This window comes from Sphaerodactylus townsendi, linkage group LG01 (assembly GCF_021028975.2).
Source record: "Sphaerodactylus townsendi isolate TG3544 linkage group LG01, MPM_Stown_v2.3, whole genome shotgun sequence".
NCBI lineage: Eukaryota > Metazoa > Chordata > Lepidosauria > Squamata > Sphaerodactylidae > Sphaerodactylus > Sphaerodactylus townsendi.
The window spans coordinates 159,456,667-159,669,095 of NC_059425.1; the positions used below are offsets into that span (position 1 = coordinate 159,456,667).

A 212,429-nucleotide genomic window follows, 5' to 3' on the forward strand; every position below is an offset into this window, starting at 1 on the left:
TAAAAATGTATTCCACTAAATGACATCTTAAAAAGTGCCACTTCTTTAATGGCACTAGAAAAGTGCCACTTCTTTATGCACTTCTAGTGCCATTTCTTTATGGCACTAGAAAAAGAACTAAGGGTTGTTGCTTTAATGACATTCCATTAATAGATCTGCAACACTATTCATGTACTGAAAATCAGTACACCCAAGTTTTTGTTGGATTTCAGTTCTGAAGTGTGAAGAGGTCCCACAAGGCTTCCCGAATCCCGAATGCATTTCCAGTGCCATCCAATCAAATGAAGACACAACCATTCAAGTAAATAAAATCTTCAGAAACAAGAGCAGCATACTTTATTACCCTCTATACTAGTGCAATACATACAAATTCACCAATCACTGTGAAATCCATGCATGTTTCATTTGTAGTACAGTTTACTGACATCTACTGGAAATGACAGGAGTTTATTTGTTACATTAAGCTAAACGTCAGCTTTCTAACTGCTCCCAAGGCCACAGCAGCTTCTAATGTGGATTCCGCACAGCATATTGATAATGAATTGCAATCGTTATAAATGAATTTGTTTTCCATTCATAAAAAGGGAAAACAAGTTCATTTATAACGACTGCAACCCATTATATACATGCTGTGCGGAATCCACTTAACTGCTCCTTCGTCTTCCACGATCAGGTGAAGCCATGTCAATCTGCAGCTATTTACTTAAAAACTGAAAACACTTCATAAAAAGTACAAAAAGGTTACTTCCTAGCACCAGCCTGAATACGACTTCATCTAACACCACGGTCACAAGCACTTCATGAGATTCCTTGAACATGACTATATCCAACTACAGAGAATTCATCCAATGACATCGAATCTTAGGCACAGCTAACGTTTTCAACATGCAATAATCCTTTTAAAACTTGATCGCATTCTTATACATGTAATGTTTCCAAGGACCACATCATTTAATGAAATGTAATAAATAAAAGTTGAATTTAAGACCACTTTCGGATCAGCACTTGAACCATCACTACTCAACCGTCACATACAACACTTAAAAATGTAACTTAGCAGTAGCTACTTCTAAAGGTATGGAATATTCTGCCCTTTTGCTTCAGTTGGCATAAAATAATCTCCATCCTATTCAACAAGTTAATTTAAGTTTTTAAAATGACCAATTGGAAAGGTTTGCTTAAAAAATCATTTATTTCTCTGCAAGATCTTCTCAATACTAAAAAAAATCCTTTTTAGCTGTTGGAATTTATGCTTCCCCAGGAAAAGTTAAACACTGCCTTTATTTGTGAAGGGACTGCTCATTTACTCTGGACGTTATCTCACCCCAAGTTGAAAGCACACACTGAAATCTATGGGACTCAGAGATACTTAACTATTGCAGGACTAGGCCCTTAATTTTTCATGATGATGTCTCGGATAGGGGGAAGAGAGGAACTCTAACCAGGGGTGGCCAACTCTTGCGCCCCAGAAGTTCATGGACTATGATTCCCATCAGTCCCTGCCAGCATGGCTAATTGGTCATGCTGGCAGGGGCTGATGGGAACTGTAGTCCATGAACTGTAGTTCATGAATTGTAGTCCGCCAGAGTCGGACAACCCTGCGCTAAACCATGATACGGGGAGGTAAACCAACAGAAAGCCTGATCAGGGACAACCGGAGAGTATGTAGTAGAGGGAAAGCATTAAAATGCGATATTTGAGTACGCTGTGTGAACTGGCACCTCTCAAAGAATACTCTCCCTCTCTTCCCCAAAGCCTGCAGCATCAGAGCCAGTAACAGCAAGGAGCTCAGAAGAATCTTTTGAAAGCCTGACATAACTGGAGCGCTGGCTTCGCTTGTGGGCCACGCCTTTCAGGTTATCATTCTGCACTGCAACTGAATTAGAACTTGATCCGGGGCGCAGGATGATTTGAGAAGGCTCTCGGATGCTTTCGCTCTCTTCAAAATTCTGATTGGCTCTGTTGACTGGGGCACTGTTGTTATTCAGAGTGACTGTGCTGGGGGTCCGGTTCAGATTGTAAACTTTCTGGCAAACTGGCCAGTTCTCCTCAGGACTGCTTGCTATTAAGCTACTGTCTGAAGGGCTTTTCTTATCTTCTGAACAAATTGACATACGGGCCAATGTGGGGTCTTGAAGGCCACTTAAGCTAAGAGGGATTCCCCTTTTCCCGCTGCGCCCGTCGTCTTCCAGCTCAATGAGATTAGCTTTTTCAAGCTGTGAGTCATCTCCATCATTATGAAGGGAGTGGTTTGGAGAGCTTTCACTGGACCTCACTCCAGAGTCAGAGGAATCCTTCTTGTCCAAGAGAGCATCCGTCAAGTACTCCTTTGCTTTAATGAAGGTTCTAATGGGTTCAGGCCCATGTTCTGGGGATTTCGGCAGCTTCTCCGTCTTCCCTTCCGCTTTTCTGTCTTTACCTTCCTTGAGCAGTGGAGTGTTATCCGATTCTTCGGTTCCAGATTCATCTTCATCACTTGGGAGTTTCTGGTAGCGCAAAGCTACTCCCTTTAGCTTTAGATCTGCAGCTTGGAAAATGCTGGTCCTTTCTGAAGACTTCTTCCCTGACAGAAGCTTGGAGCCTGACTGATCTGATTTTTCATCTTCTTCAGTAATGGGATCCAACGGAGATGCATCGCTAGTAGACACACCTGACGTACTGTAGTCTACATCATTCCGCTTAACCAAGAAAGACTTCCGTCCGTCGTCCAGTTTCTGTTCGGCATCCTTTGACTTATCTTGCTCAGTGCTAGACTGTAGGGAGCCTGTTGATGTACTCTGGCCCATATAAAAAGCTGCTGAGCTATGTGGGGAAGATCTGCCACTCACAGTGCTAGAACTTGCACCCCCTTCTAGTTGAGACATCTGAGCAATATATTCTCTATATGCATCTCTATACTCTGCCTGTACCTTATCAGTAAGCTTTGAAATTTCAATATTAGAATCTTGAGAGTTGAGGCTTGAAAGACTTGGAGTTCTTCGGGTTTGCGACTGTACAAAGAGGGGAAAAAGTCCATGTTAGTTACAGAAGCACGGGGTAGTCCTTAAAATGCAAAGGGTCGTTACAAACCTTTGGTACTCAATTTAAGCACAATCTAAAGATCTAGTCCAGGGGTCTGCAACCTGCCAATTGGCCATGCTGGCAGGGGCTGATGGGAATTGTAGTCCATGAACATCTGGAGAGCCACAGGTTGCAGACCACTGATCTAGTCACATGATTTCTTCAGGAATCATTAAGAGCCTCTTAACACAGTACACAGGTATGAGCTGTGAAGTGCATGACATTTGATCAAACTGCACATCCCAGGTTCAATTCTTGATGCTGCTACAAAGCCTGCTAAATGGCATTCAGTGCTTCAGGCATGCCAAACTCTTCTCCCCATGGAACAAACATTTCACTCTACAAGCAGTCACCTGTCTCTTTGTATATACCGTGTTTCCCCAAAAACAAGATAGGGTCTTATATTAATTTTTGCTCCAAAAGATGAGTTAGGGCTTATTTTCAGGGGATGTCATATTTTCCCCCCCTTGATTTTGCGCCCTCCACATGACCAGATCAGCTGCGTCATGGAATCTGCAACTAGGGCTTATTTTTGGAGTACGGTTTATATTTCAAGCATCCTCCAAAAATCCCGAAAAATCATGCTAGGGCTTATTTTCGGGGTAGGTCTTATTTTCGGGGAAACAGGGTACAAAGTTGAAGGAAACGGGGAAACACTGCCAGGCATGGGAATGCGGAGGGTGGGGGGATGTCTTTGTATGTGTGGGGTTGGAAGAGGGCAGATAACTGCATTCTGCTCAGGGATGCTGAATTACACAGGTTGTGTTCCCTCCCCTTCATATACATGAATGCATAAGCAACCAATATCCACATCTCAATACATATTTGTAATTCTTGAAAAAAAAGGAAGTGCACACTAGCAGTTACTGCTATGGTCCAAACAAAGGAAATAGGGAAAAAAAGATCTACTTTCAAGTTACCTGCCAGCTGAGGTTGCTATGACGCGGAGGGGCTTCATCTAAACCAATGTTGTTTAACTCTTCAAAGCTGAAGTTGAGAGCATAGGGGGGTTGACCAGAGAGGCCTGTAAGTTCTGTATGAGGCAACTCGCTATTCAGTGCAGGCCGACGAGCAAGATCATTGTGTGAATTGGAATTTTCAGCTGCCATGCGAGAATCTTCATGGACTGCTTGACTTTCAGCATTTCTCATTTCCAATACCTAGTGTGTGAAGGACAGATATTATTATGCCAGCAGGACAGCACTGGAAACTAAACTGCTCGGGCAAAACTCCACGGAGAACAGCTCATGGAAGTTTACAGAGTTTATCAAGTACCCTTCTGTAAATAGAGTCCCCATGAGCAGGCTGGGGGTTGTGATCCACCCGCAACACGTCCCCCCCCCCCCTCATAGTTCCTGGAAGATTATTGAGCATCCTCAATGGCAGCAATTATTTGTTAACAATACTTACCTAGCCACTTAAGATAGGTAACAATGGAAAAACAGTAAAATGAAAATAAAATTGAAGTAGGCATATAGTGCAATGTAACTGTCAAAACCCAAACACATATGCCCTACTCATCACTTTTTCTAAAACTTACTATTACTTGGCTACTCTTCCCACATGCAGGTAAGAACAGCTGCTCCCCTCCTTCCCACAACTCCCAGGTGAGGGGGTAAGGTCTGCCACCTCTTTTAATGGTCTAGGACAGGGGTATGCAACTGTGGCACTTCAGATGTTCATGGACTACAATTCCCATCAGCCCCTGCTGGCATGGCCAATTCCAGACACACTTTCCATTAAAGAATGCAAAGGGCACAGAGGGCTGATTTTGCAGGGCTGTGTCCATGCTGGAAAAGGCATACATGGAATATGCTATGGAAAAGTTTTAGCAAGATGTTTCTTTGCTGTGTTGGGATTCCTCGTGCTTCTCTCATCTAGTCTCTTATCTCCCCCCTGTCCCCTCACATCCTTGCCACTTTTATTTCCCCAATAGTCTTCCCTGCAACCTGTGACATCCGTACCCCTGCAGAAGCTAAAGACCATCTGCTCCAATACTTTCCAGCCCACCCATTAAGATCTGCCTCTCAAGCCCTGTGGCCTGGGCCACCGCCTTCAGAGGTGAGGTGGGCGGTGACTAGAAACGGGGCATTTCCTGTGCTGGCCGTTGGACCCCCCCCCCCCCAATCCCTTGAAGTTTGTCTGGCGCCTGCTTTACTTTCTTTTCGGCACCAGGCTTTTAATTAAGGGGTTTATCTTATCAAGTTTAATGGTCTGCTTCTGCTTTATGGCTATAAAGATACATACACACACTGTAAGCAGGAATTTGACAAGGCAGCACAGAAATATTCTAAACTAAATAATGCTCTATTCAGTGATGCAGGAGACTGAACAAAGGGTCTCCCTATCAGCTCTCTCTCTCTGAGTGGGGTGTGCAGTAATAACAGGTTTTTCTCACAGGATCAGGAAAAAGGGAGAGAGAAAACACTTCTAGGAACGCAACGACAAGTTCAAGATAATGCTGGCTGGGAAGGATCTGGGGAAAATATTCTCTCTGCTCCTATTGTGACTTCTAGCAGCATAAAAGAGAACTAGGGCAGCGTAGTGGTGAGAGTACCAGACTAGGATCTGGAAAACCCAGGTTCGAATCCTCATTCTACCGTGGAAGCTTGCTGGGTGACTTAGGATCTGTCACAAACTCAGTTGGACCTACCTCACAGTGTCGCTGTGACAGCAAAATGGGGACAAAGAAAACAATGTAAATCACTGTGAGTCCCAATTAGGGAGAAAAGTGGAGTATAAATGATGAAAATATAATACCCAACTGTTAAGACTGCCGTGCCTTGCCAAAACTGAAAACATGATGAATATCACTGCTCTATAAAGCCACAGAAAGTACTATTTTCAAGAAACTAAGCCTAACTACTACAAACGTGCAATTCTAGGTATATTTACCTGACGGCAAGCCTCAACGAACATGGAAGCACTTATTTCTCAGTAAACATGTGTGTATAAACTGCTGTCAAGTCACAGCTGACTTACAGCAACCTGCAGGGTTTTCAAGGTGAGAAATGAACAGAGGTGGTTTGCCACTGCCTTCCTCTGCGGAAGAATTCTGATATTTCTTGGTGGCCTTCCTCCCAAACATTAACCCAGGCCAACCTTGCTTAACTCCCCAGATCTGAGGAGATCAGTCTTGCCTGGTGCTGGCAGCACAACTAGAATTTGCGTTTACAGATATGATTTTTAACATGGTCTTACGGTGCTCCTGAAAAGATGCCAGTCACCAAAATTCATGCTCATCTCTCGCTTCAGTTCATCGATGTTGCACTGTGCTAAAACACGACCATTTATGTTTGCCTAGAAAAAACAAAAACAAAAGGTTTCCTCTAAATATTGCCTTAAAAGCCTGGAATTGGATGTTAGTTGAAAGTACAGACAGACAGTGTAATTTCAGATAGAATACGAAGAAAAATATAAGGCAGGGATTCATCCATTTGCAATTTTGGGTAGGACCTAAAAAACCCCAATTAAAATGGTAAGAAGTATGTTTGTAATGTCAACATAGATGTTAAGACCCACATTGAAATTGTATGTGGGGCTGCTTTCAAGGCTGCTTTTTCTAACTGTAGTCTGACAATATGGCCAGTCTTTCAGGTCTGGTGGGATGAGAGATTTTCTTCCTCAGAAAATATCAAAAATGTCTACAGCATTCTTTTCGTGCAGAGCTTTGGAACTGGGAGTTACTTCTTCCTTTGTTAGCCAATGCATCAGCATTTTTTTTATACCTAGCACTTCACTCTTTCTGCAATTAATCAATTTCAGTAAGATTTCTCTTCTAGTTCCATATAATTATAATGTGTGTAGCCACTAATAAGGTAAACAGCACCTTCAGGAATATATATGCACAATGAAAAGTTTTGTAGAAAATTCAGTATTAAGGGACTGCCTGACAATTGAAATTCCACTACAGAAGCTCATTAACAACAGAGAGGGGGGGTGGGGGGAGGTGAATAGAACCAGTCATTGAAGAAATCAGTTTGGCAGAAAATGTATAGAAATTACCACCACTTGCAAATTATGGGAAATAAGAAGCAGGTGCTTGTATCATTGCATGGCAAGTGGCATTTTTCAGTGGTCGAGCAATATGAAATGGTTGGGAATGAGAGAAGACATCTCTGGAGATTTTGTTTTCACCGTTTTACAACCGTTTGCTACAGCAGCGGGCAGCAACTTCAACACCATCTTGGGGTGGAATAACAGCTCAAACGGCGCTGTTGTCCCAAAACCAGATTTGGCTTTTTCACAACACTGCCTTTACTCCAATGGAAAAATCACATAGCCAATTCAGACTGGCTGCATGACAGTGTCACCGTTAGTAAGGAAAGGAATAGCTGTTTCGAAAAAGACAGGAGCAGAAGCTAATGGTCATCAGGGCCAAACACAGGATCACAATGGAATGCCAGTACCATTTCTGTGCCATGAATGAGGTAAAGGTGCGTACTTTTTGACCTGAGTTGAGGTAATTTCTCTCTGCACAGCAGCTCCCACAAAAGGCACCCCCCCAAAGGTTCCTTTGGAAGATTTTGGGGGGGAGCAGGTGCAGATTTTATGTGGAAGGAGAGAAATCTTTCACAAAGTGAATATACCATCTTCGTTTTCTTCTCATTTCAAAAGATAATGACGTGATATTTACGCTAATGTAGAATGCTACGTATTGCCGCTCCACTTTATTCCAAGAGCTCACCTTCTTTATCGTTGCAGAGTACTGAGGCACCATACTCTGGTCGAGCCCTTCTATCTGCTTCAGTTTTTCACACACAGCATCAACTGACATGGAGCTCAAAGGCACAGGAGGCACTCCTGCGCTTGCCCCTTGGATTGTTCCTGTTCCCTAAGTGAGGGGAAAGTACATACATGTGATATGTTCAAATGTTTATTATGCTTACACACTATACAAAGAACACCGTATTCCAGGCCTCACTGAAAGGTAACATGATTGACAACTGGCATACTGTCACTCAAACCCACTATCAACCCTTGTCACTCTGTTCCACCGAATCTGTCCAGTAGAGTTCTAACCGTGAAGACAGGCACTGACTGCGTGTCCATCTTCTCAGGAAAGGAGCCAATGGTGCCTATCAGAAGGGAGTACTCCCTTCTATGCAAGAAGCACTCTTAAAAACAATTTTTGTGTGCCAAAGTTTCCAGTGAGGACAAAGAAATTACTTACAAAACAGAGAAAATCCAAACTAAGAGCAGTGGACTCTAATCTGGAGAACAGAGTTCAATTCCCCACTCCTCCACATGAAGCCTGCTAGGTCACCTCGGGCCAGTCACAGTTCTCTCAGAAATCTCTCAGCCCACACAGGCAACTGTAAACCGTCTCCAAATGTCTCTTGCCTTGAAAACCCTATGGGGTTGCCATAAGTCAGCCGTGACTTGATGGCACATGCAAACATATACACTAATACTAGAATGACTTTTCCCACAGAGAACTAATTAGAAAAAAAATGTATCAGCTACAGATTAAATTGAAAGGCTGGCCCTGAAAGAAAAATCTGCTGGCAAATATCCTTAACTGTCCATATGCTACCACTGAAGTGGCTGAAAGAACAGTGAGAAAGTACAGCCCTTTTCCCCTGGGCATGCAATCCCAGCCACATTTAAAGATGAGAGGATTTTTGTGCCTAGAACACTTGTTCTGGAAATTTTCAAATCAAAGCTTTGCACAGGCACAAACCCCCCAAATATGAGGCATGGAAGCCTTGAAAAAGTAATTCAACAACCTCAACAACTAATTTCTTTCATTTTCTTTGCCTCCTTTAATGAGCAGATCAGGGAGACAAAGAGTGCAGAAAGATGGAATATGCTCGAAACACTGCTAGTTGTTCTCCTGCCATAAGGATTCCTGGTGCCATTGAAATGTAATAAATAGGGGCTGCTTAGGTCTACAATGGCAAAATTCAATGTAGTGTCCATGGGACAGTTCTAATCTGGCCACCACCGCCTCCACACACACACAGAGCGCTTCCCAGTTCGGCTCTCCTCCCCGCCCCAGGAGTCCAGGGCGGGGAGGAGAGCCAAGCAGGAGGCTCGGAGCCCTCTGCTCCACGCCTCCTCCCCCCTCGCTGCCCCGCTCGGCTCTCCTCCTCACCCTGGGCTCCCTGGGAGCTCAGAATTGTAGAAGAGTATACACATTCACTGCAGAATTTACTGAGAATCTTTAAGCTCCAGAACGTGGAAGGAACTTCAAGAAGGGATAGAAAATCTATGCAATTTTCTGAATATCCCTATAAATTATCCAGGGGGGAAAAGTTAATAACTGGCACGGGGGCTCTTATACCCATGTGAAAGGACTTCCAGAAATGGGTGGCAGCTTAAACTGAATAGAGTCAGAGGAAGTCAGCTGACAGCATCATGAAAACATCTGAAAAACAGCCTGCACTGATACCTGAGGGAAGTCAGAAACAAAATAAAAACCTGGAGCGGAACCGTTTGTCCCCTGCAATCATCAATAGTTGCTTTTATTTAAAATAAAAGCCAAAGTTTTTTGGATGCTAAAGTTGATGAATCAGAAAAGCATATGGAATCATAGAGTCGGAAGAGACCACAAGGACCATCAAGTCTAATCCCTGCCTTGCGGAAATACATAATCAAAGCACTCCTGACAGATGGCCATCCAGCCTCTGTTTAAAAATCTCCAAAGGGGACTCTACCACCCACCCAAGACAGTGTATTCCACATTTGAACAGCCATTACTGTCAGTAAGTTCTTCCTAATGTTTACGTGGAATCTCTGCAAAATTGAAAACCTGCTGCATTCAATCCACTAGTGAAAGAGTTCTTCATATGTGCACTGCATGCACTATATGCAGCCCATGGATGGTACACTCTGTAAATCTGGCCTTGTATTCTTCCTGGCTAATAGGTACCAGTTGTGATCCAAGCAGCCAGTTCTGACAAGAATAAAGTTCTTTACAAAAGTCACCCTTCTTATAAGATAATGAACTCTATTAAAAGTAAACGAGGATAGTCTAGCTAAAATTCCACAGAAAACATTAATGCATGCACGTTCTATACTAAAGCCTAGAAGCATTTAAAAAAAGCTTGTGGTGCAGAGGTTAGAATGCCAGACTATGATCTGGGAATACTGTGTTTGAATCCCCACACTCTACCATGAAAGCTCCCTGGGCGTAACTTTGGGTCAGGCAGACATTCTCAGCATAACAGAGTTCTTGTGAGGAGAAAATGGAGAAGGGGAGAAAGATGGAAGCCTGGGGTGTCCAACCCTGGTGCTTCAGATGTTCATGGACTACAATTCCCATCAGCCCCTGCTGGCATGGCCAAAGTTGTCAGAGCTGGACCAGCAGCGCCAGAGTTGGACATCCCTGATGTAAGCCACTGGGGAGAAAGGTGGGGTATAAATGAAGTAATTAAGCAGATAGATAATTAGGGTTAGTTAGTTTAGTTAGATTTAACTACATTAAATAAATCTTGTCGCTCTACTAGATTTTTCAATGTGTGTACAGAATTGATCTGTTGTACTCAGCAGCTGAGCAACATCAGCAACACAGAGGTCAGAAAAAGGCTAAGATCTGAAACCTAATCGATACAGATGTTGGAAATCACTGACAAACCTTAAGCAGTGAAGAATAAGTGGCATATGCCAACAGAAGAATGAACTTTTCTCAACATTATAAGAAACGGTTACAATATTCTCAATGCCAGTGCACAATCCCTGTGAAAAGTGATTAGCTTTAATCCAAATCACTCTTTATCAAACGCAGCGCCTGAATAAGGAAAGCAAACACTTCGGGGGATGCTGACGCCAAGCTGTGTGAATTAAACTTGTATTTGAAACAGGCACCTTTCTCAGTGGCAGCGGTTCCCCGTTAAAGCTGCTAAGAGAGCATTCTTCTACCAAGTATTCGCCATGCAAAAAAAGAAGGAATCTAAAAAGCAGGATGTCAAAGCAAACCTTCAAAGCTAGTGAAGTGCATCAGCCTATAAGCAGCTCAGCATGAAGTGCTAGTATCACATTGCGTGTCACGATCATTCAAAAAACACAAGTGCAGGAACTCGCTGTACCTGTCTCTGTCTGTTTAACCCAGTTTTACACTGCTTTAAGAAAGGGACAGAAAAGTCAAATGCTTAACATGAAACATAAGGGGGGGAACCTATAGAGAATCATCAAATGTACAGTTATTTATCCCCCCCCCCTTTAAAATAGAAATTTAGCAAAAAACAAACCAACCCACAACAGCATTTTCCTGTTCTGATTAACTATTCTTGCCAAGATCCAAAGAATTATGTGGGCAGCTCTCGACACCCAATGATTCTTTGGGCCGGTTTCTCAAACTTTAGACCCCTTCCCTTCCCTTGCCCCAAACACCCCCACTCCCACCCCACAGTAAACACATAACTGTTTTCAAAGCTCAGGAAGCTTTTAAGCAGCCTGCTATACAATGAGGAAAGAGGCAAGAATCCCACTGAACTCCCTTAAAGTCTTTAACTTGCACGCAACTTAAGCAACTCCTTAAACAACACACACTAATGAACATTTTTCCAGACAGTAGTGGCTTATTACAATTTTTTTACTTGGAATAATCCTATAAAGCCAGCTCAGGTTTTAAGATATGGAAGATTTGTTGTGAGAAAGTCATGGCTATGGATATGGAATGGATATGGAAGATTTGTGACATTTGTAAAGGAGGAAAACATGGATTCCCAAGAGATTCAAATCTGTAATCTGCATTCAGAATGTACTGACAATATCACTAATGTGAGGATAGAAAGAGTAGCTGGGACTTCCCCTATGATGGGTTACGGGACTGTTTGTGCTGGAAGTTCCTTGCCAACTGGACCTAGCAGCAGATCATGGAGCACTATCTGGCAAGAGTTTTGAGGCAGCTAAATCCCTTACCAACTATTGTTTTCAGTGGGGTTTCAAGCAGTGACTTAACTTGCACTGGATTGAACCCACTGTATTAAAGAAACATTCCTACCGGACCCGTGAGAATACCAAGATTTAAAGCATGCACAAGGCCATCTGGTTAAAAAGTAAAACCATGCCTGGTCATGAAAAAATGCACTGTTCAACGCAAATGTAAAGCCCCAGTTCAACATACTACCTTTCTTTTTTACTTGATTTGTAAATGATTCCCTTTCACATGTTTTGCTAGACTAGTCAAGAATGCAAAAGTGCCATATGCCCTGTGGTCAAAAATCAAAAGTATCAGGCTGACAAAAAATTAATGGTTTATTCAACACAGGTTTACAACATTTTACTGTTATAACAGCCTTGTAAGTGATCTGGATTTTGCAACCAGTTGAAAACACTGCTGTTTATGTGGAGTCTAAAAATAAATCACAGGTTTGCAACATGCCACATTTTCTAAAGCGGTTAAAAAGTAAACTTCATTTAAAAAAAAAAATAAGTCTCAAATCATGTTTAAGGACATGGGTTTGGCCTCCAGCCAACAGCACACGAACAAGAATGTTTTCCATTTCCATTTCAGTGACAAGGTCTGTAACACAACTGAAGACCTTATGAAGCATCACTTTACAGCTGGTGTCGTTCAACACAAGCACAGCGCCAGGGCAGGTCCTCAAAATTCATCACACAATCATTGCAGGTTGTCCTTCACAAACGTGGGCCATCTTCTTGTTTTTCCTAAGCTTTTTTTTTCCTTTTGAGACTTGTGCCAGTCATGGCCTCTGTAATGGTAGACTTGTTGCAACTGTGGAGTGTGGGGAAAGGAGTGGGGAGGCTGGGGTATGGCAGTGAACCATGCTAGTCGCTAGAGACCACTACAGACTCATGAGTGTTTGGACAATGAACCCCAAATCCAAATCATACCAGTGAAAGCTGCTGCAGAAAACAGTATAAAGTCTTTGGCAACCCAAGGTTTGGTCCTAGAGGGGCTTTTTAATTGGTTTCAGATGGCTGAATTAAGAGAGATTAAAGTTTTAGAAATAAGACCTAAGATGTACGCAACAATTTGTACTATTATATATCACCATAGTGGAGAAATATCTGGCCTGGCTGATCTCCTAAGACTCACAGCTGAAAATCTTTCCCCCTCTCTCCCTGCCTCATGTCCAGCTTTAAATCCTGTCAAGTGCAGCAGCTTTATGCTCTGATACAACTGAGAAAGGAGAGCGGGTGGGTTATTTGGCTGAGAACATTCGGAGAAGCTATCAAGTGCTCACTTCTACAACGACGAATAAACTAAATACACTAAGTACCTTTCACGAGCCAACACAACATTGCTAACGAAGAAGGAACACACTGCATCCATAGCTAAAGACACCGTACTGCACGGACGACTGAAGGCAGCAGGGAAAGGAAAACCGTTTGCTATGTTTTATGAGTATTAGTGCTGGTATTTATTCACAAACTATGCTTATTAGTCTCCATCTATTCTACTCGCTCATCAAGCCACTGATGCAGGGTTAGTGGGCTGCAGTTACACTTTCGAAGTTACGTCACTTTCGAAGCGGCAATGAGATGCTAAGGTTCCACACCACATGACTACTCATTTACCATGGAGGGGTTTGTGGGTGAAGGAAGCCCCTCATCAACATCCTCCTCGATCATATCCTAGCAACAACAACAAATGGTTACGGTTTGGATTTAAAAAAAAAAAAGGTTAAGCACTCAGTGAAAATTTGATAGGAACAGTAGCGGAAGAAGCATCGTAGTATGCCGTTGTCATTTTAGAAAAGCTATCAGTGGCAGGGAAAAATGAGACTCAAGAATATTTCGCCCGGCTCACCAAAGCATTCTGTCCGGCTCGTGTTAACAAATCTGCACAGCCCCCCAGCAGTGGATGAGCCACTCGCAGAAAGAAGCTGAAGATCAAGGTCCTCAAAATAGATGTCTTTACAGGCCAGATGTAGCTTACAGGTCTTGCGTCTGCCTAATCCTAGCTTGAGCAGTTTTTAGAACTGAGATATATGGTCAAATTCTTCTAACATGTCAGAGGTGGGATCCAGCAGGTTCTCACCAGTTCCTGAGAGTGGGTTACTAATTATTTGTGTGTGCCGAGAGGGGGTTACTAATTGGGTCCGCTTTTCCATCTCCACGCCTCCCCGAGAGGCATACTGCGTGAAGGTTCCATATAGCACGTGAAGGTTCCATATAGCAATTGCGACTGATAATGTAACTCCCTGAACTGGGTTAATCCCTTTCAGGTACTGCAATTCATTGATTCTCAGCCTTTCGTACCTTTCATCTCACCAGTCTCTTATCAAAGAACCTGTGTGTTTCACCATTGCTGTGTTCAGATTTGTGAGTAGGGGCATTTTCTGTAATGCGATGATGATTTAGAAATGACCTGGTGCAAAAAAATTTTTTGGGGTCGTGGTGGGGTGGCTGCCCATGTGGGGGGCATCCAACTCAGGTTTTGCCCAGGGCTCAGGTTTGCCTAGGTACGCCTCTGCACCTTTTGCTGAGGGGGGGCTGGCGAGGGAACCTGTTACTAAAATTTTTGGATCCCACCACTGTAACATTTCCTCGTCCTTTTTGAACCAACTATTAGCCAGTTTGTATTTATGGAGTTGTGGCACAGTTATGTAAGCATCTAAAAAGCTCAGTTTATATTGCACAGGATAATAATGATTTAGTTTTACAGCAGTCCTAATTGATAAATACTTTATGTTTGGAAGTAAATAAGTGAATCATTCGTTAGCTGTTTCGCTGGGTCTTTCTGATCACCGATAATCTCAAACTAATCAGAGAATGAAGATTATCTTCCCATTAGACTCGTAAATTACTAAGTTAATAATTTTATTATCCCAAATGAAGCATAAATTCACAAATGAAGAAGTTTAGGGGCATATATACCCATACCTACACTTATTACGTAATATAATGGGGATTCCTCAATTCCAGTCAAAACAAAAGTTTCCATGAAAAAGTGAAACAAAACATGGTTTTGTAATCCGTATTAACCATATTTTTAGATTAAGGGGGGGGGAAGTAATTTGCACATCTATGCACTAACATCGTTTTGTACAACTGACTAATTTTAGTATAAAAGTTAGTACGTTCAGTTATTTTGCCCTCCCCTTCCCCTCCCCCGCAAGATACTTACTAGACTCTGATCTCTGGACAAACTCGATTTTATTGATGGACGTGGGATGAGATGAGAATTGCCAGGGTAATACCTTGGCATGTAAACATATGGGGCAAAGAATGGCTATGGAAAGAAACATGTAACAAAAAAAAAGACAATTACACAAATCAAAAGGAAAACTTGCTTCAACACACACACCACACGTTTAAGAATGCAGAAACAAAAAAACTGAAAATTTCACTCTGAGGTAATTTCTAAAGTCTTATTTTGAAATGATCAAAAGATGGTATGCCAAGCAGATATTTATCCTACCTGAGGCCAAGGTAAGATTTCCAAATTGGATGAATGAGAAAAACACTAGGACAACATAAAATGTGTTCGCAATGAGATCATGAACATCATTTCATTTCATTACAGGGCTAACTAAATGATCTAATTTAGATCTGCTAGAGCAGCGATGGTAAACAAAAGTCCATGGCAGAATGATCACATGGAAGTAGATGTGATCAGAAGACTGTGTTCTAAGAGTCTGTGGAATGTATTCCTCTAGATCCCCGCTCGCGGGGACAATTCACAATACAGCTATTTAATTTCCAGAGTACTTTCTAAAATCAGAGCACTTTACAGTTCTCATTACATACATCTTTAAATCTGTCATACAAATACTGATGATTCCTGAAAATAATTAGTCATCTTTCTTGTTTATGACTAAATGTTTCAGCCTAGTCGTACAAGTCCAAACTGTTATCCTTCTTGCACGGTAAAGCTTACATTTTTAAAAAAAATAAAATAACTGCACACAAAACGGAATTGTTCAGCATTGTTCAGTGTTGAATCCTGGCTCAAACCCCTTCCAAGGATTTTTGATAAGCACAGGGCCAAATGAGCACTTAAAAAGGAATAATTTTAATTCAGGTCTTATCCTCCAAAGCAAACCCCTTCACTTCCACTCATAACTACACGCTGAGTTCTTAAAAAGTTTGGCTCACTATGTGGCCTGAGGCTATACTCCTAGGTGGAACACTAAATGCAATCCGGTGGGGAAGGCAACTGAATTGTGGCCAGGGATGGCACAATCACGGCACTGTGCCCTGACCAGAAAGCGAACAGCGATGCTGCCTCTCTGCAGCATAATGGTCCTTGCCACTGATTTTGCCTGGTTAAGTCCATGTCGGCAAATGGGGGTGTTTCCGGGCTGAAAGGGTTCAAGAGACTGACCAAAGCCACTCCTGCTCCTGGGAATGCCCCCTTTGGCACAGGCTCTGGTTCCTGAGGAGCACAGCTGGGCACTGTGCTACTGTGCAGCTCCCCAACACCAACATAATAATAAGAGTTTGGATTTATATCCCCCCTTTCTCTCCTATAAGGAGACTCAAAGGAGCTTACAATCTCTGTTCCCTTCCCTACCACAACAAACACCCTGTGAGGTGGGTGAGGCTGAGAGAGCTGCGAAGAACTGTGACTTGCCCAAGGTCACCCAGCTGGCATGTGTTGGAGTGCACAAGCTAATCTGGTTCACTAGATAAGCCTTCACAGCTCAAGTGGCAGAGCGGGAAAACAAACCTGGTTCTCCCGATTAGAGTGCACCTGCTCTTAACCACTATACCACGCTGGCTCATAAGCACCTCTGTGCAGGAGCAAATGCATTTATACTGGCATCATGGTCATGCCATCTCCTATGCAGTTTGGGGCCCCATCCCTCAGAACTGCAAGGTAAATGAGCACTTAAAAAGGAATAATTTTAATTCAGGTCTTAACCTCCAAAGCAAACCCCTTCACTTCCACTCGTAACTATAGGTACCTCATTATTCAATCCATTTTGCTGCCCACTGCACTTACACAAAGATTCCAAACTTCTTATGGACCCGTTTTTATGTGCAGACTTAAGATATGCTTCCTCACAAAATACGCTTTCCAGTGTGAGATTCCAACCAAAAAAGAACCCACCCACCCCCCCCCCAAAAAAACCCTGGCACAATTGCTTAAGTTTGTCATGTGCTTATTATCAAGTAGACTAACTATCATTTGGGCCACAGTTTCCTCCTGTTGTCCAGTAGTGTTTTTTAACTAAGCCTCCATAATGTTAGAACAAAACACAACCCAGAGAAAATGTGCACAGAAGCTTGCTGTCCTTACTCGGTTATAGAATGGATGCTGGGGTCCTGTCATACCACTGTAGTAGCTGCTGTGAGGTTGTGGAGATACGACTCCTCCATTGAAAGGCCCGTTAAAGGAATGTGTTGAAGAGCAGGCAGAGGACTGCTGGCTGAAGACCGAAGATGCTCTAGGAGCTGGCTCTTGTAAAGGCAATGGGGGGTATGGGATTGCTCCAATGTTAATCTGGTCTCTCGCAGCACGCACATCTGAAACATTCAACATGAAAACTAAGACACAACCAGGGTGCATAGTGTTCACCGTTTACCTCTTGACCGCCCTACTTACCAGAGAACCTCATATGGTGGGTACACAAGAAAGGGCCTTTTCAGTGGAAGCCCCCTTGTTCCCTCACCCTTGACCTTTAGGAGGCATCTAATAATCATTTTATTCGGGATGAAATTTCCTTAATTTTAGTTCTTCTGCCTACTGGCAGTTTTAAATGGTTTTGTGTGTTTTATTGTCCTTTATATGGTAAGCCACTTTGAGTTCCTGTAAGATAGGAGGCTAATAAATGTTTTAAACGAACAGTTTGAAACCATTAACTCTCCCCACACACATAGAAACAATTTAAACCAGAGCTAAAACACATATAAAGACATAAAATCAATAATAAAAAATCGGGTGGGGCCTCCAAAGATTACTACAATGGTCAGGTAGGCTCATAAAGGAATAGGAGTAGGTGGTCTTTCAAGTCTGTTGGTCCCAAACCTTACTGGGCTCTAAAGGTCAAGATCAGCACCATGAATTGTGCCTAAAGCAAATTGAGGCTTGGTATAGATCCGTGGTGGCGAACCTTTGGCACTCCAGATGTCATGGACTACAATTCCCATCAGCCCCTGCCAGCATGGCCAATTGGCCATGCTGGCAGGGGCTGATGGGAATTGTAGTCCATAACATCTGGAGTGCCAAAGGTTCGCCACCACTGGTATAGATGGACTGGGACTAGAGTGTGATGGTCCCTATGATCAACTTCAGTCAACGTCCCAGTGCCAGCATTTTACACCCACTTAAGTTCCCGAACCCTTAGGAGTTTGTCTCTTAATGCCCTGTTAATAGTTCAGATTTCCACTCTAGGTATTTCCCTTAGGGAAGTACCTCCTAGAGCTGGGAATAACTACCCATTAAACAAACGGGCTTTGATTCCTTCAGGGGCATTCCTACTGCCACCTGACTAAAGTGACACGTGATAACTTTTGTCTCCATAATGGCTATGCTGAAGAAAAAGAAATTACTGTGTTTATGGATTTGGGATCTTAGTTACATGGTCTTTCTTACAGCAACTTAGACAAATCTAAAAAAAGACCACCAGATAATGGAATAAAATTCCATGGCTGGAATTTGTTCCTGATGCTAAACTTGCATCATATTTTCTGAGGATCTGTGATACCCCACTCCTGGCCAGGGGACCCACTCCCGAGGATGTTCCATAGGGTACCCTCACAGTCAAAGATACTGAAGAGACACTGAATTTGCCTGTTTTATTGAGGAGCTGACTTATTGAGTCATTCTAATGTTAACAGTCACCCTGCAGCCTTGCTGATTTGTTCTGGCTACCTCAACCTACTTCCACCCAAGTTCTTAGGCCTGCTTCCCTTGCTGGTCTTTCACCTGGTCTTGGCACCTTCTAACTCTGGCCACCTCCTTCCTGGCAGAGTTAATGCTGGCAAAAACTAGACCACCCAGGCCCATCCCTATTCAGAGGAGATTGTAGAACACTCAGGCCTGGATGGCTACTCTCCTTCCCAGTTCATAGCAGGTCCCAGCCAGGAACACTCTTCCCGCCTTCTTTCAGCTGGCTCTTTTTACACTCCTCTTCCTGGACTCTCACAGTTTCTGATGCCCTGTGCCTACTCATGAATAAGTCTTTTCTCCCAAGGACAGATTTTCCCTTGAGTAGGTCTTTCCTCCCTCAGGAACTGGCCTTGGTTGTCCTTCCACTTATCTGCTCCTGCCATGCCCTTACCAGCCCCCATGGTGCCTCCTTCTGTCCATTACGATGCTATTAGAATGCTCAGTACATGTTTCATTCCCCTCCCCTTCCACCACCCCCATGACGTGACAAGATCCTAATGTTAAAGGATTCTGTAGCTCAGCCTTCACAGACAAGATCTGCTTCATGGCAAAGCAGGCCTTGGAACATAACATCTATTATTTTAGAGTTGCTGCTGAGATGATAAAACAGAGAAGGGGAAAACAATGTTGAAATCCACTTTGGTTCCCCTGCTGGGAAGGAAAGGTGGTGATCGATAAGTACATGTATACATCTGCTAGGCAGCCCATACCAACTCATCTGCAGAACATATCTAACTCAACAAAAGCAATTTTTAAATGGGGAGAAAAGCAATGAAAGTACCTTGGAAAAGTATCATACAGGCAATATTAAAATCTTCCATATTCTACCATTAAAACTGCAATACGTTTACCTGCAATGATTTCTCGGAGCTTTGGATCAAGATTTACTGTACATGGTAAGAAAGTCTTCACATCACGTGCCACGAGAACAGGAGTTCGAGAAGACAAAAACACTTCAAAGTTGCGAATGTCCCCATCTATTTCAAGAAGAGGTTCAACGTCTTTCGTAGTCGGAATATTCTTTGAAATTCTGAAGAATGCAAAAAAAAAAAAAGCGCCAGATGATAACCTCCATAATCTGCCTATAGGTTTATTGGGTTATTTCTTTTAAGTTTGATGAGAAGATCAAACATGCAGATCACGACCTATCACGGCGAATGAAATTGTTTGCGAAGTCAACGCAATATAAGCCTCGTCAAATTTCAGCCATGGTTCCCATCTTGTGGAACAGCCTACTGATGTCGGGAAGGCTTCTAGATGTCTTATAGTTTCACAGAAGATATAGAACAATTTTTGCAGGACAGCATTTTTACAAATGAAACAGGAATGTGTCAAGCCAGGAGTGTGTAAGACACATTTATATGGATAGCAGGGTTGCAGTTTAAATTGGCTGAATACATTTTTAAGCAGTTTTTTCACTTTCCCTCCTACTGCACTGTTTACAGTGTTTTCTTTCATTCTTTTCTAATGGTACGCAATTCAATTCTATTGCACGGTTTATTGCCCAACAGGGTGATCCAATTTTACTGGATTATTCCTTCCATGTATTGCAAATGTTTTTACTGCCTTGTTTTTTAGAATTCCACAATTCATCTGGTAAGGAAGGTGTACAATAAATTGGATAGGATAACATATACCTTCACATGGTTACCCTATGCCACGTGAGCCTGAGAAGAGTACAAAGGTTCAGACAGATAACAAACAGTTAAATATTTCTGAACCATTCAGATTTTTTTTGCAAAACAAGACTCCTAAAGAAAAGAAGTTAAAGACTTAAATGAAAAAAACACAGCTGAGAAGTCACATGAAGCAAATTAGCCAGATCTTAATGCCAACTCTGTTTAAGTCTGAATGTGAACAGTGTTCTCCATATGATGAACAATGCTACTGTTTAGAAGCCACTGGCCAACTGCTGGTTTATAGATTGAAATCTCTATTCTAACCTTTTGAGCTCAGTACATTAAACTATTATGTTGAAAGAGATATTTATGTAAATTATAACCTATCTGCAGAGAGTCACAAAACTCTGCGCCTGCGCTTCTCAGATAAAAAGGCACAGAAATGTTCAGCAGCGGCTATTTGCAGATGGACACCCCCTTAAAACCCAAGCCAGCTCCAAACTAAGCATTATGAAGAAGGCAGAAGTATTCCCAGTTTTAGATTATTAACTGTCATTAATAGAAGCGTTGAAACCAGAGGTACCGAGAAGCAACTCTAAACGCTCAAACTGTTATCTGTCCCTATAGAGAGATGGTGGCATGTAAGCAGAATCATAGAGTTGGACGGGGCCATGCAGGACATCTAAGTTCAACCGTCTGGTCAATGTACGAGCAGTCCCAGCATCCCTAACAAATGTTAGTCCAGCTGCTGCTTAAAGACTTTCAGGGAGGGGAAGCTCACCCACTCCCTAGGAAGCCAATCCCACTGCTGAACTACTCTACAGTTTTTTTCTCTTAACATGCAGCCAGTATCTTTCCATCATAGTTTCAAACCATTATTGCAAGTCCTATTCTCAGCTGTCAACAGGAACAGCTCTCTCCTCGTCAGGATTTCACCAAGGGCAAGAGGTAGGTCCAGAAAGTAATAATCTCCCTGTAAACCAGATCTTATCCTTAATTATGACAGCAGTCTGAGGGGTATGAAATGGAGGTCTTAGTCCAAACTGGGTCCTCAGGATGCTCAACTTTGGTTTTAGGGGTTGCACACAACCTGAACACTTGCAATTCATTCAATGGGAATTACCCGATACGTTTTGATTCCACACTTCCTCCAAGCATCTCAGGTTTCACATTACAGGATTCAATCCACTTTCACAGAAACCTAACAAGGGACCACACTATCACCCTGACGGTGCTCACGTTTTCATCAAATACACTGGAGTCAGGAGCTGTGGTGGAAAAGTGACCAGTGCACTGGTGCATCCTCCGCCCCACCCTGGAACGCCCCTGTCCCATCCCAGAACCCCCGTTACACCCTCACCACACCCCCACATGGGCGCGCGTCTGGTGCGTTGCACCCCCTTCCCCCTTGCAGCTACGCCTCTGGGTGCCAAACGTTTCTGCATTGTTTTGGCTGGCACTGCTAACCAACATTTGTCTTGCTTCATCTATTGCAATCACCCATTCTCAAATTGCTTTTTTTGTTCTTTCCTTAGGAAAGTGGTGGTGAACCTATGGCACAGGTGCCAGAAGTGGCACTCAGAGCGCTCTCTGTGGGCACGTGCAAACAGAGTTCGTCATGTGGGGGGGAAATCGCCCCCACACACATCTAGGCTGGCCTGGGCTGCTGGGCTTGATTATTAAACCTAAGACCTAGTTTTGGGGAAGTAGTGTAGGTAACCCTGTTAAGTGCTATTAAACCCCACTGATATTCATGTGAAGAACTAAAGTGTGATCCTTTACCTGGGAGTAAGCTCAGTTGCTGGCAATGGGGCTTGCTTCCGAGTAAACCCTCCTGGGGTCGTGATTCACCCGTTCGAAGAGTTGCATGGTTGCTTCAAAGCAAAGCCACCAACTCCCACCAAGCTTGCTCCAGAGTAACGCATGCCTCAGAGCCAACTATTTTGTCTAAACTAAAACCTCAGTATTCAGGTTAAATTGCCGTGTTGGCACTTTGTGATAAGTGTGTTTTGGGTTGCAATTTGGGCACTCGGTTTCAAAAAGGTTCGCCATCATTGTCTTAGGAGCTATCCCTCGCAGTACATAGTTTGTCAGTGTCCTAGTTTAGACTCTTATCAGCATCATCCAGGCAAGGAGAATGGCAGTCTCAGAATCGGCTCTCCATAAATGCATCAAATCCAAAAGCTGGTCTCAAGGCGCATTTCTCTGACAAAGTTAAGCAAGTCTCAGCTTGGTCGGTGTTTGGTTGAGCCACTGTCTGAACATCCCATGGAAACTGTTGTGAGATGCTTGATGGCAAAGCCCAGGAATGCCAGACTATTTAGAGCCAACCAGTTGTGATGCGACTTTGGCAGGGCTAAGATTAAACCCTCCCTCCCTCCTCCAAAAGGATAGGGATGTTAAGAGAAAGAGGCATCACCACATACCTACGCTAATTTGAAGTGCTATCTGCATAACCAGATGCATCTTAGTAGTTTGAACTTGATTGGGATACACGATGAGCTAGTGCAGAAAAGGCCTAAGGCTTGATTGCCCTGCTTTTCATTTTTATGGCTTGAAAAATATCTTGTATCTAATTCCAGACTTCAGCAACATTTGCCATGCTGAAACTTTTTTTTACACACTTATGTGAAGGCCATAATCTTGTTTCAGGACTAAGACCCACTGAATTTGCTTCCCCATAAGCAAATAAACATTTTAATAAGTCATAGCATAGTAAAGGCCTTAACTCTGTAACGGTCAACTAGATTTTCCTGGAGTTTTTTTTTTGCCTCGTATTTTGTAGTTAAAACCTTCAGTCATCTCATTACTGGTTGACACGGGCAGCCTAATTAGTACACGAGAGCCAGTTTGACTCTAATGTGACCAGACTTCCCTCTAGCGGTTGATTTAGGCAAATGACACATATGAGACTTGAGAAAATACTCCAATTAACTTGTTTATGGCTACATGATAATAATTGAATTGTTTTAGTCGGCTGCCACAAAATTGTACAAGGACCCAGTAGCTCCTTAAAGACCAACAAAATTTATTTCAGAAACAGCTTCCTTGAGTCCCTTGCTATTTTACACCTTGAAGGTACTAATGGACTCCTGTATATCATGGTAACTACAGGGAGAAAGAGCAGACAAATCTATACCACAGAAATTGCCTCCACAACGTCAGTCTTCCGATTTCTGTCAAAAGGCTGTTCAGCCCCCTTGGCCTTTAGCCTGTAGGGTCCCATCTTGGTTCCACCTTGTCTCCTATGGAGCAGCAGTGGAGTAGGAGGTTAAGAGCTCATGTATCTAATCTGGAGGAACCGGGTTTGATTCCCAGCTCTGCCGCCTGAGCTGTGGAGGCTTTTCTGGGGAATTCAGATTAGCCTGTGAACTCCCACACACGCCAGCTTGGGCTAGTCACAGCTCTTCTGAGATCTCTCAGCCCCACCCACTTTACAGGGTGTTTGTTGTGAGGGGGGAAGGGCAAGGAGATTGTAAGCCCCTTTGAGCCTCCTGCAGGAGAGAAAGGGGGGATATAAATCCAAACTCTTCTTCTTCTTCTTCTTATGCTTTTTAACATCTACATGAAACCGCTGGGTGGTAGCATCCAGAAATTTGGTCTGGGTTGTCACGAGTATACAGATGTTACTCGGCTCTATCTCGTACTTCCAACTGAACACAGGAAGAACTGTAGAAAACCTAAACCAGTGCCTGCAGGAAGTTGGAGTGGAAGCAGACTATAAACTGGAGCTCAATCATGACAAGACGGAAGTGGCACTGGTGAGCGGAAGGTCTGACCCTGGATTCAAAGTACAACCCATTCTGGATGGGGCTGCATTCCAATTGGAGGGACAGATTTGTCGTCTGGGGGTGCTCTTAGACCCAGGCCTACTGCTGGATAAGGAGGTGGCAGCTGTGGCCAAGAGTGCCTTTGATGAGTTAGCTGCCAGCTGGTGGGGGCACATGAGTCAGTGCCCACTGTTTGAAGCTGAATGGCCCCGTAGTACCAGCTTGTAGCAGAGCAGGGAATATTCAGCTTGGTTTGTTCAAGGGACACTTTAACTTCCTGATCTACCCCTGCCAAGGAATATTCAGCAGAAGATGCAGGAACAGACTGTCCATCAAATTAAAGACTAAAAAAAACTTAAGATACATTGAGAACACGTCACAATTCATCTTTGGAATAGCCAGTAACAAGCACCACAGAGTAAATGAGGAGGAGTGTCGGCTTGTGGCACTAAATTTAGGTCTCAACAACTATGCACGGGTATTTTTGAGATGAATTAGATATTGTTAAAATCCTACATGTTTTTAAAGACCAACACAATTCCAAGTCCTGTGGCCAATGTCACAATGAGGTAAAGGTTGGGTTAAGTGCTCTTCATGAGGGCGCAGCCCATAACCTTTTTGACATTTGCACATCCTTCTGTTCCTGGCAGAGCATGCAATGGTTCCAGGTTTGGGTATGTCTCCTGCAACTTCAGATGAATCCATCATAGTTACGGCTTTCATGAATATCAGCATGTTGGGTCAGAGGTTTGGTCATTAACTTGATTTATAAAATCTGCATAAAACCTGTGCATATCAGTGAAAGAGTGCAAAACAAGATAACATTATAAGATTAGGAATGAAATTTAATGGAGTCAGTGAGGAGCCTCGTGGCACAGAGTTGTAAGCTGCAGTACTGCAGTCAAAACTCTGCTCATGACTTGAATCTGATCCAGGTGGAAGTCAGTTTCAGGAAGCCAGCTCAAGACTGAAGCAGCCTTCCATCCTTCTGAGGTTGGTAACATGAGTACCCAGCTTGCTGGGGATAAAGTATAGATGACTGGGGAAGGCAATGGCAAATCACTCTGCAAACAAGTAAATGCCACGATGTGGCGACACCCCAAGGACCAGGAATGACCCTGTGCTCGCAGGAGCAGCAGTGGCGTAGTGGTTAAGAGCAGGTGCACCCTAATCTGGAGGACTGGGTTTGATTCCCCGCTCTGCCACTTGAGTTGTGGAAGCTTATCTGGGGAACTAGGGCCCCTTCCGCACATGCAGAATAATGCACTTTCAGTCCATTTTCAATGCACTTTGCAGCTGGATTTTACTGTGCAGAACAGCAAAATCCACTTGCAAACAATTGTGAAAGTGGATTGAAAGAGCATTATTCTGCATGTGCGGAAGGGGCCTGTTCACTCCAACACATGCCAGCTGTGGAGTGACCTAGGGCTCCATAGTTTGGCCTTGGGTGAGTCATAGTTCTTCGGAGTTCTCTCAGCTCTCTCAGCCCCACAGTTCTCTCAGCTCTCTCAGCCCCACCCACCTAACAGGGTGTTTGTTGTGGGGAGGGGAGGAAAAAGAAGATTGTAAGCCCTTTGAGTCTCCTTACAGGAGAGAAAGGGGGAGGTATAAATCTTTAAAGAGTCAGTATGATATAAATGTCATGCTATCTGTGAATTAATAGGCTTGAAATAATTTTAGAAATTCAAGTGACACAACTTGTAAAATAAATGGTGCAAGACATCATGCAAATCAGATAAAGCAGTTAGCAGCCAAGACAAACAAAAGCAAACACCTGAAAGGTAGAAATCTGAATCAAGCGCAACAGGGTATCATGCCACTCAACTCAGTACCAGACTGCTGACAATGTAAAACAAGGGAAAATAAAATGGTGTACTAAACATATGCATATTATTTCTGGCAGCCAAACTAAGCAATTAGTGGAAATTAGATAATTGGGTATATTTTAAGGCAATCTTGGAGAGAATGCAATGAAAACAGAAAGGAATTTACTAACAAAAACAACGCACATCCAAATAATGCCTGAGCTGTGCCGGAATCCAGGCATAGCAGATAATTCCTACAGGGGCCTCTACCGCACAGGAGACAGCAAATTACATGTTTTTAAGAAGCAGGAAAGTGCTGAAAATAGCAACAGGATATCATGAATATTATAGGTTGATGGTTGGCAAGGAACAATGGACAGGCTTCAATGCACAACCCTGACACAGCACACAGTTTCCCTATCACGCCTGTGATTGAGCATGTTCAGGCTATGGGAAGGACTCATCTTTCTAACACAACCCTGTGGCAGCCTCTCTCTGAAGACGCTCAGTCTGACTTCAAACTTTTCTGAGGAGAGTGTCCCAGGAGTCAAAGCAATAAACATTTGAACTTTTTCTTCAACTGTTCAAAATTCAAGTGCATAGCAGGGTGGCACAATTTACTTCTTTAGTTAAAAAGGGGGTGCCCACAAGTTTTGCATCTCGGGGCATGGTTGAACCTCTTACTTAAAAGAACTGACAGGGATATTAAACTCCTTTCCAGTCAGAGCTCTTTTAATTGAGTGTTCTGTACTTTGAGAATTATTTTTAAGTATAGGACCCAACCCAGTTACATATAAGCACCGAACGATCCCATTGAGACAAATGCACTCTTAACTTTCCCAATCAAAACAAAATGGATAAGACTGGATTCATCCCACTGTTACTTAAATTAAAAAGTGCAACTTAACTCCACACTCAAATAAATATCATAAACTTCATTTTAAAAAACCCCCTCAAAACTAGTTAAATTGCCAGAACATCAAATGCCTCTATCACCAGCTGTTGGAGATAAATAATTTTAAAGGCTATCTTGTTCTAATTTTTAAAAGGTATATTGAAAACTCAAATTCAGTTTATAATTATCTGTCCAAATGTAGTGCTGGGCAAGCAGATAGAAAATGCTTGAGTTTTCATTTTACTTCTTCCTCAGTTATGTATATTAACAAAAAAGCCTCAGATGATTTAGACAAAGGCTTTTAACTCAACACATAATTGCAACAAAATTACAATAATTGTACCAATTAAAATAAACCTGAATGAACAGTTTGTCATCTTAATGTCCCAATGGTTTATAGAGGGATCTACTTAATTAGCTGAAAATTGCTTTCCAGTGTTAGTATCAAATGTCATTTGTTAAAAGTTGAACAATTTAGAAAATAATTTTACAAAGCAACTTTCCCAAACACTAAGAACCAACATTTTTTTCTTCCAGTTGAATAAAGCAAGCAGATGTGTCATCAAATTGCTATAAAAATAAATGAGGCTTATAGAAAAAAATAAACTTTACTACTAGTGCTAAAGATTTTCTTATTCTGATTTTTTTAAAGGAAAGCTGATCTCTTTAATAAAGGAAACATGTATAACTCCCTCTTTGGTACATACTGCAAATACTTTTCTACCTCACCAAAAAAAAATAATGAAAGAGAAACACATTCCAGATCCTAAATTATTTTAGAATTAACCTCCTCAACTGGATACTGTTAGGGAGCATACAGAAAATACTCACTGGAGTCTCATTAGACCTAGGAAAGCACTAATCAAATGCAGCATATATTTGCAGAAAATTAGATGCTACAGGAAAGGAGCACTGCACTGAACGTTTGCATGCAAACAGGTCTGGGGTTAAAGCAGTCCCCTCTACTGAAGGCCTGAGGTTTCCCTTTGCTACTCTGATACTCTTCAAAGGAAGGGGCAGGGGGCCTCTCTTAGAAATAGTGACATCACATGGACAGATCTGTTCACATGATGACATCAATGAAGAAGAAGTAGAGGAGTTTGGATTTATATCCCCCCTTTCTCTCCTGTAGGAGACTCAAAGGGGCTTTATATCCCCCCTTTCTCTCCTGTAGGAGACTCAAAGGGGCTTACAATCTCCTTGCCCCTCCCCCCTCACAGCAAACACCCTGTGAGGTAATTGGGGCTTAGAGAGCTCCAAAAAGCTGTGACTAGCCCAAGGTCACCCCGCTGGCGTGTGCGGGACACCAAGGGAGACGGGTCCCTTAGTGGACGGTTGGGTCCATCCCTACATTCTTTGAACTAACCCCTGAAATACTAAAAAGTATTCACACACAAATATACACATATTGGCTCTGAATTCCCCAGATAAGCCTCCACAGCTCTTATGGCAGAGCGGGGAATCAAACCCGGTTCCTCCAGATTAGAATTCATCTGCTCTTAACCACTGCGCCACTGCTGCTCCTGAGAAAATGAGAAAAATTAGTCTCGGATCCCTACGGCCTGAATGGTGCCAGAGGTGAACATGCCTGCTCTGCAGGAACTGTTCTAGATTCTACACCTACCCTTCTTACAGCTAAGTCTGGAATCCTTCTTGAACCCAAGGAGACTTCCTCCAACTTAAGTAGCATTTCTATCGGAGGAAAAGCCACTTCATTTGGAGACGGGTCCCTTGGTGGACGGTTGGGTCTATCCCTACATTCTTTGAACTAACCCCTGAAATACTAAAAAGTATTCACACACACATATACACATATTGGCTCTGAATTCCCCAGATAAGCCTCCACAGCTCTAGCGGCAGAGCGGGGAATCAAACCCGGTTCCTCCAGATTAGAATTCATCTGCTCTTAACCACTGCGCCACTGCTGCTCCTGAGAAAATGAGAAAAATTAGTCTCGGATCCCTACGGCCTGAATGGTGCCAGAGGTGAACATGCCTGCTCTGCAGGAACTGTTCTAGATTCTACACCTACCCTTCTTACAGCTAAGTCTGGAATCCTTCTTGAACCCAAGGAGACTTCCTCCAACTTAAGTAGCATTTCTATCGGAGGAAGAGCCACTTCATTTGGAGACGGGTCCCTTGGTGGACGGTTGGGTCTATCCCTACATTCTTTGAACTAACCCCTGAAATACTAAAAAGTATTCACACACACATACACACATATTGGCTCTGCCCCAGGAGTACGACACAACCCTCTGCCATTTCATACCTCATCTAAAGAAGAAAGTTACAAAGATCTGATGCTTATCCCATTTTCAAAAATAACTACTTGTTAGAGCATCATTTCTCAATTCTATACCACCTTATTCTCAAAAGGAAAAATGGCTGGGCTTTAATAATCACTTTTTTAAAAAAACGTGCCGGACCCAGATCATGGAGAAGAGATGAAGTTGTTAGTGATGAAGTTGTTGGAACACGCACTCATGAAAGCACCAGGTGAGCAAAAAAGAAGAAAAATACACCATAAAACTTAATAAAACCCTTAACTAGGTCCCCCTTGCCCCACCCCGCCCCGGCCAGCAATAATCTAATGGAGAATAGGCAGGTCCCACAGTGATTCTGGAAGGTTCTATGGCTTGACTCTGGCGATCCTCCAGCTGAAGAAGAAAGTGCCTCACACTGGTAGCAGACGCTGAGAACACTATGCTGTTGCTGTCTGAACCCGATGAACACACAATGGTTCCTCTTGTAAACTAGCAACTGAAACCACAGTTTGAAACCTACCTGTGAACCGTGGTTACAAAAAAACCTAGACAGCATCAACCACAGATTAAGGTGACAGTGCTCATCATGACCAATCATTGGTAAACCCAACATTCTGTTTGCACTGGACCTAGGAATGGTGTAGGAGTGGCCTCTCACCACAACACCTTACTGCTGTAATTTTTCTCTCTCTCGTAATTCCTGGCCTATTTCAGTGCTTTAAAAAAGCTAGATCAATTATTGAAATATACTTAATACAGTTATACCACTGCCTAACAGACCTGGATCACTGGTCTCTTAGTGCCATCTGCTGGTGGAATAAGGACAGTAACTATATTGGTGAAGGCATTCACGGCTGGAATAACTGGGGTGCTGTGTGGTTTCCGGGCTGTATGGCCGTGTTCTAGCAGCATTCTCTCCTGACGTTTCGCCTGCATCTGTGGCTGGCATCTTCAGAGGATCTGATAGTTGGAAAAGAAAACAAGTGGAGTATATATACCTGTGAGTGAAGGTCAATAGGTGAGGGTATCTGAATAGGAGTGGCCATTGTTACTCAGTTGCCAGGCCACTCCTATTCAGATGCCCTCACCTATTGACCTTCACTCACAGGTATATATACTCCACTTGTTTTTCTTTCCAACTATCAGATCCTCTGAAGATGCCAGCCACAGATGCAGGCGAAATGTCAGGAGAGAATGCTGCTAGAACACAGCCATACAGCCCAGAAACCACACAGGAACCCAAGGACAGTAACTAATGAAACATGCAGAATAATGCACTTTCAATCCACTTTGCGCAGAATAGCAAAATCCACTTGCAAACAATTGTGAAAGTGGATTGAAAGTGCATTATTTTGCATGTGCGGAAGGGGCCAGAGAGTTAACAGTTCCAGAGATTCAAACACCACCTAACTGCAGACTTTCAAGAATGACAGGGTATTTCTGCACCAGTTAATTTTCACGCAGTTGTACCCCAAAATGCGGTACAAGATTTGAGGGGTTCACTCTTCATCCTGTGCTCTGATCAATTATTAGTACGAAATAACTCAACATGAAAATAAGCCTCTAATTCTTTATCAGGCGGTAAGCTCCCCCAGAGCATCTTCCGACTTTGTTTGGAGAAATTCCTGTTTTTAAATTGATCTTTAAAAAATTCTGTGTGTGGATTTACTTTTCAAAAAAAAAATCTCTTCCCCACAGGTACTCCCAGTCACAAACACCTATGGTATTGTTAAGTTCCTTTCATGTAGGTTATTAATGCTTACGGGGGTATTTCTTCTATTGTACACACCTCCTTGGTATCCTGCCTCACTCTTCCATAGGGACCCAAGGCATCTTATATCATTCTCCAGTCCTCCACTTTATCCATACAACAACCCTGTAAGGTAGGTTAGGCTGAGTGTATGATTGGCCCAAGATCACCCCAGCAAGCTGCCAAGGAATGAGCAGGAATGTGAATCCAGGTCGCCCAGATATTAGCATAGCGCTCTTTACTCATCAGTCTGCCCCACTGCCCACACCAGGCGATGCGAGTTCAAATTATGATATGCTTGTCCGGATTTCACTGCAGGGTTCCTTTGCTGCCACTGGCATGCTCCTTCTGGCCCAGGTCACCAGCCTTCTTTGAACAGACTAACTGCGATGGCATATCCTGGCAGAATGATTCATCCCAAATCTCTAGACAAAAAGGGTTTTCCCAACCTCACCACTCAAGTGACATCGCAGAGCTTGCCAAATTACATTGTGGTGATTACGTCTGCTTTAGCTTTTTGTAAAAAGCAATTAATTGTTCAGTAATTTGTTTTAATTAATTAACTTAAAATACATGACCCTTTAACGAAGTCACAGAGCCACATCTCACTACACAAACTGTCAATAACTAGTAGACTACTATCCAGGACTGGGCTTGCCATGTCCCAGCTGGTGGGGGGAGGGGGCAAGGCCTTTGGCAGGGCACACTGCAATCAAACCTCTGTGCCATTTTCCTGCCCACCCAGCACCCTACAGAAGTGGGGTGGTGGATGAGGGTGGCTGTGAGCCGGGAAAAAGAAGAAGAAGAAGAAGAGTTGGATTTATATCCCCCCTTTCTCTCCTGTAAGGAGGCTCAAAGGGGCTGACAATCTCCTTGCCCTTCCCCCCTCACAACAAACACCCTGTGAGGTAGGTGAGGCTGAGAGAGCTCAGAAGAACTGTGACTAGCCCAAAGTCACCCAGCTGGCGTGTGTTGGAGTGTACAAGCTAATCTAGTTCCCCAGATAAGCCTCCACAGCTCAGGCAGCACAGCGGGGAGTCAAACCCGGTTCCTCCAGATTAGAGTACACCTTCTCTTAACCACTACGCCACTGCTGCTCAGGCAGGTCAGGAAGGTGAGGGGGTGCATGAGTTGGTGGGTCAGCGCCTGGCATCTACCCTGCCTCTATCAGCCAAAATTAGCTACAACGTAATCCAAAGAAAACAAAAAAAGACATCCTACCTGAAAACACATTACTCCCCTGCAGTGTCAACATGGGAGTGTCAGATCTCATCTCACAAAGATATAAAGGTTTCCCAGAAACTAAATCATACCTACCTTTCATAGATCGTTTTTAAAGTTAACTGATCAGGGACGTTTTCAGTTTCTTCCAAATACAATATAAGCCAAGATGTTCTATATGGCCACTGCTCTGTCAAATTGATCCAGCTAGCCAGCCTATCCCAGTTGAAAGTGATCTGATTAGCTCTCAATAAACGCCCTACAAAATATGAAAGACAAATAAGCGAAGAAACGTCACGTATAGCAACTAACTCAATGGGTCTAGGTAATATTTTCTCATATCTCAAATCTTACTGATAAAAAGTTTGTCCAGACACTTTTTCTGAATTTATCAACAAAAAGACTAAAATTAAATCTAAACCCGATTGTGAACTTTGCTAAGCAGTTACCAATTTAGTCGACGGAAGATGCCATACATTAAAATGACACTGTTCACGCTATTGACATATTTTAAAATGTCAATTTAATCATATTGTGTACTTCTTCCTCTAACTATTTCCTATAGTTTAAAACCCCTTGCCTGTCCTTATTTTATTAAAACATTTATGTGTCGCCTTTCTTCTTGGTTCAAAGTGGCAGTCTCACTGAACAGGGTAAAGAACCGTTTTTTTCGTTGAGACCGTTTTTAATATCCGAAAGCCCCTGGGGGGCTACTATTCACAAAAGATACACTACATAACTGAATGGAGGCTCTAGATATTTTAATGTCCGTCACCAGTGTACTTCTGAGCACATATACACACCTGTCACAGAAACAATATTAAGCAAGCGTCTCATGGTCTGGGGGCTGATATCACTGAACCAGTCTTCTGTTACTAGCAGCTTGGTCAAATCAAAAGACATTTGACGCGTAATGGTACGCTGCATCTGTCGTCTTCTGTAGGTGTCCTAAGAGCAAGGATAAAAACCAGATGTAACCTCTTGTAAAAACGATTACCGTCTTCAGAAGCAGGGAATTCAGATTATCAAGTGCAGACTTATGTAGCTAAAGGCTCTGTTGTCTGAGTCCCATATCCACAAAAATATTCAGATATTTGTTACAATAATCACAGTAGCGCTTTTTTAAAAAAAGAACTGTTTCTAACACACACACACCCCAAAAAAAACCCCTCCATATCACCCATCTCTCCTAAGAATGCTGTTAGCAATATGTGAGGCTTGGAAAATAAACGATTACAGACATATTGTTCCAAGAGTGCATCTCAAAGACCTCAGGGTTTAAAGCAACGAATTGGAAAAGTCAGTCCATCGGACTTCTGCATAACGCTGCTTCTGTTCTGCACAAATCTGTAAAAATCTACTCCCAAAGCACAATACACAAAACAAGGTTTGAAGCCTCCCTCTGCAGGGCTGCAGCAGCCTACTGTACCCAGTGTTACTCTGCCTCTAATGCAACCTAGGACTTCCGCAGCATGTCCTAAAATGAGCCAAAGGGAATAAACACATAAAAAGGAATAGCTAAAAGAGAACTGGAGCTGGCAGCTGGATCTGAAAGCTGGTACACGAAAGCACCGTTCAGATACTATACTAAACACCTACGTTTGCAAGCATTGCTCAACATTTCTCCTCGTCCACAATCCCAACCCAACTGCATATTTTGTCTTACGAGGCATCTTTGCTGTTTGATTTAAATGTTATCATACCTTGTAAAACATTTACTGATTGACTGAAAAGTTTCTCATGCTTATAAACTGCCTTGGGTCCCAATGGGCTGTTAGATAAATCATTACAACAACACAGCAATATATTTAAGTGCCATTGTTTTGTTTTTGTTAAGGGCAAAAGCCCTGGTGGCCTACAGGAGGAGACGTGGCAGCTGCTGAGGAACTACGGCAGGGAAAGCCACCATGTGAAAGTTGGGTTGCTGCCACACTTTATCAACAGCCAGACCAGCAACCACGAAGCCACGCAAGCCCTTACAGAAACCAGGCATGGTAAGCAAGTTCAGAGACGCTGCTTTTTGATACTCATCTCTGTGGAGACCTCTCCAAACACACACCTTTGGATAACCAGGTTCAATCTATTAAAGGGGCGTCACTACAGAAAACGGCACCCAGGGCAAGCTATAAGATTGCCCTCCCCAACTTTTTGGATCTGTCCATCATCCCCCCATCCAACTTCTGAATCTATCTCTCCCATTCCAATTTTGGATCTGCCTATCATTTCACCACCACCCCTTCACCCCCACCCCCCCACCCCCCCGAGAGCTAGCATGGTACAGTGGTTAACAGCAGGTGGACTCTAATCTGGAGAACTAGGTTTAAGACTTTAGGCCTCTGAAATCCAAAACCAAAGAAAATTGAAGCACGACGGGTCTCCGCTATGCAATTCACTCTGTTAACTGGACCGCGAGTCTCTTCTGCCTTGCATTTTTGCACAAGAAAATGTGAATTCGACTTGCCTTTTTGAAAGGGATCATAGTCTGCTTATTTAAAAACAAGGATGTGCCAGATCAACAAGATGTGCTAAAGAGAACAGAAGCTGCAGAAAGAATCTCTCTTGCTTCCTGGTATTAGAAAAATAACTTCAGGCTCCACACTGGTGGTCTCATCTCTCAACAGCAGGAAAAGATATCAGAAATACACACTGGTGCCTCCAGAACGCAGAATCAGGATTTTTCCCCTCTAGTTCTCTAAGTCCCTGTGAATACTCTCTGCCAAATCCTTGGCTACAACTCAACTGTCTTTCTCAACATCTTATGCAAAATCATTCCTGTTTCCTGGTAATTAATCAGCTTTATTTCTTACAGAGATTATGTGCGGATAAGACCGTTATTTACTAGCTAAATCACATTTTAAGCAATGAACCTGGAGGGGAAAAAATCTGTTTCTAGACTTACCATGATGTCATTTCAGCTGCATGAGAAAGACTTGTTAAAACTTTTGTGACCGTTAATAAAAAATAAAGTGAAGTGACAACATGGAAACTGCCGCACTGTAGGAAACAAAATAACCTTTGGAACATTTTCTCTTTCTGTATTTAAGTTTAGGAGGTTCTGGAAGAATTTAGCTTTGAAAGTCTCCAGCTTCTTCCTGGATGCCATCTGAAGCTGCTGCGCCCGCACTGCTTGACCTCTCCTGTGTGACAGGCCGCTGGCGGAAACCCGACAACTTCAGCTCTCTTCTCTCCCTGCCTCTCCCTGATTGGTGATCGGGGGGGGAGGGCTCTGAGCTTGCCTGACCATTCTTTTACCTGCCTCCCTGGCTTCCTGCTCTCTTGCTTGCCTGCCCGCCCAGCACAAGGGCCACCCTCTGGGGCTCCATCTGCCTTCCTGGCCTTTAGGGGAGAGGGGCCATTGGTTGAATGTGCCCTCCATGTGACCCAGGTGAATGGCGCCTGGGGAGAATGACCCCACCCACATCCCTCCACAGTATGCCTCTGCCTACTGAACCGTGCTGTCAAGACCACGCAAACTCTTTGCTTTGAGAACTCCCAACGTGCCTCAATTGAGTTGAACGGTTCTAGTTAAAATACCTGATTCGCACAGGTTTGTCAAGGCCTTTTTTTTACAAGTTGGCTACATTCAGAAAACAGACTTCCCGTTCGCCCCTTTGATTCCTTACCCGTCTGTTGAGAGCTGTTTTGCTTCCAAGCTTAGTCACATCTCCCAGGCTATTCTGCGAAACCCTTCGATCAGCATCCTCGTGGAACGCTAAGAAATAGATTTCACATTTAAAACCGTTCGATACCTTCTGCTATTAAATCATAACGTTTCCACACACACACAAATCCATGTTAAAATTATATATGAAACATTGTATGATGGACAACCTTAATCCATCCAATGCCAACAAATTCTGGCAATGGAGGAAGCAGGGAAGTGCCAGAGAGCTGGCTAGCAGGAGTTAGGGTCTAGATTGAGTCAGTTTCTCCTCAGATTCTCATGGGTATTTAAGGCCTGGGAATGCCCAGATACATGATGAGGGCCACAGCCAAGGGCTGGGTGGAAAATGTGGCAGAGAGAGAGAAAGACCGGCTCTTCAATCAGAAACTCCTCCCCTTGTTTCTGTTGTAATTTTTTTCTTGCTAATGTAAGCCACTTTATGTTCTTACTGAAGAGAAGAACATAATACAACCCAGAGAGATTCTGCAAACCTTAAAAAGCAGACTTTTAGAACAGGAATACCATACCTTGTTGAGGCAAGCAAATAAATCATGCTCACCCCTTTCTGTTGGAATAGTTCCAGAACAGGGGCACATAGCCAAATATCTTGAACTATTAACTGAACCTCAACAGAGATGGATTATTACAAGGGCCAGAAGCAATACTTTCCCATCAGCCATTACAAAGGGTCGCTACCTATCTATCCCTCTCCAGGATCGGGTCTGTCCACACTGTAAAAACCAACTGGAGACTCTTGCTCACATTATACTTGACTGTCCGAGATATGTGGGTATTAGGAATTTCTCTCCTGGGCTGGTCTTAGACAAATCTGAAGGAGACTCTGACAACTCTATTGTGGAGTTTTTGTTAAATAATACAGAGGCTGTGCTCTTGGAAAAAGTAGCAAAATTTCTTTTACAAGTGACAGAACTTTCTAAGTAATGTCCAATGCTAAATACAGTTTATCTGTCTGTGTTTTGAATGTACTTTTGATTTGTACTTCGGAAATGTCTGTAACGCTCTGGAGCCTATTTTAATATGCCTAATAAAGGTTGTTGTATTGTATTGTAACATAATACAAGTGATAAAATAAATTACTAACATTAAATCTTGTTAATCACTCTGCTATCCATACCTGATCCATCTGCATATGGAATATCTCCGTTTGTGGTTGAAGCCACCATCATCTTTTTGGCACTGCTGAGTCCACGACTGTTAAGAAAGACAGGCAGGTGGACTATATTTCTCATGTAATCGTGTCCGTTTATATTCGAATCACGTAGCACGCTGTTTAGATTTTGATTGATTGCCTTGATGATGATGTGTGGATCACTAGCAAAAATGGCAATAAATGGGCCCTTGGAAAATAAGACTCGAACCTGTGAAAGAAAAAAAAAATAGAAATCATTATACAAGTAACTGTTTTCATGGCTGTTCAGGGGGACGGGTGCAGGGCTCAGAACAACTCTCCCCCCCTGCCGCCCCAGCTTTGTGAGAATTTTACTTTCCAAACCATGACTAACCACCTAGTTAGCCACTCTGCACAGGAGCCATCACCCAGGATATTGGTGCCGTCTTTGAAGAAGCTATCTTCCACCAGCAGGTGAAAACTGTTTTAACTTCTTTGTTTTATTTGGCATTCTCAGTGATCTCACCTTCTTAACCACTGTTTTATACTTTCTGTTCGTATTTTAACCATTTTAAACTCTTCTAAACATTGTTTTAATAAGGTGTATTTGGGGGATTGATTTATTTCATTGGTTTTATAATGTATTTCATCGTTTATGTATTCGCGTGTTAGCTACTTTGGAAGCCCTTGTCAGAGCAGAAGGGCAGGAAATAAACATTCAAAATAAATACATTATTGTATTGTCGAAGGTTTTCACGGCCAAAATCACTTGGGTGCTGTGTGGTTTCCGGGCTTAATATGGCCCGTATTATACTTAGCAGCCATTCTTCCTGGCGTTTCGCCTGCATCTGTGGCTGAAGCGCTCTTCAGAAGATCCTCTGGAAGATGCCGACCACAGATGCAGGCTGAAACAGAATCAGGAGAGAACTGTTGAAGCATTAGAACACGGCCATACAGCCCGGAAACCACACAGCACCCAAATACATTATTACTGCTGTAATCCTATGCACCCTGACTTGGAAGCAAACCCCATTTCTGTAAGGCTTATATCTGTATGGCTTACACATAGCGTTGGGTTGAAAGACAGTGAGATTTAATGTAACGATTATTTTTTTACATAGGTTCAGCAGGACTGAATCACAACCAACTGCAGAAGAGTCAGGGCCATCAGCTTCTGCTTGCGGCTGTCCCAATGCCCACCAGAAGAACCATTAAACATTTAACCTCCCAAAATATTATTTACTTACTGTGTCAAGCATCTGTAAAACTTTGTCCTGTTCACACGCATCTAGTCCATCGATTATCACCACAAGCCTGGTTTGATTCTCAGTGAAGCCGTCGATGGTTTTGGCCATTTTGGCCATCAGCTCTACTTCACATTTAAGAACCTAACAGAGTTAAAATAATTGGGAAATGGTGTCACCAACGTATTGTCTCAAAATATTCTTTTTAAAACAGGAACTCCATCCAGACAACACGTGCAGGTTTTTTAAACATTTTTTAAAGGGTGGTCGAACCTCGGTTTTCGTCAATAATCCATCCAGGAAACCTCGGTGAAATCCAAAACCGACGAAAACCGAGGCAAACACTGGAAAGCAATGAAAATGCATGGCCCACTGTTTGTTGTTGCAAAATTAGCGCGCGCACCCCAACAAAAACCAAAGCAAACGACAAAATCCGAGCAAAATTTTCAGGGAAAGGATTGATGAAAACTGAAACCAACGACAACTGAGGTTTCACTGCACTTAAACTTACTTTCATAAACCCCTCGCTTTTCAGTTTGTGAAGCTTTGAAGCAGCACTATGAAGCCGTTTTCTCTGGGAATTCAAGACTGAATCCATCACGCGCCACCAAGTGCGACAGTTCAATATGAAGGCCAAGCCCACAACGCAGACGAATGATATCAGGATTGCATTCACAGTCATGTTCTCGGGATTCACATTAAAAATGGCGAGGAGAGTGATCCCAGCCACTATGCAGCTCAAAATGAAGAGGAAAATAGCAAAGGATGGCAGACAGCAGGTCTTCTTCCATTTCTTTTTCCCTAGAAACAAATCAACATCTGGTAAGGATGTTTCTGTGCTCTGCAGGAAACAATCCTATGGATACTTACTTCACTGACTACAGTGAGACTTCCCTCTATTCAACTGATTGTGGTGGGTTTTCCGGGCTGTGTGGCCGTGGTCTGGTAGATCTTGTTCCTTGTTTTGCCTACATCTGTGGCTGGCATCTTCAGAGGTGTATCACAGAGAGAAGTCTGTTACACACTGTGTATTATGCTCACCAACTACCTTCTTTTAATGATTGAGCCAATGCAGCCACACTGATTGCTTCAACTAACTGGATCTCTAGGTCAGACTGCTTAATTTATTTATTTGATTCCATTTTTATCCTGCCCTTTTCTGACCAAGGTTGGGTTCAGGGCTGCCACCATCAAGAAATATACAAATCTTTATTATAAATTAATTAAACAGGAACAATTAAAGCCTCATCTTAATAAATGGGGCCAAAAAAGAAGTCCCCTACAAGGCAACTTGGAAAATTTCAGTTAGAGAAAAATATAGCTGCTTGTGTTGTTACCCGGGGCCTTCTGAAGCAACTTCAGTGGTTAATTATTTTTTCTGAGTTGCATTTAAGGTTCTGGTGTTCACAATCTCAGATCCTCATATCTGAAGGTCTGTATCTTTGGATGTGAACATGCACACTGCCTGTGTTCTTCAGACAGGCTTATAATCTCCCCCAACATCATCAGAAATCTGTAGGTTTCCTCAGCCCAAGCCTTTTCAATCACAGTGTCAATGCTAGGGAATGGCCTCTCAGAGGTAAGTAGGGATCATTATTTATAGGGTTTTTCTAGAATCTTTTCACTGTTGAATGTACTGTGGTTTATGAATGAGTTTATTATTATTCATTCAAATATCTGCTGTTGATTTCCCTAATGGATGCTACTGAAGACCAAAGCAAAGCTAGTAAAGGAATCTAGAATCCCGTTTCAGTTCACTCTCCATTACAGACAGAGGCTGAAAAAAATCTGTTTTGCAATCTGATCTCTAGCATAAAGATCTTTGGATCCCATCCGCTATAAATAAGCAAATGAGTGGTTTTGCTGTTGACTTCTATCTGTATAAATCCTTAAGATGTATTTATATAATAAAAGAAGGAGAGAGAGAAAGAGAAAAAGAGAGAGAGAGAAAAAGAGAGAGAGAGAAAGAGAGAGAGAGAGAGAAAGAGAGAGAGAGAGAGAGATAAAGAATGAATGAATTTTGGTGAAAAATTACCTTGAGTTTCTTCAGTCTTGAACACTCGAAAAAGCCGGGTTGCTAAGAAACCAAACTCTCTCTCGCAAGCATCTGAAAGTGTGGCAATCATCTCAGCCAGTGACGTTTCTCCACCTACACTGGACAGTCTATTGTAGTCTGTAAATAAAAATCTGAAGCAAGACAAACACATACTGTAACAAAAAGCTTTAAATTTGTAGCTGGTACAAATAAGTAGTCCTCTGCCATTTTGGTTCAAGTCTTTAAGTGATTGTTCTGCTATAAATACAATACCCCCTCACCACTCTTCCTTTCCCTACTGTAACAGACACTTCTCACCATTCTAAACAGTTTGTGATGTATTTCTTAATTTCACAGTTTTTAAAACAGTACAATATAAATGACTTCAATAGCATTTGCAAATCAGGGGTCCTGAAAGGGCTAAATAGCATCACGTATGAGTTGCCACTTTTCCTAAAAGGTTATAAGAGAACTCATCACAAGATAATCTTCAAATCTCAAAGTTACTCGATGCATAAGCATGTCACCCTGTCTAAAACTGTACATCAGAGCAAACCTAAGCAAGGTTTTGGTGGCTGTTTGTGGAGGATGCCTTCCTACTGAAAAGGAACTTATAAGGAAATTTCTTTTCCACTGCTCCCTCCCAATTTACAATTCTTCACCTGTACGCATCTATCCCAGAGAGCCAGCATGGTACAGTGCTTTGAGACTGCTGGATAATCTGGAGAAACAGATTCTGTTCCCCACTCATCCAAATAAAGCCCGTTGGGTGACCTTGGGTTCTCTTAGAACTCTCTCAGCCCATGAGAAGGCAGGAAGTGGCAAACCACCCCCAAATGGCTTATGCCTTGAAAACCCTATGGCAGTGATGGCGAACCTTTGGCACTCCAGATGTTATGGACTACAATTCCCATCAGCCCTTGTCTGCATGGCCAATTGGCCATGCTGGCAGGGGCTGATGGGAATTCTAGTCCATAACATCTGGAGTGCCAAAGGTTCGCCACCACGGCCCTATGGGGTCACCATAAGCCAGCTGTGACCTGATGCCACAAACACACCTATCTCGGGCTGTCATGCTGCACATTGTTTTAGAGGGACAAATAGCTTTTTAACTTTTCAACAAAATGCATGTATCCAAAGTGAACCCAGACAGGTAGTATATGCCCAGCTTAAGACTGACATAGATCCAGAAGAAGAGATCACGGAATGAATCTAAACAATTTTCCATGTGTCTTCAAACTTCCCCGAAGCTCGGGAGAGCCTCAAACAAACAAACTGTACCACAGGATAGATAGGAAATCAAGGAACACAGCCATTCTCCCCCTTTCCCACTGACACAAACCACGAGCAGGGGGCTCTTGCTATTTGCAGAGAGGAGTTTGGGGATAAACGACTGGCTGCTCTGGGAGCGGAAAGGCAGAGAAAGATCTCTGCCAACTTGTCCTGCAAGTGCTTGCACTGGATTCAACCTAAGGATTATACAGCACTGCCACAAAAGCCACTGATACAGAAGCAAAACATTGAAACAAAGTGACCCACGGCTGCTTGAGGGCAAAAAGTGCCAAAACAAATGCACTTGCTTGTAGTTGTGATTTCTAAAAATACGGCTTATTAAAATCAATGGTTTCAGGCAATCCCAATTGCTGCCATTCAAGAGAAGAGCAAGTGAGCTCATGCTAACCTGACAGGCAACGCTTTTGTCGTCTGCTCTGGCAGCTCAGGAGGATTGACAAACATGAGTTTGAGGAGCAGCTCCATGTAGCCGATGTGTCTTGCCAGCCTTGTGCTCAATACCCAGGCCCAGTTCCAGTTCTCGCCTTCTCTCTGGCCACCAAAGTAGATCACGGCTGAAACAAGATGCCTTATAAATATCCCCAGCATTGAAAGTAATGAGATTTGCAGAGAGATTCACAGTTGGAAGCTGCTTGACTGACGGGCATTAAAAGCACCAGTAAGGCTGCATAAAAGCACGGGTATTGCTGCATATGAAAAGTCAGCGGGCTGTTTCCTGTTGAAAAGATCCATTCACACAAGGTGGGGCAGTTTTCACCAGTTCCTTCTTCCTGTGACAGCCTTCCAAATCCCCCCTTCAAAAGGCGCTCCAGGGTGGGTGGGTAGCTCCATTCCCCAGGAACAACATGGAGGACAATTCCGGTTGCTGTGGGAAGGGAGGAAGGCAGGGAAGCCACACTTCCATTCACCAAAGCTTTACATGGGATCTAACCCAGTGTCTAACTTGACATGACAGCCATGTTTAGATACTTGAAGGGATGTCATGCTGAAGAGGGAGCAAGCTTGTTTTCTGCTGCTCCAGAGACTAGGACCAGAAGCAATGGGTTCAAGGTGAAGGAAAAGAGATTCCACCTAAGGAAAAACTTCCTGACAGTAAGGGCTGATCAACAGTAGAATGCACTACCTCGGAGTGTGGTGGAGTCTCCTTCTTTGGAGGTTTTGGATGGCCAACTTCTTTGGATGGCCATCTATCAGGAGTGCTTTGATTGTGTATTCCTGCATTGAAGGTGGTTGGACTTGATGACCCTTGAGGTCTCGTCCAACTCTATGATTCTGTGATTCTAATTTTGTTTAGCCGGCACTTTCTAGATCAGCCTTTATAAAAGCTGACAGATCATTTTGATCAGAGCCCCTTGGGGATGGGGCGGTATAAAAGTTTAAGAAATAAACAAAATAAATTTATACGACATAACATACTACATCTTTGAAACCTGCATCTTCCGCCATTCAGTCATCTATATACAATTTACCTCTGTCAGACTATTTTATTCATCAAAACGTTAATAGCAGACTTACTAAAAAATACATACAGTAGTGCCAGTAAGCTCAGAGCCACTGCGATGCCCAGTTTGGCATCTACTGTGAATGCCAGTAACAAACCAAGGCCTCCGCATAACAAAAGAGTAAGGAATACAATAAGCCAGGAGAACTGGAACAAAGGTTCGATCTGCTGCCCAGCAAAAGTTTTCATTTCATCTGAAAAAAGAAGGGGGAAATAATCAAATCAACCTTAAAAATGCTTTCCGTTTAATTTAATCTCTTTTAAATTTAGACGCAGCATAATCGTAAAGGGATGCCAAAAGAATTAAGGTTCTGATCCAAACATTTTTGAACAACTTATACAGATGTTATCCATCTTCACATTGACAAACTAAAGGCCTTTTCCAAGATAGGAACAATTCAGGATAACCAGGTAGACAAACCAGGACTGTGATGGCAGAGCTATAAAATACTCTCTAGAGTAAGCAACTAAAATTTAAGATGACATTCACTGAAAGACTTAAAACTTTTACCTTCAAGTTTCTTCAGCAGAAAAGATTTTCCACTTCCCCACTGAGCATACAGTCCCACGCAGATAGGGGGCTGCATGGTTGGCTCGCTAAGAATATCAGCCAGTGCACTGCTGTAAAGGTCATAGCCCAGCATGTCACCATCAGATTCAGTTGGCGATAAATGTCCTGCAACATCACACAAGCATTGTGTCATAAACTTGTACTGTGTGTTTTGTCATTCATATCATGCTGCCGATCATGGCCCAGCCCACTTTACCTCCAAAATAAAATTCTAATTTCTCCTGTCCCCTCCAGGGTATATCCACTATTACCATCTTGATTTCCTCTTTCCAACATACAGAAGTACAGCTATAGCTCTTCCATACTGAAACATCCTTGATCATCTTTTCCCAAGCTTTCTTTCATGATAGGTGCTCCTATAAAGAATCATCTTTATAAGCTCAGTTGACAAGGATCAAGTCAGCATTGCCTAGCACAGTGATGGCGAACCTTTTTAAGACCGAGTGCCCAAACTGCAACCCAAACCCCAGTTATTTATTGCAAAGTGCCAACCCGGCAATTTAACTTGAATGCTGAGGTTTTAGTTTAGAAAAAACCGGTTGGCTCCCTCTTCCTCTGCCCCACCTGCTCGAGCAGGGGCCAGCCTGCTCTAGCCTCCAGCAAGTCCTGCATGCACCACTCTGTGCCTCTCCAGCATATCTGCCTCCTCTGCACCCGCCACCTCGGGCAGCAGCCACCAGGAGCACAGGCACCAGGCCCACAAGTCAAGTAATCACTGCTCACCCCGTTGCGTGCATGTCGTGCTCAGTGGCCCAGGCCAGAATAGATGTGTGTGTGTGTGTGGGGGGGGGTGATTTTCTGCCCCCCACATAACGAACTGTGTGTGCGTGTGCCCACAGAGAGGGCTCCGAGTGCCACCTCTGGCACCAGTGCCATCGGTTCGCCATCACTGGCCTAGCACTAAGGGCACTACATGCACTTACCGAGAATTTATTGTAGATTGTTTTGTGTAGACATTATAACAGATTTAAAGAACACAGAGACATTCATCAGTATGACTTTTACATATATAAGAATGGCTAAAGCATTACATTAAAAATACAGGCAGATGAGTTACATAAAACCAAGGAACCAATAACATCTGAAACTATTACAGATATCCAGTGGTGTGCACGCCCGCCCTGGAATGCCCCTCCACACCCCGGTCACGCCCCCGCAGCGGGGTACACCCGGAGTGTTGCCCCCCCCGTCCTGTGGGCACTACGCCACTGCAGAGATCTCATACAGCCTTCCTGAATTTTTCTTTTTTAAAGAGGATAGATATGGGAGTGCACACATCCATGCTGCAAAATGCTTGATTAAAAGATTTTTTCGTATTTCACAGTTAATAAACTCCTTGTTAAAGTTTTTCTTTTTCCTGGGTGACACTTGGTCAGAGCCAAACTACTACAAACTGTGGCCTCTTCTGCAAATGCAGAATAATGCACTTTCAATCCACTTTCAAGCTGGATTTTACTGTGCGGAATAGCAAAATCCACTTGCAAACAATTGTGAAAGTGGATTGAAAGTGCATTATTCTGCATGTGCAGAAAAGGTCTGTGATAAGAATCAGGAGATCATCAGAACAGCAGCCCGCAGGGCCACGTCCAGGACGGGGGCTGGCCGATCGTCAGGGGGCGGAGCAAAGCCCCAGTGGAGACGATGACGGCACCCCAGCTGGCTGCGACCGAGGCAGAGGCCAGCCAGTCGGTGAGGGGGCGGGGCAGCGGCGAACAGGCTGCGCCGACTGTGACAGCGGCGCAGGCCTCTGCTACAGCCTCCGGTTTGGAAGGCCAGATGCTGAGGGGGCGGGGCGACATGGGGTACAAGGTGGCAGGAACCTCGCCATAGCTGTGGGATGCCCCAGAAGGCCATGCAGGCCTATTTAAAAGGGGGCGTGGCGGGCGTGCAAGGTCTCGAGCAGAGGGAAGGAGCTGGAGAGGGTGGAGGGGAGAGGGACCGGAGAAGAACGGAGAGTCAGACAGAGGAGAGCGAGAGAGGGAAAGTAGTAAAGAAGAGACCAGTAGAGCAAGAATAGACGAAGGGACAGAAGACAGGAGAAGAGGCACAGCAAAGGAAGGAGAGCAGAGCAAGGAGCAGACAGAGCTAGGAAATTAGTGGGAAACTGCAGAGGGAGGAAAGGCCACCTGGCCAAGGAGCACAGCTGAGGTGGGAGAGGAAAGTTGGGGCCAGGTCACTGGGACAGAGGGGTCTCTGAGGCACGGGGAAGCTTGACCCCGGGAGGGACTGTCAGCAAGCTGTGGATGAAATCTTTCCCATTTGCATGACCCCCTAAAACTGGGGCCACAGACAGGGAGAACATCACTCCGGAAAGGGAAGGTGGGACGGTTGGCCAGGCCCAGCCCCTGGCAAGGAAGGGAGAATGCCACGTTATGCAAGAGTGGAGGAAGGAGTCATGTTTCCACCAATTTCAACTGTTCACTTCCTATGCATTTCCAAGGGCAGTAGTAACTTCAGGAGCAAATTTTCATGCAGCTCAGAGGACAGCAGAAATGCGTTCAAGAAATGCATCAAGATGTTCTTGGGATATTAGGTCAGGTCAAAAACGCATAAAGGAAAACAACAGACAGTACTTACTGGCACCAAATATTTGAGTCAAAATGCTTTTCTGGTGGCTGCAGTCTATGTTGTAAGGTGTCTCTCCTGCTTTATTGGGCCTGTAAAGGAGCCTGCCGTCCTTAGGATTTCTTAAAAGCAGCTCTGCAAGTTTGCGGCTTCTCCCTCGAATAGCAATATGAAGGGGAGTGTCTCCTTTCTGAAGCAATTGTTAACATGGACAAATAACTATAACGTACAAGGATGTGAAAATAATGCACATCATTATAAAACAATGCACATGCATGCGCCCCCGCCACGCCCCGCACTTGCGTGCACCCCTCTGCCCCTTGGCACTGTGCCACTACATATATCAGAAAGCTGAAATGCTCCATCCCATCCTATAAATTCTCTATTTACAGTGAACAGCCTGCTAGCTGAATGAACATGTCTACACCAAATACATGTCTACACCGAACGCACTTTTTCTTTCATGTCTAAAGCATGCTTAAAAACAGTTTGTCTGCCCTTAGCTCATTGTTTTCAATTGACTCATACCAATCACCAGCTAGATTTTACCTTATCTACAGCAGAAACTTTAGCTCCTTTGTCAAGCAGAAGTTCCACTATTTCAATATTTCTCATCTTGGTGGCCTTTATTAGAGGTGTTTCTCCATCCTAAGAGCAAAAAATTGAAATATTTCTTAAAAATACTGCTCCCAATACAGCTGATAAGAATGCTTTCTATTACCTTATCCCAAAGTTTTTAGGCCGTTGAAAGGCACTACATGAACTGAAATATACTACAGAAGTCAAAAGCAATTCTCTGAGGTATCACAGAAAAAATGCTGCCTTCATCTTGCTTCAAGAATACCTTCTATCCTCTGTTTCTATATTTAAAGTCATTAAAATTAAAAGTAACACAACAATTGGTGATTGTTATAAATCCTTTTACCATTATTTAGGCACCTTCGTTTTGAGTACCAGACTGAAACATAAGGGAAAGCTGAACTTTATCATGCAAAGAAGTATGCACCTTTTTAATAACAATAGCACCTTTGATGGCATATTAACAGGAAATAAACACAGAGTTTGATAATAATATATGCTCATAGTTTAGATTCTCAAAGGCCCCTTCCACACATGAAGAATGCACTTTCACAATTGTTTGCAAGTAGATTTTGCTATTTCGCACAGTAAACTCCAGCTGCAGAAGTACGATACCAGGTGATCAGTGGATGGCAGGGTCCTAAGTATAATCTCTCTCTCTCTCTCTCTCTCTCTCTCTCTCTCTCTATCTATCTATCTATCTATCTATCTATCTATCTATACCACCCAATCCCCGAAGGGCTCTGGGGAACAAGGTTTCCCACCTGCCATATTAAGTTTTTGAAGCTGTATGTCTAAAGTTCTATGTTTTAGGCTACTGAAAACAGCTGTTGTGGATGCTAAAGACAGCAAGTCCAGAGATAACCCTCCTTTGTTGATCAATGGTTATGTTTAAAATGATTTTGGTAGTGTATTATGGAAATATTGTGAGTCGCCTTGAGCCTGCCAGGAAAGGGCAGCAAATACCAACAAATAGGTAAATAATCAGGTGTAACGATCTCCTGTCAATTTTCATCGTGATTAACCAAAGAAGGTTTCTAGGGATGGAATCAAATGCTCCTTTAAAGACCAGGCAAACTGTAAACAGATTAATCCCATGACTTCCACAATATTCGTTAATTAGTTGAGTAAGGATAGCGCAATGATCTAAGGTGGACTTGCCTTGGCAAAGCCTAATTTATTCACAGCCTAAGATTCTACGTTCAGACATCCAGAAGGAGAGCTTGTTTAGTAGGTGTCTACCATAGAATTTCCCCAATGACAGAGATTAATTGGTCTATAATTTGCTGGTAGAGTGACTGCTCCATTTTTGTAAATTAGGCTTATGGCCACATTCACCCTCACCTCTGCTATTCTTCCTATATGGTTGATATAGGTTAGCAGCAGTGGCGTAGTGGTTAAGAGCAGGTGTACTCTAATCTGGAGGAACTGGGTTTGATTCCCTGCTCTGCCACTTGATATGTGGAGGCTTATCTGGGGGATTCAGATTAGTCTGTGCACTCCCACACATGCCAGCTGGGTGACCTTGGGCTAATCACAGCTTTTTGGAGCTCTCTCAGCCTCACCCACCTCACAGGGTGTTTGTTGTGAAGGGGGAAGGGCAAGGAGATTGTAAGCCCCTTTGAGTCTCCAACAGGAGAGAAAGGGGGGGGTATAAATCCAAACTCTTCCTCTTCTTAGTTATAGTAAAGAGAGCTGCCAATGGCAAGGCCCACCAGCTGGAACGGAATTTGAGAAATTTGGAAGGTATTTAATCAGGACCAGGGGAAACAGCCGTCTGAAAAGTATTTCTAAATCAGATCAGAGATCAAACAGAAGTTTAAACCAAGTGCCATAAGAACTGCTACTACAAAGGAGGATCCTACAAAGTGTAGATGCCTTGTGTATATTCATTCCAGATTACACCATTTAGGACTGCTCCAAGTCATGCCTCTTCCTCCCATTCTCTATACTCTTCCTGTCACCTGGGGGTAACACAGTCCAATTCTACTTTAAAAGCATGAAAAGGGGAGGCATATGAAAGCAAAACAGAGAGAGTAACACACCAGCTGAGCAGCTAGTGGCAGAGACCAGGAAATTCTGCAACCGTACCCCTAACAAGGAAATACCTAGTACAAAAAATGAGTTCCTGAATTAGCTAGAGCTGCACTGCAATACACCATTTCCCCCTTCAATGAAGACCAATTGCTAGATGCACTGTAAAATTTTGTACTAAAGTGGAGAAAGAGGGAAAAAAAGCTTGAAAGATGCACTTCACACCCAGACTGCTTTCAAGATAAAACACCAATCATGTGTTTACCTTCGTACATGTTTCAGTGTCTGGGTTGCACTGTAGGATATCTCTGACCATCGTAGCATTTCCTTTCTCAACAGCCCAATGCAGGCCAGTTTTGTTATCCTGGAAAAAACATGCCACACGTTTAATTACCACTTTTAAAAATTCACTTCAGTTGCATTTGAACTGGCACAACTTGCTAAGTATTTCTCAACAGCAAAACAAGTTCAGAGGGACCTCTGGGTTTGATCATTTGGAAAAAAAAACCCAGCCTCAGAACTGCAGCTGTGTCAACAACTTAAAAGGGGACAGGCCTCTTGAATTTTTATTCTAAACAGTGGTGTAGCTACCACGGGAATGGGGGGTGCGCATCGCACTGGGCGCGTGCCTGGGGGGGGCAGCAAAAATGTATTTTATATATTTTTAGTGTTTTTAATTTGTCAGCCGGAAGAGGGCGCAGTTTTTAGGACAGCGGCACCAAAATTTCAGGATATTGTCTGGTGACACTCCTGCTGAAACCAGCCAAGTTTGGTGAAGTTTGGTTCGGGGGGTCCAAAGTTATGGACCCCCAAAGAAGATGCCCCCATCCCCCATTGTTTCCAATGGGAGCTAATAGTAGATGGGGCTACCTTTTGAGGGTCCATAACCTTGGACCCCTGAGCCAAACTTCACTAAACTTAGGTGGGATCATCAGGATAGTCTCCTGCTGATACCAGCCAGGTTTGGTGAAGTTTGGTTTGGGGGGTGTCCCATCTCCCATTGTTTCCAATGGGAGCTAATAGTAGATGGGGCTACCCTTTTGAGGGTCCATAACCTTGGACCCCCTTAACCAAGCTTCACCAAACCTAGGAGGTACCATCAGGAGGGTCTCCTAAAGATACCCTGAAATTGTGATGCTGCTAGCCTAAAAACTGCAGGCCGAAAACTGAAAAAACACTAAAAAATACAAAAAACAAATGAACATGGGGGCAGCAAAACTCTGATTTTGCACCAGGTTCCATTGCACCTAGCTACACCTCTGATTCTTAAGACTACAACTCCTATGGATTTAAACAAGGAGTTGGAGTAGATAGGAATACTTTGGTATCTTTATGTCCTACATCCAGGTTTTTAAAAATTGTTTGCCATTATTTAACTACTGGATTTTATACTGAAGAATATTCCTTTAAATTATTTGACTATGCGATTATCTTCAGTTACCACAGGTGTATGCACTCTATTCATTATTGTGTTAGTGTTTTGGCTACAGTTGTTTGGCAGGAAATATAGGGTTGCACTTACCTGTAACAGTAGTTGGACTGAAAAGAATGTGCCTGCACATTTCTGGAGCCAGGAGTGGTTTGTACATTTTTAAACTAAGTTTATTCATATATAACACTACCCAGTTATTTTTAAATTTATTGTTTTTACTCCTTTGCAGAGTACTGCACCAAAAAAGCTTTGCCACATCAACTTGACTTCCAGGATACTATTGTAAAAAGAAATAGCAACACGGAGTTATTTACCTGACCTCTAATGTCTATGTCAGCATACTTGGAAAGCAGGGCCCTCACAATCTCAACATGGCCCCCTCGGACAGCTCCAATCAGCACAGTGTCTCCACTCTGCAATTCAGGCACAAAAGTCCTAGGTTACTCATGTCTGAATCAAAATATACATCTGACATTTTCAAGCAGCTTTTAAAATCCTCTGCTACAGATATGAGCAAGACACAAGCATGTTACTGAAACACTCACCCTGTCAGGAATGTTCACATAGGTTCCCGCATCTAGGAGATCTTGCACGATTTCAATGTGGCCTTCCTTTGAGGCAATCATCAAGGCCGTGTTCCCGTCTTTATCTGTTAAGTTTACATTCGGATTCCGCTTCAGAATTTCTTTTACTGAATCTGTAAAACCGCCCTTTACTGCTACAATAAGTGCAGTCATGGAATTCTGGGGAGGAAAAAAAAAGCAAAATGCGCAGACAAGAGATTAGCCTAACAGACACAGGACGCTTTTGTCAAAAAGAGCTCATTTTGGGTTTCATTATTATTTTTCATACTTAAGGGTATTATTCTAATCCAAAACAAATCATGCATTCTAAGATGACAAGCAGGAGAAATCCCCTGCCATTGGAAAGGGTGTGAGAGTCCCGGCAACCACCCAACCATTAACTGCCCCCTACTCTCTCTCAAGTGCGACAATGACAACATTACTTGAGAGAGCCAAGACTGGGTGTTTGGCAGTGGCGTAACGCCCACAGGGCCAAGTGAGGTCAAATGACCCCAGGCGCAACAGCATGAGGCGCAAAATTGCTCCCCACCCCCCTCCTCCCCTGCATGCGACCTGGCTTGGAAGAGCTGGGCCAGCACGAAGGCACCTAAAGACAGAGCCAGCCTGCTGCCATGAGTCAGCCTGCTGCTGCAGTGTCCATCCAAGCTGCCTCCTTCCCTCCCCAGGCCCACAGGGGCGGCTCAGATGGGCACTGCGACAGCAGGCCAGCTCATGCGCCGCCCATGGCAGAGCCCTCTCCCCATCTCTCTGCAGACCAGCTTCTGCCCTCCCCAATGGCCTGTAGGGAGGTGGGGGCAGCTCGGGGGGGCAGCTCGGGGGAGCGGCGGCTTGGAGTGGTTTTACCTGAACCACTCTCCCACTCTATGACCTAGATAATTTATGGTTATTGTCATCTCTTGGTATCACATGTATTCTAACAGAAACATACAAAGACCAGGTACTCACAGCTCCTTCCTGATCAACATCTGCTCCCATGTGCAGCAAATATTTCACGCATTCCAGATGACCCTTTCTTGCTGCCCAGATCAATGGGGTAGTACCGTACTGGAAAAAGAAAATGCACCCATCACAGCCTATTTCAGCCATCACATGCAGGCAAATAAAGCAGAGGGTGGGATGTCATAGATCACATGGTATACACAGAGGTCAGAAAACTTGCTAGTCTTCCAGTAACACAAGAATGGTCTTGATCATCATCAAGAAGAAGAAAAGTTTGGATTTATACCTGTAAGGAGACTCAAGGTGGCTTACAATCTCCTTTCCCTTCTTCTTCCCACGCCTTGTGAGGGCAGTGGGGCTGATAGAGTTTTGAGAGAACTGTGACTAGCCCAAGGTCACCAAGCAGGAATGTAGGAGTGCGGAAACACATCTGGTTCACCAGATAAGCCTCCGCCACTCAGGTGGAGGAGTGGGGAATCAAACCCTGTTCTCCAGATTAGAATCCACCTGCCCTGAACCACTACACCATGCCAGCGCTCCATAGGAAAAACTGTCTCACAGTAAGAATCCTGATCCACCCAATGCCCAACTTAAATGGAGTCATCAGCTCTGCTCCCAAACTAGTCTGAGGAATGGGTGCTTCTGGGAAGGCTTTTGCCCCACTGCCACTGCTCTGTAGCATATATGACATTTCCCCAGTGACCCAGTGAATATACCGCCCTGGAGTGCGAGGGAGTCTTCTTCTTTGGAGGTTTTTAAACAGAGGCTGGATGGTTGTCTATCAAGGGTGCTTTGACTGTGCACTCCTGCATGGCAGGGGGTTGGACTTGATGGCCCTTTGTGGTCTCTTCCGATTCTATGATTCTATCCTCCTTCCTATTTACATGTTTGCATTTTGTTGAACTGATGTTATTATTTTGTATTATACGCATTTTCAATGTTTTGGCTTGGGGACCTCAAACTGAGCAGAACGATAGCATAAAAATTCTGAATAAATCAACAGAAATGTAGTGTTGGAGCGGGCACAGGAACAAGCTTCAGCTGCATAGACTGTTGAAGAACGGAATGCCCCGAACAGCTAGACTGCAGGAAGGATGGCTTTTTGCAAACATTTTTAAAGATCCGAATTCAAAGTATGTTTAAAGCCTATAAACTAGAATCTTACAGTGTTAAAGTGAAGCCCAAAACTGCCCTCCTCTATGAGATGTTGCTTGCTTAAGAGAAACATGGCTGTTTCTGTTATAGAGGGAGCTGGATATCATCCATGTATTGATAACCTCCAACCCGAAAGCTATGAATGATCAGTGGCGTAGCACCCAGGGGACCGGGGAGGCGTCTTCAGTTCTGTTTTTAGATTTCTGATTGGTTCTACAGCCCTAATCCTAGTGTATTGAATGTCCCATCTGTTAGCTGTATTGACTTACTCTGAATAATCCACTTTGAGTCCAAGTGAGAAAGGTGAACTATAAATAATATAAATCTACAGTGTCTCTGCTGTAGATAGTTCCAGCTCCTGTTAGTAAGAGTAATACAGCGCATTGTGCTAAACTTCATAATGTTCTGAACAAGTTTAATTTTTGAAGATACCAAAGTTCAAGCTGTAACATAAAAAGAACTATTTTAGCCTACCTTATCAGAGCAGTTGACTTTCGCTCCATGCTGAAGGAGGAGTTGGACTATGCGAGAATGGCCCCGCCCTGCAGCCCAAATGATGGGGTACACACTGTATTGCTGGAGGACGAAAAGTTTAAAAAGTTGTAAGAATATAAGCATATTTTTCTTTCTTTTGAAAAATGCATCAACTCAGAAGTCAGTCATCTCTTCTAGAAGAAGAGTTTGGATTTATACACTGCTTCTCTAAACTGTAAGGAGTCTCAAAGAGGCTTACAAATTCCCTCCCTTCCTCTCCCTACAACAGTCTTCTTGTGAGATGGGTGGGGTTGAGAGAGTTTTGAGAGAACTGTGACTACCCCAAGGTCACCCAGCAGGTTGTATGAGTGGGGAATAAAACCCAGGTCACCAGATAAGAGTCCGCCACTCATGTGGAGCAGTGGGGAACCAAACACAGTTCTCCACTGCTCTTACCCACTACACTACCCTGGCTCTCCAATATAACCAAACACCAGAAGCTACATGCAAGCACGAGATCCAGTCATCTTGTTGTCTATGACAGGTTCTGACAACGAAAATTCTGGATTCCTCTACCGAATGTACTATTTAAACCTGTTCTTAAAAACTTTCGTGATTCAGGCCTGTAGTTGCAATTTTAAAGTCACTGTTGTAAGAGTAAGCCCCATTAAATAACATTGGACTCATTTCTGAGGAGACCTAGTATCAACTACTCCAACTTCAGAGTTCCTCGCAAGTCGACCCCACGGAAACACATAATGACCTTACCAGGCCAGTGATATTTGGATTAGCTCCTTTTCCAAGAAGCAGCTCAGCGACTTCTGTGCAGCCCTTGTAGCAGGCCCACATCAGAGCTGTCCAGCCACCCTACCAAACACAAGAAATCATAAAAGAGGAAGTTTTAAAAATAAGAATTGCAAACATTTTTGTATTCTCTTTGTAAAAATGGGGAGGTGCATTTCAGTTCCAGACCATGGTCTAACCAGCCCCTACAGATCGTTTTCCCTGGTGTAAACTGCCCATTCCCAACAGTTATTCCCCCATCACCACCACATCCAAGTAGGAAGCAGATAATGTACATAATCCCTAAGAGGTACCCACAGGTTGTCTCCAGCAAGATAAGCAGCTCTAGTGGAAGCATGATTTCTATCAGGGAATCACCACATACAGGAAGGACTAAACTATTCTTCCATGCACTGGAATCCCAGTTCAAGTTCTCTTTAACCGTTAGTACAGCTTTTTTTAAAAACTGACAGATCCTATTCACATATTTGCTCTAACAAATGTAGTAAAGATCTCAATTTTTAGCCAAAATAGAAGTCACAAAAGTTATTCTAGGGCACTGTTTCTTTTTTTAAAAAAAATCAGCATTATCATCTATCCAATAATTAACCATAATATTTGTAATTCACAAATCCAAGGATAACATAATCCAGTTTCTAGCTCATCAGATGTGTAAACCTCATGAATGGAAATAATTTCTAAACAAACATCAGACGGGGGGAAAAAGGTGAACTAAAATTTCCCACTTCCTGACTCCTGGGAGCATTCCAAAATAAAGTCTCCACAAAGTTTTTTTTTAAGTTCCTCAATTTTCTGCAAACCTTCAAACAATGGAACTTTCATAACTCTGGGAAAAAAGGCATCAGACATATTGCTCATCATCTTAAAAGCATATTGACTCCATTCACATAATTTCCTATAGAACAAAAAAGCAGCGATGCAACTGGAGTTACTTGGTTAGGAGGGTGGGGGAGGCTGAAACCATACACATCCTTCGGAAGCCAAAGATATCATACCATGTCTCGGTGTTCCAAATTCACATTGCACTTCAGTAGCTCCGACACAATGGCAGTATGCCCCTCTTTAGCTGCTGAGATAAGAGCTGTCCAGTTATCCTAAAGGAAGAAAATGAAATAAGCATTCAGTTGGTGACTGAAAGCAGGTTATATACCAAGAGGTTGTGCCGGCTGTGACGAAACAATAGTCATAAATCAACAAACTCTCTGAAGGAGTCCACAACTACATTAATAATAGGCGTGAGACAAAGAGACGTGCAAAGTATGACCCAATCTGCATAGTAGTATACACAAGAGAATGAGAACAGGAAAGATACAGCAATGGACTGGATCGATGTCTATTCTTGTCGGACCTGACCACAGTGATCCATGCAACGGCCATCTCAAGACTTGATTACTGTAACTCGCTTTACGCTGGTCTGCCTCTGACTGAGATCCGGAAACTTAAACTCGTCCAACATGTGGAGGCCAGGCTCCTTACCGGGGCCTCTAGCCAGGACCAGATGACACCGGTCCTGTACCAACTTCACTGGCCGCCAATCGAGTTCCGGATCATGTTCAAAGTATTGGTTCTGACCTTTAAGGCTGTGATCGGCCTTGGGCCTGCATATCTGAAGGACCGAGTCTCCCCATATTGCCCTGCTCGATCCCTCTGCTCCTCAGAGGAGAAACTATTGAAGGTCCCTAGCCTGAAAGAGTCCGGCTAACTAGCCTCTACAAGGGCCAGGGCTTTTACGGCCCTGGCCCCTCTCTGGTAGAACAGGCTCCCAAAGGAGATCAGGGCCCTGCGGGACTTGCAAAGCTTCCGTCGGGTCTGCGAAACGGACCTGTTCCGCCAGGCATTTGGCCAGCCGGGTTGAGTGTATATCCCCATTCTATCTAGGCCTCTCCTGGGTACGGGGTGGGGGGTGGGGTGTTGGTCACTATCTAATATAACGTCGTTACTAATTTGTGGGTTTTATACTTATCCTGTTTTATCTTGTTGGGGTTTATTGTTGTTTGATTTCTGATTAAATATTATTTTATCTCTGTCCACTACGCTGAGCCCTTCACGGGAGGGCGGTTTATAAATAAATAAATACTTACCGAATCTTCCAAGTTGCAGTTGGCACCTTTCTTTATCAATTCTTGGACAATCTCTAAATTGCCTTGCTCGGCGGCAAGCATCAGTGGAGTCTGTCCATTCTGAAAACACGCAAACATTGAAAATGTTTGTAAAACCAATAGATAATAAAAGTACATGGATTGAAGGACTGTAAGGCTGGGCAAATTCTAGATATTTGAGATGGGAGGGATTTCAGTGGGATACAATGCCACTAATTCCACTCTCCAAAACAGCCATTTTCTCTGAGGAAACTTATCTCTGTAATTCGGAGGTTGGATGTCATTCTTGAAGTTCTCTCAGGCCCCACCAAGAGGATATAAAAATAAGTCCAAGGCTGATGGTGCAAAAGAGGTAAAAACAAATTTAACCCACAGCTACTGAACTTATACTATTCTTTGAAAAATCGCTGCAAGGCCCTTGGGTGATATGACAGAGAATTTTTATACGAGTAATAAGATATATTTTACCTATTTGGTCCCATCAGCCTTGGCATCATTTCTTATCACCTGCAACTAATGGAGGACAACTCCTCCCACCTGGAGGAAGAGGCGTTTTTTGCCCTATATGCTTTATCTGTATGTACATCCCATGGTTTGGTTTGGTTTTTTTGCCACCAGCTACATTTGGCACATATTTCTAATATGCTATTTCAGAAAATTGCATAGATATGTAGGTGAATTCATTATATTAAATCACCGCTGCAAAAAAGTGCCATAACATGAGAAAGGCAGACTATTGATCTAAAACAATTATTTTTAAAAGGGGAAATAAACCACGACAATATTATGTCATCAGCAAGACACCAAAAGACAACTGTTATCTCTAAATCTTAGGATTCTACCATTTTAATGTCAATTTTCTTTTATTTACATCAACAACATCAAGGTTCACTCAATGTCCCATCATCCATTTTATTTCCCAAAGATATGCAGCATGCTTCTAAGACAGCCCAGATTTTCAAGGACACTACTTGTGAAAGGCATTCAATAATCTTTGAAATTATCTTACTTCATTCCTTTCATCCACATCTTTGCACTTCTCCAGAAGTGCCTTCAATGCAGGAACATTCTCTTCTTCCACATACGTCACCAAACTCTGAGACATCAGACTTGACATCTTGGAACAGAAGACCAAGTTCCTCAGTCCTGCTTATCTGCATCAGGAAGACAGGCAGTTTTAGCCACTTGATCCAAAAAATGTTATCAAGGTTTTCAAACTGTAGGAATCACCAAATTCCTGCCGCTCTGATACCCCAATGCTTTCTGTTACCTATTACCGAGATTGTACCAAAAGTGTTCTAGAAGCATGGGGCCAACAAGAAGGAACAATCCAAAAGCTGCAGCTACCAACCAAAGGCTTGGGGGACGGGGGGGACGGGGGGGTTGGGCTGCAGCCACAACAGCCGATGGTCCTTCTGTTCCCATGCTCTGCCATGGTTCCAAGGAGGGATGTGGCATTTCCTTCACATATCTACCACCCAGGTCAGTTCCACAGGTGATGGACATCTGTGCACTTGCACTCAGTTTCTCCCGGCTCCCACGAGTCATACAGATGCGCCATTTCCATTCCTCTGGCCAGGTTCTCTCCACCAGCCCTGATGCCCACAGTCACCAGACCTTCCGTTCCGGGCAGGTCCTGAGCAATTCCTGCAATCCCATGCTGCCTGGAGAGCAAGCAGCTTTGCCAGAACAGTAAACAAGGCCATGAGACAGAAGGAAAAGTGACTGATTGGTGAGCAAGGAGAGCTCAGCGACCAAACAGGCTGTAAAGAACAAGGATAAAAGGGAGGCATCTGCTGGGAAGGGGGGGTGGTTTGTGCTGGGACATAGCATGGAGTTGTGGATTGATAATCGTGTTGAGGCAGCAACTGTAGGGAAAGGGAAAGGGAAATCAAACCCAGTTCTTCAGATTAGAGGCTGCCACTCTTAACCTCAAGTCCAGCCCTTGAATCACAAAGTAGCAGCGTAGTAAGTAGTCAATTCTATACATAAAGAGTTCCCAGTTCTGTGCTGGTCCTTGAGAAATCTTTAATTTGGTGAGAGATAAATATCTAAATGTCTAGGACTGCTTAAGAATGAATATGGAATTTTGAAAGATATTGATTCTACTCTATTCTATTCTATTCTTCCTCTCCCACTTTAACATGGCAACTAAAAAATCAAATTGAAAGTAGAATGTTTTGTTTAGGCCATTCCCAGACAAAGGGCAGGTTCACCCACACTAGTTATAATACCAACCTGTGATTTGAGGGCCACTGCTATAAACACACTCCCAGTGATATTCATACATACACCTCTTCCAAGTGCAAGGAGCAAGTGATGTTGCACATTTCAAACCACTGTTTGATAACCTTGTTGCTGAGGCACTAGATTATCCTCTAACACAGAGAGCTCTTGTTTAAACCCAAGAAACAGGCAATCAGCTGATAACAGAATATGAAGGAAAAGGTTTCACACAATCTGCCAGGAAAGAGAGCTTTTTAGAACTACATTTTAGTAGCAAGTACGGTGAAAACAGGTTATTTGCAGCATACACATTCATGGCTTTGCACAGAGTTGCAAGAGTCTTTCTGAGGTTTTTTATCATATTAAAATGTAATCAGACAAAATAAAGTAAGGCACGCAGGGCTGAAATGCTGAGTTGGCTACCCCAGAATTGCAAAATGAAACAAGCTGCAGAAAAGGGAAAAGGGGGCAATTTCTACTAATTCTTCCAGCTGGCTGCAGACCCCAATGCTGCATCTCACCCCAACCATTCCTATGAGACCCCCACCCACCCACCCACCCGCCCGTGCCAGCCTTCAGGAACTGGTAGGTCAGAGAACACAGCAAAAATCCCTTTTGCAACATCACCCTGTTCCCACTTCTACACGATCTATAACCCACCATCAAAAGGCTCCTCTCTAAAGCATCTCCAAAATGTACCACCCTGAAGACATGGCCTGCTGGCAAGTGTGCCCCAGGTAAAGACCATGGAATGGTTTTGTGAGCACTGGCACAAGTGCAACTGGTACTCAGCCACCCCCACCCCACCTCAGCCTGCTAGCGGTTTTGCCTTCAATCTATTGACAAGGCAGCAGCGCAGGACTGGGCAAGTATGCCGTGGGAGGCAGGCAAAGGACTGAGGCACAGGAAGCAAATTCAGTGTGGAAGCATTTCCACCTGCCTCTGCACCTGCAGATACCTCCTTATAGCCCCCAGGCCCAGCTGACATATATGCATAGGAATAAAGCTATGCCACTTCAGGCAACAGATTAGGAGTGCAATTCTGAAATGCTCCCCGCCCCCCACTTTTAAAAAATCTCCTTGCAAGTAAGCATCAAGGAGAACAGTTTTATCTCATTCTGTTTCCTGCTAGGCGAGTTTGACACTCAGGGCAGTCCGTTCTGTAGGGGAGGGGTGTCATTAAAAATATGAGCCTCCACCCACAAGCCTAAACTGCACAATCAACTTTACCTCAATGGAACTCTACCCCATCATTCTACTGTGCACGTGTAGAACAGGTGTTAGGAATGTATCTCATACTATGTTTCATATGTAGCTTTTCCACTGAGCATGTGTGACATACTATCAGTCATGGTTGACAATTTCACAGGGTACGAACAGGTGGTAGATCACTTTGTACTGCATAATAGGTGAAGTATTGCTAAGAAAATGCAGAAAGCTGAACAAAACAACAAACCTAAGGAGCAGAAAGTCCATGTGCTGAGGCGCTAGCTAACAAAGCTGTGTTTATAAACCTTGTACTTTGTCTAAAACAAATACATCTTATTCTTTAGGGGGATCAAACTCAGCTCTTACACCCAGCCTTACAGATTCTTAATCATAAACCTTTAGTGCTCTGAGTACCCTTAATACTCCCACAGGCCTTCTATTTTGTTTGTAGATTTTTTTTTAAAAGGTTATCTTTCCACATTTAATCTAAGTGAATTAAATCAAGTGAATTAAATAATGTGAAGGACAGAGATGACCAAGGTATAAAACTGCCCTTACTCCTCCATTATGTTACCGTTTCTCAATTAATTTTGTATCCTGCTTTCTGACCAGGCGGGTCCTTAAAACCTGTTTGAACTTTAAAACACCATCAGTTGTTCCCCGGCTTTCAGAACTTTAGCCTTCACTTTGGACCCTGGTCCTACCGTCACCTGTGCCTCCTTAACACCTTGCCACCTCATTGTTTAGCCCATGCTCCACCACAGCCTTCTTAAGAACATAAGAAAGAGCCTGCTGGATCAGACCAGAGTCCATCTAGCCCAGCTCTCTGCTACTCGCAGTGGCCCACCAGATGCCTTTGCGAGCTCACGTGCAGGATGTGAAAGCAATGGCCTTCTGCTGCTGCTGTTCCCGAGCACCTGGTCTGCTAAGGCATTTGCAATCATTTCTTAAGACAAGCCAGGCAGCTTGTACAGGGACACATTCCCACAGATGCCTTTGCTAGAAATTTACATAGAAACACTAAAGTGACAGCTTTAAAAGACCAAAGCATTGCTTTCTCAGCTTTAAAAGACTTATTTAAAAGACCAAAGAACTGACTTGCACTGTCATTTAGGAGGGATCTAAGCACATGGAAAATATAACAGTGTAAAATGACTTTATTCCCTTGTGATCTAATCATGATTTAAAATTGCCTGAAATCTACCCTGCCTTACAAAACTTACCATGAGCCCCTGGCTGTTACTACTACCACTACCACCTTTCTTCCAAGGGCAGATTAGCAGATCGCAGAACTGTACAATGACAGTATGATGTTACTGAATGAATAAAATATAGCACATAGAAAGGGGAAATGCTGACAAAATCCATGCCTTAAATAAAAAATGACTGCCAAAACATACCAGTCCTTTCTGCACAAGAAACTTAGAACGTTTTGAAGCTAGATATAAAACATTTCCTCCATTGAGTTCTGCATTGGTTCCCCCCCCTCCTTGGTTCTGAAAATGTTTCCAAGTGGATTTTTCTAAGTTTTTTAAAACCTCTTTTATAACTATTCTTTTGTCTGAAACATTTTTGAGCCAGTTTCCTTCTCAGTGCATTTTTTGCATCCCTCATCTCTTTCCTTTCCCCCTCGCCTCTTTATTTCTGGCATTTCTGCGTAGGTTTTTAACTGTTTTGGTTGACTCTACAAAGAATCTATCAAATGGAGCTGCAAAGAATTGACAGAGAATTAGTGAAGCATTGTTTCTACGAATAAACCCTCAAAATAAAATTAAAAGCCCTCACGGCAGTCATGAAAAGCTTGGAGGGGATGAGTGTAGACAAATATCATGTTGGGGGAGGGAGGGGGGAGAAGGAATAAAAAATGTTCCAGAAACATAGTATGTGACTTGTGCAGAAATCTGTTACATAAATCAGTCATGGAAATTATTATATTGTGTGATATTGTATCATAGATCCACTGTAAAGTACTGATTTTTATAATTCACACAAAAAATTAAATATGCAAAACAGACCAAAAAAAACAGCCTATGTATGGATTAGATGCTGACTAGCCTTTCTACAGGTGCAAGCACTTATGTTAGCGGTCTCCAGTTCTCCCACTTCTCTCCTACCATGGACCCTGAAATGCCCCACAGAAACACCAGTTAGCATCTAAGCCTACATCCTTACTTAAGATATCAACTTGATTGCAAAGGGGAACCCACAGCAACCTGCACTGCTCCATGAAGTGCCAGCATGGTGTTGTGGTTTAAGAGTGACAGACTCAAAATTGGTGAACCAGGTTTGATTCAGCAGTGGCGTAGTGGTTAAGAGCAGGTGTACTCTAATCTGGAGGAACCAGGTTTGATTCCCCACTCTGCCGCCTGAGCTGTGCAGGCTTATCTGAGGAATTCAGTTTAGCCTGTGCACGCAAACACACGGCAGCTGGGTGACCTTGGGCTAGTCACAGTTCATCTGGGCTCTCTCAGCCCCTTCTACCTCACAGGGTGTTTGTTGTGAGGGGGGAAGGGAAAGGAGTTTGTAAGCCCCTTTAAGTGTCCTATAGGAGAGAAAGGGGGGATATGCAACTCTTCTTCTTCCCCACTCCTCCACATGAAGCCTTCTGGGTGACTTTGGGCAATTCACAGTCCTCTTAGAACTCTCAGCCCCACCTACCTCTCAAGGTGTCTGTTGTGGGAAAGGTAAGGCGATGGTAAGCTACTTTGAGATGCCTTAAAAGGTAGAGAAAAAGCAGAATAAAAAACCCAACTCTTCTTCCTTCTTCTGATAAACACATCTATGTCTTTTACATCTAAGTTTTATCCTCAATATTAAAGCACAGCTTTCATTATGCAAAATGCAAAATGAAGGAAGGAGAAGCAGTTCAGACCAAGAGTTAAAACCCTGCTACTTCAAAGGCTAGCTCTTTTGATCCACACTGCAGTTTTAACAACATGCAAACCTGGATCCTAGCATCTCTGTCCTACCACAGCAACGTCATTACTCCAGCTCCTCCACAAGAATCCCACAAAGCTCTTCGTTGCCTTCCTAAAGGTGAAGCTGCATCATAAGTTACAGCATTCACCCAGTACCCCCCAGCAAGTGCAGAAAATGGTTAGCTAAGGACACAACTGGCTCCTCCAATACCAAAATCCTCTTTCCACTGAATGCAGAGATGCTAAGAATAGTTCTAGCACTAGGCAATAGGTCAAGGATGAGCAGCAAAATGCCATGCTAACAATTGCTACACCTAACAAAACCTGCCGACGGAGCTAACGTTCCACAAGAGTTATGCCCCCCAGTTCTACAGCGATACAGAAGAAATGGTAAGCTGTAAGTCCTCTCACAGGTACAGGCCTCTTGCCAAAGATGAAAGCAAATATTGCTTTTTTGGTTGATGATAATTGTGAGTGCGGCTGTCTTTGAGCTCCAGCAAGTACCACTGCTTTGGAAGACCTCTGCACACTAACAGCATTTCAACATACCAGGGCAAAAGAGCTCAGTGGTCCTTCTCTGCTTTACTCTTCCTAAAATCTTCTCCTCTCCATTTGCTATGCAGCTTTATGCTTTCTTACAGGATGCTCCTAAGCTGTTCTGTCTGCAGGTGCTGACTGACAAGGAGAAAACTGATTGAAGAAATAAGGTGTACTGAAAAGCAAGTGGGTTGAGTAGAACTTACCTGCAGTGAATGTATGCTCATCCCTAGCCTTCAAATGGTAACTTCTCAAAATAGGAAACCTATGTCTACAATGTTCATAGGCCTATTTCAACCCTAGAATAGCCTCTCGTCAGGAAGCGTTCCCCAATATTGAGTCTGGCTGGAAACACACATCAGCTGCTCTCTTCTACATAGAAACTGCTTGATCGTTCCAATGGAGTTCTTCCTCCTCAGCCTCCACAATTCATACAATATTTTCCTGCCAATAACAGATTTCTTTTCACTCCCCTTCTGTAACTCACACAAAATTCACAATTAGTTTTCCTTATAACCCAATGACAGTGTACCTAAGGAGTCGAGCCAGATTTGTACCACTCACTAGAGTTTTTTTGCTGAACTAACGCAATGGGGGGGGGGGGCAAACAGGGGTAATAAGGAGTTTGAAGGCCTTTCCTGCATGTCTTTGGTGCTTCTTTTTGCAAAGTGCCACTTAGACACAGCCACTAATCAATCTAAATTCTTTCTTGGATAAATGCAAAGTAATATGCTAGGCAAGTACCTAAACAGGCTGATTAACCATTGAGATAAGTATTCTTATGCAGACAAATATACAGTGCAGTGTGCACAGGAAATGGGATTATCCTTACTGGCCCTGTCGAAGAACTCAAAGCACCAGTAGGATTTGAGCAGTTGCACAAGCCAAATACAGTATGCATGCACAAAGGTCTCTGCATTCAAGGTCTGATTATGTTAAGACTAGTTGTGCAGGGGAGGGGGGAATCCATTCCTTCCCCAGCATGTGTTAATTTCTTCATATTTAATTATCAGCATCAGAGCTACCAAGTCCAAGTCAAACCACTAATTCATCCAACTTACTGTTCTTTGCTCCAACTAGCAGAAGTTCTCAAAAGTATCACTCAGCCATTTAATTTCAAATGTTTCTTAGGCTCATTCCGTACATGCAGAATAATGCACTTTCAAACTGCTTTCAGTGCTCTTTGAAGCTGTGCGGAATGGCAAAATCCACTTGCAAACAGTTGTGAAAGTGGTTTGAAAACGCATTATTTTGCGTGTGCGGAAGGGGCCTTAGAGAAGATATAATATACAGGATATTCTGAATGCAAAAACAAGCGCTCAACCATTGAGACATAATCCCCTTTCCAAGAAAAAGGTCAGAGTGTATACTATCACTTACTAGTCAACACTAGAGCCAAATTTAATGTTAACTAGAGTTCTAAATCAAAAATAAGAATTTATAACAATTTTCAGACATCGAACGCTCAGCTGAAATTGGCATATACTGCAGTTAATATCTGTGATATCCTTTGTTCTCCAATCGCTCACTATGTGTTAACTGCAATTCTTCATGCTGATGGAGGGTTTTTTTTAAAACTATAATATGTTAGAAACAGCAAACCAATTAAAAACAGTAATTCTATTTTAGCCCCAAGACCTGTAGGTTTCCAATCATGTTTTTCATTCATCTTTATTCTATTACACTACTTAAACTGCAAACCCACTGGCTGATGCATCCTATATTGTTCACAACCCAAACCATCTGACTCTGACTTGAATGCTTTTGGCCCAGAAGACCGAAATGGCTCCTGAACTGCTCTGCTGCCAGCCACATTCAGGGAGGTCCCCAGGTGCCAAGATGCTCTATGCACACTACACTACAATCTGAAGAAGGCAGTAAAGATTATAACATCTACAAATATATATATTTTTTCACAAAGCAGGCTGAAACCCTTGAAAGCTTATACAGCCAGAATAAGACGTTGCTAGCCTTTAAAGTGTACCGGACATCCCCTTCAAACACCTCCACTGTCCTAGGAAATTAAAGTCCCATGTCTGTTTGGTTTTTTTCTGGGGAGAGAATCCAATTACCATGACAACTGCCAATAGACATTCCCATGCACATCGCGAACAAGCATCCAAACCCTTCGCATGTTCAGAAATAACTTCACTGGCAATACAGGGAGAGGAGGTGCACAAAACATTTCCCCGTAAAGACCTGAACAAGAAAAGCCAAATCCCTACCTGTTCGTCTGCCGGACAGCGGAGTCAGCAGCTCCCATCAGCAACCCCACAATTACCTCTGCTTTCCCCCACTCCCTCCACCCCTTTGTCTGACAGCTCAGCTCACACGACCACCGCCCTTTAAGCAGTCGCATTTAGACCACCTCCCCTTGCTTGCAACGCCCATCCTTACCCGGGAGACGTGAAAAAGGGACGCGTCGTAGTTGTTGCGGCGGAGTAGAGAGTGCGGGGAAGGTACTACAAGACCTCTTCTCTCCCTCTCACCTCGCCTTGCAGCTGAGAGCGGCGGCCATCTTTCCTCCTCCCCCTCTTCGTTCGCCTGCCCTCTTAGCCTGGCCTCCCCGCTTGTCACGTGACGAAGCGGCCGGCCATTGAAGTTCCACCAGAAGCCGAAGCCTGGGCGCTTTCCCTCTCCCCGGTTTTGCTGAAGGGGCAAAGCGCACAGAGGAGCAGCAGGGCGGGATTGGGAAGCTGTCCAGAAAAATAATAATAATAATAAGAGGCAAACCTCGGCTGGGCTGTCTGGGCGTAAAAAGTCCGGCTGTCAATTCAACACTATCTTTTCCTTCCCTCAAAGGTTCTCACTCGCCACATGTGTTATTATGACCCATTCTTTGCAAAGAGTGCGAAGTTGGTTCCCAGTTCCTTATTTGCATTTCCTAATTCCTTATCATTGAATCTAATGACAGAAATTGAGGACAATATAAAAGCCCTGCACTAATGACAAATATTTAAAAGCTCTGCGCCACAAAATAAGGTTTGGAACACAACACACCAGAGCCCATGTCCCTAGGCCAGTGGTGGCGAACCTTTGGCACTCCAGATGTTATGGACTACAATTCCCATCAGCCCCTGCCAGCAAATACTCCTCACCCTCCACCTCACATACACACATACACGTTCAGGTAACTCTGCCCTCTATTTTGGGGCCCCTTCCTCCTTCCCCTCTCCCTTTTTTATTCTCCTTTCCCTCTTTTGGATTCTCCATCAGTGTAAATGGTTCTCTTTTATTAGAAATTAATTTGGCCTTCCCATCCTTTTGATTGGTTTGGTTGTTTTAGAACCAGATTACTTTTATTCACTAAGCTTGCTGGTTCCTGGTCCGAAGCCTGGTTCTTGTGCAAGTTGCTCCAAAGTGCAGTGCCCCCAAGACAAACACTCATACAGATGCTGAGGCCCAGCTGCATCCCAAAACAATCTGTGGAATGGCCCAAATCATACATCCCTACACTCCAGACACTATTCCCCAAAGCTGAGGTGCAGCTGATCCTGAGTGTCTGTACCTGCATTTGTCCTCAAGGCAGCCTACTTTGGAATGGTTAGCCCAAGAACTGGGCTTGCGGGAAGGGGGGTGTAATAGTAGAGTAGAACAGAGACATATTCTCAGTTGCTTTTTATACATGACTTTACTAACTATAAAGGGAGGGTTACATGGAAATAAAATAAGAATTCCTTTCTTTCCTGTTACACATCTACATTACTGTACGTTTGGTTACATCTTGGTACCTATCTGCTGTCTCGTGCTCATGGTCGAGGTGGTGATGGTGTCATGTCTGCTCAAACAAAGAGAGAGTTAACTTTATAACTTCAGATGTAGGTGCTCACTAACATGTAAGCAATGGCTATCTCACTGGACAATAGCTAATCAATAGTTCAGGTCATGAACAGTGACTTCAGCAACTTGTTTACATACAAACAGTTAACCCTTTTGTAACTGAGTTGTGACAGACGCTTGCAAAATCCCAACTGTTTTGGATCAGGAACTTGCATACGTTCCCTTGGAGGGCAGAATGTGGGGTCGTATGATGTGTGGTGGCTCAAAACCTTATTTTGGGGTGCAGAGCTTTTATATTGTCCTCAGGATTCAGTTGGAAATGTAAATGAGGAACTGGGAACGAATTGGGAACCAACTTCATCTCTTTACAGTTGATAGGTAGTTAACCAATACCTTTATACGGTCTCTGTACTGCCTTTTTGAATTGGCTTATTATGTCTCACTGTCCTTGTCATAATTACTTTGTATGCTGTTTGTTTGTATTAAGTTTATCCTGCAGTTTGGAGCTCATTATACCACCTCAAGATTTTACCATCCCTTATTCAGTTGCATGTGTAGACCCAACTTAACACACTCGCACTTGGACTTGGGTTATAGAAATTGCTACTGTTTTGTCCTTAATTTCATTGCAGTTCCATTTGAAAAAGTGGTTGCCATAAATAGAGATGAAGGCCAGCAGAGACAAAGGAGCTATCAGTTTGTAATCTAGCTCTTGACCTCTGAAAATAGGTACAGAAGGGTGTATCTTCCTTGTTTAAACTCAAGAACTGAGTAAGGTTGATTATTACTGTCAGAAATTGTAGGAAAGAGTTCTCCTTCAGGGAAAGAGTATATACAGATCTAATTATACCCGTCTACATGACTCATTTACACAGTTAACGGTATGCTGCCTTTTGAATAACGTTTCACAGAACCAGTGTTCATTTTGCATGGGAGCAAACACGCTCTTGTGTTGTTCACTGTGTTACCAGCAAGCCTGAAAAAAGTGGCCTGCCCCTTTAATAGAGGCTTAATGCATGGAAATAGACAGCTGAAGCTTTTCTGGCGTGGAGGTAAATAATAATAAGAAGAGTTTGGATTTATATTCCCCCGTTTCTCTCCTGCAGGAGACTCAAAGGGGCTTACAATCTCCTTGCCCTTCCCCCCTCACAACAAACAACCTGTGAGGTAGGTGGGGCTGAGAGAGCTCCGAGAAGCTGTGACTAGCCCAAGGTCACCCAGCTGGCATGTGTGGGAGTGCACAGGCTAATCTGAATTCCCCAGATAAGCCTCCACAACTCAGGCGGCAGAGTGGGGAATACACGAGCTCTTAACCTCCTATGCCACTTCATGGATCTATTAAAGGAATAGGACTCTTTTTTCCTCCAGGTCATTGGCAACCGCTATAGTTAGAGTGGTTAGATTTTCCTTATGCTCTGTGTTACCAGCTCTGAATCCAGAAAAATACAAGGGATGGTGCTTCCAAACATAAGAAACAACTGTGGATACAAACTACAACTAAGAAGCCAAACCATGGCTTAAAATCCTAGCTGAGCATCTGCCAAGGGACAGTTACAGCAGCCTGTCTCTGAATTAACAATAGTTTAACATGACATTTCATTGTAGCCAATAAAATCTGCTGTCATCTCTTCCAGTTTTTCTGCCTTTTTCACTAATCCCACATGAAAATCCAAGGAAGCCAATTATGAGCCTCGTGATTTTTCAATCTATTGCTGGCAAATAGCTTCCAAAATTGTGAGAGCCACTAGGTTTCTATGACAACTAAGCCATGTTGGTTTAGAAATAAATGCTACAATCAGTCTCATTTTGTAGTGAGGGCTAAGGGGAAGTCACATGACCTGATTTCTTGGCTTGCCCCCCTTTTTTCCTCTCTAGTCCTTTGAAAAGCTGTTTGCCCAAGTCATAGCCAGGCACGCATGCCTTTCATCTCATGCAGTTTTCAGAGCGCTACATTTTATGAGAACTCTGCTTTCAGTTTCCCTTTCCTGTTTCATGCTCAGACCTAGGGTTGTTTTATCAAAAAGTGGGAAAAGGTTTGACGTTAGAAATACCTGAAAGATTAGCTTGCTTTTTTTAAAAAACAAGCCCACCAATAGGCTGTTGTGCCCTTTGTCAGATACAGAAATATACTGAACAGTACCAAAGGCAATTTGAATTTTTAACAGGTATTACATCAATAAAAACCTCACCTTAAAGCGATACACTTCTTGGCTCAAATTTTACAATGAAACAAATTAATAGTGATATTATTTCAAATTAATAAGAAATAGACATAGTTGTTAACTATCCTCTGCAAATTGTTTTCATATCAACATACTTGGTGGCAGCAGGTGGGAATTAGAATGATGAGTATGAAATACAGATTGGGAAGGTTAGATAAACCTCAGCTGAAAGTCAGCAAAGGAGAAGGCTAATTATTCAAGGACAGCTTTTCACCTTGGTTGAATAATACTGTGCCCTGATTTTTGAGCCCAATTAATTCTCAAGTTCTCTTGTCAGATGTGTTGCATCAAAATTGAACATTACAGCATCTCTTATTAGACAAAGCAGAACCTTTTAAGGGGGATATTCTGATGCAGCAAGAACATGTGAAGACAAAATACATTAACTGTTTATTCTACTGTCAGCCTTCTTCTAGTTGACCGTATTCTATGGCCCTCTCATTGCCAGAAGTCCTTTCAACATTATATGCAGGGAAAGACCATCACATTTGGTAATTAGGTCCTAGGCTAACTCAAGATGTCTTGTGTATGATGCAACAGGCAGGAAAGGAAAATAACCATACCTTTTCCCAAGAGGTGAAATATAATATTTTCCACAGATTTGTTTTGCCATTTCATATTTCAAAATTGCTTAAATAAAGATTCTAATGTTGGTCCATGTCTTGTTGATCTTGGTATCATGAATGCTTGTCATCCTATTCTTTGGGTCCAACTAAGAATTCTAAGGCAAAAGTTTTTGGTGGCAGCAAAAATAGAGAACACTAAAGAGGTAAGGAGGCAGCATAACACAACACCTCAGAATACCAGCAAGAAGAAGTGCCTTTTCTGAGGTTACATATATGGAGGCTCAGAAAAGAGCAAAATGTTACACACATTGTGGCTGGTTTTCAAGTAATGTGATTTTGAAGTGTTTTCCCCCCTGTAGGCTGCTTTGAGTCCTGCTTTTAAGAAGAAAAGTTGGATAAATATTTTTGAAAATAAATAATACCTTTCAAATAAAATGCTCAGTTTTCGGTGAGGTGATGAACAGATATAGTGCCAGCTGTGCATCCCAGGATGTGAATCCCATATCCTTAATTATGAAAGGCTCTATCGCATATCACCATTCAGACCTGACACAGAGCAGGTTCTTCTCTAGATTTTTAAAATATCTATGTATGCAGGCTTATGTTGGTGAAATCAGTCTTGGGTGGACCTGAGTCCCAAATCATTCAGGGGCTTGAACAGTCAACAATGTGTCTGCTGCATGATGGGGGCGAATGTCCATTGCAGCAAGATTTCTTGTACAGGTGTATTTTCTGGAGCCCCATTTTCACTTTCCATTGTCTTTGCAGCAATTGAGACCACTTCTAGCACAACTTTAATTTGCTTCACTGCTAGAGTGGAGCAGATTTGCCAGTGAGCATAGTTTGCCCTGGACATTTCCCCTCTACCCACAGCCAGGGAGGGAGGGGGGCCATGCTGCTTGCTGCAGCTTGCTCGCTCGCTTGCCCTGAATGCCTTGGAGCAAGCTGCAGCAAGTGGTGTAGCCTCCCACCCTCCCGCCTTCCTCCCTGGCTTTCCAGAACAGGAGGGGATGAGAGTGCCCTGGGAAAGGGTTTTTTGTGGCAGCAGGGGAGGTTTTACAAGGGGCAGGGGGAGTTCAGCTAGGGCCCCCCAAAATGTGCCCCCATGTGACATAGGTTGAGTATGTCATTATATGAGGGACCATTCACTGTCCAGACTAAAAAATCCACAAAAGGAACATCCAAGGCTAATAGATATCTTTCTGCAAATCTGCTATCAAGTTTGCAACAACAAAAATTAAAAATGGTATTAAATCCCCATCACCACAATTTATCCAGGAGCACCTACACTTGTGGATACAAGATGGAAAGGAGAAGATAAAGGTTTTTCTTAACCTTTAAGGAGTCTCAAAGTTCCTTCCAATCACCTCCCCTCCCCACAACAAGCACCTTGTAAGGTAGGTGGGGCTGAGAGTTCTGAGAGAATTGTGACTAGCCCAAGGTCATCCAGCAGACTTCATGTGTAGAAGTGAATTAAACCCAGTGGTCCAGATTAGAATCCACCACTTAACCACTACACCACTCTGGCCAACATCTTGAGTTGCCCAGCAACCAAGTTGGGTTGTTGTTGTTGTTTTTAAAAAGGTGAGGAATTGGCCAGGGGAAGGAGGTGCCCACAGAGTGTGTGGGGCTGGACAAATCAGTTGGGCAGGTGTGACAGACCCCCACACCTTCCTAAATAACTCAACAAAGGAAACCACTCACTGACCAGGCTTGTTAGATTTTCCCTCCTTTTTCACCTCAGGGAATGAACTGCTTCTAATATGGTAGTGTTTGGTGATAAAAAGCACTTTCTCTCAGCCCTGTTAATACCTCCCAGAAGGTGAAGGAAGCCTATTATTAAAAAACCTTTCTTGGCAAACCCCTTTATATAAGGCACAAATAATAATAATACTGAGGCAGAAATAACAGAATAAAAGATTTATTTAACAAGAGAGAAGATGAGGATGGGATATGAATAACTTTGAGAAAGGAATGAATGAGGCAACAGAAATATATATATATTTACAACAGAGATCTTTGGCAGAGAAGCAGTATTTGTTTTCAGGCACAGGCTTACATAAATTTGTTCAATGTCTTAGTTCTCAGTTTGCTTGGTAAAGAGATGTTTCCTAAATAATGGTACAGGTTCTTATACTTCAGATGGTACTCTGGCTAATGGATTCCTTCTCATATACACAGGGTCCTATCAGGCTTGATACATTAACTTCAGTACCCTCACTCAGCCCTCACAGAGAGATCCCTTCCTGGTTATAGATATGCCCCTTAGCCTGGGCTCCTCAATAACTTAATCACCAGTTCTGTCCAGTATGTGTATATTTGCTTAAACCACAGTCCACAGGGTTGTCCACAGTAGAATCAGACAGATTTATTTCACTGATTAAACTACTGTCCTCAGATAAGTTATGTGCTAAGCACAACAAAGGCAGATAGCTGGTCACTTCAGCTCCAAAAGCCTGCCAGATTGTACTTCACAGGGAGTTATCCTTACCTCTCAATGTCATCAGATCTTTTACCCAATCAGAGTACAGGGTTGCTTCAGCCAATCAGGTGGCTTCCCTGTTCCCAGGCTTCTCTGATTGTAAACAATAATGGCTCCTGACACACTTGCACTTTTAAAATCACACTTTTCTCTGCAGTTTGTCCCAGCAAGTTTGGAAGGAAAAGTGGATGACTAGATGAGTTGGGGAGAGGAAAATCTGAGATTGAACAAGAAGGGAAGAAGTGGTGATCATAAGGAATGGAATTCCATTGCCCCATGACTTCTCACAGGTCTCATTTTTCTCCCTCTCTCATAATACTAGAACACGGGATCATCTGCTGATGATGAAGGGAGAGATTCAAAATAGACAAAAGTATTTCTTCACACAACACATAGTTAAATTGTGGCTGTCAACTTGGGAGGTTTTAAGAGGAGAGGGGACAAGTTCATGGAGGATAGAAATCAAAAGGATATCAAATGGATAGAAGTCATGATGCATACCTATTCTCTCCATTATCAGAGGAGCATGCCTATTGTATTAGGTGCTGTGGACCACAGGCAGGATAAATACTGTTGCAGTCATCTTGTTTGTGGGCTTTCTAGAGGCACCTGGTTTCCCACTGTGTGAACAGACTGCTGAACTTGATGGGCCTTGGTCTGATCCAGCATGACTTTTCTTACGTCCTTCCTATTTGACATTTCTCATTGCTGCACTGTACGGCATGTCCCAAGTATTACCCTCCCCCCTTTGAAAAATGTCTATTTAAGAAACAGCTTCCTTTTGAGCATTTTTAATTTGTTGAATGCAGTTTCTTTACAGAGATTGTCCGCAGAATCTCAGCATTTCTGTTTCTTAAAAGTAGAATTAGCCCCATTGCTTAGTGCAGTTGGCATAACAAGAGTCACACTGCTCTGGAAAGCTTCATTCTGATCTTACGCATGATAATTCCAGCAAGTCTTGTAGTATATTTTTGTATTTGCAGATGAAGTTGAATTGGTCCAAACCTGATTTAAACACATTTATTCCTAAATTATTTAAGTTATTTTTGCATTAAACTTACTGACTGGTCCCATGAATACCTTTCCTCTTCTGAACGCCACTCATTAAGTGAACTGTAGCTTTTTTATTGTATGGACGTTGGTTTCAAAAGGTTTTTTCCTCTTTCTCCCTTCAGGCAGTCCCTCTTCTCATTCAGAACCATATGGTATATAAAAATGCATTCCAGTTTTCAAAACAATCAAGATTGCAACATTAAATAGAAAACAAAATTCAATTTTTTTAAACTACTGTTTAATCAGATTTGAAAGACACAAATTAGAAAAAACATTTATAGGCAAGTTAAAAACACTTTTTAAAACATAGCAGTATGCTACTGATGTGTAGCATTGCCGAGACAAAACTAGAAATAAGTAATTATTAAAATATCACATCACAGTGTAAACTAACACAGTGGTATTTTTAATTACCGTACACTAAGACCTAGGTTTTATGGATCTGTTGAAAAATAACAATTCTTTAAAAATATATATATATTGGAATAATAAAAATGAAATTCATAGACAACGCCTTTATATTCTGAACCAGGGAAGGCAAAATTGAGGAAATACTGCAACTATCCACTTTTGACGCATGTTCTCATCTCAAAAAGCAGATATCTGAGGAAGCAGGGAGCGTAACTACCACTGCATTGAGCTACCCTTTCAGTATGTGACCAGGTAGGAAATAACTAAAATCCCATTCTTACACTGAGTATTTTAATTTTTTTTCATAATCCTATATGCATCCATTCTGAACTGGGGTACTAGCTTTCCATTTAATACGCATGGAAACCATTCTCTCCCTAACCAAACTAGAATACACTTGAGGTTTGGTTTCAAGAATAACTACCTACTTACTACTGCATTTGTATGACACTTTTTGCCACTGTCAGACACACCTGAAGACTTCATAGAAATAGTTAAGGTTGATAACGATGGAAAATGAGTATGCAGTAACTACATTAATTTGAAAAAAAAAGCTTTAAGAGCTTGACACAAACACATAAAAGGCAGAAAATAAAATGTGTAGGCAAATGTTCTTCTATGATCTCTTTCAACCCCAGTGTGTCGATGTACCTTTGATATGCATTGCTACATGATGCTTTGAGATCATTGCCTGGTACACAGCGGCTCACCTCATTGGTTTTAAGTGCATTGGAAGTTCAAGAGCCCAGACCTTAAATAAAAGATGAACTTGGAGTGTCTGATCTTAGCCAAGTCAGCCAAACAATTAACCCAGAAGCTGTTCTAAGTGTCAAAAGAAATCTATGCATTACTACTACTTTAGCCTGGCATGGCACTGAATTTTAATTTTGATTGGGGGGAGGGGCAGTGGAAAGTTTCCAGCGTTTTCAAGTGAGGCCAGGATTGAAGCCATGTGCTAGGCTGAAGGCTTGAAGCCATGTGCTAGGCTTTGCATTTGGGGCTAAAGAGCAACTAGCTGTCTGACTCCAAGATTATCTACATCTCAGCTAGAAGGAACTCTTTGCCCATGGGTGGGATTCAGCAGGTTCGCACCACTTCAGCAGAACCGGTTGTTAAAATGGTGCTTGTAAACAAATAGTTGTTAAATTATTTAAGTCCCACCACCGGAACCGGTTGTTAAATTATATGAATCCCACCACTATCTTTGCCTCATTACAGGCAAATTCCTCCGCACATGCAGAATGATGCACTTTCACTCCACTTTCACAATTGTTTGCAAGTGGATTTTGCTGTTCTGCACAGCTCCAAAGTGCATTGAAAGTGTATTATTCTGCATGTGCGGAAGGGGACAGCTGTAATGTGGCAACAACAAATGTGTGTAGAGAAGTCTTAAGATGTATGTTTCAAATCAAAGCAGAGCAATTTAAAAGAGAGAAATGAAAAATGTCAACTTGAAAAAACATATTTGATCAATATCAAGCTTTGTGGCAGTAAGCCCAAGTGGAATGAGTTGTGATGTTTCAAAACACTCGCTGCTAGACTCCTGTCCAAAATAAGATGAAAGCTACCTGGGTCAATTTGCATCATGGGAAATTTGCATCATTTCTACACCACTTTCAAATGATGTCTCGTATATTGCTGAGGAGTCCCAAAGTAATGAAATGTTGCAACACACACAATGAAAAGTTCTGTGAAACTTTAAAAGATCAAGTCAGTATCCAAAGAACATCGTGCATGTCTGGAAAGTGGATATCCATGTGCAGGAGGGGAAGGGAAAATGTCTCTAATTTCTCTTTTCACCACAGCCCCTCGCTTCAAAGTGAAAACCTTTCCAGAAAAATCCTCCTTTGGAGTGGATTCAAGGGAAAAAAATGGAAATGGGGAGGTGTTCACCCTTTTGATCCTCCCCTCACAATCTTCTGTTTAAGATACAGGTTTAGTGTCTGGGTGATAACCAGTGTCTCCTAATCTTAACATCTGCATTGCTGTTGCTTTTCCATCTGAATAGCATACTGTGTAGGACTTTTTAACTAGAACAGGGACTGATACTTTATTAATATGATTGATAATGGAACCAATTAGTGTTTGGATTTATACCCCACCTTTCTCTCCTGTAAGGAGACTCAAGGCTTACAAGCTCCTTTCCCTTCCTCTCCCAACAACAGACATCTTGTGAGGTAGCTGGGGCTGAGAGAGCTCCGAAGAACTGTGACTAGCCTAAGGTCACCCAACAGGAATGTGAGAGTGCAGGTGAAGGAGTGAGGAATCAAACCCGGTTCTCCAGATTAGAATCCACCTGCTGTTAACCACTGCACCATGGTGTATAAATGTCATATTTCTAAATGAAGCCCAGGATTAAAGAAAATGTAGCCTTTGCTGAAATATAGGGCTATGACATTTGCAAATGTCTTAGGCCGTTTCCGCACGGCCTCCTTCCGCCTCCACGCTGCCAAGAGTGCGGGCGGCGTGGGGGCGGAAGCCCGTTCGCATGCAAGCATGCGAACGGGCGAAGCGGAGGCCGGCAGACGGCAGGCCTCTGCGCCCTCCCCCGCCCCCGCCCCACTCACGGTGTCCTCCTCGTCGCCTGCGGGGCGTCACAGCCCCGCCCACGCTGCCCTCCGACCCCTGGAGGTCGGAGGACAGTGTGGGCGGGGCTGCGACGCCCCGCAGGCGACGAGGAGGACACCGTGAGTGGGGCAGAGACGGGAGACAGCGTCTTCCCGGCGGCGCGGTTCGCACCGCGCCGCAGGGAAGACACTCCCTCCCCAACAACAACCCTTTAAAGGGTTGTTGTTTAGGGCGGCTTGACGCCGCCTTGGGGGGAGGGAAGAAGAGTCAGGTCGCCGCTGCTGCGTTGCAGCAGCGGCGCCTGTGTGAACGGCGGCCTGGGGGCACCTTTTTTGGCGCCCCCAGGCCGTCATAAATGGGCCGTGCGGAAGCGGCCTTAGCTAATTTAGTGATGGGATGCATCTACGAGCAGAGGGCAGCTGATATCAGGTGTTATGGAAAACTTTGTTCCACATTACCAAATAATCTTCCACATTGAGAACTGTACAAGCACCACATGAGAGACAATAGTTTAGCCAGAGATATGTGGAACATAATAGATTAAAATAAATCCTTGGTTAATTTACGAAGTGGCAATCAGAAGCTAGACAGCAAATAATCTGCTGATTTGGGGTTTCTAAAATTGTAAAGAGAGATTATTCAAAAACAAAATTGTTTTTGAAAATATCCAGTCATATGTAAATAAAATATTTTATACCAAATTCACTTGAAATAAGCCTTACCTGATGTTAGTCACAAGTCCCAGCTGATCTAGGGAGCAATCTCAAACAGTTCTATTAAGACGCAAGTCCCATTTTACTCAACATGACTTACTCCCTTAAAACTGCCGCCTTACTTCCATTGTTTTCAGTGGAATTTAGCCGGATTGGGGTCCTTATATAAACAATAAGTACTTTGAATTCTTTTTAAATTCAGGAAGAAATTTAATTCAATTATTATATTTTGCACAGAATTTTTCATCAGCTGTAAAATTAAAAATAAGAAAGCCAGGGCCAAATGTACATAATAACTATGCCAAATTGTTATTAGTATCAGAAAACAATTTGGCACACAAAGTATGTTACAGTCAAAAATGAAAAATTATAAGTGATTGTCAGATGATGCAACTATAAAATTTCATTCTAGAGAACAACGTATAGGAGAGCGGACAGACTATCATGGATTTTAAGGAAACATAGGTTTGCCACCTCTCTATCCAGAGCACAGGGGGCTATTTCTTACCTCCTTCTCCAAGCCTGGAAGCCTTGGCTGGTGCAGACCACATTTGAAAAACCGATCCTGTTTTTTGCTGTTCCTTAGTGAGGGACATACACACACACACCAATACAAAGCTGCTCCATATTGAATCAGACCATTGGTCTACTGAAGTCAGTATTGTCTGCTCTGATTGGCAGCAGCACTCCAGACTCTCAGGTCTTCAAACATCACCTACTACCTGATCCCTTTAACTGAAGATGCCAGGGATTGAACCTGCAACCTTCTGCATCCCAAGCAGATGTTTTACCACTGAGCCATGCCCCCACCCCCTGCTTTGACAGCATAATCATGAACGAGAACTGGGTGATACAGATGGTAGAGCACTGTACTCTCATTCTCAACTTCCCAGTCCCATTCATTACTTGCCTAATGAGTGGAGCAGGTTCAGATCACTGACTTGGGGAATGAATATATTGGTGTGGAGTAACAATTGGGAAAGAACTAGGATCCTCCCTCCCTTTTCCCTATTGATAAATTGACAGGCCTTCATCCAACATACATTAAAGCTAGAGATGTGACAACTTTGTGATAATCAGCTTTCAGTGGTTGCCACCAAACTCTATAGCAGTGTTTCCCAACCTTTTCGAGGTCAGGGTACCCTTGACCTCACTCTTCATATCTCACGGTACCCCTGCCGCCACCCTCCACCTTTCCCTCCCATTGCCCCTGCTTGCCACACACCCCACCTTCCCCTCCCAGGGTGAAGGGAAGAACTGGGGGGGGGGGTGGCTGCTGACCTTGTGGCAGGCCCTGCCCCATGGGCCAGCTCCATGTCCTTGCGGGCACCGGTGGGAGACACCACAAAAATGAGGGGGGGTAGTGTTGCTGCGGTACCCCTGGGACATGCTCACGGCACCCCAGGGTACCACGGTACCCTGGTTGAGAATGGCTGCTCCATAGGGACAAACAGAAGGGCTGCAACTTTGTAACCAGTTGAAGAGGTAACCTTCCCCAACCTAAACTCAAGAGCTGCACAGAATAAGGTGGGGTTTAATTCCCACACTGCTGGTGTTTACATGTACCTCTTCATTTTTTCCCCAATAGAAAAGTCAACAGCTGCCTTTTATTCACTCTTAAATCAGGAAAAGAAAAGCACTCTACCTGGACACTTGTAGCTGAGGCAAAATATGTTTCTGCTTTTGACATGGGCTATCCAATTCATACACATTCACATCTCTTTTAATGGTACTACAATTTTGTATGACATTGTCATTACTCAAGGCCTTTTCAATATGCACAGCTACCTGCTTTACCTCTTTCCAACATTTTAAACAATCTAATAAACATTTGTTAGCTTTCATAACAGAAGTTACCGGTAGTCAAATATCCAGTATATCAGAGAGGCACATCATTAAAAAAAAATAGAAATCCAAGACCATTCTGAAGTAGCAGAATGTCCTATTCTTACTCCTGATTCAAGAGTAGATCAATGAGTCTGATGTCCATTCTGTATCCAGATACTTTGTTTTCTACGTGACACCAACAAAGATCTAACCTTACCTTCTAGGCTCATTTAAGAGAAAAAAAATCAGCCATCAACTTCACAGCAATTAAAGCACAAAACATTATCAGAAATAAAATTAATCTTATGGTTAAAGTAATATCTGGATTTTCATTATTGATGCTGCGGCATTCACTAAGAGTTTTTTTTTAAGTTATGCAGAATAAGCAAATGTAAAATTATAGCCCTTTAGTACTTCATTACTTTAGCAATACTCATATTCACACTAAAGTGACCAGTATTTATCATTTCCCTTGATAGACGTTTCCAAAAAAACCAGGGGGGGAAACAGAACCGTCAGGAATATTTTATCAAAAGGGTACAGTATGATCTCCACATCCAAACTACTGGCTTAAAGTCATCTGAGCCACAAGCTTTCCAGTGTTACAGGTCATGTAATGTTGAAGATGAGCTACACAATACCTATTTTATTTAACAATTTCATCTTTTGTTTAATATAAACTGAGTTATAACCATAAAATAATCTGGCTATACTTATATCATAAGCACCTTCTTGCATTAATTCTTCACATCTCTGAACAAGTTTCCAAGTGACAGTATCTTAAGGTCACCCCTTGCAAAATGGTTTGTACATAACAACAAGGAGGAATTTTACGGGAAGGGTGTAACTCTGCAAATGCCATCATGTACCTAATAGCAAAGCTCACACAGATTGAAAGAGCAAAATGAAACAAAACTAGGGTATTTTGCTCTGGACAGGGGTACATTTTTCAAGTTCAGAAAATATCTGGGGGTGCGTGGCAGACAACTCCTTTGTAATGAGCGTGTTTGTCAAACAAAAACTTCCTATAATTTAGCATTGGCAACATTTGCAGTCTAGAACGATCACCTGATACTCTTAAGAAAACCCTCCAAATACTGAGATGCTTATTGAAATGCCTTCAAACTCCAGCGAACTTTCTGCTTTCACTTTCATATTTTGTCCTTCAGCACCAGAAAGCCTACATTTTAACTATGCTTCCCATATTTAATATTAAACATGAAAATAGCACTTAGAAACATTATTTCAATAGATCGAGGGTTTAAGGCAAGGCATTTGCTGGGGAAAAATATTATTCTGTTGTTAATCTGGATTGACACAATTTGTTCTTCACCCCCGTCGGTGCCTTGTGATACAGAAAGTACATTCAGCAAAGAGGACACCTAAAACCTGATGGACACACACAGTAAATCCTGAGTGCCCACTGAAATAATGGTAATTTTTTTTCTATAAGGCGTGATCCACAGGAGCATGGCACGGGAGAGGTTAATTTCCTTCGTTTCCATTTATACTAGTGTATTCAATATTCCCTAGGGATATAGCTTTTTTTTTTAACTAATAATCTTTTCAGACAAATACAAACCCCTTCAAAAGGTACTATAAATGGGTTCTGAAAATATAAAATATATCCAGCATCACATCTCCTAATCATTGTTTTGTTGTTGTATTTCTCTGTGTGATTTCCCGTTTTTGATTGAAATTATTTGTTGTGGAATAATTGTTATGTCCCATAACGCTTTCTTCTTCTTCTTCCTGCTTTTTTGAACAAAAGGACTGGCTGTCTTCTTGCTCTTCGCTTCCTTTCTGAGTTCTTTTTGTTGTAAATATCAACAACACTAAGATGCAGACAATGTGGAGGCAGAAATTCCAGGAGCTAAACAAAGAAATAAAAATGAATACTGTCAATCTCGTTTCTAGTATTTTACACTAATGCTTAACACCCATCTCAAGAAATTTATATCGCCTTGTCTTTGCTAAACATTGGAAATCAAATAACATCCCAACAATGGATGAATGGAAGCTAAAAGTAATGGACAAGCAAGCACATCAAGTGAAACAGTTGCCGGCTGAAACATACAGAAAAAACTGGCAACTATGGACAAATTTCATTGCTAAAGAGAATGACGTCATTATTCTTCCAGTTGACTACTAAAGAAGACTATATAATTTCTTATATTATTTTTTTAAATTAACAATGACAAGAGGTTATATATGTTATGAAGACAATAACATGATTGAATTATATAAATTATATAAAGTTGAATGGTAACTAACAACAAAGTATGTATAGTAAATATAACCTTGAAACTGTCTTTATTGAAACACAGTTAGTTAATAATGTATTAGTAAACAGAAATCAAAGTTGAAGATGAAATCCTATGGACAATAATGTTAGACAAAAAAGACAAGAAGCACGATAAACGTGTTTCTCGCTACCTCCTTCCCTCTATTCACTGTTTCTACTCTTTTTAACTCTTATCTCATCTTGACAATTTTACAATAACCCCTCCTTCTCTCTTTCCCTCGATCTTTATTTTGGTAATTCTGTATAATTGTGACGAAACACTGTAGTTATGCCAGTTCATAGAACCGTAACCGAATTACTTATTTTAATCATTCTATTTGTCTTTCTTTTTCTGTAATTGCTGATTGAATTTAATAAAGCATTTATTTAAAAAAAAGAAATTTATATCAAGGGTCTCTCTGCCCCTATTGATCCTTCTCCCTCCCCTTCTGCAATTTTCCCTGTGAATATATGGAAAAGGATTTCTTTTTCATAGCATCTGAAGAAGTGAGCGCTGACTCACAAACGCTCATGGTGGAATAAATGTGGTTTGTTTTGAATGTGCCACTGGACTTTTGGTTTATTTTTCCATGGCTGGCAGTATCTTCAGAAGGTCTGCTATACCAACCAAGGTTTTCAGGTATTCTTGTGTATTTTTGTAATGACCCAAGATCAGTTGGGAACCTTAACATGAATAGTTCATAATGCCCAATTTGGCAGGATATGTTCGAGCAACACTTTGGCACTGAGGGAGTTTTACTATCTTTGAAACGGCAAGATAGGGACGTACGGGGATGAGAGGAAAGGGAAAGTCTCAACAACACTGCCTGTATGAGAGTTGTTATACTCAGGGAATGTCAAAACTCTTGCAAGGTAGAATCTGTCTTATTTATTCCTACTTTCCTGCAACAATTTAATTATTAAAAAGAGCAGCATTTTTTTTGGGTGACGTCCATTTCTTGCTGTAAATACATTCTTCACCTTAGTTTCTAACATTTCATGAATTTCAGTACAAAAAGTAACTAAGGTGCCAGTTTTTATACCGTGTGTGTACCCTTATGGGCTTCTGCCTGCATTTAGTTGGCACACAATTCTTAAGTATGGAGTAGGCTAGGGAAAATAACAGATTATATGAATTAGAATGAAATTATTAGAAAAAATGGGAAAGTACATGGAATCATGACAGGCATGGGGAAAAAATTCCCCATGAACACTGAGGACTTCAACAGATATTGCCTGAATATTTTCTTACGTCTCCCCATAATTAAAAAAAATTATCCGTTACAAATGTGGCACAGACATACCTGCTGCTGCAGTTGCACTCGGGAGTAGTGCGGGAGGGCGAGGTGGCCCTGAATCGGCCACATATTGTGAAAATTAAGTGTAGAAGAGGACAGCAATGTGAAAAAATACTTTGAGTCCCCAGCCAGAGGAACAAGCAGAATATAAATAAATGAATGCATGTGTGGCGTTTCCCCTAGTTGCCCCGGCCCCACAAGTGGCTGTACCGACCCACCTTCCCTGACCTGGGAGTTGGACTCCCCAGACGATGTTATCTTAGCCTGGCCCTGAGGGCCAAGGAACAGTCTTGCCCACAGGGCGCCTTGCGTTAGGCCATGCCTTGTACCCTCCTCCCGTACCCTGGCCTGGGGTCCCGGCGCTGTTTGCCAGAGCCACCGGCTTGCCTGACCCCTCTCGCTCTCTCTGTTGCCTCACAGAAGAGAGCCCTCTGATTGCTTCTCCCCTTCCCCGGCTTCCTTGCCCCACCCTGTTATGCTTCACAGGGGTGGGGTGGGTGAGCAGCCGGTGTGAAGCTCGGGGCTCACCAGCCTGTTTCCCCACAGCGCTGGGCAGCCACCCCTTCTAAGCTCCTTGTCTCTCTACCACTCCCTTCCTCTGCCAATGCCCTCCCCAGTCCCTGCTGCAGCGGCAGCTCCAGAGGCCCATTTCCCTTCTCCTTTTATCTACTCCTCCTCTTGGCCCAGCTGCAGCTCATCACTCTCTCACAGCCGGTTCAGCTGTGAGAGGCCCCTCCCTGCCAACACTCACTCTGCTGGCTTTTACTCTGTCTGTTGTATCCTGCTGTCTCTCCCTTTGCTAGCCCTTGCCCTGCCTGCTGTGCTGAGTCCGGGCGCTGGGGACAGGGCCGCGCCCGGACAGCATGCATGAATGATGCATAATAAGTCGTCTGATTCTTTGTCAAGCACTAAGTATCTCCTGAAATCCTATGTGTGAAATCTGAGACCAACTGATTACTTCTTCCTCATTTGTCAATGAAATAATCTAGATCATGCATACGCCATAAACAAAGCTTGCCACTAGAATATTTTTCTAAATGCTAATTAAGCGTCCACTTACCTATAGAATTTGATAGATGGTTTTACAGATAGTAGTACAAATGGTACAACCGTATAACTTATTGCTACTTGAGTTGTCATCCACGTCATAATATCGTAGCATAATTTGGTGGCTAGAGAATCAATGAAGTGGTGCCTAATGTTCTTCCTTATCTAAACATAAAAGTGACACACAAAATTAGAACCTCAGCCTCCTTACAATATGTAAAATCCTTACAGTATTTACAGGAAACAATAATCTAGATACAGCCAGAGTGATATTAACACCATGTTGATCCAATATGTTTTCAAAAGGAAGGATTCCATTTGCTGTAGATTTCACAGGACTAAAGCTATACTTTTAGGAAGCTGTCTATGAGTAAGTCACAGTTCTTCTCTTTATTCTTTTCCCAGCAGACATTTGACTTCATGTTCTGTCAAGTTCAGACTGATGGAGAAGATATCAGCCTCGAGCTTGTTTCCATCATTTTCCTTTTAATCCAGATTGAAACTGATGGGGAACATCAGTCACTTGACTGATGGAAGGCATTAGGGGTAAATTGCAACATGTCATGCTAGGTCCACTCCATGCTTCTTTTTACTCCCTGGAAAACGTGGCTGGTTACAACAGCTTACCAAAAAAAGATATCAGTCCTTACCTGAATAGATAAAAATCTGTGCACCTGCCCTTTGGTTCCACATTTCCTGCCTGGGTACCTGAAGGACCATCTCCTCCTATATGATCCAGACCATCATTTAAGGTCTGCTTCTCAAGCCCTGTTCTCTGTGGGCGATTCCGCACATGAGTAAAATAGGTTCGACCCAGTTCCCTGAGAAGGGTACTGACCGAGGTCGAAGCCATTGTTGTTCCCCACTGCAACCAGCTTGATCCCAGCTCGGAGGGCGGAATCATCCTGTGCCTCTTCGCCGCTCCGTTCCGATTGGCTACTGTTCTATGGCCATGTTCCGTCTAACCCCACACATGTTATTAAAAAAACTGCCACAGGAATGGAGGGACGAAGGTAGCGTTTTTTGATTGGCCAGCTGTACGCATGCCCAAAACACTCAGCTGTGATTGGCTGAATGGGGGACTCCTGGCACCAGAGATTCCGCACTTTACTGGAATCGAGCTGAGTTCGAGCGTGGTTCCCTGAAAAAGTAGTAGTTCCCAACTGGAGTCGGACATTTGACCATTACACATCGATTCCAGTGGTTGTGCGGAGCACTTAGGTCGAACGCAGCTCAAACTTAGGTTGATAACGCAAGTGCGGAATCGACCTGTGTCTCCACCTTCAGAGGTGAGGCAGTTGGCAACTAGAGACAGCACTGTTCGTGGTTGCACCTCATTTTTGGAATGACCTCCCACTTGAGGCTCACTTTACATTCTTTTAGATGCCAGAGTAACGCACAATTTTCTACTTGGGATGTATCTTTTCACCTTTTGAATGATCTGCTCTATTTTATGGATAGTTTTATGCTGCTTGTGAATTTTAATGGCTTGTATTTTAGAATGTGGTTTTTCATTGTACGCCACCTTGACCAGGACTTTGAAGAAGCAATATAGACATATTCTAAATAAATAAAAGTTTAGAGAACTCTCCATTGCTGCAAATTTCAATGACTTTGTCAAATCAACAACTTGAAGTTATTCACCTGTGCAACACGTTTAGAGATTGGTACCTCTTGCAAAGACCCACTTTGAAGTTTTGTTTATAATGTGGCTTTGTATTCACTCATTTGTATTCACACTATTAATAATCAAGTGCATAAATGCATTGGTACTTACCGTTCGTGCTGCAAGTGTCATTAGCACCCCTGTTAAGAATGTTAAATAATATCCTGGATATACCCCGTGCCAAATTGCTGACAAAATAAAAGTCTGTATCGTTGGACTAAAGGAGGCTCGCTCATAGCATACTCTAAAAGTTCAAAGGAAGAAAAGGAACAGAAAGAAAACATGTTTATTTTTACAAGCAGACTACCTAAAGTAATTAAATTCGTATTGTATTTGAAGTTTCACACTGGAGCATGGAATTCACACTGGAGCATCCATGGAATTCCACCAAACTCCAACCCAACCCAACCCAACCTAAATACTTTAGAAAACTTCACATCCCAGCCTGGGAATTAATTTGCTTACAAGTAATGACATTGTTTTTCCACAAAACAAATGGTTAGCAGAGATCCTGAATAACCCCCACTACTCTGATTATAAGCCTTCCAGGAAACAGCTTCTGGCCTTAAAGTACAAACAATTGGAAACTGATTAGACCCTACAATGAGAAACTCCAAGATGGTCTTCAAATGACCCACAGAAAGCATAGCAGGAGTCATTCACCACAACAGGCAAACAACTGTCTCAGAGGTCTTTGGCATCTTGAGATTGGCAAACCATCACACTGCCGTCCCCATAAAGTAGGTTCCAGAGAGATGGACCCTAACATAACTACTCAAGATCCAAACATAAGTTCATGCACAAAAGTGGCTATTCTTGAGACTGGCAAAACATCACATTGCTGTCCCCATAAAGTAGGTTCCAGAGAGATGGACCCTAAAATAACTACTCAAGCTCCAAACATAAGTTCATGTACAAAAAAAGTGGCTATTCTTGTTCTAGCACAGTTAGGTAAGGCAGCAAGCCAGAACAGAAACACCTCAGACCTGACTATCATCATTTACTCTCCCACACACCCTCAGAGAAGGTCAGAAAGACAAAGACAAAGGACATCACAGACTGTACCTTTTGAGCCAAAGAGCTGTCTGGATATTCCAGTTATCAAGAAACATCTTGAAACTTGTTGAAAACTGTAACGTTAACAAATCACATTTTATTTTCTGCAGTGCAGAAGTAAATTCCCCATGCAGTTATTTATACCATACAGTAAATAATATTAACAAGTTATTCAACATATGTTAGGCATCTGAGGAAGTATTATTTTAGAATGGAATAAAGACATTTTGAGCTGCCTTGGTTGCGTTATTTCAAATTCTGCAGCTGCAGTCTCTAGTAGAGCCAGAAAGATGCACTTGCTGGCAGCGCATGGCTGGATCATCCACGCACAGGGGTTTGGCAGCCTTCTGTGACTGCACTGGGCTACAACATGCCAGAAGCAGCTGTTTTGCTGTCAGCTGAACCCAACACACATACATGCACTCATACCAAGAAGGCGTCCAGAATAATACAGAACTTAGCCACTCACTCATTTCATTCAGGAAGTCCCTTTCCTCAATCCTTGCACCAATACTGCCCCCATCTATGGTGGTAGAACACAAACTTTCAGATGGCTCAAGCCATAAAACCAGAATAAAAACCCAATCCAACATTAGAATTCCTCACTGTAACATAGCAGATACTGTTGGGGTCTAAGAAAAACCACATTTTGTTAACTTCTGGCTGCTAAAAGCTGTTCCACTTCAGCATCTGAAGTAACAGGTGGACTTAGAAGATGCTGTTTCTTCCACAAGTCAAGTCTCAGATAATGCTACTCTTTAATATCCTGAATGGAAGCAGCTGTACACTTTGCTGCCACACTGGGGTATAAAGGTTACGGCAAAATGAAGGAGCCAACTTAGAGGGAGGGAAAGACTGTGACCAACCAATGCACAGAGAAATCATCTTTCTAGCTTGTTGTGATTTTGCCATCCTCTGCTTTTCCTTCTTGGGAGTGCTTAGGGGTTTTTTTTAACCTCCAATCAAAACTCCTGTATTTTGAAGATAGAGAATCTCTGGATCTAGCCCCAGATTAATTTGTGATGTATCCTGCCAAGGTTCATCTCTGAAGTCAGTTTTCAGTATGAGGGCTGAACTTGTGAAGAAATTATACCAATGCCAGTTTCCACTTCAAATGTTTAATTTGGCAGTAGCAACTTCATATTTTGTACATTAATCTCACAACAACAGATGTTAAATCAGAGGGCCAGACACAAATGATACATTTTTCATTCCCACAAACTTTTATAAAAGATCCGGGTACCAACCTCTATATGCAGAATTCTCAGATTTGAAATCAAATCCCAATTTGAGACTCCATTTTTATCATAGCCTCTGAAACCAAACCCTGCTGCATTATTGATTGCATCAGCTGCAAAGACACACAAGAAAGGAGGCAATCCGTTATAAATAAACAGGTTATTAACCATATAAACATTGTTTTGCATTTTGGTGTTTTCTCTCATATTGATGACTGGAATCTAAGTTTAGGGAGGTTTGAAATAGTTCTCTCCATTTTTGATGAAAACAATTTCTTCATCTCTTTACGATTATTACCACTTTACGAAACTGCAGAATTCACAAGATCCCAAATGATTCTTTAGTCATCATATTCTGAGTACCACTTCCTAGATCCAGGCTACCTGTACTGGGCCTCGTGTCTTAAAATGCAATGCTATCAAAACCAAAATTGCTTTTTTTAAAAAAAGGATATTTTTCTTCTTTAGAGATACAGAAACCTACCGCTATCCCCTACAAAGCTGCAGAAGTTTAGAGAACCATATTACTGGACTCTAGCAAGGTATATGTAAAGCCCAGTGAAAAACAGAAGGAAACTATTTGTGCTGTTGAAGTGTTAGGATGACGAGCAAAGCAGCAAAGCAAAAAAGTTAAACTTTAAATTAACTGGATGTTAATTTACTCTTTTCAGCCCAATAAGAATAATACGTAAACTTATTGATTATGCTGGTTATCAAAAACAGCCAGATACGCTGGCTATTTAAAAACAACAACAAGCATAGAACTCAGAATATAAGAATTTCAAGCTAAACTATTAAACAGAATGGGCTGGACCTAAACCATGGTATTAATTCCAAAGGTTTTACCCATAGAAACAATCCTTCCACTGACAGAGGATAGTGTTCCGCTCAAGGAAGATCTCTGTGAGTGGGAAAGCACATTTAGATCCACAACCATTGTTTGGTTCAGCCCAACGTTTAATGAATTTTATAAAGCAACAATGCTATTATAATTAAAAACAATAATAGCTGCTACTTAATGCCAAGCATGCTATAGAGTTGCATATAGCATTTCAAAGTTAAATTCAGGTAGACTAAAGTTAGCAGCTCAATATCAACGTGTGTCTAGTTCTTTAAGAAAAACTTCACAGTAGTTTGCAAACAGTTCTATCTCAACCCACAAGAGGGCACTGTCTCAAATCTTTCTTGTAGGTTTGGACAACACTATACAGCATACACAAATTCATTTTAAGAATCTATTTACCTAAAGTCCATGCAAAATAGTATTTGGGTCTGGCAGCCATAAGAGACAGGTACAGGTAGATAATCCTTGTAGGTACTGATGCTGTAGCTCTGAAATGATCGTCAATGTTGTACTCTACTGGCAAAGTTTGGCTAACAGTCATGTGAAATAATAACGATAGTCCACACACTACGAGTTTCTGCGCCACAGCTGTCTGAAACACGTAAACAAGTAAGGCTTTGTGAGCATCTTTTAAAAATAAACTTGCAAATGGGATGAATTAGCAGGGTTGTTTTTTCATCCAGCTAAAATGGTGTCCACCATGTGGTGTCATATCTGAATAATAGAAGTACCTCATGTTTCCACTTCTCATGGTTTCTAGTAATTTATGACAGAGCTTGCGATTCTGGAAGTTTAAATTATATGGGTATTCGTCCTGAGTTCATGCATGTTCCCCACACTCACCTTCAGATACACAGAGGCCCCTTCCGCACATGCAGAATAATGCACGTTCAATCCACTTTCACAATGGTTTGAAAGTGGATTTTGCTATTTCGCACAGTAAAATCCAGCTTCAAAGTGCATTGAAAGTAGACTGAAAGTGCATTATTCTGTATGTGCGGAAGGGAACAGAGACAGCTCTCCACCTCCATTCGCCCTAAGCAACCCAGGCTGAAAGTTCTGATCAGCATAACATTTATGCTGAGCATGAGGGAAAAGGATAAAACTAGGGAGATTTTTTTTCTCTAGCTGCACTCTTCCATGTGTTTTACAGCCAATGAGATCCTAGTCTCAAAAGAGCAGAAGCAGGAAATACTTGGCCTAAGATTTTGCAGTACCTGGCTTCTCATTGCAACAACTACCATTGTTTTAGCATTGGTATTTAAATTCAGAACAAGATCCTGAGGCATGCTGCCTGATCTTTTTCACAATACAGATTGCAATAAGAAAACACATAGTCATGTAACATGGTCAATAACAGGACAGACACCTCCCAACATCTTTCACTTGTAATATGATTCACCCTTTCTTCACTGAGCTTTCTTTCTTCGCCCTTTCTAAATCCTACACATCATCTTTCAAAGCTTTTCTTCAGTTTAAGCTGCGATCTTCATGTATGGCATACAAAAGTTTTTGCCAATAATAGACTGTGTATGATTAACGGATAACAGTTTTAAACACATTAAATGCGTAATTTAATTTGTCACTGTATGACTACTGGCAGTCAGAGAACCAAACAGACATAACATACAAAAATAGGATCTTTCAATCTATCCACTTGTGTGTTCTAGTTTTTGAACTTAACAGGATTCTTACCACAACAGTCTCAATAATGGCCGTTGTTCCACTGAAATAAGCCACACTAGACATGCTTTCCCCCTTATATTGCCACAATGAAAAGGGCTAGAGGCCTGCTCTTTTAAAAGGAGAGTGGAACATTCATAGAGTTTGATCATACAGTCTGATTGTCACAGCATTGTAACAATTACAATTAAAACAATGCCAATTAAAAGCAAAAACAAATAGTGCCCTTGCCTGGAACATGGGACAGGAAAGAATGGTCACTGTGGGGGAATGGAGCAGGGCAAATGCAGGAAAATCAGCCACGTGGAAGCCTCGTTTCAGCTGTGCTGCAGTGCCACCAAGAAAACCAGAGTATCTCATCAAAGTCACCTTGCAGTGTATCTGCCTCCGCTTAGCAACAGTTGCGATTATAATTTTAAAAACTATTACATTAACTGAATAAAATGTACTCCAATAGCATAACAAATGCCCTCATAGCATTATAAGCCGTTTTCTCAATTCTGCAGTTTAATGCAGCACGTATGCAATGTTGCATGCTCTAGAAACTTATTTGCACACTGATAGAAAAATATATCATGCTGACAGCTGAGCATGCTTCCCACACAACTTATGCTCTGTTATTTCACCATTTCTGCTTCCAACCTGCCTTTTGTTTTCAGTTTTCTTGATTATCTATTCCTCAGAGAAAGAACTGTACATGCATTTGACATAACTCGCTTTTGTTGCTCCAATGCCTTGTTTCACAAAGGCAACAAAAAAGTAGGTATCAGTGTTTTAAGCTTAATTTTGCTCACTTTATTAAAGCCATCCATTCACAAAATGCCTGCTCCATTTCACTACAAACAGCACTTCAAGGAAGTCTATGGTGACAAGGCAAACCTGGCCTAGATTATATCCTAGAGAATATCAACATCTTGTGTAAGTCTTATGTTCTGATATCAGCTGGTACACACATGGCTATGAGGAAAACTGACTCTTAATCCATTTTACAATGTCTGATTTAAACTCCTATGACCTAGATCAGTGGTTCTCAACCTTCCTAATGCTGCGATCCTTTAATACAGTTCCTTGTGTTGTGGTGACCCCCAACCCTAACATTTATCCATTTTACAGATGGAGAACACTGATGCAGAGAGTCTTAGGCGACCCCTGTGAAAGGTCGTTTGACCCCTGAAGGGTTCGCAACCCACAGGTTGAGCACCACTGACCTAGATGGTACCAATATGAATCCAGTACAGAACTTCTATTGCCTATGGCTGTGGTGGCGAATCTTTGGCACTCCAGATGTTATGGACTAAAATTCCCATCAGCCCCTGCCAGCATGGCCAATTGGCCATGCTGGCAGGGGCTGATGGAAATTGTAGTCCATAACATCTGGAGTGCCAAAGGTTCGCCACCACTGGCCTATGGTTATGATGAAGGTGAGAAAATTATGTTGATTAACTCATCAGAAAACTCTGTTATCTAAATAACAAGTGTATTTGATAACACTTTTTTTTTAAAAAAAAAGGATTTTAAAAATGTCCTAATAGTTTCACAGAGACACTTGCAAGTAGCATTAGGTCTCTGGAGCTCTCCTGAAAAAGAGCATATTCACCCTGAACTTCTACTAAGAGTAGTTTGATAACATAATCTATTCTGCCTTTGGTACTCTAGTGGACTGAATAATGCTGGTGTTCACCTTTATTTTTCTTCTCCCTTGGTCATGACCTTCTATACCGCACTCAGCCGTCAAGGCAACACCGCAATAGTCTTCTTTGTCACTGATAAACCATCAGCCTTATACTGAAGTAAAAGAGATTGTCACTGCTGTAGAACAAAATGCTTCTGTCTTACTTAAATAGATTATAACTAACATGAAAACATATTTTTCCTCATCGAGCTTTTGAATGCCACTCACAAGTATTCACTTGTATTCTTGCAGTACACTGGAGCCAGGATAATGTTGATTATATTGGCAAAGAGCATCACTTTGTGGCACAGAATTGCACTAGATGATCTGCAGGAACATTTTAGTCCTGTTTTAGTCACTTCTCCTCCAACCTCTAGCTTTTCTTTATATTAAAATACGAGCTATCCTTAATATTATATTAAGTAATTTTTTTAAAAAAAAAATCTCCCTGAGAAAGGGACAGATCAAGTTTTGTAACGAACTTTTTTTGTTGGCGGTGTGCAATCTAGAGCAATTCACAACTCAATGATGACTGACTACCATCTCCTCACAAAATCAAACCAAAAGGGACAAAAGTGAACAAACACGTAGACAAGAGTGGCCTGGTAGACATTATACGCCTAGAGTTTGACAAAGTGCCTCACCAAGGATTAGTAGTCATGAGGTAGGAAGACGAATCCTTTTATGGCTTAAAAATTGGTTAAATGACAGGAAGCAAAGAGTAGGAATGAATGGACACTTCTCACAGTGGTGAGATGTAAGCAGTGGGAGCCCACATGGATTGATATTGAGGGCATTGTTAACTAATTTGTTCAAAAATGATCCAGAATGTGGCATGGCTCAGAGACTAGGACACGGAGTAATGGATTCAAGGTGAAGGAAAAGTGATTCCGCCTAAACATTAGGAAGAACTTCCTGACCGTCAGGGCTGTTCAACAGTGGAATTCATTGCCTTGGAGAGTGGTGGAGTCTCCTTCTTTGGAAGTTTTTAAACAAAGGTTGGATCAGCATATGTCGGGAGTGCTTTGATTGTGTGTTTCTGCATTGCAGGGGGTTGGACCTTGATGGCCCTTGTGGTCTATTCCAACTCTATGATTCTATGAGCAGTCCAGACAACACAAAAGTATTCATGATGGTGAAAGCCACGCCAAAAGGTCCAGAGTTCCAGGAAGATCTCTGCAAACTGGCTGAGTGGGCAACAAATTAGCAAATGAAGTTCAACCATAAGCGTATCTAGGGAAAATGTAGCCCAGTGCAAAATCTGAGTTTTCCGCCCCACCCTCCATATGGGTGGCCGCCCTCCCCCACCATGACCAAACAACTTTTTGTGTGGGGGTGATCCCCCCCCCCGGTGACTAACTGGCCGCAGCCGGAGTCATTGGACCCCATATGTTCCCCTGGGCACTATGCCCCCAAGTTCAATATAGGTAAGTGTAAGGTGGTCACACTGGAACAAAACACCCCAACTTCAAGTATAGGCTACTGGGTGTGAACTTGCTGAGAATGAGAGAGGAAATGATCTTGGGGTCATAGTAGATCGCTCAATCAAAGTGTCCACCCAGCATGCTACAACAGTGGAAAAAATAAACTAGGATGTTTAGGATTATTAGGAATGGGACTGAAAATAAAATGGCCAATATTACAATGCCCCTGTACAGGTCTATGGTGCTGCCTCCCTTGGAATAGTGTGCCCAGTTCTGGTCACAATATCTCAAAAAGGATATTGAAGCACTGGAAAAAGTTCAGGAGAAGGCGACCAAGATTATTAAAGGGTTGGAGCACCTTTCCTATGAGGAGAGGGTGAAGAGTCAGGAACCTTTTAATTTAGAAAAGAGATGCCTCAGTGGAGACATGATAGAGGTTTATAAAATGATGCATGATGTAGAAAGTGCACAGAGAGAACTTTTTCCTCCATGACAAGTGATTAAAATGTGGAATTTGCTGCCAGTGGGTGTAGTGATGACCACAGGCATAAGCAGCTTTAAAAGAGGATTAAACAGATGCAGAACATGACTGCTAGGCAGGGTGACTAAGGGGAACCTCCAAATTGAGAGGCACTAAAGCTCTGAATACCAGTTCCAGGAGGGAATATCAGGGGAAGTCCTCGGCCTTTATGCCCTTTTGCTAGACCTGCAGAGTAACTGATTGACCACTGTCTGTATGATTTATTTACGGTCTTTGACCAAAGCATTTACAATACAATTTAAAATAAACCAGCTTAGAATCTTCTTAGCTAATATAAGATAACAATTAAAATAACAATCCTGCATATTTCAGCAGCCAAGATGACCAAAACTTATAATGGTGTTTCTCAGTATCTATTTAAGAAGTCACTTCACCCTATTTTTCATTGTTCTTCAAAATTCTCAAATTTACACATGTAAACACAAAATCTTGCAACTGATGATGTAATATTAGGGTCTGTTCCCTGGAGTAACCTTCTTAATATATATTTATTATTATTACCAGCAAATCTTTAACACCGGATCCAACATATCTTTACGAGGCTCTTCCAGCAAAGGACACCTGAAAAACATATGCTCCATCGTGTCGATCTCTTTTAATGGACAATCACATAGCCTTTTTTCAAAGGGAATTTTCCTGTATCGTCCATCCAAAACCCTAGAGAGGAGTGAGTCACTTCTAGCTAAAGTGAATGCTCTTCTCTTATTACTAACTTCTAGAAAATATATATAGGGTGCTGGATCATTTTTGTATTTTAGGTGATCTGGAGAGGGATACTCTGAAAAAGCCACTAAATCAGACTGACGCTCAATATCAAAAATTCTTTGCTTGATAAATGATTTCACCCGTGCATGTCCCAGCTCTAGAACAGCCTGGGGGATATACCCATCTTGTACAGAGAACTGATGACTGATTTAAGCCACCTAGATTGAAAATTATCCCGCAGTATTAAAGGAAAAAGACCTTGGGGATTGAAATGGCCTGACAACCATTTGTAGATGGAGAAGAGATGTATAGTAGCCTCTACCCTAACCAGCCCCATTTCCAATCTAAGCCATGTGTTGGAAACACACTTTGGAACCTGCATTAAGGATCTTAAAAATCTAGATTGAACTCTTTCCAAAGTGCCAAACGAATGGTGAGAAGGTCCTAGGAAGGAACCATAAGTTAATTGGGGAATTAGTTTCGCTTTCTAAAGCTTGAGGGCTGCTGGAACATATGAGCCTCCACGGGTCTTGTGAAATTTTAGAATACTGTTTGCAGTTTTCTGTCCTTTTGTAGCTTGTGCCTTATGGTGGAAATTTCTGGCACCGGAGGCCTGTATTGTTACCCCTAAATATGTAAATCTGGTAACTTGATCTATTTTATTACCCTGGATTTGCCATTTTCTCATCTTTGGTCTTTTCCCAGACACAAGAATTTTTGTTTTTTTGAAATTTATTTCTAATTTTTCTTCTATAAAATAGCTGGACAATTCCAAAGGGACTCTTTTCATTCCTATAAATGTTCTCAACAGGATTTAGATAGAAAGCAAACAATAGTGGAGCAAGCATACAACCTTGTCTCAACACCCCTGTGTGTTCTTACAGTAAGGTGACCAGATGGTCACCTTTGTGAACCGGGACAGGCAGGTAGACGGGCGCCCCAGAAGGCCGTGCTCCTGCAGCCGTGCACGCTGGAGGCTGCCGCACTGCCTTGCGCCCCAGAAGGCAGTGCGGCAGCCTTCCAAAAATCGGGACAATTGAAATAACCCGAGGGACGCAGGACAAATTGTTTGAAGGCGGGACTGTTTGAAGGTGGGACTGTTTGAAGGCAGGACATCTGGTCAGCGTATCTTACAGGCTCAGTCAGGTGACCTTCACTACTGCATCTGACTCTAAGAAAGGTGTCCTTATACAAAATTTGCATGAGACTCAACAATCGCTTATCTATAGAGGTGTTTTGGAGTTGATTGACCACTGTGTGAGACTGGATGCTCGTCTGATCCAGAAAGGTTCTGCTTACATTAGTAAGCATTTTTCCACTAAGAAACCCTGAAAAAGAACATTATCCAAGACATGATTTGGCACTAAAGCAAAATCTAGCATGTGCTAGGTTATTGCTAAGCGGTCCAATTACATACAATCTAAGGAGACTGATGTTCACTGAAATGTAATTAAGCCACAGGGAAGGAAGAGAAAGGGTAACCAATGCTTACTATTCAAACTAATCTCTACCTGCAGAAGAATGGGGAAAAGTGAAAACGATACCGTTCTAACAATAAGAACTACAATGAACAGGCTTGAAAAGGCAAGACAATAAATACAAGAGGCAACAGACAAACAGCACTAACTAGGTACAGTCCTACATTAGCTGGATAATAAACATACACAAGATGTATTTCAGTGTAATTTGTTAGAGGAATAATTATGGAAGAGAGAAAAAACTTCTCTCATGATTACTTAGCGCTGGCAGATGAATTTAAAAGCAAACTGCTAGAGCCTTTCCTCTGAATGGCTTCAATATCCATTATTTTACAGCTTTATGGCTTCTCCTAATAAGATATTTCTCTTAGTTCCATTCTTCTCCATCATCAGCTATGTTTGGTTTGGTTAATTAAGATCAGGAATGTTTAGCAGCCTGATAGTTAATTTATAAAAAAGGGGGTTTATTTGCCTTCTACATGCAATATCTAGAGAACGAGAAAAAGTCCATGTTTCAAACATGAATGTAGAAATAAATGTAGAGATCTCCAGCCATCTATGGTTTCCCTCTTCCTTTAGCTCCACCCAGCTCCTACATGTCCAGATCTTGCATGGATGGCTGAAGCCCTATTAGTGTGCAGCAGCAATTAAAAAAACAACAACAACCCAACATTTGTTGTCTTTTTTTTACATTTCTCTAGCTCTTTTCCACACTTTTTTCCTCCTTCATTTTACTCTCTTCCTTCCATGAACTGCCACTCGTCAATTCCCATTTAAAAGTTTCTCTCCCCCGCCTCTTATTTCTCAATCTCAACTCTTCATCCATCCTGGTTGGCAATTTAGAAAATATTTAATATTATAGCAGCAAACCTTTGTTAATCCTGTTAATTCAGAAAGGAGGGGGAGAGTTAATGTTTCCCCTTAATCAAAGTAGTAAAAGGATGCTTCCCCCCTCCCCCTTTACAACTGTTTAATCTACTTTAGTAGATTAAACAGTTAGGACTTATTTTCTTGATTTATATCCTACCTTCCTCCCCAAGGGGGACCCAAAGTGGCTGACATTGTTCTCTCCTGTATTTAATCTGTCATGAGCCAGCCCCTGGGTACTTACCAGGACACAGAGGACTCTGAGGCAGAACCTGAGGACACAGTGCAGCCAGAGTTGGCTGCTCCTGGGGAAGACCAGGCAGCAGAGACAACGCCCAGTCCTTCCCTGCCTGATGACATACAGGTGGAGGAGCCTGCAGATCCTCCAAGGGAGGATGCATTGATGAGCCAGCTGTGCATAGGAGGCAGAAGAAGAGGCTGCTACTGCAGAAGCACAGAAGGAGTGCTTGTTTGGCAGCAAGAAATGGGAGATGAGAAGTGTCTGCATCTGATGAGGACTAACTCCTCATAGAATCCTAGCCCCCTTAACAAGGCTCTCTATTTAAGCCTTGCTGTAAGCTTGCTTCTGCCTGGGTGCAACAAATGTGTTACCTGTCACCACCGTGTGCCTGGTTCTTCCTATGTTGTTGCCATCTTTCAATACATCAGCGGCTCAGTATAGTACAGGGCACACAGTGGTGAGTTTAAGATATTTAAGCAACCTAGTTATAATCCAAAATCAGCTGATGGGTGATCTTGGCATCATTTCAGCCTAATCCATCTCGCAGAATAATAAAAAGAGAAGGAATACACAAAGTGCTTTGCATACATTAATCCATAATCTTCGAATAATGACACTGCCTGTCTAATAGATTACAGAAGAAGGCAGAAGCTGTAGCAAGCCAGACCATCCAAAGGCCAAAGTGGGGATTTCTGCCAGCACTGCCCCTTTCCCCTGCCCATCCCTTGCACAAACAAAAATCATTTGGGCTCATCATAGCCCCCATTTTCTGGTCTATTTTTAATTATTAAAAAACCAGTTATTGTTATTGTTTTAAAACTGGTACTTAAGATTTGGGTGCCATCATTCATAGAAAGGACTGGGTTGAAATGTGCTGAACATATCAACAAATTGAGATCTAAAGCTGAGGTATGTCATCCAACATCTGACTTAATGGCTGAGGCCTTCTTAGTTCATGTTCTCAACAGTTACAGTACACAAGCTATACCATGTAAGCTGCAAAAGAATAAAATATTTTGACACTGAAAGGTAATACAGAGTTTCCTGAACTTGTCAACGACTTTGTTCAGGAAATAATTTCTTGATGCCTAAATTTCACCCCCTGCTCAAAATCAACAGAAAGACACTGACTGGTCTCAGTGGATCCTGAGCGAAGTGATTAAAACGTTACTTTTAAGATACCTTTTGGAAGGAGTGCAGTTTGATGCGTTCCTGGCAACTTCACAAATTCTAATTAGCTCAGTGAAGCTTTCTGACTGCTCGTGGCATTTGGGATTGCTGCATGTTGAGTTATGCACACACTGCAGGCAATTAACAAAGGGTTCAGCATCTAAAAATATTTTTTTAAGATGAAGCCAGAAGCAAAGGGGATTTATTCTACAAGAACACAAGAATTTAACGGGTTGCTAATAGCTACATAAAAAAAGAAACTTACGAAGATAGACATTTATTTCAGACAGTTGACACCACTTTGAGCCCCAACAAGTGATAGCTTGTAAAAAGGCATAACAGGAGGGAGATATGAAACAAATCACTTAAGAAATGTTGACCAGATTCAGTTAACATGCAATTAACACAGTAGAAACTGCTACATTAAGCTCACCGTCATGCGCCTAAAAAAGTTAGCAGAAGAAGGGGCTATCATTAATTTTATGCTATAGAAATGAAATTCAAACAAGAAAGGAAGCTTACTGGATTAGGCAGACTCACAGTTCTTTCACCTACAGCTTCACATCTGCTGATCCTCATTACTTGAACTTAATCTAACAACTGCATTCTTTTATTAAACAATGTCTTTGAGAATCTAGCAAAACAAAACCTGACAAGCATTTCAGCAAGATGACAAACTCTGAAGTGTGGCTCTTTACATAAAAAACAAACAAACTGAAATGACAACTTGATATAGCAAATGCTGGAGAAGTTATGCAATCCACATGATTTCCCAAAGCAAACACAAAACTCAATGGTGTTCTAAAAATGCAGCTAGATTTTTTTCTTAACACCAGTTGGAAAGTGTAGAATATCAAGAGCATACATACATCCCCTTTACGGTAATGCAGGAAGCTAATGCAGCATAAACAACATAAACGTCAAGCATATGGAGCAGTACAAATAAAGGAAACCTACCTGTGTTAAGTTATTACTAGATATTTTAAAGGTAGGTTTCTCTATAGATACTCACATTGACCTTGTGTTTTCCAGACCCTTTCTAGCAAGTTTACACAGTAAAATATCACCTTTTTATTCATAAGCCTATGCAGATGTGTTGATGTTGATAAATTTCATAAAATGAGTTTCTTTATACTGTTTTAAATCCTTCAAAATGTACACTGGCCAAATTACTTTTTTTTAAAAAATCAAGTAATTACACATTTAACTACATCCATGTCTGCAGGGAGAAAGCCCATTATATGATGGTTTCCTAACAGAAGACCCACTTCTTCTGTTAGGCAAGAAAGCCATTCCAGGATTACAAATATATATGTTAGGGATGTCATGCAGCTGCCGGCAAAAGAATAGCCTCGTGTCATCATCTCTTTTTGCCTATGTTGAGTCATGCAAAACGTGCAACATGATGCCACACACATGCCTTTAAGCTGTGGCTTGAGGGGACAAAGAAATGGATGAGGAGATGCTGTATCACATACTTGCATTCCTGGGAAAGAGAAAGAGGGATAAGGTGTGGGGGTGGTATTTTCAGTGGGGTGGGTCCTACCCTTACTCTCCCACTCTGCTGAGCAAAGTCTGAAGTCCTCTTCTAGCCTAACAGGCTTCTTCCAACTTAAGTGGCTCTTCTACTGGTTGCTTGGAAGATTTCAGCAAAGCCATGGCTGTAATCCCTAGCTCCTGCAGAAGATCCACAACAGATGTATGGCCCCTTCAGCACATGCAGAATAATGCACTTTTAATCCACTTTCACTGCACTTTGCAGCTGTGCAGAATAGCAAAATTCACTTACAAACAATGGTGAAAGTGGATTGAAAGTGCATTATTCTGCATGTGCAAAAGGGGCTCATGGTAGAATCAGGTTAAATGATCTACATATTCAATAAATCTAGCTCCCTGAGAGGAGATATCCTGAGTTAAATTTAGACATGTACACTTTTTCATGCTTGATGCCAAATTCATATTCAAATAAAGTAAGACTATGTCTGTTTTCATGTCCCAGTCAATCACGATGTATCAACAGGCAGAGTGTCATTAACCAAGAAAGAAGAAAATGACTCATCCATCCAGGTCAATAAATTAGTAGCCTCCTTTCTTAATGGCATGAAAATAAAACCCATCACGTTTAGGTGGGGAAGTGAATATTATAAAGCTGAAAATGCAAACCCTTGCTAACTTTGAGAGCCAGCTATACCATTTCGTCCTTTAAAAAACTGAAATATTTCTAACACAGTAAGTACGCACACTATTGTTTTGCAGTGTGGCTTGTACCGCATCTCACAGCAATATGCGACAGTAAGAGAACAAAGATGTGGACACACAGTTATGTTGACCACTGCATAAGATGCTTACTGTGAAACTGGAGCTAAACACAAGGCATGCCATTATGTAAGGATCTGGGGAAATGATTATGTTTGCGAAAAGAGGCAAAGTCAAATGATCTTTCTGCTTATGCAAAGCAGAATGCAAACTACTCAACAATTAACATCACTTCCCTGTTGATGAAACGTATAGACTACATAAATTTACTGCATTTTTCTATTTATATCCCTTCCCCATAGAGCTCATTTATTTATTTATTCATTCATTCATTCATTTATTTATTTTATTTAATATACTGCCCCATCCCCAAAAGGCTCTGGGCGGTGTATTAGATGCCAAAAAGGGCTTAAGGAAAGGGATGAGACGGGTATCTTTTGAGTTTTGGTCAAGATCAGGGGTAGGGAACCTGCGGCTCTCCAGATGTTCAGGAACTACAATTCCCATCAGCCCCTACCAGCATGGCCAATTGGCCATGCTGGTAGGGGCTGATGGGAATTGTAGTTCCTGAACATCTGGAGAGCCGCAGGTTCCCTACCCCTGGTCAAGATGTTCATATTCCACCTTAGCTACATTCCAGACAGCCAAAGCCTTTCAGCCATCCCCTTTCCAATTTCAACCAGCTTTCAACTAATAGCGAAATATGGACATTCTCCTGTCCCTCACACCCAGCAGAAGCCAGCAATCTGAGACAGACTAATTGCACGATAGTTAAAGGTTTGCTGGAAGAATCTTTTTCTTTTCTGCCAGACTAATCCTAGCTGTAAAAAGGCTGATAAGCAGCCTCTGTCAAAAGTAATGACTCCATTGTTCTCAGCAGCCGGGCGTCAACACTTTGTTCACTGTTCCATATCTTGTTGTCAAGTTGGGTAATTCCTCGCTGAGTAAAACGCATTTTATTCTGATCCGCAGGACCAGCCTGTCTTTTGAGTAAGTCCAGAGATGCTTGGCAGGGGTCAGTAGGTGGGGCGAAGGGAACCAACCCTTCTGTTTGGAAAAAGCTGTCTTTGAACTAGGGAAAAAGAAAGAACCTACAATGCACAGAAACCAGTAACTCTGCCCACATTCATGCTGACATATTTTTATTGAGGTTCTTTTTGCCATTCTTAGATTTTTAACAATCTGTAAGTGCTCTTCCTGTCTCAAGGTTGGTTTGTCTATTAATACTGGGGATCTTTGACTCCTGTTTTATATAAAAAAGGACTGAATAGGAGTCTTTTAATAGTTTGATACCCAATGGGGTTAAATACTGGGTCCTGAACCTTGTGAACAGACGAAATCATGGCAGCTTATGTTTTTTGCAAATGCAAAAGTTTAGGCTGAAAAGCATTTTCTATGGTCTCAGAAATACAGGCTCTCTAGAATGGTTATTTGCTGATGGGACCTTTGAGATGTGCATCAACAGAATAGATGGGGGAGGAGGTAGGGAAGCCATACATTATTTTAAGCTGTACAGGAAACATTACTGAGTTGGAAGAATCCCTTGATACAACAACAGCTGAGAGCGGTGTGAATGTAGGCACAAGGAGAGGAAACTTGGACAGTGGATGGGGGCAAAGCTTAGCAGTAAAAAAGTAAAGCAAGCATTCCACTCACTCTCAGTATAAATTAGGGAGAGGAAAAGTTGAGTGAAATATGAGAGAAATGATATGCTCTGCCACAGGCTTCTCCAACTCTTCAGAATAGCTTTTAGGATGTATAAATGGTGGTGGGAGGGGTCGAAAAGAACCATTACCCAGATATTATTTCACTCATGGCTGACTGGATATAAAGCCATAGTGTGATTTGTTTTTTAGACAATAAACAGAATGTAGAATTTCCATTTATTCTTGTTCTTTCTCCTCCTGAATCAATGGAACTCATTTACACTGCCAATTCCAAACGAAGGTGGGTATTTTACTATATGAAACTGTTTCCAAGCTGTTAAATATTGGTCCACAAGGTCAAAACAATCAAGTGAGCATCAATGGAGAATATCTACTTGTAAACAGAGGTACTACTTCCTTTTCTGAAAGCACACTGCATCATTTATGGATGCCACCATTCATGGTCCACATACAATTTGAGAACTATGCCTGTAGAACAAGTAACACAAACCAAGCTTCTCATGCAATGACAATATAAGAATTAGCAGCAAAAGTCATAGATCTTACATTTGGAGAGGGATCTGTTTTTTCATATTTTATCTCTTCTTTCCCATTTGCTTCAGACTGAGTCGGTTGGTATGATCTGCCTTCAATGAAAGTAATATAGTCTTTATAAGAGCATAACGGGCCTGCCAGGATACCCATGAAATTACAGTTGTAACTTAAATACTCCAGTAGACTTGGCATGCGTCTGTAATTCAAAGACAAGCAACTGGTGAGTTTTTACTTAGACTTTTACAGAGAAGTATACTATAAGACTAGTGTTAATACCATACAGTGATGATAATATAACTGAAATTCAGAAAAGATCAAAGATAAAAGATCTGCATTTTAAATCTATACAGCTGGACAGAGAGATAATAGAGCTGCTGTTCAAGAGGTCTTATGCCCACTAGTGGCTTACAAGGGTTTTGCATGTGGACTGAAAAGCTAACCATACAGGGGTCCCCAAATTTTTTGAGCTTGGGGGCACCTTTGCGATTCTGATACATGGTAATGGGGGACAACTACCATTTGGTTTCTGCAGAAGACAAAACCATACACACAGAAACTCCAAGCACATGGGAGAAGTGGGGCAATTTAAAAATATGCTGCGAAAGAGGAGTGACAGAGAATAAACCCAACACTGTGGTAGAAGCTGCTGCTGAGACATTATTTAAATCTGCACAATCAATCACAGTGACAGTGAACCTATGACACGTATGTCGAAGGTGACACGCCATGATGTTTTGGGTGACATACCAGCATTCACCAACACCCAACAATAACTATTCTCCGTTTGAGTTGGAGTCCATTTTTGTAATGATTTGATGTTTCTTTATATAATACATAAATGAATATGTAAACAATGTTTTTTCTTTTGTGAAGAGGGGGGGATGATTACGTGCCAGAAGAGCCAAGTTAGGCATTTTCTGAATTTTTGACATGTTGAGCCCAAATGTTTGCCATAACTGGCCAATCAGATCTCTAGTGGTCAACCAGAAGTGCTGCTGGGCAAGGGGCCCACATGGCCATACCCATTTCCTTTAAAAAGTTGGTGGATATCTGGGAAGGTGTTAGTGTAACCCTAAATCCACTAGGGGAACCAAAGAGTTGGGATATTCCACATAAGGAAGAAAAGTCTGATTGGAGGGCCTGACGCTACAGGTAGTTCACCTCAGAAGGACTCTGACTTTGTTTTAAACTACATATTAATATTCTAGGTGTGCGAAATTCTTATACTGATTTCTGGAAGGGGGACTGTCTTTAAACTAATTCGGTACTGGCCTGTATTTTGATCTGTTTGCAATGGATTAATCTTCCCAGATTGACTGGAGGTCAATTACCTGAAGCTGCAGGCAATTCACATCAGAAGGACTCCAACTTTGTTATAAACTACATATTAATATTCTAGGGCTACACTGGAACTCCTGAAGAGAAAGAATAGACAACTCAGCATGGCAGGGCAAAGCTGCAAGTCCGTTCATTTTGAAGGGACCTGGCTAGACTGAAACCAGAAAAACTGAGACCCTGCTGGTCTGCTTGAGCACAACAGCCTGAACCAGGGACGTAGGAAAGGGGGTGGGGTTCACGGGTTCAAACCCCTCCCATTACATGTCCGGCTTGATTGAAACAATGCATGGAACGGAACAGCCGGAAAGTCAGCTCAGTCACTGAACCCACCCCATAAAACAATCTAAACCTATGTCACTGGCCTGAACTGTTATATGTTAACTGTTGTTTTAAATATTTGATTGTTGTTCTACATATTATTTCTAATGAAGAAAAAAAAGAACAAATTTTAAATTGTTTGCAGCAATTTTTATGAATGTTAAGTATCGCAAGGTGGAATCATACTGTCAAAGAGGTTAACTCCTTCAGTTCTCAATTGAGAACAATATCTCTGTTATCCCTCTTGGAATTAAATATAAGTTACATTAACAGGCACTAAGCTTACCTCACAGCCAAGCATCGCTGAGACGGCGTCAGTTCTTCATCCTTTCGAAACATTCCTGTGGATGGGGAATAAAATGGGAGTGAAATCCATTAGCTGCCAGTTTATTTGGCAAATGAAGAACCAGGGACATTTTGTAGTAGAATAATATATTTTCTTTTTAGAAGCATGCTTTTCAAAGTAATCAGGTCAACTTAACTTGTCCATATGGACAGATGAACAGTTACAAAAAAGTTCATAAACTGCCACAAATCACCACATTAAAAACGTAATGTTTATTAGCAACTGTTCGGCAAGGTACAAAACAAATCAGTAAAACCAAAGCAGTGTTCAGACTCTGAATTTCTCTAGGAATGTAGCGCTTTGCATCGAAGTGAGAACCCCCTCACATACTTTAGCTCACTGAAGCCTCCCCAAGTTCTGTTCCTAGGGCAGTGGTGGCGAACCTTTGGCACTCCAGATGTTATGGACTACAATTCCCATCAGCCCCTGCCAGCATGGCCAATTGGCCATGCTGGAAGGGGCTGATGGGAATTGTAGTCCATAACATCTGGAGTGCCAAAGGTTCGCCACCACAGTCCTAGGGGGTCACGGTACTCTCGGGAGCAGTGCATAGGGCAAGTGGAAGGACGGGAAGTCATCTCTAGCAACGGAAGTGCCATTTCACCAGTGTAATGGTACCTTTGAATCCAAACTTTCATTTGTTAAGAGATAACTATGCTGAGCATTTAAGGTTCAGTTTTGGGTCTGAGGGGTAAGCTGCAGAACTGCAGTCCAAGCTCTGCTCATGACCTGAGTTCGATCCCAATGAAAGTCAGTCCAGGCAGTTGGCTCAAGGTTGACTCAGCCTTCCCAGGTAGGTAAAATAAGTACCCATCTTGTTGGGGGTAAAGACCAGATGACTGGGGAAGGCAATGGCAAACTACCCCATAATCATAGTCTGCCTAGTAAAGATCGTGATCACCTCATGGATCAGTAATAACCTGGTGCTTGCACAGGGAACTATCTTTATCTTTTGGCTCTACAAGCACTATTTCCTAAAAGTTCTTTAATATATGTAATGAAACTTACCGTGTTTCCACGAAAATAAGACAGGGTCTTCTATTAATTTTTGCACCAAAAGATGCATTAGGGCTTATTTTAGGGAAATAATGGCACTTTCACAATTCATTATGCCTCGCAGTCTCCACTCCCCATCACATATGATGCAAGTTGCATCCTCATTGGCAGGGAGAACCATCCTGATCTGTAACTACCAGTAGGGCTTATTTTTGGAGTTGGGCTTATATTTTAAGCATCCTCCAAAAATCCTGAAAAATCATGCTAGGGCTTATTTTCGGGGTAGGTCTTATTTTCGGGGAAACACGGTAACACTGTTTTAAAGAATCTACAGCACATTTAGGAGAGGTAAAAAAAATCCCTTGAGAGTTTTCAGGTTGTCATTCCTATGTATCTATTTTCTTAATTTAATTAGCTATCACATGCCACTCAGATGGGTTAGTAAATTCACACAAAAATTGCATTAAAGAGATATGACTACATCCCTTAATTTTTCCAGCTTGAAAAGAGCTTATTAAAATGACAATTCGGCTGGAAAAAAAAAACTCTTACCATCATGAATTTCATAAGCCAAGCTTGTAATCTTCTGTGTAATTATCATCATTGGGCTGCAGCAAAGGAAGAATAAAGAAAAACTTCAAAAGCATAACATTCAGATTTCACATTCTAAAAAGACTGCTCTCTTATGAGAAGATAAGCTTAAACAGAATGGCACTTTTCTGCTACTGGTTTTTTTTTTAAAAAAAACTTCAATTGTATCATCATTACTAGCAGAATTTTGCGCAGAACAGGCATGCATTTTGAGGAAATAAAGCAATGGTTTTAATATCAATAAGTCAGCAGTTAAAAATATTAGATTGCTATTTTTACCTTTTAACTAAGAGTACAATCTTTGATTAAGGAGAGGGGCAAATTTTGACAAGGTAGTGCTGAGAATCAAGTACTGCTTCATTTTTGTAGGTCATTATGCAGTAGAATGCAGGTATTATTAAAAGAACATTAACAACTCAAACTTTTTTTAAAAAAGGATTCCCTAAATTTTCTTCATAGGAAGAACTGTTTACCATGGAAAGGTACCAGAGATAATAAACAGACACTGTTGAAATAACTATACTTTTACCCATTCAAGCATGCAAATTCAACCCCTTATTTGCATATAACTATATTGCTGACTTTGAAAAACTGGACTTATTTTAAAATAATAAAAGTAATTAGTGTCTTTGTACAGCCAGCCTGTAGGGAGTAGATTGGCTTTCCTGCACAGCACTGAAAATATTGTTTGCTGCCTTTTAGACACATGGGTAATGATAATAGCAGAGAAGGCAATAAAACCAAGATTCATCAGCACCCAGGACAATACCATTCCTTGGTTACACAATTCAAAGTAGAAAAATAACACACACTTTCTATGGCACAAATTTATTTTTAAAAGCTTTTGATATTTATTTTAATAATTATTTGGTATTAATTCAAAGACAACTGGCTGAAGATGCTCCAATTTTAAAAATTTCTTAAGATGTTTGAATGCAAATTAACTCCGCAATTCAAACCACATTGCTGTTCGCTTTCCCAGATGACAAAGTTAATTGATCCCATCAATTACTACACAGTCAGTCACTGGCCCACCCCAGGCTGTTCCACCTGTCCCAGTACAATACCAACCTAAACTACTAAACTTCTCTCATCCAGTTATCTTTTTAAATATATATATCATTAAATATACTCTTATGTCTAGCCTCTGGAACACAAACATGAATAATAGTTATTGAAATATTTATATACTGTTTCTCTGCATTCACATCTGAAACAGTTCACAACATACTAAATCCATAACAAATTCTTAAATCAACTAAAGGCAATCTTCAAAGCAAACAGCAGCACAAAAATTAAAGCTGTAACAGCAACAAAAACCTGGAGACCTCAACTCAAAAGCTCCTGGTCACCAACGGGTTATACCCAAAGTGTCCTTCTAACGAATCCTGATTGTTAGAGTTTCAGTTCCCCACACACTAGAGCACTGATTAAAAGTGGGGGGAGAGACTGTGTCCCAACTTGTTCATCTATGTCCCAACTTGCACCAGTGGCAGAATGACGATTGTTTTAAATATTGTGCCACAGCATAATCCTCTTGCAGGATCCTTTGTAGAATAGTGGTTTTCTGCCAGCCGCTTGAATCTAACAAAATACAGTTGAACTGCAGCTGTTGTACTGATTTTAGTATGTAGTAAAGACATCTAATGGCCACCTAACAACAAACAACTTTGTTTCTAATATTCTTGGTCATATTTCCTAATTTTAGTGAAAGACTTCTACAATTTCACCTCCCTTTCTACCACAGCCCACAGGATTCTCAGCCATCTGGAATATTTTTGGGAGGTGCAGGGAACTGCTATGGAAGGAGGAGACAGAAAAGTTTAATTCTGCCAGTAAAGTTGATTTAGGATTATTGTTGTGGTTTAAGCAGGGTCAGGTCAGGCACTGCATCCCAGCCAATAATTGTTTTTTCCGGAAAACCCACAACAGCCAGTTGATTCTGGTCATGAAAGCCTTCAACTCTACTTGTGGGTCTTTGGGTCTGGACTTGGGGGAACATTTATACTTTCTTCCTTTAAGATTTAGCAATGGTTATTTTTTTCCGTTACATACTTAGGCCCGTTCCGCACAAGCTATTTAGACCAATGCGGGGCCGGTAAAAACGTTGCGGGGGGGAAGAAGATGGCACAGCTGCTGCTGTTGCAGTGCAGTGGTATTTCTCGCCCACAACAGTGTTTTCTCGACTCGCTCATTGAGCAAGTCTTCTTGAAAACGCCGGCTTCTATCTGGTGCTGAGCGAATGGCATCATGTGGAAGGATGCTTTCATTGCCGCCTTCAATCTCTTTACCCCTGCCAGCCCCACGCTTGTGGGAGGCCTTCCTGACCCAGGGGCCTCGGACCCCTGGAGGTGTCACTATGGCCATGAGAGCATGTCCCCTGGCCTCCTCAGAGCAATAGGAGTTGGCAGGAGGTAAAAGAGCACTGGGAGCGGTGCAGCCCAAGCAGAGGGTGCCACACCGCTGTTGGCCAGCGGACCATTCATGTGGACGGTTTCATGCACCGCATAGACTACAGGCACCTCGTCAAGGCGGGGCCCAAGGCTTTTGCAGCGGGCCTTAAGCTTGAGATATATACTTTGCTTTTTATTTTTTATTTTTATTTGTGCCAGTACTCATATAAGTTGTGTCAATTTCCACCACTTCCAGCCTCCCTCTTCATATCTCCTCTAGAATGTTAATTGGTAGTCCACTCTCTCTTTAGCTGGTCGAGTGGGGTGGGCTGGCAAAAAGATTTGGGACAGCCCTGAAAAAAGGTTGGACTAGTAAGTACACACACGTGTGTGTTTGTGTGTGTGTGTATAGAAGACCATTATGTGTCCTATCTGCACCAGTCCTAGCAATCAATCAATTAGTATTCAAGATAATAGTCCTGAAGGCTAATCAAGCCTCTCTTAACTCATTGTACGAACCAATCAATTCTTTGTCCCTGGCTTTTCTGTCAGCTTCCCCCATAGCACCTCAGGACCCATTTTGAGGTCCTCTGGCTATAGTTAGTGTTTGGTGCTAGATGGTTTCCGGTTGGCGAAACAGAAATTCTAGTATCGATGCTTTTCAGAGTTTGTGGTTGGTGCATCTTCAGGAGAAGATGATCCTCTGAAGATGCCAGCCACAGATGGTATAAACGTCAGGAGAGAATGTTGTTAGAACCGTATGACGAGTCTCCAGATAAAGAGGATATTGCCCTGCCAGCATGGCCAATTGGCCATGCTGGCAGGGGCTGATGGGAATTGTAGTCCATAACATCTGGAATGCAAAAGGTTTGCCACCACTGTGCTAGAACATGGCCATTCAGCCCAGAAACCACACAGCACCCCAGTGATTCCGGCAGTGAAAGCCTTCGACAATACATATTCACAGTTTGTGTGTGCATGCACACACAAGTGCATTTTGGATGCGTGTGGGCTCCTGCCTTCGTGCCTGGAAACACTCATCACTTTTTCCCCATTCAGTGCTGTTTTCTCTGGACATCTCTTCAAGTCAGGTAACTATCACCCATCTCTGAAATCTTATTCAACTTCCTTTCTTTTAGTCAGCTCTTGTATACTTCATGTGTGCATGCTCATTGCTTGATATGCATTCCTTGTTTTTATTACATAATACTTTAGTAAAAACCCTTGTTGACTGTACAATTGCCTGTTCTTTTGAGAGTTTTTACCCAGGACTATCATGGTATACATAGGTTATCAATCCCAGTTACCATCTCTCACTGTCTGTCTCCAGCTAGTTCCCCCAAACTAAAGTGGAAACTGCTCTCACTTATGTAACACCCCTGCTTTCACAAATAAATAATTATAGAAACTAATTGCATCTTTCAATTATGCATATGTATGGAATTACTAGGAAGTTTATTTAACACCATCATGTTTAGTAACAGAAACAGCTTTAGCTATAGGAAATATATTACTTATCTTACCCAGAAAAATCAGCAGAGTACTGTCCATAATCAAAGATATAGACTCTAGAAATTTGGCACACAGTGAGGTATCCCAAAGCAAAAACAAAACAATATCTGAAAAAGAAAAAAAGAGTGATCTATGATACAGACTTAAGTCATTATTATAAACTTAGATTAATTATTTAAAGATATTAAAACCATACTTTCCTAAATAATTACCAAGACCGTATGCATTTATTTTACAATCCTATTTTACTACAGTGTAGATATAATGCATGTTTTGCTTCCAATGAAGTAGCTTTAGGATTGTAGATATGCAGCCCAAAATAATGGCCAAGGGAAAGGATCTAATAGGAAAGAAACTAAGAACAATAATACAACAATAATAGGGGAAAGAGGGAAGATTTAAGTGCATATTAATCACCAAAATGTTAGTTACAGAACTAAGCCAATTACTCTTCAAGCACATTGTCTGAACAATTCCAGTCTCAAATTAAAAAATACGTGTTTTGAAAAAAGTATTTCTTTTCAATTTGGTTTTTTTGAAGTGAGAATAGTTTATTGGTTTCTCATAACGGCAGTATGTTAAACCACTCATAACTGCTTGCATGAACTCAGTGAAAACACTGTAAAACAGGTTTTTATTTTTCTTGGGGTTAACTATCTCATCTTAATTATCTCCTTTACGATTCCTCCCTCCCCCCCTCTTTCTGGCCACTGGGCAATTTCAGCAGCTAGGGTCATAGCCTTCCTTGCCCTCGGAACAGTTTCAATATTTCTAACTGGAATTTGAATATATTTGATGGCATTTCTATAGTGTTATATAGCACCAGCAATGTACTGTGTTGTTCCCTTCATATTTTGTAAGAATTGGCAATGACAACTTCCCCACATTTCAGGAATTATGTTCTTTTCCAAACACTGATTCATTTTTCGTGGTAATTCAGTACTTAATAACAAAGGGGGGGGGGGGACATAGGGACTTGAAGGCAGAGGCATAGCAAGGGGGGGAAAGGCCACTGGAAGCGCCCCTCCACTTCCTGAATACTCTGCCACACCCCACAGGGCGTGCACCCAGTGTGACATCGCCACCCGCCCCTTTGAGTTAATAATGCAGGAGTCATATCATGTCCCTCTCCCCATATCATTTCCTCTTTCCCACTTCCTCTTTTCCCCTCCTTGAAATCCCCCATAGCTTCTTCTCTTTTTCTATTTCCCTCTCTCCTTTCCACCCAGCTTGTTGTGTCTACTTCTATCTTGTGCTTTCCCTCCTTCCTCCCCAGGCAGCCTCTCCCTGGGAAAATTGCACAGCTGGCCACATTGCACAGCTGCACAGTGGGGAATCTGCAAGGACTAGTGAGGTACCTCACTTTTCCCAGTACCCCTTTCTCCACACTATTTCCTCCTTCCCTCCTGGCAACCCCCACATCCTTTCCCTTCTTTCTTTTCTTTTCTGGTTCCCACTGCCCAACTTATCAGTTTTATTTACCATTTATTTACTTCATTTATTATACCATGCCTCACTTTGTGTGGACTCAGACCCCATCATAATTTTCTTCTATTTCATTTTATCCTCACAAAAAACCCTGTGAAGTATGTTACAGCAAAAGAGAATAACTCTCCCCAGACTATGCAACGAGCTTCTACAGCAGCATGCGGACGCAGACCTGGATCTCTCGTATCTTAGTCTGATACTTTAACCACTGAACCACAGTGGCTTTTGTGGGGTTGCTCTGTTGAACAGGATTAAGCTGCCAGTCCAGGGTGAGTCAAACAGTCTACATCATAGGTGTCAAACTCGCGGCCCTCCAGATGTTATGGACTACAGCTCCCATTATCCCCTGCCAGCATGATGCTGGCAGGGGATGATGGGAACTGTAGTCCATAACATCTGGAGGGGCACGAGTTTGACACCTATGGTCTATGTGGTTATCAGGTTGCCCAGCGGATGCTGCTGTGCAAGGCCCTGAAGAGAACTCCTGATGAGCAGTTTCAATATTTCTAACAAGAACTTGCATGTATATAGTTTTATATAAACTTTTTTTACATAAACTTTTTATATAAACTTCTGTCACAGGTTGGTGGCCGAATTTTGGTGCATGTTTTACAATTGGCAAAAAACATTCACCAGAATTCTCCTCATTAAAGGCCCCCAAAGGAAGTCTGAAAAGGAACCTTTTCAACTATTTCTCCTTTTCATCATTTAATAAAAATTCTATCTGAACTAAAAGCAATTCCTTTCAAAATGTATTGTTTGCAATTAAGTAACACCTGTTGGGTTTCTTGATTTATATGACAATGTTCAGTCTTTGTAGGGAAAAAATGTTTATAAAAGCATAGTCCATGAATAAAGATCGGAGTGCACACAAAGGCCCAGGCCTACATTACTGAATGAGGAATGAAAGCAAAATGGGAGGGACACTAGAAGGAAGGAAAGCCAAAAGCGGTTCCATCATCCATCATGGGGGTGATCTGAGGATATCATCAGGCAATGTTTGATCTATAGGACCAAAGTTGGTAGACAATAATTCAGTCAACTTTTCCTAGCATCCTTCAGCAATGGAGGACTAAGTGATGTTTCCCAAGAGCTCCAGCACGACTGTTGGGCTATGACTACTCAGAGCTCTAACAACTTGTGTGAATGGTGGTGGGGAGTTAGCATCTTACTAGGTGCTTAGCAGGGCAGTAGGCTTGTCTTGTCTTATGATGCTCGGTATAGATATAGAACAGTGTGGAAAACGTTCCATTCGTGCATGGTATCCAGGATCTGAAACAGAGTACTGCTGCCAGATATGGCTACCTAGCCTCCTGAAATGATTGAGAGGGAGCATTTTACTCTCTCTCTCTCTCTCTCTCTCTCTCTCTCTCTCACACACACACACACACACACACACACACACACACACACACAAAATAGTCAGGTTCTGATCAAAACCATTACATGGAACACTAAAGTACTACAACCTTCACCTCCTCCCTCCTCTTTCTGCTCCCACCATTAGCTACTTTACTTCAGAAAAATACTTGATAGGGCCCAGCTGCTAAACCTTTCAGAGCCCCACCCCCTCTCGGAGCAGTGGCCCCTTCTGCGTTCTCTTTGCTTCCCATCCCTTCCCCCACCCCACAGTCTTGGGAGTGAAATGCTGCGAACATGATACCATTGGTACTAAGATCAGAATTTCCCTTTTGCACAGCAAAGCACACTGGAGAAACAATTGAAGAAACATCAGCAGGACAGCTTTTAAACATCCAGTAATGTCCACCACTAGAACAGTAGTCCATGCCGTCCATGCCGTCCATGCCGAAGGGGGTGGATTTAATAACAACAACAACAACAACCTTTATTAGGCATTGAGAGAATAAAATAAAGAAAGAAAACAAGTATTGGCAAGAAGGACGTGGATTTTAAAAAAAATCTGGGGAAATTTAGGGGATGCCTGCTGTCAGGGGTGCAATTATTAAGATAGCAGCACCAAAATTTGGTTCAGGGGGTTCAAAGTTATGGACCCTCAAAAGTGTAGCCCCCATCTCCTATTAGCTCCCATTGGAAACAATGGGGGACGGGGCACTCCCTTTAGGGGTCCATAACTTTGGACTCCCTTAACCAAACCTCACCAAACCTGGTGATATCATCAGGAGAGTCTCCCGAAAATTCTCTGAAATTTTGGTGCTGCTAGCCTAAAAACTGCGCCCCCTGCAGACCAAAAACAGAAAAAACACTGAAAATACAAAAACCCACAAACAAACCTGCATTTTTGGCACCCACTATAAGGGGGCGCCCTGGGCAACTGCCCAATTTGCCCAATGGGAGGAACGCCTCTGACAACAACCAGTCGAATCCGACTGTGAAAGCCTTCAACAATACACTGAAGGTTTCAGAGTTTGCTCAGTGGAGCTGCAGGACCAGGTATGCATTGCATCAGTAAGTATGGAATGAGGGGTTCTCAGCTGAAGAAAACTACAGATCCCACTGTATTCCCAATGGCATCAGAAGTCAATGGACCCAACTGCATTGGGATCAGTTTCAAACCAAATTTAAAGTATCCAGGGTATATCCTCCAAATTAGTCTGACAGAAATAGTCCTGTTCTGAATAGGATGGTACTGGCATGTGGCTGTGCACAAACACATCACACTATTTTAGGAGACCAGTATTTCAGAAATATTTAGAAGACTTGCAATAATAATCTTCCACACATTCAGTTGTTTTTACACCTCCACAGATTGGGTGCACTTCTGATTTAAATATTCAATTACCCAGTGGAAAATCTGAATTAGGAATGTGCATAATGAATCAAAAGTAACTACAAACTATAATTAGGTTTCTACAACTTTATTTTATGAAACTTGGCAATTACCTTGCCAGGAAACAATATGATATGAACAACTGTCACTATTTTCATTCACACCAAAATCATATTATTTATTTATGCTTTATTTCATTCAATTTTTTTATCTCTCTGGCATTAGAGAAGCTATTAATAAGCCCAGTAAGATTGCTTCAATGGAATGCCTGGAGGAATAATTCCATTTTACAGGCTCCACACGGCACAAGTATCTTCAGACAGAACATTCTACCAGGTTGGGATCAAAACAGCCCTTATTCTGGTTGAGGTTAAATAAGCTACCCAAGGTCAAGCACCATCAGAAGTCCTCCTGAAGAGGAACACACTGACCACGGTGGGGGGATAATTATGGGAGAAGTGGTCCTTTTAGGGCTTTAAATGCTATCCAAGATTATCATATTGTAAAGGAAGAAGGCACTGCAATTAAGCAAACTACTCATAGCATGTGAAGGACTAAATCTGTCACAAAAGAGCTGTTATTTGCAAATATTGTTAGTGAAGTTAGGCTGGATATGCTTCATATGTGGTTCCATAATCTGCAGTATCCATTGTTAAAGCTGAAATGTTCACATATTTATGTGTACAAGAATAGAATGTTTGGATTTCTGCAGACAAGAAACACTTAATCAAACACCATCACCCAAAAGCCGCCACATCAAAGTCTCAGGCCCATCAACCCAGTGGTAGGCAGGCAGGTGGCAGGCGTAGGCAGGCAGGCATGCAGGTAGGCAGGCAGGCAGGCAGGCAGGCAGGCAGGTGGCAGGTGGCAGGTGGTGGCAGGCAGGTGGCAGGCAGGGCAGGCAGGTAGGCAGGCAGGCAGGCAGGCAGGCAGGCAGGCAGGAAGGCAGGAAGGAAGGAAGGAAGGAAGGAAGGAAGGAAGGAAGGAAGGAAGGAAGGAAGGAAGGAAGGAAGGAAGGAAGGAAGGAAGGAAGGAAGGAAGGAAGGAAGGAAAGTGGGTGGGTAGATAGATAGATGATAGGCAGACAGACAGACGGACGGCGGACGGAGGGAGAGAGAGGGGGGGAGAGAGAGGGGGAGAGAGAGAGAGATGCTCATCTTGAAGCACTGAATGGTAGCTCTATATCTTTTACAAAAACATGGACCACCTAATAGATAAGGGACCAGGCTTCATACCCAAGACAACAGCAGTCCCCATATCTGCTCTGGCAACCACGATTACAAACCCTATCTTCATCAGCAGTTCATTCACAAGTTCATCCTTAAATGTCATCCCCTGCCAACACTACTACTACTTTCCTCTATAGGATTAATGTCAGTCCCTATAATGTCAGAGGCCGTTGCCGCACGGAGGCGGAAACGGCTAGGTCCGCGCATTTTGCGCTGACCCAATGACGCTGGGACCGTCCGCACGGACGGTCCTGGAAACACCCGGGCAGCTGGCACCGTGGAGCGCCGGCGCCCGGCCGACCTGGCATGTCCCCGGGCCTCCGGCGCGTTGCCGAGGCCTGGGGACACCCCCCCTGGCCCTGCGCGCCTGCTCCAGCGGCGCAGGGTAGGGGGGTGTCCCCAGGCCTCGGCTGCATCGCCGGAGGCCTCAAGGACAAGGTAAGTGCCGGGTGGGGGAGGCATCCCGAAGCCGCTGCCGTTCGCTCGGCAGCGGCTTCGGGGCGGCGTTTCCCCAACAAGAGCACTTCCGAGCACTCTGGGGAAACGCCGGCTTCAGGCCAGGCGGGCGGCGCGAGGGCGGCGCGGCTGCGATGCAGCTGCGCCCCCTGTGCGAATGGCGGCCTGGAGACAGCGTTTTTGCCGTCTCCAGGCCACCATTAAATGCCCATGCAGAAACGGCCAGACATTACAAACAACTAATTTTGGGAGTCATTAGGAGAGCATTCCAGTCCCTCAGAATACTCTGCTTCTGAGGTAACCACACTGTAGGGGTGAGCCCGCGAACCCAGCAGAACCGTAGAAGGAGAGCCAGGCATGCCGGTGCCGGCTACGGCCTTCCAGGCGCACACGCTCCCCCAACCCCCGCTCCCCACATGAGTCACGGGTCATGAACTGCCTGACTCGCGGTCACCAGGTGTCCCATACAAAGGGACAAAGGGGCTCCTGCCCTCAGGTGAAGATTAGACCCAGACACGGATGCTTCCTCCCGCACGTAGCAGCCCGATGAGATCATGCATCACATGATGATCTCCCGTTCTCCCGCCTGCCCGACCCCTTTACACGCCCCCATTGAAACCCTAATAAAAGGTGTGAGGGGCGAGCGCACGGCAGAGTTGCCAGGATCACGGGATCCCGCGCTTCCTGCCTCTGGCTCTCTCCACCAGATGAAATCTCCGCGTCTCGTCTCTTCATTGGGGCCTCGTGGGTACGACTACACACACTGCAACAAAAACTCTTTAAGGAAAGCATCAACATGAAAATACTGAACAAAAATTTATCAACATATTTCGTTCTATTCAATTTGGATATCATTTGGACTCACCATTTTATCTACAACTAGTGGTACCCGGCCACGTGTTGCTGTGGCTGAGTGTGGTGAAATGGAAATGAAAGAAAATCAAGCCTGTGTTAATGAAGCCCTTACTTTTCTCATAATGAGAATCGATCAGTTGATCCCTGTGATTGTATTCCCCCTCCCCAACAGATGGCCATTAAGGCTCTGTGTAAGGAAAGACTGCGCCATTCTCTGAGGAGAATAGCCCTTACTTCTGAAGGTGTGTCTTATGGCTAGATAAAATGTCTCTTCTCATAATTTGAATCCATTACTGTGTTTCCTAGTCTCCGACAGATGTAAATGTTGTACCTGTATACAGAGGAAGAGGTAGAAGAAGGCAGTTGGCACCCTGTTGCACAATTGCTTCCAAGTGGGTTTTGGAATTCTGTATGGTAAAGTGCAGTAGGGGAGTGTATCAAAAGTGGTTTGAAAGTGAACGTCCTGTAGTTTGAAGGGCATTATGCAGAGGCAGAAGAAGGCAGTTGGTGACACACAGCCAAAGTGATCTTCTGGGACCATGAGCTGGGGGGCAGAGATGTGGGTAAGTGAGATGGGGGAGGGGGAGAGGCATGACTTTGGGCCATGTGTGGGAGGGGTTGTTTTTGTATGACTGGCCAACATGGGGGGGAAGAGTACATTATTCCTTGGCTCAAGTAGGCATGGGGGGAGGGGATTCCGTTGGAGATCTAAAGGCTGCCGTAAAAATTCTGCTGGAGAACTTAGCTGGCAAATTAGCCAAATAATGTGTCTCCCCCACCCCCACCCCCTGCTCCTTCTGTGCATGTCTGCCGGGTTTCCCCGCCTCCTCATGAAATAATGGGTTGCAAGCTGAAAGGGAGATCCATTCCCTCTGGGCAATCTGCCTCCAGAGATGTCCATGGTGTGCAGCAGTTTTGTTGGAGTGCAAAGTGGGGGGGGGACCCAAGAAAACAGCCACTTCTCACCTATATTGAGTGGAGCAGCAGGCACCGTTGCCTGTGCTGCTGTGGTGCTGGAGTGGTGGCGATGGGGGGGGGGTCTTCTGGTGGGAGGGGACGTCAGCATCGCTGGCGTGTTAATCCCAGGGTGCAATGGAGAAGAAGGGGAATGATGCGTGTAGGTGGGCCATGAAACACTGCACCGTCCTCTGTGGGGAAGATCCCTTACTTTTGTCATGTAGAAGATGTTTACTTGCAGGGGGCGAGGGGCGATGCTATGGCGTCAGTGTGGCAGCCGTGAGGGGCAGCTCAAGTTGCAGCGTAGCGAGGTGTGGAGGCAGAGCTGTTGTAGTGGGCGTGAGGGGCAGCAGAAGTCGCCGCAGAGTTAGGCGGGGAGCATGGTGCGTTGTTGTGGGCATTTGGGGCAGGGGAAGTTGGACCAGAGGGAGATGCGGAGACAGGCACGGCGATGTGGGTGTTTTGGGCAGCAGAGGTTTGCGCAGAGGCAGGGGTGGAGCCAGGCAAGTCGGAGTTGGGGCTATGAGGGGCAGTGGAAAATGGCGCGAAAGTAGGCGGCTGGGAGTGAGTGGGTGCGGGAGTGAAGCGTGGTGAGGTGGGCGCGCAGATGGATTGCCGGTGTTGGATATGTGAAGCAAGAGGTGGTGGGTGGAGGAGATGGGCGGTGGCGGCAGGCGGTGCAGCCAATCGGCACGGCCAATCGGCGAGGCAGCATGAGGTGCGTGGGTGTTAACGGGCGCAGCATTCGGTGGTGGAGTGGGCAGCAGCAGGGCTGCAGGTGTGGGGGGAAAGCATTTTACCTGGCTCAGGTGTGTTACCTGAGGGAGGGGAGGTGTGGAAAACATGCTCGCATACATGAGTGACCACATGTGAAATTTTGAGAGCATTCGGTCCAGTGGTTTCGGAGTTAGAGCATGACTCACAAACGGTTAGCTTTATATATATATATATGGAAGATTTTAAGTATAGAATTTGTAGTCATGCCGCGAGGTCAGCGTAAGAACGAGACGAGACACGGTGATTTCATCTGGTGGAGAGCGCCAGCAACGGAGCCGCTGGGTGGTCCGTGGTTCCAAGCTTAATTCTCCCGCTGCGTGCTGGTTCCTGGCAATCCCTTTATTATGATTCTAGCTGGGCGTAGAAGGTTGCCGGAACGGGGGGAATTCCGGGAGAGCGGGAGAGCGGGAGACTGAGAGATCATCATGTGATGTATGATCTCACCTGGCTGCTACGTGCGGAGAGGGGAGCATCAGCTGCCTGGGCCTAATCCTCACCTGGGGGCAAGGCCATTGTCCCTTTGTCCGGGACACCCGGTGGTTGTGAGCCAGGTAGTTCATGACCTGTGACTCATCGGGGGATGAGGGTGGGGAGCCAGCGTGACCAGACAGCCGCAGGAGCGCCGGTGTGCCGGCGCTCTACTTACGGTGCTGCTGGGTCAGCAGTGCATCCCTACAGAATTAGCAAAGCCCAGTTAGAAAGATGGTTATAGCAATTCCTAGCTGAGAAGGTATCACTGTACACATTACATGTACACATGTACACATCATGTACACATTTCGGCTCTACAAAAAAATGTATCAGACCTACCTACAGCCTTTTGTATTTTATGGCCTTTTCACCCCAGTGTTTATACCTTTGTGCATACAGGATGGATCACTCCCTTCGCTACTATTGACACTTCTTTTAAACACGATATCTACGCCATGTGACAATGAACCCCAATTTTCTTCTTTCCCTTCCACCTATGTGTTCCCCACTGCAAAATGTCACTGTCTCTCAAGTAATCCTTTTCTAATAAAATCAGCACATATAAAACGCTCTGGCTTGTTAAACCCCATATTACACAACTCGGTTTAATTTTTAATACCTTAACATTTCGACTCATTAGTACAGATCTTTGCAAGCGCAATGAATTTATAATAGCTTCTTTTCATCAGCTAAACATTGTATGCCAATTTCAAGCTAAAGTTTACTGTGAAACAAATGGAAGAACACGTAAAATGCAGAGCCACTGCCATATAGTGGTGTAATGAATACAGGGACATTGCTATGTTCACTTATATTAATCTAAGTGTTCTCAGCTACTCTACTACTCTACTATATCAGTGATTTTTCAAAGTCTTAACATTTTTGGCAAATGCAATGTAGGCAGTTCTGGACAAATGCTAGCTTCGTTGCCTGTGGGCAATTATGTTATTTTTAGCATTTTAAATGCTATCAGAATAATATCCACTAGGTTTTCAACACCAAATTGTTAAAATCAGACAGGCATTAAAGATGTTACAGTTACATATTCTGTCTGGAACCATCAAGATTCTCTAGTCAATTATGAGAACAAGAGTTTTCCTTTGGCACAGAGGCAATCAGCTCCATTCAAAAGGACCGGAAGAGGGATGCAGCGCTGCAGTCATGCTGGCCAGCCATTCCCAAGGAGGCTTGGGGAAGCTAAAAACACACAAAAAAGCCCCTCCCTGCCACCAGAAAGGCCCCGTTGGGTTTAATGGACTTAGCCACTAAAAAGATGGCATAAGTCCCAAGCCGTGGCTGCCAGCACAACAGGGGCAACAGCCAGGTGGAAGCCAACTAGCATCTGTTCCTCCCCAACCATGCCCCTGGTCCACCTCCATTACGTGGCAGCAATGGCACAAGGACACTGGCACGGCATTCAGCACTGTGTCACACCACCGTGGAGTGGTGAGGTGGCTGCCCACCAGCGGATTCAGCCCTCCATCAGGGCAAGTGTCCCAGGGACAGCAAATCCGCCGGCATGGTCCCACATTGCTCCCAACGGTAGATTTGCCTGTCCCCCTTTGGATGGGGCTATAAAAATCATGACTTCACAGGCTTTGAGGAAGATGCTAAGTATGCTAAAAAAAAAAAACCAGAGGACTTTTCTGTATGAATCATTTAGAATGTATCCTGCCGCCGAATGCTACGGTTTTTCGGTTGGTATTCCGCACATTTTCCCCTCTGTTCGGTTCTAGAAACATTTCCCATTTACTTTTTCTCCATTGTTTTCATGAACACTTTTAATGGCAATGTTTTTCCTGCACTATTTTCCAAGCCAGCTTCCCCTGAGCATGTGATCATATTGATTTGTTGATTATTGTTCTGCCCCACGAAATACCTAGCCCCTATCCATACTCCCATGTAGTTGCTGAACCTCCTCCTCAGCCATCTTCTCTTTCCCTTAGCCAGCCATTTCCCCCAACCCCTCCTTCCACCCGGGATTAGCGATAGAGTTCTGGTGCAAATGAACCAGTGGGCACTAGGCTAACTTTCCCACTGCTGAAGGAAAAATCTCGGAATTCAAGAAGAGCTGCTGTTTTTTTTCCCATGGGTACAAAAATCAGTCTTATTGCAGATCAACTGCAATCTCATATGAACAAGATGCTAAACCCATGAGATGAATGTGAATGGGAACCCAGACAAATATCTTGCAAATTCACATAAACTTTCACATGCTGCACAATGCAAGGTTATACCATGCTGTGTACGCTGGCATTTCATAGATTTCAACAATTTCACCCATTTCCCCCAGCTTGCACACTTTTTGCCATCAGTTCTAGAAGGAAAGTTTAGATTTATATCCCGCATTTCTCTCCTGTAAAGAGTCTCAGTGGCTTATAAACGCCATACCCTTTCTCTCCCCATGAAAGACACCTTGTGAAGAAGGTGAGGCTGAGAGAGTTCTGAGAGAACTGTGGTCGATTCCCCATGGGGAAAATCATCCTGGGATTGAACCGGGACCATAAAGTACAATACCCTTTGATCCCGGTCTGTCCCTCCCCACAGCATCTGAGGTCTGGAGCTGAAACCAGGATCAGCGCCCGGGATCAGCTCCACGGCTCTTTTGCTCCTGGTTCCCAATTGGCTGTTGCTTTAGGCACGTGAACAGGCATTCCCTTTTTTTTCTTTTTCCCGTAACAGCTACGTAGCTACATTGTCACAAAGCAAGAACACCACACAAATGTGCACCTATTAGTTGCATGGTCATAGCTTCGTATGCAAGAAGAAGAAGAAAAGGTGCATTCCTGTCCGCCCTGAGTCTTCCGTTCTGTGCATGCCCAGGCCACTGTGCTGTGATTGGCTGACAGCATGAGTGGAGACTCAGGGATTCCCCACAATACCGGGCTCATTCCGGCATTGCCAGAAAAGATGTACCTTCCAGGTGGTTTCTGAACATCCTTGGATGAGGGGGGTATTGACACGGGAGCCGTGGGGAGTTCATTGTTGTCCCAGGACACCTATTGAGGCTATCCCAGGATTAATTCCCCCGTGGTCACGCAGCAGGTTTCAGGTGGAGGATCAGGGAAACAAATCCAGTTCACCAGATAACAGTCTGCCACTCATGTGAAAATGTGGAGAATCAAATCCTGTTATCCAAATCAGAGTCCACTGCTTCTAACCACTACACCACGCTGGCTCTCAACAGGAATTGATGGCTCATTCTGGTTACACAATTGGATATATTGCCATTTTCATGCTAAAAACCAAACCAAAAGCCAACTACTCGTGAGGCATAAAAGTATTGCCATTTTCTTTGTACAGAAGTCGCTTTGGATGTCTGGAGATACTTTTTTTTTTTAATCCAAGTTAGCTATTGAAAAAATAAATGAAGTCTAATACTACCAATTGCAGGTGAGGTCTACAAAAAAGCAAGTCACTTTGGGCAACAGTCGTGCAGCATGACAATCCCTTACCCCACAGTTCCCTCTCCCTGTTTGTTTTAATATAAGTAATACACATACTGATACTGACAATACTTTTTTCTGTTAGAACAGCTCTATGAAAATAATAAATGGAAGATGGCATTTCAGATAATTAGCACTACGGAAAATGAATTCAAGCACAACATGCATAATAATAATCTGACGCACAAACTTTACACAGTCATTAGTATTCCCTCATCACAGCTGAATCTGCTGTAGCAATGAATACGGAAGCACACAATTTATGAAAAATCCACAGTTACAAGCAAGCAGATGCTCAGTACTGCAACAGTTATTAATAAGCTGCATTAATTAAAATCCTTGTTTGTAGTAAATGATTTTGGTAATGAAACAGAAACATTCAAGGCTGATTCTGACTATCCAGAAATTCTAGAAAGTTCAATGAAGCCCAAGGCATATCTAAGTTGAATATGAATAATAATGTTTGTCAACATTATGAGCTGAATATTCACAAGAGTCCTCACCAGTTGTCCACCAAGCAAGCTGTGGGTTTCAGGTAGATCCTTATTGGCTATTCTCTCATCCATATCACAACCCCCCAGATTCCCTCTCCAATCCTCTGCTGACTTGTGGTGTGATCAATGATAAGGTTGCACTTACCCTTAATTGTTGCTCTCTTAGTGTCTTCTGTGCAGGTCAGCCACAGGAAATCTGCTTCCAAGCTTCTGGAAGCTTCAGCATCTTAGGAGCATGCAAGGGGAGGGAGAGAGAGGAGGGAGGAGGGAGGACGGAGGGGCCCCCAGCATCTGGACATGGCCCACCCACCCTCCCTAGTGGAGGGAGGGGAAGGGGAGGGAGCGGTGGCATGCAAGGGAAGGGGAACTAGAATGCCATCCCTCTCTCCCCCCCTTCCCTTGCATGCCACCTCTCCCCCTCCCTCCCTTCCCTCTCCCTCCCGTAGGGTGGGTCGGCCATGGCCAGATGCCAAGCCCCCTCTCTCCTTGCCCTTGCATGCCACTTCCCTTCCCCTCCATCTCAAACCAAGGTCAGGGCCATTTCCTACCTAGGCAGAAAGAGTGCTCCTCCCTCAGTTCTCCTTTTGCCACCAAGGTGTAGATAAACAGTCCTGAGTAATTTTCAAAAGCCCACAGTAGGGAAAGTAGGGAGAGATGCCTACCGGTGCAAAAAGACATTCGATGAACAACAGTTGCAGGTTAAGTGCAACCTTGTTTTCATCTTTGTGTCTTCAGTGCAGTCCTACATGGGAGATTTGCAAGCTCAGTTACCATGGAGCTGGGTGTGGATTGACTGTTCTACTACTCTCCCTACAGCTGCCTCACTCCTGGAACCAACATTAATCAATTAGGGTCTCGTGAACATGGAAGTAGTCAACCTAGCATATGTCCCATGGGTTGATGATGGCTAGGGATGCTGCTGAGAAACCCTTTGCTCTGGTGGAATGAGCCTTTATAGGAAGTGGACAATCTTTTTCAGCTTTTCCAGAAGCTGATCTGATTGCAGAAACCACCCACCGAGAAATGGTTTTTGATGAGGCAGCCTTGCCCTTCTTGGTTCTCTTGAAACATGTTTTTATCCTTTCAGAATGACCCTGTCCAGTCTAAATAAACCAGTAATGTTCTCCTATGGTCTAATGTGCCTGATCCAATGCAGATTCTTGAAGAAGGTTGGAAGGACATGTGGAGTGCAATTCTGAGTTATATCTGGATGAAGTGCCTCCATAACCATGGAATTTGCCCTGGGGTGGTGGAAGAGAAAATCGCAATCCTGATTCTTAATTCTACATATTTTCTCTATCTTAGTAGCTGATGACTGACAGGATACTGGCCTTCCCTCTGCTATATCTCAGAGGAAGAGAAATTAGGCCTCAGTCGGGGGTATACAACACACTCATTATTGGATCTACCCAGTAGTGGGATCCAAAAATTTTAATAACAGGTTCTGCTGGTGGTGGGATTCAAACAGTGGCATCTCCGCACACACGCACCTCCAGTCCCTATTGGGCAGGGAGGTTGCTTTAGTAACCCCTTCTCGGCACTCAGAAAAAAATAGTAACCACTTCTAGAGAAGTGGTGAGAACTGGTTGGATCCCACCTCTGGATCTACCACTTTTGGATATTAAGTGGATTAACAAAGTCCAAGGCTTTCCACATTCATATTAACTGTTCTGAATGCAACTTTAAGTCCTTGGTTGGTGACAAGCAAGGATCCCCCACAAAATCATCTGGAGATGGTACAGATGCACACTCCAACTCACCCTCCAATTCCTGTTCTGAATCACTGTCCTCCTCAGAGAGTATTTGTGCCATTGGTGTGGCTCCTTTGCCCTTTTCACTGTTGAAGTGTCTTGATTGTCTGGGGCACTGTTATGGTGGACCTTTGGCAAACATCTGGAGATTCCCTGGCTGGGAACATAAACATGCCAGGGCAAAAGCCTCATGGAAATTGTGCTGACCATGATTGGTTGCCTTTGCATCCTCTATAGTGTGGATGCAAAGTGCAGGGAACCTTCTCATGGTGTCCAAACTGCCAGTGGAAGAATTGCCACCTCAAATACATTGAGGAAAGGTGATGGTGTTCTGGGCTTCTTGTGATGAGTTCCTTCTAAACCAGGTGTACAGGAGTTCCATAATGATGATCTGGACAGTCAGCATCAAGGTGACCCACCTTGAAGCCAATAGAAGTGACTTTGTATACAAGTTCCACTGAGTGTTTCCCAACTTAAGCTTTACATGTAACCATATTTCCCCTTGACTATCTTTCTGGTAGTATTCTATGTATCTGTGTTGTCCTCTCAGTCATGTTGGTGTTTGGTAGCGCTCCCATATGTTCAGGTGGAGTATGAATATATTTGCTTGCTTCCGTTCTTCACCTGCTTGATGGTGCTTTTTTAAAAAAAATCTGTCCAGTGGGGGTTGATGGGTGAGATGGGAATAGTGGATATAGTTGAGGTAAACATAAACTACCCTGTTTCCCCTAATATAAGACATCCCCGAAAAATAAGACATGGTAGAGGTTTTGCTGAAGTGCAAAATATAAGGCATCCCCCGAAAGTAAGACATAGCAAAGTTTTTGTTTGGAAGCATGCCCGACGAACAGAACACAGAAAAATAAGACATCCCCTGAAAATAAGACATAGCGCATCTTTGGGAGCAAAAATTAATATAAGACACTGTCTTATATTCGGGGAAACACGGTATCAAGAAGTATAGCCACTTCTACCACAGCTCTTGTTCGGGGTAATATATAGTTCAGCCATATAGCCAGACCGCTGAACAAAACTGGAATGCATTGTTCACAATTTGCCTAAAAGTACTTGATCTTGGGACTTTTCGGGACATATTGCCCGATCACATTTCTGAAAATCGACAAAAAGCTAGAGAATCAAACCTCTAATAATTACTTTAAAAGAATTAATTAACTGGCATTCAATAATTTAGATTAAAGCCGCCCAAAATTACAGAAAGTAGGTAAAGAAAAAAATTATCTGCACAGTTGGCATAGAGGGAAACAAAGCCCTGCCAGTTTTGACTCATTTTTCCAAAGTGCAGCCGTGGAAGGATTGAATGTTTTTGAACAAAACTACTAAGACTCATTTGACAAATTCTTAGTTTTTCTAGGAAACGACCTTATGAAACATTCATGTAATATACAGCAATCCATTTTGCTTTGCAAAGCAGTTCCGTTAGACAGCCTATAAATAAAAACCCAAATGATTCACTTGAAAACTTAAGGGAAAAAAACATAGAGGTATCACAAGAGAAAAACAATTTCGATATATTTGTAGATGTCCTCATTTCTGAACAGAACAAAAGACCTTGATCCTCCATATCCGATACCTACTAATAGGTTGCATTCATACAGTGGTGGATCCTTTGAGGCTAAGGCTACAACATGGCCAAGCTTTAAATCATTTTCTTAGGGCTTCTTTAGTATGCATTTTTAGCCCATTTACTCAAATAAGCACTGTATTTATAATAAAACAGTAGACATTTTTCTCTTTTGGGGAAAAGCAGTATTGTTGAGACTCCCTACAACCGGTTCTGTAAATGGCTGTTGCCTGACAACATTTACTACTAATAAAAAATAACTCTTTCTAGGCAAGTCGACCTCAAATGACTAGTGTAAGGTAAGTAATTATGCGTGCTGGCAGTGACATTTGTGGAGCAGTAAATTCTCCAAAAGTATTTGCAAGGCTGCCTGCAATGCATCTGGCATTGAAATGAGAGGGACATGCTAAAAACCAGCATTTTCCAAGGGAAACCTGCAGAGCTGGGTTAAATCCAAATACTCTTTTGCACTCACATAAGAGGGAGGGTGACTTCTGCCAATTCCTCACCCCCTGCTGCCTCCTGTATTGTTCCCAAAGGCACTATGACCCTCAAGAGTAACTTTTGGGGGAGAATAGATAGGCGGCTTCAGTGGGAGGGAGGAAGCAGACACATTCCCTGGCACAGGAGTAACAGCTCGCAGTTTTTTGGACCCCACATTGCCCTGCATTAAACAATAATCTTATTTACTTTCTCACTGGAATTCAAAGCAACAATTTTTCAGAGGGAGGAGTGCTAAAACAGACTGTGCGGATCACAGTATAACTCCTAGTGTTCTCCCACCATAAATAATTGGAAAAAGTCACTTTCAAAGGCCTTCCACAGTCATTCAACACTGCAAAGGGTATTAGCTAATGTGGGGAAGTGCACTTCGGGGCCCATGTAGTGGCGTAGGAGGTTAAGAGTTCGTGTATCTAATCTGGAGGAACCGGGTTTGATTCCCAGCTCTGCCGCCTGAGCTGCGGAGGCTTACCTGGGGAATGCAGATTAGCCTGTGCACTCCCACACACGCCAGCTGGGTGACCTTGGACTAGTCACAGCTTCTTGGAGCTCTCTCAGCCCCACCTACCTCACAGGATGTTTGTTGTGAGGGGGGAAGGGCAAGGAGATTGTAAGCCCCTTTGAGTCTCCTGCAGGAGAGAAAGGGGGGATATAAATCCAAACTCCTCCTCCTCCTCCTCCTCCTCCTCCTCCTCCTCCTCTTCCTCTTCTTCTTCTTCTTCTATTTGCCGTTAAACTTTGTGCCTGGATGGGAGACCCTTCTGGAAATTCCATACAGCTGCCTCTTGTGTTTTACAAAGGCAACATATAGATGTAACACATGACTAACTAAATCGGAATACAAAAGACAGAGAACGACTGAAAAGCCAGTTACATGCCCATTTTAGAAAAAAAAAACTGCACACTACCAACCACACAGACATTTCCAATTTTCACTTAGTTCCACATTAATCCGTTCATTGGAAGAAAAAGCCCGTGGGAGTAAAGCCTCCTCTTAAAAGTCTAGCACGCATTATCTTGTCTGCATCATGCTCATCTAACACATAAGCATAAAATGGCTTTTCACTGCATGAAAGGCAGACAGCTTTTTCAGCCACTGAGACCTTTTCAAAACGCCTCTCCATAAGTCACAAGGCATGACCGCTACCATTCTGGCACCTATTTTACATGACACGCTTGGAATAAGGAGTCTCAAAGGAACATTACAGCCGAGGGAAAGTGCCTGTCCGCATGTCACACAGTACACAGAACTTCTCCCAAGAATAATTAAGTGGAAGACTTCAACCAGATTGTACATTGTAATTAGCGTTATGTTTTATTAAGCTGTTGTCTTAGTCATGCTAGTGGCTCTGATTGGTGCTGCTTTTGCAACTCCCTTTGTGACACTTAATGCTGTTCCCATTGTATAGAAAGGAAAACTAATGACCGCGACTTGCTGAACGTGAACCCAGGACAGGCACACCACCTCCTGTCTGACCTTAGTGCCCAGTCCGAGCTACTTGTCACCAACAGCTCTTTCCAGTGGTATTTTTTCAAAGGAGAAAAAGAAGGAGTTTTCCTAAATTTGGATTTATACCCCACCTTTCTCTCCTGTAAGGAGACTCAAGGTGGCCTTCAAGCTCCTTTCCCTTCCTCTCCCCACAACATACACCTTGTGAGGCAGGTGGGGCTGAGAGAGATCTGAAGAAGTGTGACTACTAGCCCAAGGTCACCCAGCAGGAATGTAGGAGTGCGAAAACATACTGGTTCACCAGACAAGCCTCTGTCACTCAGGTGGAGGAGTGGGGAATCAAACCCAGATCTCAAGGTTAAAATCTCACTTCTTATCATACTATACAAATTTCAAGGTTTTACTTTCTTTGCAACCCCTCAGCTTTTCTCACCCTTCTAGGAAAACAAGTGAACAACCATAATGGTAGTAATAACAGAGCACCACTGTTTTTGTTGCCTTAGGAAACACCAAGGGAAAACAAGGAACTTCACTGTTTGCGCTTGTCAGACTCCCATAAATTGCAGCACAATTTTCTGAACACATCAGTTACAAAAAAAATCACATCTCTTTTCTCCACTGTTTCTCATGAGGACAAAAGCAGGAAAAATCAGAATCGTTCCTCAGCTTGTTCCTCCAGCCAACATCATTTGCTGATTTATCTTTTGCCCTTTAAAAGTCTTAATTGCTTTGTGCATCAAATCAAACCCATCACTTTCGCAGAACTTTCTCCCCATCATGTTCATACCTTTTCTACAACTTATAAATCTGATAGAGCAAGTGAATTCACTAAGAAAGGCAACACAATATGCTGCATTTTCTTTTTTGTTCACATGACATTTTGTTGCCTCTTCATTTTTATTCATTCTCACTGGGAGCAGCAGTGAGAGTTGCCTCTATATTCTCACTAGGAGCAGCAGTGGCGTAGGAGGTTAAGAGCTCGTGTATCTAATCTGGAGGAACCGGGTTTGATTCTCCGCTCTGCTGCCTGAACTGTGGAGGCTTATCTGGGGAATTCAGATTAGCCTGTACACTCCCACACACGCCAGCTGGGTGACCTTGGGCTAGTCCAGTGATGGCGAACCTTTTTGAGACCGAGTGCCCAAATTGCAACCCAAAACCCACTTATTTATCGCAAAGTGCCGACATGGCAATTTAACCTGAATACTGAGGTTTTAGTTTAGAAAAATTGGTTGGCTCCGAGGTGCGTGTTACTCGGGAGTAAGCTTGGTGAAGCAACCATGCAACGCTTTGAACAGGTCATGCCCAGTGGCCTAGGCCAGCCTATATGTGTGTGTGTGGGAGGGTGATTCCCCCCCCCACATGACAAACTCTGTGCGCGCGTGCCCACAGAGAGGGCTCTGAGTGCCACCTCTGGCACGGGTGCCATAGGTTCGCCACCACTGGGCTAGTCACAGCTTCTCAGAGCTCTCTCAACCCCACCTACCTCACAGGGTGTTTGTTGTGAGGGGGGAAGGGCAAGGAGATTGTAAGCCCCTTTGAGTCTCCTACAGGAGAGAAAGGGGGATATAAATCCAAACTACTACTACTACTACTACTACTACTACTACTACTACTACTCCTTCTTCTTCATTCCTTCTCAACTCCTGCAGTTCTCCCTCCCCTGAATGATGCACTATATCGTCACTGGGATGGAGCACTTCAGGCAGAATCCCTGCTCCAGTGGCATCCCACTTGCTGCTGCTGGAGTTAGCTCTAATAAAACCATTGCTTGGGAAAAGAATGCACGACTCTATGGCCTCCACCTCATTTCAGTGACAGTGGAATTAAGCCCCTGTATAGAAAGACAAGGGCCTTTACCCAATTAAGGAAACTGATGTATAAAGATGCAAACCTTTTTTGGGTCCATTAATGCCACTTTTGCAATGTACACAAGTTCTCACTGAAAAATTCAGGGCAGCCTGCATTACAAGAGGGAGTAAGTTTTGCCTTAGTAGTTTTCCAAGTTATTTTAGCCAACAGAGTCTGACTATTTTACAAGCAGTTCTTAAGAAATATAGTTACTTTTTCCAAAGAAAGAGCCTCAACTCAAAACCTCATTGGATGCATGAAATTGTTACGGACAACGCAATGAAGAGATGAGACACAGCGATATCAGGGTCCGGTGGAGAGAAGCCAGTGGCGATCTAGCGTGATCTGTGGATCTGGCTAATCTGCCGAGCTGGGGTCCCTGGCACCTTTTATTAAGGGTTTGGGAAGGCGGGAGAGCGGGAGAAGATTGCACAATACATGACTCATTGGGGCTGCGTACGTACGGAAGGAAACGTTCCTGTTTGGCCTAATCCATAGCTGGGGGTATTGAGGCCCTTTGTTTGGGGTATCTTGTGACCCGTGAGTCATAGAGGTCTTGTGATGGGTGTGCCTGTGCGCCCAGAAGGGAACAGATGGCACAGGCATTCCTGTGCACTTTCTGAGACTCTGCTGGGATCGCTGGCTCACCCCTACAGATGCCAACTAACAGAACTGGGCTTTACTGAACTTTAAGATCCCACCCCTCATTACTGTCTCTTCCTTCTTGGTTGTTCTCTAAGTTGTATACTCCCAGACAACTGAGTGACATAAGAGAGTGGTATAAAAGAATTGCAGTTCTGATGTTCATGAGTGTCACTTATTATTGACTGGAGTACCAGACCCTTACATTGAGCCACTATGGTTAAATTAAACAGTGTCATCAGTGCTTGGACTATGTTACCCAAGGACACAGCTTTTGTTTAAAATGAACAGAAGCTACACTCTAATTTGGAAAACCGGGTTTGATTCCCCGCTCTGCTACTTGAGCTGTGAAGGCTTATCTGGTGAACTAGATTGGATTGTGCACTCCAGCACAGTTGGGTGACCTTGGGCAAGTCACAGTTCTTCGGAGCTCTCTCACCCCCACCTACCTCACAGAGTGTTTGTTTACTCTTATTTACCTTTATTGGCATAATAACACAAGTTAAATTCAATAAAAACCTATTTATACATGTTTGTCAATAACAAGATATAAAAATTTTGCTACCGGTTCCAAAATCTCATTGCAATTGGCATTCAAGAGATATTTAATTATTAGATTGTCAGCAACCTCTTCAAGGCCCATCAATAAGGGCTCTAGATATTTATTTCTAGACCTATTATAAAGGGGGCAATGCAATAGAACACAGGCGTCAAACTCACGGCCCTCCAGATGTTATGGACTACAGTTCACATCATCCCCTGCCAGCAGCATGCTGGCAGGGGATGATGGGAACTGTAGTCCATAACATCTGGAGAGCCACGAGTTTGACACCTATGCAATAGAACATAAAAAACAGACTCTTCGCACCTAATTCCACAGATACACGTTCTTGCATGATGGGGAATTCCTAAGCTCCTCCCCTGCCTCAGAGTCAACGGTATCAAATTGCATCTGGCCAGGATCAAGGCTCTACGCCACCTAGCCTCAGTTAAAACATGGAGATAGCTAGCAACAATTAGGTTAGTGAAGGAGATTCAGGGTGTTTGTTGTGAGGGGGAAGGGAAAGGAGATTATAAGCCCCTTTGAGTCTCCTCACAGGAGAGAAAAGGGGGATATAAATCCAAACTCTTCTTCTTCTTAAGCATCTGACAGAATCTTATTCTGCTCTCCATTCATTCCATCCCAATTTATCTCAACTTTCTTACCCAACTGTGTCAAATGTCCCCAGGGCTTTTTATGACCATTTGCCCCCAGGCTGTGTATATTGTGTATTCTTCCCAATTGTTATGCAGGTTGTGAGCATATAGAACAGCTGAGTCATAAAATTTGTGGAAGCAGCTAATTGGTTCACCGGTTCCGAATCAGAAAAATAAGGCCTGGCTGCTTACAATGCTGCTATCTTCAATATGCAGTGGCTGATAATAAATCGAAAAACACTTTCAGTAGTTAAAGCAAAGACTAAGATTTTGTCAAACATCTTGCAACTAGGCAGCTTTAATCAACATTAGGAGACTCTTGAACATTTAGAATGGTGGTTAACTGATGACAACTATGTTCACAAGGTACAAACTGATTCCTACACAGAAGTAATACTAATGTTGGAAACCCATTCATGAGTGAAACAGCCAAGAGACAATGATGTGGAAAGTAATGAGAAGGGGCCTAGAGAGGCAGTTATATCAGTAATCCCAAAAAGAGTCTGGGCTCTTGACCTCTGCTTAACACAGATGGTAGCAGTGCTATTTTTCCAGGTAAGGCATAGATTTTAAGCACCTCTTCAAAATTACCTGCACATTGAAGCACTTCTCAATTATATACTTGTAAGGGAAGAAAAACTGGATCCTGTTGAAGAAGCTGCTGTTCTCCTTTGCAATACTGTTGCTTCATTCCTCTCCACACAGAATCGAAAACAAGAGGAAAATCCCCAAAGAGCTGCAGAAAACTAGGGGCTTTTGTGTGTTTACTGCTTGCTTGAGGCTGTTTGCTTCACAGTTGGGTTTTCCCCGCAGTTTCCTGTTTCCACAAGAGACTGGGTCAGAATACTCACTCAGTTCTCAGAACCACTCAGCAAAGACAAGCTGGTCCATAACAACAGCATTTATTCCAAGGAAGGCACCTCTTACAACCATCAGCTAACACAAGAACTAGAAACTGAAACCAAGAGCTCTACCCAGTAGGACCAAACAAAATCACACAGGTAATAAGAGAGGAGCAGAGACTTCTACTCTATTCATATATACACAATAAATGTACCACACTAGTATGTTGTCACTCAGAATGAAATTTTAGGATTAAATAATTATTAAGATGCTTTGGATGAATAGATGTCTTTTCCGTCTTCATTAAGTTCATGAGTACAGGCACAGAAAAATAGAAGGTTGTTTTATTAAGTAAAAGTTCCACTCATCCATGAGCTTGTAGTCTCACAATGTTAGCTACAGTTATTTGTTTTCTTCGAAATGTATCCCAGAGGAAGCCAACCTTGATGAAAGTATCTGGCTCCCTTGTCATGGTGCTAACAGAATAAAAAGACTGCATTATGCTCTCTTAGAAGGCAGCCATATGACACAATTGTCGCAATAATTAGCCAGAATGTATTTAGAATTTGTTTTAAATCTTTCCTTTTCTGTCTGCGAGGTGCTCTGGTTAAACTCAGATAGTTATGTTAAGCACAACCATGAAGCCATACAATGATGGCCCAGTTAGCATAACAAACCATGTAGCAAAAGCTAGGCCTGGGATGCAAGAAGGACCTGGTGTGAATATTCTTACTCAAGGCTTCCGTGAGTAATTGACAGCCCAGTGCATTCCTCCTAGCTGTAACAACGCCAAGGAAACTTTGAAATGCATTTGAAGAATGAGAGACAAATATTGTTGTGTCAAAACATCCCCTAGATTCCGGAATAAACAATGGGATCACATGGGATCAGGTTGGCACCTTGACTTCAATTTACTGTTAAATCTCTACTGGGGGGGGGGGGGGCTAAGGTGCACCTTTTAGGTCATGGGTTGTATGAAGGGGGATTCACATGTGCTAATGTGTTAGAGGAGGATATATTTGACCTAACTGACAATGAAGTAATGATGCTGACTTTATGACTCTGTAAACAGTATAAAACCTGGACACTTTTTGTATTCTTTGCTTCTGCCTCACTGAAAATTGGTACTGCTGTCAAATAAGCCTATACTTCTTTCACTTACCTCTTAACTCCATTATTAGGCCAGGACTTTGGAGTTTAATAACTGATGTAAACCCTAGAAACATCACTAGCAGAGAACCTTTCGCCTATACAATTTGCATTTTAAAAGGGTCTTATCTAAAGTACTACTGCCAGTCCAACAGGGACAAAAGTTTTTGCCTTGTTTTTCTACAAACTTCCACACACACCCCCGCCCCTTTTTTTTTTTTTCTGGAGTCCAATAGTTCAATAGACTGGTCTTTTGCTCCAGCATTTGCAAGGTTGTTTGAGCATTTGGAAACCACACGATTTCTCTGTTCTGCCTCACGGTGGCTTCGGAAAGGGCAAAAAAACTATGCATAAAGCGAAATCTACAGCAAAGGAAAGGTAAGTTTGCTGCGAGGCAGAATGCAAGTACATGACCTAGATTTGTTCTCAGAAATGGCCCAGTCTGTTTTGAGTTTAACGTCTCTTTTCCCAAGGGTATTAGAAACTGCTGCAAGAGAGGTAGACGTGCTAGTGTTTTACAGAAAAACCCGCCTTAAAGGCGAACAGATTTACTGCGGCATAAAATTTACATACTTCAGCCTGTGCCTCTTGCCTTTTGACCCCACTGCTGACAATTTTTTTCCTCTATGCCTACCTTCCTAAAGGAAGAAAAGATTTAAGTAAATGGGGTGGGAATCCACACACACACATATGAAAAGCCCAACAAGGACCGAGTGTGCTCCAGATGAGGTGGGAAAAAATGGAAGATACCACATAAGGATGAGGGAAGGGATTACATGCGTTTCTAAAGACTCCTTACATTAATAATTTTCTGTCTCAGCAGAATTTACACCAAATGCTAGGCTTTCTCCCCCTCATGCCCCCAAACACTTGCACATACCTGTCATTCAGCTGAGGACACACCTCATGCACATAACAAAGGAGGCTGCAGTCACAATGCTTTTGACAAAAAAAGACTTTAAGGTGCCTTGATTTATTTTTAACCTGCCAGATGAGTCTGTCTCCCAACCAATTTCAGTCAACATTGGAAGAAGCTAACCCTAGCCTCTTGCTCTAGATAGATCAAAGGTCTCTGAAGTACAAGTGGGCCACATCTGACCCTCCAAAAGATTCCATGCAGCCCACAACCACGCCTGCTTGCCCTCCTGCTAGATTTGTCTCTGCTGTGGCTGTCACATGGATGGCAGGATGACTGTTATGGTTTAATCAAGTTTATTTAATAGCTATCAACCGGAACAATAGAATAATTAACAGCTACTCAGAAATGCTCAGTCTGAACCATCTCAGGCCTCAGCTCTAACTGTTTTTCCTGGGTCTCTTAACTCCGCCCATCAACTCAAACTCTTAAAGGCACAGATCTCACCAGTGGCGACAAAGACAGGGAGGGTGTAAGCAGCAGAAGCGAAGCCCTGCTCTGCAGAAAGGGCCCACCCAGGGGGCCTGGGCAAAAAGCTCAGGGAGGGGTTTTCCTTCCCTCAGCAGGCTGCTGCTGCTGCTCTCGCTGCAATCTAACCTAATGCGGGGGGGGGGGGGGGCTGAGCCTGCAGCTGCTACTAGAAATGAAGGAGGAAGGGCTTGAGGTGGCAGGATCCCACTGCACCACAGGCAGTTCTTGGACACCAACACCACTGCTATGGCTGTCAAAGGGATAAGAGGGACACTGGTGGAAAGCCGGGCAGGGCAGCTTTGCATGGGACCAGGAAAAAGACAGGAAGGAAGGAAGCGGAGCCAACAAAGCAGCTATCCTGTTTTCGGCTCAACTAGCTGTTCCTGCTGCTCCCTCTGTGATCCAGCTCACATACACAGTAATTAATCCTTACAATCATCAAGCAAAAGAGAAATGCCTGAAGTCATTAACTGATTTGCATCAGTAACATAAATGTCTGTAGTAAAACCAAAAGCTACAGCTCAAGTTTTAAAAGGTGTTTTTTTTTGCAAAAGCAAACCAGAACTCCAGCATTCTGTTCTTGCATTTCCATAAATTGGGAAAGGGCCCAACTACAAACATGACAGAAAGCTGAATATATTGCCATAGATCTATGAACAAAACTGTAAATCATACCTTCCATACAACTAGTCATGGCAACTATTTAGAAGCCACACAAAAAACTTGAAATAAAACCCCAAAGCAGATAAAGCCCCAAAGCAAATAAAGTCCCTAAAGCTCCAAAGCAGCTGTCTGTAAGGAGAAAAAAAATGGAACCAGATACAGATGTTACTGCTGTAACAAAAGGATGCCTGTATTAGTCTATTGTAGCAAAATAACACAGCACCTTAGATTAGCAACATTTAGTCCAATGGGAACTTTTGTAAGTCAGAGGCCCCTTCCGCACATGCAAAATAATGCGTTTTCAAACCATTTTCACAACTGTTTGCAAGTGGATTTTGCTATTCCGCACAGCTTCAAAGAGCACTGAAAGCAGTTTGAAAGTGCATTATTCTGCATGTGCGGAATGAGCCAGAGCTCTTTTTTTTTTAATCTACGGGAAGAAAATAATTTTTAAGAGTTTTACAAGGAAAACCACAAAAGGGAATGTGGCACATATTGGTACATGCACATTACTGGTGGAGAATACACACACACAAACACTATTGCATTGTGTAATGCTCAGAAATTCAACAGTGACTCACGCAAACAATAAGAGTTTTTCGATGTGGGGAAACAGTGACAATAAGCCGTCAAGAAATCTGATTCAAATAAGGATACTCTTAGCGCCAAAAAAAGGCTGTTATTTATTTAGCTGGTTTGTTTGCTTACTTTTTTGACTTCTAACCTGCCCTTTCCTGACCAAGTTGGGCTCAGGGTTTCCAACAATTTCCAACAACTATTTATTTATTTAAATTTATATCCTGCCTATCCTTGCAGGGCTGAGGGTGGGTTACAACATAAAAAGTATACACTCAACAAAATCATTAAAAATAGCAACACAAATATTAAAACGATTAATTTTAATTTAAAGTATTACTATTAATTTAAATTAATATAATTTACCATTTAAAATCCTTGGCATCTATTAAAATTCTAATGGGCCCCTCAGCTGTATAACAATAATGAGGACCAGACAAGAGGGGAAAATAGAGGAGAAGGAATAGCAAGGTACCCTCAGCAAGGAAGAGATGTGGAATGAAAGTAGGTAGATATAGGTAAACAGGCAAAAGGGGAGGGGAGAAAGGAGAAAGAGAGGCCAGCCAAGATGAAACCCACTGCTGTCTTCAATTGTAGGCCTTGCAGAACATCTCAGTCTTACAAGCCCTGTGGAATTGCATCAAATCCTGCAGGGCCCAGGTCTCATGAGAGAGTTTTCTACCAGGCCAGGGCCACAGCTGAGAATCTGGTTGAGGGAAGCTGGATACTCTTCGGGTCAAGGATCACCAGTAAGTTGTTCCCAGCTCAGCACAGCACTTTGGGGGAGGGTGTATTTGGAGAGCAGTCCCATAGGTACAAAGGTCCCAGATCTTTTAGAGCAGGGGTGGCCGACCTATGGCACTCTAGATGTTCATGGACTTTTTGGCCATGCCAATTGGCCATGCTGGCAGGGGCTGATGGGAATTGTAGTCCATGAACATCTGGGGTGCCATAGGTTGGCCACCCATTTTAGAGCTTTGAAAATCAGCACCAAAACTTTTGAACTTGATTGGGTCGCCAGTACAGCTGGAGGAGCAACGGTTATATATTCACCCTCCATGGGGTCCCCCATAAGGACACACACAGCCACATTCTGGACCAGTTTGAGTTTCTGGAGCAGCCCTGCATAGAGTGAGTTCCAATAGTCTCACCTGAATTTGACCGCTGAATAAATCACTGAGGCTGGGTCGGGGGATAGGAAGTGCACCAGCTGCCTAAGCTGGCAGATGAAAAATGCCACCATCGCAACATTGGTGACCTGTGCCTCCATTGAAAGGGAGGCATCCAGAATCACACCCAAACTCCTGGTGGCCAAGTCAAGAGCTGGGAGCTGGCATCCCAAACTCAGGTCTTTCTAGGTCAGATGTAGGACCTCTGTCTTCAAAAGTTTCAGTCGACTCTGCTTAAGCCACTTCACCACAGCCTCCAGACATCTGGCCAGTGCATTTGGGGTGGCATCCAATTGGCCACCCATCTAGAGCTGCAGCTGGGTGTCATCTGCATACTGATGATGATGCTTGGTCACATGGTCTGATTACACAGCAGTTGCATAGAGAAAGTTGCATAAAGAAAGCAGTGGCAGTACATGGCTTTTACAGATGAGCCTATAAAGCGTAGGTACCTGTCTGACGAGAATTAACCAAGTTTGCCTAGAACTTCATAAAACCCTTTCAACCCTAGGAGGAAATGATAATTATAGACAAGCATTTCAGGTCAAGTTTGCACCATGTACCTATAAATTACAAATTGCGATGCCATCACTGATTCGCCACAGAAACAGGGCAACCCACTCTAAACGCATTGCAGTCAGAGCACTAGCACAGGGATCTAAGGTACTATATTCTGTTCTGGCAGGAGTACCACACAACAACAACAACAACAACAACAACAACAACAACAACAACAACAACAACAACAACAACAACAACAACCAGCTTCATGTACTCAGAAGCTGACTACAAGAACATCCACTGACAAAAATAGACAAAAACAGATAAAAACACTAAAAAGAAGAAGAGAAAACGTATATTGGCTTTGGAGCTCAGTAGAATCACTGCTCTCCCTGCTGAGGCAGGAAAAATACTGAAGCACGAGATGGATGCCCAAGCCTTCCACAGGAAGAAGCAAGTTTTAGTTCCTGCCTCTCTGAGAAAGGGTTAGGAAATCACCCATCCAAGATGCCTTCAGTCGCCTCTAGGAGAAGTCTGGACTGCTCATTCAGTGCCTCCAATTAATAGAAACCAAAGTCATTAGCCATATCAGATAAAAGGTTACAGCTTCATTTCTGACCCACAAATCAACCTTTAAAGACCACTGCCTTCAGTGGACATAGAAAGGTGTAACTGTACTTAGGATGGCACAGTTAGGGCCAGTCACATGACGGGCTTCACTAGGACATGGTCCTCGTAAGAGTACATTATTAACTATAAGTCTCAACATGACTCCACCTGCACATACTTAAATCAGTGGATTGGGGCCATGGAGAGAGAAAGTAGACCCGGGTTTGAAGAAAGTTTCAGGGGTAGCCATACTGGTCTGCAGAAACTTCAAAGGGTGATTACAACACAAGATTGCTGAACCTGAGTTCATTCACCAATTCAAAACAACGGACCTTCCTCATGGGCTGAACAGGGACATAGGCCGCTTATGTCACCACAGATACTAATTTTCTGCCCTTAAGCATAATTCTACTCTAATCAAGCTGATTACAATGCACATTGTACCTCTGCATCCTGTGTTCCTCCTCTGCAATACCCCTCCCACCTTCTGACTGGGATAAAAGGACTCAGATCTCCATTCCGACTGGTATATGATGAAGGGAGCATTGACTCTTGAAAGCTTATACCCTGGAAAGCTTGTTGGTCTCTAAGGTGCTACTGGACTCGAATCTAGGTTTGAAGAAAAATCCTAAAAGTAAAAAAGGAGCGGTTTACAAAAAAACAGAGAACAGTTGTCTGTGCAAGCATATATAACATGCAAGGAAGAGGGCAACACAGGAGAGGGAGAAGAAGCCATTGCTCTCTGCCCCCAACAGCTGCTGATGTGACAAAACTGAAGAGGAGCAAGGGAGAAGGCATGGAAACTGCCAGCTGCTAAGGTGATGAAACATCACAAAACATGGTGAAGCCAAAACTGGAGGCGGTCAGGGCAAGATGTGTGGGGCCCTCTGACCCTTTCCCTCCATCTTGGGACAGGTGGGGAGGATATATGGGATTCCTGCCACTGAGAGGCGAAGTTCTCATGTCCTGTTGCAGCAGCAACACTGGAGTCAGGCAGAGGAATGCAGGACTCCTCGTTGTCACTGCAGAGCTGAGATGGTAATGCTAGAGGTGGAAGGGGTGTGGATATCATCACGGTCACCTGCATGCCAAGGCAGCAATGTTGAATGTAGGTGGACAGCACTGTAGGATTCATTGCTACCTTTCTCCCCACCATGACAGCAATGCCAGTAGTGGATGAGGAGAAGGTCAGAGGCCCAAGCCATGGGAGCAGCCTAATGAGTGAGGGGTGACAGAGAAGCGGGAAAGGGATCAAAAGGAAGGAATGGGATGCTCACTTCACACAAGTTTCTTATAGGTCACCTGTCAATATAACTAACTGTCAACCAGGCCTAATCTCTCTAGGTGGTTATATCCAGAAATTAGAGACATAAGCACATGCAACTGATCTTTTCATAAATCTAAAAATATCCCCAAGTTTATTAAAAAGAATCTTTAGGAAAAACACAATGGGGATTAAAACATCACAAAACATGTATTTATGTAATTCATTTATACTCCTATTTCCCTGTAATGGAGACCCAAAGCAGCCATCAGAATTCTCCTCTTATCTCACAACAACCCTGTGAGGTAGGTTAGCCTGAGAATGTATGATTGGCCAAAGGTCACCCAGTGAGTTTCCACAATAAGAGTGGGAGTCTGAACCTGGGTCTTCCAGGTATTACTCCAACATTCCTAACCACTGCACCAAACTGGCTGCCCAGCACAGTGTACAATAAATAAATAACAGAAGCAGAGCTTACAGCTTTAAGAAACAAATACCCTCTCAGTGGCAACCACAACAGTATTCCCAGCATGTGTTAGAAGCCTTCATTTCTGTCAGTAAAAAGCAGAAAGAGAGGACTCATTAAGACTAGGTCTGGCAAGGGCAACCAAGTGACTTGCTACCAGAAACTTCTGTGACGTACCCAGGCCTGGTTGCTTGCTACTGTCCAACAGCAGCCATCCAACAAACGCCAATGTGGTGTAATACTGAATTTCACACTAGGATGATATAGGCATCTTTCGGTGGAGAAAGACAGGGTACAAATAAAATAAACAAAGAACACAACTGAAGACTGGGGGTAGACAGTGCCGGAGTTAGATGAAGAGAGGTCCTAGGGCTATTCCACTTATGAGGCCCCTCCCAATCCCCCACCCTCAAGACTAGAGGAAGATAATTTTAAACAAAACTGAGTAAAGCCAAGAATGATGACGGGAGGTTAAAATTCCACAATTCCTCCTCTAAATTGCATAAGATGTTATTATTAACTAACATAATGTTTGGGGGGGGGGGAAGCATAAATAAAATGCATATACCTGTGCCAGTGTCAAAAATATTATACCCCTTGACCAGAGGCTCCCTAGATTTTGAGGCCCTAGGCTTCAGCCTGCCAAGCCTATAGGTAAATTTGGCACTGGGGACAGATAAAAGATTGGTTGTTTAGTGGGCAGAGACTAGGAAGTAGAGAAAAGGTGACAGGAGAAGGGAAACAGTGTAAAGAGAGAAAAATGGGGTAAGTGAGGTGATCCCTGCAACTCCCTGCAGGGGGCCCAGCTCACCACCATAAAAGGAGGTTAATGGGGGTTAAATGCCCTGAAACAGAAGTAGCATCTGTATTTTTAAGAAAAGAGGGCATAATAACCCTTATGGGGTAGCCATGCAACCATAACAGTACTGCCAGGCTTCAAGCCTTGGTTTCCGTCAGTAAAAGCAAGGGCCCTTTCCAAGACAATTTTGGCCTCCCCTGCTCACCTCCTTCCTGTCTTGGAGGGAAGTGTTATTGGGGCCAGGCACAATAGCAACTCCCAGACAACATGAACTATATGTTATTCACTCAGATGTGCTGGTGACTCAGAGAACTTAATGCCACCCTCCTAATCTGGGCCCAGCAGCAGCCTCCACATAATCTGTGTGTCTTGTTCTGTGGTGGAAGCTTTTAAAAAAATCTATATAGCCAAGCAAATCTCCAATGGCCAATGAGAAGTTCTGCTGGGCAAAAGCCACACCTGCTCCCCCCCACCTTTCTAAATACATCAAGTTATAGGATGAGATGGCCCTTCTCCCATGTCTATGCAGGTTATTAACGAGTTGGAAGGGATTTGCCATTGCCCTATATTATAACAGCTATTACTTCCTGCAAATTTTGGTGGGCCTTCTCAAGAGCACATTTTAATGTCTTTCCATTGGCTCTGCCTAGAGGGAGATTTCAGCATTCACCTACGGAGGCTCAATTTGGTTCCTTGCAATTTAGGAGCAATTGAAATGATGATTCAAATTTTATTGCGAAGTAAATTTCATCAAGATGTTAGAAAATGTTTGATTTTGCCTTTGCTGACCAGAGTTTTTAAACATTCAGATGCATTTAAGGTCAATTTTTCACTTGAGGATTAGGCGAATATTATTTCTTACACAGTGGCTAAGTTTTGTTATATAGCCAGTAGAAAGGAGAGAAGGGAGTAGGAAAAGCGGGGAGTATATGTGGGACAGAAAGATGACCTAGTACAGGGGTAGGGAACCTGCGGCTCTCCAGATGTTCAGGAACTACAATTCCCATCAGCCCCTACCAGCATGGCCAATTGGCCATGCTGACGAAAACTGATAGGGAATTATGGACCCTGTTATCTGGAAAACATGCATTCAACCTAATATGAGGAAGGGAATACAGGGGAGACAATGAAGTATTCATATTTGTGGGATACATTTCATGCAGATCTTGAGTTTGTTTTGTATGCAAACATGTTTATTAGTACTGCAAATGACAACAGTGAAGAATGTTGCACACAAAATTACAGTGAATTCACAGCCATACATGACTAATCAGGGAGTCATGTTTATCACGTGTGCTTGCAAACAAGTTATCTCTAGATTTAGGTTTATAACCTAAAAATAACCTAAAATATGAAACATCCCTTCCTAAATCCACAAAGACAACCCAAATTCACATTTCCAGTTGTAGACGCTTTCTAACCCCAAAGATCTTTGGATGTGGTTTCCAAATTTTTTTAAACTACCGCCTGATTATTATTGGGACAGAAAGCAAGGTACCACCATGAAAAAAGAACACTCTCGCGGCTTTTACCTCACAGGATTTGGTCTAGTGATGAGTTACACAAATTCCTGCTAAAACAAAATGGACTACGAAAGTGAAGCAGCCAGTAGTGGCATTAATAATTCATACCTGTTTGCCACACCTGTGTATCAAAAGATATTGAAACCTTACAGTAACCATCTGAGTATTAAAATGTTGCATATCAAATACTACTGGAATCATAAACAAAATTCTCAGAATCAAGAAACACGAGGCTACTGCACTGAGCAAACATTCTGTAGTGTATTCAACAATATAGTAACTGCGTCACTGCCTATCTGAATGGTTCAAGTTTTTTCCATTACTGTTCAGAGATCAAAATATATACACCCTAATCAAGCAGCTCCGTAAGCATCCAATGGGTCCAACCAGAGGCATATCTACAGGGAAATGCTTGGCCGGTGATGCAAAATGCTGAGGCCCACCCCCCACTCCCGGTATGGGCAACCGCCCTCCCCGCCACCTAACTAGGCTTAGTCAATACCTTTTAAAATTTTGGTGGGGAATTGCGGTTTGGATTTACATTAGGGCATAAAATTACATCTGTATGCCCTGAATGAGGACAAAAGGCATAACTTTTATGTTCGGTCATATACCTGGAAACATTTTGAAATTCGGTTTGATTTTTTTTGTATTTTGAATTGTTTTTCACGTTTTTTTTTAGTCTGGGGGGCTCATTTTTAGTACTGCTAGCAGTACCAAAGAATTTCCCAGAGGTGTCAGAATTTGGAGACTCTCTATTAATTATACAAACTTCAAGATTTGGTAAAGTTTGTGATTTAAATTACTAGGTTTAATTGTGAATTTTTCCACCAGTCCTAGCTTAATCTAAGAAATAACAGTTCATGCTAACACTTAGTTAATGGCCAATTCTGGGTCAATAGCCAAACAAAAGACAAGTCAGTTAACGGTCTTCCTTTTATAACCAATTGATCTCCTAAAACCCATATAGCATGATCATCTCAAAAAATAAACACAATTTATACAAAATATTTCTAACCATTTGGCAGTGGAATACTGGGCTCCAGGAGTTTCTTAGGGCAAAGATTTAGTAACCACGTAATTTCATACACAAGAAGCACATCAAGATGATGATATCCTAGTACAAAGGAACACTATTATGAACTACCCTATTGAACTACGAGAATCTTAGGTTCACTGTACCCTATTGTACCCATATAAGTGTGCCCTATTGTCCTGTCTTCTCCAGAAATGGAAGATGCTCCTGCACATATTCAAGTTCAAACAGCTGCAGTAAATTATATCTGCACTGGGTGATTCGTACGATCGTACTTTCAATCAGGAAGCTACTATGACAAGAGGCATATTTTACAGAACTTAATGTCAGCGCAAGCACCACTCTAAGCGAGCCTCTGAAAGCGAGTCAAACACTCCACATCAAGCATTTCATTGAAAGAATGATAATGAAGTCAAACACACCAACATTCCAAACGAACAATTGCATCATTTACAACTTGCCCAGCACCAAGAATTCTTAATCCTATTCTGTGCACGAAGCCCAGCACACTGCTTCCTAATATAAACAACCCGGTTTAAGAAAGGAACATACATTCCAAGTGACTTTTTCTAGACGCATCAGATTTTGCCTCTTTCTTTGGTAGGAGAGCCTGATTTATTTGACAGAAGTAATGTTTGTTAGAATAAGCTTGAAAGCATGTCATGTGCTTCTATGATTCAGGATCGTTTTGTTCCCAACCAAATCACTTGGAAGCAGAGTGTGGCTAAACATTGAGAAGAAGAAAAAAGTTTGAATTTGATATGTCCACCTTTCTCTCCTGGGCCACCAACCAAAAGAACTCAGGGTGGCTGACTTCTTTCCTTCACTTACAGAAACATCAAGAAAGTTGAAAGTCGCTCCTCTAATGAAAACTAAGAAGGGGAAACGGAAGCCGAAATAAATAGCTGCCATCTTCACCAAATCCTACTGTGTCCTTGTTTTTTGGAACAAAGCACCAAATTCCAGCAATTTATGTAAGATTTATGAAATCCTTCTAATCAACCTAACTTGCTCATGTGCATCAGAAGATGAAAGTGTACTCTGAAGCAGGTACAATCTCTACAAGAAGATATTTGGATCTTGTTCGAAGTGTCTTTTCCAGATAACCAGGGGACTCGTTCCATGAAGCTAAGACTTTTATGTCTTGAAGCTTGAACTATATTACATATAAACACACTCATGTTATAGTTTAAATTCATTTTGAAAACATAAATAACTGCAAAAGTACTGTGAGACATGGCAGTGGCAGCAAAAATTTTTTCCAAATAAATGAAAATCTACTGACTAAGCTCCTTGTCATGACAATTTAAGTAGCAATTTGAATTTCTGCCCTTGATAGTAAAGCAGAATAACTGCTCACGTGTTTGCAATTGTACCATTGTTATTTGTGCTCTCAGAGGTACACATTTGTGAGGTTTAACTGCAGGCTCGTACATGACTACATTCACAAGAAAAGCGACTTATCCAGGTCTCCCACAGCTTTACAGGCCAACTGCATTCTGGCATTAATCATGCTGGATTTATATATTACCCTAGCCAAGTGGCAGCCAAGAAAAGCTGTCAGGTGACATTGATACTGCAAAGAAGAGGGTGGTAGAAGAATATATAAATATACAGCCATACAACCCCCTGCCCGGGAACACTGACCACTGTAACAGAAGACATTCCAGATCCCAGGGTTGCAGCCCACCATCGCAACTTGGCTTCTGAGAAGGAGGTGTTTTTAGTAGCCTTCACATAGCTGTCAAGCCTTTCTGGAGAAATCCTCAAGTCAGCTTGGTGAAGTGGTTAAGAGTGGTGGACTCTAATCTGGTGAATCAGGTTTGTTTCCCCACTCCTCCACATGAAGCCTCCTGGGTGATCTTGGGCTAGTCACAGTTCTCTCAGAACTCTCAACCCCATCTATCTTGCAAGGTATCTGTTGGGGAGAGGAGGGGAAAAGAGTTTGTAAGCTGCTTTGGGTGTCCTTATGGTTGGGAAGGAGCAAAGGGAGTTTGGATTTATACCACCCACCCAAATTTCTCTCCTGTAAGGAGAATTGGTGGCACCCACAAACTTAACACTTCTCGTCCTCCAATGGGCTGCACCTTGTGAGGTGGAGAGTGGGGCTGAAGGATTCAAGAACATGGTGACCAGCCCAATGTCACCCTGCAAAACTATAGGAGTGGGGAAACGAATCTGGTTCATCAGATAAGAGTCTGCTGCTCATGTAGAGGGATGGGGAATCAAACTAGAGTCCACCTGCTCTTAACCACTCTACCACACTTGCTGCCTACACCAAGTGGGTATAAATCCAAACTCTCCTCTTCTTCTACACAACTTAAAACTGCACTAGACTTTTACAAGGTTCAGAATTGGACATTGATAGTTTGAAACACAACAAACAGTTGCTGAGTGGGTATTGCCAGCTAAGAACATTCTGCAGAACTTCTAGGAGACCCAATGACATAAAAGCTGTACAAAACGAGCAACAATTAAAAAATGAATTAAAGTATTCTGATGAATCTCAAAATATCCTTGGTGTATTGGTAAATACTATAATTCTAACACAAGGAAGGAAGAACAAAGCGCTCTTGGCTAGAGCTCAATGCTGCACGGTATAAAGCTCCAGTATGAAAGGACTCATCCAGAATTCCAATTTTGTGCATGGAACAGCGTAGCGGCGCTGGTCTGAGATTAACCAAATAATGAAGAAACTGAGAGGCCCTGCCTCATCAGGAGGTTCCTATGCATGTAAAGCTTTCTGCTGATCTATCTATTTGAAATAAGTACAAGAAATTATGTTGTACTAGATGTTGTACTAGATGCTCAAAATTAACCCCGACTAGATGCTCAAAATTAGCAGGCGCAGGCCTTGATGAAACAGGAGTTAAGAGCTTGTGTATCCCTACAATCTGGAGGAACTTGAGTTTGATTCCCAGCTCTGCCACCTGAGCTGGTGGAGGCCATTATCTGAAATTCCAGATTCCGGCCTGTACACCCACCTTGGCTAGGTGACCTTGGGCTAGTCCCAGGCTTCTGCCAACTCTCAGCTCCCACCTACCTCACAGGTGTTTGTTGTGAGGGCAGGAAGATTATCCAAAGCCCTTTGGGGAAGTCTACCTGCAGGAAAGGGAATTATAAATCAAAATCTTCGCTTCTTCCTATACATAGCTCACATTTCCGTTCTACCAAGCCATGTAGCCACGTTTCCTTTGAACCAAACTACACCATTTTGCCGGAAATGGCCCCTTACTTGCACATGCAGAATGAATGCACTTTCAACATCCCACTTTCACAATTTTGAAATTGCAGTTTTTTGCTATTCCGCCATAGTAAAAGTCCAGCTACAAAGTATATTGAAAGTGGATGGAAAGTGCATTATTCTGCATCATTACCAAAAAGGCTGTCAGTAGTGAACACATTACGCTTCCGTGCAACTCATTTCCCAAAATGTGAAATGTGTGTACACTTGCAGGGAAAGGATGGACATGTCGGTTGGTGAATGCACGCGATACTCCCCCCTCTCCCACAAAGCTCCTTAAAGCAATTTTTCCCCCATGCTCACTTTCTGTTTCTGATTATTGCTAATGGAAGACTCTTGCTCCCTGAAAATCCTCCTATAGTACCCATATTTAACATTGGCTGGTGAAAGCCCGCTTGGCTTAAGCTCCCTAGTATGTAACCAATCTGGCTACTGCATCTCTTGCCGCCTTACTGGAACTAAACCCCTGCTTAAGAATTACCAATTAATAAATACAATTTCTCTTTAAGTTATGATATTGAAAGTAAAATAACAGTATGTCTTATTTTTTTGAAGGTAGCCAACTGATAATGCCCTCCTCTGCACAAGGTGAAGGTCAAAATTACCAACAAATAGTTCCCAATACTTCCAGGAATCCGGCGAGAACCATAAACTCAGCTTGTCAATTTTTTTTTTCGATTTGACACCAGACTGACAAGACAGCTGATGAGAACACAGCTACACAAAAGAATGTGATTCACTAGCATAGAGTATAGTTGCCAGAATGGCAATGCTTAATAAAAGATCAGTGATGAATAATCCAAAAGATGCTATCAGCACATTTAAACAAAAGTTTCTTCCAAATTTAACACAGTTAAACCATGTACAGGATCTTATTCTATGGATTACAGTCCACTTATATAGCCACCTACTCCCCTGGCAGAAGATGGAGCAGTTTGTCCAATTCCCCTTTCTCCCTGTTATTACAGCTTTCCAGTCCATATGACTTTGGCCCAATCAGGATGCATAACCTCCAGCATTTACTGGGGAGAGGGGAGTCAAAGGGATCTGCGAGGGTAATTGTTCCCAACCTTTCAGCTATGGTGACTCACATGACCAATTTACTTTGTAAATCTAGGGCTAGGCCCAGGGGTTTTTTGTGCCTATGACATTGACACCCATCTATTCCTGCATTCCATTTCTATAGTGCCCAAACAGATGTTCTGAAAAACTAACACACATTCACAAAGAACAGCGCTGCTCCCACTACGAACTCCAAGCAAACAGGAGTCCATCTCCTCCTCTTCCATCAGCTAGGCCAGGGGTAGGGAACCTGCGGCTCTCCAGATGTTCAGGAACTACAATTCCCATCAGCACCTACCAGCATGGCCAATTGGCCATGCTGACAGAGGCTGATGGGAATTGTAGTTCCTGAACATCTGGAGAGCCGCAGGTTCCCTACCCCTGAGCTAGGCCAAAGCTGGTGACATAGTACATGCCAAAGCTATGAAACACCAAAGGAAGAAAATGGTATACTGGTATGTAGAGTTATTTGATAAGCAGTAATTAGTGAATATAAATATAAATAAGGCATATCTTAGTTTCAAACAGAAGGTGCTTTTTACCAATGCTCTTTTGAGAAACCCACCATTTAATTACCCGCTAGTTCAAGTCTTTGCTCTCAGAAACAAATTCCATATTAATGTTTACTTAACATCTCAAAGGGAAACAGGCAGTGGTGGGATCCAAAAATTTTAGTAACAGGTTCCCATGGTGGTGGGATTCAAACAGTGGTATAGTGCCAATGGGGCTGGGCGGGGCACAACCGGGGCATGGCCAGGCATTCCGGGGGCGGGGCATTAATAATTTCTCTGTTACTGTAAAAAACTCTTACTGTAAAAAAAAGTTCCTAATTTCCAGCTGGTATCTTTCTGTCCATAATTTAAACTCATTATAGCAAGTCCTATCGTCTACTGCCAACAGAAACAACTACTTCTCCTCTAATTGACTGCCTGTCAAATACTTAATACTTTCAAATACTTAATTTTGTTTCTAGAAATCAAAAGAAGGATACTTTCCTTAAACAAGGAACTTTACCATATTTCTAAAACATGCTTTTAAAACAGCCCAACAGGGAGAATTATCCTGTTTTCTACCTTCGCTAACCAGCCACATAGGAAACAGCAGGACTTTATGATTTTTGGATCTAATGGAATTTCTAACGGAAAAGCAGACCCAATTAGTAACCCCCTCTCGGCACACACAAATAATTAGTAACCCACTCTCAGGAACTGGTGAGAACCTGCTGGATCCCACCTCTGGAAACAGGCTTGGTCACACCTGAATTTATTCAACTTCCCCAGCCAAACTCTTCATAAGCCAATTCATACTTGTTAATTATCTGAATATAAATAAAGGCCATTCCAATCAATACAAATAAGATGACACAATGACGCTGTTGCCTTGCAGTACTGCAAGAAAAAAAACCCAGGCTAGGGAGTGCATGCCCATGAGAAACCAGGGTAAGAAGCCCCTGTCAATCTTATCATGAGCTGCAGAAAGACACATGCTCTGAGGAGAAGAGCTTTCCCACAGATTCGGCTTACTATTGATTTTGGGGGAGTCAATCCACAAACATTGGAACTGTCTTGGGCACAGTTCATACGCATGTCTGCCCTCCCTTGCATTTTCACAGTTGTGGAGTCAGTTTATTTCCTTTCACATGCGCCTTCAGTAAGGAAAATGTTCATGGGAGAGTGCAGTCACCTGGAATTTCAGAACACACACCTTTTTTAAAAACAATAGCCCCAAATTATTGGTACATTCAAGGAATAGTGCAGCAATAGGCTAAACAGATTCTCTGAAGTCCCAGTTTCATTTTTAAGTAAGTCTCTAAACTCTTCCCTTCCAGAGATACGCCTTCTTCCGTATATCTCCACGAGGAAAAGGGAACAGGGCCTTTTTAAAAAACAGAAGCTGGGAATCTACCTAGTCTATCGTTCCAGTATTCTAATGATATGTCAATATTTAAGGATGGTTTTTTTAAAAGGGCACCACTGAGAGCACATATCAATATTTTAGAATAGTTTTTTTAAAATCACTCATCTTCAAGTTGAGGGGATGGGGGGGGGGGAGAGGCAGTGGTGGGATCCAAACATTTTAGTAACAGGTTCCCATGGTGGTGGGATTCAAACTGTGGCGTAGCGCCAATGGGGCTGGGCGGGGCACGATGGGGGCGTGGCCGGGCATTCGAGGGGCGGGGCATTCCTGGGCAGGACTGTGGCAAGGACGCAGCTGCTGTGCCGGTCCTTGGGCGGGAAACGAATGCACGCAGGCGCAGGCTGCCACGCATGCTGGTGCATCTCCTGCTAGACTGCTTCAAGTTCTGCGCGCTACTGCTGAGAGGAGGGGCGTAACTAAGGCAAAAATCACATGGCAAAATCACCAATTAGTAACCCCCTCTCGGCACACACAAATAATTAGCAACCTACTCTCGGGAACCTGTGAGAACCTGCTGGATCCCACCTCTGGGGAGAGGTCTGACAATCACAGACAGTTGTAAACACTCAAGTAGCTGTAAACACTAGAACAGCTTTCACTGAGTTGGGGGCGGGAGGGCAACTTGCTAGGGTTGCCAGGTTCCCTTGGGGGGAGGGATGTAGGGTTGCAAGCCAGGTTGAGGAACTCCTGGAGATTTGGAGATACAGTGACATGGAATTGACCCTCCAAAAGCATCCATTTTCTCCAAGGAAACTGATCTCTATAATTCTGGGGATCCTTAAGCTCCACCAGGAAGCTGGCATCCCTACAACTTGCTCAAAATCTGCCTAAATCTAGTCCAAATGGATTTTTACAACAGAACACCCCTCTCACAAGACTTCAATTGTGTTTGGTCCTAAGTGATATTATGGGGTGAAGAGATGAATGAATTGGGGTTTTGATCCTAATGGCTTTGGGAAAATCTGTGGATTCAGCTGAAGGAGCCCAAAAACTGATATGTTGACAGGAATATTAACTTTGCTATTACCTTTGCTAAGTAAAGATAAACAGCTGCTTAGATACCGAGAGGATCAGACTGCACAGAACTTGGTTCTACTGACAGTGCGGCTATGCTGTGGATGACAAACCACACCCACAAACTGTCAGTTCTAAAATGGAGCACAAAGTACTCTGCTGGAAATAATCAGTGATGCAGATTAACTTGCACAAATAAAGGCAGTGCTCACATTTGTTGCAAGTGCACTTGGAAACACCTGTGCAAATTCTCGTCATGTTTCCTTTTTCACTTTCCACATTTGCTACAGGGCGATATTCAGTGTACCTGCAGGCTACAAATGCCACATAAAGTTCAGTATTACTGTCAGTGATATCAAAGTCAGTGATACTCCCGAAAGTAACACTATACAAACAATTGCTGAAAGGGCCTAGAAAATTCCTAGGGCTGGAAATGCGAGAGCTTTTAGTGTCATGGATATCTGAGATCTGCCATACAAGCCTATTAATCTTAGCTACTTGTTTGATTAAAAAAGAAGCAGCTTTTCATGATTCATCATTTCAAAGACCTGAAAATTTTGCGAAAATGGATGCCTTCTTTAAACCATTATAACCATTTTTAAAACTCCCTGAAATTAGGGGATGGATGGTACTCGGTTAACATAAATCCCCGTTCCTTATCAAACTTTTCTCAGACATAGGCAAGGAACAAAGGACATAGCTATCAAGTTGAAATAAAGCTTTAAAGGTGTATTTTTAAAAAGAAAAAGGACAGTAGCCTCTATAGGGAACTATTTATTTATTTATAATTTGATTCTTAAATGCAGCAAAGATTCTGAGTGCAGCAATGATACAGAATGCTATCCCTTTTCTCACAGCCTGTTACCTTACTGCTCTTTCCCTGCTCAACAGTCCAACACACATGGTTCCAGATCTGTAATTATCCTTACAAATCTTATCTAGAACTGTACCCAGAGGAAAAAACCTTCAACCTCCTTGGCTAAAGATCACAAGTTTGCTTTGGGTTTTTAAAAGCAAGATGGGCTGTCTCCCCCAGCACTCTTTAATGTGTTGGAAGAAAGGGACTGTACGCTGTTTCCTGCCTCATCCTACAGAGGGGTTTTTTTACTAGCGAGCTAGTGGCTAGATAGGGACTTAGGAATTTGTCACCTTTACTCTATCATGCTGAGTCTATCCCTTTGATGTAGACTGATACTCTTAGGGACTTCCTCCCTTGCTTCCGCCTTCTTCTCGGACACTCTCCATTTTACCTCTTACCTTCACCATGCCTAGGGAGAGGATGTGTCTCCTACGCATCTGCCTCCATCCAGCTAGATTAGACTAGATAGTGAACCTATCTCTACACCTTTCTATCCAAAATGGAGTTCACTAATAAATACTCTTTTTATTAGATAAGAAACTACAAATGACTCTGATTTTCTTTTGTGTCTGAACTTCTCTCTAGCAAGCTCAACCACGTGTTTGTACCCAGGTAAGCTTCCCTGTGTTTAGCCTCTGTGTTTAGCCTCTGTGCCACTCTGCTACTTTTCAAGGGATACACACGCACCAGGTGTGGATCTTCCAACAGGTTATTGGGCCCCAGCATTGAAGAGGTTAATTTTTGCCTCAGCTGTTTTTGGGCACCAACCGTGTTTTTGCTTTTAAGTTTTGAGTGAGTGCACATGCAAACAGGAGCACCTTTGAGAAAGCGTTTTGGAGTTTTGGAGCTTTTGAATGAGAGAGGAACTTGACTCTAAAGAGTTAACTTTTGTTTGTTCCCCCCCCCCCCCGGAACTCTGAGGAGGAGTTTTGCGGGGGGCTTTTTGAATCACCATTTTCCTTCCTGAAGGCAGCACCACTCATTCGCTATGAGATGGTTACTGAACAAAATATAAGTACCAGTCTTCCCCAGAGCAAAAAAGGGAACTGCAGTCCAAATTAAGTGAATTATACTTATCTATAAGCAAACAGACCCATCTTCAAAAGTCTCTACTGCTTACTGAGATTGATTGTGAGCCAATATTTTAATAACTGTTAACCAGGCTAAAAGAGACAGTTGCTTCTGTCTGGTTTCCATTAACAGAGAAGATGAAGCAATGCATCTGGGACATGGAAAAATCAATATGAGGAAATTAGTCTGGATAGTATTTATTATTATTTTATTATTTTATTAGGCTTTTATACCGCCCCATCCCCAAAGGGCTCTGGGCGGTGTACAGCATATAGGGATACAGTATAAAATAGTAAACATTCAAAAGCAGTGATAAAAAATTTACAAAATTTGCTCCAAGAATTATATAAAACCTCAACAAATTAAAGCGGCGTCCAGCATTCCAATAATAAAAAATCCTGCCTTTCCCTCTGGTAAGGAATTTCAAAGACCTTACAAACTGAACCAAGCTTCCTGAACCGGAGGCGAATCCGAGGAACTAGCAAAGACAGTGGTAGACAAGGAAGAAGTTCTGGCAGCCATTGATAAACTAAATGTTACCAAATCCCCTGGCCCAGATTGCATTCACCCAAGAGTTCTTAAAGAGCTCAAGCATGAAATTGCGGATCTTCTCACTTTAATATGCAACTTATCCCTGAAATCAGGCTCCATCCCTGAAGACTGGAAGGTGGCCAATGTCACACCAATCTTTAAGAAAGGATCTAGGGGGGACCCGGGAAATTACAGGCCAGTCAGTTTGACATCTGTTCCTGGTAAATTAGTAGAATCTATCATTAAAGATAAAATTATAAAACATGTAGAAAAGCAAGACCTGCTGAGAAAGAGTCAGCATGGCTTTTGCAGAGGCAAATCCTGTCTTACAAACTTATTAGAGTTCTTTGAGGGTGTAAACAGGCATGTGGACAGGGGTGGACCGGTGGACATTGTCTACTTGGATTTCCAAAAGGCTTTTGACAAAGTTCCTCACCAGAGACTGTTGAGAAAACTCAGCAATGAAGGAATAAGAGGGGAAGTCCTCCTATGGATTAAAAACTGGTTGAGAAACAGGAAACAAAGAGTGGGTGTAAATGGGAAGTTCTCGCAATGGAGAGATGTCGGGAGTGGTGTCCCCCAAGGATCCGTTTTGGGACCAGTGCTCTTTAACCTATTCATAAATGACCTGGAAGTAGGGGTGGGTAGCGTGGTGGCCAAGTTTGCAGATACCAAATTATGTAGGGTGGGAACCGCAAAGGATTGCGAAGAGCTCCAAGCGGACCTTGATAAATTAGGTGAGAGGGCTAAGAAATGGCAAATGCAGTTCAATGTAGCAAAATGTAAAGTGATGCACATAGGGGCAAAAAATCCAAACTTCACATACAAGCTACGGAGGTCAGAGCTCGCAGTAACAGAGCAGGAAAGGGATGTAAGTGTCTTAGTTGATAGTTCAATGGGAATTTCAGCTCGAAGCATGGCAGCTGTGAAAAGAGCAAACTCTATGCTTTAGGGATCATTAGAAAAGGAATTGAGAATAAAACTGCAAAGATTGTCATGCCCATATATAAAACAGTGGTCGCGACTGCGCACTTGGAGTACTGTGTCCAGTTCTGGTCGCCGCATCTCAAAAAGGATATTGAGGAGATAGAAAAAGTGCAGAGAAGGGCAACAAGGATGATTGAGGGACTGGAGCACCTTCCCTATGAGGAGAGGCTGCAGCGTTTGGGACTCTTTAGTTTGGAGAGGAGGCGGCTGAGGGGGGATATGATTGAAGTCTACAAAATTATGCATGGGGTAGAAAATGTTGACAGAGAGACATTTTTCTCTCTTTCTCACAATACTAGAACCAGGGGACATTCATTGAAAATGCTGGGGGGAAGAATTAGGACTAATAAAAGGAAACACTTCTTCACGCAACGTGTGATTGGTGTTTGGAATATGCTGCCACAGGAGGTGGTGATGGCCACTAACCTGGATAGCTTTAAAAGGGGCTTGGACAGATTTATGGAGGAGAAGTTGATTTATGGCTACCAATCTTGATCCTCTTTGATCTGAGATTGCAAATGCCTTAACAGACCAGGTGATCGGGAGCAACAGCAGCAGAAGGCCATTGCGTTCACATCCTACATGTGAGCTCCCAGGGGCACCTGGTGGGCCACTGCGAGCAGCAGAGAGCTGGACTAGATGGACTTTGGTCTGATCCAGCTGGCTTGTTCTTATGTTCATAAACTCCTTCCGCTCCTCTGCCCACAACAAACACCTCGCGAGGTAGTTGTGTTACCCAAAACAGGGGGGCCTGTCCAGTGGTGGGATTCAAGATCAACCACCAGTTCCCCCCTTGCTGCGCCCCCCCTTACCTGGCTGCTGCGCCTCCACCCCCCTTTCAGATGCTGGGCAGGGAGAGGCGAGGGAAGGTGGCAACTGTGGGGGACTGGCTGCGGGAGGCCAGCAGAGGAGGGTCGGGAGGCCTGCTGGAGTGCCAACAGGGCAGGCCACCCCAGCAGGCCACACCAACAGGGCAGGCCAGGCCCCTCCACGCATTGGGCCTCGCATGTGGGGAACCGGCCCTGCTGGCACTCCAGCAAGCCTCCCAGCCCTCTCCAAATTCCACTGTGCACACTCCTCCGCGCATCCCCCTCTGCCCACTTACCTGACTGCCCACTTACCTGACTGCCCCTTCAGCCAGTTAGCTACCGGTTCAGCAGAACCAGTGCAAACTGGCTGAATCCCACCTCTGGGCCTGTCCCATTTTAGGTTGGGGAATTAGCAGGGACAGATCTTGTCCTGCAAGAGTAAGGGTAACTGGGATCTTTTCCACTCATGTTTTACAAGAGGGGGGTTCCCTTTAGAAAGCCAGAAGACATCAGAATTTAAGTGAAGTTTAACAATTTTATTAAAGAACAAAAATAATGAAAGGTATACTCGCAGTTTGGCAAAACACACACTCACAAAATTTCAAGGAGCCTAGGATGGTGAAGGATAGAGGAGGACAGTAGAGGTTGTTGCAGAGAGGGTGATATTTATCAGTTCCGCGGAGGCAGAATGCCGGGGTGGCAGGAGAGCAACGTCAGGCACAGTGGAATCAAACTAAAGGTAGTTCAGGGACTAAAGGGTGAGGGGGCCTCATTTGGGATCACTAGATATAGGAAAATTTAACTCTCTGGCGATACTAAAGAAAGGCAACCTTCCTGGACAAAACATAGTTCCATTCTCAGGAGAGAACAATACAGTGGAAAGTGGCTCGAATGAGTCATAGATGGAGAGAATCCAACTCTTGATTAAGTTTTAGGCAGAGCTGATAAATTTATAACTCAGAACATTCCAATTCAACATTAGAGTTGATGGTCTTCTGGTAGTAGGACAGGAAACATTATGGTTGGATTGGCTATGGAAGAAAGGAATCAGGAAAGCTGACTATATTGAGGCAGAGTAGTGCTTGAATACCCTTTGTGAGATAGAAGGAGGAGCTTGGATTTATATCCTCCCTTTCTCTCCTGTAAGGAGACTCAAAGGGGCTGACAATCTCCTTTCCTGGTCGTTGTGGGTTTTCCAGGCTATGTGGCCATGGTCTGGTAGCCAACCACAGATGCAGGCGAAATGTTAGGAACAAGATCTACCAGACCACAGCCACACAGCCCGGAATACCCACAACAACCAGTTGAGTCCAGCCATGAATGCCTTCAAAAATACAATCTCCTTTCCCTCCCCCCGACAAGAAACACCCTGTGAGGTGGGTGGGGCTGAGAGATCTCTGAAGAGCTGTAACTAGCCCAAGATCACCCAGCTGGCATCTGTTGGAGTGCACAAGCTGATCTGGTTCTGGACAGCCTCCACAGCTCAAATGGCAGAGCGGGGAATCAAACCCGGTTCTCCAGATTAGAGTGAGCCTGCTCTAAGGACAGGTGTGGCTTTTTAAAGACTGTGATTTTGTTTTCCAGATTTAAACAACAGAGGTTTCAGGAAAGGTACTTTTGGCTACTATGCATGTGTGATTAGGGAGTAGGGTGGAGAAGAATATAGTAACCAGAGCCCCCCCCCCCCACTCCATTAAGATCAAAGTCCAGAATCAAGATTTGGCATCCATCTTAATCTGAACTGTGACACCCACAGAGACATGACTGGTAGGGCACATCTCAGAAACCGCTCCCCCCTATCTTGCCATGGGCTTGCATGACAACAGGTGGGATTGAGAGTGTTCTGAGAAAACTGTGACTAGCCCAAGGTCACCCTGCAGGCTTCATGTATAAAAGTAGGGAATCAAACCCAGTTCTTCAGATCAATGTCAACAGCTCTTAACCACTACACCACACTGGTTCTCGGGGGGGGGGGGGGGGAATCCATCAACATGTGGATTTCCACATCAAACGTCACACACAGAGCACTCAGGGCATCAGGCCTAAGGAATTCAATCACAATAAGGGAATGAACACCCTAATTCAGTCTACTTTCTATTCTTAACCTCCAGTTAATCATACATTTCTATCAGGACTGAAACTACCTCCCTAATCTACTTTACGAAAATGTTCAATCACAAAGAAGTCAGATTTCATTTCACCTTTTCATTCTAGGATGCATACATCAGTCAGGATTAATGCTGCAGCTACAGAGTTAATTTCTGAACCCCTAATTTTTTAAAATAAACCTTCATGGTTCTGAACAGATCATACTGGTAACAAAATCATTATAGTGTGTACTTGTTCATATTTCTCAGCATGCCTCTCTCTGTGGCAACATTTTCTGATATGCGGTGAGAAAAATTTATGCCAGAGATGAAAACACGTATCATATAATAAGCCTGTATCAGTTCACCCAGATGTGGAACTAATCACTGCCTTCCAAAAGTCCACAGAACACACAACCTGCAAACAGCCCTGAGCAAAGATTTACACAAATATTCTATGATCATGAGTAAACATTCAGTAAAAACTGGTCCAAAAATCAAAATCTAAAAACAAACCACAATCCATAAAATACCTTTGTTGGGACCAGCAACAGTGACTTAAAAGGGTGTGCAAATCTTTGACTTCAGCAAGTTCTTCTGTTACTTAGATGTGTTACCACCAGAGGGTGGGGGGGGAGTGCTTAGTCACAGGTATCCCTGCCCGCATGCCAGCCTAAAGCGTGATGCTGGCGTTGGAGATGGGAAGCCCATTCTCTGACAATAGCCAGGTCTACCAACAAGAAACTTCCACGAATTGTTTTTCTATTCTCATGCAGCTTGTTTGCCAGATCAGCACATTTTCAGCTCCACAGCCAAAGAAGAATGTGTCCTCAACATGATACAGTAGCCCTGCTGAATAGATACTCATTCCCAGCCACAAGAAGAATCTTGATGTCATTGCCTCCCCTGATGATCTTCACCCAGATACTCCCTTCTGTAACTAACTTCTTTTGACCACCTTACAATACATTCTATTGTTTCTCAAAACAATCCATCCGGGCAGTTCCAAGAGGTTGTCCTGACACCCCCAGAGGTAATTTTTTACCCTATAAATGTCCTACCCTCCAAAGGGCCAACCGCCCAGTGCCATTGACACCTTTCCGTCTTTGTCGCTGTGTCCAAAGCAGTGCCCCCTGGAACCAAACCCTGGGCATTTGGCTCTGAACCCTGGATCTTCTTCACGTTGTGATCAGGTGAATATATATCCCATACTCCTTTCTATTCCAAATCTATTTTCCAACCTATCTTAGGAACTCTGTGTGAGCATGTTTGCTGCATTGACTAAGTGACTGTAAACCCCTTATCCCTATAATAAAGACTGTCAAATTTGCATTATATTCTTCTCTCTGGATTTCCTTCCAAGAGCTGATCTTCAGATACACTGGTATTAAAGATTCCTTACCCAGCCTCTTGCAACATTAATAAGCAGTCTGCTCTAAGCTAATATTCCCCACTATATTGAGAGACTGGGTCTCCACTTTGGGTAACAGATGGAACTGAAGGAGGAGAGGAAACTTATTTCAGGCCATGATCTTTATGGCCTTCTCTCAAGGGATTTCTGTTCTAACTGTTGGGGTTAGTAGATGTACACTAGTGCCTTGGCAGTTTGTCCATACTTTTGTGCCATTGAAGATGGTCCCAATAAAGTTATTACAATGACTGGGGGAGGGGGTGGACCTCAGATATGTGTGACATGAGACTGAATGCTGTTGGCATGGATGCTAATTGCACAGAGAACTGGCAAATATAAAGTTAAATGTTTATTATTAAACTACATTTCAGATAGGAAAGCTGAGAGACAGGGTTAACCTCTAGGTACTTTGCTTGCTAAGAAAAGAGGGAGAACAGGTCTTCCAAGAAGGAGGAAGAAATTATACCTGAGATTATCAGTCCGAGGTCACAGAAGGGGAGAAAGGTCACTAACCTTACAGCCCTATCTAGCTGTCTACATGCTGGGTCTATCTTCTCTGTTCCTCTGCACATTAGACATTGTTATGAGGCTTGAGCACTGATTTACAAAATCAGTAAATTTCACATTTGGGTTTTTTAACTCTGAAATTTTCAGTAAAGATGAATAAAGTCACTATTACTGAAAATATCCAGGTTAAAAACCCACACTTTTTCAGTTCACCCCCCACTCCATTCCTCGGGGGCTTGAGAAATGGTATGGCGGGGGGAGAATTGCCCCTACCAGCACTTCTCAAGCCCCACAGGCAGTGGTGGGATTCAGCAGGTTCGTACCACTTTTGCAAAACCGGTTGTTAAAAAGGTGCTTGTAAACAATCAGTTGTTAAATTATTTGAATCCCACCACTAGAACTGGTTGTTAAATTATTTGAATCCCACCAATGCCCACAGGACTACCTGGGGAATGAATATAAGACCCAGGGTTAGAATGGTAGAAGGGTTAGAATGGTAGAAAGCCAATGCAGCACAGAGTGCAGAAGTTTCTGAAGCAAAACCACGAAATCAAGCTATCAGCTGTAGAAAGCCTTGATGTACTTCAGCATACGGCCCATATGGTGTTGTCCTTACTCCAGACTAATAAAATGTCACAAAAATTTGCAAAATTAATGTTCAAATCAATGTGCTGAAAGTATGCAGACAACAGTATTTAACCACATAGACATTTGCACTCCTTTAAAAAGATGTTTCAATAACCATATCATTTATACTTTTTAATTCAAACCAATTTTTTAGAGTTCTTATTTTATTGAACTATTTCATATTGCCCTTCCCCCAGGCAGAGCCCTCAAGCATCCCCTTGCACTGAATAAAGATTCCCCTAAACATTTGTAACTACATCCATATAAACAGCACACACAGATACGGCAGTGCATATTCTCGTGTGATGTAATGAGCGTATGGTAGAGACAAGCACAAGCCATGCATCCCCTAGATGCCAACTAACAGCCTGAATAAAAACAATTCTAGTTAAATCAAAGCACGCACATTGCAATTACTCAAGGGTAAAAAGAGTGTCATGCATTTTTTATTCTTTTAAAAAATGACAGGGAAACAAAATAGTACAATCTCACCCGTCACACAACTCTGCACTCAGATGTATTACAAACGTTCAAGTCACATAATTTATGATGAAGCAATGAAAACATGTTAACTGCTAAACACTGAGAATTACAGAATCCTCCCTAGGGCTCATTCTTGTAAACAGCAAGTGTGACATGCTTTTGGCATGTTGAATAGCAGAGGAGAGAGCAAGAGAGAGGGAGACTACCTTTCTCAGGTGTATTCAGACACTGGAAACAGAGCTAACAGTAGCTAATAACATTTACTGAGTTCAGTATAAAATATGTACAATGTAATCTCAAAGAGAGTTACATTCTTCTAAGACCCCTGGGTTTATCAGATCCAACTCTGATTAGGATTGCACTGGAAATGTACCAGGATGAACCTACTTGCCCCCGTATTGCAAGCAACTTGCTCTTTCAATTGTAAAATATTAGATAAAAATGACGACACATTTTTATAAATGTTGCAACATATATTCTATAAATATAAAAAACTGTGCTAAATAAATTGTAAACATGCTTAAATAAAATATTATCTTCCTCAAAAAATCAGCAAAGACCTTTCCTTGCCAAAACATGTCTAGACGGTCTTCCATCTTTCAGTCACACTATTTCACTCAATGTGGACAAACTGATGTCCTAAAGCTCTGCCCACTTGCTTGTTCACTTAGACCATCTTGTTCAGTTATGACCATCTCAGTACTCACTTGTGCATATTTTCCACTCCTATAATGATCATGATATAGTAGGAAATTCCACTTTGTATAACAAAATGTAAGGCATACCTAAGGGGGACAAAAATGTTAAATATTGTTAGTGCAGGTACTCCTTCAGCAATATGCAATAAAAAAATATTGTCCTGATTAATTCATTTCTAAGCCATAAAATCATCTTTACTCAATTTCTACCAAGTCTGCATATAAAGTCTCAGAAGTTTGGAGGTGATGCCACAGAACTTTGCTCTCTTATGGGCCACAGGTTCGTTGTATATCATCTCATAGTCCCATAGTCCCTGTTTTCCATATTTGTAATATTTCAAATTATATCCTGGGATTGCTGAAACTGTAAACAGCAACATAATTCTGTATCATTTGATGTGAGACACCCATAGAAATGTACCCCCACAATGCTTTTCAGGGAGGTTTTTTTTTTTAATAAGTACATGAAAAAAATGGATCTATCTTTATAATGTTCCTTCCTTATCCTTTCTGGTGAACAATGGTTACAGATAAGTGCAACTCTGTTTTCATTATTGTGGCACCTGGGCAGTCCCATGTGGAATAGCAGAGAGCTGACTTGCCAGTCTGAGGAAGGCAGGTGTGAGCTCTCAGCTGAACATAGACTACAGGACTCCTCTTCCTACTGACACGACTTTCATACTGTCTATGTCCATCAACTAATGTCTTGTGAAGGCGCATAATGAAGACCATGTTGCAAATGGATTTGATGGAAATAACACAGTGGGAAGCAGCTGAAGTGGACTGACCTCAAGTAAGGTCAGCATTCAGCTGCAGTGGGCATTCAACTCATGCTAATTTGTACGTGGCAGCAAGGGGAGGACAATAGTTTAGATTTTGGCTGCCTGTCTGGGTATTTGTGATTGTGATGTACCTTCCTAAAAGGTGGTTCTGAGGAGTTATATTCAGGGGATGTGGGAGTAGAGCCTATAGTTTTCCCTGTTTTTTATTAGACCTGAGGTAGTCAGGTTTGGAACTGAGGAAGTTCAGATTTGTCTGCTAGGAACAAAAGGAAGTATAGCTACAAATAGAGGTGAGACATTGGGTCTTCACTAAGGTGCATAAGGCATTTGTCTTGGTTGTCAGTGTGAGGAATTCTGAACCCACAGAACCTGCTTTTTTTTTTTTTGAAGAGTGCATTTCGTGCTATATCCTAGGCAATCAGCTCTAAGGAAAGAAGGTTTGAGATAGATAGCTGTTGTCAGTAAGAGGCTGTTGAAATAGAACTTCAATGCAGGAACCTCTCTTCATGGTGGCAGAGAGAGAAGTGAGAGAAGGAAACTCTGTCCCCTCTTTATCATTCTGTAAAAGGTGGGAAGACAATATTGGGGAGGAGGACAGAGTGCCAGTAGACTTTTTGGGGCATCAAATGCACAGTACCCATGTGAGACTGCACACATACCAGAAAAACGAACACAACTTTGTTGTAGTGGAAAATGCTGTCAAGTCACAGCTAACTCATGAGACATTCATAGGTAGCTTGACAGGGTTTGCCTAGGTAGGAACTGAGAGAGTTTAGAGGGAACCTGGCTGGTCAAAGGTCACCCACCAGACTTCATATGGAAGAATGGGGCATCAAACCCAGTTCTCCAGATTAGAGTCCACTGTGTTTGACCACTACACCATGCTGTCTCTCACTAGTTTACATACGTTTAAAAAAATAATTAATTTGGATAACCCATACACAGCCTACGAGACCAAGTAACTAAAAGGAACTGACTATAAACTCATCCTCTGACTGGAAAAGACTTTGCACTAAACACAACAAGAAAGATCCTTATAATGTCTAGTCAGAGGCCAGATAAACAGGAATGAGAAGAAACTTGGGAAAACTTTGAATTTCTAAGATATCAGCGCCATACAAAACAGGAACGTTTGGTATTAAGTTGGAAACAACTATTGCCTGTCTTCACTCCACTGGTAATCAGAGTATCAGAACCTTTGGTACTGGTCGCCCAATTAAAAGTTCCTAGGTCGGAACTACTGAATCCCAGCAACTAGTATGTTTTCTTACTGGTACTCTACAAGCTACTACATTTCCAAAGAAGGGGAAGATGATTCTGTCCCGCTTTCCTTGAAGAAGAGAACCCAGAGAGGTATATAAAGGGCTCATCCCCCATTCTTACAACACACTTGCGGAAGAATGTTCAGGGACCACCAGGGATTCTCAGACAAAGCAGCTACATTTTCAGAGAGTACTTCATTTATTATTTCAAATTTAAACTTCTGCACCACAAAATAAAAGTTTAAAAACTTTACTTTTCAGTTCTGTATTTGGGGCTTTTTCCCCAGCCTTTCCACATTGCTGAGATTAAAGTTGCTTCTGAAGCAACAGAAGCATCAGGAATACCAGTATGGAGAATAAATCACTGCATAGATTATGTTATTTTGGCCTGCTCTGAGCAAGGTTCAGCACCATCTGTCTGTGGTACCTTAGCAGGCTAACATGTTTATTTGCTAGATGACAGGCATCTACCTAACTGATGTTATATGCATTTTGCATAAGATACGTCCCCTATCTCCTTTAGGCCCCTTCCGCACATGCAGAATGATGCACTTTCAGTACACTTTCAATACACTTTGTAGCTGTGCAGAATAGCAAAATCCACTTGCAAACAATTGTGAAAGTGAATTGAAAGTGCATTATTCTGCATGTGCAGAAGGAGCCTTAGTTTGGCAGAAACGGATCCTAGCATCTTTTTGTAGGGTGAAAGGGCAATTCCCTTTCTCACCGTAGCACCATCCTGTGTCACCTTTTTGTCCACTTGGGCCTCTTAAACAACCTTTTCAGTGTCCCTTCTGTGCCATATAGCAGACCATTTAAAAAGAATTTTAATACACTTCAATAGACTTTGCACACACAGTTTTGGATCCAATGCAGTCTTTCTGCTGATTAAAGGACTATTAGAAGAGTGTGATTTTTCTCACCCCCCCCCCCTTCTCCCACTGCAGTCCCAAATGCCTGCCAAAACTCAGGTCCTTAGGGGACAGGGGACCCACTGGGGGGCATTTTGGTTTGCAGCAGGAGGAGAGAGATAATGAAGTTATGTTCCCTGAGCAAAACTTCTTTCACCCTCATCAATATTCCAGTGGGTTCAAGTCATTATCTTATATTTAGGGCAGCCTTGTACGTTATATCAGTAGTACCATCTCCATATTTTAGCTGGGGCAGGGATGAGGAACAGGCAGTTATGAGCAATAAAGCACAAAGCTTGGGCATTTCTATGGCCCATAGTGGGGTATAGCTATAGGTGAGGAGCAAAGAACTGCAACAGAATGACTTTTGGACCAGGAAGCCAAATGCTAATTTACTAAAAGGACATAATCTTTGTCCATGGGTCAGGTTCCCAATTCAGTCGTAACATTATCGAGCCAAACACTAATATCTCTCGGAGAATCTATGCCACAGGGCTTTTGCTAGGACAGAGGGAGACGAGTATTATGTATGCTGCACTGAGCTCTCTGAATGAAAGGCGGGGCAGGGATAAGAGCAAGAAAGAGGAAAAAAATGAACAAGTTTTTCATTTCAGCTAGGATAGTACAACACCTTTATCTTTACAATATGCTGAGGAAACAAACATATTTTCAAGCTTTTATTTAGTGTACCATGGTTTAGAATCCATCACATCAGTTTTCCTGAATGTGGTAACTAGACGGCCTACAGCCGGTCCACCACCAAACAAATAACAAATGCCTTAGCATACAGCCTGTTGAAAATAAGATTCTACTAAGGAATTCTGCATCATTTAATCTGTCATATTCATACTTAAGCTTTGCTTCAATTCTGTTTGTCTTCTGGCTGATTCTACAACCCTAACCCTATAGCACTGTTCACTAAACGTGTTATCTATCAATTGTATTCTCACTCTGTGTAATCCGCCTTCTCACTCTTGTGTAATCTCCCTTGAGTCCAAGTGAGAAAGGCAAACCCTAAATAATGTAAACAAATAAACACTGTAGCAATAAAAACCAGTGATCAAACTGATGTGAGAAAGCGAAACCTGCGGTATTGAGAGGGAAGGGGAATCAAATTACTTACCATCCGAAACAAAAAAGTGCAAGATAAAGGCCCAAAAGGGTGGCAACAACGTGCCTTATAAATGGACTAGCTTTGCTTGAATGAAGGTAAGTTCGAAACCAAACAGCAGCAAGCAAGGCAAACAGTTGGCACACTACAAAGTTGACCTGCAGAGGAAAAAAGAGCTTATTATTCACATTATATTCAAGATTCTCAGCTCCGTTCAACACTGCATTTACTCAGTTCATTCTCTCCATTTGCTCGGCAGTAGGCCAACTGTGCCCTTGGCATTTCAAAAATCAACCATGAAAGCCGTGGAATAATCCATAACCATCACATGCCCATAACCCCTTTGACACTTCCAAAATATTCCCCTGAGCTACTGGATAACAATCAAAAATTAAAAAAAACCGTCAAGTATACTGGTAGGAGGTTCAAAACCCAAAGAATGTAAAGATTTTTTTCTACATTAATCCAATAAGTACAGGTAATTCTGCATCTAAACAAATACAAGAAAGAATAGTTAAATACATGATCTAAAGCAATAATAGGGACTCAGGAGGCTATTTTATTCATTTATTTATTCATTTAATTCATTTGAATCCTGTCTTTCCAACAGGGATTCAAAACAGCTTGCATCATTTTCCTTTCCTTCATTACATCCTCACAACAATTCTGTGAGGTAGGTTAGGTTCAAGGAATATAACTGGCTCAAGGTCACCCACTGAGTTTCCACAGCAAAGTAGGAATTTGAACCCAGGTCTTCCAGATACTACTCTAACACTCAACCACTCCAACACACAGATTCTCACTTAAGGACATAAAAGGATAAACACTGTGCAAATGAAGAAACCTCTATATTCCTTGCCAGATCTGTCATATTCATATTCATATTCAGGATTCCTTGCAGGGGTGTGTGTGTGTAGAAACATTAAGAGGGGTGGTGAGGTATTTGGGGACAGTAGGAGATAGCAGAGAATTTTTGGGCAGTAGGGGGGCAGCTCAGGGATTCCTGGACTAGCTGGCGGGTAAAAGGTCTGCAAATGAGTCTGGATAAGCCACACGCCATTTTATGTAGCGTGGCTTGAGGAAAAGGTCAGGAGCAGTCTGTGAGAGGACAAGAGAAGTCTATGAAGTGGATGTCAGAGTGAGACCCAGCTGGGACAGGTCACAAATGGCCTTCTTTTCCCTCACACCAAAAGACAGAACACAGGTGTGGCAGCCCTGTTCTAACAAGCTGTGGATGCCACAGATGTTGAATTCTCTGGATGGCAGCCAGAACACATACACACAGAACACATACACATATTCACTCTCACTCTTATACTCTCACACATACACACTCTCTCTCGCTCTTTCTGACCCAAAGTGGCTTTCACAAATAACTTTCACAAGAAACTTATATTTCCCATTCTGGAATAAAATATGGCCACAGCGCAAAGAAGATGTGTAGGCAATACAGTGGGGAATATCTGAAATATGGATTTGTATCAGCACCAAATAACCAACAGCAACCACTCTGCCCACTGTGTGAAAGGGTCCTCTCAAAGGAAGCCATGAAAATTTCCAGACTTCATGAACATTTGAAGAAAATGCATTCTGATAAAGCAGACAAATTCTTAGCCTTTTTTCTGTCACTTCGAGAAAACTTTCAGAAGTGGGAAATGACTGGAAATATGTTTGCCAGCATTTCAGTACAATCCTGTGATAGTCTGTAAGCTTCACACACCATCTAATTGCTGATTGTTATATCTGGTAAACCTCATACAATTGGAGAGCTTATTCTGCCAGCAGTGAGAGAGGTCCTAAACATAGTTTTACACAAGTCAACTGACCTAATACCAAGAAAGAAGTGTATGTTCGAAAATGTGTGAGGAGCACTGGTATGTGCTTTTAGCTTTAAAAGGGGCTTAGCTTTAAAAGGGGCTTGGACAGATTTATGGAGGAGAAGTCGATTTATGGCTACCAATCTTGATCCTCTTTGATCTGAGATTGCAAATGCCTTAACAGTCCAGGTGCTCGGGAGCAACAGCCACAGAAGGCCATTGCTTTCACATCCTACATGTGAACTCCCAAAGGCACCTGGTGGGCCACTGCGAGTAGCAGAGAGCTGGACTAGATGGACTCTGGTCTGATCCAGCTGGCTTGTTCTTATGTTCTTATGTTCTTATGTGGCCTGGAAGTCCTGGGGGTAGAAGTCCAAAAAGATTTTGGAACTACTGCTGTATATGAACTATAATAAAAATGACTGCAACTGGTAGCCTTCCTTGAAGGGCGCTTCCAGACAGTAGAGAAACAATTGCAACTTGCATATGGAATATTTTGTCCACATAATGTGGATTAAAAAAAAAGAAGAGTTGCCAGGGAAAGCGGTTCTTTTTCTTGCCCGCTTCCCACTAGCTCTTACTTTTATTTTCACCACCACTCACGCCCTCCCTTTTCTCCCCCTTACGATTCGTGCCGCCCACCATTTGGTGAAGGTATCCCTCAGAGGTTTCCTCTGTTCGCAGCTTATCCGCCCACCATTTCCATGTAAAAAATAAATGAATAAAGTTTGTTTTGACTGCTGATATGGCGCATATGTCATTTTTCCTTTTGGGGGTGGGCAGGGTTTTTTGTTTTAAGAGTGGTGTCTTTGAAACTACAACAATTTGAAATATGTACATATTGCAGATTCTCATATGTTGTCTGTGCAGAATGCTTCCTTGTTCTGCACAGGCAAAGGAAAATGCCTTGACCCCAACTTGGGGAAAAAAGATCGCTAGTTTAGTGTTTTCTAAATATGACGAGTTGAGCAGAAATAAAATGTGCTGAAGACAGCCTGGGGAGAAAGCTGTGTGGAGTTCCTCCCCAAAATGCTTCTTAAAAAAATATATATATCTTTATTGAAAGGTTAACATGAAGAAAGTACAAAAACGTATATTATGGTATTATATAACGTGAAACGTTAATAAAGGAGATTTCTCTTTTGTCACAAATATTTCTAGTAATGTAATTTTAGACAAAGCGGTGATTCTTTATCTACGCTAGAAGGAAGTTTAGTTAATTATTAAATCAGTAAATTAGAAGAGGATAAAAGAAATATCATAATAATATTCATGTAATATATACATTTCTCACATTGTTATTAATATCTTATCAGTTGGATCAGTTTTATATAGATACTGTATTACTGGATCCCATATTTTTGTATAAGAGTCCATATCGCTGTTGTTAAGTAGAGAGTCTGAAGACCTATATTCTTGAATTTTCTGGAAGCATTCTTCAGTTGATGGGAGGTCATGATTCTTCCAGTGCTTCTTTTAATAACCTCAAGATGTTTTATTTGTGCTGTGCAGAAAAGGTCATATACTGTGTATGCAAGCCAACAGGCTTGGTACAACAAATCCTGCTAAATGCATGTATTAAATTAGACCTATGAAATACAACCAGCAAATCAGAAGCTGCTTCTGGAGAGCACAGAAGCATGAACAGAAAATTGTCCTTCAGAGAACTGTGTCAAAAGTTGAGCTGTGCACAGACAGACAATACAATTCTTTGGCTTGTGCCCCCATGTCAATACTGAACCAAGACAGAAAGATAAATGCAGTGACTCATATACATATGGAGGGCTAACATTTAGAAACACCTCATAATGGTTTACTGCTTGAGGAAATCTGTAAATAGTATCCAAATAAACAGGTAAGCTAAATAGCTGCCGTCTTGTTACATCACCTGAAAGACATGATAAGCGTACTAAGTATGGCACGGGCTGCAGGCACCCAATCAAAGGCAAAAATGTATGGAGTCTTCTAGGAAAGCACACTCTCAATTAAAACTTGATTTTTGTACTGTTCACGCAGTTTGTGAACTGAAAGGATATTCTTTACTTTTGTTCTATACATCATCTTCAGTGATTGTAGGTTTTGCCTATGGAACAAAACCCTTATCCCTCATAGTGTCTGATTCTTTTTGGCAGCAGGTCAAACTTTTCTTTCAGCCAGTTTTTAAATGAAAAATCTTGATTTTTTAAAAAAATTACTCAGCAGTTTGATTTGTTTTCATTGTCTGCTTCTAGCCTGAGGACTGCTTAACGAATTTTTTTTTAGTTTGTAAAATGTTTATTCTGGTTTTACGCTCAGGCCTTGCTTTTAATGGCAGAGTTTTTAATGATTTTTCCTGGTTTTTAATGGCAGAATTTTAATGATTTTTCCTGGTTTTTAATGGCAGAATTTTTAATGATTTTTCCCGGGCTTTAATGGCAGAATTTTTAATGATTTTTCCTGGCTTTCAATGGCAGAATTTTAAATGATTTTTCCTGGTTTTTAATGGCAGAATTTTTAATGATTTTCCTGGTTTTTAATGGCAGAATTTTAAATAATTTCTCATTTCAGTATCTACTGATCACATTCCTTTCTTCACAATAAATTATCACTTGCTATCCATACTGTCCATGTTGCCAAATCTGCAGAACACAGTGCCCTGTAGCCACCAGGTTTGGGGAAAGATAGAACAGGCCAGCCCTCAATTTATTAAGAAGGCTCCAACAACAACAACAACAACAACAGGAAACATTTATGATACATACTGAGCAAAAGAGAAAGTAAACCCAGTAAGCTTAAAATGCTTACCAAATCATTTTTATTACCAGCATTGGAATAAGCAAATGTTCAGATTGCGTAGTATCTAGTAAGACATTGATTTTACAAGCCTCGTTCATGGCAAAATTCTTTTCATTTTCCACAGTTTTGTGTATCACGAGTCAACCAGATGTGTTAATGTGGAACGCAAATGACATTGAAGAAGGGTACCAATTCAATGCATTCTGCTTAAGGCAGCAGTTCTTAAACATTCTAAAGTGGGACGCGTTATGATGGGGATTCTGAAACCACAGCAATTGTTTCTTTTCACATGAGAGGGTATAATTGAATGCAAGCCAGGAAGAGTCAGATGTCAGGAATTGAGTTCTGATGGAGATAGCCCATCTGGATTAAATGCCAAATGGAGGAGATTCATGTGGTCATAAAAACCCTGAGAGGAAGGCTACATGTCAAACGACCTAATTGGGAAAGCCTGGAGCAATCTCCCATGAGGAGAAGAATTCCTAACTCTGGATGGAGGGTGTGGGTTGTCACCTAAACAGGCATAAGGTTCAAAAGGTGGGATCTTCCTTTTTTTCTTTGTTCAAATACTTTGCCCTGGAATAACCTGGAATAAAGTGTCAATATGCCTTTCATTCATTTGTGCATCACAAGTCAACCAGATGTGTCAATTCGGAACAAAAATGACATTGAAGCAAGGGTACCAATACAATGCATTCTGCTTAAGGCAGCAGTTCTTAAACATTCTAAAGTGGGACGCGTTATGAACGAAAACCAATTCATCTCATGGATTCATTATAGAAGGAAGCCTTGAGACATCAAAGGGAGAGCAGGTGACTAAAAAGACAATATGCTGGAAACAAATTATGTTTTCAGCAAAGTAGTAGTAGATGGTAGGAAGGCAGCCCTAAAGGCACACAATCATAAGCTGCTGTGTTTACCAGAAATTTCACAGCAAATTCCTGCTTGCAGGGGTTCTGTTCCTCAAATCAGCACAATTGCCAGAATCTATGATCACTTGGGGTCATTGGGGGAATGGGGGTGTCTGCTGTCTCCAGGGACACACTAGGAGGCTAAAACTTTCCTTAAAAAGCCCTGATCCCCCTCCCACATACACACGTCTCTTGCAAGGAGGCCCAGCCAAGTCACACTTCACTCCTGGCTGGGCCAGAATGGTGGCTGCCACCACAACTCAATAGGGATGCATTTTTCCACAATTAGGAACAGGACTGACAAACAAGAATTTAGGCAGAACCAGCACATCTCCATCTCCCAACATGAGACGTGGTCATATGCTCTGGGCTAGATGCATCACTGGTTGGGCCAGAGACCCCAAGGGAAACTGAAGGTAACAAATCGCAAATGAAAAGTCTATTGTACATGCCTCATCAGTATATATAATTCTCGACATAGCTACATCTGTGCATAAATGGAGAATGAAGCCATGAATGGATGAGACCACTCTTTCTTCAAATGTGAAATATGCTTCCAGCTTGCAGAAAAATCTAAACCTAAAAAAATAATAATTACAAAGTAACAGAAGCAGCACCTGTTGCTTTAAAAACAAATGACCTCAATGTGCATTGTTAGGTGATCACATCAGAATTGGCAGCAATCAAGCTTTGATTTCTCAGTAGTTGGCAGGGGCAGGCTTCTTTCTGGAGATGTTCTGGGCTTTAAGGGAGGATTCATCAGGACCAGTAGCAACTACCAGCCAACATACAACTTGCATGGGGGACCTGGGTCTGACTGCTTGACACTATTCAACAGCAAAAGCCAGTATGCTATGATGGTTAAAATTTCAGACCAAGTTCAGAGAGACCCATGTTTGAATCACAACTATTCCATGGAAGCTCTTTTGGTGACTTTGAAAAAGATGTACCTTCTTAGCCTACCCTACCACACCGAGTTGTTTTGAGGATGAAGCAGAGGGTAAGAGAATTATGTAAGCTGCTTTGGACCCCCACTGCAGAGAAAGGAGGAGTATAAATGAAGTGAATAAATAAATATAGCTGAAGACTGGGGAGAAGATAAAAGATAAGTAGGTTAGTCAATGAAGAGAAGAGGCGGAACCAGGGAAAGGTGTTGGTAGGGCTGTTGGTATGGGGAGGGGGACAAAAATACTGCAGAGAAGGGGATACAGGAGAAAGTGAAGTACCCCTACAAGTTCTTGAAGGATTTCCAGTTTTCTGCTGTTGGCCGGCATCACACAACTGGGCTATAGTTTTCCTGGGAAGAGGCTACTAGGGAAGGGAAGAAATGAAAGATGAAGATACACCTATCCGAGCTGATAAAGGTAGGTTGGCTAGTGGGTGGGAAGAAGAGAAGGAATTAGGCAAAGAGGAGCAGTTAAAGGCACTTTCAGGGAAGGGAAACAGGAAATAGTGGGGGAAAGGGAAATGAAATGCTGCCCGCAAGCCCCCCCCCCCCCCGGCTTTTAACAAAGGATGAATCTGTCTGGGAAAACATTTGGTCTGATCATATTCATGGCCACCTTTTTATCCCTAAAAGACTGGTCATAAACTTTTGGCCATCACAATTACACAAGCAAGTATCCCAACTATGCAGCATCACCCCATTGGATACATCTGCCACACCTTTGAAAGCATAATCAAAAGGTGCAACAGAATCACATAGTTCTTTCCCCTTTATGCAGCAAGACTTGGTAACTGTGCAACAATGATGTCACAATATAAAGTAGGGCTGAATATGTGAAAGCACAGCGCAGCACACTTAGCATTAACATGCAGGACATGAAATGTTGGATTTCATTGAAGCCCAGTAGTTTAGGGCTACAGAAGAAATTCAAACACAGTTTGAAGGTAATTTTAAAAAACTGCAAGAACATCTTTTCTGACAGAGGAAAAACCAAGAGCTTTACACTAAAGTATCAATAATCTAGAAATTCAAAGTAAATCTAAAAATATGTACTTGTTAGGAAGTTTTCTGTAGTTTTTAAGGTATTATAATTGATGTATTTAACACAAGAGTTTTAACAGCTAAGACAATGCTTAGAGGTGGTGCCACTAACAATGAGCTCGCTACAAGAACAGACCTTTGAAAAATTAAATTCAAATATATTCAAAAGCCTGAGAAGGGATACATGAAGTGATATGTAAGGGCAGAACTTCATGATCCAAAAGTGATGTTGGCAACGTTTGTCCTTTGTCAGAAAGAATCAGCAGTGTCTTGAGAAACTCTGTAATCCCATCTCTTACCTGCAGGTTCTCCTGCACAATCCCTGCAGCCATTTTTTCACCTGGGTTCAGAGCCCAGAAATAAGCCTAATTTAGAGATGTGGGTACCTGGGTATGACGAGTGATGAGACACCAATTTCTATGTTCTTCCCACCTCGTTGTTTCGGATGACAAAAAATATTTTAAATGGGGGGATGGATAAAAAAAAACACCTACACACACCTTAGGACACATTTTATTTTTTTATGAGTAAAAGTGATTTTAAAACAAAGGTTTCAAATCTTGTGAGAGCTGCCCTTAGTCCCATCAAATGTTCTTTAACACTGTAAAACAATCTTCAGCGTTAGATCATTACAGTTCCTATACGCTCGATTATATGTGCAACTTTCATACCCTCTTGCCTGCTTCAGATCCCTCTATCTTCTGTAGCGTGCCAAAGAAATATACAATGTTTAGAAATCTGCACTCAAGTCATGACATGTGAACAAGTTTGGTGGAGGGCGGTATATAAATATACCTTTGGGGGAGGGCGGTATATAAATATGATAAATAAAAAATAAAGAGGGGGGGTTTCTTCCAATTTCTGTAGTCTTCAGTTCTTTGAGGGCCATGAAAACAAAAATAAAAGTTCAGAATCAAACTACACGTCTTCCAGTCAGCAATTCTAATTTGAGGGGGGAAAACTTGATTGTGTCTTTGAAATTACTATTCAATGCAATAAATGACTATTTTTTGCAAATGCTGGGCACAGTTACTATAACACTTCCTATGTGGGATGAAATGGTATTAAATAACCTGACATCATTTTAAAATTTCCCTTCAATGGGTTAGGTGCAAAACATTGTGAGCAAAGTTCCACTCACAGGATATACCTTTGCCAAACAAAACAGATATCTTTCTTAGACAAAGTAGACTTTTTTTTTCCTACCATGGGAGGAACCCTGACTCTTTGACAGAGTGATTTTTAAGATGCAGCTATGAAAGTCTGAGAATCACTTGCCTTCACTACCAGTTTAAAAGTCCATCTCTTAACTCTGGCTCTACTGATAAATATTGTTTGAAAATGCTAATCTTCTAAGTATCATAAATACTATGTTACGCAATAAGTTACAGAGGTTTTTATGCTGCTAAAATAACGAGTTTAGCTCAAATTTGATAATATGTTGCACATATTTTATGTTGTTCCAAATTCTCCCTATCACCACCCTTCCCAAGAATCAGCCACCTTTTTTCCTCGCAGCATCATTTTTTTGTAAACTTTATAACTTAAGCTTGACTCTACCACAAAAAAAAAAAACACAGCTCAGGGAAAATGTGACTGGAAGAAATAACCCTTTCTATCTTCCTTGCAAAGGCTTTCTGACACCCATACTTGTTCGAGTTTCAGATCCTATGCTGGATGAATAATGTGTAGTTCTGTATTGAAAGACTTACAAAGCAAACACCATTTTGAAACACATATATTCTATTAAGCAGGATCATAGAACATACGCAGTGAGAAATAATTTGGAAGCTGTTGCATACAACACCATCCAATATAAATGAATGAACACAGAAATTAAATCCCAAATGTTTGGTAATTGGGAGAGTGAGGGGATTCGACCAATCTAGAACTGCATGAAGGAGGTGAGCTAGCACAATACTGTATTAAAAAATTCCAGTGGACCTTTGTTGAAGCAGACATTTTTAACAACTGCCCCCTATATTGCAAACAAGAACGAAAACTCCCCATAAGAGAACTAGAGAAAACCACAATACCATGGGAGCTACATGGGGTGACACTGATGTCATGCTTTAATGAATGCATAAGTCTGTGGACCATGGCTGGGTATGGAGTGATTTAGGATTTTCTCATCTTAACTGATTCATCTAAGACCAAGTATAAACAAACCCATAATTCTTAGGTGTGTCATAGTGGGACCTGACTGCTTTGGTATCATAGGATGGTAGCTAGATTTTTTTAATCCCACAGAATTTTTTGCACCAAAAGGAAGCTATTCTCCCAAGAATGATTCAATGCAAATTATTTTGTCCCACTGATCAACTCCAGAAATTGATATACCGGTACTTTTTGAACTGCCCATACCATTGTATCTGATGTTTTTCAAGAGTACCTACAAGCTTAAAGAACATAATTCCTTAATTATAGTAAAAGAGAACTCCAGATGTAATTTTTCCTGTTGTATCTGTTATCGCAAAGTGATCAAGGGTAGAAACAAATTCCTATGCTTCCAAACTTCAGGATGCCACATGGAAATGGCACTGACAAACCCTGAATGTTATTTGGTCCAGGCATTGCTTCACAGTGAATGCAATATTCTAAGCTGCTACTTAAAGACAATGGAATTTACCACAGACCCAGCAAAGCCTTAAAGTAAACATATTAAAGTGAAAGAGCTATAATTCCTCTACTGTTCAACATGTAACAGAAAACCTTAACTTCCTCAACCATTTAAGAAAGATGCAGTGTTCTTCAACATATCACATTTGGCAACTCCCTTTCCTACCACTGAGAATAAAGCTATGTAAAAGAGAATGATTATTCATTAAGATAGTATTAGGTTTATATCCTTAATTTAAAGCAGGGTGGGGTTTGATTTAAATCAAAGCAATTTAAATTATGATTTAAATCACTAGTCAGTATGATTTAAATCGTGGTTTTCAACGTGAAGACTCATTCTCGTTGGCATAATCTCAATATTTACAACCAGATGACAGTTTCATTTTTAGAATAACTTTGCGGATTAGTTTTACAGTTATATAAAAATGATTTATTTATATTATTAAAAATACACATGTAATTATGGGATTATTGCGAAATGAACCATCACCAGTTTCATTTGGGTAAGCAGGCCTTGCATTTGTTGCAGTGTTTGTATTTTGCATCCATGCCTGCCTTACCTATAGGCAGAGCAACTTCACTGAAATGTTCCTAAACTGGGTATCTTTTACAACCTGCTGCCTTTATAGAATTCCTCCTCCAGGGAGAGAATATTACGAAAACCTCAGACTATACACACATAAGTCCCAAGACTTGTGGAGTATTCTGCTCAAAAGAGTTTACTTTCATTTTTACTGCTCGTCCCTTCCTCCTCTCACCTAGCTCCTTATGCAGATCTGTTTCATTCCAAACAATCTTCTATTCCAGTGGTGGCGAACCTTTGTCACACCAGATGTTATGGACTACAATTCCCATCACCCCCAAATTCCAATTGGCCATGCTGGCAGGGGCTAATGAGATTTGTAGTCCTTGAACATCTGGAGAGCCACAGGTTGCAGACCTCTGGATTAATGGAATTCATTTACCAAAAAATTTAAACATGGCATGAATATACAGTCACATGCTTCATAATTAAAAATTAACCCATATTTCATGATGAATAACCTTTGGACTAGATCTTAAACAGATTTTCATCCATCCTGATTTAAAGTTAGGGCAAAATCTTAATCTTCCACATCTATTTTTGAGTCTTAAAATCATGAAACTTGAACTAGTTGAAACTGAATCCTGACAAGGTAGAGATAATATTGGTAGGGAAGGTGGAGATCTTGAAGGACACTGTGTTCCCCACTTCTGATGGAGTTTAACTGACTCTTATTACTGGAGAAGCAAGTTAATGCAGTTGCTAAAAAGGCTACCTTCCAATTCAACCTAGTCCAAAAGATGGCCCCTTATCTTGATATCGCTAGTGTGGTCACCCAGATCCATGCCACACTAAATTACTGCACTGTATATCGATTTCCCCTCAAAATCACCTTGGAAATAGAATGCTGCAGCTCAGATGACCCTTTCAGACTTGGTTAACAGTCTTGGAGTTATAGTGGACCTAGATTTATTACTGGATAAGTTGAAGCAGCTGCAAAAAAAAAAAAAAAGCTTTCTTACACCTTCATTAAACCCAGAAAACAGATCCCTACTTTGACTCAGCTGATCACACCACTATGCCACACCGATCCACCAGCAGGTCACGAAGACTCTTACATGTCAGTCTTTCCAAAGACTGTATAAAACAGAATGCTTATAAAAGGGAATAGGGCAGAAGGATGGCTCAGTGATTCAGGAGGGCACTTTTATGAAAATAACAGTATTGTAGTCTATTTCACTAATTAGGCTAGGTGTATGAAACAGGGTCAGACTGTATTACTGGGGAATAGCTGTCCCGTCTTTCAGAAGCTGTTGGATGAGAATTTACAGGGGAAATGGGAGTTTCAATAAATATTTTTGGAAACAATCTCTGTTGCCTAGATTAAGAAAAAGCCCTTTAAAACAAATAATTTTATAAAACCATATTTTTCCTTCCTATTTATTACACTGAAGATTCACACCAACAGATGAGGAATACCTGCACAAGTCAATAAATGCACAATAATATGAAGAAGCAATGGAGTTTACAACCCAAATTTTGAAGTAAGCAAGACCAACAGGCAGCATTGCTAGAGATTACCTGATGAGTTCAGACAACCATGACCAATTCTAAAAATCTCCCCCCTCCCTTTTGCTCCTTACTTCTCTCAACAACTTCTCCTTCACTTTAACCAGCTCTGTACATTACACAGTTGCCACAGAGGTCAACATCACCATGGTGAGTTTCCTGTCTCGTGAAATCAAGATCATCATGTTGCAAGTTTCTTGACACCAGCAAATGCCATTGATACATACAGCAGATGAGAAACTTGTAACGTGATGGCTTGAATTTATGCAATGAGCTGGGGGGGGGGGGGTGTTAAGGAAACTTAGCATGTGACTGAAACATTCTTAACCTCTATACTACTATTTTAAAAAACCTTGAAAATGGCAAGCTTTTGTGTGGTTTTCATGTTAGCCTGTTACAGCAAGATACACAAAGGGGTGTTGTGGTATCTCAAAAACAAATATATTTATTGAAGCACAGATGCTCATGGGCGGAGCTAACTTTATCACTGATAACTTTGTCACTGATTTCAGTAAGGCCAAGTCAAGAACATGTTTAGTTCTCCCACTGAAATCAATTGATTTCCTCCTGAAACACTGAGATACCATTCCTGTTTACATGTTACAGTGAATGCATATACAATCAATGCACATATAAACTGCATGTATGTTTGCACATCTGAGTGTCAAGAGGACATGCACTGGCTGTTCATATAAATGAAACTGGGGGATAAACATGAGGTTTAAGTCACACATTCAACCGTCCATGTATTGAATGGAACATGAGAATTACTCAGTTCTCACAAAGAAAAATCAAGCATACACTGTACATTGATTGTACACATGTTCCCTGTACCTCGTGAACACGGCTAAAGGGTTTTGGTGGAAAAGCACACAGGGTCTCAAATTTAAGCAGTTCCAGTTTCTGAGAAACGTCACTTTCCCTGAAATACCTGGGCAAAGTTGTAAAATTGAAACTGGTTAGACAGGAAAAAGGAGTTGCTTTTGGTTTCTCGTGTCTTTGTCCCACTGAATTTCTTCAAGATAAAAAAAACCTGCTTGTTTAAAGGTCTGACAATCTGATTCTAAGTTGAGGGCAGAGTTCCAAATCGTTTTTAAAAAAACACAGATAGGCAAGGCAACTGGAAACTTGTAGACCAAAGTCTGTCCACAATTGTGCCCACTGGTTCAGTTCTTACCTGTACCCTTGTAGCATTAACATAGTTATTCAGGAAAAGGAATGGCCTAGAAAAGAACAGGCCAAACTGCTCACGCATTTTCTGCAGTGTTTGAAGACTACCTACCCTATACTGTTCTGAAGCTCAGTACCTTTGGCAGCTATTGTTATGCTGATAGTGGTGTATGAGTGAATAATATGAAGGTTGAATGCAATGTGGCATCTTGCCAGTGTTCTAGCCCATGATCTACCATTCCTGACTGCTGCCCCAAGGTTTAGAAAACAAAATGCCAGTGAAAGATGACAGATGGCCACATCAGCCATAACACCATCAGTTACCATCACAACAGTGTCATGAATGCACATTCCACTTCCTCGATGTATTCACAATAAACTAGCTTGGAAAAGGCACCACAGAAGTGAAACCACACGTTCTTTATAAATGGCGGAAAAGTGGCAGCGTAACACCAAGCATTTCTCCTTGGTAGAAACGCAACATCCAAGTGTGGTTGTTTTAATTATCCACTACTTAAACTTCTGTATATAGATGCAGAAATACTGGCTGCTGTACCTACTGAACCCAATTTGTCTGACATATTTCAAGTCAACATTAAATGCAGATGTATAGTTTGCAAACCACTTGCAAAAGCAGTTTCCTAGAACACTTGCTGTTCTTATGAAACTTGTTTAATTAATCACATTCAACTGAGCCCAGGTACCCTGACAGCTCTTGTTTTTTCAACCCCACCGGCACGCATATCTGCAAGGCAGCAAAACTCAAAGTTGGTACTTATTGGTTGAGATGGTTTTTTTGTAGCTGGCTTCCTTTCCCTTTTCTTCTATGGTTTTTTTCATTTACTTTTGAATTCCTATTTTATTTGCCATTATTCCTTATTTGTGGTTGATGGACCTTTGTTCTCTGACTGGCCTCCCCATTTTTATATTTGTTAAGATACCAGCATGTTCTATACTTTTATGTAAGGAGGGTTTTAATTGTTTATATAGGTAATTGTTGTAAGCTGCCCTGAGACTGACATGATGAGAAAGGGGATACACACACACACACACACACATATAGATATATATTTGAATATATATGTGTGTATCTATATATCTATAGATACACATACACACGCACGCACGCACATACACACGCACGCACATACACACACAAATACAGGAGATGGAATAAGAAACTTCATAAAATGTTAGCGGCCAAAGAAAAATTATACATATGACTACCTATTAAAAATTCTGTGAAATCAGAAACAGAAAATTCAGTTACATTACAAAGACCATCTCATTTTAATGAAGAGATTTTACACCCATCTAGAAATAACGTACAGTTTAAAAAATCTTGCATGCCAATACTATCACCCATCTAGAAATAACGTACAGTTTAAAAAATCTTGCATGCCAATACTATCTTATGTTACCATTAATTATATATAAATTTTGGTCTCTAACTCCTATTCCTTTCCCATTAATAAGAGCAAAAGTTCTCTTCAAAATTTCTCCCAAATGCATACACTAGCTGGTTTTCCCAACCTCAAGCCAGCATGCAATATATGAAGACATATTAATTTGGAACTTGACCCAGTTCAGTTACAGCTCTACTGAGATAGATAAATATGCTGTGCAGTATAAAGAGCACAAATGATAATACCACATTGAGTCAATAACATTTTTACTAAAAGGATTTTTTCTCTATTATATACACCCTGTTTCCCCGAAAATAAGCCCTAGCATGATTTTTTTGGGATTTTTGGAGGATGCTTGAAATATAAACCCTACTCCAAAAATAAGCCCTAGTTACAGATTCCCCAGCGCATCTGATCTGGTCACGTGAGGGGCGCAAAATCATGGGGGGAAATAAGACATTCCCTGAAAATAAGCCCTAACACATCTTTTGGAGCAAAAATTAATATAAGAACCTGTCTTATTTTCGGGAAAACACGGTAACAAGCCAGGGAATCACAAGGAATTTCAGAGAGAGAAGCAGCAGGAAATCTGCCTCCAGGATACAGTGAACTCTCAGGGACTGGAGCAGATAGATTTCCCTTTCAACCCTTTTTTTCTCTTAACATGCCATGCTAGCTGGAGCATTTTCAGTTCTCTTGCCAGCCCTGGAATGCCGGAGAATTCTTAAGGAGGGACAGCAGTGACTCAGAAATGCACACAAGCTTCTGATTTAACCTCTACCTCCTGTTCAAACACTGTCATCAATATTAAAAAAATCTCTGGTAACAGACACTGAGAAGATCTTCTGTCAAAGTTATTGTCAGTAAAGACAACTCTGAGCTAGATGGACCAATAGTCTCACTTCGTATTTGGCCAGTTGTTCTGTACCTGAAGAACTGCAGGAAGAGAAACTGCTGCATAATCCTTAACTGTGGGATATATTAACTGAGCAAGGTACAGATAGAGGACCTGAATTAGAGGTGCTTCTTAAAAGAAAACTAAAGGAAAAAACACTTTTGAACTTTAAAGTTGTAGAATTTCACGCAAAGATGTCAATTTTATTTCTGTTCTGCCTGTTCTGATCACGTTAGGCCAGAAACAATGACTACTTTTCTATAAATTTTGTTTTGTTAAGGAGATTTTCCTATTGGGGATTATTGTTGCTGCCATGAAAATCAGATTTCTGTCATGTCTCCAATACCTTACAAAAGGATACTTTAAAAAAAAGAGTAACGCTAGAAGGAGGAGTTTGGATTTATACCCCCACCTTTCTTTCCTGTAAGGAGACACAAAGTGGCTATCCCTCTTGCTCCTCACAACACCACCTTGTGTGGTAAGTGGGGCTGAAAGAGTTCTGAGAGAACTGTGACTAGTTCAAGATCAGCCAGCAGGAACATAGGAGAAGGGGAAACAAATCTGGTTCTCCAGATCAGAATCTACTGGCTCTTATACCACTACACCACACCACGCTGGCTGAATTAACAAGCTCTTTCTGAAGGTAAACACTATGAGGATCAAAAAAAAAAAGAATGAATATTCTCAGGGACTAACCATGCAATACTAAAGAGAGCTACTCTGGTCTAACCCTATTTACTTCACTGCATAGTACACCATGCTGCGAGACCTCCCCCATACTGTTACCATACTACCCTGGCACAGCGGGGGTGGGGGGAGTGCTTATTCACAGGTACCCCTGGCCACATGCCAGCCTGAAGGATGATGCTGACGTTGCAAAGATAAGGAGCCCATTCTCTGGCAATTAGGGTCAATGGATTTATGCCACTCATAAAGGTGGAGGAAGGCCAGGGCCAGGGCTGCAGCACAACTGGTCACAGCCCCAGGGTGAAAGCCAGGTAAGGTGGCTCCGGCCTTAGGAATGCCCCCCCCCCCTTGGAAGCCTGCATCCATTCTGGATTCTGGTGCAGCTGGGACTTCGGACATTTGCTGCAGTGGAGTTGAGGGGTGGCTAGGCACCAGCACATTTGACCCCGTGAACTGACAGAGAGGACAAATGTGCCAGCGTGGCCCTCTGCCAGCTCCTGCAACTAATCGCCTGCCCCCGCCCCCATCTGGATTGAGCTGGAAAGCAGCACCAATAGTTTCAGGAAAAAAAGCAATAGTGTGTGATAGAGCATCAAGTAATAGTGATGCAGCATCAATGAACTATGAAGCATCAAGTACATGATGCAGCATCAAGCAATAGTACGTGATGAAGCATCAATGAACAATGAAAGAGATTGTAGAAATAGTAATGGGTAATACTTATAGGTGTAATCAAATCCATGTTAACCTCTTAGACAAGAATCTATATTTGTAAATCCTGTTTACAACTGAACATGTTACATACTGAACATGTTACTGAAAAATGGAAACAGAGTCTGAAGCTGAAACACAGACTTGTAGATTAAGTGATTATGAGGCTGCTACATCACACAACCTCCCCCCTCCCCCCCCCACACACAACCCTCTCAGAGCTCCTTTTCAACCAAAGGCTGCTCCAATGAAGGCAAAAATGATTTTTGAAAAATCAGGAAACTTTTAAAACCTTGTGGAAATAGGAAGCAAATAAATTTGTTGTCTATTTGTTTATATCCCACTTTGCCTCTTGGTTCAAGAAGGTTTAAAATAATTGTTCTCCTTAATGAAAGTCCTAGGCTGAATAGAAGATCAGAATATTGTCCAGTTATTTTCATAGAGTTACTAAACCTAAGACAGAAGGAAGGTGTGATACCATCTAGCCCAAAGTTTTCCTTCCTTTTGCGGCTTAGGGGTTTAAGTGGGAGAATGTCCACAGAACTTCCAAGCAATGAGAAGGAAATCTGAGACATCAAAAAGCAGTTATTCACATTTTAGAAGAGTAATTCCATTTCCCACAAGATTGCTTCTAACTCTTAAAGAAAGGGAGAAAAGGAAAAAAATTTGACTTCAGTAAAATAGAGACTATAATTGTATTGACATTCCTTGAACAAAAAGGGGCCCAGAATATTCACTGGCATACACATTAGTCATCCTTAATTCAGATCTTTTACATAAAACAGATCAGGACAGACTCAGGCACATTTACAAGGGCTGCATTAATGGAAGTGCGCCATTCAGAGTCGCTGACATCTCCGGATGGCTTCCCCTTGGTATTGACTGTCTGATTACAGCAACAATTCATTGAATTGTTCTTTCTACAAGACATATATGCATCTCGGCATAAAACCCTTTCCTTCAAAAATAAAAAATGGGGTACATGCATGTTTATCTCATGTTCTTAAGGCTGACTGAGTTTTTAAAATATTCTTATGATTTCTTTAAAAAGCAGGAGTTTTTGCTATTTAACCATGAATGCATCCAGGCTTACACTCTGGCCCACATAGAATTTCTACAACCAAGTACAAATATTTGTCATTCTTCTCCACTGCATCTTTTCACAGCTCAGGAGCTCTCCTGCACCTAAGCTCTTCAACAGACTAACCCTTCCTGCAAAGCCAACAACAAGTTTGATGGAGTGCGACAGCCACGTCTATTGAAATTTTCCTAGTTTATGGAACGTGTAAAATTGCTCCGGCTGTATTTGTTACAACCTCACACAGCTCCACAGTCCTGCAGAGCGAACGTGCTTTATGTCTCTTTTCTAGGTTCAGTTCAAATGGCTAGGGCAATGTCAGACGGAAATACAACATGCTCTTCTAATCACAAAATAGTTTTAACATTTCATTCCTTAGCTATAGAACAAACAAGAAGCCATTTTCAAGATACACTTCAAGATCTTCTGCAAGTGCATTATCCCCTTTGCTACATATAATTAACTGGTACAATTAATTAGAAATATGAATAAATGTTAACAAGTGGAAAAAGTGCTTCCAAATTCCACCGGGCTAGCTAGTATCGGAGTTTTCAGCATCCACATAACCAGGTATGCAGGAATTTTCTGACCCCGTGAACACAAAAAGAAAGCTTCAGGGGAAAAACTTTGATGCACAATTAAAATGTGTCTGTTCAGCAACATCTTGAAAGAATGTGTATTATATTAAGCTTTAAAAACTTCAGTAGTGCTACCCACCTGAATATGTAACTATCATTTCATTTCATAGTAAAGTTATGACAAAGCACATACTCTGCCTTCATTTTATGTTATTTACAAAAAGAAAAAAATATGTCCCATTAAACTGAAAGTCAGTGTTGATTTTATTAAACATATATGGCCATATTAATCCAGATTCTACCACATTTGTATGGTGGTTACTTCTTTCTAATTAACTCAATTTGAATTCTTGGGAACAATTCTTAAGGACCCTAAGTGTGCCCCTTCTATGGCCCCTAAGATTAGAAACTGGTCTTACATCACTTATAAATGTGCGTTGAGTAGCAGCTTTTAGATTTAGAATCCGACTTCTGATCATCAGTAATCAGAACAAACTTCTTTGACTGATCCTTATACCCCAACATAGCTCAACTTAATAGGTGACATGGACCACTTTTGGTGGTCAATCGGTGACAAAACAGGTAGGCAATAGGTGACAAATTGACCCACTTTTGGACTTTTCTCTGTGACACACCTCTGAAGATGCCAGCCACAGATGCAGGCAAAACGTTAGGAACAAGATCTACCAGACCACGGCTTCACAGCCCAGAAAACCCACCACAACCAATTGAATCCAGCCGTGAAAGCCTTTGACAACACACTGACCAATTTTTGGTTTCACAGACTTCTTTAATAATCTATAGGGCTAAGGAAAGCAAATTCCGTGATTAATGACTATATAAAGGATATTGATTTCCATGAAACATTGGTTAAAACCAGAAGTTAGTTTCTCTTCATTAGTATTTAAATTAGCTACAATGGCCCCCACATCAATATGTACGCTACCTATCTGTATTAACAGTTCCAAATTATCTCCATGTGTTTACACTGGATTTAATGTGCTATTACACTAGATTTAATGTGCTATTATCTGCAATCTTGACAGAACATGCAAAAACATTCCATTTAATAATAGATTTTGTCTTTGCTCTGTTAACTTGATTGAGAGTGATTCACATGTTACACTGTAGATTCCACTCTAGATTCTGTGTACAGGCATGCTTGGATATACCAGAACCTGAGTTGGCTGGTAAGAAACTATTCTCTGAGTAGAAAACTCTCAAAATCTTATTGGCAGGGGTTGACCAAAGAACTATGGCATCTGTGGTAAAATTTCCATGTTCTGCAATGAAAATAGGGGCAGAAATAACATCCAGCAGATACTTTATTTAGATTCTAATATTTTAACTGTTAGATATGTTAGGGCGAGTGTTGTATTAAGAGATTTATGTAGAAAATTATTATTATATTAGTATTTTTATCTAATTTACTCTGGTTCTGAATGGCTTTTGGGTCATAATAAAAGGCTGGTTGAAAAAAAGCCAGAACTATGCCACGTGCCTCTGTGTTCCTTCCTGAAGATATCTTTTACCTGTCATTTATGACACTTGTGGATTCCGACACTGGAAGAGAAATCAGGCACCCCAGCCCCTTACCACTGTGAAGGGGAAAGTGCAAGATATATTCTTCACAACACACTAGTAATCCCTGTGCTGGCAGAAAGGCAGGATATAAATTCTGTGTAACATAATAAAATAAACATTGCACTGCGATTTGCCAGCTTCAGACTCAAGAAGTTTACGACCAAACAGCACCCCCTCACTATAACAAGCCAGAGGTAACTTGACTTTCCTCTACAAAGTATAATATAAATAGAAAAATAGAAGAGGAATATTCATAAAGATGACAAGGATGGTTAAAATTAGTGACAGGAGGCAGTTGAGTGATGCATGTTAAACTAGATTGAGGTTTTCCTGATATATTAACAAAGTTAACAAGAGAAAGAGAGAATGCATTACAATATTGTAACTTTGGGAGATCTACTCCAAATTCACATTTCGCCTTAGAACATTATTGGGTGACTTTGAGCCAGTCATACACTGTCAGTCTAACCTACTTTATAGCGCTGTTGTATGGACACAACAGAGGAGAAGAGAATGAGGTCAGCTGCTTTGAGTCTCCATTGGAAAAAGGTGGGATATAAATAAAAGTTTTAAAAAGCATTGGTATTCATTGCAATGCAAGACCTCCCAAGACCTCAAAACTATGGATAATGCATGTGCACCAGTGTTGAACCTTCCTTGTTAAATTGCATAGTGTAATCATTGAATGACCTGACTTGGACTGCCTAGGCTAGTCCAGTTTCATCAGATCTTGGAAAATATACAGGGCTGGCCCCAGTTAGCATTTAGATGAGAGCCCACCAAGGAAGTCCAAGGTTACAATGCGGAAGAAGGCAAAGTCAAACCATCTCTGAATATCTCTTGCCTTGAAAACCCTGTGGGATTGCCATAAATTATGTGAGACTTGACAGAATTTTCCACCAATCATTGGATAATCCCATAAAGGGGCATTTGCCATCATGTGCCATGTACTTTGGAATACTTTATTACAAGTTACACAGCTCGGGCAGTTTCAGGGATTTCTCATGTTGAGTTCTTGAACTGACATGCCTCCAATTCATTCTGTGTCCTTCTCATACAGAAATAGGAATACTTCACTTTTTCTCTAAATAGTAACATCCCCGAAACAATCTCAGAATTCATTCTCTAAACTTCTCCAAGGGATATACTGAACTTCAAAAGGTGCATTTTAAAAACGTAATTCATTAGAGCAAATGTTTTTTTCAAAAATAATAAACGTGAAAAGTTTAGAACTATAAGATTTTAACATTTTAAACACCCACGTCTTGCTTCCAATGCAACTTTTAAATTTCAGCACATAAGCCCCAAAATAAATTCATAATGCCTAGCAACATAAAAGTTTGAAATGTCTACTTGCCTCCTGAGCTATTATGATTACCAATAGACAGGAATATTAAATATGACATGCTAACATGTTACTGCCCATTTTGAAACTAAAAATGTCCAATAACCAGATAACAGATTACACCTGAGAAGAGCTCCACCTCTACAGAATCTGTTACTGACTTCCAAAAACCCAGGTTTCCCAAAATATTCAGAGACAACAGGTAACAGCTGACTTTTTTAAAGTGAAAGAGCAAACAGGACCTGCACCTTCCCATGTTTCTGCATGACCCAAGGCAACTGTGGAAAGGAATATACATGCACACACCACATGAAGTGTAACCTCTCAAAATACTTTTAATTCCTTTTAAAAAATGGCCAGTTGTCAGCAAAAGTGAGCAACCCCACCACATTACCCACATCATCTTATGCACCAGTCTCTCCCCGTTCCCATTACGATACTTCTGTAAATCGTATACTGTCAGTATTGTATAACTGGCAGAATTTAGAAGTATTTGAAAAAGAACTGCCACCCAGTCAAACAGTGAGAAGTAGCCAAGTCTGTGCCCACATTTTAGGGCACGTTTTTAGAGATACATTGGCTACTGCAAATTCCATCACCTGTTGGCTTAGCATGGCAAGAGAGTGGAATTTCTAACACTTGAATGGGGTTTGGAAGACCCTAGTTCAGCTTTAGATAAACAAATCACATGGCCTTCAAAACGGAAGCCAGACAAGTGCTGCCAGACTTCTTGAGCAGACTTACCAGGTCTATTCGCCTAGCTCCTGCAAGTCACCCAAGCATTGAGGCAACGTAAGATGAAACAGGTGAGGTCATACAATAGCGCGAGACCATGACTATCGCCTTTTGTACATTTGCTCCTCAACTCCATTCAGATTTAACAACAGCACTATAACTCCACACTGTCTGTTATTTGGACACAGCCAAAGACTAGAGAGATTTGCATCTGTGTAAGCAAGTTTTCAGTAGATAAAGAGCTATTAAATTAAACTCGAAATGGTCTACAAAAAATCCTATTTACAGTTCAGTTTCCATCTTGCATATGTTATCACTTATATGTTTCATCATATATGTTTCACCATATAAGTCACTCTCTGAAGTTGTATCTTCCTTGCAGGCAGACCAACACCTCTTCCCCTGCCCTTAGGATTGCAAGGCCTGGTCTGCTGAATCTAATGTGGCACCTTTTCTTCTCCACTGGCCTTAGAAGCTGTATATTAATTAGTTGTCCATTTCAATGGCAACCAAGCAGCAGCAATCTTCCATCATCAACATAAGCTAAACCAACCTTTCTGAACAAACAGCGCACCCACAGGAAAAAGGACAAAGAGGCTGAGAACAGGCTGAAGCTTCCCCATTGTTAACATCCAAGACAAGTCATTCTACCCATCTAAAACCTTAGCTGCCAGGACAGATAGTTAATGTGGCCCTTGGTCACCAATAAAAATAAAAGGAATAAAATTCAGAAATTCAGTTCCGTATGAATTAAAAATGAATTATCTACTGCCAGCTTCATACCATCTTCCCAGCAATTCAATGAAAACTTTAATAACTTTATTGCTGGTCAATATGATGATTGTCGAAGGCTTTCATGGCCGGATTCAACTGGTTGTGGTGGATTTTCCAGGCTTTGTGGTCGTGGTCTAGTAGATTAAGATTTGCAACAAGCTCTACCAGACCACGGCCACATAGCCCAAAAAATCCACCACAAACAATATGATGATTGTTTCAGTTATTGGAACGCAAACATGCTTTAAAATCTTTATTTTATTTAAAACATTGTTATGCCACCTTTCCACCCAATCAGGGTCCCCAAGATGGTGCCCATAAAAACATTTAAAATTATAAAATAATTCAATTAGAACATAAACAAACAGCACCAGAATCAGGAAGGAAAGCCAATAACTGTTATTGGGGAAAGGACAAAACAAAAAAGTCTTCACTCACTGGTGGGAAACATAGAGGAAGACAAACAAATCTCCTCAGGAAGAGAGTTCAAAAGTTTCCTTTGTCCATCCATACATTATCTTAGAACAAGCGGTCAGTTTTCCTTATTTGCATTTTTTGCAATAAATTAACTTGCATTCATGACTGAAGAAAAATATGAATTCAGAATTAAGTCCAACTCCACACTAACAAGAGATGTCATAATTTTTCCTGTTTCCCTCAGTGACTAAGTAAGCTTTGACTCATTAAAAATTATACCACAGAAACTTTGTTGGCCTTTATGGGACTTTTGATTTTCAGCCGCTGAATTTAGTCCCAAGGTTTGTAGCTGGACATTTTGTCATGGAGGACACCAAAATACAAAATATCAAAACCCTGAGAACAAGCTAATGAGCAGCCCAATCCAGAGCCTGAGGCTGCCAGAGATGACACTGCTGTAATGCCACCCCACTACCTCCAGAGGGCTTTTTGACACAATACAAAAAACTGCTCCCCACTGCCGAAAAGCCCTCCATAGGGCTCAATGGGCTTACGTCACCCAAAGGGTGGCGTAAATCCATACCCCAAGGGGGTGGCATCCTGGGAGGCAAAGCTCGGGTGGAAGCCAACTAAGGTTGGCTCCATCCCCACCCATGCCTCCAAAATGCCCCTGCTACACCAGCAGAGGCACAGGAGCACTGATGCAGAATCCAGCACCGCATCTGGCCATTGTGGAGGGCTACAGCGGCCACCTACCAGCAGATTTATCTCCCTGCCAGTATAAGCACCCCAGGGAGGGCAAATCCACTGATGTAGAGCTCCACTGCTCCATAATTCCCTTCATGCATATACACACACCCTAGATTGGGACATAAGACGTATAACAACATGTTATTGTAGTAATGTTAAAAATTAAGTGCCAAGTGAACTATGTGCCTCTAAATTAACTGGTCAAAATACTGACTTGCAGGAACAAGTGTTCATATTCCTGGCAAGCTGTGCAGAATGCTGTCTTAATTTTTATTAGCTCTATAAGTAAAAGGACCAAAATTTTTTGAATGAAAACTCAGAATTCACAAAAGTGTCCAAACAGCACCCACAATTTCCAGACCATGAGGACAGATGCATTATTTATAATCCACCTTTCTCACTGCAACTCAAGTTGGATTGCACAGTGTGAATCAGTACAATCAACAGGAGGAGGATCTAATAAGCCAGTGAGGTTGAACCCATGACACATATGTTAAAGGTGACATGCCATGTTATTTTGGGTTATCCGCTAGCATTCACCAACACCCAACAACAGGTATCCTCCCTGTTGGAGTCTTTTATGTAATTATTTGACCTTTTTTTAATAATACATCACCACCCATAATTGGACTGAATTTTAAAAAATAAATGAATATGTAAAGAATTGTTCCTATTCTGTATGGGGGTGGGTGAAGTGACAAGTAGGGTCAAGTTAGGCATTTTTTTCAAATTTTTGACACACTGAGCCCAAAAGGTTATTCATCGCTGTAATAAACAGTGCAGGAGGACAAGGATTACAGAAACCTTAAACGAAGTCTATTAGGCATGTGTCAAACAATGCAGAAAATTATATTACAAAAGTACAAAGCAATGCAGTTAAGACACATCACTACACACAAAAAGGAAAAGTTACTCTTGTATATCTAGAGGTCACTCTGTGTTACCATACTGCCCTGGCATAGCGGGTGGGAGTATTTATTCACATGTATCACTGCCCTCGTTCCAGCCTAAAGGGTAATGCTGGCGTTTGCAGAGATGGGGAGCCCATTCTCTGGCAAGAGCCAGGCCTACCAACAAGAAACTTCCAGGAATTGTTTTCCTGTTCTCATGCTCTCAGCTTGCTTGCCAAATCAGCACATTTTCAGCTCCACAGCCAAGGAAGAATGTGTCCTCAACATGATACAGTAGCCCTGCTGAATAGATACTTATTTCAGCCACAAGAAGACTCCTGATGTCATTGCCTCCCCTGATTATCTTCACCCAGATACTCCCTTCTGTAACTAACTTCTTCTGACCATCTTAAAATGTACTCTATTGTTTCTCAACCAATCCATCCAGACCCCCCCCCAGAGGTTGTCCTAAAACATCCCCCAGAGGTAGCTCCTCGCCCTATAAATATCCTACCCTCCAAAGGGCCAATCGCTCAGTGCCACTGACACCTTCCCATCGTTGTTGCTTTGTCCAACACACTGCCCCCTGGAACCAAACGCTAGCCATTTGGCTCTGAACGCTGAATCTTCTTCACATTGTGATCAGGTTGTATTGCCCAAATATCCCATACCCCTTTTTGTTCCAAATCTATTTTCCAACCTATCTATATCTTAGGAACTCTGTGTGTGCATGTTTGCTGCATTGAACCAAGTGATTGTAAACCCCTTATCCTTACAATAAAGACTGTCAAATTTGCATTATATTATTCTCTGTGTATTTTCTTTCAAGAGCTGATCTTCGGATACACTGGTATTAAAGATCCCATATCCAGCCTCTCGCAACATTAATAAGCAGTCTGCTCTGAGCTAATATTCCCCACTACATTGAGAGGCTGTGTCTCCATCCTAGGTAACATCTGCATGTAGAAAATAGCAGCATATCTCCTTTTCTTAATTTCAAGCATATTGCTAGAAAACTAATGATAGTGACCCAAGTTGCAAACCCAGTTTCAAGCACAACATAGATGCATAAGGTGTTGCTACTTCTGAACAGATGAGATGGGGAAAGGAAAAAAACTGAAATTAATTGTGTACAAAAAGGGAAGCAAGGACAAACATGCAACAGTCAAGAGACTCCTGAAGCAGAATATGAGAATCAAGTCATGAGGATCCAAGGTCAGGAGTTTGAAGAATGGGTTTCTGCTGTTCACCCACCCACAGAAGCACAGGGTTGACAGAGAAGCCAGTCAAGGAGGATATCATAATATGACTGGCTCCAGAGGAGATCCTGGAATACCACTAGAAGGGTCAGGATGAACCAATAACAAGGCAAAGTGAAAGAGACATGCTATTCTCCGAAACATAGTGTAACTAAACACCAGTTGTTGGGATAGCCACTGCCCTTTTGCCCAGCTTTTGGAGTTTCCTGATGAAGTCTGGTGTGTGAAACAGGATATTAGACTACTTAAACTGTAGTCTGATTCAACAAAGCAATGCTCTTACACTCCTAATTCAAGGGCATGTTAGATGGTCTTGCCACCAGTCCAAGAAACATCAAGATGCAACATTATATTACACTGCCTTACTAATCCACAGAGCACCAAACTATCAAAGGAAGTCCAAGAGGACTGAGCATGCTTCAAGAGCTTCCATTTACCATCACACCCATTTCTATTTTTGCAATTACAAATCTAAAGCACTCTATCCTCCAATAGCACCTGTAAGATTCGCTTTAAAAATAATTTCTGATGCTATATAATGTCTCATTTGGATATTCACACCCAGCATCAGAAGAGAATAATTCTGGCTCAACAACCAATAAAAGGAAACTTATTTTTCAGTGGTCCAAAGAGCATCTGTAGCACTCACATTTTTAAATGCTATGCTGACAATTCTTGACTGAAACACTCATGCCTCAGTTTTTTAAAAAAAATCTAACACTTTTTACACAGAGATATGACAGTCTTCTGGCCCTTGCTGCTAACAATATTGTTCCCTTTCACAGATTGAAACATTTTATACTTCTACACTGCAGTCATGTTTGCTGTGGGTACATCCTTGATATGGAAGTATTTACTGCTGTAAACATGCTTCTAAACATCTAATGGGCACAGGTTAGAATGTTACAACAAAACAGGATTCTGTCCTTCACTGTGATGTATCTGGCTCAGAAAAATGTTAGTACAATGGAAATATGCCCACAGTAAACATATCTCACCAAACAAGACATGACCGTATGCATTCAGTTGCTTAAATGCTATTGAAATTGGGGAGGGGGGCTGCTGATGAAATATGGCTTAGACCTAGTGGTTGCAACTAAGACCAAGTTCAATTCCAATTTCACACTCAATACCTGTGGTGGTGTACTGATATGAGTGTCAGACTAAGATCCAGAGACTCGGGTTTAACCCCCACTCTGCCATGAAAGACTGCTGGATGACTTTGGCCGAATCACTCACTCTCAGCCTAAACTACCATACACAAGGTTGTTGTGGGGTTACAATGAAGGAAGGAAGAGCAACAACAGAAGCTGCTTCGGGTCCTCACTGGCGGAGAAAAGCTGGATATGAATTAAGTAATTCAACTGTGCCTCACTGATTCCAATTTTAAAAAAATATTTTCCACTGAAATCAACAGAAATGAAAGGACTTAGTACAGAACCGAACCCGTCTAAACCATACAGGGAGGAGCCTGTTCCCTCAAAATATCACCATTCAAATAAGATACATAAAGCCCCTAATCTATCCAATAAAGAATGTATTACAAAAAGTTGTTTGAGGGTACTTGTTTGTCAGTAAATATTATGTTGAAAAATGTCTCCTGCGTTAATAGAGACTTAACCTCCACTAAGTTAAGTTTTCTATTTTTCTTTTCAAAAAGTTTATATTTAAATGGCCTGCTGATAGCGTTTTAATGTTATGCATATTTAATAATGACAGGAATGTGTGGGGGGGGGGTTAAAATCAAGTTATTTTGTAAGTCTTCTTCTAAATCACTACATGATGAGATGTACAGCTTGCACAAGTCCTTAAAATTGGTATATACAGACAAACAGGTTCACCAGGCAGCCTGTAAACTGAAGACATATTGTTCCTTTATTTTACAGCACCAGGCAAATAGTTTGTTGTGCATGCCTCAGGCTCCTTCTGCACATGCAGAATAATGCATTTTCAATCCACTTTCACAATTGCTTGCAAGTGGGTTTTGCTATTCCGCACAGTAAAATCCAGCTGCAAAGTGCACTGAAAGTGTATTCAACGTGTATGCATGTGCAGAAGGAGCCTCAGTTTCCACACAGGCACTGTGCATCTTCCTCTCATACATACCTTACTTGCAATATTCATGGACTTCACATCAGTTTCTGTTTTGCTGGCAAGACACACCAGCGGGCCCTACATGGCTTTTAGGGGAAGTTATCCCAATACACTGTATTCACTCAGGCACAAAGATAAGATAAATACTTGCCACTCCTCTACAGTTTATCCCAGCCATTAACTGCAACCTGTTAAAGGTTGGATACATACCAAACCACTGAAATCCCTCTTACAGATGGGTGAAAGAAGAGTGATACTGTAACATCTTTCTGGGGCTACACCGAAACACCCCATCCCCTGGAGATGGATGGAGTTTTACCCAGAGATTTCAATACAGTCAGAGCATTCTCCATAGACAACAAAAGAACCCAGGGATTCTAGTCTATCTTCTGTTCTCCACTAAGTCAGCAATTAAGGCTGCAATACTAAAACCACTTACCGGGGAGTAAGCCTCATTGAATATGATGAGACTTCTGAGTAAACATAATAGGCATGTGCTGTAGCTACCTTACTTTCAGACTACCTATACATTGACTGGGGTTTTTGAAATAGCGTTTTATGTCTGCCGTTTATTACTGTAACACCTGTAACCAATTTTTAAAGTCACACCTCGAGGTGCTTCATTGCACGCCCGAAGGCATGCACAGATTCCCATGTAGCGTTTTATAACCCCGGCGGTTTGCAAGAGGAGTGTACCGTAGGCATGCAACCACATATACACACCCTTCAGAATATGATGGCACATACAAAAGGGGGCTGTGAAAAGACATCGCCTCCCCTTCAGCCCCACACTCTCTCCCTTCCAGACCTTTGTGCATAACACAGCCCACAGCGCGGAGACACACCAGAAACAGTGATACACCCACATTTTCCCCCCAATCAAATCTGCGGATTAAAATCCTGTCTGTTCAGATGCAGCGTGGGGTGGGGTCGTGATGAGGTGGAAGCAAAGAAAGAGGGATCGCCTGCTCGGAGGAGGGGGAGGGGGGAAGATAGCAGCGCGAGGGAAGCCCCCCTCCCCTCGATTTTTTTTTGCTCGTTCTCTCTCTCCCCCCACCCCACTCCGAAATTGCAAGGGCGCCCGGGATCCTCACCTGGTCTATGGGCAGCCGCACAGCGTTGCTGAGAGGCTGCAGCAGCGTGGAGCCAGTGGTGCTGGTGGCCATGGCGAAGAAGGCGCTTCCCCAACTCTGGAGCCGGCCCAGGAGGAGGATGGGAGGAGGAGAAGGAGGAGTGGGAAAGGGCCAGCAGCAGCAGCCGCCGCCGCCACCTCCCGCCCGTCCGCCCTTATGCCCAGCGCATCAGTTGCAGCAGCAGCGGCGGCGGCGGCGGCGGCGGCGGCGGCTGAAGCAGCGCGCAAAAAAAAAAAAAAAAAAAAAAGCAAGCCCAGCCGGGAGCGGCGTCGTGACAACAAGGAGGCTCGGAGAGTGACAGCCGCGCCGCCCAATCGACGCGCGCCTCCAGCCGTTGAGTGACAGGCGAAGGAGGCCGAATCGCTGTGCAACCCAAGCCGGCGTCGGAGCCTTTCGGCTGTTGGTAGGAATAGTCGAGAGGCGGGGCAGAGCGGGGCCAATCGCGGGCCAGCCGGGTGGGACGGAGTGGTTCAGGCGCGCGCCCTTGTTCTGGAGGGTCTCCTCTGCAGGGTTTGTCCGGGGAGGGGAAGATGGAGGCAGCAACGTTGTCTCGGGGGGAGGGTACAGAGAGCGGGCTCAACGCCGGGGAGGAAAAAAGGCGAGCTTATAAAAACGGTCTCAATGAATAAATGACGGCGGTCAAGCGAGGTGTGAGGGTTGCATGAGTGGGGAGGACCGTGCAAAGGGGTGCCCGGGTGGGGAGGGGGGAGACAATAGAAACAGAGTGGTATGAATTCGTATATTTAACACAGTCAGGTGAATGCTTCTGCACCAGTCCCAGGCTGGTAAGCAGGGCGAGATCGTGCGGGGTACTTCAGTCTTCTTTACCCAGTTCTGTGTAGGTCTGTGTTGCAACTTTATGCCTGCTTGCAATTTCAGGAGCATCTTTTCAGATGGTGTGAGTGTCTCTACTGAAATATGAAATGTCGCACATTTTGGAAGAAGCTGAGTGAGAAGGTTTTAGATATTCACTCAGTCTTTTTCTCAGATAATATAGTCTTCATGTGTATGTTCCTCAAAATCTGTATACTTGTTTACTTGAGATTCTATGCAACTTTCTTTCAGATTAAGTCCTCTTGATGCTATACATTGCAATGTGTTTACTCATATATGTGTGAATTGGGTGCTTCTCTGATGTTCACTCTTTATCTTTTTTGAAGGACAACTAAGCTGTTGATAGGTCTAAATGTGGCATCTAGTTTTGTCTTAATATGTCTACAGTTCAGCTGCACATATGGAATGAAGGTTCCTCCTCTCCTGTAAGATCTCAGGAAAAAGGCTAGACAAACATCTGCCAAGGTGTGGAATAGCTATAAGGTGGAATACTGGTCTGGGACTGGGGGGGCATAGTTAAGTGGCAGAGCATCTATTTTGCATAGTGAAAGTCACAGGTTCAGTACCAGGAATTTACAGTTAAAAGGATCAGTGTGCAAGACCTCTCTTCTTTGTCTGAGAACTTTCAGTGTAGACAGTATGGACCTTGATGAACCAATGATAGAGCTAGTTTATGGCAGCTTCATGTGTGGTTGCTTCCAGGCACAAATTAAACATTACACACAAATACATGAAAGAAACCTTACACATGTGATTAAAGAGACAAAAAAGCTTAGGTAGATATGATTTAGAACAGAGGAGCATATTTGGAATAATGCTTGAAACCCTGGAGGTGAAGGGTGTTCTGGAGCAGAAAAGTGGTAAGCAGGAAATGGGAAGCATTTCCTCCCATGCCTCTTTTCTACCCAAATCCCCCTTCAGAAAAGCAACTATCCAGCATAACATTGATGTGGTACATATTCACTTCATGGAAGTTGATGGCTCTCCTGAGAACTGAACTACATATGAAGTGGGGAATTTTGTGATAAATCCCATAGGACATATGTAAATATTAAAATGGAATTGTAGGAGACCCCAATTTGGAATGGGTCTGGGATGGCTCCAGTACCATTTTCCTAACAGAAGCCCCCTGCTGCTATTCATCCCACTGGAAAGAATTCACATTTTTCAGTCATCAGGTTATAACTTCTGGGGAATAATTTTTATCAGGAAAGCAGTGCAGAGGAAATTTGGCTCCTCTTCCCACTCCCTCATGGGCTGTGTGCCAAATCACTCCTCCCCCTCTCTACAGCTGCTGTTAAACTTTTTTTTAAAAAATGTCAGGATATTTAATCTCCCAAGGAAGACATCATTCAGACCCACTGAAAGGATGAGGTATTTTCAATCATGTCATCACTGACATTTTTTCCTTTATGTCCTAGAAACGCACTGACAAAATTGCCCTAAATGCAAACGCTGTAAAACACAGACTGACACATTCACCATGTAGAGAAATTACCGTTTAGGGATGTATTTCTAAATGGGAAGTATTTCTTGCATTTTGAAATCACTCTTTTATGCAGTGTCAGAATGTAGTGTTCCAAAACGAGCTTAAAATATGCTTTTCAGTCAATCTAACAGAACCAGTAGATTAAAAAGAATTCCTAATTACTACGTCACTCACTGCATTGTCAATCAGTGGTACACAGAGTCGCCAAACAGACCAATTTGCACTCCCAATAAATTTAGACTGAAGTTATCACTTAAATAGGGCAACCACGAATATACAAAGGACATTTTATTGTCATGTTTTCCACCATTATGTGTTATTTGTGCTCAGACTGGTATGTTGCCTCATTGGAACTTTGAACATTTAGGGGTTTGGATAGTTCTGAAAGTTTGCTCAGTTTTTAGCCATTCATTTTCATTCTGGTAATGATTCCACTGTTGATCAACAGCACACATTTGAAAGATTGTTTCATACCTCAACCTATTTCTACATGACTCACCAGTAACAATGTATTGTCCATGTGTCACTTCTTAATTGATCTGTGATTTACATTAGTAGTTGGAGTGGAACATTAATCCTATGCGTGAAGTTCCTTTAGGGACAGCTGATATAATTTTGGATGGGTAGGTTCAGCAGCCAGTTTAGAGCAGGGTTTGTTTTTTAGGGGAGGGAGCATTCACACAATGTCCACTTTCTGCGTTTTCCCTTGTGCCCTTTCCCAAACTTAGTTTGATGCAACTTTTTTGAAAAGTACAAGCACATTTTCACACTGAGCAATAGGTGTGATGGGAAGTTGCGCATTTTTGAAGGTCCCAATCACACTGGCATAATTTACCTTGCCTCGGTCTCTCCCCACCCCAGCTGCCATTTCTCCCATACCACTGAAACGAAAAAAAAAATCAGTAACTGCTACAATGCCAAAATGTTATAACTATCTCTGGCCAACTTCTACTATATTCCTCTCCACCAAAAGATCTAAGTAGAATTGTAACTTCATCCACCACATGCTGGACCATCTTTATTTTAGAATGCTCTGCTTGGGTCCTAGTGCCTAATCATTCTAAAAGACAGTCCAGCATGTGACAGGTGAAGTTAGAAGAAGAGTTTGGATGTATACCCCACCTTTCTCTCCTGTAAGGAGACTCAAGGTGGCTGACAAGCTCCTTTCCCTTCCTCTCCTCACAACAGACACCTGGGGAGGTAGGTGGGGCTGAGAGAGTTCTGATGAACTGTGACAAGCCCAAGGTCACCCAGCAGGAATGTCGGAGTGTGGAAACACATCTGGTTCACCAGATAAGCCTCTGCCATTCAGGTGGAAGAGTGGGGAATCAAACTCAGTTCTCCAAATTAGAATCCACCTGCTCTTAATCACTACACCAGGTTGGCTCTCGTTACAATTCTACTTAGATCTTTTGGTGGAAAAGAGTATAGTTCCATCTGAATTTCTAGCTTTCTTTTTTTTTAAAGTATCTAGCTCCTTCTGTTTTGGAGGTATAAGGGGAAAGGTTATCTCCACAATTGAAAGACTTCTTTAAAAATGCAAACTGAGTGTTCAGAGAACTAATAGATTGTGTCAATAAAGGGTTATTATGATATAGCAATGTACCAGTTACATTTGTTTTTTGAAAAGCCCCCTCCTGAGATCTCTGGTGGGATGGTGCGGAAAGGAATGCAGGGGAAATAGTAGATGATGGAAGACAGCGAGCACAAAAATCCTGTGTGGATATCCTGTTGCTAGCACAAATGCCTTTGCAATTGCCATAGCAAAGACAGGTGAGCCATGTAGGCTCAGCCATTGTTTCTAAGGGAAGTGTCTCATTCAAACACCATCTCAGCCACAAATACACTAGACTGCTTGTTCAGCTGAAGCCCACCATTTGCAATATGCTACTGATGAGATACCGGTCAGTCATATAGAGCTCCTTGTGAAGGTTACAAACTTGAAAGGAGCTGTATAAATACCCAGTTTTGTTTTTATGGTACTGCAAATGTCAATAGCTTAAACTTAAGGGACATCAGACATGGAGAACCTTTTGTGTGGAATGGTTATATTAAAGTCCAGAAGTACCTTACAGCTCCAGGGTAAAAGCTTTTGAGAGTCCAAGAGTAGAAATTGAGTACAAATGGAGATCTCCAAGTCCTTTTATCGGAGAGTGGGAGGGGTGTTGTACAGAATTCTTGTAAAGAATTCAAAGGAATGTTGCACTAAAACCTGCCTGTAGTACTCAATGCTATTGATGTTTGCATTGTTGTATTTCAGTGAAGTGTTTTAAACTACAAAGCTCAGGGATCCTTTGTGTTAAATTCCTGCTGATCAGCTACAGCCCTGGCTTGTGAATGGCTGCTTGAAAGTGAATTAGGAGGTGCTTGTGCATGGAGTTTTAATTTTTGATTCCAAAATCAATATATCTGAAATTAACATTTGTCTTGAAACACCTTCATGGAAGAATTGTTAGGTCTGTGAAGCGTACAGCCTAAACCGGGGGAGAGGGCCAGGTGCAGTGGAACTGTGGTGTAGCTGAGCCACTCCCAAAGGAGAATGATACACCGCAGCAATCACTAAATGGAAAACATGGAAGTAATTAAGCCAGTTCTGAAACACCAGCATAGAGAGCTTGCACGGTGGCCCACCCAACCCTTGCATGGTACCCCTCCCCCTCCACTAGGGTGGGTGAACCATGTCCAGGTTGTTATTGTTATTGTTGTTGTTGTTATTTATATTTAATAGACCGCCCTATCCCCAAAGGGCTTAGGGCAGTGTACAATAAAACCAACAACAGACAATATAACCTAGTATAACAAAAAAGCAAAGGTGCATTATAATCCATTAAAACAGTAGCAACATCATAACATGCAAAAAACATATTTTAAAAGAGGCGTCTGAATCTCAAAAACTCCCTAGGTTCACAAGCCAACCTGGCCTAAGGGAGGGGTAGGGGTGGCATGAGAGGGGATGGGATGGGAGGGAGTGAGGGGTGGCATGCAAGGGAAGGGGAGGGAGGGGTGGCATGCAAGGGAAGAGGAGGGGGCCTGGCATCTGGACCTGACCCACCCACCCTAGCGGAAGGAGGGGGAGGGGAGGGAGGGGAGGCAGCCACATGGCCTGGCTGCCAATCATAAGGCTGTGGACATGGGAGTGAAGAAAGCCATTGAAAGAGGGGAGGGGAGGAGTGAGACCAGGCTTAGGAGTAAGCAGCAACTGCCCAGGTAACACCGCATGAACCATGGACAGATGAAGTGTGTGTGGTGGGGGTAAGAACTAGCTGTCTGGGAGCCCCAAAGCACTATGGTGAGGGCTGCAACAGAGGGAGGGAAAGTTGGGGTGGATGAGCAGAGGCAAGCACCAGCGGCCTATCTCCAGAGGATCCTCTAGTAACAACCCCCACATATTGCCTCAGACTCCCAGCATCGAATGGACACTGCAGCGAGCTTCTCAGTACAGGTTTCTGGTCCGCCCCTTTAAAAGGAGTACAGGCAGTAGGAGCCCCCAGGCAACCAGAGGGAAACACCAAGGTGACCCATCCCTGGCAGCTGGACCTGTTCTGGAGCTATTGGCTGGCATCTGTCATTGGCATGACATGTGATTGGGTTCCCGCAGAGAGGGGGAGGGACTTCAGTGATTTCAGAGCTAGGTACTCCAACACTCTAATCCATAATGATTCTGGTCCATCATTCTTTGTGGATTAAGTGCTGGCTTGTTGTACCAATCGCAGCCATTTCAGAGAGTCCTCTACTTGGTATGATCTCAGAAATATCTCATCTGATCAGATGACTAATTCTGTGACTGTGCAGGTCCAGCAGGTGAGTCTTCATAGTTCAGATTGCACTGAACTCTGTAATGGGAATGAGCTGGAGGACAATAGGAGATTCCAAGAACAGATAGGCTCATCTCATAGGATGGACTGGTGGTGGCTACCTTGAAACTCTGGATACAACTATTGCTGCTCCGAATGAGGTCACGTGGGAGCCACCATCAGGCGGCAGCAAGCGCAGCAGCCACTCTTCAGCATTGGCATCTGCTGCTGGGGCTTCCAAGAGCCCATTGACCCCTGGAGCCCATTGACCAGATGACCTGCTGGGCACTTCCCCAGGGATATTGGTGACCCTCCATGCCTCCAGCACCCATTGCACCAGACCATTCATGTGCTAGCCTACCACCACCACTCAAGGGACCTGTGGGGGGCATGTGTATCCCTTTGTGTGGACAACAGATGTGTTGAACCCCCCCCCCCAGATGATGTGCCAGATGAGGCTGGGCATCTTCTTGCATTGATCAGTTAAGAATGCATCTCTTTAGTCCAGCAGTTGGATCCCGACTCCTGTGACTCTGTGAAACAAGGAGTAGCTAGAGGACCCTGGACCCTGAGCTCTCCCTGGCAACCAGGGAACATGGGAGGAGAGGGGTAACCCTTCCCTTGATTAGCTTGCTCTGCCACCATGATGGACCCTGATCCTGACCTCCCACAGACTATCCCAGCTTATTCACCCCTTTCCCTGGCATTAACAAATTCAGACCAGGGTTGAATGCAAGGCCACTGAGAGAAACACATCTCATCATGACATGCCAGCATGGTATAGTCAGTGGTTAAGAGCGGTGGACTCTAGTCCGGAGAACCCTACTCTTCCACATGAGTGGCAGGTTCCAATCTAGTGAACCAAATGTGTTTTCCCGCTCCTGTACATGTAGCCTGCTGGGTGACCTTGGGCTAGTCACAGCTCTCTCAGAACTCTCTCAGCCTGACCTACCTCACAGAGTATCTGTTGTTGGGAGAGGAAGGGGAAGGAGTTTGTAAGCTGATGAGAAAAGTATTTAATCCAAACTCTCTCTTCTTTGAAGATGCCAACCATAGTTGCAGGCAAAAAGTTCGGAGCAAAAACTACCAGACCATCGCCAAACAGCCCAGAGAGTTCCTAACTTTTTGTTGGAACCCTGGAAAAGCAATCAGTTATTTGACTCTGGCTTTCCTGACAGCTTACCTCAGGACCCGGTTTGCAGTATAAATATTTGTTCTTTGGCTATTCATAATATGTCTGTGTGTTCTAAATCCATGCATGCACTCCCACTCAGATGTGGGCTGTTTCCTTTGCTCCTGGAAACGCTGGTTGATTTTCTCTTCAGTGCTGATTTCCTTGGACATTTCTTCAAGACTGAAAACTATCACCCATTCCTGAAACCCTATCCAATTTCCTTCCTTTTCTCCTAGTCAGCTCTTATGTCTGTTGTGTGTGTGTGTCCATTGCTGAAAATATATTTGTTTTGCTATTTTTTATTCTTTAATCAAACCAATGTTAGTTATATAACCAACCGCTCATTTGACAGTTTTCAGCTAAGACTATCCTAGTACACATAGGTTATCGACCCCAGTTACCTCCCACCAACCCCCTGTCTCTCTCATCTCCAGCTATTTCCTCCAACAGAAGTAAAGACTGCCTGCTTAGGATAACCGAGGCACAATCACTATTTAAATGCACATCTAAATGAGTTTTTAAAACACAGTTTCCACAAGTTAGCCATTACTTTAAAGTTTTATAATATAGCTTAGGAATCCTTCACGTAGGAACAAGTGTCTACCTCAAGGGCATGATTAAAAATACAAGTAACTTTTATAAAACTATGAGAAATAGACACTGCCTAATTACAAACAGACCTCTGAGAAGAGGGGAAGTTATATTGTGCAGGAAATAACATTACTCTGTGATCAGCACTCTGATATTTTCCCTCATTTTCCAAAGAGTGGGAAGAATGATCTCTTTCATTTTTGTCCATTGAAGGGAAGATTGCCATAGACAAAGGGCTGCTTACATTGGATTGTGCAATAAATGAGTGGGCGTCCTTTTGCTGTATCTCTTCTTCAGGTATGTTAGATAATGGTTCATCTAAAGGAGGCCATCAGAAGAAGAAACATTCCCTCTCCCTCCCTGCAAGCAATTCCAATGGAATTCAGTATTTGTCACTGGAATTTTAAAGAAGCTTTTCCTAGTATGTATCCAACAATCCACTAGGCACAATGAATCTGTTGATGCTGTTAACAGCTAAGTGGGTATTATTCAGGACATGATGAACCACACTAAACTGGTGATTTGTGCATTAAGAGAAATCTGAGGTTATGGAGCTACCAAAGGAACAATGGTACTGCTGTCACGGCCATCGACCTCTTCATAATAATCAGACTCAGGTTTATTGAAATCAATTTATTGCATCAGGGAAAACAAACAGGTGCACACCAGACGTCCTTTGCTGGATCTAACAGGTTCACACTAAGCAGCAGCCTTTATCGCTCGCTATGTACCCCCTTCCGCTAATGATTTTCTCAAAAGCAAAAGCATACTCAGGCATGCAGGGCTCTGATAAGGGCTTGAGGCCTCCTTCCTCCATTTTCACTGCTTGTAAAGGGCAGTACCTTCTCTAATGTTCGACAGCAACTCAAGTTAGCACCTACATCCTAACATGTGTCAAAAATATAATGTGTCTTTTGGCCCTCATAGTGTCCATTTCCATGACTTCCCAGGCCAGAAGTAGAAAGTAGCTTTAACCATCTTGAATGTAGTTGGACAGAAGAATAGCTGCCCATGCTGTGCAGGTATATTTCTGTGGTTCCATTATTGCCTTTTGCCAAACAGGTTTTGTAGGTTTCTGAAACAAGGTTGCATTCTGCAAATCCTGCTTACCAGAGACAACAATAGAACAAGTGTACACCGCCCCCCACTGAGCAATCTATGACCTTTTCCACACAAATCCTCTACAATGTTTGTAAGACATTTTCAATCCCCCCTTAACCACAATGTATGTCCACACTCACCGCCTCAAAATGATTCCTGGCCGCCCTTTTTTGAGAATTTTGTTGGATCATTGCTTCAAAGCTTCATAGCCTCATGCTTCAATTCCCTCCACCACACATTCTGAACCCTTTGAAAATTGGCCCCCTGGCCCCTTCAAATAAAAAACAAGCAGAAATACTGTAAATAAACAGGTGAGGGGCAAGGAGTGAGCTGAGAAAATGGTGCCAAGGATGAGATCTGGGGACAGCAAATAGGCATGGGAAACACTTAAAAAGACCTCACAGCCCAGTGAAGCTGTTTTGAAAAAGTTTCAACAACTGTTTGTTTTAAAAGGGCATTAACTTAAAACTTTTGAGGTTGCAAATAAAACGTTTTGAGAACAAAAACGGGTGAAAACAATGCATGAGGAAACATTTTATTTCCTGCCTCAAAAGGTATAAAAGGTTTGTGTGGAAAGTACTTATCCTTATACATAATTGCCTAAGGGATGGAATGTCCAACAACAAACAACCAAATGGATGCGCAGGACTCATGACATTCCATCTCGTCCCCACCCACCTTTACCCAACCCAGGAGCCTGCTCACCCCAAACAATATGGGCTGCTCTCCTGGAGGGAAGAGGAGAGGAGTCCCCCACCTGCTCTCTCCCCGTTCTTAAGCCCATTTTATTTTAATTTAAAATGGGCTTTAGTGCTAGTCTTTTATATCTCAACTGTTTAAAGAAACTCATCTGCCTTATCTGCTATATTCATCCCAAGGTTTCAAACTCTACTTACCTTTTACAACAAATTACTGTCAGTCATAACCAAAAGTATAGTTTGGTTCTAAGAGTGTAATGTGACCTCTATCAGCTAATCATACCTCCAATATGTGTTCAGTTAATTATGCAATTAGTTGACCATTTGTCTCAGTACAAATTAGTACCCATCTATCTTAGTCATTTCTAAGGTAGGTATCAGTAATAGCCAATCACACTCAATTAAAAACACAGAGCTACATAAAGTTTGTACCTAAATTACTTGATAAGATGATCCTTTGAGTGGCTGGTCGTTTCTGAAGCTGATAGGTTTGAAGTATCCTATGGCGAGGGTCTGTGGACCAATAATAGACCATCTGCGGTGCTTGCAGAAGGTTTGAAGTTCAATCCCCGGTGTAGTAGAAGTTCCTATTGGGTGTTATTGGGGGGCAGAGTACCGTGTTTTGAAATGATGGATATGTTCATTATCAGTCTGGAAATCTATACAAGCACTCTTTCTTCAGAGCTCTCATCACCAAAGTCCTAATTGGTGTGCACATGACCTCTGATTCCTATGCTGTGTCCCTTAATATGGGTGTCCTCCTGGAAGTTATGATTTGTTGCAGAGTTAATTGGAATCCTATGCTTCATCCAGCAGCAGAGTCAGAGGCAGCAGAGGAGCATTATGTTTGAATTAAGTAAGAGTATTTTATCTTATACCACCATTGACATTGGGGCTAGGAGGAGGCTGGAGGGAGTTTATAATAATAGTTCATTCCCCAATGCTGTGCAGTCTTCTTTCTTTCTCCAGTGTGTACTTCCTTCAGTTGTATGGCTTTATTAGACATAAGCTTAACCTCATTATTTTTTTAAAAATCTCCCTTTTCCCTTCTACACCCACCCTAATTATAAAAGTCTTTTAATTGTTATTTTATGCCAAATTACTAAAAGATAAGGGGCCAAGGGCTTAGTAATATTTGGATTCCTATCTTGTAGAAGAAAGGGAAAACTTTGATCATTGCTCAAAAATGCATTATTTTCTAACAATGGGGTTATCCATCTCTGTCTTCTCTAAATACGGGGCATTCAAGGATTAAGTAAGCCAAGGTACCTATCTTCCCTGTGCTACAAAAGCACCAACGGTTCTGAAAACGGAATCCAGCAAATTGGCCTTTTAATTCAGGTGATAATACAGCACTTAATCTAGCAGCCAAAAACAAACAGTATCTGGGACTTGACAGAGATTTTAAATATGCTGGAAAGGGTACTAGAGATTCTAATCTATTGTAGAAAAAAGAACAGCTCTTCTTGCTCACAGATTTGTATGCTGAAATCTAACTTTAATAACTGCTTTTTAACCTGTGCCAACACTAATTTATTCAGTCTCCATAGACTGTAAAAAAGTAAAGCAATGTCTCACAGAACAATAAAAGTGTGACCGTTAGCAGAGGTGTAGCTGGGCCATTGCGCCCAGTGCTTTCCACACACACACCTGCGGCGCCCTGCCCCCCACCCCTTACCTTAGTGCAGGCTTGAGAAGCGGCCTGTTCCCTTCAGGCTGAAAACGGCCTTGTGGGAACTACACTTCCCGTGAGACCCTGGGGCTCGCAATATCTCCTGGGAAGTCTAGTTCCCACCAGGCCGTTTTCAGTCTGAAGGGAACAGGTTGCTTCTCCAGTCTGCACTGTTTGACAAAGGGAAGTGTGGGGAGGCCGCAGGGGGATGAGAACACCACGGGGGGCAGGAGGGATTTTCCGGGGCTCCTCAGGCGTGCGCCCGATGCAACACACACACCCAGGTCCCCTGGTAGCTCCACCTTTGATTGTTAGTGGTGCATTGGAAGTGCATACTTCTGCAGTAGAAAATAGTCCCAGGTGGCAGAGTAAGAAAGCAGCAGAGTGATAAAAATGGGATAAAGCATTTAGATGTGGCAATATCTTTTGAGGAAAAAAATTGAAATTGGGCATTCCAGGATAAATTCTTGGAGAATAGCAGTCCTAAATACCTAATCTAGCCACTTGTTTAATATTAATATTTGTAACTCTCCATTCTTTTTTATTTAATCAAGAACTATTTAAAAAATTTCTGCAATTATAATTAATTCTTCATCTGCACAGTACAGTAGGAACAAAAACCAGCTATCATACTCTTTAAACTTACAGACATATTGGATAATAATACTTATCGTCCACATAAAGAAGAATTGAAAGATCTTGGTGGTTAAGAATAGGAACGTGATTAATGGGTCCTGAAACAGCTTTGATAATATCATTAATATATAAATTAAATAAATAGGGAGATAAGAGAGCCTTATTGAACACCTTGAAAGCTAGGAATTGAGTCAGTGGTTTAGATGGAAAACGGGTGTCTGATTTTAACTTCTGTATGATCTAATCAGTAATCATAAGAAATGCCTACTAATCATACTTTCTTTCATTTTCTGCCACAGCCTAGATCTAGAAATACTATCAAAGGCCAAGTGCAAATCCATAAAAACCACATATAATGATTATTTACAAAACAAGTATACTTCTCTGTCAAGTGAAATAAAATCCCAGAGCACCCTGATGAAACCTGCCTTGTTCCTCCTTCATGTCATCTGATTCTTTCATCCATTCTTTCAACTTTCAACTAAAATAGACTTCCCATGATTTTCCAATGAAGAGTGAATGAAAATTATCTGGGTCCTTTGGATCCTTTATTCTTAAAAACAGGAACCATCAGAGCTTTCTTCAGATTTTTTTTGTGCAGGGGGGGATATATCCTGAGTTGTTTATCATAGAGAATAATGGACCAAAATCTGAGCCCACAGATTTTATTGTAATAGTCTATTGGAACTCAATCTGAACCTGGTGATTTCATCGATGTCTTATTCTTTATTAAATATTCAATGATCTTACTAGGCACTGATGACCGAAACTCAAGCTCTCCAGTATGTTTCAGATTTTTAATCCTCTGTATGTATAACATCATCATCAGAATATAAGAACTGAAAAAATAATCCATGTAACCAGAGAGGCACAAAAGGAAATAAAGGAAATATTTTTAAAACTGTTGTTAACAATATGTCAAAATTGCTTATTATTTCCATTATAAGTAGCAGATAATGTGGTTCTCGATTTCTTAATCATAGCTTCCTTTTTATTGGTTACCAATTGGTTCAAAGCTTCTTCAGCCATTTTAAGGTTGGTAACCTGATCGCCTTAGTCTGAATTCCTAATATCAAACTCTCAGTTTCCTCAGGTTGGTTCAACATGCAAGACCAGCCCAGTAATTCTGTCTGTCAGCTGACTGCAATAACTTAACGGGTAAACAGGTTTACATAGGCTTATGTAACTATCATAATAGGTTGAAACACATTTTACAGAGGCATAGCAAGGGGGGGAAGTGCCCGGTGCACTGGTGCGTCCTCTACCCCTACCACACCCCCGCCACGCCCCCACAGGGGCACGTGCCTGGTGCATCACGTCCCCCCCCCCCGTCCCCTTGGAGCTATGCCTCTGCATTCTTATCAAAATAACATTTCTGGAAGTCAATTATAGATCTAATCTCTTGAACTAAAGACAATGTTGAAGATGGGGAAATAAAGATGGTGGGTTAACAATATGTTTATCCACAGTCAAGTGAGAGTGAGGGGAAGATGACCTCCCCCTAAAATATTTCCTACTTTAAACTCAGAAATCTTTTTTAATACCTCTTAGGGCAGGCCTGGGCATTATACGGCCCGCGGGCCGTATCCGGCCCGCCGGATGACCCTGACCGGCCCCCCTGCCTTGCTGGGGAGCACAGGCGGTTTTGCCTAGGGACAGTACCTCTTGTCCCCGGGCGCATCCATTTTTGTCACGTGGGGAGCGCCAAAACGTCCCTGCACACAAGCTGATTCAGTAGGCCTTAGCAAGCTGGCACTGAGGCAGCAACTGTTGCCAGTGCCTGTTGTAGCCCCGCCCACTCTGTACGGTGGCCTGGAGTGTCCAGGGGGCGGGGGAGAAATCCCACTGTGCTCCCAGGAGCAGGACTGGGGCGCTCCGCCTCCCCTCCCTCTGACCCAGTGTGCCTTATTCTCCCTTACTCACAAGCCTTCTGGGCAGACTGGCTCCGATAGGCACAGGAGAAGGGAAGCTGAGCTGGATCCCAGCAGCAACAGAACTGATGATGATGCTGGCATTTGTTTGGTAAACCTTCAGATGGGGGTGATTTGTGAGAGATTTATATGCTTAAAAGTTAATTTCCCCTTGCACTGGCTTGGAGCTGTTTCTCAGGCCAGCCTACCTCGCAGGGTTGGTGTAAGGACAAAATTAGGAAAGAGAGTTGGTGGGGAGAGAGCCATGTATGTTTTGCTGGGGGTGGGGGGTGTTTTGTGCAGTGGTGCAAAAAATCATTGTTTGGTCATGGTGGGGAAGGGTGGCCGCCCATGGGGCGCCAAATTCAGGTTTTGTCCCCGGGCTCCAGTTTGCATAGATACACCTCTGCTGGGGAGTGAGGCACCTTTGAAACCCCCGCAGATGCTGGTTGCCTTGGCTGCCGGCTTCTGCGGGGCTTTCAGCGCCTCTGCCTTGCTGGGGCTGTCTTTGAAAGCCCCGCAGAAGCCGTTTGCCTTGGCTGCCGGCTTCTGCGGAGACTTTCGCCTCAGTTCCTGGGCCTTAAGCCCTGGCGGCTTCTGCGGGGCTCAACACGCCTGGGAGCCTTTGAAAGCCCCGCAGAAGCCGGTTGCCTTGGCTGCCGGCTTCTGTGGGCTTTCAAACTCACCTCCCTGCGTTTGGCCGACCCTCCACAATATTTTCTGTTTCTTATGCGGCCCCATGGAAAAAATAATTGCCCACCCCTGTCTTAGGGACTAATCAGCCATACTGGCACCTGTATGAGTAAAGCAAGAAAAGGCCCCTTATGGGACTATAAAATTATTACCATCACCAAATTATGGGATAGGGCAAAATCTGTTAATTGCTTACAAGCTAGTTTTACTTCTTGATCTCTGCCTATTAGAAACAAAATCATTATATGGGAAGGCTTCCCTATCTATCCGCTACATTTCTAAAATTATATTAGACTCACCTGTGGCAATGTTGGTGTTTGCATCCCCAATTATTAAATGGTCTTTTGGTAAACACTACCTTGCTTTTAAGATGAATTTGTCCAATTTATACCAATTTCCGAACAATTCTTCCTCAAAATAGAGAGTAAATAAAAGCAAAAAAGGGTAAAGACAGAAAAACTGCAAGCTCCAGGGAAGAAGCCTTAACACTTAATGAATTTGCAACTAAGCAAACTAGTGGTTAAGCAGTGGTGTAGTGGTTAAGATCAGGTGCATTCTAATCTGGAGGAATCAGGTTTGATTCCCCACTCTGCCGCTTGAGCAATGGAGGCTTATCTGGGGAATTCAGATTAGCCTGTGCACTCCAACGCACGCCAGCTGGGTGACCTTGGTCTAGTCACAGTTCTTCTGAACTCTCTCAGCCCCACAGGGTGTTTGTTGTGGGGGGTATGGGAAAGGATTTGTAAGCCCCTTTGAGTCTCCTTTCAGGAGAGAAAGGGGGATATAAATCCAACTCTTCTTCTAATTCACCACAAAAGCATCCCTTTTTACTGTCTCTCAGCATAAACTGAAAAAGCAGAGAACCTTTCCCCAAAATTTCTCCTGATACCCATGTTTTCTGCATGAGCAGGATGGGGAATCTTCAGAGAATAAATTTCAAAGATCTGTATGCTCAAGACATTCCATGAAAAAAATATACAAGTGAATTCTCGAGTCAGCTGATGCTTTTTGTCTCCTGGCTGTTAGTAAAAGATTTTATAATCACTTTTGGCTGAAGGCTTTTACAAGCTAAATGTGCTTCTAACATATCAACAATTGGAATGATGGAGGCTGTGTGTTTTAGCATTCTAGGTTCTGGTTTCACTGTTTTGTCATCTAGAGCATTAGTTCCTTTGGTCTTATTCTTTAGTCCACCCTTTTTCGACTGCATGTGGATCTTCTTGTCCTTAGAGTATACAAAAGAGTATGTAATCTTGAAAGAACATTTTGCTGAACTTCCACTGACACTGAGCCAAAGGAAGATGTTCACTCAGCCTCAATTAAGAAAGGATCAGTTTCTTTTGAACATTCTTCTGCTTTGCCTGATTTTGGTTACTGTATTACTTGGGATTTCAGTGACTTGCTATTTTTTACTTTATTTAATAAATTTAAGCTATTTCTGGATGTTTCCTCCCCCTTTAACACTGCCCCTTCAGATAGAAGGTGGGTCTTATTCTCTCCTTTCCTCAAACAATGAACAGAACTATTGTGATTCTGTGTGCCTTGCCTTATAAACTTGTCTTGTTTGCCTGTCCCCTACAAGGGAGAACAATCTGGAATTTCAGAAATGCCTTCTGATAAGTAGGCTAAAAGACCTCATTTGAAACCTGTTGGATCATAATAATGCTGGAATATGTCTAGAAAAAAAATTTAACAGGACTGCCTGGCAGTATATTGGAAGGCTTAATCATTCTAGCTTTCATAAATCTATTTCCGTTAGCTGCATTCCTAACAGATAGCTAAGGTGTCTTTTGGCTTGCCTCTTACTCTGCCACCTTATATCCCTAACTTGGAAACAGAAGATTTCAAGAATAATTTCACATTGTTTAAAAATCACATTTTGGTGCCTCATCTTAGTTCTTAGGATATAAGAAGTTAATACATCTTGTTTTTATAGCTTTTTAAAGAGTCTGCAATAAGTATGAGTTGCAGACAAACTTTACATTTGCCTACCTTATTGGAACATCAGTCTCTCCTAGAAGAGAGTACAGTAACATCAACTCACTCCTTCTTTTTATGTCTCTTCTGGGGTCTGCTCCCACCTCCACCTCAAAATTGTTATCTGGCTGTCAAACCATAATTAAAAAAGTCCAAGGTATCCAAAACTTCAACCCAAATTTTCATTTCTACCTCAAAAAACGTACCTAGTCTGCATTAAAGGAGGTTTGAATTATTTAATAAATATTAATCTAAACAAAACTAGATAAACAAATGGTGTCACATGATACTGCAACTGTCATGGCACCAATGCTGCAATTATAAGCCTCAATGGCTGATTTTCCTGGTGTAAAGTATCTGACGCTGGTGTATCTTCAATATATGGTGGTATAACAGAATGTAGTCAGCATCCTTTGGTCTCTACTTCCACTAGTTAGTTCTAACCCAAGGACTACAGGCAGTGGTGGAATCCAACCGGAACAGCCCCCGCCCCCGCACCCCCTCTGCCATGCACCCCCATGGCTGCCTTCTTACCTGGCTGCTGGCCCCCCTTTCTGATGTTGAAGGAGGGGAGGGGAGGGAAGTGGTGGGGCCACCCCGGCAAGCCACGCCGCACACATGGCTGGATCTGTGGCCTGCCAGAACCCCCGGTAAGGGGCCAGCCAGTTGCCTATCAGACCATGCGCCTCTGGGCCAGCAGCGTGGCCTCCATGGGAGGCTGCATGGCCAGATCTGTGGCTGGCTGCTGATCGAGCCGGCCAATCTGCAGCCACCCTGGGGTGGTGCCATGGTGGGATTCAGCCGGTGAGCTACCAGTTCAGGAGAACCAGTGTGAACCAGCTGAATCCCACCTCCAACTACAGGTATGCTATGCTAAGTTGCCCTGTGCTCAATTCTTTTATTACATTCTTATGGAAAAGATAATATTGTACACTCACTCCTGGTGGTATGCCAGGAGCAGCATATATTTCACCACAAAGTAGTCA

The 212,429-nt window shown here is 42.5% G+C and overlaps 2 protein-coding genes across 5 annotated transcripts; both read right to left on the bottom strand.

Annotated features, from left to right (window-relative positions):
* Positions 1-306: 306 nt before the first annotated feature.
* On the bottom strand, positions 307-65,656 carry KIDINS220 (kinase D interacting substrate 220). 4 transcript variants are annotated; one of them, XM_048498340.1, is made up of 31 exons: positions 65,524-65,656; positions 57,246-57,390; positions 56,219-56,317; positions 55,133-55,231; positions 54,102-54,200; positions 53,334-53,435; positions 51,711-51,809; positions 50,727-50,924; positions 50,496-50,594; positions 49,015-49,113; positions 46,686-46,784; positions 46,149-46,326; positions 43,512-43,676; positions 43,015-43,194; positions 41,888-42,053; positions 40,207-40,358; positions 38,683-38,972; positions 38,175-38,315; positions 36,934-37,177; positions 35,758-35,846; positions 32,938-33,082; positions 32,231-32,393; positions 19,663-19,841; positions 17,219-17,445; positions 15,101-15,205; positions 13,549-13,605; positions 11,091-11,123; positions 7,748-7,894; positions 6,262-6,360; positions 3,981-4,220; positions 307-2,990 (listed from the first exon to the last, which is right to left on the bottom strand). In XM_048498340.1, exons 2-31 carry the CDS (start codon positions 57,351-57,353, stop codon positions 1,725-1,727), a joined length of 5,367 nt encoding a protein of 1,788 aa, XP_048354297.1. In that variant the 5' UTR covers positions 57,354-57,390; positions 65,524-65,656; the 3' UTR covers positions 307-1,724. The 4 variants fall into 4 exon arrangements, with proteins under 4 accessions (XP_048354297.1, XP_048354306.1, XP_048354314.1 ...); XM_048498349.1 differs by lacking the exon at positions 11,091-11,123; XM_048498357.1 differs by lacking the exons at positions 11,091-11,123; positions 13,549-13,605.
* Positions 65,657-78,622: 12,966 nt separating this feature from the next.
* Positions 78,623-195,087, bottom strand: MBOAT2 (membrane bound O-acyltransferase domain containing 2). The gene is made up of 13 exons (XM_048498376.1): positions 194,836-195,087; positions 165,180-165,325; positions 161,111-161,188; positions 109,925-110,020; positions 105,970-106,025; positions 104,362-104,416; positions 102,432-102,615; positions 88,581-88,773; positions 87,347-87,450; positions 86,109-86,173; positions 85,155-85,287; positions 83,391-83,542; positions 78,623-80,621 (listed from the first exon to the last, which is right to left on the bottom strand). The coding sequence occupies exons 1-13, from the start codon at positions 194,905-194,907 to the stop codon at positions 80,396-80,398; spliced, it is 1,560 nt and encodes a 519-aa protein (XP_048354333.1). The 5' UTR covers positions 194,908-195,087; the 3' UTR covers positions 78,623-80,395.
* Positions 195,088-212,429: the final 17,342 nt, after the last annotated feature.

Coding starts and splice junctions, on each gene's coding strand:
- KIDINS220 (XM_048498340.1), bottom strand. CDS start 57,353: ATGTCAAGTCTGATGTCTCAGAGTTTGGTGACGTATGTGGAAGAAGAG. Junction 15,206..17,218: donor AGCATCCATTCTATAACCGA/GTAAGGACAGCA, acceptor TTCTTTCCATAG/CCATTCTTTGCCCCATATGT. Junction 11,124..13,548: donor CACCCACAAACCCCTCCATG/GTAAATGAGTAG, acceptor CCTTTCTTAAAG/CAGTGTAAAACTGGGTTAAA.
- MBOAT2 (XM_048498376.1), bottom strand. CDS start 194,907: ATGGCCACCAGCACCACTGGCTCCACGCTGCTGCAGCCTCTCAGCAAC. Junction 161,189..165,179: donor GCACTTTTTTGTTTCGGATG/GTAAGTAATTTG, acceptor TGTCCCCCTTAG/GTATGCCTTACATTTTGTTA. Junction 83,543..85,154: donor TGACACTTGCAGCACGAACG/GTAAGTACCAAT, acceptor TTTTATGTTTAG/ATAAGGAAGAACATTAGGCA.